Source organism: Pezoporus occidentalis, unplaced genomic scaffold (genome assembly GCF_034315485.1).
Source record: "Pezoporus occidentalis ecotype Australia unplaced genomic scaffold, CSIRO_AGI_Poc_V1 ctg141, whole genome shotgun sequence".
Lineage (NCBI taxonomy): Eukaryota > Metazoa > Chordata > Aves > Psittaciformes > Psittacidae > Pezoporus > Pezoporus occidentalis.
This window is the reverse complement of record NW_026913220.1, coordinates 457,696-746,053: the sequence shown is the minus strand read 5'-3', so window position 1 is coordinate 746,053 and position 288,358 is coordinate 457,696. Positions and strand designations below refer to the sequence as shown.

The 288,358-nt window shown below is 40.1% G+C and overlaps 2 protein-coding genes and 1 long non-coding RNA gene across 6 annotated transcripts in view; all 3 read right to left on the bottom strand.

Moving 5' to 3' along the window:
• Positions 1 to 6,436, bottom strand: part of NFIL3 (nuclear factor, interleukin 3 regulated) — a 15,035-nt gene extending 8,599 nt beyond the window's left edge. The window contains exons 1-2 of one of the 4 annotated variants that reach the window (XM_062609821.1): positions 6,191 to 6,436; positions 5,067 to 5,187 (exon numbers count right to left, since the gene is read on the bottom strand). The gene's annotated coding sequence lies outside the window, so the exon portion shown is untranslated. Of the gene's footprint in view, positions 1 to 4,062; positions 4,275 to 5,066; positions 5,188 to 5,331; positions 5,495 to 6,190 lie in introns of those variants that run through there. The other 3 variants (XM_062609822.1, XM_062609820.1, XM_062609823.1) reach the window with 3 other exon arrangements.
• Positions 6,437 to 35,869: 29,433 nt separating this feature from the next.
• LOC134159151 (uncharacterized) lies at positions 35,870 to 37,970 on the bottom strand. The gene is made up of 3 exons (XR_009963052.1): positions 37,759 to 37,970; positions 37,560 to 37,686; positions 35,870 to 36,006 (listed from the first exon to the last, which is right to left on the bottom strand). It is a non-coding gene; the product is annotated as an uncharacterized LOC134159151 (long non-coding RNA).
• Positions 37,971 to 104,289: 66,319 nt separating this feature from the next.
• On the bottom strand, positions 104,290 to 266,908 carry ROR2 (receptor tyrosine kinase like orphan receptor 2). Its single transcript, XM_062609819.1, has 9 exons — positions 266,124 to 266,908; positions 168,828 to 168,905; positions 148,865 to 149,152; positions 147,773 to 147,803; positions 114,663 to 114,790; positions 111,060 to 111,374; positions 109,929 to 110,174; positions 108,129 to 108,331; positions 104,290 to 106,493 (listed from the first exon to the last, which is right to left on the bottom strand). The coding sequence occupies exons 1-9, from the start codon at positions 266,425 to 266,427 to the stop codon at positions 105,051 to 105,053; spliced, it is 3,036 nt and encodes a 1,011-aa protein (XP_062465803.1). The 5' UTR covers positions 266,428 to 266,908; the 3' UTR covers positions 104,290 to 105,050.
• Positions 266,909 to 288,358: the final 21,450 nt, after the last annotated feature.

The following is a 288,358-nucleotide window of genomic DNA, read 5'->3' as shown; positions in this document are numbered from 1 at the left end:
TTAACATCAAAGTGTTTTAGAAACAATTGCTATCCATCTCAAGACTTTTATAAGGTCCAAAAAATATCCTCATTGAGCACGCTGACAGGAGGCCGAGTTTAAACTTAGGTGGTGAGTATACAGCCTGTCTCAACACTGCTGAAATACTGGAAAATACTGCGGAGTTGCTCTACCTCTACTGCTTTTCACAGAAATCCTGCACCCCTCAAGTCTGTCATAATCCAACAGAGGGTATGGCCGCATTCTAACCTCCACCAACATCCTTCAATATATTTTTTCTTGCCTTTTTATCTAACACGGTAGCAAAATTACATTCCTGTTGAAGAAAAGCCTTAATACTGGCTCCACTGGAAAGGTGACATTATTCCTAGGATGGATTTGTAGGCAAGAGTGTCTAGGTAATGCAGAGCAAATAAAGTTGCAATTTTCTGGAAAAAAAAAAAAAATAGGTGACTGCATTTTACGCTATGATGGACAGGTTATCCATAGCCAGAAAGGGTAAAAGCATTCACGATACAAATGTGACCACCATTTACTGCTATTATATAGCTGCACTCGTAGAGACCTGAATCCATTACAGCAGCATGGAGCAATGCAGAATTATTGATCCTGTACACAGTTCCCTCTTCTAACAACTTCATGGGCACCTTAAGTGCTGACAGTTTCAGGATCAACGTGTAATTAGGTCAGTGGAACAGTGATGATGATAGCTTTGCACAAGATGACCCATTTTTGCTAAAATGTTGATCATCTTACTGAAAGAAAAAAAAATGGGAGATGTCTACACAATATAGTCCATTGGGAATATAAAAAAATAATTTATTACAACAAATCATATCAATCAAATCTATTTAAAATATATAGAAAAATTAGTAAGTCTGTCATGGAACTTAGAACATTATTGAACCTTCATATTACGCACCGCCAAGCTGTACCCAGAAATATGATCACACATGCAATTTTTACAAAAGGCTTTCACTGTTAGGAAAATTACTTAAGTTACTGTTTATCTTAATAACTACAAATAACTCATTAAAGTACAGCCTGCTTCCCAAAGGTAAATTACACAAATTGTGCAAATAAAAGTATCATTTGGAAAGTACAAAACATGTTAAAGGTAGCTACTGCTCAAAAAGGTCAGTTGAGCTTAATAGGTGCAAATTTGACCTATATTTTCTCCCATTCCCTTAGGAAGACAATATGATACTATCAGATCTGTTCAATTTTTCCAAAACAGTTTACTGCTCTGATTTAAGGGATGAAAAACAAAAGCTAAAGAATGTTATTCAAAGTGCCATGAAAAGCTTTAAAACTGAGAAGCAAAGAAAATGTATACACAACTTGTGTAAATATTTCATTATAGATACATAAGTAGTATGTGTACATAAATCATGCCATTTTGATTATCACATAACTTTCCAATGTTTTTAATAAAACCCTAATAGAAACAACTGTTACTGAAGTTACAGTACTATATGACAGTATGCATCTCGTCATTTCAATAGCTATTTGACAGCAAGAAAAAACTAAACTTGGAAAAGCTGTAACTTAATAGTAACAACATTCTGGAAATATGATCTCAATTCCTCTAGCTAAGAACCATAAAAAAAAAATAAACAACAAAACCCAACCAAAAAACAAAACACACCACCATAATAAAATGTTAATTATTCTGACAACAAATGGTTTTCTATTACTGAACTATGTTCTTAAAACACCACGCACGGACCAGACCTTCAGCTGACCTAAATTTATATAGTGCTATTTAAAGGCAGCAGAATTATGTCAATTAATCCCAGCTGATGCCCTAAACATGCACCTTGTTATATAACAACTTAAATACAAATATGTAAACCAAACATCTCCTGTAAAATGTTGTAATCTACCACTCACAGCAAATGGAACAGAGAAAGAGCAATCTTTAGTACTCCAATTCTGTGAGATGGTTCAGGCTGGAAGACCACTGCCCATGCTGAGCACCATTTTCTTTATTGGGCTGTGCTCCCTTTGTAAGAGGAGGCCTTGCAGCTCTGACACCTGTACTGCTGACTGCTGTGCTGCCACCATTGCGCATCATAAAAAAACAGTTAATTACTCAAATACTTTGTGACAGACTGAAAATTACACCAAGATGGAGCAACTCAAAAAAAGGGGGGGGGAGGAACCTCTCAAATAAAGCACTCTTTCTGACAGAATATAGATTTGTGTAATGTCTGTCACCAGATTCAGTCTCTCAGTATGCTAATCTGGAAATGGATCAATTCAACACACAAATTACGAAAAAAAACCAGGATATCTAAGGAGGTTTTAATAATAATTGACTTCAGATTCATCTTTTAATACAAAAAGTTTAAGAATATTGCTTCTATCACATTTTCAGCCAAGTCCAAGTATGCCCTTGCTTACACAATCTTATTTTTGACAGTCATACTTAGCATCAGTATTAGGAAGTTACATATAACTTGTTAAAAAAAAAAAACAACACAAAAAACCAAAACAAGCAAACAAACAAAACCACCACACAAACCCCACAACAGGGTGGGATTTTTTTATTTCCAAACACTGTAAAATACTGTAAAATGGAAATCAGCTGACGTTTTCTTTTAGAACAGACTGTAGAAATTGGCCATCTATTTGCATTTTTTTCCTATTACATATCCTAAGCACATTTATATCTCATAACTGGCTGTAATGATCATGACAAGGTCACCTAGAAGAGTCAATTAAGCTGATGAGTCAGATACATTGCTTAACAGTGTGTAATAAGACCCAAACAGAGGATTTTATTGTTCATATTATTGCATCATAGTGATGTTATAACAGCAGTACGATTGCTGTCTGGAAAAAACTATTGCATAAGGATAGTTTGCATAACTATTCGTTAAAATAAGTCAATTAAAAATGACCTAAAGGTTTATTTTATTTATGAGTTTTATTTCAAGATAAAGGATTGAAAAAAGCAGCATGGTATTGATATACTTCTCAGACTGTTTAGACTTCACTGCAACAGAAAAAATGTCTGCATGTCCATCCTATAAATTTTAGCCAAGGCATGGCAAATACCCTTCCTTTTTAGGATGAGATAAGCTGTGAGGAGGTCATGTAAGTACTTACAATTTATGGGGAAGACTAAGCTTTTTGACATAATTCAGATAAGTTTTTTTAAATACATATACATATTTATAAAACCAAACCAACAAAACCCACAACCAAAAAAAACTCAACCCCCCCCCCCCCAAAAAAAAAACCTCACACACACAACCAACCAACAACAAAAACTGAACACCAAACAAAAAAATCAAGGAGAAACTCCAGCCTTTGAGGTCAAATCCAGGAAGCTGAATATTTTAAAAGCTAGTTAAGAATCCTCTGAAGAATGAGTTAAAAATATAAATAAAAATTTAAAGTGGAGGCAGATCATTCTAAAGTGCATTGCATTTCAACAGCCAAACACATCTGTAACATGAGAACTCTTACAACAATAACTGCTATGCCAATGACATTAAGAATCTTTATTCAGTAATCCTTGAACTTGTTGGTTTAAATCAGGTCTTTGGGCCAAAAGCTGAATCCTTATTCATTCAAGTTTCCCATCAAAGTCAAAATTTTGATTGAATAAGGTCCGTAAAACTGATACATATAGCAGTATTTTAAATGAGGCTCTGGATTAATTACCAAGGAGGGCAAAGATGACTCAAAGTAGGTTGCATATACACGAGCAAACACAATGAAACGGAGTAAAATCATTCAAGTTACAAGGACAGGGGGGAAGAAAAAATACAGCTGTTTTTAACACAACAGTAACGCCAAGACAACTTCACGATCAAAGCTGCACTTGACCCCAACAGTCAAGTAGCAGAAAAGCTTATGCATGTTGTTAAGAATATCGCCTTTTTTAAATACTTTGCTGCTACTACCTATGGCAGGTATACTGAATGCTAATACAGCAGCCAGGGTACTCAGGGCTCTGGAGGTTTTGGTCACAAGCACAGTGACGTTGGTTTTGTTTTCTTAAACGGCTGCTTTAGTCACACACACACAAAAGAAATAAATAAAAATAACCTCATTGTGAAAGCCAAGTTATCACCAGCAACTTTCAAGCTGTCGAGGACAGAGCACAAGCTGACTCCAAAGTACGGGACGTCCAGCCATGACTTTTACCACTGCAATACCTAAATGACTTGGCAAAATAACAGAATTGGGCAATGGCCATTTTTTGTGGTTGTTGCTCGTTACGTAAAAAGAGAAACACGAGAACGCTGGGGTGGCAGGAGGGGGTTTGTGCTAGGCTCTGCCATGCCTACCTGGCAGCAAAGGGAAGGGGAAAGGTGTCTGCGGGGGCGGGGGGGGCGGCTCTGTCAGGCGCTCCCTGCCTGCAGGCGATGGTGGGACACGGCAGGGGGCACACGGGCAAAAGAGGTCGGGACGCTCCGCGCGGCGAGCTGAGCGGCCGCGCTGCGGGGAGGCGGCGTCCTTCCCGCAGCACCGCCCCGCACCTCGCCGCCACAAAGGCAGCCCAGCCCGGCCCGCCGACCCCCCTACGTGACCGGCGCCTCATGGCGCCTAGCCCGCTCCCCCCTCAGCACGGCCCCGCGCAAACAACCCACCGTCCCCCCCACCCCACCTACCCGCCCGCCCGCCGCCGCCCCAGTCCAGAACAAAGGGCTGAGGGGGAGCGCCAGCGCCCCCAGCCTTCGCCCGCATGCCCGGTGCCGCCGCGCCCCAACGGCCACCAACGGCTCCCAACAGCCGCTGGGGACGCGGCGACCCCCGCACAAGGCGCAAGGCTGAGAAGGTGAAGGCGGGCTCGGAATCGGGCTCCGCAGGGAGGGCTCTACCCGCTCCGCTCCGCGCCGCCGGGTCCGTCACACTGACCTACTGGAGATGCGGGCGGCTGCCCCCGGGGGCGCCGGCACCTGGACGCCTGCTCGCCCGCCACGGTCAGGCTACGAGAAGGACGGCTCCACCGCTCCCCCCCGGGCGCGGCTGACACCTCCTGAACGCCTTCCTTCCCCTAAATCAGCCGTTTCTTTATTATTAAAGAAACGGCAAGTGAAAGCCCGTACCGATGTCTCAGCGTCTGGGCGAAATGCGTTCCTAAAAAACCACAGCCTTATCTCAAAACGTCTCTGAAGGCGTGGAGTTAAAAATCCGAGCAAATGGCCTCGAACGTCTACACGCACAGCTCTGGAGAAAAGACCAGAAATAGCACATGAAGCCACAATTGCTAAAATGCGATGGAGCTAAATATAGACCAACACAAATCGCGTTTTAAGGCACCCGGCACGCAGCCGACGAGCGCGCCTCGCTTCGCCTCGCCTTCCCGCTTACCCAGTTGTCTACTTCCCTTATTAAGCGCACTTCAGCCGAATCTGTTACAGTTACGGGCTTTGACTTGGGTCTTTTTTTTTCAGGGAGAGATTGTCCTAGTTTCTTTGTAGGGAGATTATAAAATCGCATAATTAGCTCCCTCTTCCCAGCCAGCCTGCCAGCAAATTCTGTGGTTACATAATGCAACATTTCCAGGAACTATTATGCGAGCGGTCCCGGAGCGCCCGAAAAACCGCGACAGAAGCGACCAAGAGGGCCGGGACAGACGCGGCCCCGCACGGCGTGGGCACAGGGCCCGGCCGCTGCCGTCAATCCCGTTTGCCCGCGGGCAACATCCCTCAGTGCCGCCCGACAAGGGAGAGGAGGGGGAGTTCTCGCCGGCAGGCTCCGGCGGCACGCAGCTCCCGGTGGCTCCGGGGCGAGGTGCGGGCGGCGGGCAGCACCCAACCCTCCGCCCCGCACGGCGGCCGCAGCGGCGGGCCGCTCCACGCCGGCACATTATGCAATGCAGTACAGCGGCTCCGGCGGTGCTGCCCGCGGCTCGCTGTGGGGAGGAGCGGGGGGCAGTAAGGCACGCCGGGAATCACCACCACCTCCCTCTCCGCAATGGAATCCTTCGGCGGACATCTGCCGGGCCGACTCCAGCGGCAGCACGCAGAGCCGGCCCGCCCGGCCGACCGACCACTCCCCGCCCGGCGGCTGCCGGAGCCGGCTTGGGCTCATATTATGTAACAGCGGTCCTCGGCCCGACCCGGCCCGACCAAATCCAGCCCAGCCGAGGCGCGGTGGGTGCCGCAGCCCGGGCGGACACCCAAACTTCATACCGTGCACAGCTCCGCGGGCGTACGCTCCTTCCTACCTGCAGCGCACTGCTGGGCGCCGAGCATCCCCCGCCCCGCGCCGGGCCGGGCCGCGGGCGGGAGAGGCGAGAAGCGGTGTGGTGCGGTGCCGGGCGGTGCGGTGCCGGGCGATGCGGTGCCGTGCTGCGCTGTACAGGCAGCAACACAGCAGCCAAGCGGGAGCGTGCGGCGGCGACGCGGAGGGATGTGTGTTAGTAGGTCAGGGCTGCGCGGAGCGGCGCTCATAGCCCGCATGCCAGCCGCGCCGCGCTGTGACTGGCGGCCAAGACAGCCCAATCAGCGCCGGGCTCTTCCAGAGGACTGCCAATGGGAGCGTCCAGGGGCGGGGAGGGGCGGGGCGTGGGGCGGTGTGTGGTACAGTAGGTCTGTGTGTTGGCGATTGCATAACCGCCGGCGGGGCGGGGGGCGGCTCGGGGGGCCGAAGTAGGGGGAGCGGCGCTGGGGGCGCCGGCACTTACGTAACCGGCGCGGTGCCCAGCGGCAGCGTGTGGGGGGAGGCGCTCGGATCGCGTAAGTCTTCGCAGAGGCGCAGCGCCGCGCCACCGCGCCACCTACCCGGCAGCGGTGAGGCTGAGCTTCCCCCGTCCGCTCTGCCGGGGGAAACGGAGCTCGGCGGGGCTCTCGCTGCCGTGCCGGTGCCGCGGTGTGCGGCGTCAGCTGGCTGTGTCTGTACGGGTGTAAAAGTCAAGTCCTCCGCCCCGGCGGGAGCCTTGTTGTCTCGGAGCGATTGCACAAGAGCGGGCAGCCGCGCTCCCGAGGCACGTACCTGTTACCGAGCCGTGCATACGGGTAACCTGCGGCGGGTTGCGCCGCAGCTCTGACTCGCGGAAAACAGTGATAATTGTAAAAGGGAGGGGAAGGAGCCGGGCGCCTCACCGGGCGCGCTACCTGCCGGCACGCCGCTCGGCGCTCTGTACCGCTGGCGGTACGCTTGCCCTGCACCGCCGCTGCTTGGTTCCGCCACCGTCAAGGCTGAAGGGTTGCGACTGGTTGGTCCGCCTGTTTCATCTCTGCACCCCACCCCGAGGCGGCCGCGCTGGAATGCCGGTCGGAAGCCGCTGCGCGTTTTGGAGGTACTCGCCCGCGCTGCCCCTTGCCTGCTCGGGGCGATCGGCTCCGAGCCCCCCTTCGCCCTGTGGCGCGGTGGGAAGAGCGGAGGCAAAATCGGGTGCTGCGTTAACCCTTGCGTAGCCTCCGTTTTAGGTAATGACACGTGCCCGTCAAGAGATCCAGTTCTCAGAACATGTTGGAATGCACACGTTTATTAAGCGCGTGCTATATATTGTCTTCTTTTTTTTTCCTCATGAAAGGTTTGTCACTCCCTTTTTTCCTTCACAAGTAAAATTTACAAAGGCAACTGAGAATTTTCCTTATTAAACCCTAGTGCAAGAACATTATTCCCAATTTTATTCCATTACATACTTTTACCAAAATAGCAGTCCTCACTAACATAGCCCTGTTATATTACTCTGTCATCCCGTATTTATATGTCAACAGAGACATCTCTCTGAAGCAAAGCAAACCTGAAAGGAAGCAAATTCAGGTACCAGGGTGCACGGAATACTTTTAGGTTTATCCTAGCCGTTGATCCTTTATCACACATACCCATATCATTGCTCCACAATAAAGCTACGTGCCTTAAATTCACTCCCAAGATTATTTATTATGCAAGTCTAATAACCTTTACTCTCAGCAATTTTGCTCTCCCCTCCCTGTTTCTAATATCCAACATATGGAGCCTTGTAATGGTGACAGACTATGGAGCCCACAGTGACTACAGCAGGGACTCAAAAGCAGCCTGCATCCCAGACATAGACTGCTACCTCCGTCTGGGGGCTGCACTGTCAATTTTTATGAAGTGTTCCCGCTTGCCAGTGGGTACAAATACATACAAAAGCAGTCAGCATGCTGCTGGAAATGTCAGGCATAAGCTCTGGCAATGAGCTTAAAGACCTTATTGCTTACAAATATTGGTGGTCTACTTCAGGTATTAGGCACAGTGGAGATCCTATGGGAAGAAACTTGCGCAGCACACATGATGTCACATACTATGCATCTGGTACTAATCCAATGCATGGAGAGTCCCTACGACTGTCAAAAACTACAGTCAAACTCAAAACTTCAGGCAATTTCTTAAAGGGAAAGGTACATGCCATTTTAACCATGGAAAATATTTGCAATAAATCTTGGGCGTATACTTCTAACAACTTTAAATCTCATATCTAGAAAAAAAATGCGGTAACTCAAATCTGCTGTCGTAACTTAGATTCTTAAAATACAGAAAGAAGTCTCCAAGGCAATAATATTCTTCCTATGTGGGTGGACAGTCCTGGAAATGATATTCCAGATGGCGTTTGGTTGCCTATTTGCTTATATGTTTGTCACTAATTATAATCAGCCATAAAACCAGACCTGATCTTTCTCCCAGATTAGTAACAAAGATAATTTCTGTGTTTTATGTTACTTCTACTGGGTGGAGGTCGGAAGAATCAAAACCTTCTACAGCAAAAGCTGTTCTTACTCTCCAGACCTTACAGTGGGTGCTTGGCACTCCCAAAGATATGGTGAGATAGCTGGATGCTGATGTGGCTAGAGGAACATAGGCATTTTTCTCCCTCTCCTGAGGTACAAGGTAAAAAAGCACAGATGAAAGCCATAGTTAGCATTCTGCACAAGGGGAACCTAAGGCTTTTGGGAAAACTCTAAAAAGAGAATCTTTCTAGGATTATCCACCACTGCTGATTTTCCTACTGGAAGGATGGAACAGGTCATGAAGATCTCTAGCTATACTATCAGCTGACTAGCATGGCAGGATTTATACTTGCTTTCTGGCGGCACAATATTAGCTTCAACTCCTGTAGCTTCATTGGTATTTATTACTATATGACTTAAACCCTCTTAACACTACTCTCTGATTTTAGCTCAATGAGTATGGCTGGGCCTATACTGAGTCATAGTACTACACAGAATGTCTAGGAAAGGGGCATTTCAGAAATAATTAGTAAAAGTAAAACGGAAAGTAACGCCTGTCATCTCTAACATTGATGGACTTCTTTGCATTCACCTTTGTCCATGCCTCTTGGGTTTTCCGTAGTACAAGCTTTGTTTGAGTATGTGTGGCAGACGCTCCCACCCAAGCTGGGATTGAGGCCCTCCAGCCGGTGGGCTGGGACTGACCTCAGCTGTGTAATGCAGACCTCAAATAACATAATGATGACTTCAGCTATGTAATGCTGACTGCAGTTCTGTAATGCTTACTGCCCCCCCGCACAGGCTGCTCTTGTCAAGCACATGTGGTGCTGTATGGGGCTAAGGTAAGACCGTCCCTCAGCCATAGAGGACTAACATGATCATATTTGACAGCAGATCAGATTCGACTGAGGTATAAATGGGGTCCCAATGGTGGGCCAGTTGAGTCAGTCCTCCTCAGAGCAGTGGATCTGCAGCTGAGGACTCTTGTCTTCAGTCGGGGTGCTGCCCAACGTAACTCCTGAGTTTAAGAGCCCTCCTTTTATTAGGTGAGTGACTGTGCATTCTGGGTTAACCTTCTAAAATGTTAAGAATTCTTAAGTCAAATGTTTAGTACCAATTTCATTTGACATCTCAAATTTGTGATCCACCAGATGTTGGTGAGCTTTAATTGGTTTCATAAAATTAATTCTGTTTAAGTGTATTATTGGTCTCATAAGTCTCCACAACATTATGACCCAGCCTGAAATTCAGAATCAGTTGAAATCAACAGTAAAAGTCTCAATGCCTCCAAAGAAAAAGGCTTTAATTCCTTTCCTTTATAATAGTCTGCACACAGTTCAGCATAATCATTGAAATAATGTGCAGTTTGGAACAAAATAAGAATAAAATACTTCCTTATTAAGTATATTTTATTAATCTATTAATACTTCTTTATTAAGCATATTTTAATGATTTATATATGTGCATGTGTGTGTGAATAAACACATACATACTGGAATTAACTGAAGATACAGAAACTTCTGCTATAATCCTTGGTTTCCTTGCATTACATTCTTTGTAGAAGTTTTACTGCATAGCAGTGCAATCACAGAAAACTGTATTAACCAACCTTTTTATATATCGATGCGATCAGTACTCAAAAATGTTTAATACTAAACAAGTCCTCCTCCAGGGCTTCCTGCCCTGAGTAGTAGTGAAAGTTCCATAAAATAGATGATACCGTGATTTTACAAAGATCAAAGTCAGAAATAAAATACATTCAAGAAAAAGGCAAGTCATTTGACTACAGTTCAAAGTATTAATCAAAACATTTCCATGCATCAGGGAACGTTTGTGGAAACTGTACTGGAAAAACATTTGTGTTGTAATGTACTCTTGCTAAAAGAAAACCCAAGAGAAATAGATGTTCACATTGTTACTTAGGCAGACATAAGTGAGGCAATGTTTACTGGAGAAGTTAAATGTGAAGAAACACCAGAAATTGCACAATAAGTGCATGGACTAAATAAAATTTACATGATACTTTTGCGCAGCAACAGCCAACTTAAAATTGATGGGCCATTCATAACCTTTACACGACACAGAAGTGCAAAAGCAAACTCGATGACTATGAATGTCTTTCATGTTCTCTATCAAAGCTGCAATGTAAAACACAAAAGAAGGTTATGATGTTCAAATATTTTAGAGGAGTCTAGAGGCAAAGAAACATGTCCAGTTTCTTAGGACGCAAATAGCAATTCCATCAGCGTAGACACTGGCACCCTACCCTACTTGGACTCTGGGGCAATCTAGAGAGCAGCAATATCTTCAGGACTGAAGGAAGTATCTGATTTCACATGGATATTTTAAACACACAGAAGTATTTTCAAAAGGTTCCTTCAATTAATGAACGCGTATACCACTAATGCGTATAACACTGCTGTTACTGAAACTCTGAGGTAGCACTGCCAATACTGTGGAAAGTAAAAAGTATTGCCATTCATTTTGAAGATCAGAGTAAAAAAGAAAAATCACTGGAAAGCCATCAAAATGTGAGCATGTGCCATTTTATGAAGTGTGCAGTATGTATATAGAGAGTGGGAAATGCTCTGAATATCCCTGAAAAAAAAAAAAAGGATGAGTCCTAGCTTCCCTCTACGCATGACTGAGCAGCAGACATGATGAGCAGGAAGTCTGGAGTGCACCACATAAAAGTGCTGGAGAAAGAAAGCAGCAGGCACCCTGCAGTAACTGGGATGGCAAGGCACACCTTACACACATGTAAGTTTGAAAGGAAGGGAGAGATGACACACAGGTAGGGAGATCAGCAATTTCTCATGACCAACAGCACAAGAGAGAGACAAGTGACGTTGCAATGCCACCAGGAACAGCTGTTTTCAGCCTGCGGTGAAATGAGTTCACCAGGCAGCATGCTAAGTTCCAGCTTCATGGCACCTTGCTCAGAGGTTGCTAGGGACCAGAGGGTTTCAAATATGTAGTTCTTCAGAGATGCCTTGCAGCTGACATTTGAATCGTTCCAGTTAAATGAGACAGGCCAATAATTTGCAGGATTTCTGATGTGAAATGATGATTTCTTGTGAAGTAAGACCACTCATACAAGAGAGAAGCCGAAAGTCCCTCATGTCCAGAGGTTGTCCTAGTCTACAGTGACTGAAGCAATTGCTGAGATGTTCTAGTCTAAAGCCCCAGCAAATGAAGCTTTCTGACACAGAAGAAACAAAACAAAACAAAAACCCACAACACAAGCAAACATCCCCCCACACACACACATTTTCACATTTTCTTTGTTAACACAGTTTTCTGTCCACATGGGTGTGAGCAATCTTATCTTCAAATAAAGCAACACTGTCTTGCATAAAAGTTACCCAAATGACAGTGTTAACAAAACCTTGATTCAGTTAGTCATCTAAATGAGATTACTAAATAATGATGATACAAGTAAAAAAATTCACTGCTTGGTCTTCAGCAGATGCAAAACAAAGTCAAGACTCTTAAGCAGAGTTTTTTTAGATATGACCTAACACTGTTCACTGCTACTTTTCCAGTCACCTGCTTTTCTGCTTCATTTGTCATACTCCAAGGTGAGAGATGTGTAAAGAAACCAGTAGGGTGGTTTTTTGGAGTCATTTCTTATATACGTTTAAGACTTGGGCTTGCCATTTAGTCTTTGTTCACATTACTCATTCTCTGACTTTCATGATTTACATTTGTGAGTAATACTTACTTAAGTAACAGCACGAAATCTGTGAGAAATGCACCTCACTTGACTTTCGCCACAGTGTGTGGAAGTCTACCATGATTGACCACTAAAGGCAGACAGACACTGGGGACAGATATTTTGCTATGACGTTATGCTTTGAGGAATGATGCTGAAAACAAACATCACATAATAGATTTTTACAGCCCATAACAACTAAGAATAGTAAAATGCTTATTAAAATACTGAGCAGTTGGCTCTCCTATGACAGTAATTATCAGTGAGTCATTTGTTGAAGCCACTATGCTTTGCAAAATAGTTGGAAATGTGTTCTATTGAAGTGAAAATTGAGTAGTAAACTTAAAGACATCAAGAGCTATAAAAAGTTTGTCACACAGCAATGATTAGCAGAAAGACAAGAAGAAGCCTTTGTTCTGTTGCAGGGGGTGTCTGTGCTACTGTTTTATGGTTATTGTACTTTAAAGCTGTGTAAGCACTGGGCAGGCTAATTACAGCCTTGTGGGAGAACGGAGTATAATTCTTAATCTTAGATCCTTGCTCTCAAGTACTGCAGTGAGTCTGGAAAACACCCTTAGCAAGGATCACTGAAAAGCATACTCCTGATTGTTCAGCAGATGTTGTTGCATGAACTTCATCATTTAAAGTCAGGCAGATGGCTTAATTAAAACTTTTGCTCCTGAAATTCTCTGCTCAGCTACTTGGTACCTTGGAGGACTAAAAATAACATTGCCATCATTCCTTTTCACCCATAACATTCTCAGATGACTGAAGTTTTTCCTTCTATGCATGCAGTGAGGAGGTGCCCTTCATGCAGATGAGTCCAACTGGGACCTAGAAATGTGGGAAGCTGGGAGCTATACTGCTCAAGCCCAGCACAGGGTTTCATCCAAAAGACATTCACAAAAACTCTACTAAACACTGCTGGTATATCACTGTTGCACTGGTAGTTTCTTAACTCTTGGACTGCAGAGTTCTAGAATTGGCATCCCGGGGGGTGGGTAAAAGGTGGCCTAATATGTAGAAAAAGAGTTTAAAAGTCACCAGAACAGACACAAAGAGCAAAAGTGAGCCTGTCTTTTATAGTGTAGCCATCAGAACATTCACCATGGGAGAAAGGTATCTGTGTTTCAGTACTTACTTCAAGGACAATTTATGCATTCAGCAGGCTGGACCCAACCCTGAAGAACATCCTGTGTTACCCAGGATAAATAGATAGTCATCCTGAATTTGTGCAAACATGTATTCATTCTGTCCTGAATCACCCTGATTCCCTCATAGAGCACCACATGCAAGAAAACTACTTATTAGCTAGCTCAAAAATAGTTCTCTAAAAATAAGTATGATGGAGACTTACACAATAATGTATACTTAGTTTTCTTCATTGTGTTTCATGCAAGAAACAGATGGCAAATGCAAAAAAGATCTGAATGTAGTAAGAGAGTGCGGTTCGAGAATATGTAGTCCAGTGAAGCCAGGAAGGCTCAGCAGTCTGTAAACAAAGCTGTTTCAGAAGTATCTTATCTGTTAATGCCTGTACCTTTCTTTCAGGTAGGAGATGGAAGTCTAGTGTGTTAATCTATTTTGATTATCATACTTTGGTTCTTTATGCATAAATACCAATCCCTCAACAATGTTGAGTACAAATCTCTTATGTTAGAACAGGTAGACAGGGATAAAATCTACTGTGAAATTAATTTGGAACTAAAGACAGTTCTGATGTAGTGTTCCATATACCTATGTGGTTGCAACCCTTGAAGAGTTACAAGTGTCTTCTCTCCAGAAAAATTCATTTATAACTTCAAAGCTGATGCTAACACAAGTCATAGCAACAGAGGAAAACATTAAGCTTGACTGTAATCCTACTTTTACATTGAGCTGCCCGAAACAAAGGGAAGGTTAGAAATAATGTGGTAAGTCAAGTAATGGTTTAGAAGGCCTGCAGTGTTATTGGCAAGCTAGCTTTACCTAGTATTGATAGCCTTCCAGTATTCCAGTGAAATACTTTTATGTTAGAGCAACCTGATAAATTATTTGAATTAACTCTAAAAGCTGAGCAGTGGCAGGACAAGAAGGAATGGGGCAACAAACTAAAGGGATGGGTATTTTTCCCTATCATCCGATTATTATTGCCTGCACATAGCACATACATTTGCAAGCCACCTAACCTCCCTTTGGAATATGGCAGAATCTGTCTCTCACATCTGCTAGTGATGACACATCCTATAGGAAAATTTTCTCAACATTTGTTTGCTTCTGAGGTACCTTTCACCTCTCCTCCTGTTCAGAGAAGGAGATACCAGACAGGGAGAAGATCAGGGCTGAGAGAGTTGGTGTTTGTCCAGGGGCAAAGCATGGGTTTGTGTTTGAGATATGAAACACTAGTTGTGAACTTCTTATGGAGCTGTGAGAAAACCATGGTCCAGAATTAGGTCAAGGGCACCAGGCTTCACTGCTGGTGATGAGAAATGCAAAAAGATCCAGAAATTAAACATTCTCTCTAGTGGTCCCTGAAAAATTCTGAGGAAAATAAGAGACGAAGCAAAACTTCATGTGGGTCTTCAAGAGTAAACATGGAAAGAATAAGAGACTGTTTAATTTTCTAGGACAAATCACAAATGCTTTCCATGTAATTGGTGAAAATAAGCCTAGAATTTGTCTTCATAGTCCCTGTAAGTTCTAAGGACAAGGACATGTTTTAAATTTTATTTTACTTGTATTTGGCTCAAAACGTGTGAAAAGAAAAATGTCATTTCCTTGGTACAAGCAGTATTCTCAAACACAAGCCATTTTAAACTGAGTATATGTCTAGAATGTGCAACACACACCATCTTAAGGTATATGAGCTTAGGAAGGCAGTTTTGATACGAAAGTGAGCAAAGTCATAGTTAGTATAGTGGTATACCTGCCTAGTGTACCTAAGCTAAACTCTGCTTGGGCAAATTAGCCTTAAACACATGTCGTTAAGAAGAATAAGCATGGGTGATTCCTTCCAGATAGACATACTATTCTCTAACAAAAAGCTGTTCTAGTTTTTTTGTCCACAGTTCTCATGGAGATGAACTGATGTTAGTTCCAGTAGCCAGTATCAGGAGCACAGTAAAATGTGCAAAACCACTTTTCATCTAAATCACCAATTTACCATTTTTGTTTATTGTTTTTCAGATACAATTCTTAGAATAAAATCTGTTCCCTCACAGAATAGGAAGAAAATACTAAAACTTACTCCAAAGAAAGGTTAAAAAAAGTGTTTAGCAAGACCTTTTTCTCAGCCATAGGTTCTCAGCCCTCATTCTTACCCCAGGCCATGGATGACCTGCTTGCACAATTTGTGAACTGGTTTCCTACAGGACGCTTGGAATCAAGCAGGCAACAGGCAATGGGGAGCTGAGTAGTTTGAAAGCTGACAGAAGCCCACTGCTGCCCATCAGCTTTTGTGGAGATCCTTTACGTTCTCTTCCATTACATGACCAGAGCACATCCTGTAAAGGATGAAAGAAGTCCCAAAGTTACAAATAAACATAGATTATTACTTCCAGAATGCTTTACCCAATATATGTCCGGTTCCCTTTTAACTCCTGACTTGTTCTTGAGGGGAAAAAAAAAGACTTGTAGGAACTGTTTGAATTGCTGCTGATATTTTAGATGGTTTTGGGAGCAATCGCAGAACCGTGCAGTGCAACTGAGGCATATTGAGTCCTCTGCTGCTGGGAAGAAGTTGGTCTGCCATCCACAAGCAATGCAGCCACTCTGCAATACACATCAGTAAACTGGGCTTAGTAAAGCCCACCATATGACAAAAAAGGGGCTTGGCTTCTCTCACCTCCACAGCACAGAAAGAAGTTAAGCTGTCTTACAGGAAAAAGAGATTGAAACACTTATTTGCATATACAGACACTTTGATCAGTAGTCTTTAGGTAATTAAGCTCATTTAGTGCTTCCCCCCTCAGTGGGTGCTGGATCCAGAAGTGGGTCAGTCACAGGACTAACCAGGGTGAAACAAAATGGATATTTTGCTGTCCTGCTTGCAGCATTACACTTCCTCACCCCTCATTTACTGCTCCCATTGCAGAAGCACTAGGCAAACATCTTTCTTGCCCTTCTCAGGGCAGACACCCCTTATCTTGCCTGCCTTTAAATCTAGTTTTGTGCTGGGCAGGCTGCAAGCCCAGGTTCCCGCAGCACTGAAGCAGTTTGTTCAACAGGCTGTCCTAGCACTGGGAGGTCTGAAGGCCTGGCATTTTCTCTCCCCAGCAGGCTGCTGGGCAGACTGCTAAGGAGTTGGGTTGGCGAGCTGGCATGAAACAGGCAGGCTTTTGACGAAGCCTGTCTGTCAGGCAAGTTTGGAAAGGTGCCTGTGTTTTGTCAGATTTGTTAAAAAAGACACATTCCCACAGAATGTTCTGATTAATCATCCTTTCAGGGCATGTGTCATGTTCCCCTGGAACATTTCTGACCATCTTCACTGACAGGAAGCTGCATATCTACAGCATACCCCATCTCAGTGGTCCTTCTGCTCTTCCTACTCTAAGTGCTCATGCTGACAGGAGACTGAGCGATACCTGCAGGAATGCTAAGCTCCACTGTGTCCGTCATGAATAAGGGCAGGGTGCAACATAGGCAAAGACTCCAGGACAAGGCTGTTTTACATTAGAGGAATACTTTGCAGGCAGTCAGAGAGAAAAAGACCTTCCCGTGCGTTAAAGAACTTCACAAATATTCATAATTGTGAGTTGCGTTGCTGAAGTTAGTTCATCTCACACAAACTTGTTCTCACTTTGCAATTTAATATTATGAATTATGGGCACTAGAACTGCTGAATTAGGAAAATAAGCACATGGAAAACATTATGCAGGTTGAAGAAAAGAAGCTCCTATCATTCTCTGCTTTACTTTCTCTACTGTTGCTTCTCATTACTGCCTCCTCCACTCCCCAGTGTTTCTGGTATACATTTTAAAAGCCAGTGGTGTATGTATTCATCCTCGTCTTTTTGAGAGTAACAACAGGGTTCTGGTTGCTCTGACAAACTGAACTTATTTTCAGGCCCTGTATTTCAAAGCAGGGTTTGACACACCGGAAACCCAGAAGAGAGTAAGCCTGTCACACTTGCTTTTCTTTTTGGTTTAACTGATTCATTTACTTTCTTTTCAGATACTGTAGGGCATGTAGTGATTCTTCTGTGCTTTCTTGGATCTGACTCATGATGTAGGCTGGGTCTAAAAGAGGGGCCAAGCCACAAAGTTCACATACAGATTCTTGTTTTTCCAAGATCTGAGGAAGTTCAGATTTGAAGGTTTGGGTTTGAACCCTCTCAGGACTGTACAAGAATTCAGTTCCTAGCTAAGTAATTTGACATGTTTTTCTCTCCTTTCCCTTCTACTCTTACCAGAGCAGATTTTATTTCACTGATTGTGTTAGCTGTGATTGGATATGAACGAAAAAGTCACAACAATTACATTGTCTTTCTGCTGCAGGGGTGTGGAAGGGAGAACAAACAGAAATCTTCCACTAGATGATAATAGTATTTTGCACTAGTGTCTAACTAGTTACTGATATTGCTACTTGCCAATAGTACCTGAGTGTGTTAGAGGTAACATAGATGGCCATGAAAAAATCCCGAATGGACTGCAGGACCAAGGTTTTTGAGGCTGTTTTTTTTTCAGCTCAGATATCTCTTTTGTTCAGGAGTGAGGTAGCTATTAGAGTTTGGCAATGAAAAGAGGAAATGTTTATGACAAAAGGACTGTCTCAATGTAGAGAGCTGTTATTGTTTCTGAAGACTGTCAGTCTCAAGACTTTTTCATCTTCTCCACTGAGATAACAGAGGACATTTTGTTCCTAGTTCTCAATTGCTTATCTTGGACTTCGAAATCAGTATTGTCCAGAGGTACACAGCTGTATCAATGCATGGGCTGATTTTGATACTATGGTGAGACACAGCCGAAGCAGACAGCTGTACGCCAGAATTACTCCAATGCTTTTTGTCCAGCATGACTGGGAGAGCAGCAAGTGTAACCTTTTCCTCTTGAATTGCCCTTCATTTTGAAGTTGTACGAAGTTCCATACCATTTCACAATATCCATGGAAGTATGATGGACTTAGTGCCCATCCTTAGATCTACTAATTTAAACATTATGACATGTATAGCATGAACTTGCAGGAAACCAGGCTTTGGATAAAGATGAGCTGGTTTGAGCTGAGATCATGCAGGAGGCCTACTCTGAAAAGGTTCATCTGAAAGGCACAGAGGTTTATTAATCAAAAGAGTGAGAGACCTTGACATTTGCATACCATGGAAAGACCCCCAAATGCCCTCTTCCAAGTTCAGGGTGCTAAAAAAAGTCCTCTCTTTGCTCAGGAGGAGCCTGTCCATCAGGAGATTCATAGTAGGTCATTTTTAGGATGGACGTCTGTAATATAGAAGATAGTGTATGGGCTCCAGCACTTAACGGCTGCCTGCCCTCCCTCTGACTCACGCCAACATAATCAAATTAATCTAGCATTGAAGTTCTTTCTATGGTTTCCACTCACCTTTTAATGCCATTTTAAGCATTTAGTTAATTTGTGGATCAGGCTTTGACTTCATCAAAGATTGACTTTTGATGTAGGGCTGCTTTTACTCTGGTTGTCTCTAATTTGTCTTATTTTCTGTAGCAAGAGATTAGAATCCTAACTCACCACAAAATGTGCAAGTGCTGCTAGCTCTTTACCATTTTTATTTCGTATTCTGCATGTTGCTATGCAATATCCTCTGCAAACCTTTCTCTTAAAACTCACACATCTGCATGTATGCTTCTAAAATACGTAATGCATTTCTTCAGGCATATTTGCTTTTTCACAGGTTGGTAGAAAAAGCATTTTATGGCAATATAAAGCTTGTCCCCAGTACATAAGAAGGGAAATAGCAGTAACTGGAATTTTAAGAGGGGAAAAAAGGAGCTGTATGGAATCAACATCTGAAAACACATGCTGGAAGTTAAAATCAAGAAAGTAATCGATCCTGATAGCTCAAACGAAAAAAAAGCTTAGTTTAAGAAAGGGCTAAAACCCATGTTATATTTGACATTTAGCATTAGCAGGAAGGGAACAACTATTTTTTTTTTTGGCTAGAGATAGCATCGGTAAAGTGGCTAGGAAGATGAGAAACTGTGAAGAGTATATGGTCTCTGTAGTAAATGCACAATGTAGATCTGCAGATTGTTGACTCAAACTAAAAAAAACACTTTGTAGTAAAAGATCACGCTGTAATTGGAAAAGGAGGCAGGAGCTCCTGCATACATATGACATGTCTAACAGGTAATCTTTAAAAAAAAGAGACTACCAGCAAATTGCTGGTAGTAAAACAAGGAAACAGGCATAGGAAGAACATGGGCAAACACAGGTTATGGAGGTCAATAAAGATGCCAGAAGGAAACTGGATGCACAGATTAATGGGGCTGGACTGAATGAGGAGACTGACTAGTGGCACTATTTTGGGCAAGTTAAAGGAGATAGAACTTGACCGTGAGAACCAGTCCAGTGTTCTGGAGTGCAGGAAGAGCCTGGAGTAAAAATATCAAAGACATGGTATAGCAGAACCGGTGTGCAGCAAGTACTGGGGGTGTTTACTCTACAATCTGACCTCAGGTGATGGGACACAGTAATTTAGTTTTCAGTTCAATTTTCTCAGTATGTAACTGGGATATTCTGTCCATGTTCACTTCTCACAGTTGTGCTTTGTGCCTCAAATTCACTCAATTTATTCCAGTTATAAATCTTGCCCATATATTTCTGTAATTTGAAAAGAATTAGCCATAGGCATTCTGAAAAAAAAAAATACCAAACAACCCACACTCAACAAAAACCCACAAAAAAATTCTCTAATAAGCTATATCACTGGATGTAGAAATACCATTTCTTGTATTACTCTATTTCAACTTACAGGTTACTGGGAATATAAAGGGGGTTTTCCTCCCATTTTCTGTTTGGAGGATTTTTTTCCATCTCCTTCCTTCCTTCTCTATTTGGAATAAGAGTGAATCTGTTTCAATCAGTAAAAACCCAAATGTTCATGACACCACAGTTTTCTGGAACAAACAAAACAAATCATCAGTGTCAGCGCTTGTGCCCTGACTGACTACCAATCAAGGCAGTATTTAACTGATTGTTCATATGGAGTCTTTCTTATGAGTCTTATGCTATACAGGGTTCAGCAAGAAAGAAAAGGGTCTTATGTTCCTCCTTGCAGAATCTGATGGCTCAGGACTATGCATTAAAGAAAACTTCAGTATTACAGCAGGCACATATTTTGACAAGAATATGCCCTAGTACAGCAATGACTGACTTGTTACCTGCTATCCAGGAACATGCTCTGCTACTCTTCAGTGCACAACCACCCTTTGAATATGGCAGATCTCATACTTGTCAATATTTTTTATTTAACTCCTGCCATCTATAGAGCAACAGCCACACCTTCTCAGTGGAAGACATGAGATCAGGCTTGTCTGCGTATGTCAAGTTTTAACCCCAAGGACACCTCATGGATAACGAGTAAAATTATGCTTTTTGACATTGCATATCTCTCTGTAGGTCATGGTTGGATAAGCTCCATGAAAGCTGACTTCACGTAGATTAGATGGGTCTTTACCTGCCCTTTGCGGGGCTACCTGTGACCATCATGTCTAAATAATACTGCCAGTTTTCATACTTTGACTGTTAACAGGGATTTATGCAGTGAACACTGCATCAGCATAATGTGTTTTCTGCTCCTCTGAAGTATACGAGATGCAAGCTGCAGTGCTCTAAGTCACTGTTTGAAATGGCCATGCTCGGCACAGAAGGCTGGGCCTCACCCAGCCAAAAATGTTGTGTGCTCAGTGTTGTGGGCTGAGGTGGTAGGTGTTTCACATCCGAGCAGAGCAAGCTTCAGTTTCCCATTGTGAAGCACCAAGGCTTTTATTATAGGCTCATTAAAGCAGATGCTTTGTGGGTTGGGCAGCCATAAATTAGTTCTTGATTTCTATTACCTTGCTGCTGGTTACGCTGTTGGTGTTCTTACTGCAGACTGAACTTTGGAGCCAAGCCAATTTGGTGTTTGCACTTCCTTCTTAAGAAGCAAGTTTCCATCATTCTGTTTTTGATATCCCTCACCACAACTTCAACTCCTACTCATCCTTTTTGGCGTGTCTGAAGTTGATCTGTCTGTGGTTATTGCCATGGATCAGCAGCAGGTCTTTTGGGGAAAGGGACTGTCAGAGACATAAAACTTGTCCAGTTATCATATAAATATCTGTATGCTGCTCCAGATTGGAGGGAGTCACTAATACGCAGCTTTCTAACAGGTTCACAGCAAAATGCAACTGCTGGAAGCTGCAAGTTAGTCCTTGACTTCAGGAGTGAGGGAAATTAGCTTCCGTCTTACAGGCAGAAACACCTCCATAACACTTGAGGCCATCAACAGAGGTTCCCTGGAGCTTCTTTGACATACTTCTGTGTCCTGTCCCTTATTGTATAACAGACGCATAGCTCTGAATAGCATGAGTTTGAGCTTCTAAATTTTAAAATTTTGTTTGCTCTCTAGAGTAATATCAGGTGTGTATTTCCATTTCTGGGCTCTGTTTAATTATCTGATTATCACCCGTGCATGGATGCCAGCAGTGTCTATTTCTTTTTGCAAAATGCTTGAAGAAATCTGATCATTACCAGACGTCTGTGTTTGTTGATCAAGCTGCAGTAACACGTGCTATACACAATTGGACTTTACTGGGCAAAAAATCTTCAAGAAACAGGTTTCTCCTGTCAAGGGCTAGCATATGTTTCCTAAAACATTTAGGGTGGTGACGCAGTGGAGCAGGTTGCCCAAGGAAATAGTAAATGTTCCATCCCTTGCAGTGTTCAAGGCCAGGTTGGACAGAGCCTTGGGCAAGACAGTGCAGTCCCTGCCCATGGCAGAAGGGTTGGAACTTGATGATCTTTAAGTTCCCTTCTAACCCAAACCATTCTATGATTCAGTGATTCTTAAATCACACAGAATTTCAAAGCATCTGGCTGCTGTTACAGAGCAGGTATCAGAGTTGCTGCTGCGCAGACAAAATGCAGCATTGGCCTGGACACATTATTATGAGGAGTTCCATGCTATTTGGCATGTGCAAGGAGAGCTATGCAGAAGATTTTTATTTTCTGAGTCTGAGGTGCGTACAGAACCATAGCTGGCTGCACAAGTGACACATCTTGCCTAAATCAAGCATTGCTTAGACCGTATATATACTTTTCTATATATACGAACTCCATTGGTTCTATTCACAATTTGGCCTGCAACAAACTTGCAGAGTGATTGACATCTATACAGAAGAGCTTTGAATGTACACAGCCTGCCTGACTGTATTTTCTGCAAGCCTATCCACCATGCCAGTAAGCAATATTCTAGAGCTAGAGCCAGTGGGAGGACACTGATGTAATGGCATGTGTGATTCAGGAACTCCCTGCAATGATGAACTGCCATTTTTATACACCCCTGTGACAACTGTAATGGAGAAAAGCACCATGAGATGACAGAGGTGAGGCTTGAAATGAAAAAAAAAAAGTATTGTAAAGGGTTAGTTTTGTGATAGCACAATATTGCAGCCTACCAGACACAGCATGTTCTCACATCCCCACAACAAGAAGCCTGTTAGTAATTTTGACCTTCACACTCTGAATATTTCTAGATGTCTGTGTTTCTTAAACATAGCCATATTGCTGATAATGTTTTCCAGTGAACCATGTGTTATTGGTATTAGTACTGCAGCTAGATTAGATGTGCAGAGTTGAAGCTTTTTAAGATAGTGACAGCAAAGCAAGGAACTCCTACTCCCCTCCTCAGACCAAACAAAATCTTAAAGTAGTCTTGCAAGTTCTCTGGTTTTAAATACGCACATAAAGTGAAGCCCTCAAAAATGTTTTCAAAATAGAGATAATTTAAAGAACTAAATCAGATTTTCCTTTACCATTTTCTGTGTTCATAAAAATGGAATTCCCATAATATGAACAGCAGGGGGAAAATAAGCAGTGAAAGAAAATCACCATTAAAGCACTAATCGTGAAGCTGACAAATGTATTTTCATAGTATTGTCTGAGTTCCAAAGATAGCTCTGAAAAAAAGGAGGTCAGACTGGAATTGGAGCATTAAAAAAATGTTGGTTAAAGACAGGAAAGGTCACGACTGTTTGCACAGTGCTCTACTTTCTCTGTTAAAAAAAAATACAGTTAAGGAGAGATGATGATTCAGTGCTGGAGGAAAAAAAGCAATGTGTGTGATTGGTGAGCAGAGTCGCCCCATCTATGAAATCATCTACATGCGTGGCTAGATGAACATCTGCTGCATAAAGGCAGCACTGGTTTCAGTATGCCACAAAACAATTTTGCTTTTGCTTGTTTTCTGAGGAACCATGCAGGAAGAATGTATGCTATACCCAAGTAGCTAATAATGTGGCATTTAATAATGACACCAGTGAGCAAGCTTTGCTAATAAAATTCAGTATCTTTGTCTCAAATGTGTTGTTAATTCAACATGATTCAGAAATGGATGAACGGGGGTGGGAAAGTAATCAAGCATACTTGTTTACGTTATTTCCTCTATTCTTTATCAAGAAAACTAAATGCCAGCCTGTGATCAGCTCTGACTCCAGCACACTGTGCATTTGCAACAACTGTTTTAATGGACTGCTTGAACTGATGGCAGAATGAGAAAGATCATCCAATAAATTCAGCATATACATACAATATAAATCTGGCCTGTATTTATCAGTTATTAAGTATGACAGGGAGTAGTAGCTTATCCAGGAAATTCCATATGCTGCATGGGCCAGATCCTCAGCTGGTATAAACCAGTTTAGCACCAGTGAAGTATTAGTACAGTAGGGACGATTGTAGCTGCCTAGTTTGATGCTGCACCATGTGTGATATTCTATGCCAATTATTTAACAAGCTTATTAGATATTTGCATCTAATTTGCATACAGCCAACTTCCTTTTCATAGGCCTGCACTACTGCAGTGGGATTGGAAATCCGCCCTGCTGAGCAAAACCTTCAGCTCAACTACCAAGCAGTCACCACTGGAGGTTTTCATAGCCATGTGCATTTCTGTAGTTCCTTCCCTGACAGACCTATACTGTATCCTCTAGTAATTAAAACTGATGGCAACGAATTTGTGTGTAGGGGCTGCAATTGGGAGTCCTTGCATCTTCCATCCCACTCTCCGGCCCCCACTGCAAAATCAGGTGCCTCATAGCAGCCACAAAACATCACTTATGTGTGAGTAGGTTTAACGGTACAGATCCAGGCAAGATTTATGCTGGTAAACTACAGCCAGCCAAAAGACTATAATCAACAATGCTACCAGGCATTTAGTCTTCTAATAGAGCACTAGTAACCTTCAGAAAGATATCAGGAGTTCTTGGGAAGGTTCTTCTGTAGAAGAAATGACTGAGATTTGGGATCCACCACTATGCAGGCACACATTATTTCAGTCACTGTACCCCACCTGCTTCCTAAAAAGTCAGCTCTTTTCAGCCCAGTTACCAACAGCAGTAGGCTGTATGTGTAAATTCACCTCTCTAATGCAATATTTTCATCACAGGAGTATGTCTTAGGATGCTGACCTTTACACATTTTTTTCCTTGACATGGCTTTGGAATGATAATACAGAAAGGCATTGCACAGTCCTCGTGTATTCTGCCAGCAGTGGAAGAGGTGGAGAAAACATGCCGTTATCTACTGGAGACCAGCCCTCCGAATGCAACACCCTTTGGGAGTGCAAATGTTGGGTTTCAGGATTTCCTGGGTTCTTTCCTTGCTTCAGGAGTAAATTGTAATTTAGTGGTCAGAGATACTTTTGGGTTTGGGTTGACTGCAGGAAGCTAAATTCAGGATAATTCCTTTCAATCCATAGATCTTATCACTTGAGATAAAAGATCATGTACATTAAAATGGAGACTTAAAAATCACTACGCATAGTCTAACCAGCTCAAGGATAAAGACCTGTTTTGCATCATGGCTCTTGACTCTGAGAGGCAGCATGTCAAAGCAGGGCAGAATGAAGCCTACGGTGTTTGAGAAACAACTAACTCCCTCTGTAATCTGACTATAAAATACAAGAACAGGTGCTGGTTTTCTGGTTTGGAGCAGAATCCATTGATTAGGAAGATCATGAAGTGTCCAGTAAGAGAAGAGGTTGTCTTTACAAGCTGTAGTTTCCCAACTTGTATCTCATTACACCTTCTCCTTAGGTTACAGAAAGTATGGGAAGAGCCCTCTGTCAGCAGAAAGTGAGTGTCTGAGTATCACTTGCAGAAGAGCTAAGGCACACTAGTAATACGAAGGTCATATAGTGCCCACAGTCTCTAGCATGTTTGATGAGCAACCAGGTTTTGTTATACTCCTCAGGGAGCAAGGGCATCACAATCTGACCTAGATAGGAAGCTTGTCTGGAAGGATAACAGAGTGGTGATAACATCGAAGTACAAAAGGTATGAACTAAATGTAATAAAACACATTCTCTGGAATAACTAACTAAAATAAGATGAACACAGCAGAGATCTTCATATCAGAGCAGAGATCAGAGATCTGGTGCTGAGACTGTCTGCTGCCTCAGTTTCTCCCTTAGGAGTTCTCTGAAAGTGTCCCATAAAGCCTATGTCTCAGGCAGTGCTCCTTCTTGTCATCTTTTTTAATCCATTTTCCTTTGCTGTGTTAGTTTTCACTGCATCCCTTCTTCTAGCTCTTCATTCATTCAAAAGGCCAATATCAACACATTTTGGCACTTGCTGTGCAAATACATGCTCAGGGTGTGCACAGCATGGTATTAGCAATTCCAGGTCCAGTGCTGCCATTAGCTCTCTCAGTGCAGATATCAAATTGCAATACATAATCTTAATGCAAAGCTGTCAACTGGTTATTTCATTATACCTACTGTATCGTATTCCCAGGACAAAACTATATTAACAATAGAGTTAAGACAGAGAGCATAGATTAAAAATGTAGACAAATTAAGCATTACACAAGTTTTGAAATTATCTCCCAGACAGATATTAGAAACCCTTAAGATTCAAAGTTCAATCTATAATAATAGATATTCACAGTAAGGTCATTGAGACAACCTCAACTGTGACAAGTAGTGGCAGTTCACAACAAACAAGTAAGTTAGTCTTATAGCACCAACAGCTGCAGTATCATGAAGCATTTCTACAGATTTAAAATAGTTTTTTTCTTCTTCATGCTCTCTTTATAGTGAACTTATATATGAACAGTAAACACATGTAGCTTTGTTTAACAGTGTATGAGGTATGGCTATCTTCTAAGAGTTGAAGATGCAGGAAAAATGACTGTTATGTTGGGAATACAAGCAGCTTTGAACAAAAATCATGTGTCTTAATACTAAGAAACTCCAAAAAGTTGAGTGTCAGCTATAATAAAAATCAGGTCACCTGCTCTTTTAACACAAATATTTTGTCTTGCATTTACAGAGTTCATGATGATAAAATAACAGACATCCTTAGCATGAAATTACAGGTTCTACTACCTACAATGTAAATGGTGTGTCCTTTAAAAACAGTTACTGGCATATAGCTAATTAATGAAATTATTCAGGGTTATTGTCCACATACCAGCAATATTCACTACAGAACAGTTTACATTCAGGTTTAACCAGTTTGCAGCCCCACTGGCTTGCCACATTATTTTCCATGATAATGCTTTTATCTGGCTTAAGAAAAATGCATTTTAAAGAAAAAAAGCTATAGTACAATATAAGGCTGGAAATAAACAACACTGTGGGCAAAATCCAGCCTTAGCATCATGAAGACGTGTGCAGCTACAAGGAAAGCCTGTAGCCCGTCAGGCTGCAGGCAGAAAGGGTGACAGCAGTTGCTTGGGGAAAGGGGAGGATGTGTGCTTGGCAACATGCTTTGAGAAGCTGCATATGATCTCCCTCTGCATCTTGTTTGGAAATGAAACATCAGCTGAAAGGAGCTGGGAGCTTCCCCCGCAACCTAGCACCCAGGGGAGTCCAGGGCTAGAAAAGTACCCTGTTCCTGCGTGTGTTGCTCTGCCCTGTCTCTCTCTTCCTGTGTTCAGATTGGCAGTTTTTTCTCCCTTCACACCCAAGCTCCAGTAATGTGAGCTGAGGTTACACTGTTGGCTCTAGAACTGTATTTCATTTGTTTGCATTGGTTTAAGCAAATTCCTCATAATCACTTGATGTCATTGAAGCATATAGTTGTGGGTCACCTGGGTGTAAACAGGTAGGTACAGCACCAGAAGTGTTCAAGGAACTGCCTTCACTTACACCGAAGGCTGAATTTGGTCCAGTATTTTTGCACGGAAAAGCAATGTGTAATGTTACTGCAACACATTTTCCCTGGCGCTGTCTCACTGTTGTTGGCACAGGCACAACTCTTTGATATTGAGTAGGTGAATGATTTTTCTTGCTGGCTTTCTATCTATAAGCTTGACTCCCAGTAATATTTGCTAGTTGCCATCAGTACAGCAGCTTTTAAGTTTCATTTCAGTCATAGGCTAGCCATTAAAACAAAGCTAGAGGTGGTGCCTGTCCTGACAAGTCATGATACTCTGTGGTGATGCACTTCTGCGTCATCTCACAATGACGGTGTGTGCCATGAGGAAGAAAAGCAAGGGGGAGTAGGCTTATGTCTGTATTTAGCAGAAAGCACAAACACGCATTTCTGTCTTCATTCCTGTGAACAAAATCCATCCACAGCTCCCCAGAACATACTGTGACACTGCAGAGCAGTCAATAAAATTTGTTGGGGGAGGCTGCACTTTGGCATGGGAAAGGAAAAAGGTGGACAGTGATGAAACATCAGATTTTTACCTCCTACATCTTAAAAACTTTAGGACATTAAAGGGGGATAGTTTCATACCAACAACTATCCATAAACCACAGGAACCAACATGTACCTTAAATGCAGCTTGTCAGCTGCAAGGTATTTTCTATCAAAACATCAACAAATGTGATTCAGCCTGTAGGGCTGACTGTACAAATCCTATGTAATTTATTGCCTCCCTTCTTCTCTATGCTGACGCATTAGTCTGCTGATTTACAACAGAGTATTGCAAACGCAATGCCTCCTTTAGTGCCTAATAATAGAAACAGTATTCTAATAGTATCAGAAATAATATTTTAATCAAAATGGGGGAGCTGATTTAGAAAGGTGAGGTGTTTTCCACCTATGGAGAAGAATGTGTCTCACCAACAAGAAGGGTTGGTGCAGGAGAAACAGGGAGGATATTTGGCTCCACATGTACACATGCTTTGCTCGATGTGCAGTTTCACACCACAGCCAAATGAATGCAACTGGGAGGTTTGTTCAAATGAGCTCCTGCTCCTTGTCCTCCCGTACACATTTGTTCTCTTGTTCCTGCTCATACCCCATGTTGCTCTCAGGAGTTGCCTGGCTGGCCACTGAGCAGCTAGGACACATGGTGGATTAGCCCCTGTGCTGGTTCAGTGAACTGATGCAATGCACCCTTTGGGAGAAAGATCACTGGATCTTATGTACGTCTTACACCTGTGTGTGTGCCAGAGCTCCAGCCCGCTCTCTGGCTCCACCTCAGAGACCTGACAGATTAAGCACCTTGTGATTCTGTTCCATCCCAGGCAGCCGCAAAGTCTAGCTAGCTGCTTACAAAGTGCTTTGGAAATACATGGAACAACAGCAGTTCTCCCAAGTGCACTTAGTATGATCAGTAACTTTCACCTTCTCAGAAGTAGCACAAATGGCCTAGGCTTACCTACCAGCCAGATGCTGAAGGAGGAGAGTGCTGAGCGTGGGCTGAAAAGCAGTGACAGGGCACATTCAGGAGCCATGGGGCAGTTGCAGTTACAATGAACCTCACTTAAAGCCAAAGAGCTGCCTTGCATCTGTGGGGCTGACAATCAATCAGCTATTCCCAGCCCTTGCTAAATTAATTTAAACAAATGCAGCTAATTTTGTAATTTAAAGTGATGGTGTTGATGTTACACCCAGTGCGGCTTTTCTTTGAAAGCTGCCCATCAGCTTGCCCTACTTTCTGAAGGTTGTGGGGATGCTGTAATGAAAGGGATGCAAATATTTCATAATACTAGCACAGCTTTATAAAAGCACAATTTCTGAAAATTGCCAATCACCACTCAGGGCCTGTTATTGTGAGCAGCACTTGGGGCCTGCAGCACCAGGAATGCCACTGCTGCTTTTGCTCCTTCGCATGACTTGTTTGTCCTGTATCTTCCATGTCCAGAACGTTCTTCACAGGTCAGATTTTAATCTTGGGTGAATTGTAAGCAGCACCGTGTACCTGGAAATGTCTGTGGAGATACATGATCATGCATGCTGTGCGCCCAAGATTAGAGCTTTGGCGCGGCACCAAGAGTTAGGAAACCAGACCCCACCCACGGGTTAAGAAACTTGCTTACATTTGTTGTGTACTATTTTAAACATAAGAACAAAGAGGAAAACACTCTGCGCTGATCCTTGCTGATGTGGAAAGTCAGACTAAGACACCTGTTTATGTTTCACAATGTTGAGGAATATCTATTACTTCAGGACGACAGTCTCTCTGAGCCTGTTGTGCAATGGGGATTTACAAGAACTTCTGCAAACTTACCCTCTTAGGTACGAAATGAACTTAAGCCTGCCCATGTTTACTACATGAAGTTCATTTTAGCACTAAAACAGTTTGTGGCGCTGTTTGTCCTCTACTAGTTTCACACCCTTCAGCAAGTGGCACACCACATGGGAGCCCTGGCAGCAAAGGGGATGGTCTTTGAACCAAGAGTGGGGTCTCTTTCTGCAGGATTTGTCCACAGTTTATTTTTTTAAATATTTTTCAGAAGAGAGCAAAATAAAGCAAATCAAGCCTCAGAGTTTCCAGAAATGCTGTTTGAATGAGGCAAACACTTTGTAGTATCCCCTGTCATGTCAGAGGCTATGGGAAGGGGGCTCCTGCGGTGATTCTGGTGGTGCCAGGTTGCTCAGAGGCAGCCTATGGGGTCCAAGGAGGTGGCCTGTGAATGGGCCGCTCTCAGTGTGGTCACCAGAGCCTGCTGGGGCCTCTGCCTCTGAATCACAGGGAGCTCAGCCACAGTTCAGGCACCTCTCCAACACAGCCTAGAACAGCAGACAGGGTGAACCCCATCCTGCCCGAAGGAGGTTCCCAGGATGCAAACAGCGGTCAGGGCCTCTACTCAAGTCAGCGTTGAGAGCAAGCCACATGCCCAACTTTGAAAGGTTTCTGGGCAAAGCAACATTGAGCCCTTGTAAAATTAGGTTCTGAAGTTGGGCTCTTACAGCAACAATTAGTTGCTTACAAAAGTGACCTGATTTTTCAAATGCGCTAAACATCTGACAGTTCCCATGGACTCCAATTAGGGCTGCTGACTGCTCAGCAGTTTTGGAAATCAGACCATTTCTTTGGATGCCTAAATACGGGCCTGGGGACACTGGCTCTAGCCAGTCCAACATACAGATTCTGGTCATACTGTTTCTGCAGTAAAGGCAACCCCAAATTAAGGTTAGCAGAGTTGGAAGTCATTTTAGAAAAGCAACCTGACTGCACTTTGAAAATCTGTCTGGTCTGCTGACATTATTAATAAATAAAATAGAAATTTGTGTATTGTTTGTCAATAATCATCTGTGAGATAAAAGAAGAATGCACATGTACTTCATCCTTTGGTATCTGCCATTCTGCTTGAACTTGGAGAGAAGCTGCAGAACACCATAAACTGGTTTTGGAAGACTGTCCATTTAATATACATTCCAGATGCCCATCACAAAATACAATGTACTTTACCACAGGGAAAGACTTGGACTTCCTTTCATCAAAAGGAAAAGAGAACAGCGATAAATAAAAGGACTGTAGTCAGTGATGAAACTTGTTCTGCAAGACTTCCTTCCCTCTGCCCCTCCTCCTTGTCCTCCACGGGGAGAAATACTTGGGTGACAGTTACAAAATACTTTTCATTCCCCTTCAAACTTAGTCAAAGGAAGCTTTTGTTTGCTATCAGTAATGTTTAATAGTCATCTAGGGACTGTAGTGACAGGACAAGGGGTAACAGGTTCAAACTTAAACAGGGGAAGTTTAGATTGGATATAAGGAGGAAGTTCTTTACTGTTAGGGTGGTGAGGCACTGGAATGGGTTGCCCAGGGAGGTTGTGAATGCTCTGTCCCTGGCAGTGTTCAAGGCCAGGTTGGACAAAGCCTTGGGTGGCGTGATTTAGTGTGAGGCATCCCTGCCCATGGCGGGGGGGTTGGAACTAGATGATCTTAAGGTCTTTTCCAACCCTAACGATTCTGTGATTCTATGATTCTGTCTAACAGTCAGGTTAGCCAGGAGTGAAAGTGCGCAGTGCAATCTGAGTTTGCTCAGGTTCCTTGTAGCACTGGTGTGGGTTAGACAAGCTCTGTTAGACATATTCATACATGTGTCCCTTTAGCAAGCCTTACCTCTTGACTTCCCAGCCACTCTGTCAGCTCTCTCACCACTGACTGTTTAATGTGCCTCTCCGCTAAGCTGGAAATATTAAGACAGGGTTGTGAGCCAATGCAAGTTGTCTGAACCGTGACAGAAAAGTGCTCTTGCTAGAGTACTTGGCTTAAGCTTCTGTATTTGGGTCCCCAAAATAGGCATGCTTGGCAGGTTTGATATTAAATGAATTACTAATACTGGCTTTCAGCAAATTTCCTGCTAGGCTTTTACACTGATTTATTATGCTGGCAAGACTTTTCTATGTTCTGAAAACATATTTAGATATTATCACTAACTTATGTAACACAGAGAGCATGGCAAGTAGTGTGGAAAGGGAGCTAATTTTCGTTTGTATAGCTGATAGAATCACGTAACTATATGTTTGCCCATGGCTTGTTTGCATGCTGATTCCTGTCCCTGTAATTTTAATGTAATTATGTAGAATCTTCACCATGACTCACATAGGAAACTTCAAAGACAATGAACTTCACTCATTTGTGCGCTATGTGTTTCCCAAATTTAAACAGGAAAGTTATCATCACAGCATCCCCCAAAGGGGGAGTCCAAGTGATAATAGTTGCCTTCCCTTTCCCAGTAAGTACTGCTCAGAGTATTAAGTAACTTTCTTATGGACATTCCAAAGAGAGTAATGTATAACCTACGCCTTCACAGAAGGCAAAGAAATCCTTGCTTGCCTCCTGTAATGTATTTCTGCTGAACACAGACAACTCATTCTTAAACATATTTACTTTGGGGTGACAGAGGCATCTCATAGTCTGTAATAGCAGTTTCACATAAATATCATTTTGCTCAGGAGAGCTTTTCCTGTGGTAGTGGAGGTAATGCTTAATGTAACACTATTTCTCTCTCTCTTCTGTTTTCATTCCCCCTAAATGTCTGAACACTAATTCCCCATTTTCTGGTGTATGTTTCTTCTAAATGAATAGAAGAAGCAATAGTACGCTGGGGCTGGCTGGTATAAAGCTGTGTTCTTTGAGGAAAACCCTGTCATTGAGGTTTTTGATCCTCAGGATGAAAGTGTCTGGGCATTCTGCAGAAGAGCCAGCTATATGGGCTGTCCAGGATCTTGACTGTGAGAAGTTTGAAGAAACCTCTGGTTGTACACACTGGAGAATGAGAAGATATTTCTTGCAGTGTTATGTGGGTCTTACTGCTCAAGAGTATGAGAATTTCTGTTTTTTTTTTCTTCTGGTCCCTGTCCCATCAGTGCACCAAGGAGTTGCATTTGGAATTTTATTTGGTTTTCCTCATTACTGATGGGTAAGGGAATTTTTACTTTTTAATCAGCAAAAAGAGAGAATGCCCACCTTCACAAGACATCAAGAAATCAGGCTGCAGATCCGGAAGATCTCAGCAGTGCTATGCATACTCCTGTGATGTTCAACAGATGTGATGTTCTCATCAACAATGGGATGTTCTCAGATAGGCGGCAAACTTTAGAGACAGAGCTGCGAACACCTAAGTTTAAAAGGCACCTTCACTCCTTGAACTACCCTCACTTCCTTCTCATCTGTCCCTACTTCCACCCTGAATCCCACCACAGTTCTGTTGGCTCAAAGGAGGCCACAGCTGGTGCAAATTTCCAGCAAGAAAGGAATAGAGAGGTACGGGGGGCAAGTATGGGGTAATCTTGTGTGTACAGGAAATATCATATCCCAGCTTTGCGTGGAGGCCTTGAAAACATACTAATGGAAAAATTATTGCTTGTCTGACTTCTGCATAGACCAATGTATGTAACTTTAATGAATATGTTAATTAAATATAATTCCAATTACTGACTGTTTAGAAATAATAAGATCAATGAAACTCATCCCAATGAAATATTCCTAACATTTGGCATATAATTTCTCTGCAGATTATACATGTATTACCCACGGAAAGCCCACCTGAATACTGTTCTTCTAAAAGATGACAAAAAGTTAAGCATTCAGGATTTAGGAAATCCCAGCATTAAGGCTGTCTGTGCAACCTTACTTCAACCTCTGTTGTACATATGTATTGTCCTGATGTATGGTGACACAGTCACCCAGAGGTTTCTTCTCACAAGACCTCTGCCTCATTAAATTACTTAGGAAAGGCAGTGCCCTGTAGATGTTTAATATTTCATTCTTTCCTTGTTCAATACACTGTTGCCTAATGCGTTATTCATTGAACACTATTCAAGTCTGCTTTCAAAAAAGAATATAAAATTTCCTTAAGGGCTTTCTGTGGTGCTTACCATAATAGTGCTATACTGATGATACACAAATGTTAATGAATCGTTTCACAGATCAAGAAGAGAGGCACAGACAGTCAAAGGTGGTAAGCAATTTCAAATGTGTGCAACCCGTTTCTTATAATTATTTAGTATTGCATTTCCAGAGCTTGTGTTCCACTAACTACAGCTTCAGCTGTGAGCATTCAGCATTTCTGCAACATGGTTCTACTGCCCCAAGTCAGAAAACCAGGAAATAAAATAGAGGCCAGGCCTGGAAAGTCACCTGGAAGTCACCTAGATAGGGCTGCCTTCTGCAACAAGCCAAGTTTACAAAACTGGTCTGAACCAGTCCTGAATTGTCTCTCTCATCATAAGAATTCCAGTCTGGGCTTAGAGAAAATGTTTCCCAAAACCAGAATGTGCACAGGAGTGTCTTGATATTGATAGATTGGTGTTTTGTGACAAAAACATTGCATAGAAAAATTTCCAAACAGCTTCTGTTGCAGCAAAGACACCAGGAAACCAAATTAAGGTTGCCCCAGCAACATTCAGTCTTTGCTAGTTCTTATTTTTTTGAGTGCATCATTAATAATAATCTTTTACCAGTGTGTGTGAGCAATCTAGTTCCGTATCGGTGAATGCATGTGTCTTCATTTTTACATATGCACATAGACATAGATGTGCTTGGACTCAGTGCTACATCGACTGTCAGTACTCTTACTTTTGTTTGTGAACTGTGATTAAGCAAGCTAGAAATAGTATATAAACAAACAGATAATCTGCTACTTCTGACTTTTTTTTAAACAATGACTTGAATCTGCCTGAAGCTTTAGCTTACACTGGAAGATCTGTTTGTTGGTGATTTTCACAGCTATATAGAACTATAAAGACAATAAATAAATTTTAAAAATATTTCTGTATTTGTTGTTGCTGTATTATTTACATCGCTAGACAGGTTTCTGACTCATTCAGGAAGGATATTATGCAGGGGGGTGGTAGGAGAGAGGGAAGACTTTGTAATGGGAATAGATTTACCATAGATGTTATTCAGAAACACTTTTACCATAGATGTTATTCAGAAAGAATTTTAATAAACCCACCAATTGTATTACATCAGTGCATCCTCTTAAATCCCATGGAGATTTTCCAAAACAGAACTAAGCTGTTTGCCTCAAACATCTTATCTATTTCTGTCACTACACAAATCCCCTAAATATTTCAGTCACTGCAAGGCCAACTGAAATGGTAAATTACCTCCTATACTAAAGGGAAAACTGTTGAATAGTGCAGGGGTTTGATCCTGCTGAAAATGAGGCTTCTGGGATTGAAGACAACTGCAGGAAAACCAGAATTGTAAGCAGTATCGTCCCCATTCAGCAATTACATTGTTGCCTATTGGTAACATTCCTTTATACTTCTCCTTGCTTTTCATTTGTCTGATGAGACATTCTGCTATTTTCCTAAGAACATGTTGAAAGAGAACTGACAAAGGATAGCCTCACTTATTATTCTTTGTAATGGAAGTGTTTGCAGACAGGTCACCAGAGGCTACTGCAGCTTTTGGAAAAGCTGACGATAATACAGTGAAAGCATTTCTGAAACCTAAGGCTGCCAATACTGTACTTTTACTTCTCTATTTTAGTGTCAAACGCTTTTCTTAGTGCCCCTTAGCTAATTCTGGAAACAGGTACTTTTTGTTAGACAGATGGTTTAACCTGGGAATAAAGCTAGCAGCAAGAGGGGACAAACCCAAGTGACTCAAATAGGGTTCAAGTTCACTTACTTACAAACTTATTCATAAAATTCTACAATGAAAGACAAATCCAAAGAACAATTAGCTGCTGCCGCTACAGCAACTGTCTTTCTAACAAAACCACCAGAGCATTAGCTGTGATACTAGGAACTGACAATTCGTAATGATGACATCAGCCTACAAAGGGAAAGCAGAAAGAAATGCATAGAAAGTATTATTATCCTCCCTTATTTGCTAGGATTATTACTTGCAGTTTGTGGTGCCATCACTCTTGTGACGCAGACATTCAGTTGTAAGCTTTGCCACTGGCTTTTTCTAAAGACATCCTTGTTGGGAAAAGACAAAAGGATTCTATTTTTAGCAAAAATCCTGAGTTTTGTGGCTTTTCCACAACCTTTATTGGCAATTCTGAAGTTTAAGGGCAAGTCAGGAAGCAAATGACATCTTTATTGATGGAGAGCAGACTCCAAAACACATACCGGTAATTCTGATGTCCTTTTAGAGCACCCATGGTTGCATATTTTTAAGTACTGAAGGGACATTTCAGTCATAAAAGGCTGATTGATCTTTTCAAATTTGACCTTATTTACATGAGTAAACAGGTTGCTGGCAACTCAGAGTAAAACTTGCTCTGCTCCTGAATTACATAGGACACCTTTAGGAAAAAACTGGGCATACATCTTGCTGTATGCCAGCAAATGCACATTGTTAGCACAACCCCATCCCAAGGCCTTGGAAAAGACCCAGGGCTCTGAACTCCTCAGAAATCAAAACTGCCTCGATACCACACTAGCATTGGCATGAACGTATCTTCCCCTGACAGCCTTCGGGACAACTCCAAGTCAACCTCTCTCACACTGAACATCTCTTGCTCCCCTTCTCATTTCTCCATCCTTCCCCTTGCCCCACCAGCACCAGCCTTCCTCTGTACACAGAATAGTGTATTGCCTTCCTCTAGAACACAGAGAATTTGGGAATCTTCCCTCTCACATCAGGGGGGCATCTCCTCCTGATCCGAACAGCCCCCCACCTGGCTTGCTGCAATGCCCCTGCTCAGGACAAACGCATGCCTCATGGCTGTTCTTCTTCCTGGTCCTGCAACAAAATTGCTCAGTTTGCCAGCATGGTTGCACCTTAAGAGCAAGCAGCATGGTCAAGATGCCTGATTGAACACAGGTGTCTGCTTAGCGTCTAGATTTTAAGATGCGGATACAGCTCCACTAGCAGAAATGTGTACTGACTGTGAACTGCCTATGGTGCATGGACTCAGAAAACTCCCTGCTAGGCTTTTTAAGAGGCTGGTGTATTTATATGCCTCCAAGAAGGAAGTTCAAAAAATCAAAATAGTTTTCTGTCATACAAAGGTGACATAATAATACCATTCTTTTTTCCTGTTATGAATCAAAACTTGTTCTCAGGAGGATGGGGAAGGGAGCCTTCATCTCTCTTTATTTGGAACTTTGTTGAAGGCTGACATCAAAATACAATTATATGGGTTGGACACATTTTTTTTCCTGCAAGAGGTCAGAAAGGTGAAGTCCCAATTTCCTCTGCCTTCCCTGTGGATAAAGGCCATAGCATATTTCTGCTGAGCAGCACTGTTAATGTTTACACTTTTCTTGGGAAACATCTTTCTTTCTTTTCTTTAAACAATTTATGACATTTTCTGGAAAGCAAGGGCAGCAGCAGTACATTCAGACCAACTTAAAAAGCCAGAGGTTCACACCCACCTCTGGATGGAAGTTTTCCAGCTGACAGTGTTGAACCAAAGTCAAAGAGGGAGTTCTAACCCCAAGTTTGGTTTTGTGCGGTTTTCAATTGTTTGGGAAGCAATGGCAGCCTCTTTTCAATTAGAACCTGAGGAGAAGATGAGGATGAGGAAGTGATGTGATTTCCATGCAACCTGTTTGCATCTGCAGACACGGTCACTGTTTTACAGGCATGTGGCTCCATCTGCAATATCCCAGGTACAGCACTCAAGGACTGCTCCTGGTCTGTGCAGGTCAAGAGAAGAAAAGAGGCAGGTCTGATGCTGCAATGAGCGCACACTCCCCATGAGTAAGGGTTGCCCAGTGACCTCCCTTCTCCTTCTGACATGGCAGGACTCTGCAGCCTTCCTGCCATAGGGCTCTGTCTCAATGCTGTAGATGAGCCACACTCCTGGAAAGCAATGCTGGAACTATTAGAAGAGGCAAGGGTGTTGTTGCCAGGTAGTGCTCAAAGCTACTTCAATCCTTTATGGAAAAATATGATGCTTAAAAGAAAAAGTGCACTGTACGTGTATGCAAAGAGCTAACTGAAGTTAGCAATAAAAGAAGGATTAGCTGATCTGTGTAGTATTTACTGAATTCTCCCAGCTATGGTGTACAGTTTCCTTGAATTTAATATCTTACTTGCATCTACCATTTCTTTGGGCACAAAAAGAGAATGCAAGACTGCCATATCCCCTGGTATGCAGGCTGCCATCAGCTGCCATCTAACCCTTATAATACAGAACAGTTCTTACATATGGGAGAAATGAAGACAGACATGATTAATACTTGAAGCTGTTCACTGGTTTCTGTCCTCTTGGCAGAGGCTGTAGCAGCAGTCATCAGATTGGTGACAACCTTCTTATACCAAGGTTTGCACAATCAAAATTCCCCAAAGTATGGTGCAATCTACAAAACCTCTAGAAGGCCCATTTGGACCACTGATTTCTGATGTTACACATTTCTGATGTTCATTTGGCTAATCTGTTTTAAAATGAAAGCATTCATGTTTGATTTTACTTTCCACAGGATTGTTAGCAGTTAAGACAACTGTTTTTTCTCTATGGGCTCTGAAACACTAGAAGAAAATCTCAACCTCAGTAATGTTCATTCTAGTGCCACTTTCTAATCAAAGATTTCAAACCACTTTGCAAAGAACTAATGAAACAGCCAAAACTCACAACACTATTTTGAGCTCAATAGGATTCACTCTTACTTCTTCTGATACTTCCTTTCCTCATGAAGAAGAGGAGACACCACAGTTATAAGTAATTAGCACAGATTTTGCAGCCCAGGACACTAGAATGTTTTCTGTGACCAAACATTGCCTAAAATGCAATGCTGCTATGCTTCAGATACCATAACTCACACTCACTTGTCCATGAATTAACTGTAACTTATTCCTGATAATTACCACTTGCTCACAGGTTCCAAACTACAGACCTATAGAACTAGGTATGGCTCCATCTCAGTTTATTCATGACGAGTTCCTCTCCACTTCAGAATAAAGCCCAGACTGTTATTTTTAGACAGCAACCAACAACATAAGTCAAATATTCTATAACCACACAGATGTCATTAAAAATGGCTCTTCAACTATGTGATTAGTGACTGATGAACCTACCAAAACAATTAAAATACATAAAAAAGCTGGACAAAACTGTTCAGGAACATCAAAATGTAATGAAAGCAAGTCTCTCATCCAATTCACACAGAGATATTTCTTTGGAAAAAAATAATAAAACAAACCCGATGGTTTAGAAAGGAACAATTGCAGCTGAGAATTCAAAAATACAACAACAAAAATAACAACACAAGAACCAAGTTGTCTAACACTAAGGCCATCAGACTAAACATACACATTGCATGAAGACTATATTTCCACTGGGAGAAATAGCTATTTACATCACTCTTGATGGAGAAAATCCCCCCCAAGTTAGATGTAGCTGCTTAGACAGGAGACACAAATTCTGCATCAGGAAATTAGCCAGGTAATTAAGTAGTTGACAACAAGAAAAAAAGCTACAGGCACAGATGGATTCCCAGCTGAGATTTTTAAGCTTTTGTAAGTAATATTTTCTCCTAAGCTGTTTAGAATCTTTAATGATGTTTCTAAGTGAAGGACAGTTAAAATTGAATGAATCTGATTGAAATATTGTCACCTTTAATGAAGACAAACCAGTAAGTCTCTTGCCATTTGCCATGCCGTTTCAATATCAAAAATGCCTTCAAATAATTTGGCAAACAGATTGGAAAACTGCATAAAGCTCTCGATTAGCAGAGATCAAGTTGGCTTCAGTACTGGCAGGTGGATAACATCTGGTAGCTTGTGGATTGAGTCATTAAAGGAATGAAAGTGACATCATCAAATGCCGTAAAAGTTTTTGTTATGGTCAATGGGGATAACTGTTATAAGCATGACAGATAATGTAGGAGAAGCAGATCTGAACAATTGAAACAGTGAGATCAGGCCAGCCATTTTGCATGAAGTAAGAATCTGTACACTTTTGAAGGAATGTGTAGGCAACAGTGACTTCTCCCTTCCACTTCTGCTTTTCAGCCTGTTAGGAAAAGACAAGTACAGCAGATCCAGATAGCAATAAATGAGGAAACAGCAATAATTAACTAAGCCAGAAGATGCAGGTGGAGCAGGTAGGTTAAATTAAAGTTTTGAAAAATCTACCGACAGATATTTACTGATAGCTGACAGAAAGATTAACACTGAAGTATAAGCAAGATGCCTTTTTTAGAGTACTAGCAAAAGATGTAAGTATGTCCCTGCCTGGCTAAACTGCTAAACCCTGACATGGCTAAACTGCTCCAGATTGGTTTATGCTGATGTTACCCAAGACACAAAATCACATTGGTGACTAACTTGGTGATTAACTTAGTGTCTAACTAGTAAGTACATCTTGGCTGGGTGCAGCCAGTATTGTCTCCATGAACATATCTTTTGCCTGCTCATATTCCCAAATATTTTTAAGAGACAAAAATAGTTTTCAGAAGTGCAGAATTGGTGAAAAAAAACACCAAACATTTGGTAAGACATCAAGGACTCTCTGGTCACCCTACTTTAACAAACAACAGAATGCATCTGTGGGATTTTCAAGACGTTCCCAGAATCTGCTGGAGAGAGCCAGGTGGGCAGTGATGCTGAGATGCCATCAACTGCTTCAGACACATTATGACTACTTACTTCAGACACATTACTTCTACTTACTTCATGAGTGACATAATTCACCACTAAGTTTACACAACACGTACCCTAGAGACCTTAACTTCAGTTCTTCTGAACTCCTGTATCTCAGGCCAGGTACAGATAGTGCAGCTCTGTTATTCTGGTACAGAAAGTACTAAAATATTTCATATAGAACACTCATTATTAACTATACAGAGGAGCCCAATGGAGTTAGGTGTCTAGATCCCATGAACTTTCCTGCCTTACTCGAATAATCTCTAAAAGTTCCAGCAACCTGTAGGTTGAAAATTACTTTGTTTTCCTAGCTTTGTTTATTACCTTGCATTTCAACCCTTCAGTTGAAATTCCACTTGAAGTTAAAGAACTTGAAAGTCATTCTTTCAACATTTTAAAAATATTTAATGTTGAAACACAAACATGATATTAGCTACAGTTCAGTAATTTCCTAAACAAAAGTATCAGCATCAATATAATGAAGAATTTTTATTAAAACAGGAAAGAAAAGTCTCAGAGTAAACTCTTCTACCTTGTTTTATTTTGTTGTGGTTTGTGCTTTTTGTTTGTTTTTTCTTAAAAAACTTTTTTGGGATCAAGGTGTAAGAGACAAACACAGAAGGAGAAACACAGAAAATCTTGCTTTTTACTTTGACCACAGGGTCCAGCAACCTCTTCAACAGCTTCCAGTTCCCAAACAATTTTAGGCCTTCTTTTTGTCTTTAAATAGGAAAAAGCAGGCCTTCAAAGAACAAGAGAATTAACTGAAGGAAGGAAAGTCATTGGACTTTGAGGTATCACAAAGCATTTATAGAAATATATTTTGAAAAAAGTTGTTATTTCAAGCCTCTGAGAAAGGGTAGAATTTTCAGGCCCCAAGCAGAGACAAAGAGGTAATAATTAATTCTATGGAAGGTCTAAGGGCATAATTTCAAAACACAGCAGTGAGCTTAATAAGCCTGATACAAAAGACAAAAGTTAATTACATGAGTAAGTAGGGGAAAGACTTCTCCTAAGGAAATTCCCATTGTGTTTCGGTCCCCTAAATTGAAGGAGGGTGCCTTTTCTGATGATTTTTTCCGGTGGCAAAAGAAAATCATTAAAAGTTAGTAATTCAGAAGTAACACAATTCCTTCTTTCAGGATAATTTACAGAGGTGTATCACTGGCTACCGGAGAGAATGTGGGTTGAAAGATAACTTCATGCAGATATGGTAGACTCAACCAGAACATATGGACATTAATGTGATGTTTAAAATTACATAATACTGGATAAAAGGTGAAATTACCACTTCCTACATTAGTACTATAACAAGACTTATGAATATAGGCCATAAAAAGAAATGCCTTTAGCACAAAAATGTGAGTAATAAGCCTAATTTTATTAATTCTGTTCAGTTATAGTGCATATTTGAGACCTGGGTACATAGATAGCAACTTCAAAGCTTTCTTCTATAGAAACAAAAAATTAGAGCCATACAGACTTCCTTCGATATTTTGATGAGACAGTCACAAGTGGAGCATATGGAATTAGTTTGCATTAACAGAAGAAATATGTTCAGTATACCAAGAAGTGATCTATCCTGCAACTGAATGAGCAGTGCATGTAAACACATGGATTATCATGTTGACATCCACACTACCTAAACCTTTAAGCAAGCATTAAGACGCAGATTGCGCTGACTCAAAAAAGTCATAGTCCAGGACTATGCTGGAGTATCCTACACTAGTTTGAAAATGGGCTGCCAAGAGCACACCAAGCACCCAAGAGAAATCTTTGTTTTATTTTTTTTAATATTTTTACTGGTACAAGCTATAATATTTTGTTCTTTTACTTCTGTCTTGCAATTTTATTAAAGAATGTTGAAGATATAAGAAAGATGCAGGAAAAAGAAAAACCAGGTCAAATACTGAACAGACATACATTAAAAAAATCCACTGGTGTTCTACAACCAACGTTTCTTATTTTTCCTCTGTGAGACACAGCTTTGTCTTCTGAATAAAATTATTTGTATTTGTTTCACTTTTGGCTGACAATTTATAGTGCACCCAAAGAATTCGAGCACATTCATCAGGCAGAATGTGTATTTCAGGCATCCCTGCAGCTTGTACTTTCTCCACTGAAATATTTCTAAGTGTTTATAACGCTGGACTTACTCAATGTTTTCACCTTCTTCAGCTCAAAAAATATTTTAAAATGTGGTAGAAGACAACATGAAATGCAGAAGCAGATCAGAAGGAATTTTACTGAGAAAGTCATTCTGTCATTCACACAGCCTAATATGCTACCAAAAGGGGTTCAGAAATGGAATAAATTGGTAGTAAATGTCCTTGTGATTCAAAGATCAAGATTTTAAAAATTAACTTTTGATTAAACCAGCATTCACAAACCTCCTTTCTCACAAATCACACTTAAGTGTGATGTGCAAGGGTTTTTATAGCTTTTTCTTATTTGTAGGCTCCATTAGGAAGAGTGGATTGGAAAGACAAAAGCATCACAGGCACATCTGCATACAAACAGCAAAACAGCAAATGCTGCAGCTGTGCTGATTCTCTGCCTGTATGCCAGAAACACTCCTGGCCAGCCATACACTTTACAGACTGTGACACAAACCACACCAGCTACTCTTTAAAACTTTTAAATAAGCACTGTGATTTTTTGTCCCTAGCCCTTTGAGCACAAGAAGAGGCTCTGCAAGTACTAAGCACCCTCATTATCCTAATTCAACCCTCTCCTTAAATTTTCCCTTTTTCATGGTAACACTGCTCTTTTTGTAATGATAAATACTCTGTACCTTGCTGCTCAGTGCTGCCTTGCACCAACCTAAGCCCTACCGCAAACCCACTGCAACACTTGCAGGCCCCAGCTGCTTTTGGGATTTCAGGCTTGGTTTCTTCAGGTGATTTCCAATGGTTAGAATGACTCCTTTGGCTTGTGGCTGACTCCATGGACTGAGGCTGTGTCTCCCATTTTATTTTAACTGGCTTGATACCAGTTTGTCTAAAAAGCTACATCAAATGAAGGCACACTTGATAAAGGTTCTGTCTTATCAGGAAAACTAGTACACAAGGATGGTTTTTATTCAGATGATAAATACTGCCTACAGATTTGCAAATTATTCAACAAAACCAGTCCTCTGTGCTTCTTCACTCTTCTTTTGCCTCTCCTTTCTGCAGTGGTAGGCACTGCTTTCTTGCTTTCCATCAGGTGTCCAGCAGAAAAGCAGGAAACAGTATCTTAGTATTCCAAGCGTAAGTTTCTTCTGTCTCCAAGAGCACTGCCTGACTCCAAGGAGTCCTGGAGGGATCTGCAGGCCAAACAGACCTGTACTCTACAGTTCTTGTTGTCTCTTTCCAAGTAGCTGACATCAGTCCCTGAGAATGGGCCCAGGGGCTCTCTTTTTTCAGGCTAGAAACATCCCAAGGAAGATTTGAATCATGGACAGAGGTTTCCAGTAGGTGATTTTAGCTCTGTGGTTTCTCTCCATGATTGTAAGTGCCTGAAGGGTCTTGGTTCACATGCTGGAGGTCAACACACCTTTCCTCCCCTTTCTGGCTCATGAAGGATGCTGACAGTCACCACACCCTGCAAAGACTGTTCCTCATTTGAAGACTGTTTCCTCAGTTCCTGAACCTGAATAGCAGTTGAGTAGGGAGAGCTACAGGTCCGGGTGGACCATGAAGTCCCCATAGCCTGCAGTCTGCATTTGCGTTCCCTACGGAAAAAAAAAGCCTCACACAGAGATGTAGCTGTATCCAGAAAAAAGACCAAGGACCCTAAAAGAAAACCTCATTTCACATAATGTCTCTTTTTTTTTTTTTTTTATTCTTTTGTTTCTTTACAGCCACTCACACATAATAAGGACACAGCATCTGGGATGCGAACAAGCTTGGACCTAATTTGAGGTGCTTGTAGTGTGCCTTTACTATCAAGGCTGCAAATAAATGCAATGAGGAAACAGACAGTAACTAACCTTGAAGATAAATGTTTCTTACCCTTTATGCTATTCACTACTTTTTCCATATTTGCTTGTAATACCCCACAACCTATCACTAGTTGTCATAGTTACCAAGGGGGCAGATTTTAAAAGTTAAGTGCATGCCAACATCCCTTCAACAGAAAGATAGACTATGTCTTAAATCTTTAGTTCTCTTCACCAAGAGTTAATGATTCAGCCAATTCAGGCATTGCAAGGCACACAAGCATTAAAAATATAATGAATAAAAGAAAGTAAGTTATAACTAGGCAATTTTTAAAATGTGCTTAAATTACTGATCCAACCCAAAGCAAACGAAAACAATCATTTCACAAAACTGAAATGTGTGGCACCAGAATGTACTGCTAGCTGATATTTTCAAAAGAATTCTACTGTTTGAAGTACATAACATTGCCAAAAGACACAATAATTTTATTACATTGGCTTAATGAACAGTAAACTGCTCTGTATACCATAAAATGGAGGGCAAATTTGAAAAGAAGCAAAATCTGCAAACTGAAACATCTCCACTGCATGCCTTGGCCATAAATCAGTCCAAAGGAGATAGTAAACATAAAAAATTACTTCAGTCTCAAAATTACCCAAATTTTATCAAAAGCACAACACCTAACTGTTTGTTTCTGTAATAAATTGGCTATAGATAGCTGTAACAGCAAAAGTTTGGAAGTCTGTGCTGAAGGTAAATGCAGAAGGCATGTATATTTAGACAGCTAGTCAGTGGAAAAAAGGAAGATATGATTAATCAACGGCCTTAGATAGAAAATTTCTTTATATGTAATTGTAAGGAGCAACTCTGCTTTAATTGTAGCATTGAGAGAATATGTCTTTCAAATGCTAAATTATTCATCTTGTTAAATACTTGAATGATCTTTTCTTAAATCTTCATGTAGGAGGTAAAAATTCTACAGACAATAATTAAGGGAAGATACTGGAGGAAAAATTATATGAAAAATGTAGAAGTCTCTTATCTGCTGAGACTGATAAATAGTAAATATGAAAGGAGAAAAAATGAAAAGAATAAAAGAAAAAAAAAACCCAAACTGAAGGGAAAGCCATGATTTCAGAAGCTGGTTTCTTAAAACAACAAATAGTGACTCATCATAATAGAGAAAGAATTAGTCATTCTTTGCAATGCTACAGTACGTCCTCTTCATGAGTTATGGAGAAGATATGCAGAATATGGACTAGACTCTAAATCAGGACATAAATGGCTGATTTTTAACAAAGGTTCAGAGAACAATGAACCAAAGGCTGAAATCCCATGCATTGTAGTCTGTGTACTGCAGCATCAAGCTGTCCACAGAATACAAACTGGATTCAGGCAGGCAGCTCAGAGATGCAGTTAATCACAAAGCCTAATCCTGGTGTCTCATGCAAGCAAAGTTACCCTGGATTATACAAAGAGATATTGCCAGAATGAAGATGACAAGACCAGGATTAGGCATTCCTTCAGAAACCAGTCAACTAACAGTTGACATCATCTATCAGGATTCCACCAGTTATCTGTCTTCCTGATGCTATTTTTATGGGCAAATGGAGCACGATTGGGCCAAATAATCAAATCTTTTCTATGTGGGAATTAGTCCATATTAAAGTATATAAAACAGAATAATTTGTTCTACCCCAAAATATCACATGTAATTATGCAAATATAGTTATTTTGAGAATAAATACTCCAGATTTATTCTTGAATAACTTAATGTGGAACATATATCAATGAAAGAATAATTTTTTAAAAATTCACTTCTAAAGGCAATTAAATTAAACTTGAATGAGATATTCCTATTATTCTCTTTCATATATGCTTGGGAAAAAAAATGTATTTTAAATTTACATTTTAGTCCAATCCTAGTTAACTTTCAATGAAAGTAGAAACGGTATTTTTTTTCTTTTTAGCTTAACCTGTTTCCAAAGGATACTGAATTAAAACAAACAAGCAACACTTTTAATGGAGAATAAGTATGTAAATGTAGAGATATACAGAAAAGTTGTACAGCAGTGTATCATCACATTAATGTATTTCTTAATTTCCACATGTGGACAAGACTTTGGTATCCAGAGACTGACAATGCTGCCTACATTAGTTCTGTAATAAGGACATTTGTACTCACTTGTAGTAATAGCATCATAAAAGTGTGCCAACAAAACACAGGATCAAACAAAACCTAAAACATTCAAAAGGTTTGAGAGAAGCAATTCACTGCTCTGTTAGTGAACACAAACAGGTTTGTCAGGCTGTGGAATGCACATTACATCTTGCACTGAAGGCATACGCTAAGCAAAATATGATTAAAGAACAGCTGTGGATCCATAATGGGCAAAGGACACCTCAGAGCCCCCTGTCTTCTCAGTGTAAGAAAGACAGCTTTCTTGTAGGAACGTGTTGAAAGCCTCTTGCCTTACTGCACTTTTACTGCCTCTGAAAGGCCCAGATTATTTCTTCTCATCACTCTCTGTTAGCATGGCAGTGTTTTCTGTTTGTTTCCCCTAGACCTAATACAGTCAACAAACTAAAATGCACCTCTATCTGACCAGGAGTGCTTTTTCTAATTTATGTTTATACTTACGGCAAGCTCAGGTTTATGCTGCGCTAGGTGTGTGTTCCAAAATATTTCACTTGTTATAGAAGAACCAAGTTAGCCAAAAGAACAGTTTACCTACATAGAGAAATGATAGGTTATCTACATAAAGGAGTGATACCTACAAATCCTTCCAAGTGAGAAAAAGATCAGCTATTTAGGCAAGCAGTGAACATGTAGCTCCCATCCCTCCCAAACCTGTTCAGATGTATCATATATGAACTGTAAGTCTCAAGAGGGACAATTAGCATTATCCTTGTCTTGTTTAACCTGGCCCTTTGGCAACTAACTTTTTCTGGGATTTTTTTGGTTGGATTTTTTGTTGGTTTTTTTTTTTTTTTCCCTTTTTTTTTTTTTTTTTTTTTTAAATGAGGGCTGCTTATATGGTGACCATAATTTATTTGTATTTCCCAAAGTGTTTTGTATTCCAACTTAGCTTCTTCTACAAGCAAAATGCTTTGAATCTAAGGGAGGTAAGGAGGAAGGAGGCGGGAAGGGTTAAAATACCCTTTCTTTTAAAAAAGCATTTACTTGAATGAATTTATAATCACATAGGTCTTAAGAAGAGTTACAGCAAGATCCACATAAGAACCACTTCAGGATTTACGCAGAACATCCCAAGACACCTCTGTTTAGGTTTGGGGCTTCAGCTCTGGACCTTCCAAGTTCAGGTGCCAACTGGAGCTGCCCAGTGCCTCTTCTGATTCCCACGTTCCCAGGTAGCACCATGCAGATGGCCAGAACTGCCCATCTTTTTGGTGCCAAACTTAGCTGCTGACAAAGTAACAAGGATTCAATAACAAGCTGTGTTTCTTCTGAAGCCCTCTGGGAGATGAACATTACAATAGGCACTCTTAGAGCTCACCTAACCTTTGGCAACAAGTCACATTACAGTGTCCTCTGACAGTATTTCTCCTGTTCCTAATGCTTCTTGTATTTCTTGTTTTCCAGGAGAAAAGCTTACACAGGAAGGGGGGGGATTGCCTCCAGCCAGCTTCACAGCCAGCCTGGTGCTGACAGCACTTTCCTAGAAAAGAGATAGGAGATAAGGTTTTTTGACAGCCTCAGGCTGAGGAAGGCAAGTAATTCCTCTCTTCTGTCTTTCCTGGGCAAACACTCCAACCACTCCACTATTTTGCTTAAGGCAAACCCAGCTACCTTCTTCCTCCCCCTCCAGCCCAGTCCTTTCTAAACAGCCACTCGTCTCTGGATTCTGGGGACTGCCCCAGACTGCGAATCTGAGCAGAACAGAAGAACTAGGTGTTTGAAAAGCGTGCCTTAGCTCCCTGCATGGGTAGGATTTTCAACATGTTGCTTTTTGGAAACCTTCATGATAGTTCTAGGGAGCAATTTGCTCAGCAGGAAGGCTGTGATTTTCTCCATGTGGCTTTTCCAAATGCCTGCTTCTCAGCACAAGCCCTGTAGAGAGCTTATGTATGTTATGCAAGGTCCTGTTTTTTTTTTTCACAGGATGGCCAATCTGCACTGCTGGGTGGATAAGGAGATTGTCTCTTGCCTCTCTGCCTATTTGCCAGGCTGCCACTGCCCATTTTTCCAAACCATGCTGTGCAATTACAGTTGTGCATCCTTCTCTATCAGAACTGAAGCTGTGTCAACCTCCACATTGCTCACCTAAATGAGAGGTGCTACAGGAGCTATCCTCAAGGCATTTGTGATCTTTTTTTGGATCTCATAATTAGGAAAGTTTTAAGTATGTTCCTGAGTTCAAAGCCAAAAATGACATACAGAAAGAATCCTTTACAAATTAATCTTCTCCTCAGCCTGAATTTGGTATGTCATGCAACTAAAAACACCACCCCAAAATAGTGGTTATGCCAAATTGCAGTGATTTGATGGACTTCAGTTGACTTAATACTAGTAAATACTAGTTCAGGTTTTCTCCTAGACAGCATGAAAAGATTAGTCAAAGTGCTTTGTTGGAAACTAGTGAGACCTCTGTGTGTGTGAGAGAAATAGGGAACATACAATTTTTAGATATTGGAGAATTAGATTAAATGAAATCCTCATAGAAATGTTAGTGTCTGCAATGGTCAGGGTTGTGCTCCAGATTCAGTACCAAATTCAGTACTATGTACTCACTCCCAAAAGAGGCTGGCTGATAACTGAAATCAAAGTAATAATAAAGGAGCTATTTACTTGCTCTCTGATTGGGACTCCAAATTCTCATCAAATCAGGAGCAAATACAAAAAGTGAATCTGATCACTTCTATTTTGGGGGGGGGGGGGGGGTGTGTGTGTGATTTGTATTCAACATGCAGATATGGAAAGATGTTGTTTTCTTTTTTAAAAACATGACTCGATTTTGTTGATTGTTGAAAATTAGCTTCATGAATATTTCAGCAAGGAAAAAGCATTTCATCAAGTATTCACAGACTTCACAGAGCTAATACACAATTGACTTAAAATAACTTGTGTTTACAAGGCTGTATTACACAGAAAAAGAGCAACTTGGTTGGTCCAGAGTGGGGGATTATCAAAGCGGATATCAAAGCAAAAGATCTCTCAACTTTTTGGAGGCAGGCAGAGTGAAGAATATTGCAAAGGGCATTCCTTACCAGGCTATATAATTTTAAGAGTAATGGGTCTGGGTCAAATCCAGAACTTCTGAACTGAGTGCCTCTATTTTGCCTCCTGAATCCTCTTCAGCCTTTCAGTGAATGGACTAGACAAAATCAGGTGAAATGCTGAAATTTTTATGGATTTAACAATACTGAAAATCAAAATCACATCAATATTTCTGATTAAATAGCCTTCATAGCCTATAGCAAGATTTCTTTGGGAAATCATAACTTTGTGACTAAGAACCAGAACAAATTTGGCTACAAGCTATGATAAGTATGTACAAACATTCTTGTCTGACAAACTGGCTGGAAGCCCATTTAATAAAAATTGTCACCATCTTCTTGTTGATTTACCAAACACAAGGTTGAAAAATTCTGTAGAGTGGGTTGGAGTTCATACATCAAATCTAGAAAGCATACAGTTTTCACATACAAAGTGCTCTAGTGATGTACTTTCTGCTATTCTGAAGGCACATTTAATAAAAGTCATCAGTAACATTTTTACTGAAGCAAGCCACCATCACAGCTACTGGGGAATTCATGCTATAATGTGATTGCTTTGAGTCTTGTTATAAAAGGTAAAACTCAAAAAAATTATCTTAATCCTATGTGCAGTCTCTTCTAATCTGATATTCCCCAAATATACTCTACTGTCCTGGGTTCAGCAGTAGCAGTCATTTTTCTCCTTGGTAGCTGGTGCAGTGCTGTGTTTTGACTTTCAGCTCGGGAACAGAGCTGATAACAATGATGTTTTGGTTTGGCCAAGGACTTTGTGAGCCTCATGCTCTGCCAGGGAGGAGGGGAAGCCGGGAGGAAGCAGAGAGAGGACACCTGACCCAAGCTAGCCAAAGAGGTATTCCATACCACAGCACGTCATGCCCAGGATGCAACTGGGAGTTAGCTGGAAGGGCTGGGTGTCTGCAGGGTTGGAGGAGGTATTGGTTGGTGCTTGGTCGGACTGGGGGGTGGGGGGCAGTTATCAGTTGGCTGGTGGTGAGGTGATGTATTCTGTTCCCTTGTTATTTCCTTTATCATTGTTATTATTGGTGGTAGCAGCAGTGATTTGTGTTATACCTTAGTTACTAAACTGTTCTTATCTCAACCCGTGGGAGTTGCATTCTTTTTGATTCTCCTCTCCATCCCTCCAAGAGTAGGGGGAGGGCAAGAAGGGGGGGAAGTGAGTGAACAGGTTGCCTGACTGGGTTTAAACCACTACATCTACGTTTTCTGAGTGGCAGTAAACAACACGTTTTCTGCGAACATCAGCAACAGTGTTTGTAAATGCTGTGCTTGCAGGTTTAGCACTTTGGCTTGTTACCTCTTAGGTTTCATGAAAGAAGGATGTCCAAGAAACATTTTGCTTATCTACAAAACACCATGGAAGGACAGGGCAGACCCCAGAGATCTAAAAACCTAGAGTAGCAGGCTTGTGGTTTTGGAATTATGCTGCTGAAAACATATGTAAGCGTATATAATTACATTTCTGTCATGTAAACTGTGTTACCCAAAAGTGTCCATCTCAGTAGATGAACTGATCTTACAATTTTTTGCAATCTTTATCTGTCTAGAAAGATATTCCACTGCTGTAGATAAGTGCAAGTGTGCCAGTTCTCGCCAGAACCTGCACTAGCTTGAGTGGATAGCAGAAAAAAACCTCCTCTTGAATGTACAACCAAAACTCCCTGGATAGATGAACTGAGCTTAAACCCAAGAATTATTTTAGTTCTAAGACACTAGTTCCAGAATAACCTTAAGCTACAGATAAATGTCAGGTTTTAATTTGGAGGTTATATTGATATCTATATTATATGTCACATTTGTGTGATAATTACAAAGACACTAAAATGAAGGCCAACTGATCAATTACTAATGTATCATATAGTGTATCTGCAATCCTAGCTTTGCCCATATGGAGTCTTTATGAAGAGTATATCCTACAGACATTTATACACACTTCTAAGCAAATGTTATCCTAGTTGATTTTATCTTCTGAAGTTTAAAATGTTTTCCATATTAAATCCCTGCAAAGGCCTATTGATTGATTATCATTGGTGTGGCTGCCAATTAATACATTTAAATTCTTCTATTTTTGAGGTTATATTGTGTCAAAGTATTTAAGCTTTCATCTTTGACTAAAGCATGTGATTTTTTTTTTTTGAGAATGATTTTGCAGAAAAATTTTTATTCCCAGTGCATATTTGTAAGAATGACAAACCAAAACAATGTAGTGCCCAAATATACTTCACAACTGGTATTAAATTGGGTAACGTGAGCTCAGCTGGACTCAGCAGCAGAGACAAGTAATTATCTCTCTCCTTCTCCCACTACTCTCCCAGAATGAGGGAAAGATCACACAATCAGCAGTGACAATATAAAGTGAAGTCCCAGGTATACACACATGCTACCTGAGAAGATCAGACCTTTGCTATGCATCAGCATAGATTTGCAATTAACGCTAATGTGAAGGGGATTTTTTGTAGAAAAAGAATGCAATTAGACACTGAAATGGTGCTGATTTGAGATACCATTGACTAGTTTGTGTCACAGAACTCCCTAATGAGAATCAGTTTCTTTCATAGCAAGCCCTAAATGTTATCAATCAAAATGCAGCTCCCTATGGATGTGGACACCCTTTGAAATAATATGCTATCAGGATAAATAAGGACACTTCCATTTCTCAGCGTCAATGGAAAAGCGCTTAAAGCTTTTGGCTGCCTGTTTATGAATTTTAATGATTTGTCTCACAGGGAGGCAGCCTTAGTTTTCAAAGTGATTCAGACAAGTCAGTACAATATTAGAAAACAGTACAAAAGCATGAGCGATAATATAATAAAGCACTTTGATGAAGCTATGTTGGGGAAGGCAAGCCGGCTTATGTAAAATCACCCCCACTGTTTCTCCTCCTAAACTACAAAATTACCAACTTTGGATCTTAGTTTCCAATGTCATTTTCACCTTTTGTTTCTAAATCGTTTGTGGTATGGAATGAACAGTAAAAATAGAGGCTGATATTACATTTTGGTCTCAGATGGAGAATGATTTGACACTTCCAGCCACTGGAGGATTACAAGGCAGACTGAAGTTAATTTTGGCTTTTGAAAATGTCTGCTTACTTTAATTACTTTAGCAGGGGATTTAAATCCAGAGTATGATTTATCTTTAGCAGAAACCAATCCAATATCAAGGCCTTTGAGGTTCTCCATCTAACCTCTACTCTTCAAGTCCCCTAGACACGTGCACACATCTACGTCCTGCAACAGCCCTGCAATGCCTTTGTCCAAACCATAGCCACAAATGCAGGGGAAAGCTGCCTTGGCTGGGCCTAGGATCCTAGTCTAGCCTCTTTTGCTTGCTGTATTCCTTACATTTCCTGTATTTCCTAGCTGTGGGCAGTCCTATGAATAGTTTTGTTAACTGCAAAATGGAGAACATCACTATCTTGTTGCAATACCTATATGAGGCTCATTTCTGCAGCATCCTTGATTTCTTGGTTCCTTTAAGTGGCTGCCATGGTGGCTACAGAAGACCAATGCTTAGAGCAAAAAGCCAGCTCCCAAGTAGTCGCTGTCTGGGCACTGGATGAGCTACTAAAGACCCAGGAGCCTGGGAGGATGAAGGGTGTCTCTCTGATGGCTGTAAGGAAAAGGAAGCCCAGAATGCCCCACAAGTTGAAAGAACAAACCGATTTCTCCCATTGCTTCAGTTACACCACTTGATCTCTCAGCACAAGTGGCTTCCCTCCATGCTGCCATGCTCCTGTCTCCCCTGCTGAAATGACATGACAATTCCTATCTTCATGACAGAGAGCAAACTTTGGGTTGTTAAAAGTCTCTCAGGGGAGACCTTCGTTTGCTCTCTCATCTGATTTTCTTAGGACTTGCTGTACTTACCTTCAGGATCTTTGCTTTCAGGATCTTTCCTTGTACTTACCTTCAGGTACTTGCCTTCAGGATCTTTGCTTTCAGGACCTTTGCTTTCTCTAGACAGACCTTTAAATGCAACAGCAGATGGAAATCCCAGGTTTGTTGGAAGCCTATGTGAGTTTTCATGTGAGTTTACACATGTTTCTCAGTTCCTCCTTTGACCTTAATGCCAGGAACTTCTAAAAACACTCAACGTTCTGCAGAAATTTATTAGAATAACATAAACTCAAAGCTGACTTTCTTCTCATCTTCTTTTCATGTCATTATCCTCATTTTCTTCCACCTCCTTGTTTTATTCTCACCTTTACCTATTGAATTGTTTTCTTCTTCAATCTTATTTCAGGTTCTCATATCCCTTGTTCATGGGTCTTTCTTTTGCAGCTGTTCAAAACCATATCTCTTCTAATCCATGTTCATTCTCTTCCTTCAAACTGCTTATTTACACTGAAGTCCAGCTTTCAAATTATATTTAATTGTCCTGCATTTATGCTTAGTGCCACCTCCCAGCTGATCTTTTTCATCTTTGTAGCATTTGTCTCATCTCCCATACTTCTGCTTGTTGTGAAATTTATAGGAGACAACGTTCTTAGCATAGCAAAGACATAAGCAGAGCAACAGTGCATTTGAAAAAAAAATCAATTCTTTATAGCCAGGAATGGTAGACTCTAAGCCAAGTTAAGTATTGTCATAGTATCCTTCAAAAGAGATTTGAAGTAGATAGATAGAAAAAATTTGGTTCACTCCTGCAGTCAGCACTAGTTATTACTGTATGAGACCACATGATATGTTATAGTCATCACACTCAGTTAATGAGATCACTTGATAGTAAAAAGCACATTTAGGAAGTGGTAAACGTGATATATAAAATGTTTTTTTCTGGCATTTAAGCACTACCACACCCAAAGAAATATGTTTTCTGCCTTGCATTACGTTAACCATTAGCCCAACACCAGAGTAGTTGTTAGCTGACTCTGTTTACTCTCTGGGCAGGTGATTACCACACCTATCTATGAGGAGAGTCACTAACATTTTCCTGGAAGGGGCATTAAATAGTTTGGAAGTCTGAAACTTTTACCTGATTTAGAGCTAGGGCACTGTTACAGGCACATTTTGGATCATGACCAAAAAAGCATGATTTCCCAAATCCCTTCTACCATCTGTAAATGGAAAATAGATGTGCAATGACTGACCTCAAAACCTCAGACTAAGTCATGCAGGTGTGAAGTATTATAACCAGGTCCTGACTGGACAATATCAAGTAAAAGAAACTTTTGGATCTAATCAGCATGTAGGTAGATTTTATCCTTTTTTCATTGCTGCTTGCCTGCTTCTGTAACCATTGGCATCTCACGACCTACATTTGGATTCTGTTAAGGAAATTATTTTGCATTCTTTTGACTTAGCTTTTCTTACAGCAGTTATAGGGTAACTGGCAAATGTGAAGGTCTTTGTAGGCTTTGAAACAATGAGTCTTTAAACACATTGTAGTGCACCAGTGCTTCAGACAGATCACAACCCTACCACATTGCTTCGGGACATCTAAAGAGTAAAACTGAATTTCTTGCATTTGTGGTGTTCAGACAGTACTAATAGACACACTTCTCCTTCATTCTTCCCATTGCTTTTTACATTACCCTGATGCCTAGGAGTCACAGTCATGGGTTTGTGTCCCCTACGTGCTGACTTGGGAAGCACCCTGCAAGATAACCACAATTGGTGCCTCTGTAACCTGAGTCTAAGGAAACATGTTCTGACCCCAGTCTCCCAGTGACACTTTTTGTTGTCCATGGATGTGTACTACAAAGCCTCATGTGTCAAGAAAGGTCCCCTCCCTAAATGGGTCAGACTGTGGAAATCACCCAGCTAAGCCACATGAAAAGGCTGCAAACTGGTCCAGGGGACAATAAGAATTTCTGTTTGTAAGAGAGCCTTTTGCTCAGGATTACCAAACTTCTAACAAAAGAGCTGCTTAAGAATGCAGTAAGATTACAAAACCAGATAAGAACATACAAAGACTTGAAGCAGGGTTATAAAGAGTAGTATTTATTAAAAAACATGCCTTCATGCGTCTCAGGGCTCTCCATCCAAGGAGAGCAATAAAATCAGTCAACAAGCATGCAGATTTGGAGCTCAGGTACTCCCTCAGAGGTCTGATGATATCTTAACACAGAAGTGACATTTATTGCCCAGTACATGAAAAAAAAATTTTATATGCAAAATGGCAAATCAGATCATTGAAATGTTTGTGAGATTCAATGCTTATTTTGCTAAGGAGGTAAGAAATTTGTAGAATTCATGTAAAGACATGACCTTCCATGCCCAAGCCATGGTTAGTATTTGTGGCAGCTCTGATTAAAAGTTAGGCATTCCCGGGTTGCAGTCTCCTGATGAGAATTGGAGACTTGTTTCCACTCACTCTAGAGTAGGCAGTGTCAATAAGCCTTTGACAGAAAGAAGTGCTTGAATATCAAACATCTGTCAAGCTTTAACTTAATCAATTGGGAATGAACATCAAAAAAGGTGAGCATAAAGCAGTACAAGCTCTAAAGCCGCATTCCTTGTCTTGAGGTGGAAGCTACAAACCACAGAAATCCTGTGTCAGCAGATCTCAGATCATGGCAGGCATGCAGGGAATAAAAGAGATTATCAAAATCAGGATGAGCTAAACCCATGACGTACAACCCTGCAAATAATCTGCTATTCAACAGATGCCAGCATAGAGCTTTCAACACTGGGGACAGATGTTTGAAATGCTTAATGGGTGCAAGAAGCCCTGCCTCTGCACGTTGCATCTCTTCCTGATGTGTCCACAAGTGCTTGGTGAGGCAAGTACAGTGGCAGTTTAATTTTCTTCTCCCAGAATTATGACTTTCTGCATAGCCTGTTAGAGACCCTGCTGATGATCTAGGTTAAATGCTGAGGTTTTATCTTTTGAAATAAGCAGGTATCTGGCAACAGCTTGAGATTTGTTTGGTTTTCATACATACAAACACAGCAATTCTAAACATAGCAACTAAAAATGAACATGAGTATTTGTTACAGAGGATGTGAATTCACAGACTACTAGGTACCAATAAATCCAGTCTTACAGTATATTAGAAGAAAATAATGTGTTTAGTCAAGTGATCTATATCTAAATAAAAATACAGTGATTTGTATTTCCAGCCACTGCAAAAAAATAATCTTAAAAACATCCTCTTAAGTACTGGGGAATCATACTCTTTTTGGTATCCCACTTTACTGATGAGAAAATCAAGACCACAGCTTCTTGTAAGAGGCATTTGTCATAATTTACATGTGATCTCTGGCACTGAGAGGAATCATTTATGAGCCCCTTTCCAGCTGTAACTCGAATTAGCTTTACTCTTGCTTTGGGTGTACACAATTCTTTTAGAATCTCAAAATGGGAGCAGGAGTATTTGAGCTAAGGCTTAAATATTCAAATAAATTAATAAATATGCATACCTACCTCTGTTTGAGTAGAACAATGAAAATACAAGCAATTATGCCCTTTTTTATTTTATGGGAATCTGAAAGTATTAAGCATTTTAGACCTCCCTTTCTTAATAATTATCATTAGAAGAACTTCTTTACATGGGTAACAACATCAAAACAGCAAACTTGACTAGCCTATAAAGCCTGTCTTTACTGCCAGCGGCAGTGAAGGCAGACTTTGTTTTAATTTGTTATACTGATTGCTGGGATTTTTTTTTAAAGGATTATATTTTCCTCAGATGCATATAATTGTTCTAGATAAAGTATTAGCTGAAGTTCTGTTCTTTGCCTCATAAATTCTGACCCTCACAGATTTTTTTTTCTAATTTAGAAAGGGTTTTGGCATGAAATGCAAAGACCGTATAAACATTGCTTTTCTCCCTAGATTAGATATTGAACTGCCTGTTTAGGTGCCCTGTGGCCACTTTACTGTACAGATTCTTATAGGAAACAGAGAAACTAGGAGACATATTTCCTTTTTCGGAAGACTTGTACTTTTTACTTATGAAAGCTGAACTCATTGTCAAAGGAATCTTTTCCCCATGATGATTATTCCCAGCATGAATGAAAAATGGACATTGATATTTTTCATGCATCTATTACTGAAATTCACCTACAGAAAGCTGTACCAGTGGTTAGGAAAAGAGGACATCATTAGGTTTTTGGGGGGTTTGTCTCCGAAAGAAAACAGCTGGACAAAGTGATGGATTTTTCCCACAGAACTTTCTATGACCCATATAGTTTAAAATGTCACTGAAGCTACAAAACGTGTTGGATATTCACAGTAAAGTTCAGAAATCCTTCTTTAGATACTTGAATAAGAGGTCCCTGGGGATCTTGGAATTTATTTAGATGTTATAATACCTTAACAATGAAAATAACTTTTCAAGCTATCAAAGGTTTTTTCTAGGTTTTCTTCTGACTTGTGATTCCAAACTACAGTCATTGTTTCCCCACCCCTTCAAAGCTAATGTATTAGGCTGCTTCACATTCCTTGTTCCCAGTTACAGAAAAAAGAAATACAATTGTTCCTTCCCAACAACATTAATTTTTCCCAGTAAGCCACTCCTTCCCTCTGTCCAATACTGCAATATTTAAATCTTATGAACATGGTGAAGAATCTTAGCTTTTGTGGGATCCCAGGGCATTAGGGAATTAGCAAATACTTTTCTTGCATTTTCAACAGTGTTAATAAAATATTTAATTACCAGAGAAAACTTTGTCTTATTTGTGATCAAAGGCAATTGAACATTATTTACTGTGCGATCAGTACGAACCTGAATAATACAAATTATAATAACAAAAGAGGTCAGTGGGTAATAACAGGTTTTTTCTTCTCCTTAAAAAAACCCAACAACTAAATCCAGGAGCATAACAAACACAATGCCATTTGAGTGCATTTCTGGGAATACTTACTTAGCAGACAGCAGCACAAGTCAATATTAAAACTCCATAACAAATTTATACATTTTAAAAATTCACTGGGATTCAAATCCAAATAAAGGCTGCTAATTGACAGAGAAATAATAGAATTACTGCTATATGCTAGGATACTGGCTATAACAAATAATCATGTTGTTCTCTGTTGTCACTTCCACAGACATCCCAGTATAAATGACTCCTCTTGTGCCCCAAAAGAGGAAAACAAAAATAAAAATATTCCCAAACCTGTTCCCTCTGTACAGGTATTACATGTTTCCTAAATGGAGTGGTGGTCATACAATTAAGAGGGGAACATCCTATAGTGCAAAAGAGCAGGGCTTAGAATTGATTTCTTAATTTTTTTTAAATATGGGACTGTCATATGGGTTATAAATGGCAAATAACATTCTAATGGGCAGATTAGGACTGTTAACAAATGCTCCACAAGTTTTTCCACCACACAACTTCACCAGCTGCAATACTCCTTCTACAGACAGCTTACATCTTCCTAATCATTGTTCCATTTCAATGCAGAAACATACTCAAATTTAGCCAGCTTCATGTGGAGACAATCTAATATTTGTAATACGAAGTAAGCTGACCTGCAAGAAATTTGATTCAAATTAGTTAGACCTACAATTTGGCTTCATTTATTTTTTTTTGTACATGGTAGTACTACTATATGAAAACATTTTTCTTCTGCTCTTAGAAATGCTGTCCAGACTATTTTTCCAGCTCAGCCCTGACAGGTCTTTCTCTCGGTCCTTGATAAATGTCACAACACACCTTCCACATTCATTCAAAGCCTTTCCTTCTGATCTGCCCATTTTTCTCACCGACTATATATCTGCCGCAGCTTTTCTTCCTCCCACACATCAGCCTAAGCTATTTTTGCCTCTTTGGGTCACACATGACCCATCCTTTCCACAATCCCAACTGGGGCTGACTCCTGTCTCCTTGCAGTAGGCTACCACTTTTCCACCAATGCCACCACTTTTCCACCAATGCCACCCAGCTTTTCCAGGCTCTGCTCTGAGACATGGAAGGAGTACCTAATGAAGGGGCAGAAGCCATCCTCTTTGTGAGGAGACTTGGTGAAATATTCAGGATGACTGTGTCCCTGCCACGCTGATCACTATTGTTTTAGCTATACTTTCTTCTCCAGACACTGCTGACTTTCAAGAAATAGTGTTCAACATAGCAATACCCTGCAAAATTACCTCTGTGTTGCCTTCGTGCAGTGACTTTCAGCTGGTGTATGTCCACAGCCCCTGAGACGTGGTCAACGGCTCAATGTCCAACTGGAGATGGGTAACAAGTGGTATCCTTCAGGGATTAGTGTTGAGATTGATCCTGTTCAACGTCTTTGTTAGCCCCATGGACAGTGGGATTGAGTGCACCCTCATCAAGTTTGCCAATGACTCAAAGCTGTGTGGTTCGGTTGATAACACTGAATGGAAGGGATACCATCCAGAGGGACCTGACAAGCTTGGGAGGTGGCCAAAGACAACGTCATAGATTTCAACCAAGCCAAGTACAAGGTCCTACAGCTGGGTCACAGCAATCCCAGGCAGAGCTACAGGTTGGGCAAAGAAGAGATTCAGAACAGCCCTGTGGAGAAGGACTTGAGGGTGTTATTTGATGAGAAACTGAACATGAGCTGGCCTCATTGTGCACTCGCAGCCCAGAAAGCCAACCGTATCCTGGGCTGCATCAAAAGGAGCGTGACCAGCAGGTTGAAGGAAGTGATCCTGCCCCTCTACTCTGCTCTCATGAGACCCCACTTGGAGCACTGTTTGTAGCTCTGGTGTCTTCAACATAAGAAAGACATGAAGCTGTTGGAACAAATCCAGAGGAGGGCCACGAGGATGATCAGGGGACTGGAGCACCTCCCATACGAAGACAGGCTGAGGAAGTTGGGGCTGTTCAGCCTGGAGAAGAGAAGGCTGTGTGGAGACCTCATAGCAGCCTTCCAGTATCTGAAGGGGGCCTACAGGGATGCTGGGGAGGGATTCTTCACCAGGGACTGTAGCAGTAGGACCAGGGGTAATGGGTTTAAACTTAAACACGGGAAGTTCGGGTTGGATATAAGGAAGAAGCTCTTTCTGTGAAGGTAGTGAGGCACTGGAATGGGTTGCCCAAAGAAGTGGTAAATGTTCCATCGCTGGCAGTGTTCAAGGCCAGTTTGAATGAAGTCTTGGGTGACATGGTTTAGTGCGTGGTGTCTCTGCCCATGGCAGGGGGTTGGAACTAGATGATCTTAAGGTCCTTTCCAACCTAAACCATTCTATGATTCTGTGATTCTATGATTCTATGTTGGCATTATTGTATTAACAAAATACCCAGAGCAGGGGGAGCAGCAATCTGCTGAGTTTAGATCTTACCTTTTTAAATTCCAACTTTTGATTTCCTTTGGTCTTACTAACATCAAATAAAGCTGTTTTCTAAACCTGATAACAATAAGGACGTGAGAGAGAATTTGTGAAAGTCACTATTGGTATGCTACATGCTGTACAGAGTACTCTAAGTGTGGTATTTGCATAGGTCTTCTGCAGTGACTGGATGAGCAAAATCATGACATACAGCCTATATTTGTAAAATGTCACATAACCAAAATTTGTGTTCAAGGACTTACATGGTGGAAGCATGAAACACTATTTATATAAAGCAAATAAGCATGACTTTGATTAGTACTTAGAAGTGAAATCTATCCCTAGGCCACCTCTTTGACATGCAGGCATCAGGAGAGCAGAACAGCATCTTGTTAGAGGGAGAACAGCAACAAAGTTGTTAAATGAGAAAAAGGATCTTTACTGACCTTTAGCATCCAGCACTTACTAGAAACCCAGTGTTTCAATCAGCGTACCTCCATGGACAAACAACATTTCATAGTCTGATGTTAATTATCCCTTTATATTAAATCCTATCTCAGTGACCTTGCTACTCTTCAAAGGAAATGTGAATTAAAAAAAAAGGTTTTGCATTGCATTCATATTTCATCCACATTCTAAAGTCTGAAGACATTTTTAAAAATTCAAGTATAACTAAGATGTGGCAAAGCAGATCATACATATTAAAGTGCAGTATGAATTGCATATACTAAAGACCCTGTATTTATCTAAGCACATAGCTAGAAACCAGCTTTTTGTCAGAGATGCTTCTACTAAGCACATGCATCCTAGGTGTTCTAATATTTCATGGTGTATGTTTTCAACCTTTAGGTCTCGGTGTGTGAATTTCATTTTCAAAATAAATATTTGTGGATTAGTTTCAGTCTGCAGACCGCAATTTAGCGCATGGATGAAAATGAGACAGACTCAAATCTAATTCACACTATAAAATGCAGCTAGTTGTACTGAAGTACAGCTGGGATGCACAGGCATGGAGTTCATTGATGGTTACAAATATTCTAAACTATCTGAGCATTTCCAAAGGCAGTGAATATGACACATATTAACTTTTCCTTTATGAAATCACATTTTATTTTTCAACATTCCATGCTGTTGAATGAAAGCTAGAAAAATCTCTTTTAAAATGCAGCCTGTTTCACCTTGCCCAGCAAAACATTTATTTCCTTTTCTAAACAGTTCATGCTGAAAAGAAATTATCAAACTGATTAGACTTACTTTTTTATACATACGATACATCAAGGCAATCCTGAGCTGAATTTTATATTCCATAATCCTGTCCAGAAATGTTTTTATTGCAAAATAATAAGAGGCCCCTTGAAATTCAAATCTATAACACATAATTGGCACATTAACTCTAGACTGGCAAGAGGATATGTGGAAATATTTTCAGCTGCTATCAATTGTACATGGCTGGGCTTCTGAAGCACTTAGAATACATGGATTGCTGATATATTTTCTGAATGGGATAGGCTTTGTAGATGATCATTTCTGTAAAGAGATATATTGTAGGGTTTTGCCTTCACTTTCCATAATGCACACAGTAATGTCTGGGAAAGCTAAACATCTTCTGTAAAGAAAGCAGGCTATATAAAATAAATTGAAACTGTATTTTAATCCCATTTTACATCAGCAGTGACATTGCTTTATATATCAAGAACACAGGATGCACAAATATTTTCTCATTTGGCTCTTGAGTTGAAGATGACATGACTGGAAAAAATTGCCTATACAACTAAAATTTCATCTGAATAGTTGTGTGTATGATTCATGACATTCTATTCAAAGCATAATTTTAGTCTACTTTCACCTACCCTTGAAAAGCTTTTCAAGAGAATCTTGAGAAAGTCTAAAAGGGAAGGAAAAGACAGAAAATATGAAAAGAAAGAAAAATATTATCATCTTTTACCTCACTGAATTAAAAAAGGTACCAGAATAGTTTATTGAGGTTATAGCCTGTATCCAGTAAGAGATGGGCTACAGCGGAATTTAGCAAGAAATTTGGTGTCTCAGTTTTGATCCTGAGAGCCTTTGTTGTCTAGCTCCATTACATCTTTGTTACTGACTTTGAGGGTACAACTAGAAAGTTCAGAGCTTGTTACAGAGAGCAAGAGTGAGCTGGTGCAGGATGCAGCCTGGCCACAGCAGCAGCATCCAAGTTTAGGGTGGCACCTAATTTAGTGGCTGTTCTCCCAGCAGTGCACAGCCCTCTGCCTCTCGTAGCCCAATGATGCTGTGCTACTCTGGTCCGGGTTTGAGCTAAGCCCCAAATGTCCACTCTTACAAGGAGACAAAGTCTCAGTTTTTCCACAGGTTGAACTAGCGGATGCACCTTCAAAAGAATATACTAAAACACAGTCAGCCAGTCCCAGAGCACGGTGACTAAAGGAAGAGAGGTTTTATGGTGTGATGATAGATAGCCCCATCTTTCAGTACAGCTGTGCCATGTCTCCTCAGAGGCACATACCCAACACTATCAGTCAGAAGACCAAAGAGGTGCCTGTCATGTCAGTGGCTCATCAAATTCCCTTGTACACCTATGCACACCTCTCATCAGTTAAGCCAGTAACTATTTCAACACATTTCCTTGTCATCTTGATTTACTAAGGAAGAGAAAGTTGAGTATTTCCAGCCTTTCTTATGTTGAAATAAAGGCCTAATCCTAAGCAGTGTAAATGTACAACCTGGGCGTATTTGTGCTTAAAGAACTGCTGAACTATTATGGTGAATTGTACCAATACTCTGGGTTAGGGTCTGCCTACTTTTCACATAGCATCAGTTGCATCTCCAAAGAAAAGGGTCATTGGTGCTTGTACTCATGCTCTGGATGGCTTATACATTAAAACCAATCTTTCATTAGCAAAAGATGTTTTTAAGGCTATTACTCTGCAAGGTACATATTAGAGATTTCTTATATATTAAGCATATTGTTGCAGATCAGTTTTGTGAATTTATTTTGTTGAGCAAGTGAAATTTATGAGATGTGGTTTGACATTACAAAACTCATACTTCTGATTTTGTAAAAATACTTACGAAGTCTGTATCATGGGCACATAAGGCATAGGGAACCCAAAGTACCCTTTTTATCTTCCCTAAAGCAAATGTTTTTGCTGAAATGGTCCACAAGAAGACTTCTACAGGTTTTCCTACATTTCTTTTTCAAGCTGTGGTAGGCTTTCCTGCATTTCTTTTTCAAGCCTTGGTTCCTCCATTGATGGCCTGTAAGCAGAAAGGTGAATATACTGTTAATGTTAGTAGCAGATTTGTATGATGAGCTTTCTGGTGTGTAGTAAGGTACAGCCTTCTCTGCTTTAAGTGTAGTAAGGTACAGCCTTCTCTGCTTTAAGTGTAGTAAGGTACAGCCTCCTCTGCTTTAAGTGTAGTAAGGTACAGCCTTCTCTGCTTTAAGTCTGCTGTATTGATGCAGCCAGCAGGGAATTATCGTCTTCTAGATACCATTACCTCTTCCCTTGTTGCCTTAGACATGGGGCTCAATTCAGGAAGAGTTTGGAAGCAGACTTTTCAAAATGTGGCATGTTTTCAAATCCTGGATATTTGAAATACTTGCAGTATGGAAAAAGAGCTATATCATACTATATCATTTACTTGTGTAAAGCGTTCGACACTGTCCCACATGACATCCTTGTCTCTAAATTGGAGCGACATCAATTTGATGGATGGACCACTAGGTGGATAAAGACCTGGCTAGATGGCCACACACAAAGAGTTGTGGTCAATGGCTCAATGTCCAGCTGGAGGCCAGTAACGAGTGGTGTCCCACAGGGATCGGTGTTGGGACTGGTCTTGTTGAACATCTTTGTCGCTGACATGGACAGTGGGATTGAGTGCGCCCTCAGCAAGTTTGCCGATGACACCAAGCTGTGTGGTTCGGTTGATATGCTGGAGGGAAGGAATGGCATCCAGAGGGACCCTGACACGCTTGTGAGGTGGGCTGATGCCAACCTCATGAAGTTTAACCATGCCAAGTACAAGGACCTGGGTGGGAGCAATCCCAGGCACAGCTACAGGTTGGGCAGAGAAGAGATTCAGAGCAGCCCTGCGGGGAAGGACTTTGGGGTGCTGGTTGATGAGAAAATGAACATGGGCCGGCTTCAGTGTATGCTTGCAGCCCAGAAAGCCAACCATATCACAGTATCACAGTATGCTAGAGATTGGAAGGGACCTCAAAAGATCATCTAGTCCAATCCCCCTGCCGGAGCAGGAACACCTAGATAATGTTACACAGGAATGTGTCCAGGCGGGTTTTGAATGTCTCCAGGGAAGGAGACTCCACAACCTCCCTGGGCAGCCTGTTCCAGTGTTCTGTCACCCTCACTGAGAAGAAGTTTCTTCTCAAGTTTAAGTGGAACCTCTTGTGTTCCAGTTTGTACCCATTACCCCTTGTCCTATCATTGTTTGCCACTGAGTAGAGCCTGGCTCCATCCTCGTGACACTCCCCCTTTATATATTTATAGACACTAATAAGGTCACCCCTCAGTCTCCTCTTCTCTAAACTATAGAGACCCAGCTCCCTCAGTCTATCCTCATAAGGGAGATGCTCCACTCCCTTAATCATCTTTGTTGCCCTGCGCTGGACTCTCTCCAGCAGGTCCCTGTCCTTCTTGAACTGAGGGGCCCAGAACTGGACACAATATTCCAGATGCGGTCTCACCAGGGCAGAGTAGAGGGGAAGAAGGACCTCTCTTGACCTACTAACCACCCCCCTTCTAATACACCCCAGGATGCCATTGGCCTTCTTGGCCACAAGGGCACAGTGTTGGCTCATGGTCACCCTGTCGTCCTCTAGGACCCCCAGGTCCCTCTCCCCTACACTGCTCTCTAACAGGTCGTTCCCCAACCTATACTGGAACCTGGGGTTGTTCCTGCCCAGATGCAGGACTCTACACTTTCCCTTGTTATATTTCATCAAGTTATTCCCTGCCCAACTCTCCAGCCTGTCCAGGTCTCGCTGGATGGCAGCACAGCCTTCTGGCGTGTCAGCCACTCCTCCCAGCTTAGTGTCATCAGCAGACTTGCTGATAGTACACTCAATTCCCTCATCTAAATCACTGATGAATATGTTAAATAATACTGGACCCAGTACTGACCCTTGAGGCACTCCACTAGTTACAGGCCTCCAACTAGACTCCGCCCCATAGACTACAACTCTCTGGCTTCTCTCCTTCAGCCAGTTCGCAGTCCACCTCACTACCTGATCATCCAGACCACACTTCCTCAATTGAGCTGTGAGGATGCTGTGAGAGACTGTGTCAAATGCTTTGCTGAAGTCAAGGTAGACCACATCCACCGCTCTGCCATCATCCATCCACCGTGTTATTTCCTCATAAAAGGCTAAGAGATTGGTCAAGCATGATTTCCCCCTGGTGAAGCCATGTTGACTGCCCCTCATAACCCTCTTATCCTTGATATGCCTTAAGATGGCACCGAGGATAAGGTGTTCCATCACTTTCCCAGGGATGGAGATGAGGCTGACTGGTCTATAGTTACCCGGGTCCTCCTTCTTGCCCTTTTTGAAGACTGGAGTGACATTTGCTTTCCTCCAGTCCTCAGGCACCTCTCCTGTTTCCCAAGACTTGGTAAAGATGATGGAGAGTGGTCTAGCAATGACTTCTGCCAGTTCCCTCAGCACCTGCGGGTGCATCCCATCTGGACCCATGGATTGATGGATGTCCAGATTGCTCAACTGGTCTCTAACCCATTCCTCATCGACTAAGGCAAACCGCTCCGTTGACCTGACTTCATCTAAGGTCTCAGGGGTACAGGGCTCTTCAGGACTCCCTGCAGCAGAGTAGACAGAGACAAAGAAGGCATTCAGGAACTCTGCCATCTCTGTATCTTCTGTCACCAGGGCACCCATCCCGTTCATCAGTGGGCCTACATTGCCTCTGGTGTTAGTTTTATCTGCCATGTATTTGAAAAAGCTTTTTGCTGTCCTTGACCCTTCTCGCCAGGTTTAATTCTAAGGAGGCCTTAGTCATCCTAGCTACCTTCCTACATCCTCTAGCAGCAGCCTTATATTCCTCCCAAGTGACCAGCCCCTCTTTCCATGACCTGTAAACTCTCCTCTTCCACTTGAGCATACCCAGCAATTCCCTATTTAGCCATGCAGGTCTCCTGGCCCTCTTCCTTGACTTCCTACATGTCGGGATGCTCCGACCTTGAGCTCGGAAAAAGCAATCCTTGAATGTCAACCAACTATCTTGGGCCCCTTTACCTTCAAACAGCCTTGCCCATGGGATTTCCCCTAGCAATTGCTTGAAAATGCCAAAGTTTGCCCTGCTAAAGTCCAGGGTTGCAATTCTACTTGGTATTCTATCCTGGGCTGCATCAAAAGGAGCGTGACCAGCAGGTCAAAGGAGGTGATCCTGCCCCTCTACTCTGCTCTTGTGAGACCTCACCTGGAGTATTGTGTGCAGTTCTGGTGTCCTCAACATAAAAAGGACATGGAACTGTTGGAACAAGTCCAGAGAAGGGCCACGAGGATGATCAGGGGACTGGAGCACCTCCCATACGAAGACAGGCTGAGGAAGTTGGGGCTGTTCAGCCTGGAGAAGAGAAGGCTGCATGGAGACCTCATAGCAGCCTTCCAGTATCTGAAGGGGGCCTACAGGGATGCTGGGGAGGGACTCTTCATTAGGGGCTGTAGTGATAGGACAAGGGGTAACAGGTTAAAACTTAAACAGGGGAAGTTTAGATTGGATATAAGGAGGAAATTCTTTTCTGTTAGGGTGGTGAGGCACTGGAATGGGTTGCCCAGGGAGGTTGTGAATGCTTCATCCCTGGCAGTGCTCAAGACCAGGCTGGACGAGGCCTTGGGTGATATGATTTAGTGTGAGGCGTCCCTGCCCATGGCAGGGGGGTTGGAACTAGATGATCTTAAGGTCCTTTCCAACCCTAACTATTCTATGATTCTATGATTCTATATACCTAAATCTGTTCTCAAAGTCAATTCTGACTGTACCAAGCTTTACTAAAATATGTAGATGACCTGCCTGTGACCTTGAGCTTCCAGTTCCTCTTCAGATAGTCACACAGGTATGGAGAAAATGTCCCCAGAATCTTAAAAATAAGTACATGAATAAGAAAGTACCTATTCCAAGGCATTTTATAGATCGAAAGAAATTCACTTAGAAAGAAAATGTCTTCCCATCCATGCAGAAATTAAACTGATGTGAATATCTCTATACTAAAAGGATGTGAGGCTCATTTTTTAGGAGATTATTTGAAATCTCAGTTCTTGTTAGTCATAGAATATAATTTGCCTTTTTTTTTTTTTTTAAACATTTCTCCTCAATTACTCTTTCCATGCCTCACCATGTTACCATGATGGCCTTTAAGCTCTTTAGCTCTTTGAGCAATAAAAGGAATAAAATCCAGTTTGCCATGACTATCTGAACTTTTTACCTTCTGAAGATTCTTCTTTCATGGTGGTCTCCTGAGTCTCTTCTAACAGGCTAGAGATGGGGCATATCATAACAGCTCATCTGGGGCTAAGTGTGTGCTCACAATACCAGCCAGTCTACACATGCACGTTGATTGACTGGATCACTTCTGCCAAACACTGTATCTTCACAGAGAAAACTCAAAACTATTCCAGTGACTCAAGTCTCTCTCTCTTCCCACCATGCTTCTCTCTTTTTTGGATACTGATTTCAACAGACATTATAAGAAAATATCTTATAAACTTCTGTTCCTCAAAAACTGGTAAAAATTGGCCAATAAATTCAAAGTACTTAAGCAAAAAGGAAGACAGATAGACAAGTAGAGATTGCATAATCATAATTTCCTCAGGAAACCATGCAAAAATCAGATTCCTGAGTCCTTAGATGCAATAATTACAGTCATTACCACATAATATGCATTTCCATTAGCATTAACTCACTGAATACAGACAACCTTTGGAATTTAAAGTGGATAACGCCCTTTTTGGTCATTTGAAAAAGAATTAAATCTGAGGCAATTAAGAGTCATTAAAGTAAATGATTCATGGAGACCCAGTTTTCAAATCTGAATGCCTAAGCTAGCAAAATTTATGCATTTAGGTGTTGAACTAATATGCTAGATGGTTTTTGCCACATACCCAACTATTTTGCTGGAAATTTCAGAAGCCAGATATAGTCTTGGTCTCCTTACTTTACACAAAACAGTTTTAATGACAAACTTGTAACACATCTATATTGGTTTTTCTTACTACACAGATTCTAAACCAGAGGGTCTTATATTTGTCCAGGTAGGCATAACCATACTGCCTGCTTATGCAAGGCACATAACAGACCAGTCAGAGAATATAATAATTTTTATATGAACACAAGCAGTGGAGATATACTGAATAAATATTCCCTGTTCAAAACCTGATGAACTTTATATGAAGCTAGGAGGTGGCAATTTCAAAGCAAACAGAAGATACTTCTTCATACAATGTGCACAATTTCAGTGGTTGAATTACTTGCTACAGGAGGCTGAAGATGCTATGAGACAAACTAACAGACACAAAAGCACCCGTGATGTGCAAACCATAAATCACTTGAAAACAAGGATAATTCCAGACATGTCTCTTTATATCTTGGGCATCTGCTGCTAACCACCATTGCTTCTGTTTCTTTGTTTTGTGAAAAAGCAAGATTTTATTCCGGGAAGTATCTGTACACTATCATATATCAGTCAAGCATCCCAAACCCCTAAACACACCAGCAAAGTTGCTATCTGCTCTCACGCCTTATGATCAAGAACCAGAAGATTGCACCCAGGTAATTGTCATTGCACACTAGAAAATATTCAAGCCACTGTTGTTGTCCAAATGCCAAATTTTAGCAAGGAAACAGAGTTGGGGGAAAGGGACCTTTAGGCTCAAAACAATTCTTACATTCTTTCAAGATGAGTTTTTGGGGGACAGGCTCCAGTCTTCCTTGCATACTGGGACCTGGAACATAAAATGCTGAGAACAAACCACAGTATTTTTCAACATCACTTTTAATTAGCTGTTTTATAAGAAAAGAATACTTTTTGTTGTTATTTATTTTCATTCTAATTGTTTTTGTGTAATTTCTGCTGTTCTTCAGAAGTCTTGCCTTGTGTTAAGTATATTTCCATTTGAAAATTTGCATTTTGTAGTTGCCAAAACCATAGTGGTCAGAAGACATCAAAAGCATTTTTTCATCAAAACGTATTTCATTCCTTAAATATGGCTTCACACAGCCCTTTCATACTAATGCTTTATAAATTAATCATCTGGAATGGATGCCAAGCAGGTTATACGTTTTACTGGTGAAGGCCAACCTCTAAACCAGTGGCCTCTTCTTTATATCTTGATGCCTGTTTAATAGAAAAAGTTGTATTTTTGAAAAAGTTCCCATGTTGCTCCTGTCTACCAATATAAAACACTTGCCCAAATTAAATACACTTACGTTGTCCTTGTTTTGAAGCATTTGAAGTCCTTTGTTAAAAGCGCATTTATAAACATGAAGAACATCCTATGCACATAGTTTGTTTGCAAAAAGTATATTACGTTCAGGTAAACCAAAGTAGCATAAGACAATGCAGTTTCACAGGAAGAACTTTTCAGATGACCTGCACTGAAAAATGCTATTTCAAACTGATGATGTATGTGCTTCAGGTTGATGGCCTGAAGCATAAGAAATACCAAATAAAAAAGATTTTGAAAATTTTAGAGTGCAATATTTCAGTTTTATCTTGAAACATAACTTTATAATTTCAAGTTACTTTGTTTTAAATAAAAATTCTTGTCAAAGAGAAGATTTCAGTTTAGTAAGAACTAATTTTGTTTTATTGTCCAGGTATAGAATTGACACATTCATTATCTGCAGATCTCTGCTTGTATGTAAAGCCTGAAATTCAGAGCATATGACATAATTTTAAACTGCATCTAATACACGTTAGTCTCAAGAATACTCCAGGCTGAACGCAATTCACTTCTAGCATCTCTACATGCAGAATATCAGTATTGTGAGAAGACCACACACAGAACTGCAAACTAAAACACAAAATGTTTAAGCTCACTAAATTACTTTTTTTCAAGAAAGAAACAATACCTCTTTGCTGCCAAAGATATAGAGACCAAACTGTGGTACCAGGCAGCTCCCTGAATCAAAGTGAGATTGTGAGAAACTCTTCTGACAGTATAGAGAAAACACTTTCTTCAGTTTATGTGGCTCATTTGGTCCCGAATGAAGTAAAAAAAACCACAATACAACAACAACAAAACCTAGAACTTTCTGCTGCTATGAAATTAGAAAGAAGAACCTGAGAGGTATCAGCAGTAGAAAAACTCGGCGATCAGAAACAGTCCTTTCTTTTCCATTTCTGTAGATATTGCTTTCTCGCTTGGATAGATACATTCATTTAGTATCTAAAACACATTTTAACTTCAGAAAAGGGATTATATATCCAACAAATTTATGATAGTGCCACTGGTTAATAGAAATATTTTTAAAATGCCATTTGTGCTTATTTTAATTGAATTCCTGTGCTATTCAAAAGCAATTTGGCATCCACCATACAGAATAATCACCAGGTACCTTAGAACTGCACAACTGACCATTTTTAACATATAAAGATACAAAATGCTTAAATAAACATTCATAGGTATATTATAGAGGTTTTGACACCCTTACATTTAGGTCTCAAGGCTAAGTTATTAATATGCTTTTCAAAATGTTTTGGTTCTTACCAAACAATAGCCATATAACGTTCTTTAAGAAACTAAAATTTTTACAAAAATTAAAAACATATATAGATAGTTTGCTTGTGTGTTGATGTAAATCAGTCTATCGGGGGGGGGGGGGGAAATGCTTTAGACTATTTTAAATTCTTGTTAGATGATCTTTTTCTTTCTGTAAAAGAAGACACTAATTTTCAGAGAAGCCAGGGCCATCCAGATTTGTTATTCTGTCTGTGTAATAAAATAATGTTGAATCTCCTATGTCTTAGACTAGTCTAAAATAGGCCTGTTATTTGGTAGGTTTTCTGATAACTGTGTCTTTATAGATGAATCATAGCATGATGCTGGAAACTTGGCAATTACATCAATGACTCTGCACCATGCATGGTACATGACCTGCATAATAAGGGAGAAGAGTATAAGTAGAAGGAAATGGTTTTTGCAGCTGCTGAAACTCACCTTGTCTCATTATATCCATTGTGTGCACAGTCTGACTTGCTTAAAAGACATGTAAAAGTAGCATCCTACAATCCACACATTACTTACCGATTGAGCTCCCATGAAATGCAAAAATAACAACTAAATATCCTAAGATATGCAGATGAAAAACTACAGAAAAAGAATATTCTGAGACAGATTCAGATTTGCAGCAGGCTCACAAGACATGGAAAAGATTCAAGACAAAGTTTCAATTGTGTGAGAAAATGCAAGTGAAGTACCTGAGCAAAATTGGCCTGATTTTCAGATACTCAGCAGTTTGAGCTCCCATTTAGTTCACCTCTAAGATTACACAAAATAGTTTGTTTGTATAATCTACAGCCTTGAAAGAAAGTCTCCTGTGATCTCTCATAAAAGAGTCTTGGCAGATAAATGTGAGTAACACAAAAGACATTGTCTTTCTTTCCTGAAAGTGCCATAACCCCAATAGGTTTTTTGTTATGAGTACTTTGTTCTAAGAGGATGAAACTCTCTACAGCAGTTTTAATGTTCATTTTTCCTTAAAGTGTATTTCTATTTGATCGCTTTCACCCAAGTTTTTTCAAATTGCTTTCTGAAGTGATGAGGAATACTTGATGTAAATAGGAATAAGAAATAATACACAGAAAACACAACAATGTCTGGAAACAGAGAAAACAGTCTAATCTGTTCCAAAGCAGAATTTTGTTTTAGTTCTAGCAAAAGAGAGAAATGTCCTGCTTCAACATGCTTTGCCTAAGTAGGGCCCAGGGTTTCTTGGTGTGCAATTATTTGCCTGAAACCCACACTATAGAAGTATGTATATATATAAACATGCACACACGTCAACACACACACATATACGTATAGTATCTTAGTGTGTATGTATCTACTTCCCACTCAATGTAGTTTATGGTTTACCACTTCAAATATTTTTATTTTCACTGTTACTTCCACACTGTCATTTAAGAAACAGAAGTCACAGTCTTTGCAGCTCAGAGTCCATTGCAGACTCTGAAACTCAAGGTCTTTTTTCCATTTTGCCATCATTAAAAGACCTGTCATTAATTTAAGAGCTAGGAAATTATGACAATGTCTACTGCCTACACAGACCCTGGATAAGAGTTTGCTCCATCACCTTCAAATATTCTTCCTCTGGACCCCTTCCTGTAAAGGAGAACTCCAGATTGGAAATGGAAGTGTGCAATGTCTCATCAAGAGAAGACCACATGTAAATGCAAGAGATGCTGCCTGGGAGGGAGAGACACCGCTTTTCGTCTCCAGCTCTCCTGGCATTGCATGACTCCACAGGGCTCAAGAAGCAACAGAAGAGCCACAGCAGGAACAGTCCTGAGGGTGCCAAGGCTGTGGCATGGGTGCCAGAGATTATGTGCCTGTAAAACCTCAGATTACCTCTGTCTTGTGATGTGACATGGAGATTAAACACAGAAGATGTTAGAGAGTCATCTGGGCAGAAGTCAGGTCAGTCTACAATTTGCCACCACAACAGTTAAAGTTCCCTTCTCATAGAATGGGCCACCACTCTCACCAGATCTATCCCCAAAGTTAATCTTTGTCATTCTACCAACTGATAAAACTAAAAGACACGTGTTGAGTGACTTGTGTAACAGATCGCAAATGTTATTTAACACAAAAGAGCTTGATTATTGATTGGTACTTTTCTTGCAGCAGCTGAAGAAAAAATCATTTCAGAATAGACTTTAAGTTAGAGCTTCCCATTGGGGTATGGGAGACAGACATCAGTCTCTGCATCTCAACAGGCAGGGGAGGGACATGATCCCAGGTGGAGCAGGTCTCAATATTGTGGTAGTTTGTAGCAGAAGGTGAAAGAGCACAAGGGAATTCGGTTGTGATGTGGTGCAGAGGCGAAAGGCCTGTGAAGAGCAGACCCTTGCTTCCCTCTGTTCTGCCAAGGACATTCACATCAGTGCAAGCACTACCACCCAGTGTTTCCTCTCTGCTAGCTCTACTGTCAGACCTTGAAATATAGTAAGTGTAACTAATTTCTATTGATCCCTACTGGAACACAGTAGAATGTTACAGACTTTTTAGTTTTAATAAGTCCTTCATAAGGGCAGGTAAAGCCTGGATGACAGGTTAATGTTCAGAACTGCCTTGAATCCAGGATATTCTGTACCAAAACAACACCCAGCTTGCACAATCTACAGCTGTGAATTACATATAGAATTAATACAGATATCATGTTCTTATTCATACAGTCACTTCAGAAAAAAATACTTCTAATGGCATGAATCCTTAGTACTAGGTAAGATGAATAAAACTTTCCCAATGACTACTTTCAATTTTTGATCACAATATAAAAAAAAATCTGAGACTCATTTATCTACCCATTATTTATTCATTCACCTAGTAGTATCTTAGTCTCACTGGTGGGTGATATTATGGTTGGAGGCCGTCTTGGGCAGAGCAGTCATGAAATGATTGAATTTTAAATCCTTGGAGAAGTCAGGAAGAAGACCAGCAAAACCTCTGTGTTAGACTTCCGGAGGGTTGACTTTGGCCTGTTTAGAATGCTGATTGGCAGAATTGTTTGTGAAACATTACTGAAGGACAAAGGAGTCCAGGAAGGCTGGACACTCTTCAAGAATGAAATCCTTAAGGTGCAGAAGCAGGCAGTTCCTATGTGCTGAAAATCAGACTAGCAGGGAAGAGACCAGCTTGGCTGAACAGGGAGATGTTGCTTGAACTCCAAGAAAAAAAGAGTTTATCACCTCTGGAAGAAGGGACTGTCACCCCATGAGGAGTACAAGGATGGTGTTAGGTTATGTAGAGAAAAAGTTAGAAAAACAAAGGCACAGCTGGAAATAAATCTGGCCACTGCCATAAAAGATAATAAAAAGTACTTTTACAAATACATTAGCAATAAAAGGAGGGCCCAGAAGAACGTCCATCTTCTACTGTATGCTAGGGGAAACCTAGTGACTGAGGAAGAGGAAAAGCCTGAGGTACTTAATGCTGCCTTTGCCTCAGTCTTTAATAGTCACGCCAGCCACCCTCAGGATACTCAGTTCCCTGAGTTGGATGGCAGAGATGGGGAGCTGATTGAAGTGCCTATAATTCAGGAAGAAATGATTAGCAACCTCCTGCTCCACTTAGAAGTATACAAGTCTGTAGGGCTGGATGGGCTACATGCAAAAGTGCTGAAGGAGCTGGCACAGGATCTTGCTAATCCACTCTCTGTCATCTACCAGCAGTCCTGGTCTACTGGGCAGGTCCCAGAGGATTGGAGGGTGGCCAACATGATGCCTCTCTACAAAAGGGGCAGGAAGGAGGACCCCAGAAACTACAGGCCTGTCAGCCTGACCCCAGTGCCAGGGAAGGTCATGGAGCAGATGATCCTAAGTGAGATCACACAGCACATGGGGGAAAATGGAGGGGTCAGGGCAGGTGACCCGCTTGATCTCCTTCTACAATAAGTTGACCCACTTGGTTGATGAGGGAAGGGCTGTGAACATCATCTATTTGGATTTAAGTAAAGCATTTGACACTGTCACAGTGTTCTCCTGGATAGGTAGATTCTTCACTTGGTTGGAAATTGGTTGGACGGCTGAGCCCAAAGAGTGGCAGTAAACGGTGTCCTATCTAGTTGGTGACCGGTCATTAGTGGTGTCCCTCAGGGATTGGTCATAGGGACAGTGTTGTTCATTATTGATCTGGATGAAGAGATCAAGGGCACCCTCAGTAAATTTGCGGATTGGATGACAGTGTTGATCTGTTGAAGGACAGGAAGGCTCTTCAGAGGGATCTGTAGAGGCTGCATCAGTGGGCAGTGGCCAGTGGTATGTGGTTCAACAAGGCAAAGTGCAGGGTCCTGCACTTGGGCCACAACAAACCCATGCAACGCTACAGTCTTGGGGAAGAATGACTGGAAAGCTGTTTGGTGGAAAAGGACCTGGGGGTGCTGATTAACGGCTGAACATGAGCCAGTGTGTGCCAAGACAGCCAACAAGGCCAACGGCATCCTGGCCTGCATCAGAAAGAACGGAGCCAGCAGGGCCAGTCCAGTGATCATCCCCCTGTATTGGGCACTGATGAGGCAGCACCTTGAATCCTGTGTTCAATTCTGGGCCCCTCACTACAAGAAAGACATTGAGGGCCAGAGAAGGACAACAAAGCAGGTGAAGGGTCTGGACCACAAGTCTGGTGAGGAACAGCTGAGGGAAAGGGGGTTGTTTAGTCTGGAGAAGAGAAGGCTTGGAGGGGACCTTGTCGCCCTCTACAACCGCCTGAAAGGAGGTTGTGTTGAGGTGGGGGTCAGTCTCTTCTCCCATATAACAAGTGATAGGACAAGAGGTAATGGCCTCAAGCTGCACCAGGGAAGGTTTAGACTGGATATTAGGAAAAACTTCTTCACTGAAAAGGTGATCAGTTATTGGAACAGGCTGCGCAGGGAAGTGGAGGAATCACTGTCCCTTGAAGCGTTCAAAAACCATGCAGATGAGGCCCTCAGTGATATGGTTTGGTGGTGGTCTTGGTAGTCCTGAGGTAATGTTTGGACTTGATGTTCCTAATGGTCTTTTCTAACCTAGTTGACTTTATTCTGTTCTGGTTTGGCTGCTCAGTTTTCCCCTAAGGGTTCTGGCTAAACACTCCTGCACAAAGGAAATCCAGCAAGTATTTTCATTTGAAAACACAAAGAAAGCAGCTATATTGTTTCAAATCTTTTTTATTATGTCTTTAACTGGTGATGGACATATTCCAAACAGCCTAGTTCAATCTTGGTTAAAGTCTTGGTTAAATGCTTGAAGACTTCTGAAGTACCTTTGTGCTTTATTGTGCCCCTGAAAGCAGCTTCCAGAAAATCTTCTTATCTCTGGAAAACACTGAGGAGGTATATTTGATTGCACATTCCAAATACAGAGGAGAAGAAAATAAACATGGGCTTATACACACACAGAGAAAAAAAAATACACCCAAAACAAACAAAAAAAAAAAAACAGAACCAAAACCCAAACCCCACCACTGTGTACTGAACTAGTTTATTTGAGGATATTCTCAGAAATAACTCCAGCTGGCTTGCTTGGTCTCATTCTGAGTTCCCCTTTCTTGCTTGCCTAAGAGTCACATCTCCTACGCTAACTATGCAAAACCTGCTGGTCTCACTTAACATCATTTCCCCGAAATTCATTCCTCTCTATTGCTTGTTTATCTCTAGTGAAGAAGAAAAAAAAAAAAAAAAATCAGTCATAACAAAGAAAATGTCAGGTTTTGTATCCCACAGTTGTTGGAAAAAGCAATGTGGGAAAAAAAGGTTTTGGATAAAATTTGGTCAAGTTTTGGAAAAGAAAAATTTCAGAATGTGAAAAAATCCTGGGCCAACCTTCTCCATCAAAGTATCTCACACCTCTAGTCTTAACCACACGATGTTGTAAGCCATTTATAGCTAGAGTTCAGCATGAATACACCAAAGCTCAGCCACCACAGTGACTACCTATTAAAGAAAATATAGCAGAGGGAAGCAAACAACCCCCACATCTTAAACGGAGAGTGAGAAGCCTGTGGCTGGAAGAAACCAGCTCTTGGTGTAATAACTGTAGCGAGAGGGTCTGAGGGGCTAAGAGGTAGCATAATAAAAACCAATCTGATGGAAGAATGAGATTTGGGTAATTCAACCACTCAGTTAGGTAATCCATATTTTAAACATGGTATATTTTGAGGAGAACTATGGTTTACTAAGGCTGTGTTATCTGGATAGCCAGAAGCTCTTAAGTCCTAGAAAACTGCATCAGTTGCTGTAGTCAGTAATAAATGTTATTTATTAAGCAGGATATAAAAATCTTGATAAAAAAGGTTATAAACTTGGTTTAGAAATGGAAGCCTTTGCAGCACTGAAATACAGAGCAAGATGGCATATTTTCTGATAAAGTTGTTTAGTAATGACTCTGTAGAGAACGTCTAAAAAAATTGCTTTCTTCAAGTCATCATCTTCAAAAGGAGACAATAAATATTGTGGGAAAACACACAGAGAGGGTTGTCTTAATTTCTAGGAAGACAAATTAGTCCATCTCCATTTATTGTGACCACTGTCACTTCACTTCCCCATCCCAAGGATGATTTGTAAAGTTCCTTGAGATCCCAGTAGGTAGAGAGAGGTACCTAAGTCCAACGTACTACAATATTATAACACTGCATTGAGAATGAAGTTCATCCTAACTGTCATTTAAATAAAAATGAAGCACTGAGTGCCATTCTTCAGGCAAGGAGGTTTTGTCTTGGCTTTTTGTCCAGGGCTGAAAATTACTTTATTGTATATTTATCATAACAGAAGGACTATACTTAAAGAATTCAAAGAATTTCAAGTTTTGTAATAAAGGAAAACCTTTCTAATGACTCTGTGATTAACGTACTGTAATTCAGGAATCTGAAAGATCTAGAGATTTCAATAAACTGAAACACTTCACTGTGTTTGCTTTGGTTCAGGCAGTCCTGCATTTACTTTTTCAGTAATCCTCTTTAGACAGGCAATTTACCTAAAACTAACATAATTGAGCATGTTTGTAATAATGCATGTGGTAATGTGTCACACTGAAGCAGTTGTATGTAACTTAAATTCTCTCATGTTAAAAAAAATAAAAAGACAATAAATGAATTATGTCACTTCAGGACTGTAAATCTTCATATCTTACTCATCTACCCCAGAATATGACATCTACCTCACAACATGACATCATAGTGGTCAAATGTAATCCATGACAAATTAAATCCTAGAGAGACAGATGCACTTCTGCTATGATCTGACTTACTTCTGTAAGAACCTTTGTCACTCCTAGTAGTATCAGTGATGTCAATGACCATTAGATGGCTCAGTATGAAAAACACTTTTAAAACTGGAATATCTGGCTTCTGGAAAAACAAAAAAAAAATCGTATTCCTTCTACCCTAATTACATACTCATGCTTACATTACACTTAGCCCTGCAAAACAAGCTGATAAAAATCTCTGTCGTGCCATTGCCCAGTCTCGGTACACTGGAGTGGAACTAAACAAACCATCATAAAACACAAGAGCTCTAAATCACAGATTGTGAACAATATCTTAAGGGCTTGTCTCCCATTCAGGCCCTTCAATCACACCAGCAATACCAGAAGGATGGGGAAACACAGAAGTAACTTGCTACTGGACCTCATCTAAGCACAGGACAAAAGGGAGGTTGATTTCCTCCATTGCCAGTGTTGCCATTTAAGTAGGAAGAATAAATGCAATAAAAATATTCGTGTTTTAGTGTTTTCTGTAAGAGAATGCAGTCCTTTTACAATCTGGTGAACACCAATACTCCAAGTACTGACGGCTGCAAATAGTCCAATGATGATACATCTCTAAAGACAAGCTACTAGTCTCTTATCTACTAGTAGCTAGTAGCTCAGACTGACTACTTCACCTCAGATAGACTGAAGAAAGCTTGATCAAACCCCACTGTTATTTCTCATTATTCACTGTTATTTCTATTATTGGTTTTGGTTGTTTGTTTTTTTTTTTCTGTAAGTTCATTACGCTTAATATTTCAGTGGACTCCACCAGGGATTTATTTTAAATTTTAGTATCTTAGCCACATTAAGAGGGATTGGGTTGAAAGCGTTTTTTTAGATATTGTTTTCCAATTGAGCATTAAGTGCCCATTGCAGCAATAAGTCCCTCATGGTGTAACAGATGCCTTTGTAATTTAATTCATGTAGTTTCATGAATATTTATGTATATTAGTTAAAAACAATTCAGCTACAGTAATACAGTTCTGTGTTCCTTAGTCAACAAATAAGAAAAGTGCTCCCCTTGCCACATGCTTATCTCTCAGTTATTAAAGTACAAAAGCAAATTCCAAACTCTCATCTGGGAACATTATATCATAATTGTTTAGTAGGTTATTAGGACATACCTGTCTGTCAGAATCAAAATACAGAAAATAACACTGCTGTTACAGGAAGAAAACAATTGATTTCTTGTGCCATCTCGTGGGAAAATTATTAATTGCAGACAATCTCAAACTATTTCCTATGGTCCTGTATAAGGAGAAATGTCAGAAAAGTGGTTTGCTTCCTATGCAAAAAATCTGTTGCCTGTAAGTAGTAACCTGGTTTGTTAATGTCTTACAGTCAAATGTTTTTGATCAGTCAGCCTCAACTCAGTGGCTTATCTTTCTGTATGTCTTATGGATTGTGTAGTCTCCATCTTAAAGCTCTGATTTATTTTCCTTGCTGCAAACTATTTTAAGATCTTCCTTCATGTTCAGATTTATACAGAAAGATAATATACTTCTTTTAAAATTCCTTTCATAACATTGTTAATTCTCACCTGGACTACTGGTTGGAATCAATGGGGTTTTATTCACTACTGTTTGGAAAATTGCAAACTAATTGTTCTAACAGTAAAAATTAACTGATTGCTCAATTAAACTTATAAAAATGCAAATTAAAATCCCAAACCAATGGCAATAATTAAAAAAAAAAACACATTACCAAAATGATGAAAGATCAGATTTAACTTTTTCCTTTATCCCATATAATGTCAATTAAGTGTAATTGGAAAATGAGCAAGCACAAATAAAGTTTGAAAAGAGCTTTTGCCACAGAAACTTAAACAGGACTGTGCTGTCTCACATACAGCTCAGAAGTGAACTCTAGAGTACTATTCTGTAAGGGTTTAGGTCATCTTTGTATTCCGAGTCGACTTGCAGTCCATCAGAATTTGAAATACAAGCTAAATGTTCTTCCTGTCCTCTCCTCTCCAGCCATACAATATATCATCTATAGGAAACCTAAACTCTAACCTAAATCACATATCTTTAATCTGTAGACATTTGCCAAACTACATTCACAGAAAAACATAGATGTTAACCTGTAGGAAACCCCAATGGGAATGTGCTGGAATCATAGAATCATAGAATAGTTAGGGCTGGAAAAGTAACGTTGGAGGATTTAACCATCCAGCTCTGTTTAGCATTAATGTGAGTCAATAAAGGTAATCTCTATTTTCCGCTTTGAAACTACATGTGTGAGGGCATTAGTTATTTTCTTTTATTTATAGTTATCCTTTGATAATTTTTCATCATATGAACACTACAAAATAAGATGACAGAGGAGCTCAGCACATTTACTCGTAAAGTGAATTAGAATTACCTGGGTGCAGTCTAACCCAGCAAACATTTCGGGGATTGCTCCATTCCTCTCTCCTCCCCATCCCTCATTTCAGATGTAACATGACTGCCATATTTCTGCTTCTTTCTAGAGCAAATGTTACTCTCTTATGCTGCTACATGACATATTTCAATTGGTCAAGAATGCTCCACCAACAAATTGACATCAATAAATCAAGACTAACAAATTGAACATTTAACTAAAAGCCTCTTGACATGGCAAGCTACTGTGCTAACATACTGCTGCACTGATCTCCTTCAAATTGTAGTATTTAAATTCCACTGACCCATTAAATGCCCTTAGTACTTTGATGTTGCTGCAAAACCTTTGTGGAGTAAGGCATGCTGAACCTGTCAGAGGGACATCAGCGCTAGTGGAGGAGAGCAGTTATTCTTTCAGCTGTGTCAAGATCTCATTCCATGTGGGTCAATCACAGTACAAATAAATTCAAAAACATATACTGCTTGTGTAAAAAAACCCTTACAGCTTCACAGAGCTCTTTGCTACAGTAAATCTGGGCCTTGAATCAGTGGCATGAAGTTGTTGCCTATCCTTCTTCTTGGCCACTTTTCTCACTCCACTGCTGTGAGTGGTCTCAGACAAGAAACAAGATGCAGCCCCAGCCCCTGGTCTCAAGCATATACAGTAGGAGGCTGTATACTGGCTTAAGTCCCTGGCTGGCTGCTCTCACCACCTTCGCAGTGTGCCCTTGTTTCCAGCAGCTTTGCAATCTAAATAGCAAGGCTGCAAATAACAAGTTGCTGAATTACAACCTCTTTATACAGGCCTAGTCCATGTCACACTGATGCAAGAGCTGCCATGAACCAATTTTACTCTGACACAAATATTCTGCTTCTTAATGTGGGACAAAGTTTGTACATTGTTCTTCATAATGTAAACCTATGGAAACATTTGCTCCAGTACAATATTCCATGTCATTACCAAACCCAGGCCTGTTGTAGGTGGCTATTGTTGATGTTTTTTTTCTAATAGGAACAGAAGTGAAGTCACATTTTAGTCATAAACAAATTAACGAGATTATAAAATTAAAGTGCTTACAAAGTACAATTATGTTCTTCTTTCAGAAAGTGTAATGTAAGTTCTTTTGTAACAAGAATTCACCTAAGTGCACTTTCCCATTTGTTTTTTGCTGCTATTGTGTATCTGTTGCAAATAGGATTGTTTTATGGTCAAAATCTTCCACTCCATATTGAATTACAATAGTATAAACTGATGTCAAAATTTTGCTCATGATATCATCTCCTCAAGTGACTTTCCTGCTTTGTCTCAGACCTGGTCTTCACACCTGTAGGTGCTCTGATACGTCTTCTGCTTCAGCATCACTTCCAGATCCCAGATCCATTCTCTGGACCATGTGGATTTGGACAGCTTATAGATTGGGTAAGACAATGGAACACCTGGATTTTTTTGTATTGCCAGCTTTAAGCATGCAAAAACACTAACCACTGAAAATTACAAGATTTGAACAACGAAAGTTGGAAAATTTTTTTTTTTTTTTTTTTTTAGATGTCAAAGTCCTATTGAATCTTCGTTTCCAGGTTGATTTTTGAAGGGTAAATTCCCTGTCTCCAGGTGTGGAGTTTCAGAATTCTGCCAGATATTATATGTGAGACCTGGTAATGCTAGTTCCTGCAATCCATTAAAAATTACATCTAAATACCCTTGACACAGTGAAGTCAATAAAGGTTTCTGAGGTCAGCCAAAGTCATGGGACAATTTGGTAACTATGTTAATGGAGCCCTATTCAAGGAACTAATGTACATAATCAGCAGTAATAACAATTCTGCAAGACAAATTAGATGGCTAATAACATGTAAACAGACCCACAGTTTACAGATTATGTCATCAGTAATAGCTGTGCAACTCTGATGCCGTCAGAGGGAACGCGCATACGGACCTAACTGAAAATTGCCAAACTGTCTTGTTGAGAGAGAAAAAAGGGAGGAGAGCTGGGTCGTGCCCTCCCAGTGATGTTGATTCTGCAAGGTTAACAGGAGTGGAAGGTAGTACAAAATTAATTTTGCCATTGGAAAACCTGTCAGTTTTGCATATTCACATTTCACGCTATAAATAACTCTTAACTTTTCTTCTCTACCCCCTTACTTGCTGCCAGATATTTTATTTCCAGTTTGTTCCTGCGTTGCTACTTAACATGCCTTGTTTCTTTTCTTTAATCTCCTTGTACATAAAGCAGTGGTGTGCAAAGTGCCATTGTTTGCCTCAGAGAGGACATGGAGGTGACTTAGTTTCTCTAGTCTTTCTGCAAGAAACCACAAGTCATTTTGTTCCTTTGCAGCTAAGGTGCATATGTAAAGCAGAGGGTATGACCACCTATGCCGCCATGGATATGGCTTTGGCCACAAACCATTATTTATTGCAACAGAAGTGGTCTCAGCTTCAACGTTAAAGATTCTTGTTAATACAAGTCTATGCAATGACAGGGCAGTAATGCATATTTACAAAGTGTTTTGGTGATTCTTTCTCAGACAGTTATAGATTATTTCTTAGATGAGAGCTTTTTACACTTGATGAATAGCAGATGATTGTCACTACTTTACTGTTTAATTTTTAAATTAATTTGAAGTATAATTCTCCAACTATAAAGTGCTCTGAGACTACTAAAAAATTAATCACATTAAATGAACTTCATTATAAATCATCATCTTTACATGACACTCAAAAGTATGCACTGGAAGAAATTAATGCATCAAAGCAGGATTCTCAATGTTGTGTTTGAGCAGCAAATGCATTTCAGAATTAATTAAAATGAGAAAACACTAGGTGAGTATTGAAAATGTTTGTGTGGAGCTCCTATACCAGGGTTATATAAAACCCAAGCTTTTACTTAATAGGAGCATACAAATTTGTAAGTTCTGTGAAAATTTACATTTATGCATTAGTTTCAGCTTCATGTTATTCAAAAGTTTGAAAGAGGGTTACAAATCTGGGCACTGACTTACAGTCTTATACCACAGATAAACTTCCATTAATTACAATTAAGAACAAGAAAATCCACTAATACATGAAGGAAAGCAAAGAGAAACCTTGCATTACACTTTCTGCATAAACCCACAATATCTTCATATTGAAAAGAACAACATCAAACACACTAAACATAAAAAACTTACTTCCAAATGGTCATTGAACTACAGTTCTCAGAAAAACAATGTACAAAATTACAAGACACTGTCAGATGAATTATGAAGCTGCATTTTGTAACCACAGTTTGGTGTCCTGATAAAATTCAATCCTTTGGAATGAGAAAGGAGAAGAAACAAAACAGCTCTAGACTAATACGGAAGCTGCCAATTTTCTATAAATATATGGATAAGTGCAAATCTTTAGTGCAATGACAATAACCAAAAGCAACAGGTTGAATATCTAATCTATTCAGCTGAGGCAACCATGCTGAATGTTTATACTAAAACAGAAAAATACAAATTAAGAAAACATAACTTTTTAGACTGGTATTCAAATAAAGGTTTAAATTATTTCTAAACAAAGTACAGAGTTTGAACTCCGATATGAGGCTTCTTGTGTCAGTCTTTCTGCTAAATGCTCAGCCATTTAGAGATATCACTATTTACCACAGTGGCCTACATTAAACTATGCAGACCACATTTATAATTAGTTTAGGAATTTGTCTCTACTTCATTTATCTGTTTTTTTCTAGCACCTGCTACTTTTTTTACAGCACAGAATAAGAATGGAAAATATAAGTCTGAAGGGTTAAGTTTGTCAAAATTGTCAAAAATTTGTCAAAACCACAAGCAAGTTTTGAGAATGAAATGCTACAGTGAAATGTTGGAAACCAACACAACTTAATTTTAGATATCAGTCATAAATTCACAATTATTATAAAGAAACACATACATAACATGCAAATTTAAAGCTCTAATAGCAAACATAATATTAGAGCATTTTTAATTATTTATTAATAAAAGCATTTGCTAAGGTTAGCCATGTGGAAGAGAATACTACCTTCTGGAGATCTCCTGAACAAACAGAAAAGAGAAAGTACAATAAAAGTCACCTAGAGCCACAGTAACTAGTTTTAAACTTAATAGGCAAAATAATTCTCAGAATTCAATAAGATTTTAGCAAAGATTTTAAGCTTTTCATCCAGCTTATTTTTGAAATTGCATGGAAGTCTTAGAATTATTGGCAAAGACTTTTTTATAACAATGAATGAGCTTTCTCAGCTGGAGTGGACTCACTAATATATCCCCATTGTAAAAGGGTTTGGGAAAGAGGGGAGTTCACTGTTCTGCACACTCATTTTGCTGCACATGAGCAGATATTTCGTGGTCAACAACTGAGAGCATGAAATACTAATGCACAGAGTCCAAACAGCACAGTCTTAAATGGTTTGTTTTTCTTAGCTGGTGTATGCTTACTTAACAAGGCAAAGGTCTACAGAATGAGTATTTTACAACTCTAGACGAAAACCCAAAAAAGGCAATATAGCTGCTCCTTATCCTACATACACAAAAAAAAACCCAAACAAAAAAAAAACAGAAAAAAACAAAAATGTGGCACTGCCTTTATTTTGCTCCAAAATAAATATTTATTTGCTTTTTCAAAGGGGAGAAGGAGGAGGGGAGGAAAACACTGACTTAAAAGAGCAAAAAAGAAAAGAAACTTTGTATGTTCCTGCATTTGTCCTTCCGTAGAGAATTACATCATTTAAATGAAAAACCTAGTCATGGAAAATGGGAAAAGTAAAAGCTTTGTGAATGTAGGCGTGAAAAATACTTATACTTGCAGTAAACATCAATGAGTCAATATCTACTTATTTGGAAGATTAGTCTGGTGTAATATATAAACATAGGTACTTATTAAAGCCTGAATCTCTGGAGATTGGCAGGCACCACGCCTTTATTGCTTCTTTCTGTGATAATCCTGAAGGGGAACACTTCTGTGCAACAGAAGTGTCACTAAGGTCATCATGTGGTATTTAATTATTACGTTGGAAAAATGGAACATCAAACATTCATCTCTGATGTAAATGAAGTTCAGTAACATGAGCTATGAGTAATCTTTTCTAAACTAAAATGGACATGAATATATAGGAAGTAGAAACATATTCCACTTATTTCACAGTATTTCAGCAACAAGACAGATCTAAGCCAAGATGTACAAGCAAATCTGACAATGTTGTAAGTGTATTACAGCTTATAAATAAGAAAAACTACAGACATAAGATGTAGAGGCATATAGCTATTGTTTTTTTTCTTTTATTTCTTTGAATTATGTTTTTATTGTCTTGTAGTTATACTTGCCATCTGTACTGAAACTGCTTAACACAATGGTCCTTTGTCACTAAAGAAAAAATTTATCAAGACACAGAAACACAAATCCTTTACTTAAACAGAAGAAAATGTTGAAAAAAAATGCCTCATAAGTAAATCAACTGGAGATACAAGAAAAACTGCAGAAGAAACATAAAATGCAATAGATTTTATGTGGATTACAAAATATGTGCTTAGCTACAAATGAAATTTATGGGACTAGGAATAAAGGAGAGCATATACCAAAGTGCCGTCTGCAATAGCAAGAGCACTGTCACGACCATGAGAGACAAGGTGCAAAGGTGGAAGCCTGGAAGACTGGTGTCTTGATAAATCAAAATCACTGCTCAAATAAATGTATTACCCAAGTACAAGGCTTCATTTCAAAGGAGATAAACTAGGCAGTAAATGACCAACTCAATTACCTATTTTTCCATAAGGTTGTCAACACAAGATGTTTTGTTACATAACAAAGGATTCTGAGTAAACCCATAGATATATTGCCATCATGGATAACACATCTTAGTACACTGCTATTGGCAATGCTATGCTCATACAACGCTTTAACCAAATCAATAAAAACCTTTGAGAAAGTGTGAAATAAAGCATATGGGCAAATCTGTCTCACTATCACAACTCCAAATATTCCAAAAAGCATCTGCCTCATCTAGTGCCCTTCATTTTATTAAACCCTTGAGGTTTGAGTGGTCTTTTTTAACACTGTGAAATTAATTGACAACATATAAATATTGATTTTTTTTTTTTTAACAGCTGTGCCTCATTTCTAGATTACTTGTGGTAGACTCGTGCTTCTGAGAAAAATGCACAAACTTTGGCCTATTAGAAAATTTATTAAGGGCCTACTGGTAAATCAAGGCATGCTGATGTATAATTATATTAGTGGAACACAGTACAGGACAAGTTTATAAGTTCTCAATATGAAAGTACATACACAAACTTAATTTAAAAGGTACAGCAAAGAAGCATGTCATTATGTATCTCTCCTATCCCATCTCACACTTGTGAAGAGAGCTGGCATGTTTCTCAGAAGTCTTTCTGTGATTTATGGTTTCACATTTTCATTATTTGTAGTTACTTAACTCTGACCTATCACATGTACACTTGCAAAAATCTGCCTATTGCAGACATATAACAATATTCAAAACATCTCTGCATTTTCATGGAAAATAGTTTCAATGAAACTTTTCCCTTGTTCCCTAAGCTGTATCTTCACGTTTCAGAAGTAATTACTTAAAGACATGCACACATCTATTTCATTTGATAGGGAAAATGCCTACCCCCTCCACTTAGAAATCACAAGCCAAAGCTGCAGTTATGGTTGAAATAAATCCTGTTCACATCCGCTAGGGATTCCAGCAGAAAAAGAAAATGTTAAAGAGGCTGTTGCTGTCTCTATCTGCACATCTCCATTTTCCCCCAGCTGCTTATGTGACCAATGGCCCATGCTGCCACCTACGGCATGATAAAAAGGGAAGTCTAAGAGAGCATGGCCATTATCTTTAATAAGACATAGTTTCTGCACTGGCAGCAGTATTTAGCAATACATATTCAGTAACACTCCAAGGTAATGGAGACAATGAAATTTTTAAAACAACTCATCAGACATTGTACTCTCTCATTACAGCTCTCATTTTTGAAGTCTATAATCAGCGTTAGTTGCAATAGCCCCAAGAATTGTTTTTGTGTGTTATCTTAAACATATACGTACAAGTATTACCAGATCTGCGCTTACACAGAAAAGAACAGCAAAGTGTAAATGTCAAACATAAAAAGGAATTCCCTTCTTCTATATCCTTTTTTCTTGTAAAGTGAGACCCTACACATGGGTTTTGTGGAGCAGTAAGATTAACTCATTAATAGAAAACACTACTCTATTGAAAGAGTCTTCTATCATATCTTTTAGCATTATTTTATTTCTGATATGCCAACTCTTTTTCTGTTTAGCACAAACTGAAAATCTTCTGTTACCTATCATGACTTTTATGCAACCTGGACAATTGTAGGCCCGAGTTGGAAGTTGTCTTAACAGTTCTGGGCCCTTAGAAAAGATGTCCTACTGTTAAAATTCCACCTCCTCACCCCTTTTATTTTTTTACTATGATAAGTGAAAGTCAAAGATTATCACTGCTAGGTGGAAACAGAATTGCAATAAAGTGAACCAGCCTAGTTTCTCTCTACTATCTTCTATTCTAATGGCAAGTCAGACTTCAAAAGTGGAAGGTTTTCAGATTATGTCAATATCAACCAGAAATGCCAAACCTTGTGACAGTCAAGACTCATTCCAAAGTACTGGTGCTATGGCATCTCCCCCTGGGTTCAGCAAAACCAGCACATGTGTCACAGAGTTTGCCAGCTTGGTTCACTGCTTCTTCCCACTTGCTCTTTCAAATGGGGCTTCAACTTGCAGAGATGGGAGCCATTGTATAAGCAAAACAATGTAACAGAAAAGAAAAATACTCTTGAGGTTAGTTCTTAAATGAGCTAAGTCATTTTGGGCCTTCTAATCAATATTAGTGCAGAAAACTATACTGGAAAGAGAGGTTATGATATATAAAAGCAAAAGATCAGGTTAATAATTTGCAACTTCCTTCATTTATGACAATGCCAGGTGAGAAGTCAAAAGTCAACCTAGTGCTCAAAATAAATCCTTTGCCAGTCGCTTGCTGGATTCAGTCCCTGAAACAGTGGGACTTACTGCTGTCTTTTTCCCTGAACCTTTTCCTGAGATATTGCTTTATTTTCAAAATAACTTGCAAAAGCAAGCATTATTTGAAAAATCCCTTGTAGAAGGTGCTGAAAGTGTACCCTTTCCAAAGCAGCATCTTATTCTACTGCATTATGTGAGGGGGTTCAGTTTGTTTAATACAGCTTCTAAAACACTAGGAACTATTGGTCAGTTTTGAAAGAATGTATTCCTTCAATAGTCTGCTCAGCCTCTGTGACAGTACAAAGGTAAGCATATGCATATGCATACAGAAACAATCTAAACAAATAAGAATTCAAAACATTTGTACTTGACTTCAAGGTCAAGTTTAAAGTTAATTCTGGCCTTACTGGAATTGCCGTGAAAAACTCTTGGGGAATCAGGTCTAGCATTTCTCCAAAATAATGCACATTAAGGACTTCCTTAGGAAAATATCTACCTTAATTGTTTTGACATGAGTTTGCAATGTTTAGCAGAAACATAAAATCTTGACTTCCAACCCAGTATTCACAGAAAACCACTCAGGAAAAAATACTAGAGTGAGAGTATGTACACAAGAACACACACTAATAACAGTGTCTTGAGAAACTGCAAGTGAAAACAAAGCAACTAGATAAATGTGGAAGATACATTGCTCCAAATTGCTGCATTAAGGACTAGGATAATAAAACTTGGGTATTAAACCCACACAATGAACATGCAAATTGATTTTTATAAAAAACAGTTAATCGAAAGCCTGCATGGGACTTGCACAAATGCTGTCTGGGACTGCAAAATGCTGCTTCTCCCCCAACTATGGCACGTCTCTCTGGTTTGAGGACCCGGCCAGAAGCAAAAGTGCTGTAGCAGCTGGAGGAGGTCTGTGGGGTTGTGCTTCTGTTCTGGAAAGAGGAAGCACTAGCAGTCTTGCCTGAAAGCCATTTTTTATTAACTTGATGACAAAGCAGATCCCTGACAAGATGAAGATGACTGGCTTCTGATTGCCGATGCTTCTTCTGGAGTGTCCACCAGCTCCATCCGTAGAGTGACATGTAGTTGCCACAGTGACCTTACTGTGCTCAGTGCCCTGGAAGAGACTCCAAGTACCCATTCCTTGGAAGAAAGGAAGAAAGACCCCAGAGCCAGGTGCCAACAGGGAAGCGGCCAGGCCTGCCATGGGGGACCCCAATGGGATGTGGTCCCCAGGATCCCTGGCCCTCTGACTCCCAACAACTGCGATGTGGCTGTTTTCAACACATGTGAATGGGGCAGAGCACAGTCTTGCTCCGATCCCACTCTCCCTTGCTTAGGGACACTTAGATCTGCACCTCAGACTGGAGGTGGACCCCTTCCCAATTCTCCACCTCCCCCCAAAGCCCCTCATATGATGCATGAACAAGGTAGGTAAATTAACTCCCACTTATTAAAAGCACATTATTGCAAATATGTATGCTTATTTCCAAGCAAAGCCATAAAGAAAAAAACAAAGAGAGGTTTTCATGAATGTTCTTTTAGCAAATGTTTTTCCCAAGAGCATAGGCTAGCGAACAAAACGATGATAAGAAATTACACTATGTATTATGAATATTTTTTGGGATGCACAGAACAATTTAAGGTGTTATAATGTCACAGTGCCATGCTAAAAAAAAAAGAAAAAAGAAAAAATTACAGGCTTTTTAAAGTTATTCAGAGAAGAATACAATGTTCACTCTGTGTTACAGAAGCTGTTAAAAAAAAAATTAAAACCATGCTTTAATAACACTGTGATTATAAGTTGGGGAGTGTCTATCTAAAAGAACAAGATGAATTCAAAACCCTTTGAAGAGGAAGAGATTTTCCCAATGACTTCAATTGGCTTTGGTTCAGGCCTTAAAACAGTTTGTCATTTCAAGATGAATCTACTCATTTCAGACCAATGTCACCCACATAAGCGTTACATTCGCACACAGTTTGTCTATAGTCAAACAGTCTGCACCAAGACAAAGAACACTACAGGCTGGTAATAAAATAATCTTCTAGGAAGCAGAAAATGCCTTTATGCAATGCCTTTGTACCGTATCTAGCATGAAGCATAATGTATCATCAGGCTGCTAATCTTGTCTGCAGTATGAATTCCCTTGAACTTCATATGCTTAACCTTACAATACCTCTACGAAGCACTAACAATCTTGTTGTTTACAGGAGAAACAACAACATGAACCTAAATAACTTACACAGGGTCCCACATGGTGCCAGTGACAGAGATGGGGACTCAGTGCAAAATTAACCACCTTCAGCAGTTCAGCACCAGCTTTCAGCATGAGACTCCTGCCTGATAAGAGATGCCCATACAGTTTACAGTTCACAGAACGATCTGGGTTGGAAGGGGCCTTTAAAGATCACCTAGTCCAACCCCTAAGGTTGCAAGGCGTTTCTACCACTCACATACTCCACACCCATGGACTTCCACACAAATTGTGAAAACAGGGATTTTAAATCCTTATCTATTCAGACTTCATTGCACTCTCTGAGCCTCCTTGTAACTCTTCCATGATTCAGTACTGTACGGACACTGAGATGGGACCCATTCTTTGCATAATGCACATTCCTGACATCTATTTCCTTCTAGGTATGCCAGGAACAGGAGTCACTACTCAGGTTAATGTTTTCCGAAAAGTAGAGGGTGAAAGAACACTTAGGACCCCTGATGTCCTCCAGCACTAAGTCAGTGGCTTAGCACCTCCAGCATGGAGTCAGCCAAAATTACCATCCTTAGGTTGAGGTGGGTAAGGACTCACACCGTTCTCTACGCTGGGTCCCTCCAGGTGTGTCCCAGAGGTAGGAGGAGGCCTGAGTTTAGAGCACCCAGTCTGTTCTGGAAGTGAATTCTGCACTAGTTTAGATGCATTTGCTTCTTTTAATGTGGGGTAGTTCCCAGCACAAAAGCAGCCTTAACATACACCAACAGCAAAGAACTGTTCAGAGTTGAACTGCTTACATCAGATACCTGGATAACAGAACGGGTGAAGAAATTACAAATATATTCACTCATTGTAAGCATAGACATGGCAAAATGTTGATGAAAAGGCAGCACTTACATTTTATAGGATGCAAAAATGCAGGCCACAGCAGAGTCAGCACAAACTGGCACTGAAAACTGAAGTCTTTGCTTCCATGCACCCTTTTGCTTGGGAATGTTTGGATTTGCAAGTTTGTGAACAACAAAATCCACATACTTTTGACACTGCATGCTTTTCAACATGTCAAGACTGAGTTAATTTGTAAACATATCTATTTATAAAAATATACACTGTGCCTTTTGGTCTGCCTTTAGAGACCAGTATTTCAAGTAGAGGAAATGCATTAGTGAATGCTGTGGTTGTCCTCTGAGAAATACCTAACAGAGGGCAAGGATGAGGAATATAATAAAGAAATAAGGAACAGAGGAAGCAAAGACAGCATGAATTACCTCCTCTTTATAAAGAAACAAATTCTTTATTCCCAGTTCTCCTGGTGTTAACAGTGCATAATTTGAAATTTAGGTAATTTGTACCTAAATGATCACCTAACTGAGTTGGTAAGAGAAAGATGTACTAAGAAGACACACATCTGGTGTGGAAACAAGACAGTGGAAAAACTGCAACACAACATCCCCTCCTAGCTACAAAAAGCAGATGGCTATTAGCTCTTTCACAAGGTATTTCTCCCAACATTTCCAGTTACATCTTAGATGTCTATTTAATTTAAATCTGATACGAAAGTAATTAAATGGCAAACCACATCAAGTTACGAAAAAATGTATTTATAGGATTAACAACAGAGCAAGACAAAGATCTTTACCATAGCTGTAAAACCTCAGACTACTTTTGGGAATAATCAGTCTCAGCTGAAATCATATTACATCTAAATTAAATTAATGCTATGCACCTGAAATGTGTCTGGTTTAAAATGACTTAGAGACAGTCCCTATGTGGTCAATTACTTCTTTAGTTTGATGCCTGTTTTCCTACCCCCATCCCATCTGTTAATTACAATGTCTTCTGTGGTTTTAAAAGGAATTCCTTTCATTTGTTAACAGTCATGTATATCAAATAGTTACCTCTAAAGCAAACTAAGAATTAGAGTTGGATTTCTTCATAAGATTGTTGAAACTGATAGTTATGAATCAAGATTACAACAGCTCCCAGTATCTCAAGTGATTACTTTGGTAGTTTGAAAAGAAATTTGCAAGAATTCAGGATGGATGGTGGCTCATACAAAATAAAGTTTTCTTCAGTTACAAATAAAAAATATGTGGCAACAAAAGCACATACTGCAAATCTTCATGATGATTATTTATTACTTAGTGTACGGAAGCAAACATTCAATTTAATGAATACGGTAATTTTTAACTGATTTTTCCCCCCTAATTCCACCACTTTGAGTTAACAAAAGAACTTACTGAACAGACGGGTTATTTCCAGTTTTAGACACAGGTCTCAAAAAAGACAGTTAAACCATCAGGTACACTGTAATTGAGATAAAGTAAAGTTCCTCTTTCAGATCAATAGAAATGAGAAGTAGCTACATCGGATTCTGCGTTCCCTTGGTATCATAGTATTTTAAATTCCGACTCTCCTGCAGATTTACAGCCCTGTGAACCCCATACTATTTCCAGCTCCTGCCATAACCTTAGCTATATTACTTCCCCCTGCTTCTGCAATCTTGCAGTACTCAGCTAAGATTTAGAGCAGCGTTTTTTCATTTAGAACAACTGCATGGGGCCTGGGTTGGGAGAACACTGAGACCCTTATCACGGGTGTCGGAGGGGCAGCAGGAGTGTAACTGTGACAGTGACATCCCCTCCACAAGTCCAGCGTGGGGGTGGTACTCCATGAGTGCTGCTAGGGCATTCCTTGTGTCAGGGTCACCCTGGGAGTCTTTTCCTGGCACAGCCCCAAGTACTGTGACCAACAGGAAGCAGTGCCAGTGAAGGACTTCAGACCAGGAGGAACTGGGTTTGGATTCAGAGCTTCAAAAGACCTCACACAGCCCTGGAACATCTTCATGTTGCAGAAAGGGCAAAGGGCAAAGCACCCCCTAAGGAACTGCAATTAGCTGAATATGCATTGCCCCTTGCTGTTTTGTGTCTGTATTCACATGTGTTTACATAGGTGTGCATGTGTGTATGTATATGTATATGTGTATGTGCACTCACGCACACACATTTCATTTGACCCTGAACACAGAGTATTGCCTTATATTCCAGGTTATTTTTTCTTCCAAAAGCAGGCATGTGTGTACACATGCACATGCAGGGGCTGCCTTCTACTTGAGGTCACAAAGCAAGCCAGGGGGCACAGTTTTCTGCAGTGGGAAAACAATGTTGGGAGCACCCAACGTGTGTCTATCAAGGAAAAGCAGTGCCTACAGAGTCCTGTCTCTACAACTTTTCAACATCAAACACAGGACAAGACAGGAATATCAGTTGTTAAAATTTTCTACTGCATTTTTCTGGCAAGCAAAGCCTGCTGAACCACCCTACATTTTATCACAGTAGATATAGTATGTTTCGTACTAGAGAAAGGTCTGCCTGAACAGGATATCATGGACTTGGCTTGTCAGCTGAGCACACTTAGTACTGCTTGATAGTCTCTAGATTGATCAGATGATGCCATCTTGCTAATTGAAGGAGCTAACGACTTGTCATTTCTGCATGCTAGACAAACTGAAGGATTGTAGAGGGTCACTTTGGGAAACAAAAAAAAAAAAAAAAAAAAGAGAAAAAAAGAGAAGAAAATTCAGATTTCTAGTAAGATGGAACTAAACCTTGTTCACTGAGCCATGCCATCATTCATGCTGTATGCTACTACTCTTCTAATCTTATAATGCCCTTTTCCCAGTGTCTGAGAAAATCCCCAAAATCTGAATCCTGCAATTTGGCTAACATTTCACAGATTTATTTACAGAGCAGGAGCATACATTAATCCTTACAATATGAATTAAACACCTTTCCTCAAATAGAGGATGGCTTTGCTAGCGTTTTTTTTTTCTTCACATTTTGGGTAACTGTAATGCTGGTTTTGAGAAGTTTTCAGTAGAGCTTGCTAGTCTAGAAACAAAGTTACTGTCAAACTGTGACTTAAAAACATTAAAGCATGGCCTTACTTGAAGACAGAACTGTGCTTTCAGCTGGGTGTTTCATCCTTACACTTGTTTTGGCAAATACCTCAAGGGCTGACATCTTTTGAGAGTGCTCCAACTCAACAAGTGTCCCTGAGCTCCCTCCAGAAAGCACCAGACCTCTTCCTTTCGTTCCCGTATGGCCAAAGTGAGCTGATTTCACTGAACACAGAAGCTAGTGACATCTAATGAAATCTTTAGATAATAAGTGAAAAACAAGTTCTAATTTATATCTCTAATAAAAGTTTGAGGTTCTGTTACTGTGTAGTAATTTCCCTTTGAATTACTATGATTATCTCCACAGCAGATACAGGAAGCAAAGGATTCATATCTCCACAGGAAGCATTTCCTTCCGGATCAGCCTTTAGAGAAATCATTAGATGAAACTGAGAGTAGTGATGGTTAGATGAAGGAATGAAGCTGCCTATCAAAGCTTGTAATAACAAAGCCTGTTTTACTGATCAGCACTGTGGGTGAATCCTCGGTTCTTACACAACTGTCTATACTGCACTGTTTCTAGTTCTGTTTTCCCTCTGGTAAACCAGATGAACACAATAATCCAGATCTCAGCCAGTATCAGAACAGGATTCAGACTGGCGTTCTTGCCTGTTGACGCGGGAGTCACGGACAACGCAGAGACGATCAATGTGATCAAGCGATTGCCAAATTTATTACAAAGCCTTAACTCCTTATATACTATTTCTGACATGCACTTAACAGTGATTTGGCATATTATGATTGGATACGTGTCTTGAAGACCCTCAGTGACTAACATATAATCGGTTAAGCACAGGTGTGAGAACCTGACCTCGAAAGCTTGCCAACAGTCCACAGTTGTCATTACCCCAGTGAATTCCAGCTTCTTCTTATCTTGCTTGCTTAAGCTTCTTTGGGCCTCTCATGGCCTTGCTGTATCTTTCAGGATTATTCAGAGTTTATGTACCAATTATGCATTCTCCTGTGAGAACACTGTCTCCACATCTCCCCCTTTTTGATTTATATATGTTTTGGGTGACCCTACTTGAGCAGGGGATTTGGGCTAGATTATATCTCCAACATATGCCAACTACAGACTGCTGGGTCTGCCCCTTTTTTCTGCTGTATGGCTCTCTGAAAACAGGGGAGGCCATCCTTCACATCAAGGTCTGGCATGGCATGTGTCCCCACTGCTCCACGCCTGCTGGGTTGCAGCCAACAGCGGACCTAAAGGTTCTTCTTGGCGGCAAACACGGAAGCCAGCCCAGTCTTGCCCTTGATTGTGGAAGCAGGCCTTTTGTCAGCCTCAGTCCTTGCACCTTGTTGTCAATGCAGAGTTTCACCTGCTTCATCCAGTAACAAGTCGCTACTACAGTAAGGTACACACAAATTTACATTAGCAGAGTAACTATTACAGGGTGCAGCAGCATGTTGAAGATGCTGATGGCAGCGAGGGACTAGCCAAAGAAATGTCTTACCAGTGGAATTCTCCCACCCTCTTAATTTGTTCCATCACCTGCTTTACAACACTACCATTGTATTAGAATCTTTCCAGCTTTTGCCTTAGCATTTTCTAGCAGCTACTGCAAATTTCCATACTCTAACATCTCTTTTACAAGTGACAAATCTATACAATACAAGGTGTAGCTCCTCATTAGCAACTGGCTAGTAAATACAGGTGGTTTTATACACAAAATCACAGCCTCTAATAATAGCTACTTTACAAGCACACATATTCAGGATGTTACTTTTCAGTTGCCCCCAAGTGATGTTTTGCAATCATTAGTTTTTCTCTTCCTGTATCTCATTCTGCTTGGGGTATTCACGGTCAGCTCCTGTAGCTGAGGCATCAGGTTTTTCCATTTGTCTGTCCAGCTCATGGCAAGGCTTGACAAACTCTGCAGGTAGACGCCATGGACCTGTAGGCAGGAGGACACAAATATAGCCCCTCCTCCAGGTCATCAGTTCTTGAGAAGCAGACAGGTTAAACTGCACATTGTTAACAGTCGAGGAGTTTGCTGCATCATTGCCTCGTTTTTTGGTTTTGTTTTGTTTTTTTTCTGCCACCCTGATGCTGCTTAGGTGACGGCTCATAAAGCTTGTGGTTGCACTACCCTTCTTGCTTTTTTAGTTAGCAGTTCTTATTTCAACTGATCTATCTGTTCCCCCAAGTCTTGGATTCACTCCCAGGTTACCTTAAACATACTAAGCAAGGCTCCTACCATGCACCCACTGTGTTGCGGGTGCTCCTTAGGCTTTGTCTGTGGTGTCTCTCCAAACTGCCTTAATACCTCAATAGATTGGGAGGCTGGGTTTTGTTTTTGTTTTGTTTTGTTTTGTTTTGGGGGGGGGGGGGTGGTGTGTTTTTTTTTCCTTCACTCCCCGGCTCTGGCGTCCATCCTGGCCGTTCCGCCGGTGCAGCACTGGGAGCTGAATCGGAGGTCAGGTTTTTTTGTCTTTTTTTTTTTGTTGTTGTTTTTTTTTTTTTTCCAAAAGTTGCTCACCCTGCTTTGCACAGCTACAAACGCCGGCCTGCTCGGCAGCAGCTATAAAAGCGTGCCTGCTCGGCAGCAGCTACAGCTGCCTGCCTGCTTCAGCAGCACCCATAAATACCTGCCGGCAACCGCACTTTTGCATTAACCCCTTCTTGCCCGAAATGTTAAACTGCTACCGGTTAAAAACTTTTACATGAACCCAACAACAAAAAGTACACAGAACACCGTCTGCCCTCAGCACGCACACACACACGTATGGGATCCCACAAGCACACTCCACACAAGTACAATATTTGAAGCACAAAATCCAGACAATCATTACTCCCACTACAGTCCCACGTACAGAACATGGCACAAGGACCCTGTGGAGACTAACAGCAAACCAGCTCCGAGAAGCATCACTGCAGTGCGAGGTGGCAGGATCATCCTTAGCGGGCATCCCCGCAGAGGCTCTGCCTCCCCCACATCATATGAGGCTTGGGCTTTTATACTGACCAAAATGCACACTCATTCCGACACAGGTGGCCAGCCTATGTTGGAAGAAGTGGCCAGCAGTATCTATAAAGGTCTCCAAAGGTCAATAGAAACCTGGACATACTTATATTTGCCAACTTCTAGTACATGAGTATCACAGAGAAACTGTACTAAATGAGTTGTATAGGGGGTCCCAAGTCCATGGTCCGTCACAGTATGCCCAATACCCCTGGTAAGAGCATAAGAGAGACCTTCCCACCACCAGAAAATCACACAATACATCTGTATCCCGTGCTGACCTCTCTTCCCTGGAGGTTTGGGGGAGGGGGGCATGGGGGTGGTGGTGGGGGTGGGGGGGTGTGTTTTTTTCTGTTTTTTGTTTTTTTTTTTTTTACTTTAACGTAAAAAAAGGTTGCTCACTTCACTTCAAGAAAGGCTGAAAACATCCATAAAACGGATGTCCTGAGCTCAAATTTCAATTCATTCAATCACTGACAAGGGGGGTGTCCTGGAGCGGTGCTGACTCTTTCCAGGGTTTCACCCATCGAGCTGGCACCCACCGCAAACCAGAATCTGTAATTTACACACATACAACCTCAACCAGTTAGTTTTACTTCTGCAGGACCTTTCCAAATGCCGGTTTCCAAATCCTTGTACTGGACCAGAATACCCAGAGTTTTAGTCATATAACCTGAACCTAAAGCCTGACCATGTATTATAGCAGGGGGATCATTAAAGTCTCCTGTCAGTCGCAAAAAAAATCATAGCATACACAGCTTGAGTATAAGAGGATTTTAACCCATACATGGTCACTGCTTGTCAGGCCTCCTTAACTATTTTGAGATCAAAAGCTTCCCACTCTTTAACCCCCATGCTGTGTAGTAAACACAGGATATGCAGAGAGGCCCACTGCAGAAAATTCACCAGTAATAATCGCATCTTTGATTAACCCGTGCCAACAGTGCACAGGATTTGTGCCCCCCGATACCTCTCCCACCCCCTCCCCCTGTTTGCCTTCTTTAAGGAAGGGGTTTTACGGAGGATAAGGTGGAGGCGCCGATGGAGATGTGTCAATCCGAGTCTCAAGGGCTTCAAGCTTTTTCATCAATTGTTGCAGCTGAGCGTCTCCAGGGCCAGTGAGTAGTTGCTGATGAGCTGAGCAGACTGACCTGGGAGATGAAGAGTGCGAGTCTGGAAGCAGAGGATATAAATCTGGCTCGGATTCAGGGGACCTGGGGTCTGATCCTGGGTCAAACTCAGGGTCTCCGTTGTTCACAGCTATGTCTTTCTTGTCAGGTGTCTCGTTCGGTATGTGGCCATCTGCGGACCTGGCTCTTGCTTTCATCAGCTCGGGACGTTGTTTTTTTCGGCGCCGTTCCAGGTACCACAGGAGGTGCAAAAGTCATAGCCACAGCACTATGATGGGGGTTAGGGGAGACAGCCCCTTCTGGAGCTGCGGCGGCAAATACAGAAGCTACCGCAGCCCTTTCCAGTTTCATCTCTTTCAAAGTCTCTAACACCAATCTCCAAAGTGTAGAGTGTAGTGTAGAGTGTTTCTGTGCACCTTTGGTCCCTTTACTAACCTTGCGACCACGGGACCACTTTAACAGCCGCTGTAAGGTGGCACTATCATATTGCAGTCCTCTCTTAGAGAGAATGTGTTGGAGGAGCTTCTCCACTGCCTGTTCCTCTTTGGATAGCAAGTGCCCCATCTCTTCCCTGGCCGCTCACCTGATCAGGGCGAGATTCCCGAGGCTTTGCAGACGTCTGACTTCCCAGCGCCGGGGCAGAGCTGAATTTCGGCCGGCTCTCCGCCCCCTCCTTTTTGTTGGACCTTCAAACTCGTCTTTGTCGAGTTACCGATCGGAGGGTCCCTGTGCGGGTGCCACTTGTTGACGCAGGAGTCACGGAGAACGCAGAGACGATCAATGTGGTCAAGCAACTTTGCCAAATTTATTACAAAGCCTTAACTCCTTATATACTATTTCTTACATGCACTTACAGTGATTCGGCATATTGTGATTGGATACATGTCTTGAAGACCCTTAGTGACTAACATGTTGGTTAAGCACAGGTGTGAGAACTTGACCTCAAAAGCTTGCCAACAGTCCACAGTTGTCATTAACTCAGTGAATTCCAGCTTCTTATCTTGCTTGCTTAAGCTTCTTTGGGCCTCTCATGGCCTTGCTGTACCTTTCAGGATTATTCAGAGTTTATGTACCAATTATGCATTCTCCTGTGAGAACACTGTCTCCACACTTGCCAGGCTGCACTAGCATGGTGGAGGTGTGGCAGAGCTACAGTTACTTGGTGTCCCCATTCAAACTTTGAACCATACCCTATCGTCTCTGCTCTGTGATTGCAAATTCATCTCTCATCTACACCATATGCTTTTGCAAACAGACTCACACTTGTTTTCAAGCACAGCAGATGCCCAGCTGACCAAGCCACTGCTGAACCCTACAGAGTTTTGGTTCTTTGTGCTCTAGGATACATGAACCCTAAGAAAGTCCTGTCATAAGTCAAGACTTCCCCTTAGCACTTGTGAACACGCTACACCCACCCACCCCCCGCCTCATATTCCAGCTTCTGCCTCTTTGCCTCTTCCTCACCAGGACTCATGAATATGTGCAGTGCACACCTTGAGGCTTGCTGCTGCTGGGCTGATCTCCAGCCTTGCCAGGGACTTGCTCAGCACAGGCACTAGCATAGAGTTAATTTTCTTCCTAGTAGCTGGTACAGTGCTGTGTTTTGTCTTTAGTCTGAGAACAGTGCTGATAACACACTGATGTTTTAGCTGTTGTTGAGCAGTGCTTACTCTGATAAAAGACTTTTCTGTTTCTTGTGCTCTGCCAGTGAGAAGAGGCACAAGATGCTGGGAGGAAACAGAGACAGGACACCTGACCCAAACTAGCCAAAGGGATATTCCACACCACAGCACATTATGCCCAGTTTATAAACTTGAGGGAATCACCCAGAAAGGGATGATCACTGCTTGGGGCTGGGAGGGCATCGGTAAGTGGGCGGTGAGAAACTGTGTTGCCCATCACTTGGTTGTTTTTTTCCTCCCTTTATTTCTTATTATCATCATTTACTTTATTTCAACTATTAAACTGTGCTTACTCCAACCAGTAAGTTTTTACCTTTTTCCCTGATTCTCCTCCACATCTCAGTAGAGGGGTGGGAGTGAGTGAGCTGCTGCATGGTACTTCACTGCCAGCTGGAATTAAACCATGATGAGCTCTTTCTTCAAAACAGTCTGAGCCAAGATCAAACGCATGCAAAATATCAGAGAGCTGGGATTGAGTAAGGACAGCTAAATCAATTGGTATGGACAGGGGGGGAAAGCATGCAGCAAGTCCAGTGTCATACAGCACCGGAGATGTGGAAGAGGCTATCTCTGTTGGCTGCAGCCTCCTGTCTCATCAGTGGGCTGCTGTGGACACTACCAATGCTCTTATCAATTTTTCCTAATTTTCAGCACCTGTCCTCTTGGGAAGACCATGGTGGCTGAAGCAGAGAAGGCAACTAGAAAGAGGCAGAAAACTTTTGAAATATCCCCATCTTCTCAAAAACACCTTGCCTTCTCCAGACATGTATTTGTTGCCTAGAAAAGTTGTTCTGCAACCAGAACAAACCCCAGCTTTACTAGCTCTAGTATGAATATACAACTTTGCATGCCCTAGTGAGGAGCATTATGCTGGTTTTGCTGGGCCACAACCTCAAGCCTTCCCTCCTGTATTCCCACCTTACTGCCTTATCACATCCACTTACTACCACATGCTTTCCCTGCTCTTCCTTGGCCTTGCTTCCAAACCTTGAGGAGGAAAGGCAAATCCTGACTGTGGGTTACTGCAGCAGTTACCACCAGCAGAATTGCCTGGCAAATTGCAGAGCAACATGTTACTGCCAATCTATATGACTTCCACTGATGTGGTTGCGGTATCCATTTGTGCAGAGGTGCTCACCTGAGCCACCAAGGAGGTGTTTGCATGCTGTCATGGCTCTGATTGTGGCAGCTCAGGCAAGTATGTTCACATCAACAGAAGGGAGGAAACCCCTCAGCAGTACTATCACCAAGGCTGGGCTAGAGAATTGTATACCAATCCTCTAATATAACTTTGAGAGAGCATCCACATCTTGGTGGGGATGGGAAAGTCAGTATAGGAGTATATCCTAATTTTTCTGACTACAGTGACTTACAGGCTTGAATTTATGAAGCATGAAGAAGGGAATTAGGAGTTTTGTGAACTGCATCCAAAGCCCCCAGAGCTGTAATGCTCCTTGGCTGTCAGAAATGGGCTGAACCTCAGACAGTGCTGTACAGAACCTTCCACTGACTGCCACTCATTTGTTTATTATACCTCATCTCTCACTGACATATCTGTGGTGTAACTTGGACCACTTACTCTTCTTTTTTTAACGCAATAGGTTAGCGAAGGAAGTCAATGTAGTTGATTGATGAAGTTCATTAATCTGAGAATGTGAAACCTAGAAGAAACAAAGAACTAAAAGTAAATAACCAATGTGGTTTTATTTATTTATCCTTTATTTAGTAATAGCACCCAAAGCTGCATTATATTAACACAAGTAATAAAGCTTTCATATTTATTCCTACCAGTGCATTTCCAAATCCAGATGAAATGCTGGAAATAAGTAATGCTGCCATACCATGAACACAGGGTGTAGATCACAATGATACACAACTAAGAAGTGAATCCCAATGCAATAAAAATAGAAAGTTGTAGCTTAGGTATGAAACCTGTAACCTAAGGAACTGTGCCCATCTCTATTTCCACAAAATACCATAACAAAACATTGGCTGTAGGAACTATAAAGATAACATACTTAATGATACGTTTTGTATCACGTTATTGAATACCCCGTGTTGGATGTACAACTTATAGCTATAGTGTGTGTTGGCTACAACTCTACAATAAGAATGTGTATGGCTTATGTAACAGAAAGGGTCATGAAATGTGTGGACCTGTCTGCATGTTTAACAAAATGAAACAGCAATACAATAAAAACTGCACCACATGTGAATATTGAAAATGGTTAAGTTATAAAGTCATTCATCCAAAAATCCAAATACTTCAATGAAAGAAAGTATATAAAATGTAGTAAAACATAAATTACATTTAAAGGTCTGTACATGATTCATCCTGCAAATAGAAGCACAAAACCAGCACTTTGTACAGTAAATTGCTTATTTTGGTCTTCTAAAGTTCAAAGATTCATTTTGTCTAAAGAGGCAGGAAAAAACACGGTTTCACATGCAATCCAGCAGTAATTGTGGTAAATCAAGTAAGCCTATGACTCTGCACAAAACCCAACACTTTAACAATGTAGGAACATATGATGTGGAGCTCTTTTCTGTACTTGATAACCAATATGCAATTAAAGTTGGATTGTTAAGTTAGTGCACACCTACAATATCCCCTACAATATCCCCATTTTTGGTTAACAGTGTATTAAGGCTGCTTGCTGCTGAAAATGCACAGCAGAGAAAGAATACTTTCATCCATAAATGCAGTCAGACGATTTTGTTTGGAAGCTTCTGTTGCAGTCATTCATTGGGAATGATGAAAAAAAGCCATGCTCTCTCCTCTCATGGTATTCCACAAGATGTTGTGGATGCTATAAGTCTATATGGGTTCAGAATCATTTGGATAAATTCATGGTAGATTAAACAGAAAAAAAAACACCACTTCTGGCTTGGGAAGTCCCTAAGCCGCAAATTGCTGGAGCCTGGGGAAATACCCTGGGGAAACTGCCCTTGCATCTTCCCTGGGTGGACATTATCGATGGCCTTTCATTACATGCTGCTGGGCTGGACAGACCTGTGGTCTGACCAAGCACAGTCAATTTTATGTTCAGATTCCTTACTCTTCTGGTTATTGTAATACAGACATAGATCAGTATTCTCAACTTGTTATTTTTTCAGACTCGAAAAGCAAGTAAGAATCTTGCGTCCATTATATCAAAGAGATAAATACTATTAACTAAGCTGTCCCATCACATCCAGGGCAATTCTTTATGCTCAGAGCAATTCAGCAACCTTAGCTGGATTCCTTTTTGTGTTATTGGTTTAAGCATAATTCACTAACATTACACTCACGTATCATGATATACATGATGTGCAATGCCACTCTGCAATATGTTGCACAGCAACAGTACATAACTGAAAAGCAGCTTCCCTCAAAAACTGTAGAACAGTAAAAAAGATTAAACTCAGCAATTCTATACCATTGTATTTGCAAAATATGATGGTGGGAATGGTCAGTAAACCTGGTATATCATTACTGCTGCACTTTACACGGTTGTAGGTTTTTTAGTTTTGATTCTTTTAGTCAGATCAAAAATCACTCCTATTAAGCCTAAGGATCTACAGTCTCCATGCATGGAAGTGATGTGAAATTCTCAGTAATAAGGCCAAATTCCTTAGGCTTCTGATTGAATTTCTGCTTCGTCCATCTGAAGTGTGTCATTATCACCCAGCAATTCTGTTTCAGGCACAGAGCTCTCCTCTTCCTCCTCCTCCTGGACAGGATTCTGGGTGATGTCTTCCGTTCCATTGTGTGTGTCATCTGTGCCCTCTGAAAGCGGAGCAGCCCTGTCTGCCACTGATGCATTGGAAGGTGCCGTTGTTACGTAGCCTGTGCTAGTGGATCCACTCCCGCTGTGGTGGGAGCCTGGTTTGGGAATGATTTGGGGAGGCATTTGCTGAGGAGCCATCTGCACTGGAATTTGGACGGGATAAAAATTTGGCAAGTAAGCACCGTAGGCAGGCATTGGCTGGTAACCATTGACTGGAATGTAGAGCTGAGGAGGTGGGACCATTGGTCTCATCTGCCCTTTCATTTGTATGAACTGTGGTTGAGGGAAAGCTGGAGCTTTCTGCTTTGGTCCAATGTACCTAGCATTGCTGACATTGCTAACAGGGCTTGTGCTGAGAGAACTTGTTTGTGTGGTGTTGCTTGCCCCAGAGGTTTGCGCCGAGCTGTTGTAATTAGAAAGGTTTCCCCACGTTCTTAGTCTATTGTGTATATCTTTAAATCTTGGTCTTCTATTGGGAAATTCATTCCAACACTCCAACATCAAAGTGTATATCCATGTGGGGCAGTCATCAGGACATGGCAAAACCTGTCGGTTCCTTATCATCTCAATGACATCCTGGTTAGAATAACCACAGTAAGGCTGCAGGCCATAGCTGAAAACTTCCCACAGGACAACTCCATATGACCATATATCTGAATCAATAGAAAACTTGCCATACATAATAGCCTCAGGGGACATCCACCGGATAGGAAGAAGGGAATTTCCCATCAGTTTGTAGTAATCAGCAGCGTAAACTTCCCTGAAAAGGCCTAAATCAGATATTTTCACATTCAGTTTATCAAACACCAGTATATTCCTAGTGGCCAAGTCCTTGTGGACAACATGGTGGCTTGAAAGATATTCCATTCCTGCAGCTATCTGAGTCACGATGTGGAAAAAATCTGCTGGTTCCAGAGTGGATTTTACTGTCTTGTCATCATCAGTGCTGCCAACATCTGAATGGGGAGATCTCATCACCAAGAACTCATGGAGGTCACTGTGGGAACAATAACTAAATATCATGCTTATGGGTTGTTCCTTTGTCACTATTCCCAGCAAACAAACAATGTTTGGGTGCTGTAATCGTGATCTCATCATTGCCTCATGTTTGAATTCTTCCCGAAGAGCCAGTTCTGCTTTGTCTTTAAGTGTCTTGATAGCAACAGCTTGCGTCTGTTCACCTGGTGCTGTACCAAAAAGATGTCCCTTGTAGACTTTGCCAAATCTCTCCTCTCCTAATTCCTCCATAAACCGCACAGTGGATAGATTGATTTCTTTAAGTTTAGCCTGAAATGACATAAAGAAAGTAATGTCACAATGTTTTCTAAACGACAGAGTATCTTTTTAAAGAAAAGCTCCTACTGATTAGATGCCCCAAATGGAAGATAAACTAGGTCAAAATGACTTCTAAGCTTTCTGTGTATTCACATCATATATTGATTTTACAGTTAACCTTGAAATGAGTTATACTATTATCAGAAGTGTAAATTAAATTATGCTGAAAGTTGACGAGTGTAATTATTTTTACAAAAGAGCAACCATATTTCCTGCAAGCTAAATGAATAATCGGTTCAGAGTAAATCTGGCAACCAATGATGTCTATTAGCTGCAGCTGCACATGTCCTACAGATTGGCCCAGTGGTGCTCACTGGAGATTCATCAGAGAAGCTGTGGGCACTGGCTGAGGAGCTGGCAGCCTCAGGGCAAACTGAAACATCCTAAAACAAGGAGGAACAAAACCTCCCTCCTTCGATTCTGCAGTAGCAGATATGCTCTTTTTCTTTCATTGCACTACAGGAATGGCCACTTCCTGTGGGTAGCAGTATGTAGTATCCCCACTGAGAAACTTCATGTTAGCTCTCTGATGAAAAGGGCCTGGAAGAGGAGCAGAAGAAAGAAGGAATTTCTCTCTAGTACATGAACGACAAGGTGGCAAACCCATGAGTGCAGGTGGCAGGGAAAGCAAGGGAGTTTGTTATCGTGATCGAATGGGTCCGCCCTGACCATCTCTATGGGCTGGAGGAGTCCCCAGATGGGACAGATGCAGCTGGCACAGCTTTACACACAGGCCATCACAGAAGGCTGGAAAGGGGCTTTAACAGGTGATTTGGGAACAAACTCTTATTTTAGTTGCCAACAGAACAGACCAGACAGTTTCCAGCACAGCCCAGACTCAGCCATTAAACTACCCCTTATCACACAAAATCAATGCAATTTGTTGCAACTGGCAATATCCTGCAAATATTCACAGTTTCCTGAACAGATGTTGTCAATTGTTTCAAATTAAGCATTGTGGTTTTTAGAGCTTGCAGCTTGTAAATGCTGTGATTAAAAATTCAGCATTAGCTTTGACCAGGATTTTAGTACAGAGATCAGTTAGTTGACCCAGAAAATCATATGCAGGAGCTGAGATCTGTAGACAGGAGTTCAAAGCCATTTTTGTTTCACCATCTTTTGTGACACACAGTCTTAGAAACATGTTGCACCCTGGCTCAGCTGCCTGCACAGTGGTGGTTCAGAATACCAGTGGACTGAGCTGATGGATTAGACAAGAAACCCCACCGTGAATCCTGCTTTAAACAAGCTAACCACCTGCGTCATTACCAGGAGTGAAAATGAGCTGTAGGCTGAAGACTGGATCAGAAATAACATTTCTAGTTACTGTGACAGCAGGCAGAATGGGAATTAGCAGGTAAGGACAAATGTCACAAAATACTTTGTCCTGAAAGCTGTTGCCCAAGGCTGGGATTTCTACATACAGATAGTGAGTTCAAGACCTGTTTTTCACTAAAGTAAATGGCCAGCATGGTATGGAAATCACATCCCTCACAATACAGCTCAATTTGAACACTGATAACCTGAGGCACTGAAAATCATGACATTTTAGAAATATGTGGCCTAAGCAAATTCTGGAAAAAATACCTGTTTGTGTTGATTAATGAGTGGCATTTCCATGTCCTGGCTAGGAGATGCCATCAGCTGGCGGCGCTGTGGTGTAGCAGCAGATGCCTTCTGCTTGTTTCTGCACATGCACACCAGGAAGAACAGGCAGGCAATAACCAGAGGGATGGCTATGCTGGGAACCAGGATATAAAGGATTCCCATTTTACTGTTGTCACGTGGACCTGTCAGGCACAGAAATGTTCATTGTTTACAATAAGTAATTTTAATGCATCCTATAGTAAAGAAACAAAACAAACACAAAAGCAAACAAAAATTGCAGTATGATTATTAATACTATATATTTTTTAAAAATAAATGCCTATAACTTGCAAACAGAAGTCACTTTACTGCCTCCCCCTTCTCTGTAATTTTCCATTAAATATTTCAAACAAGTTTCAATGGACATAGCAACTAACAGTATGAAGATAAGTTAGGAGCCCCACATTTAATGCATTGCCTGCAGCAGTATGTGTTTTATTTCATTTTCTTTTGGGGACTCCAGTTGTGGAAACTGCAGTACACAGACTACAGTATCATTGCATTATCTTGTTCAGGAATAAAAATCAAATGAGTAGTCTTCATCACAGTATATAAAGCAGTGACAAAAATGTGATAAACCATAGCACAACACTGAAGTCTGTTATCACCCTGCTTCAGTCATTTCATCAGTACTTTGCCCACTTTCTGCCTCCACTGGTAGAATAAAATGACTTTTCTACACAGAATAAAATAAATCTCACTTCTCATTGGCAGAGATATTATTTGTTCCCTTTATGTTACAGTGAGAGAGATATGAAAGAGCCATCAGTACACTTCATAATACTTTTATAGAACCTTCCTCTTAATATTTACAGACTCTAGGACAGCATAGTGATGTCCAAAATTTTCACTGGAACTGCCTGGGATGTCTTTTGCAATCCACGGTTTTGCTATTCGTGGCTATTGCTTTCACCCAACCACATCTTTATACTACGTCACATGCAACATAGAAGTTTATTATAAATGTCAAATTAAGTTACTGTAAAAAAGTGAAATAACTAAGAAATTTCCTCAATTTTGAGCACTCTTAAATATCCAAGCAGTCTGTAACACAACCACTGTTATGGCTTCCATGATACATGTGTTGCTGCAGGAAACAATGCTTTTCTTTCTAATGAAACACAGTTATTAAGTTGCTTTGTCGTGTCCAAAGACTGTTACCACTGTAACAGCTCTAGAGTGAAGGCTGTACCAATACAGGGAAGTGAGAGGGCCAATATTAAGCTGAGAGAGCTCCGTTTTTCATTTTTGCTATCAGCAGTGCAGTATAGAGCCACCAGCAGACAGCATGGGACTTTTCTGATAAGATCAAGTTTTACGGTATCTCTGCTACTGCACTTCACAGTTTCCTTCCAACCAAGCATGGTGCTGTATCTCCCTCTACAGGACCTAAAAATCCTTGCTGCCTGCAAGATACCATTGAATAGCATGAGCAAACCAAACATACAGGTGGTAAGTACATTGAGTCTGGTGTTTGACAAGCTGGAATACAAACTGCAGCAGTGTTGTTAATTATTGCTTAAGCACACAATATGGAATAAAAAAGGGTCACAGTATGTCAGTTACAAGCTCTGATCTCCAGAAAATACTAAACGCCCACCACACAAAACAAGGGTGCTGCATTACAGCAGAACATTTGAAACCATAACCTTCTTACGTGAATTGTACTTTTAGAAATAGGGAACATTCAAAATTACACGATTTGGGACAGTAGGGGGAAAAAAGAAAGAGAATACATACTACAAGAAGGTATGTCACACAGTTCCATGCGTACGTTTTTGTTCTTTGTAAAACACCAAGGCCCACCCATCTGACCTCCAGGATTTCGACAATACGCGTGTCCTCCGCCTATCTCTGGGAACTGTGTGCTTGTCAGATCATGGTTGTGGGGACTCTGGGAGTCCCAGAGTTGGCAAGTGTGGCCAGACTTAGTAACGCTGACCGTCCCTCTGTAGTCTGCTCCAGAACCATTGTAGCACTGATGATCTGCAACACAAGGTTTGACAAAACATTGCTAATAACAAAACAATCAAAGGCCAAGCAAGACCAAAAGGATTTTAATGCATAGACCACATATGCAAAATGTGCTTTAAGTCAGGTACTTCAAGATTTAAATGAAAGCTGTGGGATTTGAATTTTTCATTTTGTGGGTATCTGTACTTTTGCACCCAGTTATTTCTGGTTTCTGCTCTGGAGTGATCAATTGCTAGCAAACAGAGCAGGCAGAAAAATTGCTAGCACATAATTAGTGACCCAGGAACAGCCTATCTACTCCTGGATGCAAATATAAATTCACAGAAGTGAGATCAATGTTTTTACCCATCCTGTGTAGGTGAAGAAAGGCAATTACACTCCTTGCTTCATTTATAGGATTATATGCTTGTGGATTTCCATATAGAAAGGGTGAACATTAAAAGTTTAATTTCTTAACAGATTTTTCCAGTAAATTTCCCCCAGTCTTTCTGAGGTTTACTGATATGTAAATATAACTCAAAAATAGCTGCATGGGGGGACTCACTCAGAGAGGCAAAGACTGAGCCAGAGTTGGAGCAGCCATGTGGGAAGGGAAGCCTGAAACGCACTGTGAACAGGAGTCAAAATAGACTGTGTGAATATGAAGTTTTCTAGCCCAGGGGGGTTGATATAACCCTTTCAGTACTAAGCAACATCCTTTAAACTTCCTCACCATCCTAACTATACCTTACAACAGTGCAAGATTATGGTCAGTATTAACATGTTAAAAAGTAGCAGCACCCAGTACATCAGTACTTTCTTTACAAAAACCATGACTATAAAAATACTGCTTCTCTGACCCAACTTGACAAAGCCACAAATACTACTTTTTCCCAGTGATGAAACACCTGGACTTACATCGGCTGAGCCTTTCCACGGGGATTCCAATCCTTATGCAGTTGGCAGCTTCCAAGGTATCAGGTCTTGGGAGATCCTCACACTTAGGCAACTGTAGCTGCATCAAGATGAGGGGGTTTGACCTAGCAATGTTGTACTCCTGCCTACAGAGGTCATTCTCCAGAACTTCACATTCATCCCGGCACAGCTCCCGTGGCTTAGGTGTCCGAGAGCGCTCGTCACACAGGGGAAATACAAAGTGGCAGAAGGATGGTATAGCGAACTGTGAACACTGATCAGACAAATGTGTGGAAGTGCCAATCATGGTAAATGCAGCTGCAAAGGAACAAAAATACTGCTTAATTCACAAAAAGCATGAAAAAATTTTGTGTAATTTGCTTTTTATAACTTTTGTCTTTTCTTGAGGGTCTGTAAAGGAGAGCTGACAAATGCAGAAAGCAAATCCAGCATTCCAGTGTCCCTCCGACATCTGGACAGAGCTTGTAGAGCTCAGTTTACCCAAGTGACTAGCACTGAGCAAACTGTTGGCACCTGACTAATTTTAACTTGAAAAGATAAAAAAGCAGAGAAAAGATACACTTGCCAGGAAGCTAACATGTGTTTCCTAAATTCCTAATTAGGAAAAATCTGAACAAGGATCACCTAGCTTCTTCCTCCTGTAGAAACTCTGACAAGTGTTTTTCAAGCCTTAACAGGCAAAAGGAAGTGCACCACTGGTACCTGAGGAGATATTAATAGACATGAAAAGCCTAACAGGCAGCAGTTCGGGGGAAAATGCAATCAATCTCAGCATACTGATCACATTAAGATGAATGTCATAGTGAACTAGGGACTTAATCCTCCCAAGGACTCAGCATCTACGCACTAATGTTTATCTGAAAGTTTCCTTGCACACTGCAAAGAAAAGACCAATGTGCATGTACGTCATGTATCTGGGAATGAGTCAAGCTTTAAACGGAGAAATATTCATTGATGATTTGGAAAACATCATTTGTGAGTGAGGCTTGCCAGACTGCACGTTCCACCAACGCACACTGTAAAAAGAGAGGAAATGAGCAGCTGAAGTAATTCGGCAGTCTATTTACAACCTAGAAATCAATTCTTTCCTTCTTGTCCAGCTCTCTCCTTTCAACCATCTACTTCCTGCTGCTACCTGCTATCAGACTGTCTTCTGTTTACTCCTAAACATCACACATGCAGTAAGCAGCCCCAGCTCCAGCCTTTTGTACTGTTTACACCTCTACTTATTTTAATACAGAAATACTAACACAGGAATATAACCATTTATCCGCCATGTAGGGGAAAATGCATGCACACATGATATCAGGCCTTAAACGACATCTGTGATGTGCTTGTCCCGAAGACTAGCAGGGAAAAAATAAGCTTGGAGGAATTAAGAAGTCACTGTTACTATTTGAAACACCAGACTAATTTTTATGAAGGTATTATGGAACATAGACTGGCATGAGCGAAAAGTGCACAATTCATGATCATGTCCTTATTTTACTGGCAGGTGCAAAAGCCAGCAGGACTGTTTGGTGGCATCTAAGGGTTTTACTTTGTTTAGTTAATGAACAGATATCAAGCAGCACAGGAAACACTTTGCAAACCACATGCATCCACTGGTCAGGAGTCAGGTCCATGCACTCTCTATTGCTGGCCTTCCAGTCTTTCAAGTCATGTCTCAAGGTTTTATCCAGACATGTACTATTGTTAATAGAAGGCTGCAATTACACCTAAGCACATGGCCAGGACTGAACAGCATCAGCGGGTAGGGACAAATGGAATGTATCTCACACAGCAGCACAGCAGGGAAATAAGAATCTAGAATGAAAATTCCCCCATGTTCCTATAAACTTCTTAAATGTTCTTGGCATTGGGCATTAGGTGTCACCGTTTCCCATGCACAGTTTTCCCAGAACACACAAAGGCACCAAAACCTGCGTTTAAAAAGTATGGGCAAAAGTATAAGCAACATCTCAGCCGATTTTTTTGTTTGCTTGTTTTAAAATCTAATAAATTACTGCAATTTCAAAAACACCCTATCATTTGAACAGAGAACACTGTCTGAATGCATTACTTGTTTTATGTGTAAGCAGACTTGGAAGAAACAAGTCTGCTGTGAAATCCTCAGGGTTATTTTGCATAAGACATTTGGTCTGTCCTTCACGCGTATATCGTTTGAAAATGCCATATTGTTAATGGATTATCATTACTGCCTAGCTAGCCACTGGGCAGCCCTACATGATGGTTCACAGCGTTTTCCTGAAAAAGAAAGGTTCCATCAGAAATTCCCCTCAACTCCAGGACAGAGTCCCAGGCCCCAGCCTCCAAAATCTAACCATCAGTGATGTTAGGGATCCAGCAGCCAGATGTTGTATATCCCAGAAGCAAGTATAACTTAATGCTGGAAGAAGTTCTTGCATTTTTTTTCATTATTGTTTAGTTTTTTTTTTGTTGTTGGTTGGTTGCTTAGTTTTTGTTAAGTTTCTTTTTTTTTGGGGGGGGGGGGTGTTGGTGGTAGCGGTGTGGTTTTGGTTGGTGGTTCGTTTTTTTTTTTTCCTTTTTAAGGACATTATGAACCTAATTCAGAGTTATAGATTTCACCATTTCAGATAGCTGAACATTTCCATAATGCTAAAAAGCATACAAACAGGGCAACGATTATGTCATAGAAAATATTGTATCCATAGTATGTATAAACTAACAACATAATGGTAAACAGGCTGGAAAAACAACAAAGTGCAGGAGAAAGGAGGGAGATGAATGAGTCACAACAGCCCAAGGAAAGGTCCACACCTGAATTTTGCCAGTCCCATCACGTGATCACTATCTCAGAACAGCAAAAAACCTGACCTGGTGTTCTTTCAAAGGTCTTAAAGATAATGTCTTTAAGGAGACAGAGCTGACAAACAGTCCAAATTTTTCTGGCAACCAGCTACGTTAAAATTGCAAATTCACTTAGCCATATATGGTCAGATGCAAATAAGCTCCTCCTGGAATGAGTTAATTTGCCATATGTTACGATAAACAATTTATTCCATGGGTTCATTTGCTTGCTCTACTTGTTCACATCAGAGTCACAGCTGCTCATGTCAGCTAACTGAGGTCCAGTGAAAAAAAACATGTTCATGTACATTGAAGTTTCGGATACAATCTGTAGGTGTAGATCACAAGAAGTTTGACTCCTGTTTGAAATCCAGATTCTGCCAGGATTATGCAATAGCAGAGGAAACCCAAGGGAAAACTCACCATACATTTTTCAAGAAAATAAAAACCCAATACCTTTTTAGTACGTCATAAACTGTTTTTAAAAAAAAAATCTTCTATTTGAATCCATCATGCAAAAAGCTCAAGAACAAACTACCAGCTGTTAAAAGTTAATGCTCTGACATTTTACTTAAGGACAGCAGATACTCATCTTCCTGGCTTCAAATTTTGCTAACTGTACAAGTGGGTAACCGGCTTACCTTCTCTGAACCTTAATATAAGGATGTCTTAGTCACTGACTAATAATGCTGAAAAGGATGACAGCATTATTTATACTTGAATTGGAACTTTCACAAATGTTTTTTGCTCTGCTATAAAAGTGTATAAGCTTACCAGTAATTCGATTTTCAATTTCCCCTTGCATCTGGAGGGAGTCCACATAAATGGTCCTGTTTCCAATGATTCGTGCACACGCAATTCCCCTGTATGGCTGACAGAACCCATCTTCATGGTAATCTTCTCTGCAAAAGACAGGTTAGGATTTTATAAGCAGTTGTCTAGCTGTCCCCAGTGAATTTTTACAAAATATATTCTTATAATGGAGAAAACGCAAAAGACTAAATCTGAAATTTTTCCATTCCCCAGGAGCAGCTTTCTCTCCCAATTCTCCCTATACTACCTTAAAAGTATTAATGAGGCACCTTGTAAACAGCTTATTAGAGAAAGAAGTAAACCAAAACCCAAGATTAATTTAAAAATCATATGCTATTAGTAACAGGATTTGGCAGGTGAATCTACTAAAAAGTCTTTTGATTGAGACAGCAACACAGATCTTGTTACATGTCCCCATGAATTTTTGGCATCTAGCAGCACCAAGCACAATTAGGCAGGTTGTGGGTTCTCTTCTCCCACTTATATATACCTCACTTCATTTTCTCTAGTGACCATCAGAAGAGATCTTGCCAAGCTTTAATTAAAACATGGAATAATTTATACTCTGAATTAGGTAAACAGGTTAAAAAGTAATCAAGGTTTTAACCTCTCTTCCTCTTTTCTCTAGTAACAGTCTATGCCAAATTCCTCTTTCAACATGCATTTTAATAAATTTTTCAATTCAGTGAGGCTTTGGGCCAGATTTTACTCCCTTACATCACAAATATTTTGGCATGAAAGCACTAGCCTTAAGGCTCAGTGGCTCAACACACCATCCCCAAAGCTCCAGTATATAATACACAGCTGAGCTGGAGATCGTAACCTCTTAGCACTGAGAGGGGCTTCAGAGTGAGAGTACTCTCAGAGTTAATATTCACTATGCCATGTGTTGCCTCTGGAACAGCATAGCCTCTGTGCTAGGATTCACTAGCCTGATGGATTCACATCATGTCATTCACCGCATGATGGTCCAAAAGAGACATAAAACATAATACAGAAAGCTATGACTCTAGAATAATCTTAGGAAACGCAAAACCTTAACCAGCTTTTGTAGCTAAACAATCAGTTTAAAACTTTGAGGCACCCCTCTGATATAGACAATTTTTGAAGAATTACTTCAATACTCTTCTGCACCTTGTACTTCATTATCTAATCACAGACTCAGCTAGGTTAGAAAAGACCTTTAAGATCATCAAGTCCAACCACTAAATTATGTCACTGAGAGCCTCATCTACACAGTTCTTGAGCACTTCCTGGGACGGTGATTCCACCACTTCCCTGGGCAGCCTGTTCCAATGCCTGATCACCCCTTCAGTGAATAAATCTTTCTAAATATCCAGTCTAAGTCTCCCTGGATATCTATACGTGTTTCAGGTATATGTGTTTCCACTTCTTTTGCAAATGCCTTTACCCTTTCTTAGGGTGCCACATAAGCAGGGCAAAGCAGCCAGTGTACAGATGTTAAAACACATAACTTCAGCTGGCCAAATTAGCACAAAAACCTGCTGCCTGACAACAGCTAACCAGGATGAGCCTATCACTCAACACCTACACAGTACCAAGTGAGGCCCATTATTTCCAACATCTTATTCTGTCTCAGGAGCCTCTTCTCATTTTTCCTTTAGTGCACCTCCTTGATAAAGCTCATCTCTTCAGGGAAATCCTACCAGTATTTCTTAAAGTATAAACTCTTTTGCCAGTGGAAGAATGGGCAGGACTGCTCACACAGTGTAAACAAAAGCTGCAACCATTGATCACTACTTGAGCAGCACCTTTCCCTTTCCTCCCAGAAAGACAATGACTTAACAAGACCCAATCCACCACACAGCTGCTAGATAAACCATGGTTGTATGAAGTGTCTCATACAGTTGTTGTCCTGATCTGGCCTTTATTTCCTATCACAGTATGATTGTTAAGTATTCATAAAGCAACATTTTGTCTACAAACTCTGAAACAAGTTCTGCTTCCAACAAAGATATGTAAGCTTTTTATTATGGTGGGTGAAGTAAAGGAGGAGTCTTTCAGGATCAATTAATTCCTGCAGTGAAGTTATTTTACTTTCATAAAACCCCCTCTACTTTTGCAACAGTTGCATCATGCCTGAAGGGACAAAAATATCAAAGCATTCTGTCTTTGCCTATGATCCTTGTGTTTTATGATCCTTAACCACCTCAGTAGGAAGTCAGCAATTCCCATAAGGAGCTGAATGCATATGAAACCTCTATTTGACCTCCTGCTCGAGAGTAAATTCATACCCCTATCCTGCAAAGTCTGTAACGTATCTAACTGAAACTACACCTCACACTTCGACTCTCAGTGCAGAGCAATCTTGCCAGCACAAAAAAAAAAAACAACACAACAACCCAACATCCCAAAACCAACAACATCAACAAAAAAACCCAACCAAAAACTATAAAAAATAGCACTCCAAACAGCATGGGTTTGGTGACAAAAGCTGTGTGATCTCTTGCTTAGCTCAGTTTATTTCTGTAAACAACCTTTTAAATACAGCTTAGATACTATATATACACACATATGCTTTCCTGTCCCATGTTGGAGTCAACTGCTGATTAAACTAAACTGGATATGACCATTACCATGGATGCAAGCAAATGTAAACAGTAACCTGATGTTAGATACTCTAACAGAAGCTGGGCTGTTATTCCACATGGATGTTTGTCAGGTCAGGAAACTCAGTGAATACCATTTGACTAATAGTAATGTTGAGGGACAAAATTACATTAGTTGTTTTAGGAAAATAGTTAATTTCAATAAAGCTGCAGAAATAGCAGCATTTACAGTTTGCTTACAGATTACTCTTACCCGCAGCTACATGTACACTCAGCACATGGCAAAACATCCATAGCAAAGTGACATAGGGTGAATCTGATAAAACAGTGCAGGTGCAGTGTCACACTCAGTTCAAATAGGAGTCTTTGGAACCATGTGCAACTTTGATTCCTGCTCCAAACCATATGACAGCAATTCAGCCACAGCTCAGAGCAAGAGTTAAAAGCTGCTGAAAATAGGTAGAAATACTGACTCTTCAATTTCCTGCTGTTTGAGCTATAAATTCAGCTCAAGAACCCTGGTAAAAGCAGATATCTGAGTCCACAAGAGGTGTAATGTGTGGGGTTTGTTCATCAAGAAGTTTGGGGGGAGGGAGGCTCTCTGTGGCTGTCGTTATGTGAAACAATACTCCTTTTGACTCTGTTGTACTCTGTAGGTAATGGGGGGAGGTCAGTTGTATTGTTGCGCGGGATTGTGAGAGAGAAAAGGGGGCTGGGTGGCTCGAAGTGGTGTCTTGTTGCAACGCTTGAAGGGAGGGGGCTGCGACGGGGAGGAGGCTGGCAGTGGACGCTTCTCGAAGCCTCTGGCAGCTTCTCGAAACTTCCCGAAACTTCTCGGTAATGAGACCCCCTGCAACAAAGGGAACCAATGGGGAAGAGCCATGTCAACATCCGAGTGAGGAGGGGCGACAGGATTGGCTGGGGCCTTGAACCGGAGACGATAAAGGACCGCCTCCCAGGGACTGCGTGTGCGCGTCTTGGGCGGAGCGGAGGAGTCCCGGGGGCATCCAGCGCTGTTTTATCTGCTATCGCTTACTCAGTTTAATAAAATTTATACTTTAAACCAAAATTGGCTAGAATATTGATAACAAGAAGGATCCAGAAGAGTTCAGTTTGTTCCACTTGAAGGATTCCTACAAGCTAACTGCCATAGGTGCTTTTTTACCTTTGTTGGTTTGTTCTGAATGTTTCAAGACATTACCTTTTCTCACTAGTGATTTCATTCCATTTTTATATAACTTTTGTTTGTTTGTTTTGCAAAATAGAGTCAGGAGCATCATCATAAGCATTGATCATCTTTTTTCACCTTTGTGGAGGGCAGCATTTCCAGGCAGCCCACCTGGAAAGCAGCGCACAATTAGAGAGGAGGTAAGGTTTTTAGTCTTAGTGAGAGAACTCTCAGCTACTTGCTAGATGTATGACCAGAGTTTGGATTTAAAAATAAAACCGTAGAGAATCTGACAGACCCTCTATTCCTAAAATCACAACTTCCATTTTTTACGATCAATGCCATTATTTTTCCATGCCCATAAGGTGATCTTGTGCCAGAATAATAAAGTGAAGATACAGCTTTTATAATACAAAGCTAAAGCAGGAGAACCTTTTATTTCAGGCATGGACAAGTAATACCAAAACATTCATACTACTTTTATATACAACATGGAGTGTTTCTAAGATTGAACAGGCTTAACAGGTCTGGAAACATCTTACAGATGATAAGACATTTACAAGTTCATTTTCACACATGCACTTCACCACCTGATTCAACACAATCTGCCTTTAGTTTGTGGGCAGAAGTCTGTATGAGATAGAGAATTAACCATACAGGCAATGTAGAAGAAATACACAGGTTCAGTGGTATGGTGCCAGTTCAATCTCTGCCCTCTAACAAAAATCGTAACTTCTAGGGACATCTGGGTCTATAAAAGAAGCACTGGAAGAACCAGATGCCTCTGAATAGGAATAAAACCCAGGAGGCATGAATAGGAATCTCTCTAGATAGTGGTCATGCAGGACTTCCATACCGTAGGCCGATAATCTGCTCTAGAAGTACGTGTAGAGATTTCTAGGTTTATTAAATGTGCTGCAAAAACATACATACTTCGCCACCGCCACCCTTGCATTAAGCTTTACTTTAACTTCACATGTGACAGAGAAAGAACACTGAAGAAAAGACTATGAAAGAAAATACCTAGGAAACAAAGAGGCTTTTCTTATTGGAAAATCTGAAATGCTGAAAGAACACATCTGTATGATACACACTGTATGATAACTATGTAGCACAACCCATTGGATGTGACTGTCACATCCGATCTGTCCAGATGGCATATGAAACAAAAAGTCTCAGTAAATAAAAGGCAATTGTGGAAAATGTTCAACACTAAAATCATCGTAAGCATGTAAGTCTGATAAGGGCTTTCAGTATGTATTTGATGCCCCTGAAAACACAGTAAATGAAGACCTAGTGATTTTGCTGAAAAACAGAGAAACACATGAAGGTGTTTCAATCTTAAGCAAGGGTTCATAAAGGGAATCCTAAAAGCAGAGTTTAGAGGTACTAGATATTTATTCTCTTGTAAGATAGGTTTTTTTTCTGATTGCATCCCACAAAAAACTTACAAAGACAACAGAAATTCGTTAAGATAAATCTATTTTCCTAAAAATAAAAAAAAAACGAACACTGTGCATCAGCCATAAAAAGAATTTCAGAAGTTTTCCAGAAAACTCAGAAAGAAAACCTTTTTTTAATTGAATAAACTGAAAAAGACAACTAACTTAATATGTCTAACCCTTGTAATAAAAAAAAAAAAAAAGAAAAAGAAGTTAAAATTACAAGTTAAGAACAGTTTCTTTTAAGATTTTAAATAATACATTTAGAAGGTATTTGGAGGGATACATCCTCAGCTTACACTTTACCAAAGTAAATAATACTATGCCAATTCATAGAATATAACAGGATATTCCAGGATAGTTTAAAAAAAGAAAAAAAAAAAGATACTGAAAACTTTGTTACAGCAGTTTCCCACAAGCAAACTAAATGCAGTTTAAATTTCCTATAAAATTTAGCACAACAAATAACCTGAAGTTTTGACCTTCTCTCATATTGTCCAGGGATTAAATAGCTTTTAATTAAAAACTGTTAAATACTGATAAAGCACATTATGACTCCTCCCCCCGATATTCCATTACAAGTGAAATGGCAAAGCAAGGCCAAGTGCACAGAAAACCACAGACAGTGACAGAGGAAAGGATAAATGATTTATGCCATATTATTTGCTGTGGGTAGAGAAATACAACATCTGGTATATAGTCACTTGGTCTCAGAGTTTTTTATATTTTTTTATAGCTACAGCTTGCAAGCTGATGGCAGAAGCTGTGTAAAGAGAATAATTTTGATGAAGAGTAAGATCAGAGGGAAAAGGACAGGCATCAGATTTCAGATTATGAGTTTACTTAGCCCAGTATGTGGCTACTTCATAAACATAAAGCACACAAGCTAAATGACATACAGTACAAAGAATAAAAGGAATAAAGGGTTTATGTTTAATCAAAGAGAGCAAATCACCCTGACTTGAGGGAAGGGCATTATAAAGAGCTGTAGTAAAATTTTGGGAATTCCTGGTTTTAGCATATATATATATTCATGGTTTGTTTATACTGCATCTCAAAGAGGACTCTCTTACAACCTGGCACTACAGCCCTTGTAATTTGTTACCCTTACTCTTGACATGTATTATATCATAGTGCTGGGGAGCAAACTGACTCACAAGGGGATCACTTTCCAATGGCTAAAATGAGTTCACAGCTCCAAATATTCACTCCCTCCCACTGAAACGTCACAGAGAAGATCAGAGAGAAGAGAAACACACTACCCTTGTCATATGCCATATCACATCTATAAAATGCCTCCTGTAAAAAACACAGTGAATTTATATTAACGTTACTATAGAAAAATACTAGGTAATTTCCAGCCAGGTTTTTATATCTACTTTTCAGGGAAAATGTAAAATAAAACTCTTGTTTCAGAATGAATTATAATTCGTCAAGAGTGCTGCCTTTTAAAGTAACAGTTACAATTGGCTATGAAATTGCCTTTGCTCATAGGCCTCCTATTGTGCACAGAAGATCAATGAAAGTTTTACTACTGACACTGAAGGCAACAGGACTACGGACTATTAGATGAAAGAAAAGAATGGTATTTTTTCAAAAGCAGTATTTTATTCATCTGTCGAGAAGGGCTTGACTAATGCCAGGTGCTCCTAACATCACCCATAACTTCTGCCCATACAGGGCAGAAATTCAGTAAAGTGCATAAATGGGTTCGAGGTTTTAATAAACCTTCCAAAATCCAGATGCACAGGAAAACCTAAAAAAACCACCCCAGCCAACCAACCAAAAAAAACCCCAAAACAAAACCAAATCCAAAAAAAAACCCACAAACCCACAAACAAAGCCAAAAAACCCACAAACCAAAAAATCCATGAGCCATAAAACACCAAAACCCCACACCTGCACATCTGTGTCCTGACTGCTGAAGCCAAGAAGCAAAAGGATGGTAAGAACAGCTGCATTAACCCTCTGCCTGGATGGAGGGATCCAATGCCCACTTTGTGGGAGAAGGGCACAAGCTTCCTGCACTACCTGTTATCCATGCTCTGAACAAACAACTTCATTCTCTGACCAAAGGGTTATCTGCAAATAACCTGGCTTTCCGGCACATAAAATCATTGTTTGCACATCTTCACCGACATTTAAAGATCATGGATCCTGAGATACCAGAAAATAGTAGTTAATACCTCAAAGAGAACTTCACTATAATAGAAGATGGATGTAAAAACTTTTCCCATAAACTAAAGGAATGAAGTATCAGAAAATAAGGGGACTCTAGTGTTAAAAAGTCAAACACTAACTAGGGAATTTATATAAATAGTCATAGCTCACTTGAAGTTAATGGACCTGTGACAATTTACACTCACCAGCTATATGGCCCGTGAACTTTGCTACCAGATACTTACTGAACGTAACAACAGACCCCCAAAGCAAGATTCCTTTACATCTAGTACGCAAATCAGATAAATATTAGCAAATAGCATTTCTTTTTGTGCATTTTATCTGAAAAGTCGTACATAAAAAATGCCTAAAAAAAAAGTAAAATCATATTTACTGAACGCAGCAACTGTGCTGCATTTGAGCTGAATACTTGGCTGCTAGTTCCTAAAAACTACATTGTGAACTGAAACTCCAGATTCATTGTCTAAGATCAGTAAAAAATAGCAGTTGATCTTTATTCCATTGATTCTACTAAATGATGGGTTTGTTAATATTAGTCATAGGACCTGAGGCACCATTAACAGATAAAGCAATTCATGGAAATGTCATTAGTAAAAACATAGCTGCAAATGGACTTAAGTGTTTGTGACAAACTAGAGAAAAGTAAGTTGTTTGTGAAACAGCAACTTGCAAGCAATAATCTCATTTTTTAGCCTATTTCAGTTATTTCCACAAGGGATTATAAAATCAGTGTTTTTAAGCACAAAATTCAGGCTCCAAAGTCTGTCTCTAAAATATAGTGCAAATAATGTTTCAAACATATATTCTGATGTTACCATGAAAGGAATATGCAAGGTATTTAAAAAGCATTTAAAAACAAGAAAGGGGAACACATACCAATTGGATTTATGCATATGCTTTCGCTGAATCATAAACCAAATCGCTTCCCTCACCAGGCATTGCCTTAAGTGGATGTCAGCAATCATAGCTGAGCTGTGTCCTTGCTAAAAGATACCATGTTCAATTATATAAGTGGATAAAATCAATGGAAAGTGGTATTGCTTTCCTTTCACAGAATCATCCTCCATCACTCTTGTATCACAAAAAACACACAACCTTCACTAGCAAAAATGTAGGAAAGAACTGAACATACAAGACTGTGGCAAGGTGCTCTTTAGATTACACCACATGCTGCTGTGATTTGATGGTATCACAGGCATTCACATATTTATTACTGCATTACATAATTAGAAGAGGTTTCAGTGTACCAAAAACTGTTGCTGCTTGCAAGTACAGTAATCACATACACAAGTATAGACAGGGGTGGTAGGATGGCTCTTACTAGAGTAACCTGGATAAAATAGTTAAAGCAAAGCTAAACAAGAACAACTACGTCCTGAATTTCTGCAAGGAACAGAGGTTTGTCCCTGGAGGTATAATCGGCCATAATCCTCTGGTTACCACACATAACTTCAATCAGAAGACCTATCACTACCTTTACCTACAAACTCTCAATTTACTCAAATGACATTTTTGTAAATTCTCCCAACTTTTATAGGTGTTAGCATGTCAGATGAGATCTTGAAATCAGATGAGTTACCTGGCAATTCAAGGAAGGCTAAAAGTCCATTTGCTGAGTGCCAAATATTTTTAACAGAAGCATCTCTGTTACAACCAGGGTTACTGAAGAACTGGGGGAAGGTGGGAAGGAGAACCTAGTCACCGAACAAAACCAAAACAACAACCAACCAAAAAAACCCAAACAAAAGAAAAGCCTAAACAAAAAAAGACAAACCTTCAGGAAACTAATTTCAACATACAGTAACACAGACCTGGCCATGCAGCACTCCAGCTTCTTGCTCACCAAAGAAGTCATTATGAGTCTCCCTTCCTACCCCTTGTTTTTAAGGCATGTTAACCCTCCCAGTGTGTAATGACTGGCTAACAAATTGTCTCCTTCTGACATACCCAAGGAAAAAGCCAGCAGGCCAATGAACCTTCTTAAGAGCCTCTAAAAAGCAGCTATTTCCTCTACTGCCAGAGGAAAGCAAAATTCTTCACTTTTATCCTTCTTCCTGATGCTATGCCACCCTGAGTAAAGTGTACACAGAGCAGATCCAAAAAGTTTTTGGAAGAATTTGCCAGCTGAAAATGTCATTATAATTGCTGCCATATCCAGGCAGCAATAACATGGGTAGGGAGCATAACAGGCAGCCCAGTGATACGGGTGCCAGTGCCTTGGGTTCAGTGAAGGGTATGGAGGACCCCATCTGGGCTGCTGTGCTATATTGAAGAAAGGGTGTGACTAGGTAGGCAGAGCAAAGAGGCCACGTAGGCTGCCCAGAGGCATGGGAAAGCCATCAAGGAGAAGGAGCAAAGAGCAGCTTTGATGGTGGGGATGCCATAGGAGGGAGGGAAATTGGGCCTCACCAAAGGACAAGTCTGGGGATTGGAGTTCCTTCTTACCCCTGCAAGTAGATGAAAGGCAGTCCACCTCCCACTGGGATGCTATGACCTTGCCTAGTGCAATGCTCACCCCACTTCATATAAAGTACCAGGGATAAGCATAATTCATGCATTGTGATTTACCCTACACAGGCAGATTTTAACCACAGAGAAAAATCTTATCTTATTATGCGCAGCCCATTAAAATCCACTGGTGGGATTTTATATTTCAGAAGGGCTGAGGTGAGTAGCCCTAGAGAGGACACCTTCGACACCGGAGCGGGGTTGAGATCAGCGTCCAGGAGCCTCAACTCAGAGCGACAAGAGCCACCGAGGGAGCCTCAAGTCCTCGACAGGACCTGCCCAGGAGCCGGCAGCTCAGCTGACGAGAGCGAGCAGCTGACTCACAAGGGGCGGATCCTGAAGCAGCGGCGACAGCCCTGACTGGGTAAAAACCTGCCCAGGGAGCGCGGGCGATCGGAGTGAGGTGTCGCAGTTCCGGGGACAGCGGGGTGAGGTGGCGAGCACTCGCCTTATGCCCAAGGCCCGGTCTGGAGCTCTGCTCTGGCTGCCCCGGCGGTGGCCAGCGTAGGCACCCAGACAGAGCCGATGAGAGGGGAGGCTGCAGTGCAGAGCTCGGGGTGCAGAGAGTGCCTGCACTGGTCTGGTGAGGCGAGGGTGCGCAATGGGCAGGGCTGCACTCGGTGCTCCCTGGTGGAGGTGCTCCTGCAGCAGGGGCTGAGCTGCGGGACACTTGTCAATAGGCTGCAAGATGTCAGAGAAGCTGAGAGGAAGCAGGAATGCTTGCTCCTGGCCCGAACTGTGCAGGGGCCTTAAGCGTCCATCGTAGCTCATGGAGGAAAGAAGGAGGCCGTTAACCCAGGCAGCTAGGAAACAGCAACAAAACAAAAAACAAAAAAAAAGGAGGAATAACACAATTAAAAGCAAGGGGCTTCCTCCTAAATCTGATGTCCCCACCCAGAACTGCTTTGCAATTCTGCAGGGGGCTAATAACTCCCTCGCAACATAAACAACTGGCTGATGCACTGGTAAAGAAGATCACTACTGGTGCTGTCAGGAAAAAGCAGCGGATCACAGCAGTAGGGGACTCTACCTTGAAATGCACAGAGGCACCCATCTGTCGGCCTGACCCACTCTCACGGGAGATGTGTTCCCTACCGGGGGCTCGGATTGGGGATGTGGCAGAGAGGCTGCCTGCTCTAGTAAGTCCCACTGACTACTACCCACTTCTAGTGATACATATGAGTGCTAGTGATGTAGATAGCAGTAGCCCGGAGAACATAAAGAAGGACTACAGAGCCCTGGGGGAGGTAGTTGGGGGTTTTGGAGCTCAGTCTTTTCGTCAGTTCTCCAGGCTAAAGGGGAGGACCTTAAAAAGGCTGGGAGGATTGGCCAGGTTAATAAATGGTTAGAACGGTGGTGCCATAGTTGGGGGGGGTGGGTATTTAGAACATGGGACTCGATTTGGGAGGCCAGGTCTATTGGGGGCTGGTGGAGCTGGTCTGACAATGAAGGCTAAGAGCGGTTTTAGTAGGAGGCTTGCTAGGTTGGTCAAGAAAACTTTAAACTAGAAGTGTTGGGGGAGGGGGGCATCATTCCATTCCAACACACCCAGTCAGTTGCCAGCACCTATAATAAATGCTCGGAGCAATGTGGAGATATCCCAGCCGCTCCAGCCAATGAGCTGGCTTCATTTGAAGCTCAGCTCAGATGCCTCTATACAAATGCCCGTAGCATGGGGAACAAAAGAGGAATTAGAGATGTGTGCATGTCTACAGGGGTATGATATAATAGGCATCACAGAAACATGGTGGGATGGCTCCTATGACTGGAGTGTTGGAATGGAAGGCTACATGCTCTTTAGAAAAGACAGGCACAGCAGACAGGAAGGGGGAGTTGCCCTTTATGTTAGGGATAGGCTGGAGAGTATGGAACTGTCTGGGGAGAGGTGAGCAGTTAACAGAGAGTTTGTGGGTCAGGGTTAAAGGGAGAACAGCTGGGGGGACATTACTGTGGGGATCTGTTACAGACCACCTGATCAAGAGGACTCTTTGATGAAGTACTCTATAGACAGATAGGAACAGCCTTGTGCTTGCAGGCTCTTGTCTTCATGGGGGACTTCAACCACCCTGACATCTGTTGGATGGATGGTACAGCCTGGCACAAGAAATCAAGGAGGTTCCTCAATTCTGTGGAAGATAACTTCCTTCTGCAAGTAATAGAGGAGCTGACAAGGGCAGATGCCATGCTTGACCTTGTGCTCAACGACAGAGAGGGGCTGGTTGGAAATGGGACATTCCAGGGCAGCCTTGGTGGTAGCAATCATGAGATGGTCGAGTTCGAGATCCTCAGGACAGTGAGAAGAGCATGCAGCAAGCTCACTGCCCTGGACTTCAAGAGAGCAGACTTTGACCTCTTCAGGAACTTGCTTGCTAAGGTTCCATGGGATATAGCCCCAGAGGGCAGGGGGCCCAAGACTGTTGGTTGATATTCAAGGATCACCTGCTACAAGCTCAGGAGTGTTGCATCCCAATTAGAAGGAAGTGCAGCAGGAGGGCCAGGAGACCTCATTGGATGGATAAGGAGCTGCTGAGGAAACTCCAAGGGAAAAAAGAGGCTTATAAAAGGTGGAAGCAAGGACAGGTGGCCAGGGAAAAATACAGGGATGTTGTCTGGGAAGCTAGGGACCAGGTTAGGAAAGCTAAGGCCCAGTTAGAATTAAACTTGGCTAGGGATATGAAAGATAACAGGAAGGGATTCTATAGGTACATTGCAAATAAAAGACATACTAGGGACAACATGGGCCCTCTCTGGAAGCTATCAGGAGAGCTGGCTACCCTGGGTTTGAAGAAGGTTGAGGTTCTCAATGACTTCTTTGCCTCAGTCTTCATTGGGAAGTGCTCTGACCAAACCACCCAAGTCTTGGAAGACAGATGCAGGGACTGTGAGAATGAAGACCTTAGGCCCACTGTAGGAGAGGATCTGGTTCAAGACCGTCTTAAGAACCTGAACATGCACACGTCCGTGGGACCTGATGAAATTCATGTGCAGGTCATGAAGGAGCTGGCAAATGACGTTGCTAAGCCACTGGCCATCATATTTGAGAAATCATGGCAGTCAGGTGAAGTTCCTGAAGACTGGAAAAAGGGAAATATAACCCTCATTTTCAAGAAGGCTAAAGTAGATGATCCATGGAATTACAGACCAGTCAGTCTCACCTCTGTGCCTAGCAAAATCTTGGAGCAGATTCTCCTGGAAGGCATGCTAAGGCACATGAAAAACAACAAGGTGCTTGGTGACAGCCAGCATGGCTTCACTAAGGGGAAATCCTGCCTGACCAATTTAGTGACCTTCTATGTTGGGGCTGCAGAACTGATGGACAGGGGTAGAGCAGTTGATGTCATCTACCTGGACTTGTGCAAAGCATTTGACACTGTCCCACACGACATCCTTGTCTCTAAATTGGAGAGACATCAATTTGATGGATGGACCCCTCAGTTGATAAAGAACTGGCTGGATGGCCACACGCAAAGAGTTGTGGTCAATGGCTCAATGTCCAGCTGGAGACTAGTAAGGAGTGGTGTCCCTCAGGGATCAGTGTTGGGACCGGTCTTGTTCAACATCTTTGTCGCTGACATGGACAGTGGGATTGAGCGCGCCCTCAGCAGGTTTGCCGATGACACCAAGCTGTGTGGTTCAGTTGATACGCTGGAGGGAAAGAATGCCATTTAGAGGGACCTTGACAACGCTTGTGAGGTGGGCTGATGCCAACCTCATGAAGTTTAACCGTGCCAAGTGCAAGGTCCTACACCTGGGTCAGAGCAATCCCAAGCACAGCTACAGGTTGGGCAGAGAAGAGATTCAGAGCAGCCCTGCAGCCCTGCAGAGAAGGACTGGGAGGTGTTGGTTGATGACAACATGAGCCGTCTTCAGTGTGCACTTACAGCCCAGAAAGCCACCCATATCCTCGGGTGCATCAAAAGGAGCGTGACCAGCAGGTCAAAGAAGGTGATCCTGCCCCTCCTCTTGTGAGACCTCACCTGGAGTATTGTGTGCAGTTCTGGTGTCCTCAACATAAAAAGGACATGGAACTGTTGGAGCAAGTCCAGAGGAAGGCCATGAGGATGATGAGAGGACTGAAGCACCTCCCGTATGAAGACAGGCTGAGACAGCTGGGGCTGTTCAGGCTGGAGAAGAGAAGGCTGCGTGGAGACCTCATAGCAGCCTTCCAGTATCTGAAGGGGGCCTGTAAGGATGCTGAGGATGGACTCTTCATTAGGGACTGCAGTGATAGGACAAGGGGTAACAGGTTAAAACTTAAACGGGAAGTTAAGATTGGATATAAGGAAGAAGTTCTTTACTGTAAGGGTGGTAAGGCACTGGAATGCGCTGCCCAGGGAAGTTGTGAATGCTCCATCCCTGGTGGTGTTCAAGTCCAGGTTGGACAGAGCCTTGGATGACATGGTTTAGTGTGAAGCGGCCCTGCCCATGGCAGAGGGGTTGGAACTAGATAATCTTAAGGTCCTTTCCAACACTAACTATTCTAGGATTCTATGATTCCCTATTAATTTTTATGGATACAATATTAACCTTTTCTAGGCAATGTTTTAGAAAGTTACACTTTGTGAATACTTCCCAATGTTTCAATAGGTGCTTTTACCTTTGTAGAAATTATTTTAGTTGAAATTTTCCAGAGTCTAAAGCTTTTTTTTTTTTTTAAACTTCTAAAGAAATGATTAAGGTGTTTCAAAAAATTAAGGCGAGAGAAAACTACCATTTTTCCCTTCAGAAAAACAAACAAAAGAGAACCACTGCCAGAAAAAGGAACTGTGATTTGGTTGTGATGCTGTCATGTTGCCTTGCTACTGGGCAGACTCCTGATACTTGCTGGAACGTACCTTTTGCTGTTCCCATGAAACACTACATAAATTTGTCCAGCCTTTACGTCATTTCCACCTGCATGTTCTCAGCCCAGCTTATGAGACTGTAGTTGATACATTCTCCAAATACCCCATCTACAACAAGCTTTGCATAGATGTGTGTGGCAAAATAAAACTCTTTGGCACCCTTGACAGGTCTAGTTCCTAAGGTTAATTGAGGCAGTGGTCTGAGGATCTTCCTAAGGGCGCAGGAGGACAGGGGCTCTTGAAGTAGAAGAGGCTCATCAGTGATGCATAAAGGGGCTACCACCAGGAGAGCACAAGGTCTTCCAAAGTGTGGAGCCAAACCTAATATTTTTTTAATCTAACCATTTCTTTCTGTCAGCAGGTGATTATATATATGTATCCTCTTCTGGGCTGGTCTGTATTGAAGACAGCAGTCTATTATTAGCACTATCTGCCTGTCAGCTGGCTCCAGCAACTGAAGTCTGCATGGTATGGCTAAGGAATCCCAAACTCATGACATAATTCTGGTGTGTCATCATAATTCCACACAATAGGATTGTTGATTTTTTCCAAATTAGGAAAATTAGCTTTTTCTGAACAGGAAATTCTATGTCAGTTTCAATCAAAGCCTCTGTAGTTTTCAAGAATTAAAAATAAGCAGACACTTCAGCCACTGGAAGAGGGTACAAATAAACAAACTTTGGCTCTGCAGCTACCCTTTGTTGGGCTGGAAACACAGGACCATGAATTGCTCAAAACTGCTGGGAGACCTGTGTCCTCATCCAGCCCTCATGTAATCCCAAATTATACTTTCCTCTTACTTTTCTTCCTTTGGATGTAAAACCATTTTACGGAATATTTATCAGGCCTTAATTCCAAAGATGACTCTTTCTTTTTTCTTTTTTTTTTTTTCCTATGCATAACTAATTAATTCCTGAATGTCACATCTTTTCATTTAAATCTGTACCCATAATATAATATTGGGTACTGCACTGTATCTCGGGCAAAGAGAAATAGCTTACATTCCAACGTCAGAGTTATAGTTATGCCACACACATGATGCCACACAAAGCTGATTAGTTTGTTAGGCTGTAAGTAGCAACTGAACCAACACCACAGCTCTAGAAATTAATCTAATCAGGCTTAACATTAATAAACTCTTCCTGAATCAAAACATGTAGAAAACTCAATTAGGGAATCAAATGCTTCTCCAAGTTTAGTATTTCAGCATTCAGTTCTTAATGTTGGAAACCTGAGGTCCTCTATATACTGATACATCTGTCAGTCTGAATGACAGAGAATGTAAAAGTACAGTAACCATCCATTACATGTTCTTCCTGGAGTTCCTGAGACTTGAAATTATTGACTTTGTAATATGTTTTTGCTTTTCTCTCTTCTCAATCTAATGTGGAAGGAAATGCTGGATGCTGAGGTTGTCTTTTTTTACATTAATTACCAAACACAGTATGAACATGCTACCTTGAAGATGTGAGGCAGGGTTCAAGGGGTTGTAGTGAATGGGCCTACACCAGGCGAGCAGGCAGTTGCCACTGGTGTTCTTCTGGGTGCAGCTCTAGGGCCGGTTTTGTCCAGTGTTTTTATCCATGATCTGGAGGCTGGAGTTGAATCTAGTTTGTAAATTTCCTGATGATACCAAACTGGGAGGTGCTGTTGACTCTCTCGAGGGGTAAGAGGCCTTGCAGAGGGATGCAGATGGATTGGAGCATTGGGCAATCATCAATGGCATGAAATTTACCAAGAACAAGTAATGATTTCTGTAACTGGAATGGAGAAACACCAGACAGAAGAGTAAACTGGGAGAGGAGTGGCTGGAGAACAGCCCTGCAGAAAGGGACCTCAGGGTGCTGGTCGGCAGCAGGCTCAGTGTGAGTCAGCCATGTGCCCTGGCAGCCAGGAGGGCAGACTGCATCCGGGGGTGCACCAAACACAGCACAACCAGTGCTCAAAAGAGGTGATTATCCTGCTGTATCCAGCATCGGGAAGGCAGCGGATGTCGCTTTTCTGCATTTTATCGAGTCTTTTGATACTGTCCCACACAGCATCCTTCATGACAAGCTGTTCAGCTGTGAGATGAGCATGTGCACACTGAGCTGGGGGAAGAACTGGCCTGATAACCTTAGGAAGCATTTCCTTACCAAGAAGGTGGTCAGACACTGCAACAGGTGTCTTAGGGAGGGAGGTGTTTGATGCCCCATGCCCATCAGTGCCTTCAAAAGGGGCATTTGGACAATGCCCTTCATAAGAGACTTTAACTGGTTGACAGCCCTGGAATGGTCAGGGAGTTGAACTAAAGACGATGTGGGTCCTTTCCAAGTAGAACTGGCATATTATACTATGCGATAGAGGTGAGCCGGCCAGGGACACTGCACCTTAGGGAGCAAGCATCCCTTCACAGACTCGTGACACTTGTGCTCTCTGCTGTGGCCCCTCATTTCTTGAAAACCTCCCAACTTAGGGATGCCACAGAGGTTCTGGACAACCCACTCCACTGCTTCGTTTTTCTCACATGGATTTTGGTTTTGATTCCATATGCCCAGCCTGAACCTCTTGTTTCAGGAGCTGCCATTATCTCTCACCCTTCCACCAGGCCGTGCTGGGCAAAGCCTATCCCCAGTGTGTTGATGCTTAAGCCATAGAGACCAGGATATGCTCTGAGGTGCCCCAACGCCTTCTCTGCTCCGTGCTGAACCATCCTCAGCCACACACACCAGCAGTGTCTGGTGTGAAACACCAATTCTTAGCACACGAGACATGGGGGTAAGAAGTAGGCCTTGGTGCTGCGGTAACCCCAGATGCATGGGGTTGGATGGATGTTGTGACATCCCTGAGCAATGGCCAGTGACATCACCAAGCAATGGGTTCTGAGACCCCAAGCGGTGGGTTCTGTTGTCACCAAGGAATGGACTGGGATGTTTCCAAGGGATGGACTATGATGTCACCTAGCGACGGGCTGTGACCAGATGCCCCCACTGCTTGTAAGTGGGTGCCAAGTCTCCCAGCCAGCAGATGCTCACACTACCAGCTGAGTGACTTCACGAGGCTTGGTGTACCGAGCAGCGGTTTGGTCCTGGAGCTGTGCTCTGTGAGTTGCAACTTGCAGCTCTCAGGGCTCAGCTCCAGAGCTATTGAAGGATTTTCCCGGCCCTGCCAGGTTCAGGCAGCCAGGACACCCCAGAGCTGAGCTTGCAGCAGCAGAGGTGAGCTGTCCAGGGACACCTCACCCTGGGGAGGTGGGACAGTTTCCTTCTTGAAGGACCTGGGCATTTCTTCCCTGCGTCCCAGCAAATGACCGTGGCCTCTCTTCTCTTCCTAGCACAACACCCGCTGCTGCAGCACCGGAGACAGGGAGCAGCTTAACATCACCAGCTCCCTCCAGCCCACTGTAGCCTGTGGCCATGGAGCTCGAGGACCACTGTCCCATCTGCCTGGGCAGCTGGGAAGACATAAGCTATGTGATGCCATGCCTCCACCGGTTTTGTTACCAGTGCATCCTGCGGTGGGCTGAGACCAAGCCCAAGTGCCCACTCTGCCAGAGGAGGATCCAGTCTCTCTTGCACTCAGTGCAGGCTGATGATGACTACATAGAGCATGTCATCACACCATCTGAAGCATCATCAGCCGTTGTTCAGCAGGCGAGGAGAGCTGCCAGTCACACACCCACCCGTGACTTCCAGCAGCGGGCTGCAGAAGTGGTGTCAACGGGTCCTATGGTCGGCTTCTGGACCCCAAACTGGCTGAGTTCTCTGCAAGACCAGCTGGAGGTCTTCCAGACCTTGCAGTCCTGGTACCACCGTGATCTGGAGGAGATGTTGGGCACTGCGCTGTTTGGCAGCAGAGAAACCAACCGTCGCCTGGCCAGGAGAGGCACCCGTGCTGCCAGAGAGCAGGAGGGCACCCAAGAGGGGCATCTCACCCCCAGCCCAGCGACCTCCAGCAGCCCGTCAAGATCCACCAGGGATGAGCTTCCCAGCACCTCATCCACTGCCGTTGGTGGACGTCCCAGCAGCTACCCCTCTGCTCCCAGTGCCACCCAGCAGCAGCCGGAGGAGGCCATGCCTGGGCCTTCTACTCCCAGCTGGCACCGGCAGCGCTCCACTGGGAGGCGACACCGACCCCCTAAACCGAAGAGCAGCAGCCGTGAAACCCCCCCAGACAAGAAGAGGCCACCTGATGTTACAATATTACCACATTTTGTTAAATTACCTACTTTTCACTACTTTTCTTTGTGCCTAGCTACAATGTTCACCCTTTCCTAGTACACACTAGGAATCTATTCAGCATCCTAAGGTACTCTAATTAAACTCAGTGTATTATCAAATGCTGACAAGATGTCTCAGGGTCATATAACTGTTCTTTTGTAGGGCATGCAATAAACACTTTGAAAGCCATTTAAGCTACTGAATGAAGGAGAGAAGGGAAGAAAGGAGGAAAGAAGTAAAAACAAACTAAATATTGATGGTTATATCTGGGATGTCCAACAGCTGCAGTAGCTACTCACCAAAAGGTCAAGGGCCATTACGACTGTAAATGTCAATTTACATATATCCTGAAATGGATTAACAGTTATCTTATTTCACTTGCAAATTGTTTAGTACTTTAATACAATTTTTTTCTCTGAGCTGCCCAAACCTGAGCACCTGCTGGTGATCTGGAATTTGTAGGTGAAGAGGGTTTTGAGCTTGATCAGAGGATGCTGAGTGACCTTGACTCTTTAGTGAGCTGACCTTGAGCAGGAGGTCCGGAACGAGAATAGTGCAGGCAGGGCGTAAAGGGAGGAACTTGGAAAAGAGAGCAAGGAGGAGAGGAAGGTGACAAGAGACCAACCAACATATTGAAACTTTGTGTTGTATGTGTGGACAGCGGCAATTAACCAATTGCATTGTAGCCTTGGGTGAGTGAACAGAATTGTTATGTATATAATTGTTGTAATTTTGAATAAAGGGTCTTTTGGGTTCTCAAGATACCAGAGTCCGTGCAATTAATCCCCACAAATGGCGCCCAACATGGGGCACGAGTGTGGACGATAGAGCACTGGTGGAGAGCTGCCCAAATGAGCAAGCAGCGGACCAGAGAGCTGCCACCTGGGGACATAATGTATCACCGTTGAGGTGAGCGGTCAGGATGATGGGATCTCAGCTTTTGACTGAGGAGAAGTCAATTGTCACCTTATTGTTAAAGCTATCAGCCAAACAAGGGGTGAAATATGATGAAAAAGCATTTCGATCCCTTTTATCCTGGTTAAAGGGGCAGGGGCTGACCGCAGATTGTGCTACAGCCTTCCAATCACGCATTTGAGAACAAACAAAGGAAAAGCTGTGGGATGCTGCTTCTTGAGGGGAGAAAAGAGCGGTGCTGTTAATGACAGCTTGGCGTTTAATTTATGAGGCATTGAAGTGGGTTCATCATCATACCGATGACCCCCATAAATCTACAGCAGCTCCTATTGCTGCGGGGGCACCGGCTTCCACTAAAGCCTCTAGCCCTGACCCTTTTCTGGAGCCTGTCGAATCTGCGCAGACCGCCAGTCCTGCCTCTGTCTTTTCCACGTTGAAACAGTTAACGATAGACGAGACAGGAGACTATGATCCCGCTGCTCGCTGGGGCCCTCTTCAACGCCAAGCTGCAGCTGAAGGAGAACTGGTGCATTTAACATTCCCTGTAGTTTTTTGTAATCAGGCACCTAACACATGGGAGCCAATGCACTGGGAGCTGGTAAAGGAGCTTAAAAAAAAAATAATGCAATATGGCCTGGCATTGCCTTTTACATGTAGCTTATTACAAACAGCAGTGAAAGGTGAACTCATGACTCCTTTTGATACATTGGCTCTGGCTGACTTAATTTTTACACCCACACAAAAGGCACTCTTCAGGGTGCACTGGCAAGAAGCTTGTGACGCAGCAGCAATTGAAAACTTGGGCCGGTGGTTGGGGGATCCTCTGATAGGGGTAGGCATTCCACAGCTTATGGGAGAACCATCAGTAGCAACCCCACAACTGCAAGCCTGTTTGGCTCTGGAAATTCTACGGCAGTCTGCCAACTTAGCTCTCCAAGCTATGCTAAAGGTTCCAGATACGGGAAAGATGTCAAAAGCATTTACAAGTATCCAGCAGGGCATAGATGAGCCATATATGCAGTTTATTGATCACCTTCACCATGCAGTAGGTAAGCAGGTAGAACGCGAAGTGACTAAGGAGGCACTGCTGCGCAATTTGGCAATAGAAAATGTGAATCCAGACTGTAAGAACATTTTGCAAATTTTAAAAAATCCATCAATCATAGACATGCTGGAAGCCTGCAATCGTGTAGGCTCCATTGATCACCAAAATTAAAGTTTTGCCGGAGCGTTACCAGCGGCCCTGCAAGTTAATCAAAAACACTGTTTTCACTGTGGTGAGACTGCCCACAACAAATGGGAGCTGAAGGGAATAAACCTGGACTATGCCCACAATGCAAAAAAGGGTGTCATTATGCTAATCAATGTCATTCTAAATATAACAAGGGAGAACCATTATCGGGAAATGGGAAGCAGAGCACAAGATGGAACCGCACCCCGACACAAATGGTTCCAAACAGCTGTATTTGGTGGGGACAAGCTTGGACCGTTTACGAACCTTCACCTCCAGCAGTGCCGGAGTGGACTTCCCCACAGCCACTGACATCTCGCTAACCAACACATCCGTGCATAAACTACCTTTTGCCTTAACAGGACCTTTGGGGGATGGGTTTAGTGCCTTATTCTTAGGACGATCAAGTGTGATGCTCCAAGGGTTGTTTGTATTACCAGGTGTTATTGATTCAGATTATTGTGGCCAAATTCAAGCCATGGTCTGGACCGCAACTCCTCCGGTACATGTACGGGGAGGGGAATGCATTTGCCAACTAATCCTTTTCCACGGCTACACTATTGATGCAGATCCTGATGCAATATGTTGGTCGGGTGGATTTGGGTCCACAGGCAAACCGGCTATTTATTGGGCACAGGGATTGGAGAAACACAGACCTATGGTAGAGTGTATCTTATGAGAAAATAAGGGTAAGCCAACACAAGTCAAACTTAAGGAGTTAATTGATATAGGTGCGGATGTCACGGTTATTGGGGCACATTTTTGGCCAAGCACTTGGAACACTGTTCAATCACAAACAGACCTGACTGGTATCAGAGGCATGTCATCATCATGACAGAGTGCAGAAGTGATGCAGCTAGTTGACCCGGAGGGGTGGGTTGCAACTGCTTGTCCCTATATTGACAACTGTTCTTTTAATCTGTGGGGGTGAGATGCATTGAGTATGTGGGGAGTAACTCTGAGTGCGGATGCCCGACCTTTTTAGAGGGGGTCACTGATCACCTTCGGCCTATAAAACTCACATGGCTAATGGAATGACTGGTGTGGGTGGATCAGTGGCCCCTACCTCATGAAAAGGCTGAAGCATTAAGAGGGTTGGTACAGGAACAGTTACAATTAAATCATATTGTTCCTACCACAAGTCCATGGAACACTCCTGTTTTTGTGATCAAAAAGAAATCAGGTAAATGGCGATTACTGCATGACTTGCGTGCGTTCAGTGCAGTATTCCAAGACATGGGAGCAGGTCAACCGGCTATGCTGTCTCCCACAATGTTACCCAAAAATTGGGATATTGTTGTTATGGATTTAAAGGATTGTTTCTTTACCATCTCTCTCCATGAAGCAGACGCCCCATGATTTGCATTTTCGGTACTATCTATCAATCAACAAGCCCCAGTGGAACGTATCATTGGACAGTCCTTCCACAGGGCATGAAAAATAGTCCTACAATCTGTCAATTATATGTAGCATCAACTTTATAAAAGGTAAGACAACACTTTACGCAGCTAATTTGCTATCATTATATGGGTGATATTCTCTTGGCTGGCCCTGAGCAACAACAATTAGAGTCCATGATTCAGTTTACTAAAATCTGTTTGAAAGAACAGGGGCTAATAATAGCCCCGGAAAAAATAGAGACAAGCACCCTGGAAATAGCTGGGCTGGAAAATTTTAGTAAAGACAATTCAACCACAATCAATTCATCTCAATGTTAACATCAGGATGCTAAATGATGTACAGAAATTAGTCGGCTCTATCAGCTGGGTGCGCACACTATTGGGCATTGGTAATGAAACATTGGTTCCACTGTTTGCATCGTTGAAAGGGGATGCTAATCAGTCATCACCAAGACAACTCACTCCAGAGGCTAAGAAAACCCTAACTATTATTTCTGACTTAATTACAACTAGAACAGCTCACCATATGAGTCTAAAGCACTCCGTAACTTTATATATCCTCCAGGGGACACGCCACCTTAAGGGGCTGTTAGCGCAGTGGCTCCCAGAAAATAACCATGACCCTTTAAGCATTTTGGAATGGTTATTCTTACCCCATCAATGTTCAAAGACCATAGTCACAATTTGTGAACAGCTTATATGCAGAGGACACTTACGGACAGTTGAATTGACAGGGAAAGAACCAAATACGATATATGTCCCCCTCACAAATCAGTATCTTACATGGGCCTTAAGTAATAGACAGGAGCTGCAAATATCTCTTTCAGACTATTCAGGAGAACTAACCTTTCATCACCAGCCACACAAGTTTTTTACTCTCATTACTGAAACTGAATTAATACACCCAATTTTATGTCAGAAGGCACTTGTCCTGGGTCCAACTTATTTTACAGATGGCTCAGGAAAGACAGGCAGAGCAGTCACAGTCTGGCATGAAAATGGGGAATGGCACCACAAAGAACAAATAGTTCAGGTATCAGCTCAAGCAGTAGAAGTAGCAGCTGTTGGTTCTGCTTTTCAACACTGCTGTAGGACAATGAATCTGGTCACTGATTCACAGTATATCGCAGGTGTTGAATCTTGACTCAACCACTCATGGCTAAAAGAAGCCACGAATTCAAATTTATTCTATTAAGTTGCTTTGGATATTAATCAATCAATGAACGCAACCATATTATGTTTTGCACATCCATAGCCACACCAGTTTGCCTGGATTTATAGCAGAGGACAATGCTTGAGCCGACTGCCTTACAGCAGCGCTTCAAACCACCACCCTACCCAACCGATCTGAGCAAGCCAGACTATCACATACATTTTTCCACCAGTCAGCACATTCCTTGAAATGACAATTTGCGCTGCCCTGGGCAGAAGCCCGTGCCATTGTCCAGACCTGCTCTGATTGCCAGCCTTTTCCTACCTCCCCTAACATAGACGTAAAACCCATGAGGTCTAAAAGCCCTGCAAATTTGGCAATCAGTCGTCACACACATTTCTGAATTTGGCCATCAATGTTATGTTCATGTCTCTATCGACACCTTTTCTCATACTATCTGGTCTACCACGGAATCAGGAGAAAAAGGGCAAGATATTATATGACATTGGCATGGAGCCGTTGCCATTTTAGGTATACCACAACAAATCAAAACAGACAATGGTCCCGGTTATATTAGTTCCTCTGTCCAAACTTTTCTTAGTCTTTGGGGCATGAAACATATTACTGGCATCCCTCATTCACCACAAGGCCAGGCCATCACTGAACACACACATCAAACCCTAAAAATGGTTTTAGAAAAACAAAAAAGGGGAATGCAAGGGGAATCCCCCCAAGCACAACTTCTGAAAGCTGAATATAGGCCGAATCATCTAGCCCTTAGTGAGGGACAACAAAACCCTGCTATTGTTCGCCACTTTATCTCCCTGGTGGTGGTGCAGAACGCATATTATCCAAATCTTACCCGAAAGTATGGGTCAAATCTCCAGTTACTTTTAAATGGGAAGGACCTTTTCCTTTAATAACCTGGGGATGAGGGTATGCTTGTGTCTCTACAGATCATGGCCCTCGATGGATGCCTGTGAGAGTGGTTCGTCCTGCTTTGGCTCCCAACACTGAACTCGATGTGGATTCCTCCTCAACTGAAAACTAACGTACGGATTATCCTGGCCAATGTAACACACCAAGATTCTTTGTGCCTTCCAACTGCCTCACTGGGAAATCCTTTTTCTACGTGCCTTGTAAGAATCCCATTGGAGAACTGGCCAACACCAAGCCAGCCTGCGGCCTGGAGTGGGGATGACAGGGCTGATCACTGGGATGGGTGGATTCCACCTGCCTAAGGCCACACTGGAGCCTCAAGAATTAGAACTATTAGGGTCTGTAAAAATGGACTATTGTGTGTTTTTCAATTATTCAGGGACAAATCAAGCTTTGGTATGGAGTGTTAATTCCAGCTTAGCAGTATATAAAAATAGCAGCGCTTGGTGCAATTATACTTCAATATATCCTGTTCTACTAATATCCCTATAGCTTTACCCCCAGGAATGATTTTTATTTGTGGGGATCAGGCATGGTCAGCAATTCCCTCACATTTAAAAGGGGACCCATGTAGCTTAGGAAGACTAACCTTATTAACCCCAAACATATCTATTATTTTACAGCATCATCCTCCTAGTCAAGGAAAGCGGAGTGTGCATGCATTCAATTTGGAATGCAATGATAATGTTGACTTTTGGAATTTGGGAGAACGGTGGGCAGCTTCCTTTTTGCCCCTGGTGTAACAGCAGGGAAAACATTAGGAACATTAAACAAATTAGGCTGTTGGCTAGCTAAACAAATGAATGCAATGTTGATTGCCTTAAGCAGCTTACTGATGGATGTTGGTTCTGTCCCACATGACATTTTACAAAACAGGGCCGCCATTGACTTTTTATTGTTAGCACAAGGTCATGGCTGTGAAGATTTCGAAGGTATGTATGTGCTGCATGAACCTGTCAGACCATTCAGAATCTACTCATAAAGCTATTCAAGATCTGAAAAAAGGAGTAAACAAATTGCAAGTAAATGATGGATTTTTTGGATTAGGGAATTGGCTTAGCTGTCTAGGACTTGGAGCATGGTTTGTATTTTTGATCAAGGCAGGCCTTATACTGTTGTTCATTGTTATTTGTATTTTAATGATTGTTCCATGTTTGTTGAGCTGTCTACAACGCATGTTATCAAAATGGTCAAACAAGTGTTTTTAGAAAAACAAAAAGGGGGAGATGTAGCTGAAGAGGGTTTTTGAGCTTGATCAGAGCATGCTGAGCGACCTTGACTCTTTAGTGAGCTGACCTTGCACGGGAGGGACGGAACAACAAGAGTGTGGGCAGGGCGTAAAGGGAGGAACTTGGAAAAGAGAGGAAGGTGACAAGAGACCAACCAACCAATTGAAAGTTTGTGTTGTATGTGTGAACAGCAGCGATTAACCAATTGCATTGTAGCCTTGGGTGGGTGAACAGAATTGTTACGTATATAATTGTTGTAATCTTGAATAAAGGGTCTTTTTGGCTCTCAAGATACCAGTCCTTGCAATTAATCTCCACAGATTTTGCTGGAAAAGGGCACATTGGGGTCACATATTTGTAAGTCAGAGCCGTATCAGGCTCTTTGCCATACACTCACATCTCAAAGTCGCACCTTACAGGTTGCTGATATGATAGTCTGCTGGCTATCAAAAACCTAACCACTGCTCTGCAGAGGAGGAAGAAGGCTCTCCCAGCATACAGGCTGTAGGGAAATTCTCCAGTATGGAAACCATCAATTTCCTTTAATATGCACCTACAAGCTATATTTGTAAATTCTGGAAAAGAGAACTCATAGCAAAGAAAGTGTTCTGTGCTTTGATGTACTGCCTGCTGTAACCCTATATGTAAATGCAAAATGGTAAGCATTGCATTCATTACACTGCTTGATCCAACCCATTTAAAAGTTGCTTGATAGTACTGCTTATCACAAGTGGGAAAGTGGTTCTTCACATGTAACCTTAAATTAGCTTAACTGTAAGAGTAGACAGAAGTGTAACTAATCACTTCTTAAGGTATTTGGAAACCTTGCCAAAGAGCAGGTAAGTCCCATAGGGCTGCTTTCTTGTCTTTACAGCCGGGCTCAGTAAAGCAGTGCAAAGTAGCTGCATTGCAGCGTAAGTCACAGGGGCATTCAATTTATCCAGTAGCACAAAGAAAAAAAAAAAAAGTTCAATCATTTTTGCAAATGTTTGGCTTCCCTTTGGGTTTTGGGCTTTCTGAATAATATAGATTAGTGAGCGCAACAAATAGAAACAAATTAATATCCTTTTTTCTGTATTCCCTGTCAGCTTCTTTCCTTTGTTCTCCCTTCCTGTGAAGGAAAAGAAAAAACTACCACTTGCAAGAGTTTCCCCAGATAACACATTGCAGGCATACAGACACTTGGGTCTACTTCAAGATGCTGTGCATATTAGTTTAAATACTCATCTGGCTTTTAAAAGTAGTCAATTTTGTAAGCACACTGAATTTCTACTTCTGTCGCTAAACACAAAATGCATTGGACATCATCATTTATTCACTAGTGATTAGAAAAGATTTAAGTGGAAGTTTAAAGCTGAAGAAATAATGCACTATGGGAAGAAGCTGGGATCTGTTGTGGTGCAAAGCAACCAAAACCAATACTTCCACTGCTCTTTAATTCTGCCTTGAATTACACATAGTCTGAGGGTTTAATGAGAAAAATTGTAATTTTTGAAACACAAAAGTAAGATTAGGATAAAATTTCCACAGATTCCATTACAAGACAGAGGGTCAGCTTCCTCTGAGTGTACTCTACTGTGCTGGACAGACCAGAGTATAATTTTCAGTTACTTATTTGTGACACGATATACTTATGAGGCACACTAAGCTGCATCATACACAGGTAGGGTAAAAACAGGCACTGTACCAAAAACTGCTCTCTAAAATAGGCAATAGAGAAAAGAGCATGTAAAACGATTTAGTACAGACTTGGTTTCAGTTCTCTTGTTCCTCTGCAAATATCCTGTCTCAGACTGAGTGACTGTCAAAGGACACTTAAACCAATGGACCCAGAATCAGATCTGAGATTGTGGATCAAAATTCCCTGAAAGGAGCCCCAGCCCCACACCAGGGTGAAATACAGCTCCTTCCGCCCTCAACCTTGAAAGAAAAAAGGAAACTGACACACAGGGGCTAGGAGGGAATTGTAACATGTTCCAGCCAGATCCCCAGATTGGATTGTCAGGGAGCCAGGAAATCTGCCAAGGCAAACACATGCTGTTTAATGTAGACCAGCCCGAGATAATCTGTGCCTCAATTCCTCACTCATAAAATAGGAATAACATTCCATGCTTTATGGGGAGAGAGAATGTACCCTAAACATTTTGAAACAATCTGATCCCGTAATAGGGGAAGGCAAAAAATTCCCAAGACTGACCATCTCCATTTGATGTACAAAACATGGAGAGACAAAGGTTAAACACTTGCTGCAATCACACATGGAGACAGGCACACAGCAAGAAATTGAATCCAGACCTCTAAAATTATGGTCCAGTGTTTTAATCACAAAATCCTTCTTCTTCCTTGATTAAAACAGGAAAACAGAATGCAAAGTATGTGCTTATTCTGTAATTTCAGCATGTTACCACAAATATCTTGGAAAAAAATATGTACACTTCAAATATGGTCATCTCAGCCAAGTGTATGTTTTGTTGAAACAAAAGGTGTGCATGTCATTCTGGAAGAGGCTGATCTTTGAACACCTGGTCCTCATGGGCCTGAATAAACACTGTAACTCCTGAGTTGAAGCAACCTTGTATTGGTTATCTAAACATCTGTTTATGTGAACTTTAAAATAACCTTGTAACCTTACAAGATTAAAAGCGTTGTTATCAGTGGCTGAACTGCAGTGAGACTAAAGAGTATTTGCCACACCACCTGAGGACAGGATGAAGATACAAGTGGTGCTGCTGTTTGACCATAGGTATTCTTCCTTTTTAACATGATCTTGAGTACCTTTGGTTTGCCAGACAAATCCAGTTTACAAAACTCTTTTCCCCCACAGATACTGTCTTTTACCTGGAAGACCCCAGCCTTGTTCAGGAAAGTGAACTCCAGGTGAGGTGCTCTGATGGCCCACTCCTTTCCAGCCTCTTTCCCAAGGCTCTGTATACCTTTCTCCATCTTATATTTATGTGGAGATTTGTCATGATGAAAATAAATTGCCCCCATCATAAAGCTGTGTAAGTAGCTGTCACATCATGCAGAAGTTGCCCCTTTGGGATCACAGAAGAGATGTGCTTTGGCTATGCGATAAAAGCTATGACATATGCAAACCCATAGAGAATAAATTGCCCACCCCAAATTCAGGATTCCTCACCAGAGTTTTATCTCAGGCATGTTACTGGTTTTTAGACATTCTGTTTCCCATTGTTTGAAAGAACTGTTATTTTCCCAACTACAATTGTTTCATCACTTTTATTCAATGGATTGAATTTTAACATTTTACCTGTTGTCCCAAATCACTTGAAGAAAATAAGGCATGAGAGCACGCAAATTTATTCTGAATGATTAATACCTCAAAAATTTCTCCCCAAAGTAATGACAATTTCTATGTGATGATGGTGTTTCTTCCCACCTATTTCTCCTTTTAAGAGTCCAGCATGTATAGGTATCTGTGACTGCAAACCCAAAACTGATTTTAGTCAGAGTTTGATAAAACAGGGACTTCTCAAAGTTTCTTAGGAAATGAAATTCCCCTGCAGAGGGCTCTGGAATGTCCACCTCCTGGCATCCTGAGCAGACTGCAGAAAACTCATGTGGGGAAAAGTGAAGCACTGGCAACAGAGCCAGTTTTATGCATCTACACTTGGCAAAGGCTGAGTTTATAGCTACTGTTTCCTGCCTGTACTGTTGTGCCTTCATCACTCATCAGATTTTCCAGAAGCCTCAGAGACAACAAACTGTCAGACATCTTCTATCTCAAGTTCCTTTCAAGGTGGCACCACTGTAGTCACAGCCTTAATGAGAACTTTAAAAGGTTTCAAACCAGGAATTTGCCCCATGGGTAAAATTCAATCTAATTGTTCAAAACAAATATACGTTAGACTAGAGAACACACAGTCTATTAAAATAACATTATCTTGTAGGAGGAACACCTCTACAGAGGAAGACAACTGTTTCTGCCCACCTATGCTTGACTCCAAGAGATAAACACCTGCTGCTTAATTTTAAATCATACTAAAAATATTCTCTGTTATTTGTTACTTATTTATAGAATCACAGAATACTTAGGGTTGGAAAGGACCTTAAGATCATCTAGTTCCAACCCCTTGCTGTTTGTTTCCACTCACTCATACCTTCCTGAACAGACAGCATGTTTCTCCTAATAAAAGTAATGAAATAAAAGGTAATAGCATTGTGCAGTGACAGAAATTACTTAACCAGCTGGCTTGTTCTCTAGTAGAAAAGTCCTCTAATAGCACAGGTTTTGGACAGCAAAGGCTGGTTAAATGCTAGTTTTCTGACTGTATTTTGATTCTGTTTCTTTTGTAAATAAATTTGTACTAGCTATTAATTCATTCAATAATTTTTATACTTCTGATTAATAATTAGGATGGATTGTATATCCCCATTTCTACAGAAAAATATGTACAAATTTTTACAGGTACAGACCTTCACAGAAAATAAAGACCTCGTCATCCTCTCAAAAGAATCTACACCAGATTAAGATGAAGTATTTGGTTGAAAACTTTTACTCCAGATTTTTGTGGAAATGTCGCAACTTCACTACTTGAAGGTCAAGGCCCTTTTTTGCGCTGGCAAGTCTGACTGCATAATGCACATCTGATCTCTGACAATCTTTAACTGTAGACAGTTTCTAGACATCCACAGCAGAACACGTGGACTGCATAAAAATACCTTGCTAGATGGTGTCTATATAGGTAATATTTTTTATCCCATAATAATTCATTTAAGTATAATTTTAAACCAAGTTACAATGGTTTTAGGTTTCAGCACTTCTGCTGAAGTGTGTCTTTTTGGAAGCACTAATGCCAGGAGAAACAGCCCTCAGGTGGCTCAGTGCAAAACTGTGCTGTGCAGCCAGCAAAAATAAAGAACCTTTTGTTCCATGTGGACTCCTTCCAAGCACTTAGGTATTTCTTTTGTCTTTTTCCTCTTCCCTGGCTTACAAATTGACCTGCATAATGTTACCAAAATATTCAGGTAAAAAAATCATGATCAGTTTCTGAAAAGTAAAAAATAATACTGCCAAATTATTTTATTTGAAGGACTAGGTGGTGGGCATGGAACAGAGAAACATGGGGACAATTGTGAGCATAAGAAGAGAAAGAAAAGAAAGGCAGTATCAAAAGGAAGGATGGGAATATTGGAAAGATGAAGATGAAGATGTGATTAAGTAGGAAAGATAAAAAAAATTGAAACAGGATCAGGCACGCAATAAGGCAAAGATCTGTAATCCCTGGAAGCTCCTGGACCTCATGTGGTAAGTCCCTCATGACTTTGCGCTTGACCTTTGACCTGAGCTTGTTTTTCTGAAGTTTCAGTTTTTCCTTTAATCTGTTGAATATTGGGGGGGAACAAAAAAAAAAAAAAAAAATCTGTCAGCAGTGTACTTTTCACCTTTTAATGGCAGGTCCAAAACAATGATGGTACTGCTTCCAGGTCTACCACCAACACCATTGGTACAAGACTGATTTAGAGGTGTCGTAATCCAAATGACAGGATTTTTTAGTTGTTCTATCTTTCTTTTAACTTACAGCTCAAAACCAACAAAGGTTGAATAGTCAAGGCAAAACCCAAGCAAAATCAGAAAGAAAGATGGCTCAGGAACCTTAATTCACTTCCACTTCTGGGGGAGCATTTAATTAAGAAGTATGTGTCACACAGTACATTTCTTTCCACTTTATCAGTTGGATTTTTTTAAAATTTATGTTGATATTTCTAAAATATTAATAAGTTGATGTTAAGTACAGGAGAAGAAATGTTAGGGAAACCAAAAGAAATCAGATTTTTACTCAATTAAAAAAAAAAGTAAATATATGTAAAATTTGGTTCCCAGTTTTTCACATCGTACTCGGAGGTTACTAGATATTCAGTTGCATTTGAGAACTGTTCTCTGAACTTCCGTTCAGTACTTCATTATGTATATTTCCGTTTGCTGTCTCTTGTAGAAGTCTTTTCCTTCCTATCTCGTAAAAGATCAGGCAGCTTCCTGGTATCTTGCTATTTTTCCCTTTTGTAGATCAGGTGCATGACGGTTTTCCAAAGTGCTGTAAGGTCTGAGCTAAGATTTTGGTGGTTACAAAAATGATTTTTTTTTTTTTTCTTGTACTATGTCATGAACAGCTGGTTTTAATCTTCAATAGTTAGCCATCAATTATAACAAAAATAAGAAAACTTATTAAATCCCTATAATGTTAAAATCCTTTAAAATCATTTCACTTTCTGCATATATAAAATACAAGAATGTGTACCATGTGCTAGTATTTTTATACACGTAACATGACTGACTGAGGTACATGCAAGATGGGTGGATTAGTGGTCAGGCCACTGCACCTATTTAAGTGCTTCCACTCAAGGTGTTTGGAGTTCAGAGATCACAGAATCATAGAATGGTTTGGGTTGGAATGGAACTTAAGATCATCTATTACCAACTCCTCTGCCATGGGCAGGGACAGCTCACACTAGACCATGTCACCCAAGGCTCCATTCAGCCTGGCCTGGAGCACTGAATCACAAACACTCATCAATAATGTACTTCTGAAAAGCATCCACATGTCTTTACAAATTTGCTTTTACTCTTATTTTTAATTAGTCCATCACCAACACTAACTTTATGCCATTAACACATCAAAAGGCCTCAGACTGCGTTCTTTACTCCATTGATAGTCAACTGCAGAATCTGTTTCAAGAAATCATACAATACAAAGTATTTAAATTAAAGCTAACACATAAAGCAACAACAATGAAACATAACTGCTCTATTTTCATCCTTTTGCATCAGCAAGTGAGCCCAGGCAGATAACAAATATCACCGAATCACAACCAGTCAAATGACAATAGCAAACAGAGGTTTTACCTAGCTATTGAAAGATATTCTAGTCTTGTTTTATTTGTTTTTTCAAGTTCTAATAATATAATAGGGGTTAATTTACAGCTGCAGCAACATAAGCACTTTATCCATTCATTTTTATCCACTCTTCCAGCCCATACTTGCCCTGTAAACAAGTACTGTTCAAACATCATGACTTTGTGGTATTTTGCTTGTCAAAAATATAAAATAAGCAAGCAGAAGTTGCTGAAGAAAATTTGATCAAACCAAACCCCACCATAATACAATGTTATCCCTGTCTGAAAAAGCTTCATCCATTCTGTGACTTTTCAAGCAAATTAAGTATTTTTAGCAATCACACTGTGTTTGCAGGCAGTGTTTACTGAGTTTATGAACTAAATTCTTACAGAACAAAATTGTGCGACTGCATTAAGTAATTTTCTAAAAAAGTACTTACTGAAGATTGTGATTTGGACTGTTTGTTGGACCTGTAAACATAAAACAGACAAACATTGCTGGCAACTTTGGCTCAAGTACAACAGCATAAAAAAAGTCAATAGCAATCTAAAGGAAACTGTCTCTTTAAAGAAGGTTTGTCTTAAGATTCAAACAAAACCCTCTGCGTTCCTGCACATAATTATATATCACCATTTTCAAAGCCACAAATAAAAATCACATGAATCTTCTGTCTGCTCAAGCAGCCACTTGAGTGAACTTAATTTTTGTTAGAAAATATCTCCCACTGTAAAAAAACAGGCTGCTAAAAAGACAATATGTTATCTTAACGCACCACTTACCTCCTAATAAGCCCCACCTGAGCCTTGCTATGGGAGTTTATGACATGACAAGGGCATGCTCTTAACCTTTGTTACAGTAGGAACAAGGTCCAATACCCAGTGCTTAATGAATCACTACAAAGTAAACTGTGGAGTTCGCTAGTTTCATCACAAAAATCAAAAAGAAATTTTAAGAAAGTATCTCTAGAATTATTTTCCTCATTGCTTCAGAAGCAAACTAAATAAAACCTTGCTTTTCAGGCTGGATGATTAAGTCTTCAAAATGCAATATAAGTGCTTCTTGAAAGGAGTGGTGTACCTTCAGCTGTCAAAGGGCAGAATTTGAGGCCAGGCTTCACATAGCAGTACAGACGTCATATTTTGCAAGGATGGGCCCAGCACTATGAACATCATGTAGAAAATGGCTTATTTTTCTCTTCACTTTTTTTTTTTTTTTTCACAGACTGAGTTCAGCAGTCCAGGCAATAAAATGTTATCTTTTTGTATTTTATTCTGGTATGCCTTTAGATTTTTTTCTTCACTACGTATTTACAGACCTTTCCATCTGTATTTATTTTATTACCAATAAGTGAGTATCAAGTTCAACCAAGAAGTTTTGCACTGGGGGAGAGGCCCCAGTCAGTGGATTTATTTATTTCCTTTCATGTTGAGAATTATTCTTAAAACGTCAAATTCATTTCTCCTTATGCTATTGTGAAAACTAATACTTAGTCTATAAAGCTGACTGAGTAATTATAAAAGTAGGAACTCACCAAGCCTTACAAACAACACTCCTGTTGCAGTTATTGTCTTCATCCCATTTGAAGCCACACACTGATAGTATCCTGTGTCTGTGGTATCCAGATCTTGGATTCTCAGACGGGAACCATAATCTGTTTTTCTGATGATGATCCGTCTTGGCTCCTGAACCACTGGAGCATCGTTTTTCAGCCATCTGACATTTGGAGATGGATTTCCTGCTACCTTGCAGTGGAGGATTGCTGTTTGCCCCTGGACTACAGTGATATTGTTTACTGGTTCCAAAAAGGTCAGGAAGTAACCTAAGAGTGTAAAAGGTCAGAAAAAATCAAACTTCACTTGGGTTGCAGGACAAGACTGCCCAAAAGCACATTTTTAAGAGAGGTTCTTGGAAACAGTTTCAGTTTTCTTTCAAGCATGTACTCCAAAAAATGGAAATCACTGTCTTAGAGACAGTATAGCATTACACTCCAATTTTTCTTTCTTGATTGACTTCATCTCTGTCTGCAGATTAGAAGGTCAAGCATAAATTAATACTATTATAATCACAACTCCCTTTGTGAATACCTATTCTGAAGCAATAATGCCCTTTTCTGGTTATTTTCTACATATCTTGGAAAACAGTACTATATCAGAAAGCTACACCATTATTGCATAAAAGAGTAATCCCAATTGTAACCGTATTAGAGTAACATTATAATTTTACTGCTTCATCTTCTTAGAAGGTCATCTATTTGTCCTAAAAATAAATAAAACTGATAAAGTTACTTTTAAGTATTGACTTGCCAGATACTCATCTGACAGAAAAATCTTAAGATGAACCTAGTTTGGATATGTTTATATCTCAATTGTATTTTAAAGATGGTAAGTCTCACATTCATAGAATCATAGAATGTTTTGGGTTGAAGGGGCCTTAAAGATCATCTGGTTCCAAGCCCCCTAGACCAGCTGAATTTAAAGAAAGGGTGTCTCAATTGCAGAAGAAACCTATGATAGAGAAGGCACTTTCAAATTGATTATAGGCTGCCATTTTTTTACATGAAGTCCTAAAATAGTACTAAATTGGACAAATAAATGTCTGTGTGGATACTGAGTAATCAAGTTTCATGGGTTAATGGTTAAACTAAAAGCACTAGATTGGTGAACTCAAGTGATTAAAAAAAAGAAATAATTGATTGAAGAACACTGTAAAAACTTGGCAGTCAAATCTTCTGTAGGTTATTGTTTTTAAATTTGATTTGGTGTTAGGAGTCCTGCAACTGACACACATCACATGCTGAAAGCATGAAAACATGTAATTCCACTGAAATAATAATGAGATTGTCAAAACAATCAAGAAAAGTATCTAGCTGTCATGCTCTTCTTAACATTTGTTTTGATCAATTTATACTATTTATACATACAGCATCAAGAATACTTCATATTATATTATTTTTTTATGTCAGCTGGATCCAAATATCAAATCACTTTGATGGATGTTTATATGTGCCATTTCCTATCAGTTAGATTATTTTGCAGTTCTGTAATTAGCAAATAGTGTATTACTGTGCAGTAATCTAACACCAGTCAAGATTCACAGCCTGATTGCTGAAATACCTGCAGAAAATAGGTTCTCTGCTTTGATTTACATTTCACATGACCATCAGAATATGATGAATTTGCAAAACCAGATCTTGCTGGAAAACTGGTAAGAATGTTGTACTCTACCACTGGCCTTTGAAAAGAAATCCTGCTATAAGGAATAATACAAAAATACAATGTAGGCAATTTAGTGAATTTAGTGTGTCACTAAATAGAAAATGAAGTAAACCTAAATACATATAATCTCTACATGACACTGCAAACTTACAGGTAAATTATTTTGTCATTCTTTTTTTCTTACGAAATAAATTATTCTGTATGGAATTTTGCATTAGTTTTCTCTATAGTTGTCTCACAGATCTTTAGTAGACTTTAAAACATTCTGACAGAACACAAAAGATTTCTTTTCAAATGCCTGATAAAAAAGGGAGCGAAAATATAAGAATGCTTTCTGCAATGTCATGCCGCAACAGCGTCATTTGCTGTGGTTTCCAGTTACACTTCATAGCTGATGAATTAGAATTACTAGGATGACATTCTGAAAAGGAATAGATAAAGAACAAATTACACTTTTAGTATAAGGAATAGAAGCAATTGATTAAAACTATAAGTCAGAATTTTGCATATATAAGCATTTCTAGCAGTAAAAAAGAAAGGATGATTAATCCTACCAGAAGTTAGGAATTTCCATGACTATTCCACTCTTAGCTCATTAATTAGGGAGTACCACTCTAATCTTGCTACTTTTTCATAATCTGTATGTAGTTTATTCTCATCAGCACCATCGACACAGAGTATACAGTGAAGAAGTAGGTTTGCATTTATTTGAAGTATTTTCAAAAAAGAGTTGTCAGACTCAGTAATATCACTTGAGTCAGAAGACTCACTTTATGAAAAGAGGTGGAAACTTGGAAAAGCTGAAAAATTCTTTTAATTCTAGCAGAACAAGTTATTCTAATATTAGCAAAACAACTAGGGCACTGAGGAAGTGCAAGGACATCATGTCATGGTAATTGGTGATGAGCTGTTGTGGCAAAGAGGAGTAGAGCCATAATGTGGGGCCATGAAAGTACCAACTCAAGGAATAGTTCTTACAAGGTACATATTGAATGTGTGGCCTGCAAGATGGGCAGGAAATTGGGTCACAGGCCACACTCAGAGAGTGGTGATCGACAGTTTTTAGTCAGGCTGGCAGCATGTCACACATGGAGTCCTCCAGGGATTCATACTGGACCCCACACTGTTCAGCATCTTCACAAATGACTTGGAAGATGAGACTGAAAGCACTGTCAGCAAGTTCGTTGATGAGCCTAAACTGGGTGATGATGGGGACAGAACATCTTAGAAAGTGACCTGGGCAGGCTGAAAAAGGATCCTTCATGGAGCTTCATGGAGTTTAACATAGATTTTAGCACAGATATATCTAAAGTCCTGCAGCTGGGTTAGACTGAATAGCTCCATACAGGCTAGGTTGAGGACCAAGGCTGCTGAAAGGGATCTGAGGATCCTGGTGAACATGAGTCAGCAGACTGCTGCTGTGGCAACAAAGGCTAATCAGATCCTGGGCTGTGCCCATGGGGCATTGCTAGCAGACATAGAGACATGATCATCCTGATCTACTTAGTGCTTGTCAGGCCACACCAAGATTATTGTGTCCAGTTCTGGCCCCCAAAATTAAAACCAGAAAGACTGAAGAGTGTCCAAAGGAGGGCAATGAAGACCACCAAAAGGCTGGAGAACCTGCCCTGTGACGAAAGACCTGAAGGAAGTAGTTCTTTTCTCCCTGGAGAAAAGAAGACTTGAGGGTAACCTCGTCACAGTTTTCTTGTACTTAAAAGGTCTCTACAAAGAGGATGGAGAGGATGGAGAGGATGGAGGATGGAGCAGCAGTGTGTGGAAGTTTCATCAGGAGAGGTTTCATTTCAATAGAAGAAAGAAACTTTCTGCAATAAGAACAATCACTCACTGAAAAAACAGTCTTCCAAATGTGTGGTGGAGTCCCACTGTTGGAGGTTTTCAAGATGTGATTGGACAGGATCCTAGATGATTTTGTCTAGGCTCCCCAAAAAATGTTAGAACAGATGATCCTTTGAGGTCCCTTCCAATGTGAGAAGTCCTGTGGTTCTATGGGTCTATAATTCAGCTATCATAAGGGCAGCCTGAATGTGCTCACACAAGGGAGGCAAAAGAGACAATTTTAAGGTCTTTTTTGGGGGGGGAAGAAGTTGGCCCACTTCCAGAATGGAGCTAGCTCAGAGGTACAATCATCTGGCTAAGAGATGTTCCTGATTCCTATGAAGTGAATGAGGGAGAGATGTCTTTAAAGGTGGGGCCAATTCGAGCGCTGTAAGCTGGCAGCCAGAGAGTGTGGCTTTTCTGCTTCTTTGATTCACTTTTTGTTCTTAATGCAGAAGTATATGAAAGGTCTACATTGCTCCTGTGCCACTGCTCAGCTTTTGTGCCATTGGTCAACTTACAGCTTGCTCAACACTAACCAGTATTTCACTTTTCCTGATATAAAAGGAACTGGGTTGAGTCTTCAGGTTAATCATGGATATTACATTAAAATAAATTCGGATGAAAACAGATACTAAATTTACTTATTAGCACCAACATACATTATTAACTGAAGATTAAATCCATGTTAAATCTTTCTGTTTTGGCAAGTAAATCAGACTTACTGTAGAAAGCAATTTGGTTCATAGCTTTTAAGCAATACAAAATATTTCGTATGATTCATGATTATGAATTAAATCCTATTAATTACTACAACAAAACTATTGCCACCATAAGCAATGCCAAAGATTTCTGGATGATTTCAGGCCCAGTGCGATTAGATACACTAACCCTGAAGTTAGTGTAACTGAATCCATTTCCTGCAGCTCAGAATTGGCTTTAGTTCACTATTTCTCCTGCCAATATTACAGGCATTTTCTGCAGTGTTTTATACTACCCTGTTATTAAAAATCAAGTAATTAATATCTTAACCTATTGAACTTCAAAACACTTCTGTTTTCTTCAAAGTTATGCAGAGCATCTCAGGAGCAGTGGGGCAACTCACTGCCTTATCCACTGCCACTGTCCAGACCCTAAAGTGCACACTCTGTTTGCTAGTTTCATTTCCTCTGTCAAAATTATGCTGAAGTCTGATGTTTACATACTTACTGAATTTGAAGTAATTGTATGACAGAGTGGGCAAACATATGTTTTGCTGCTCTGTTATTTAGTGTCCACTTTAGATAACCCATAATTCCAAACCTTTCAAACCAAGTGGAAAATTCAACCAACCATGTGCTTAAGAATGTTCTCCTTATTTAATTTCTGTGGTGATAATCAGCAGTTACTTTTTGTGTGTCACACCACAACCACTGTGTGGATGACAGTTTGATGCAATGGTTTAGGGAAAAAGAAACTGCTTCCCAGGATAAATTGGGACCTCAACAATGTGCAAAGCAAATTTCTTCCAATGTAGTTCTTTTTCTCTCTTAATAAATATTCATTTGGATCACATATGGAAAAAAACCTAAATGTGAAGGCACTAGAACTTGTATTTAACTTGCGTTCTATATTTTGTGTTAAGCATCAGTCAACTGGAGTTTTCTAAAACTTGAACTTTTTTTTTTCATCTGTTTTAAAAAAAAAAATAAATACTCTCTATAAAATATTTTGGACTTGCTATGTACAAATAGCATTACTAAACTTGTAAATATCATATAATAAACAAACTTGTAAATGTCATATAATAAAAATCTATATGCATAAAAATATGTCATAGAATAAATGTCATATAACACGTATTTAATTTGGGATATTGATAGCAAATAGAAAATTTAAAAAGTTCTAATTATAATGGCCAACAATTTTCTGTGTTACACAAATGTAGTTGTTATATACTATTTTCTATACTCTGGCTTGGTTCCAAGGGTCATTGAAATGAAGGAAAATGCTTCCTTTGCTTTCAGTCGTCTGTGGTTTGGCTTGAAGTATTTCAAAGAGAAAAGCTATCTGGTGGATATTTCTTCATTTGCTGTAGGCAAAGACTGTCTAAATTAAATTTTCCTTTTATTATGGTTTCTAACATAGTGTACAACCAATATTAATATTTATTTTGCTTGAACAGAGTAAAAACTGTTCTGTCAAGAAGCTATGACAAGATAACGCAACTTAATCTATATATTATGTTATCTTATCATACTCTGTATATCCTATGAATAAAGTAGCTTAGGAAAATGATTGACATGAATTTTGGCAAAACTCTTTCATATTTTGAAATGCCTTTCTTAGGTTGCCAGTACTTCATATTTTTAAATTAAATAAATTTGGTATAAATATATCAAACAGAATCCCACAACAAATCAAAATAAAGATGACAGGTCTATTGTGCATGTTTTGGCAAGAATATAAAAATAAACTTTTCCCTTATATGTCAAATCATTGTAAAGATATGCACAAGAATGGATGATAAGCTAAAAACATAAAAGGTGCAGCTATCACTGAGACTCCTATGCATATTTTTTTTTTTACTTTTATTTGTATTATTCTGGCACATAGATGTCCAAGTTATTGGCTCAAACCATATGTGCTATTCTTGGCATAAACACAATATAAAATAATTGCTCTGGTTATGTTATTTTAAGATCTTAGCTGTCATTTTGAAGTTCATTCTGTAAAATATTTTAAACCACTTTAGTTACTTTAGATCAAGTTAATTTTGGCTTAGCTGTTCAACTGGAGTTTTGATTTCTATTCAATTTTTTTGTTGTTTTTGCTCCTTTTTCCTGATAGTTTTTAAAATAAGTATACATTCATAATTACCAAACCAGCTGTGTAATGGCCTCCATGTCATTTATGAACATTGAAGTCTTATGGGAAAATTATAACCATTTTTTTTTTCAAATAGGAAATCTAAAGCAAGGGCATTTTAAGTGATTTCTCAAGTTCACATAAACTAAGTAGTAATATGTGTGATACTCTACTTAGTTTCACATCTTTCTGTGTTCCTGAAATAATGAGGATATGAGACCGTTTTTTTCTGCATTGTGAGGGGGAAACAAACACTGAATGTCCAGTTTCTGAGAAAAAGAAAGGAAATTTTGAATCATAAATTGCCAGATACCTGAAGATACAACAATCTTTTTGGAACAAGTAGTAATAATTGCATATGTATCTTATCACTGTTTTGGAATACAGATTTCTTGACAAGACATATATGCGTATTTAAGTACCTTTATCCAACAGTTGAAAAAGCCCATCAATGCATCTGTTTGGTATTACAGAGCACATCACAACTTACATCAGTGTTGGCTTTAGATTTAAAAATTAAAATCAGCTGTTAAAAAAAGACAAATATTTTTGTCTGCATAACTGCAGATTCATGGCATAAAACATTCCAATGTTCAAAACCACTAAAATTATATGTATTGTGATTTGTTCAAAAAACTATGTGGGATTTTTTTGTTTGCCCTCAGTCCCTCGCTTTTTCTTTTCTTCTCCCTCGCCACCCTTTCAAATTCTTTTCTTCAAGCAACTTTGTTCATTTTGTTAGATATAAATAAAAGAACATGGCCTCTCTCATCACAACTATGGCAACCTTCTGTGATGGTGTTTTAAGACTAATATAATCTTATACCCAATATAAAAAATTTTTGGGGAAAACATTTTTAGCAATTAATGTACTGATATTCACATCAGAAGCAACTTAGTAATTTCCTGGAATAAGACCTGTTTTTTCACATAGGAGGCATACTTTAGCTTATAGAATGACTGCTTATTAACAAGGAATGGCCTGAAGAGACAACACTGTTCCCAAATTTACTGTGTTATGAATACAGTAATAAGTATAAAGAATCATCAGGTAATCTATAGAGAGTATCAAAAAGTTAGGGAGTGATCTGGGCTTATAAAAGAACTGAACACTATCATAAGAGAAAACAAACATAGAAGTTGATGGAATTCAAAGCATTTCATTCTAGAGGTGTGTACAGCAACAGTGATGTAAGTACAAGTTTTAGGGACTTGGATCACACCTTGGTGGGTGGTGGGAGTCCAGTAAAGATAATTTCCACATTCAAATCAGGACTGAAAATACACCATCCTAATAAGGAGGGGAGTTAGAAGTCTAAGACTCAAGATTTCTTGCACAGACCATTTTTCTAAATACAAAACAGTCTTCCCAATTCTTTACCCCTCTGTTTTATTTACAAAGTACACATGAGCAATTAAGGAAACTGCTGTTATATACTGTCAAATAGTATTTCCACACCAACTGATACTTTTACAACCCACTTTAATCTCATTATTTGCGTCCCATCTTCTATGCCATTTGTGACCTCAATGTACAAAAATGCAGCCAGAAGCATGTAAAATAAAGTGGTTTGGATCACATGCATTTCAAATGTACTTCAGAACAAATTAGAGCCAATGCAGGAGTGAAGGGGAATTAGCATCGAAATACTGTCACAATGTGCACATTGTCCTCCCCACCAAAATCAGTGCATTTAAGCTCTCTTATTAAGAGAAATAAACTTATTTTTCAGTTCTACCAGGTGGAATGATTTTGTTTTCTTGTTTTCTGACTCCCTGTGAAGAGGCATGTACCACCTGTTCTAGGATACTGCTCATTTAGAAGCAGATCTTTTGGGGGCACAAAAGTGCAGTTAGGACATGGTACTATACACTGCAGGTGCGGAGAATGGTCCTACCTGGAGCCCCTGGCAGAAAGCTCCAGAGGAGACTCAAGGTTGACCCCTCAGCTTTTGGAGTTGAGGATACAAAGGATCTGAGGCCAGCTATATCCCAACTGAGAAAGAGATACTGGCAGCCTATGAAGGAGTTTGAGCTGCTTCAGAAATGACTGCCATTGAAGCACAGCTTCTCCTGGCACCCTGGCTGCCCGTGTTGGATTGGATGTTCAAAGGCAGGGTCTCCACTACACATCATGCAACTGATGCTACATGGAGTAAGTGGGCTGCACCAATTACATATTTTTTTGTCCTCCTCGGGTGGTCAAACTATGAAGAAGACATTCCCTTACATTCTCAGCCCTCCCACCAGACTATTTACAGCATCTTTTGAGAGTTCTGAAGGTTTTGAATGGCCTTTAGGTACCCTTGAGACCTGCCTTAAATGAGGTATGTTGTCATCCTGATCATACCAGAGAGGGACAAATCATGGCAATGTGCTGGGGCTTGGCCTACACTTACAGAGCCCTGTTCAACCCTATCCAGCACCTTCGAAGGGAAAAAAATGTCTCTGGATCTGAGGACAGCAACAGAAAACACAGCTACTCGAACTCCAAATACAGCAGCTACATCAACCCTAGTGACAAGTACAGCAGCTACTCAAACTCTGACTACAACAGTGTCGTGGTTTAAACCCTAGCCAGACGACTTGTTCACTCACTCCCAGTGAGTGGTGCCGGGCTGAGAGCACTCGAGCCCCCCCACCCGGGCTCTCCCCTTCCCCGCTCCCAGAGGAACAGGGAGGAGGATCGAAAGAGTGCAACTCCTACAGGTTGAGACAAGAACAGTCCAGCAACCAATGTACAACACAAATCACCACTGCTACCACCAACGACAAAAATAAGGGAAAATAACAAGGGAAGAGAATACAATACCACTGGCCAAGAAACGAGTCCCACCCGGAAGCCCGTGTCCTTCTGGATAACTCCCAGTTACCCCTCACCCCAGGCATGACGTGCTGTGGTATGGAATACCTCCTTGGCTAGCCTGGGTCAGGCGCCCCGTTCTCCGCTTCCTCACAGCTTCCCGTCCTCCCTGGCAGAGCATGAGCCTCACTAAGTCCCTGGTCAGGGTAAACATCACTTAGCAGCAACTGAAAACATCGGAATCACCAGCACTGTTCCCAGGCTGGAAGTCAAAACACAGCACTGCACCAGCTGCCATGAAGGATAAACATGACTGCTACTGCTGAACCCAGTCCTTATTCCATACCATTCACGTCAGGCTCAGATCCCACATTTTCAATAACCATCACTCTCCCACATATATACATCCATATACACACAGACCAAGAGAAAGAGATCATTTTCTTAGTGCATGGATCAATCCCTATAATGCTGCTGAGTCCATTCGGTCCATGATGTTCAAAGTTCCATCTCTTGTAACAGTCTTTCAGGGCAGGAAAGGCTGTGTGCAGTATTGGATCGTTGCCTGCTGATGCTGGTCGTTCCTTTACTGCGGAACTCATCTAGCTCTATCAAAGTTCATTCTCTGTTGGGATGATGGTTGGAGGGAAGTCAAGGCTAGTTGCTGGTGACCTGGAGACATCTAGTTGATGGGCTATAAAAGTATTACACAGCAGGCAACAGCATACAGTTAAGTTCATTGGCTGTTTTCCCCTAAAATCAACCCCCCTTGAGGTATACATCGGACTTCCCCATCTTCCCGCATTACCCACCAAGTATATCCAGGTCCCTGAGCAAAAGCAATCCCACGAGCGGGTTTGCCTTTACCTGAAGCAGGAATTACCCAGACTGTCTTCCCCAGCAAATTCTTCATATGCACCATGGGAACTTTGTCCCCCTCTACAATATGTAAAAGTTCTGACTGGGCTGGGCCAGCCCTGTTGGCAGATCCTCTGGTGTTGACCAACCAGGTGGCCTTTCGTAAGTGTGTATCCCAATGCTTGAAAGTTCCCCCACCCATTGCTCTCAGTGTAGTTTTTAACAGCCCATTGTACCGTTCGATTTTCCCAGAGGCTGGTGCATGGTAGGGGATGTGATATACCCACTCAATGCCATGCTCTTTGGCCCAAATATCTATAAGGTTATTCCGGAAATGAGTCCCATTGTCTGACTCAATTCTCTCTGGGGTGCCGTGTTGCCACAAAATCTGTTTCTCAAGGCCCAGGATAGTGTTCCGGGCAGTGGCATGGGGCACGGCATGTGTTTCCAGCCACCCGGTGGTTGCTTCCACCATGGTAAGCACATGGCGCTTGCCTTGGTGGGTTGGTGGCAGTGTGATGTAGTCAATCTGCCAGGCCTCCCCATATTTATACTTCAACCATCGTCCTCCATACCAGAGAGGCTTTAACCGCTTGGCTTGTTTAATTGCAGCACATGTTTCACACTCATGAATAACCTGGGCAATAGTGTCCATTGTTAAGTCCACCCCTCGATCACGGGCCCATCTGTATGCTGCATCTCTGCCCTGATGGCCTGAAGTGTCATGGGCCCACCGGGCCCAAAATAATTCACCTTTATGTTGCCAATCTAAGTCCATCTGAGCCACTTCAATCTTAGCCGCTTTATCCACTTGTTGGTTGTTCTGGTGCTCCTCAGTGGCCTGACTCTTGGGTACCTGGGCATCTACCTGACGTACCTTCATCACCAGGTTCTGCACCTGGGCAGCAATATCTTTCCCACAGTGCAGCAGCCCAGATGGGTTTACCTCTGCGTTGCCAGTTGCTCTGCTTCCATTGCTTCAACCACCCCCACAGGGCATTTGCCACCATCCATGAGTCAGTATAAAGTACTGGCCACTTTTCTCGTTCAGCAATGTCCAGGGCCAGCTGGATGGCTTTCACCTCGGCAAACTGACTCGATTCACCCTCTCCTTCAGCAGGTTCTGCAACTTGTCGTCCAGGACTCCATACAGCTGCCTTCCATCTCCGATGCTTTCCCACAATACGGCAGGACCCATCAGTAAACAAGGCATACTGCTTTTCACTTTCTGATGGTTTATTATATGGTGGGGCCTCTTCAGCATGCACCGCCTCCTCCTTTGGTGACATTCCAAAATCTTTGCCCTCTGGCCAGTCCATGATGACTTGTAGAATGCCTGGACGACTGAGATTTCCTATTCAAGTTCGTTGTGTAATTAGTGCAGCCCATTTACTCCATGTAGCATCAGTTGCATGATGTGTAGAGGAGACCCTGCCTTTGAACGTCCAGCCCAGCACGGGCAGCCGGGGTGCCAGGAGGAGCTGTGCTTCAGTGCCAATCACTTCTGAAGCAGCTCGAATCCCTTCATAGGCTGCCAGTATCTCTTTCTCAGTTGGGGTATAGCTGGCCTCAGATCCTTTGTATCCCTGACTCCAAAAGCCGAGGGGTCGACCTCGAGTCTCCCCTGGAGCTTTCTGCCAGAGGCTCCAGGTAGGACCGTTCTCCCCAGCTGCAGTGTACAGTACATTTTTTACATCTGGCCCGGTCCGGACAGGTCCAAGGGCTACTGCATGAACTATCTCGCGTTTAATTTGCTCAAAGGCTTGTTGCTGCTCAGGGCCCCATTTAAAATCATTCTTCTTCTGGGTCACATGATAGAGAGGGCTTACAATTAAACTGTAATTCGGGATGTGCATTCTCCAGAACCCCAGTGCACCCAAGAAAGCTTGCGTTTCTTTCTTATTAGTTGGTGGAGACATTGCTGTTATCTTGTTGATCACATCTGTGGGGATCTGCCTACGTCCATCTTGCCATTTTATTCCCCAAAATTGAATCTCCTGTGCAGATCCCTTGACCTTATTCCGTTTTATGGCAAAACCGGCTTTCAGCAGGATTTGGATTATTTTCCTCCCTTTCTCAAAGACTTCTTCCGCTGTATCGCCCCACACAATAATGTCATCAATGTATTGCAGGTGTTCTGGAGCTTGCCCCTGTTCCAGTGCAGTCTGGATCAGTCCATGGCAAATGGTAGGGCTGTGTTTCCACCCCTGGGGCAGTCGGTTCCAAGTGAACTGGACACCCCTCCAAGCAAAAGCAAACTGTGGCCTGCACTCTGCTGCCAAAGGAATTGAGAAAAATGCATTGGCAATATCAATCGTGGCATACCACTTGGCTGCCTTTGACTCTAGTTCATACTGAAGCTCTAGCATGTCCGGTACGGCAGCACTCAATGGTGGTGCGACTTCATTCAGGCCACGATAGTCTACTGTTAGTCTCCATTCTCCATTAGAATTTCGCACTGGCCATATGGGGCTATTAAAGGGCGAGCAGGTCCTGCTGATCACTCCTTGACTCTCCGGTCTATGGATCAGCTGATGGATGGGAATCAGGGAGTCTCGGTTGGTGCGATATTGCCGCTGGTGCACTGTTGTGGTCGCAACTGGCACTTCTTCAACTTTCAGCAACCCCACAGCAGAGGGATCTTCTGAGAGACCAGGCAAGGTGGACAGCTGCTCAATTTCCTCAGTCTCCAAAGCAGCAATACCAAAAGTTTAGCGGTACCCTTTTGGGTCTTTGAAGTACCCTCTCCTGAGGCAGTCTATGCCGAGGATGCATGGAGCCTCTGGACCAGGCACAATAGGGTGCTTTTGCCATTCCCTCCCAGTCAGGCTGATTTCAGCCTCCAGCACAGTCAACTCTTGGGATCCTCCTGTCACTCCAGAAATATAGATGGGTTCCATGCCTTGACAGCTTGATGGCATCAGGGTACACTGTGCACTGGTATCTACTAGAGCCTTATACTTTTGTGGGACTGATGTGCCAGGCCATCTGATCCACGCAGTCCAGTAAATCTGATTGTCCCCTACCTCCACCTGGCTGGAGGCAGGGCCCCTCTAATGGTCATCCCAGCGTTGGACACTTAAGTCGTGGTAAAAGGGATTATTCTTCGTTATCACAGGAGCTGGAGTAAAATCAGCTCTTCCACTCCATCTGGGAAACTGCTCACCAGAGACTGAAGCTGTAGCTCTCATGGGACGATCAGTCTTGGCCCTTGCTCCCCTCTTCAATTCACACACCCGTTCCTCCAAAGCTGAAGTAGGTTTTCCATCCCACTTTGTCATGTCTTCTCCGTGATCCCGCAGGTAAAACCATAGGGTACCCCGTGGCGTATACCTCCTGTATCTCCTCTCTCGAGCAATAGGACACCTTTTGTTAATAGCTGAGATGTATGTTGGTACACGTGAGGAGCTGGATAAATCAGATGGATCGTCCCTCAATTGTTTGAGGTCCTGGGACAGTTTTTCCACAGCTGAGATGATGGAAGGGGTGAGATTGTCTTCGAACTCTCCGATTTTATGAACCATTACATCCACTGTTAGTGGTACTATGTCATTCCAGGTTACTGTTGCCAATGAATGGGCATATGATGATGCTGCATTCCATGTAAGTTTCTGCCACATGGGTCGTGTACATTCAACTTCATCTGGATCCATGGGTATATCCCCGTTATTCGGCTTGATGTGATAGATCATCTCTATGATGGCTGATTCCCTCTGAGACTGGATGCCTTTGTCTATAGTAGTCCACTTGGCCAAATGACTCATAACATCGTCCTTGTATGGAAACCTTTCTTTCACAGCTGCCAAGAGCCGCCTCCAAAGGCTGAGGGACTTTTTCTCTCTTGCAATTGCTTTGTCAATTCCCCCTTCTCTAGCAAGTGATCCCAGCTGCTTGGCTTCCATACCTTCTAGTTCATGACCATCGGCCCCATTGTCCCAGCATCGGAGTAACCAGGTGACGATGTGCTCCCCTGGTTAACAGGTAAAATCTTTTCGCATATTCCGTAGCTCAGTTGAGGTCCGAGGTCGAGAAGTTACCTCTTCTTCTTCTTCTTCGTCATGTGATGATGACTCCTGATCAGATGCTAGACCGGGTGGTGAATACATTGCTTCTTCATCTTGCTTCACCCTTCTTGCCTCTTTTTTGCTTGTTCTCTTGCGTACAGGTGCAACCGATATTGGTACGAATTGGTCCTCTGGTTTGGCTGCAGTGATTATCACTGTGGTTTGAGTAGCAACTGTACTTGTTGCTGGGGGTGGTGTAGCTGCTGTGCTTGGAGCTGGGGTAACCGCGCTGTTGCAGTCGAATTCTGAGCAGCTGCTGTACTTGCCACTGGGGTAGCTGCGCTGTTCATTGCAGCCAAAGTTTGAGTAGCGACTGTACTTGTCGCTGTGGGTGGTGAAGCTGCTGTGCCTGGAGCTGGAGTAGCTGCGCTGACTGTTGCTTTGCCCTCAGATCCACTGACATTCTTTTCCTTTTGAAGGTGCTGGATAGTGTTGAACAAGGCCGTGTAAGCATAGGCCAAGCCCCAGCACGTTGCCATGATTTGTCCATCTCTGGTATGGCCAGAATGACCACACGTCTCATTTAAGTGTTTTACTAATTCTTCTGGATTTTGCAGTTGTTTGGTGGTGAAATTCCAAAGTACTGGAGGGGCCCACTGACCTAGATACTTGCCCATACTGTCCCACACACCCCGCCACTCATGGCTGTCCAGCCTCAGGGAAAATCTCTCGGTCCTCCTACATCATCGTTTGACCCCAGACAAGACCCAAACCTTACTCTGCTTAACTCTTGAAATCAGTCATGGGCAAAACACACTCTGTATTCGTGCTAGCATGGTGATCCCCACCCATCACGATCAGCAAACAAGTCTCAACAGCATTAAAAGGCCATTCAAAAACTTCAAAACTCTCAAATGTAAATGGTCTGGGGGGAGGACTGGGAGGGTAAAAGGATGTCTCCTTCACAGGTTGAGCACCTGAGAAGGAGAAAAAAGATGTGTAATTGCTAAGCTCTTCTATTATATGCCTCCCAAAGTATAAAGGTGGCGACCACACTGGGAACATAAGCCAGATCAGTTTCATGATCAATGATTCTATTGTATTACAAGTCATTACCATAAAGTGCAATGAGACAAAAACCTTAGCCCAAGTCCCACACTTGAAAAACGCTAATACAGCAAATACCGGATGGAAGTAAGATACGATATACTGAAACTGTGAGATCTAGAGGAACAACCTTGAGAGCCAGTAAATCGGCATTGTGACGAGTGACTATTAATCCAGTCAGATCTGTCGTTATCTCAACCACTTGTGCCCCACATTGGGCGCCAAAAAAAAACTGTCGTGGTTTAAACCCTAGCCAGACAGCTTGTTCACTCACTCCCAGTGAGTGGTGCCGGGCTGAGAGCAATCGAGACACTCCCCGCCCCCCCGGGGCTCTCCCCTTCCCCGCTCCCGGAGGAACAGGGAGGAGGATCGAAAGAGTGCAACTCCTACAGGTTGAGACAAGAACAGTCCAGCAACCAATGTACAACACAAATCACCACCGCTACCACCAACGACAACAATGATAAGAGAAAATAACAAGGGAAGAGAATACAATACCGCCGGCCAAGAAACGAGTCTGACCCAGAAGCCCGTGTCCTTCTGGGTAACTCCCAGTTACCCCCCACCCCAGGCATGATGTGCTGTGGTATCGAATACCTCTTTGGCTAGCCTGGGTCAGGCGCCCCGTTCTCTGCTTCCTCACAGCTTCCCCTCCTCCCTGGCAGAGCATGAGCCTCACAAAGTCCTTGGTCTGGGTAAACATCACTTAGCAACAACTGAAAACATCGGTATCACCAGCACTGTTCTCAGGCTGGAAGTCAAAACACAGCACTGCACCAGCTGCCACAAAGGAGAAACATGACTGCTACTGTTGAACCCAGGACAAACAGATAACATGTGAGGCACTGTAAATTAAAGGCCATCATTTTTAGAAAACATGCATGTTATTCCTGACAGGTTACCTTATGTCAAATAAAAGCAGCCAATGTCCAGTCATAAGCTGGATTTATGTACATACCTCTTGAACCAGAGTAAGTTCCCAGACCAACTACAGTTAAGGTCAGGTGCCTGGAGCAACTAAACTCACTCAATGTCTCAGCTATTGCAGGTTCTCCTTACTCGTGCAGTTCTTAGGGTGCATCGGTCCAACATTCCCATGATCAGTCATTATTTATTTTACTGTAAGTAAGATTTATAAGCGAATCTATGCATGCGGAGTTTGTAACCAGACTTGTTTAAAGAGTACAAGACTGAGAGCAGTGAGCCTCTCTATGATGATGCACCAACAATGCTCATCACCAAAGAAAAACTTGTTTTCAGCTTCTGCCACACCTCTTGCATTTGTTTGCAATTAACAGGTATGTTCTTTTTCTCTTCTGGGCTTCAGAAAGGAAAGCTCCCTGTTGGCCTTGTCCTCGCCAACCTTCTGCTGCAGTGAAAGAGAGAGAGAGAGAACTTTCTCCGTCACCAGCATCAGCAAGAGGAAAAGCTGGAGTGCGGGAAGGTGTGCAGGGAGCAGAACAAGATCCCCCAGGCAGCAAGTTTCCAGAGTGGAGCATGGGGCTGACACTGTTCTGCCTCTTTAACAGGGGAAAGAGACTTTTTAGGAATCAGGAAGTTTGTTTGAATACTTGTTGTAAAACAGAAAGATACCAAAGAGATGCTCGACTGGTATGCTGTGGGGGTGATGAGGCACTGGCACAGGTTGCCCCAAGGAAGTGGTAAATGCTCCATCCCTGGGTCCCATTAGTGTTCAAGACCAGGCTGGACAGAGCCTTGGATGACATGGTCTAACATGAGGTATCCCTGTCCATGGCAAGGAGATTGGAACTAGACGATCTTAAGGTCCTTTCCAACCCTAAACATTCTATGATTCTGTGGTTCTATGAGTGAAATCAACATTAAAGAAGGGATCATCTCTGCAAAGGCTTGCTGGACTGTGAGGAGATTTGACTTCTAATCTTTTGTTTTTATTCCAAAGCAGCCCTAAATTCTTCTATAGCAAATGTTCAGTGTTCTGCTCTGCTCTTCTGTGAGACATTGCTGAGAGGCTTTGTTCTTCTGATGATTCAGATGCTCACTTAAAGGAAACAGGGGAAGATAAATTCTCCTCAAAGCCCTAGCCAAGTCATGGTCCTATCGCAAGATCAGAAGGCTAGCTTCACTTGCAGGAAGAGACTTGCAGCTTTTTTAAAGTGCACATTATTAATAATAATGTTTAACCTGGTTACTTCTTTGGAGACAGAACCAATTTTCAGGACTTCTGGAGGATTTAGAGCAGAAAGCGACCAATACACTTAGTACTTCTAAACTGGCTTTAACTTCGGGCATTAGTAAAGCCCATTTACTACTATTTTCAGGACTATTTGGAGTCTATTCTACAATCGGGGAAAAAAAAAAAAAAGAGGTTAGAAACAAAACAGAGTAACTTAACATTTCTCAAGGAAGGAAAAAAGGTTGATGTGGTGAAAGAAGCTGAAGACCTCTTTCTAATGGTCTTAGTAGTATACACAAACTCTGAAGCAGAACTGTCCAATGATTCTTTTAAAACAAAAACTGCTACCTCACTATGATATAGGACCACATAAGTTAACATTCCAACCAAAGAAACAAAAAATTTCAGCCAAGAAATTTTTGCTTATTCTGGAGAATTTTGTAGCCACAAAAATAAAAGGGGAGCAAAATGAGACCCATTTCCTGACCAGGCATCTTGGGAACTAACAACTGATTCAGTACCATTCAATCATATGAGAACAAGGGTCTCTTCTTTTTTTCTGAAGGAAATAGAAAATCCTTATGATGTAGAAATGCTTGAGATGTGATTAATTACTTCCTTAGACAGGTATTGCCTGTGGCCCTGAAAAAAAGGAAATAACTGTAACTCCTTCCTCAGCAAGAATTTAACCACATAATGTCATATGGAAAAAAAATTTTTTTTTAAACCTGTATCTGTAAAAGTTCAGATATAATAGAAGAGTAAAGTGGACCAACTTGCCAAGTAAACAAGCTTGTCAGATGCAGTTAAAGATTAAACATGGACCTTTTCCCATTAAAATTAGTGGGTATGTGAGTGTGGAGTGAATAAACCAACTGTAATATACAGTATTGCTGACAGGAATGACTGTTACTGAAATATATTCTCATAAAGGAGGTCAAAGTTTAATCCTCTAAAATAATTTGGGAGCTTCAGGAAGTGGAAAGGGTTGAGGAGTACACCTTCTTTCCAAATGGGAAGGACACACGATGATCAGGTGTCACTGATGATTAGTAACAACACAGAGATGCACAAACATGAATACATCTTTTATTTAATAAAGGATAGAAATTAATGGAAAATTTTGAAAAAATAGCTTCTATTAAGCATAGTGAAGGTAAGAAGCCAAAATGGCATTCAAATTCAGAGCAGCCCTGCAGAGAAGGACTTGGGGGTTCTGGTTGATGAGAAAATGAACATGAGCAGGCAGTGTGCCCTTGCAGCCCAGAAAGCCAACCATATCCTGGGCTGCATCAAAAGGAGCTTATGTGAGACCTCACTTGGAGTACTGTGTGCAGTGTCCTCAACATAAAAAGGACATGGAACTGTTGGAACAAGTCCAGAGAAGGGCCACGAGGATGATCAGGGGACTGAAGCACCTCTCGTATGAAGATAGGCTGAGAAAGCTGGGGCTGTTCAGCCTGGAAAAGAGAAGGCTTCATGGAGACCTCACAGCAGCCTTCCAGTACCTGAAGCAGGCCTAATAGGGATGCTGGGGAGGGACTCTTCATTAGGGACTATAGTGATAGGACAATGGGTAATGGGTTAAAACTCAAACAGTTTAAGTTCAGATTGGATATAAGGAGGAAATTCTTTCCTGTTAGGGTGGTGAGGCACTGGAATGGGTTGCCCAGGGAAGTTGTGAATGCTCCGTCCTTGGCAGCGTTCAAGACCAGGTTGGACAAGGCCTTGGGTGATATGGTTTAGTGTGACATGTCCCTGCCCATGGCAGGGGGGTTGGAACTTGATGATCTTAAGGTCCTTTCCAACCCTATTCTATGATTCTATGATTCTATGAAATGAAGCTCTTAGTAATATGATATTAGATATCTATGAGAACAGAGACTATATTCCAAGGCAGTCTCAAACTTAGGCTCTCTGAAGTAGAAGCTTCAAGAAAGAGCATCTGACCAGCACCTCAGAGCTTCATAGGCTTTAACATGTGTTCATCTTGCTGAGAATGCTAATCATAAGGTAAAAAGGCTGAGCTCTTTATGCTAACAAAATTGACCTTTTTTCTAAGCAAAAGTGTTGACTTTAGCAGTGCATCCACACAAAATAAAAAAAAAATCTGTACTACAAGTGAGAAAACATTTTTCTTTGGTTAGAACACTGAAAATGTCCTGATTTAGAAAGTTGTACCAGATTGTAATTGGACTCACAACATGCAGCAAATATGTGCATTTTCAGATCCAAGAAAGCATTTGGACCTGTAGTTTAAGTCATAAAGTATCATAAAATTTTATGCTATCTAACAAGTTACTAGAAATTCTGCCATTGCCACCTGTTTAAAAAAAAAAAAAAAATTATATCTCTAACACTCAGAGCTACTTAAAAAGTAAGTATCCCTGTGTTTCCATTGGCGAGATTTAATTATATCAGACCAAAGATATTTAGAGATACCAGTGCTTAACATTTACCGACAGATGCCAAGTATGGCACTGTAAAGAATTAAATTATTTTCATGGTACCAATGTAACAGAAATATGCTAGCAAGGTCATAATAACCCTCTTTTGGGTCAAACACAGGTGATAATAGCCCTCTGTTTGGGTCAAACATACAGTCCACCAGTGCGGGAGTAATGAACAAGAAAAAAGTAGCTACAATTGATTACAATTGATTTTACCTTTAGGTGTTGGAATTGGTCTCTCAAGTCCATCCACATGACCTAAGGGGTCATTTGCTTCTGGAATTTCCATTTCACCTGGGAAGAAAAAAGAGTTTGTTGAATTAAGGTTCCTGCTGTATAGGCAGTACTACTGATTCTACATGAGTTGTGTGCTCATTCCCAGACACCCCAATTAGAGTAATGGTGAAGACAGTGCTATATCCGTGGTAACACATTGTCTTTCAAATTGGAACAGTTAAGGCTTCGGCAGGCATATTCTGCTACTCCCAGCACAGTCCAATGAAATGATACTCTTCATCTGCAGACTGGAGGGAGAAATGGAAGTGGGTGGCCAAGGTGGTGCCATCTTAAATTGCCATTGTAGATCATGCCCCTGAGGGTATGGTGCAGACTCAGGGCCTGACTTTTCTGTTGATTTGCTTGATCCAGTGTGAATGGATGAATGCATGATAAGGATATGTCAAATTTCAGCAGAGGTATGTCACATCTCATTTTTTACAAATGGTCGGCAAGGCAAGTTCACCTCTGTTCGCCTGCTTCTGCTTGACCTCCCCTATGTTGCATAAGTTGCTGTCCCATATAATGGGGCAGCAACATTTACTGACCACAAGGAAGATAAATCCAAGATGAGACACTGGAGTAAAAAAAAAGAAAAAAAAAAAATAGAACCTGTTCTTTTAGTCCCCAGGTACTTGCATTTTGCTTTTTCTGGTGATCATAATCCACCAATATACACAGGATGAAACTCTATGTGTAGGAGCCCATTCTTAGGCACACTTGGCTGTGTTCTGAGTGGTGCTTTTGGGTTAATGCCACGTGTTCAATTTTAAAATAGTTATTTCTATTTCTTTAGTCATTTAGTGGAATTCACACAGGAAAAAACTTTGGAAGCTCAGATAAATGCATACAGAAACATCTTTTTCTCGCTTCCCTCCTTCCCAGACCTCTACCTCTTAATTTTTTTAAACTTTTCAAGGCAGAGATGGAAAGAAACAATAACATTTGCTGATTTGTAAATGTTTCAATAATATTTTTTGTGTGATTCACTCTTGTGTTTATGTCTGGGAAAAAAAACATTAATCTCCATGTGCTTTAATCTCCAGTGTGCTTTAATCTCCAATGTGCTTTACCAGAGAACAATTACCAACCATAGACACTACCTACCAGCCAAGCCTCTATAACTAAGCAAATTTAAAATTGAAAGTCCTTCATGTATTTTGGAACTTATAAACACAAACCAGATCTGTCATTTAAACTTGCTTCTATGAAAGAAATATGTATATTTTCTGTAATCTTCAAAATTCCACTTTGACCACATTTATTATTAATTCCAAGCTTTAACCCTAAAGTTTCTGTACCACAACTTAAAACACTGAAAAGTTTTTATCAATATGAAGTTTTTTACTCCATAACTGATTTTTGATCAGATGACAAACAAGTCATTACAGCCAAACAGAATCTTTTCCTCTTGGATTAAAAAGAATTAAACCCCACTGCTGTGAAGAACTTTAAGGAAAAAACTGTGTATTCCTGTTGAATTACTACTCTCAGTTCTTTCTGATTTTGCACTAATAACTTAGAACATTTTTTCTTATATGAGTAAATCCATGATGTTTTTCTGAACAGATAATAGTTCTTTTTGTCATTTTTAATCCAATTTCCTTCACTGTAATGCAGATGCACCCTGTATCAAGTGCCATCACCAACTCTCTGCAGTGTTACCTAATTTTTAACTTATGTTCCTTTTCCCACTTTGTTTAGTTAATATTTCAGTAAGGGTATCCCATTTTGCTTTTATTCTTCTTACTTCCTGTACCTTTTCCTAGCAGCATTATGTGTTACTGCTTGAAAAGGAGGAAATTCCATGAAGTAATTTTAGGTGTCAGACTTTCACTGTCAGTCTTGACCAATAAGCCAGAAAAAAATATAACTGTTCATTACACTGATTTTAGATGCAACAAAGATATTGGATAGTTCCGTCTTTTTTGCTTACCTATTACAAATATAGCATTGTCATATAATGTTAAGAAAAAAAGGTAGACTTGCAAGACCGCAAGCTGACAGAACAACACCAACCCACAAACAGTCATTATTAAAAACTGGTAGGGAGAGAAATGCTCAATATTTGAACCTTACATGTTGTATTATCAGCACCGACTGGCAAGAAGTACAGTCTTATCCACTGAACATTGCATGCTGTTGAGGTCCTCTCACCTCAAAAAATGTACAGAAGTGTTGGAAGAGTTTCAGAGAAAAGCAGTAAGGATAATTAAAGTTATAATCCAGGTTTTGTACAGCTGCTACGTCTTGTCACTCTGGGAAGGAGATGGCTGAAGTCAACAACAGCAAAGTTCTATGGAGGCATGAGTCTTAGGATGGACCAATTTCTCAGTAAAGCAAACAGCAGTATGAGGGAAAACCAGCAAAAAGTAATTTCAAAACAAAGCTAAAACAAGGTAAAGTTTTCTCAAGCAATATGTAGTTAGGCTGTGGGCAGAGTTCACATATGTTACAGGTGAGACTGGACATTGAGATGAGGCCTTTAATGACATGGCTTAGTGGTGGTTTTGGCGGTCCTGGGGTAATGGTTGGACTTGATGATCTTAGAGATCTTTTCCACCCCAGTTAATTCTACAAAAATCCATGCAGAACTAACTAATTCGGAGAAATCCTGTGCAAACAACTAAGTCTCTGAGCTCAAAATGGCTGGAGGCTAGGTAAATACCCAGCATAGAGTACTATGTACACTAGACCTCTTCTTACATTTTTACTGGAGCATCTTCTTTTGCTGCCATGGGAGGCAAGACACAGGATTGCCTTGATCTCTCATCTGCTCCACCATGGTTACTCTCACATTTTTCATTTGCATATGTTCTCTGCTTAGACATTAAATGTATCATGGCTTATTTCTGAACACCCACTTCTTTAATTTAATTTACTGTGATACTGCCAGGTAGAAAAGATCACCAGTATCTGTCCTCCTTGCATGTTGCGCGACCAAACAAGACTTCAACATAACCAGAACTCAGCCTGAATGCCAACTGCCAGTACAGGACAATGTATTTTCCAGATGTGCTACAGTTCAGATCCACAAGAATATCCCTCTTTTCAGGAACCACATGCTCAAGTAAAACGAAGATGCTGTAAATAGTACTACGTTTAAACTGCTCATCAACACAAAAAGTATTTCTTAACTTTTCAGGGCATTAAAGGAAGTTATTTCAATTAAAGGAAAATCCCAGCTCCAAAACAGAAACCATATTTGAACTCCGTGTTCTATATTTCTGATGTACAAAATACATTCTCTTTCTTTGACTTAATATAGCAAACTGGAGCAAGAAAACCAGCAGTATACAAAATCCTTTTCCAAACTGAATATAAATAATTAATCAATCACTGCTTTTGTCAATTCAGTTCTCCTGAAAATATGAGGAAGATTTGCTTACTGACAAGGTCCAGCACAGGTAGCCCCATCGCTCCATTTTAGGCACCAATGACAAAGAAAATACACAAGCAAGCATCCTGTGTTATTGAGAAAGGAATGTTCTTTCACACATTTGAAAAATAAATTGCCAAAATGATCACAGTGTCAAATCACAGGGCATATGCTATACATCATAAAAGAGCTAAATTTTTCCCTCTGAAATGGTTATGAGTTCACAGATCATTCCTTACTTGAGAGGTAATTGCAACAAACAGATTTCAAAATGCTCATGGGCATAAGCAGACATCAAAACAATACATTAATCTTCATCAAAAAGCCAGTCACAAGGAGGAAGTTATCATAATTGATACCAGGGATAAACCAAGGCCTCAGCCTCACACAGGAAGAGAATAACAAGCTCAGGTATTTTCAACCAGAGTGGGTCTGATTAATTTAGAGCAGTTAAGGGCTGGCTGATGCAATGCCATGCAATGTTAATAACTGCTTTTTAATTCTTGCAGAGCACATACGAGATCATAAAAGATGGGAAATTGCACAAATATTTCCTATTATTTATTAAAAAGGGTGAAAAAGACTGCCAGAGAATTATAGACCCATCATCTTCACTTTAATTCCTGGAAAATAATGGAACAGAGAGGTTATTTTTCAGCATTTAAAATAAAGAGATGAGTAATAATCAGCATAGAAGCCAACATTGACTTGGCTTGCGTAGATTAGAACTGAACAAACATCAGCGTTCTCAAGCTATTGCAAACACAGCAAACATCATATTGGAACACATCAACAGTAGTAATCCTCCCAGCCTACTTAGTGCTAGTAAGGCCCTAGAGAACCCTCTCCAATTTTTTGTATTCCATTTTAAGATGGATATGGGTAAAACTGAAATACTACAATTAGTGTCATAAGGCTGGTCTACAAAACATGTCTAATAAAAATTAAAAATAAATTAGTACTACCCATGCTTAGTCTGAAGGAGATTAAGCATGGACTGAGAGCTAGCATTCTTTAAACGTACAGGTCTCAGTGAATGAAATTTTCCAGGGTGGCAGATTAGGCAAGCATGTATTGCATATGACACGGCATAGATAACAGCTAATACTTCTCCCAGAGTCAACAGGACAGCTTAAGATTTTTTCTGTCTTACGATGCTATGAGAAAAACAACCATCCTTCTAGCATTATACATAAAGCTCGTAAATAAATCCTTCAACACCAACAATTGCACACAACTGCCATTAGGAAAACTGCAGATTTTTGTTCAGATATTCTATCCACTCAACAATAATACTGTTTCTGGAGCTGAAACTATTTTCACATTTAAACAGCAATATGCAACTTTTTCTTCCCGTGGCTGTAACCCTTGACTCAGGTTCTAACTTTCTTCCAATTACATAAAACTACCAAACTCTCTCCCTTCAGCCTAATACCCTCTAATATTCTGTTCTTTTCTTCATAAAACTTTGTTGACCTTCTGTCAATTACTAACCTCTGGAGCTCCCAAACAAAGGGCCCACTGTACCCGTTGATTCAGCTGCCAATCTGATTACTTTGGCTGGGGGAAGGAGGCTGCTTGGGTTGCTGAATCAGGGCCTTTCATTGAAATTTCTCTTTTCCAACATCTGCAGCCCCTGGCAACCAATTGCAGAGTGGGCTTGGCAGACCTGTAAAGGGTGGTGAATAGTCTACAAAAGATGCAGTTTGTAGCATAAAATCAGTGCACCCCTTTCATAGTGCTGGCAGATTAGGACCTCCACAGCACACGCTGCTCAACTGCTGCAGCTTCACATAAAAATAGCTGATGGTTTGGGAAGTAACATGCACTTTTTTGTTGTAGCTCTACTCAGACAAATGTAAGGTCTGAAAAATAGGCACTTACTTTACTGTCAGCTTGCAAAACGTATTATTCACAGGATAGTATGTTAACTAGTTAGTTAAAATTTATTCTTTAGCCATCTGAAATTCTTTAAAATTACTTTCATTTAAGTTCATAGTAATAAATAGCTCTCACTATGAGACCATTAGAAACTGAGTACGTTTTTCTAAGCCTGCTATGTTGTAACATCAAAATAACATTAAATAAGTATATTTAAAGTAAAACCAAAGCCAGCCTGCAAGTCACAGGACTGTCAGAAAGCTGGTAGAAAACATAAGACAAGAAACTTTTTACAAGAGCCAGGGCTGAGTTGTACAGAATAAATTCCTTCAATTTATAAGCATTTCTTATTTAAGCAAATCGCTTGTTCCATTAGTGTGAATTTTACCCTCTTTAGTTGTTTGGTTGTTGTTTTTTTTTCTATTTTACCTTGTAGCTACATTGAAATGGTTTCATTTCAGCAAGTACTGGGAAAACCACTCTGTTGCAGTATGTGGGAACTACACTAGGGGATTAAGGCAGATCTGAGGTTTATGATCTATAGCAATGAAAAGGGTTTCATTATTTATTTTGAAGTGACAATTTATCATTGATTTAAAATAAAATTCCAAACACACACTCATGTTAAAGCATGTAATTTCTCAAAAAATCTTAATGGAGATTCAAAATCTTATAATTTAACATCCTTTTGTCAGTTAAATACATAAAAAGAGAATCTGTATATTGCATTAACCTCTGCTACTGTGAATGTGTGTGTTCACAGACTCATCTAAGATAGACTAGTTGATAACAAAAAAGCTGCCTTACAGAGTTCATGAGGCTCCTGCAGGAACTTTTAATTTGATTTTGTAAATTAAAACAATCCTTTGTAACCTACCACCAAACCACTGTAAACACAGTAAAAGAAATCAGCTGGCCATCAGCACAAAATTGCAGAGAAGAAATGATTCCTGATTTCCACACAGGGTTGCAATGAACCTTCAAAACAGGAAAAAGTAAACTGAAGATGCAGTTTATCTTAATCACCAGCCAGGTGCTTCACCAAGTACTATGAAGTCAGTGTGAAAAGAATAAAATCAGAGAAGTCATTTAAAATATTATTACCAGGGATTCAAACACAGACTTCAATGAATATTTTAATGCCTCATACTGTTAATGCATATTTTACATTAACCACACAGCTGCATTTTCAATTGCACTGTCAGTCTTTACCCCTTCATAATACAACTATCATCACTGAGCTTAGCTATGAAATAACTTAGATTCTTCCTCTTGCAAATCATATATGCCACTTAAAATGAGAGTTTAGAGATTTTAGTGAGACAAAGCAAACGCAGAGATTTATTCAGATTTCATTCACAGAGAATCCCTTATTAAAAGCTGCTACAACACTGCAGTAAACCAGACAGCACCCATGGAAAAGAAGATACTCATTTTAAATCAGCAGTTTTAGCGCACAACCAAGGTCTGAAGATGATACGCTTTGGATTACAAATAAGCCTATTAATTCACAGCCAAAACACTTTTTTTGATAAAGTTACAATAAAGTTCATCTCCTCTTATTTTACAACACAGAATGGGGATTATTAAATAGGAACCCAATCTGCACAAATAAATATCCAAATTCTATTTTCAGTGCTTAGGACTTCCTGCAAAGTCCCGGCCAAGTCACCTTAGGCCAGATTGCTAAAAGCATGTGATGCCAAAAGATGCAGACAGATGTCTACCAGGATTTTCAAAAGCGTGTGGGCATCGAAATATCATGTCTGCAGTTAAGTATCCCATAATCTTTTGTACCTCAATTGCCCAGGGGCTGAGAGGCGGAAGGGTTACCTCCCTGATGTGGTTCCCAGTGCAGCTGCCTTTAGCGTTTGAGTCAGCAGAAGCAAGGGAGCAGCATGGAAGCAAGAAGCTGGGGCAGAGAAAAGGAAGGAGGGAGTTTTTTTGATGACTGTGGTGATGTATGCCACTTTCAACCGATCATGGAATCCTAGACTTTAACCTTATTCCTGCGCAATGTGGCAGAGAAACCCTACAGTCACTGCAGACCACTAGCTTTGCTTCTAGTAAGGAAAAGTAAAAATTAAAGGACTACTTGGAAACAAATTAAGATGTAATTATGTCAGTAAAACTGTTCTGAATGTTTAATAAATAAGAATGAACTCCACAGTATTTACAGCATGAAATACTTGAGGTTTTTTAAACCACAAATGCATTTCAATGTCATTTCCAATTTAGCAACAGTGAAACTGAGTCTACTAGCTATCACAAACATAGCTTTTCTGTACAGCTATATGTTAGGCAGTTCAAGTCAATATACCAAGGAGTATATAAAACCCCCAACTGTAATAAAAAAACAAGTCATTCTGGATTTCTTAATAAATGATCTTTGTTAGTAATGCATTATGTTAAAAAAGGGACATTAAAAAAAAAAAAAAAAAGCAAACCAATAGTGGGTACATTCCAAAGCTCTTCACCACCTCAGCTGTAAAATCACAGTTTAAACACAACCAATAGAGGCTAGGAACACACCTGCAGTAGCTCAAAGAACACCAAGCAACATGATAATTATCCATGGCATTATGATTGATTATTTTACTGCTCCTGGCTGTGAAAACAAAATAGTCTCAACCAAAAGGCTGAAAATAATCATGATTTATGACTATAACACTCCATCAACAGGGATAAACGATTTTCACAGCACTTTTTTTTTTTCTGAAAAATAATTTAGAATCCAAAAATGCCAGTCCTGTTTGCAGCCTTAGGCTGAAATCTTTTAAGACTCCCATTCAGAAAAACATTCCTAGTGAGACAGACACAGAAAATGGGCTTATTTTTAGGCACACTCTTAAATGCTGTCCTGCATTTGAAACAAAAAAACACATTAATCTCCCTCAGTCTAGGTGGCAATATAAAAACAACACAGATCACAACTGAGCATAACAGAATATAGTAGAAGCTGCTATTACCTATCCTAATGGTTATTGTGATGGGATGACCAAGTACTGGCAGAGGACTACCATAAGTGTGGGGAAAAAAAGAACAAAACACCACCTTGCTTCATTTTGTTTGGGTTTCACTCTCTAACTGTGTTTCATAACCAGGAATTGCAGCTCCAGTCTTGGAAAGCAGGCTGGTTACAGCCAGCTACTCCACTCTCTGGAAAATAGTGAGCGTAAATAACACGCTCATATTAATAAAAGCACTTTCTGAATTATGATAGTACTTATTGGTAAGTATTATAGCCATACTCCTGACAGAAAGGATACAGTGTATACGAATGAATAATTAATTCTGAAACCCCAGTGCCTGACACAAAACACTGATTTCAGAACCCTGGACACCTAGCCAGGAGGCCTGGGTTATCAATGTATAAGAAGCAAAGGCTGGCAAATGAGTCCATGATAGGATGACATTCATCCCTAAATACAATAATTAAACAGATGCTCATGTTCTTTCCTATCACCAAGCATCACATTTTTTTTAAAGACCCAAGAAGATATAAAAGTAAGCTTCTGGCTATCTGGTGTTATACCTGCCCACTTGAGATTTGTCTCCACTAAGTCATATTAGAACATGATTTTACAAGTTATGCTGCTAATATGCAACACCAAATACTGTGTTCAAAGAGAAGCAGCTGCTCACTACTCAAAATTATTTCTTACTCTAGGTTTTGCTGATGATCAGTTGGCATAAAGTTAAATACACTGGATTAAATTTTTAAAGAGGGTATTTTTAACACAAATTATCTTGGTTTCTAGATCAAGTGCTTAAAATTCTTAATTTTCTACTGAAAGTTCTCATTACTATGACTAATCAGTTATAATCTATATACAGTAATGTCTCTTCCCCACTAACAGTTCGGCTTGTACTGACAGCCATTGAACAAGTATGGACTGAGCAGGTCAGCATGCAGGTGCGATGGCCAGACAAGTCACCAGTGGGCACTCCCAGCACCTGTGACCAGCGCAAATACTGTTGATGACCAAATGCGACTGTGTGAATGTATGTGTGTGTGGACATTTGCCTCTGTGTGTAGAAAGTGAAGGACAAAGATAAGAAAGGATGCCAAGACGTTAAGGAAACTAACACCAGATCTATATTGTAGTCATTGAAATATACAAACCAGTTATCCTAATTGAATGTTTCAAAGAGATTTTACTTAATGGACTTTTCATCATTTCACAGTATGGATTGATTTATTTAAATTATATTAATAACATTTATATGTCTTCATTTGAGAGTAAGTATCTAAACCACACAGTATTTCTGCTAAGGAGCTGCTTGTCCAGTCTAGATAGGAAAAATCTTTTTCTTCTTACTGCAGAATCTGTTTGACTTCTTGCATTACAACTGAATGTGTACAATAAAGTCATAACAGTTGTCTGCTCTGAAAGAAATTTCTATTTCTCTTGTTTAAACTACCTGTGCTGCTGGGGGGGAGGAAGGGAGAGCAAGGGAATAGCTCAGATGCAGAAGTGTACTTTGATACAGTCCTTTTTGTTATTTGTCTTTAATTAACAGAGCCAAGAAACACTTTGGTCTGTGAAAAGAGATGTGGTATTATTTGCTTATACTCTTCCTAAAAACAATAATAAAAAGAGAGTAGAGCCCTGAGGTGGAAAACAGACTGAGCAGAGTGGTTCCAGATGTGAATACATGCCGTTTTCAGTGGGTGGACAGTGAAAGAACTGAAAGAAAACCTGGTCACAGTCCCACTGACAGTAGCCAGCATGGCCATTCCTAAATGACATAGTGATGCAAAGGGGCAACACTTGGTGTGAAGTGCAGTGCACTTTCACAATTGCATCTTACCATCAAAGAGCTGAGAATCTTGCATGTATAAACTCCTATTTTGCAAACTACAGGCTTTCCCACATTCATGTTACTGTGACAGCAGGACTGACAGGCTTTTTTGTTTATAACATGGGTGCATTTTGCTTCTACACCATCCAAAATACTTGGCTGTAAACCACCTGTTTTCATGACATACAAGTGAGAAACAACACACACAACCTAATTTTAGATTACAAGGCTAACTTGTGGCACTGAGCCATGACCTCAGATTCTTACTCATATATACATTGAACAAATCTTGTCTGAAAGTCACATACACCACAGCAGAGATTGCATAGAAGTGTTTTCGAAAAAGCACTCACTTGAAGTGATAGCCTCTTATTTTTTTACAAATGCAACAAAAAGCTCATATCTGTAAGTTAACTATTTCAGTCATAATCATAGATGGGAGTGGAACAGGCTGTGTGGAGCGCACAAAAGCCAACAGCTACTCCAAGCAACTGCCAACCATGCTGGTCTTCATTCCTAACACTTCTGAGCCATAATGGAGATCTCTCAACTTTGGGATTGAAACAGATTGTGTTTTAAGGAAGAATGTTCTTTACAGTGAGAATTAAAATTGGGACATACTTCTATTCGGTTTTCATTTTATTATGTTTCAACATCTCAAAATATACATACCAGGTATTCTGCTCAGATCCAAATGTTCCTTTTATATTTGATACATTCCCTTGCAACCACTGCTTACTCAGTCAAAGTGGACAGCTGCAGTTTTCATTACCCTTAAGCAAATATTTGCACAGGTATTACTTACTTGTGTTATACGTTACCATAAAGTTTTGCAAGAAAAAGCCAACCATGCTGATCTAAATGCCCTCACATATGAACTTGTAGCAAATGTGAGCAATTGCCAGATATATTGTTCCAAGTATTTAAGCAGTTGCTTTCATTCATGTTAGTTGTGGACAGTTCTAAAACTGCATTAGCTCCAAAGTATAGGAAGATACTGCTAACTCTAACAAGCAGAAGAGGATGCTAGAATCAGAATATACACAACAATCAAAGCAGCCACTATAACACAGGATAACATCAAGAAATTGCATGATTTTTGTATGTGATCTAAGTATAACTAATAGAATCTAAGACTTTTGTTGATAATGAAGATTCAACAGAAGTGTCCCATGTTGTACGATATATATGGAAGCAACACATGCATCATTGGCACTTATGGTGCAATGGAAAGACAGAAAACTATTGAGCTTAAAGGGCAACTTCTTAACTGCAAATGCTTTTATTTATTCTCTGTACTGGGTACATTCTAAAATACTGGTTTGGTATGGTATTAAAAAGGAAGTAGAATAAAATCTTTCCATTCTTGCTTGCACATGTAGTTAAACCACTTTCCTTGCACTATGTGTATTTCCCAGGTCTGGCTGGTAGACAGCCCATCAGATAATGACCAGCTTGCTCTATGTTACTGCACAGGCTGTGATCTGTGGTATTCGGCACACCAGCTGATTCAGAGAAGGAACTGTCAAAAATGGCAAAGATGGCAGTTTCAGCTCAGCATGGACAGGTAAGGGGCTCAAACTCAAAAGGAGCCAGGCTGTAAGAGTGACAGCAGCATGCCCAGTCAAGTAGTGTGGAAGGGGAAAACTCACAACACTACAAGGCAATTGGCAAGATGACTTCAAAGTAGAGTGTGTTTCTTTTCACTTGCCTGACCATTTTGGGCTGACACTAGTCAACATTAAAAGAAAGCCAACAGTTTGTTTCCCATCAAAAGCATAGAGTTTCTGTTCAAAGAAATAAGCTCATTTGCTTGAGTTTAACCTGACAAAGCTTCCCAGCAATAACAATAGTTATCTGATGGTTGCCTGGCGCTCAGCCTCATTTATAGTAAATAATATTTACATGATAAACAACTACCATAAAAATTAGCAGCCACTAGCTATCATTGCTAACAGTCACAGAGATTAAGCTGGTCAGTGATGATCTATCATGGTACCAAAGACAAGGAAAGTTTATTACATCTGCCACTAGTTTCTTGGAAACAGAGCTTTTTCTTCTCTAGTACTCTCAGGCATTAATTTCTCAGCACTTACTTAGCTTTTTAAAATATTTGTTATTTACAGTGTTTTTGTTCGGGTTTTGTTGTATGTTTTTTGGGGGGAGGGGATTTGTTGGTTTGTTTTTGTGAGCATCCAGCCGTTTCTTCCTCTTTGGGAGCATGATGGGGAATTTTGGGAGAATCTACATATTCTGAAATAAAATTCAGCTAAAGCCAGCTTTTAAATCTTGGCAGAGAACCTTTATTAGGTAGCAGTTACTGTCTTCCTAAAAGTATGGGAGGTTATTTTTCCTGGTGTGTATGCATGTTTCCATGCTGTGGGAAAATACTTAGGGAATTCTGTTCAAAGCACCAAGTGAGATGCTAACCACAACCTAAACATTAGCTACCTGCTGTGGTAGGTAGCGAATGCACTTAAGAAATGCATCTTTGAAAAGACTGGAGTGATTATTTGCATGTACTTCACTTTCTATGGTGAGACACGAAATAAAGAATACACTGGGAAAAAGCTTCTTTGGAACTTCCACTACATCCACTACTTACTGCCTCTCAGCTTTTTACAAAGCAGCCAAGATGAAAGAGAACTGGTGATTTACAGTCCAGCTCTACAAATGTAGATAAGATCTGGCCAAAGATCTAAACCAGAACAAAGAACTTTGTATTACTCCTGGAATGGCTTCTCAAATATTTATAACTACTGTGACCCAGAAAGCCAACCGATTGATATATTGCCCTTGACCTTGTCATTCTTGGCTAGTCTGTTTTGCTGTGCTCTGTCTCTGTATTCTGTCTTGTACATATTAATCTGAAATAACTAACCTCACTTGTTTGATAAAGAAAGTACTGTACAGATAATAGGTTATTAAGTGCTCTGCTCAGTTACTTCGCTGTCCATGAGTATCTCCTGATTATGTAATGTGGCAGAGACATCGTTTTTGCTACTATGACTTTTCAGAAGAAAAAATGATTAAGAAAAGTCTATTAATTTGACTCCTAAATTAATGAAGTTCATATCTGAAACTTCTAAAGTACTCTAAGAATATTTTCATTGTATTTATTTAATATTATTTTCATGTTCTCCTACTTTGAAAAAAGTCAGGAAATTACTATAATTCCTTGGAAAAGAAAATTCTGTGTATACTTATGAACATACCTATCCCCCATGAAACTCAAAGCCAGTCAAACTGTTAATGCTCAAAATCGTAAATTGTAACACACGGTAAATTAACTCAACTTTTTTCTCGTATTTGCCTGACACAACATATAGCAGTCTTTGTAACAGAGAGAAGCAGTGATAAACTTGAACACGCAAACAAGACATATCAATCTAAATACAATAAATGACTAGAAAAAAATTATTGTGCATATAGAGAAAATACAACAGGCTGTACTACATATACATATTTCTCTCTTTATTTTTCTCCTTTTCTGCACAAAATAAGTATACAAAAACCCAACCACTCTCTCCAGAACCTGTAAAAGAATCTACATTTCCAGAAATTGAAAGAGAAGTCAGAATTGAGTATCTGGCTAGTTAGTAACTGCTAACAGGAGCCTGAGGAAAGAACAGCAACAGATGTAGTCCTTAACTGGCATAAATCCCTTTCCAGAAAAAGGTCTACAATATAGCAAAAGTAAAATTAAATTATGTTGACAAAAAGGACTCCAAATGTCAGCTTTGAAGAACATGTATCCTTGCCATAGCACAGAAACTCAACTTCTAGTAGTCACAGAGGTACTTACCATAATCCACCCTTCTACCCATCGCTTTCCAGGAGACAAAGGCTACATCAAACTTTCTGTCACTTTGTTTCGAAGGACTTTGTGAAACTGCTTCATAAACAGAAAACGCAACACATATACTGTATTATGTTACTGTAACGAGGCTTTTAAGCAGATTTGAAGTGACCTTATTGGCCTGAGTCATAAAATGGTAATTCTTTGTGGACTTAAAATTTATGGTAAAATTTGATGCTTGCTGCTTTAGTTACTACAAAAGGCTGTATCACGTTCTGATTTATTGCATTCTGACTGCTATACTTCAAATTTGTTATGTTTTGGTTTTTTTTTAAAGAAATTTATGACAATGCTATTAAAGAGCTCCAGTACAAGGACAACAAGCAAATCAAGAACCGAACACTTTAATATGCATTTTGCTTTTCTAGTAAAGAATTTAATACTCAATACCAAACTCCAAACTCAAAGCGCTAGCATATCAGCTAGGTTAGGATAAGATCCAGTTATGTCAGTTCACTGCAAAAGTGTGCCTACCAAGGTATATTGATCAAAATCATTTTCTATAAGATGCAAGTATGACTGAATTTCTGTAGGTTTCCCTCATTTCAGTGACTAAGCACTCAAAGGTGCTTAGGTGCAGTACTCTTTAACAAAGAGTAATAAAGTAAAGTGAAGCCCTTATGTTGACATTTTCCTCCACAGATTTTTTAGCTAAAGTTTTTGAGAGAAAGAGCTCTGGGAGACTGAGCACCATTTGGAAAACAGCAGTGGTAACAAAGGCTGTAATTATACTGTCAACAGAGTATTAAAAAGCCTGAACAAAATTTAGACTTCCTTGGAGGGCATCTGGAGACTAATCTATAATTCAGTATTAACAGGACTGAAATTCTTAAAATTCAGCATTAGCTAGGCTTTTTTCATAATAATAGATACTACAATTTTGTGACAATTTCTGATATTTTATTTGTGGGAAATCCTTTCAAGAGTAAAACTTGTGCATAACTGATTTGAAGACAACTACAGGACTCAAGGACAGAAACAAGCAGGCATGTGTCAAAATTTCATGTGTTAATTCTTTGCTATGTCCTGTGTAATGGGCCTACAGAAGCATATCTTTAGGATGGGAGAATAATGTTTTGTGTTAGCTTTACAAGTGATAAGTCTTTTGAAATTCAACAAATCACATCCACCTAGAAAAAGATGTAATAAGGAAAAAAAAAACAAACCTTCAGATTTCAAAGTTTTCAAAAATAAGACAGTTTAAGCACTTGTATTTATACTGTCTCTCAAATACTATCGGCCAGAAGTGATCAAGACATACACAGTTAAAAATTCCAAGCATTTGAAAATGTATTTTTTATTAGATTACCAGAAAGCAGTTGCTACACCCAAGAAATTGGTCAGGTTTTTAAATGTTTAAGTCAGTAAATGTTTTCTTTCTTTTATTCACGGGGAGAACTGGGACATTAATCAGAGTCCGTTCATTCATGTCAAGCTGCAGTTTGTCAGGAAACCTGGTGTACTAATTCTTGTCTCTGCCATCCTTTCACCTTTAAGTCTTGATTTCTCAGATAAACACAGACAAAAGTGCTTCGTTTCCTGCTTGTACTTGTGTTCTCCTAGCTACAGTTGAGGTCATTAGACGTTATCTTTATTATGCATAGAAATAATTAAGAAATTCTGCTAGTGAAAATAATTCTCCCGATCAGCTCCTTAGGAAGTGCCATACATACACATAAACGTGCCATACGTGCTTTACATCCCAAAGGCAGTAAAGAAAGCCTGAAGTTATAGAGCTGCTGCCCATGAAGTGCAGCAGGGCAGCAATACTATGGACAAACTTCTTGGCACCTTCCACTCCTGCTCCCTGGAGCTGCAAATCCCCTAGGTAGCCTGCAAAAAGCTTTCCAACAGCAGATGTAAGGGAGATAAACTCCATCAGCCAGCTTTGTCTCTTCTGTGTGTACCACAAGATTTGCTGTAGCTGGGAATGAGGAGTCAAAGGGGTTATCACTGTCACACTGACCACTGCTTATGCAGGCGGGCTCTGAAGCTGCTACTTACTGTTCAAAAGCACTTTCAAAATGCCTGATACCACTAGAATTAACAGAGCTATTAATAAACTTGTTTTCTGCTCATATGCATTTCCCCACAAAGCTATTGTTTTCTTAGAAGGGTGAATGCTTGGGTGGCTATCCCTACCCTGACAAACACGGTTTAACAGTCCATTCAGTAACAGCAGAGTTGTTTTCTGTGAAACATGTCACTATTGTACTGCAACAAACAAAGTGAACATTCCACAGTCTAATCAAAACAGGCAGCCTAAAAACAACAATTTTTTTTTTTAAAAAAAAGCACATTTATGGAGGAAAAAGAAAGAGCATCCTTGTGAACAAAGAGATTCTCTTCTGAGTGTTTCAAAACAGGCAGCTAAGAAGAACATACTGCTTTAATTCTATACCTTCACTCGGTAACACAGCAGAGCACCTGGGTAGTTTATGATTGCTTTTGTAGTCATTCTCATGCTAACTGACAGCACAGACTACAGTGTTTCTGTAAATATTCTGGACAGGAGCCATAAGATATGAACCATTCTCTGTTTATTTAAAGAATTCCCAGGACCAAGTATACATTTCACCTTGGTGTGCTCATGGTCAGTCTGCCCTCTCTTCATCCATCTTTTCCTCCCTCTCACACTCTCCCAACTTCCCTCCCCCCACCCCAAGAAAAGTTCTTAACTTTCCTCATGCTTTCACTTTACCAATTTAAGCCAAAGGACTTGCAATAAACCTAACAAAAGTATTTAAATTTGCTGGCTTAAAGTTAGGTCTTAGAAAGTTATGTTCTCACCAAAACTGACCAAACTTCTGAGGCACTGGCTAAGCCATTTTCCATGGTGTTTCACAGGTGTGTGGTTACTTTAGGGTAGAGAGGAGAACTGAGCTGTTTCCGTGTACATTTTAGACATGGAGTCTTAAAGACTCAGATATTAGGGTCTTATATCCCTTCAACCAGCTAAGCATAAGCCTTTTAAATTATGATTTCATTAGATGCACGCTTCTGAATAAACTATCTTTTATTATTAACTTAGCTTTAGATCTTAGCATGTGAAGAAATAAATTTCAGTTAATACTTTTTGCTCTCCTAGTCTTCTTTTTAGTTTCACCCAGGGAAAATATGTTTATAACCAGACTCCTCTAAAATGTTGACTCATCACCCATCATGCAGCAGAGCACTGTGTCCTGTCTACAGCACTTCAAAGTTTAAGGCATATTGTGGACTTTTTCTGCCAGATGTTGCCCTACTCAAAATTTGTACACAGGTAAAGAAAAATAACAGTGATGTCCTGCCTTTTGGCAAAATGACAAAATAGACATACATTAAATGTCAACTTTCTAACATTTACATCACTCACACCCCTCAGTCTACAAGGACCTACAAATTACAGCTGTTGAAGTTTTTTCATAACCTAAACTTTCAGCTCTAGAGAACCCTTACTTGTCTACATTTATTTATATTCTTGTTAATGGAGTGGTTCATTATTTATACTAACTGTTTAAACAGTAACTGGGTTGTTTTAGGAATTGTGCATTTGTGCAGAGATGGGCTGTGCATTTTATGTATCTGAAGAAAATCAGGATTGACAAAAGTAAGTTAAATCTGTACAATTATAAAATATTTTTCCCTAAAATCTTTTGCAACAGATTTTGCCAGCAAACAATATAGATTAAGTTACTTCACAAATTTACTACTCATGTCGTTTGACTGTTAGGATTCAATACTGTTAAATCTATAAACAGACATTAGTACATTTGCAAGTCTCCTTTCATTTTTGAAAATATGTAACTTTGCTCACGTGTAAACAGCAGCTCTGGAGACATGTTATGGAAGAGTTATTGCCTACATACTAACCACTCCCCTAGCTGAGCTTAGAAACAAGACTGGAGCTCTGCAGACCTTCAAAAGCAGAAATGGGTAAACCTTTTCAAATAAGGAGCCTTTTGATCTTAGAGATTCAGCATCCACAGAAGTAGCAGGAACTCTTGCATCTCTAATCTGCAGCATTCTGGATGCATGTTTCTTTTCAAAATTGACTTCATCAACAGAATTGATAATTATTTGCAGGAATTTAGAAACCTGGACTCCGTATGAATGACAGTCTATATTAAACAGTAGATATTAATTTGGACTTTTCTGTCTGTGCAGTCGTGTTCCTCCAGTATCTTTTAAGCATGTACCTTTTAAGAGATACTCAACAATGTAGAAATTCAAGTAATTTTCTGAAAACTAGTTCAAAAATTTAATAAAACAGCACTCTGGATCCCATATTTCAGATCTTAAAAGCCATTTAAGAAGGAAGTTAAGGGTTTCATGCTAAAACACTGGTAGTGACCATATATCCAGTACAAAGGTGAGTATTTATGACCTCTGTGAGATGGGATTTCCATTTTCTTTAATGAGCCAAGACATTAGACCTGCACTCTTAACTCACTCTTACACACAACCTGCCCCTGGGACAGTAAGTCTGTTTCTGTGGAAGCAAAGGAAAGTAGCAACGGAGAAGTGGCAGTGAGAGACGAGGATGGGGACTTGGAGAAAGACCTGCGTAACTAGACCAAGACCACAGGTGGTATCTGTGGTGTGGCCAGTCTTCGGTCCATAAAGGAGAGGAAGAAATCACAACAGTGAAGTTTTGCTTTGGGAATCACTGGTGACTCTCATATTCCCCAGCTCTGAGTAGCACTGTATCCTGGGTTCAGTGGACACACACTGCAAGCATTTTTATTCCAAAGACTGAGCCCATCAACAGCTCTGATCACCACAAAATACTGATTTTCATTTTTTTGTCTCCAGAACAATGGCTTTTGTTCACTGAGCACAGTGTTTTTTTCAGATCCATTTGTATTTTGAGTTTGATGGGATAGCAGGAACATGTTACCCCAGATCCCCTGTCACAACAATTAATACTGGCAAAGAATGTAAACCAAGGTGCCAACTATACCAAAAATTATACACTGTATTTAAAGGCATCTTGTTTACTCCTACCATTCACTGTTTCTTCATTAAGTAAAAAGAGACATATCAGATCTACAACACATGTAGGCCACAAAGTTAAAATTCTGCCTTATCACAGTCGAGAGGCAGGCTATGGTGTTTAGCCAAAGGCTCACAAAGAATGCAAGTCTCCTAACTGGAGACTGGAATTGGCTGGTGAGTGAGGAAGGGCATATTTGCCATCTGTAAGGTCCATACCTGGCTGATCATCTACACCCCTTGCCAAGCAGCACGTAATGCAAATTCACTCTGGGAAACCAAACAACAAAGGGGAGAACTTCCATATGGAGATGAATGAAAAGAAAGACGGGGGGCAAAGGGGAAGCAGGGAACTTGGGGAAGCAGGGAACCTAGGGAAGCCTGGAGGAGTCTTCAGAAGGGAACAAGGAGCTTGGATATGGAGGCTCTGCAAGACTGTAGAAGAAAAGCTTCAATGTAGTGGTATACGTGTAGAAGGAAAAGATGTCCCAGAGGGGAAATATGGGAAGCCAGCCGGTAAATGAATTTCTCAGCAAAACACCTTACCCACATGTATAGAATAACTGTAAACTCTTTTAACCATATCACCTAAACAACCAGTTTGGGCCTGTGTAGCCTCTGCTACTCTAATCTCACTCTCACAGATCAGAGAAGGGAAGGTAAAAGTAACCCAAGTCTTGGTAAGGTCTTCAGAAGACCTATGATAAAAAGAGTTTAAAAGGAAAATAATCTATGGCATTTGAAATATAATTTGGTGGTCCCAATTAGAAAGCCCTTGAGGGATAAGAGACACTACGAGTACGCACCTACTGTGTTCTAGGGTATTCATAATCTGAAGTGGTCCATTTCTTTATTTTTAATCCCAGGCTGAAAAGATTGCGTCTGCATGAGTACTAGTATTATTTTTTAGAAGAATACCTAACAGCTTAATTTACAGGCAAGAATGAGAGATGTTTGCGTAAAGTACTTTTTAACTACAAGAATAATTAAATGTTGGATGGTTAATCCTCTTCCTGGAGCTTTCCAATTTCTTAATTAATATCTGGGAAAAGCTATTAGCTGCAAGTTATTTGTTGCAGCTATAAAGTACTGTGAAGTACCAGACTGAGTCATTTCATTAACTACTGTTTTTGAAAGAACAGCTTGCTATTTAATTCTATAAAGTCATTCAACCTCCTGGTAGCACATGGATACATAAGCCAACACAGAGTTTCCCCAGTCAGTTTCTGAGACCAGACTGACAGCAACAGAACCAAAGACACAGAAAAGTGCACATGGTTTATATCAGATCTGTTAGCTTTTGTCAGACAAAAAAATGCAATTTGGGCATACAACAAATAATGCTCTAATCAAAATGCTTGTATAGGTATCTGCCTCAGCTTCAAGCAAAGTGTAATCTACAGGTTCACAAGATCTACACAACCCGGTTGTTCCACAATCAGAATAATAAAGCTTCTGCTGTTACGGAAAGTGAAAACACAACTTCGGATAAAACAGCTATACAGGTAGCCATGATTGCTTATCACCTTGCTTATACCATGGAAACAAAGTACAAGCAGAGAGCAAAGAGAGACAAAAGTATTCTAAGGAAGCAGAAGTTGTAAATGTCTTTGATTCTTAGCAGCCTATACTTACCATTTAACATGCTGAAGTATCAAGTAGATGCAAGAGATGTGACTGGTCTAAGAAACTGGGTATTAAATACAGACATTTGCTCTTAAATCAACCAGTCCAGATCTCTAACGCTACACATGCTAGTTTATGTGTGAAAAAGTACCACAGACCCTCATCATTCATTATAATAACTATACAGTCCAAATAGTTATTTGCTTTTGAAAAAGAGCTTTATAATAAATAAGCAGTACATTTTAAACTCATAGCAACATGCCTCAAAGCATCTTCTTTCATTAATACAGTTTGTCATTTTACAAAAATGTATACTACAGCTATTTGTATTTTACACAAAGCTAGAATGCAGGACTTGAAACAGAACACTGAACTTTTAAGATAAAATATGTACATTTCAATTCTGAATGAGTCATTAAATCAACCAAAACTTGTTTCTGACAGACTAGTGATGAATTATAGGATTTTCAGTAATCCTCCAATAAACAAAGTGAACATTGTTCTTCATGCAGAAACTGCTTGTTAAATCACACACAACATAGATCTGGTATTCTTGCTGGAAAATATGACATTACCTTGATTGTCAAGCAGTCTTCTAGAAACACTTCAATTTTCCAGCCTGTCTCTATGTAAGCACACAGTTTAAAAGAAAAATTATGTGATAGAAGTCATAAACATACAAAAACCATACCTAGCAATGTAGATCTTGAAAGAGTTTTCTATGCTCTGGATTAAGGGAGAAAAATACTTTCAAAAATCTACTATGAAGGAAGGAAGAAGGCTTACATGAAGCTGGAATTATTTTGCAAAAGAAAATGAAGCCTGCCATCCCTCTCCAACAGCCTGTAAAGATGCCTAACATTAAAATTGGTTTCTCTCCTGTAAGAAATAAGAGTTCTGCATGGTATCTGGAACAAGACCTGCCTTGCAATGATAAGCTCCTATATGTTTGGCAGGGAAACAGTATTACCTGCACTAAATGGCGAAACTTGTTTATTTGTGTACAAGGCCAAGATCTTACACACCTTGATGAAACATGCCTGTTTCAAAGCTTGTGGAGCAAAAAATGCAATGTAATGCTCTGTGCTATAAAGTGAAAGTTCGACATGGCAGAAATACTTAACAGACTAATTTCAGCTACAACACTTATTCTAACTTTTTGGACAAAGCAATTAATTTACATAAATCTCAGATTAACAGAATGAAATTATATCACCCCCCAATTTGTCTGCTTTTGAAGTGATGTGTGTGTTTTAGTGAAGTGCGAAAACATATCAACCCCTTCTATCAAATTTCCTTTCTTCAGAGAGCCAGCTTCTCAGATCTCCATAGGGATCTAGGCAGGGATGAAAAGGAAAGAATTTTTTAAATAGCTAGCTGCTGGATCTTGAGTTATTTAAAGATATTTTTCTTTTCAAATTCCTCATTTATATGTAAATATTAATTATATTCTGTGAAAAGTAGTAACCTAGTAAATATAATTAATTTAAGCTACAGACATATTCAGTAGCATTAGAATCATAGAATCGTTAGGGTTGGAAAGGACCTTAAGATAGTCTAGTTCAAACCCCCCTGCGGTGGGCAGGGCACCTCACACTAAATCGTATCACCCAAGGCCTCGTCCAACCTGGTCTTGAACACTGCCAGGGATGAAGCATTCACAACCTCGAAAGTGTTTAAGAAAAATCAGATCTGAAGAAGTAGAAGACAAAGACAAAGCAACTGGAACTAGAATAAGTTGAAATATTAAACCAGCTTTGGACAGAAACAGACTACTCTGCAGGTGCATAGTGAATATTTGCTTCATTCCAAATTTCAACTACTTCATTCAAAGCTGAAAAACCAACTGGGATTTTAAAAGCCAGGAAACCTTATTTTCCTCATACAATCCATGAATAAAAATGAGGTGTTAAAGCCCATGGTAATGGGAAACAATCAGTTCAATTCACTACTATAGATAAAATTGTATTTATTAAGTCAATATGTTTCAAATTAAAAACATATTTTGGGAAATTTATTTTCTCTTCCATATGCATGCTAAAGAGATTTTATTTTACTATTTTTTCCAAGGCTTTTTTTATGCACAAACAGCACAAACATGGTTAATAAATACCTATACTTAACACTGTTTATATTTTCTGAAAATGAGAAAACATAATAAATGTGTATTAAATTACACTACTGCTGAAGTGCATTTCCCCATTAGAAAAAAGGGATCCTAGTAACATACTTATGTGCCTTTAAGCTGTTTTCATTATAAAAGACAACAAACATTTCCCTGACAACAACAACAAAAAAAAAAAAAACAGAAAGCAACAGTTTTCCTATTTTCCAATTTAAATTATAGTCAGAGGCATTTGTGTTAGTTTAAGTTTTTCTACCCTGCTCTTCTTTACCTAGACCCTGGATGAAAAGGGACATCAGTTGCAGGCCTTGGAAGCAACTTAGCCCCTCTGCTAAACTCATTTCAGGTTTCTTTCATAGCAGAAGGAGAATCCTTGATTCAAAACTGACATTGCTTCTGTTGAGAAACACAAAATTTCATTTTCTCCTTTTGATAAAGTCGAAGTGCTGAAAACATAAGCTCTAAAATAGGCTCCATGGTGGCATGGAGTTGACAGTGGGATTTGCTGGTTGGCAATACTCATCACCAATATCTGAACTTTAAAAAAGAACTTAAAAGAACTCATTGCTGTCTCAAGACAAATTTCCTCTCTTTCTCCTGGCACAGGCGCAGTACTTTCCCTTCCCCTTTAAACAGCAAGGAATGGTCTTTGTGGGGCAGACAGAAGGAACTCCCCTCAAATTAAAATGCAGCAATAAGAAGGACAAGGAAGGCACTGGCCTCCCTGAGGCCACAGAATGGTATTGCTTTAAAGTCTATGAGTGGAAGCATAGTTAACTCTTTTGATATATAAAAGCACCTCCATAATAACCAAGCTTGCACCTTGAAAAGACTTCATCAAGTTGCTTGCAATTAAATCATTTGATGTCATAAATTTCAGTTTCCTGTCACTGAGAGAAATTAACAGGGAGTTGAAAGGGCCTGTTTAGGCTAAAAGGAGATGTTTTCTGCAGCACTGAAATAGTACAGGTGAAGTCAGGCCACTTCAAATCCCTAGTATGGGTGAGGTGCCTAGCACAGCTGGCACACAGAATCAAAGAGTTATATTAAACAATGTTAATAAACATGTTGAGGACAATTTCATGAAAAAGACATAAACTAATGTTTTGTGGGTTTGTTGTTTTTTTTTTTTGTTCTGGGTTTGGTTTCGTTCTTTTTTCCGGCCATTTGAGCACCTAACAAACTGCTACAGTTTTGTTTAGCAACAGAAGTACAACTAACTTAGCCAGCTTTATAATTAGCTAAGAACTTGTATCACTGGCTCAGTTAATTTGACGCACCCTGATCCCAGTCTAAAGGTCTGTATTTTAACCAGGCAAGTCCATCACTTCAGCAAAGTATAAATTGTTTAAGAATGGAAATGGCAGGTTATATACTGTGGAGCAAATCCACAGTACCAAAGCACAATTTTTTACTTTTAATCAAGCTTTCCTTCCCCAAGACTTGCTAATATTGCTTGGCATAAAATTCATATATATTTTGCTCTTGTATTTTTTATTGGCATGTATTTTACAAGAGGTTTTCCTCATACGTTTGATCTTAGCACTGCAAATAACATGATATTATGTAGTTTATTTGAAGTCTCTCCATTTCCAGTAAGCATCCTCAATATCTTTATTAAGATAAAGTTATTGCTATTCGAATGAAGAAAATCCAGACACCTACCTGGTATTGCAGAAGAATGAACACCAAGTTTTTTACTGCTGATGTATATACAGATCTATTGTTGAGCCGTACATACAGATATAGACCATATATAATTGCTTATGGTAATCATATATGCATATGTTTTAACTGTTTTATTTATTGGAGAAAAGTAAATAACTTATCTTCTAAAACTGAAATTGTTCACAAATCAGAATGCATTACCTGAAAGGTATGTAGCTGATCTATTTAGCTATGCTGATATAACTCTTAAGTTGCCTGAGCTCTGATACCAGTTTAGGGAGTACAAATGTTGTAAAATGGATCAAACTGCACTGGTTTTATCCATTAACTCCTCAGGCATGGGTGGCTTCATAGACATTCTGACTATTGGTGGGCAGTCACCCCTGTCCACTAGTTATTTGATCACAGGAGCAGCAAGAGGAAATTGAGTACAAAGGAAACCATCCTGAAGGCAAATATAGCATGAAAGCAGTAAAAACTAATTCTTTCAAGCAAAATTTCAGCTTTGAAGCATATCTTCTCCCAGCACCACTACGAGGCCCAAGCACACTCTCAGAGCAGCTCTGACTGCTCCCAGTATCAGGCATTTTGCAGGCACTCCACAACATCAGTTATTAATCTCCATTATGGAGGGAGACGGGTCAGTGGTAGAACTTGTACTTGGGGCGTAGGATGAAGGAACAGAATAACAGCACAGACCTGAGCACTGCTCTCTGTGGACTGCTCCCCTTGAGGTTGCTTTCCACTCAGAATCATCTTTCCCTTCACCTTCCTTTACCAGGAGACAGTGGTCTATGCATTGGCTTTCCACAGGCTCAGTGCTGAGCAGATGGAACATCTAAGTCAGAAAACTCCATCTTGCTAGAGTTCATACATCAAGAACTTTAGACAATGTAATAGCCTTATTCTCCCATTCACCTTCAGAACCATGCAAGGAGCCTACCTGCACCCTGAGGTTTTAGAGGCTGGCAGGATATGTTAGAGTGAGTTAGTAACCTAGTCAGCTTGCTGAAGAAGTAGGTTGTCTAGTCTTTCTAGGGGCACGCCTCAGTGGCAACAGCAGTGAGGAGTCAGTGGTAGGCGAAATGATATCTGACCTAAAATGGTACGACCAAACACAGCTAAAACTGATTGGAGTACTGGCATGTGCAAATGAACAAAACCCAAAGTTTTCTTTCCTGGTATTCAGAGAGAGATTATTTTTCTCCAACATCCAGTAAACAACAATAGAAATGGTTTTCAGGTAGACCCTAAGAAAGAGACAAGGAGCAGAAGTACCTGGGAACTCTTGCAACATCTGAAAGCAGATGGGAGGGCTAAAGTCATCTCCAGCTGGGTACAAAGGAAATGAGCCCTACACATTCAGTTCAGAAATATAGCTAAATGCTTGGTAAACATAAATCAGAAGTAATAACGTTACTGGCTTGATCCCAGAAGCTATGTGGCTCAGATACAACGGCTAAAGTGAGTTTACTGTGGTTACATGGCCTGCATTGGAGACAATAAGCATTCTTCCACCATCCACAGATAAAACAAATCAGGCAGCTCTTGAGCTGAAATAAAAATATGTGCTATGTTCTACCAATTAATGTGTTTAATAATATATTTTTTTAAAAATGTTTTACTTTCTTGCATAGTCATCACTAAACATGGATTAAATTGACAGCTGTGGACAGCATCCATAACTGACGTCATGCTGGTCTTACATTCAGTGAGCCATCACGCTTCCGTTTTCAATGTTTTCCCATGCATGTAAGTATACTAAGCATATAACCCTGAAGCACTGTAATTATGCAGTAGCAACAATATAACTATAATTGTATTGACCAAACAGGGACAGTTCTGGGGGAAAAAGGGAATGGCAAAGAAACAGTACCAAAATAGTAAATACAGATTCAGGAACTTAAGTACAACACAGTCTCTTCTGGCATTCAAACAGAACATGCAATAGCAATCCAGGAGACCTTACTAAAATTGATTTTAAATATCCTTATTTCAATATATCTGATATGTATTTCAGAGTGTCTAGTTAATATCTTTTCTTTCTCCACATAAAAAAGAATACTCTTCAGAGCCAAAAATGAAAAATTGACCCTCAGTGAATACCAAATTCACCTATTTTTCACTAGTTCTATGGTTTGTTCTGTTCTTCCTCAAGCAGTGAAAAACTGTGCAATGTATCCTTCTTTCATTAGTCTTGTTTTCCATATGAAATAAAAACAAATAAAGCTGGTGAGAGAAAAGCAGAAAAACGTAAAAATAGTAAAAGGTCCCCAAAACACAGCAGTCCCCCAAGAAAACCACCATCTCAGAATAAACATGGAAACCTACCAGCTGAAGGGTTAACAAATTTGTTTCTAGCCTTACTTTTCTTAAACAGATGTTCCACACAGCATTAAATACGGACTAGAAAGAGGCGGGAGGCAGAGAATGAACTCTGGTGCAATATGGAATTTTTAAAGGCATTTCCTTCTCCGTAAGAGCCAAAAGCTGTGATCACTTAAGTCTTTGCTTTTTTAAATACATATTCATTTTGTAGCTTTTGCCAAACTAAATGAATCCAGTCTTTGAAAACCTTTTTTTAAAGAAATCATACTTTTCCCAGTCATACTTGAAGTCTGACTTTTTTCCAAGAATGTCAACAAATATGTACATGACTTTCTGCCTTTACAATGAATTCTTACCTGTTCAGATGTGTGCCACAATAGTAAACTAGTATTACAGTGTAAGAGATCTAAAACTTTAAATAAATTCATTTTACTCAATAATTAGGAAAAGAAGCACTTATTTCTTCTGGAATGGTGTTTCTGTGTTCTTTATTCTGGGGAGGGGACCTTGGGTTTGATTTTGGTGTGTTGTTTGTAGGGTTTTTTTTGAGTTTTTTTGTTTTGCCAAAGATAACATCAAGTAATGATAATACAGCTTTTGGCCCTGAAATTCAAATAGTGCTTAGCAGTATTGAATTATATTATCAATATTTATAAAATAGTTTTTGAAACTGAATTTGGGACTGTTTTTGTTAATGCATAACTTAAAGTTGATCCTGTTTCCAAAGAATGTTCCAGTTTTCTGAGTACGCAGATGTTTGATATACCTTCCTCTTCCTTAATGTGAAGTTCTGAATTAAAACATAAATGATTCAAGAACATGGACTCCCAAATAAAATATTTCTTTAACTCCTGAAGGACTATAAAATATTTTTAATAATCAGAATGTGTTAAATATGTTTTCAAAGCCTCAATTCATTAAAAATGTTGAAAAATCAGAATGTTTTTACTTCCCAAATGACAGTGTAGCTCATAAGGCTTTACGATACGACAGGGAGAAACTCCTCATCTATAACAATAGCCATACATCTGCTGCACTATATTAACTACAAAAGTTAGAAGGAAAATGAAAAATTAATTTCACAAAAAAAAAAGTGAAAGCTGGTTTTTTTTCCCTAAATCTCCAGACTTACCTATTTCAAATTCTTCTATTTTCCACACACGTACATTACACATTGATAGTGCTCTTCCTGCTCCACTTTCTCACCACCAACTTCATGACTTTTACATTTAAGAAAAACAATCTTGAAAAACATTACTCAATTTTCACAGGCATAAAGGAAGGCAGGTGGGAAATGAAAACATCAGAGGAGTACTGATAAATTATGGATAATGTGATAAAAAAGATCTTGATGGGTAGGGCCCCATGTTTATGCATGTGTTGACACTGTTCACAGTGTTGACAGTGCTCACTGTAGAAATGACCTTTAGTAAACTACCAATAGTAGTCAACTGGACTGCAGTGTAGGAAAAAAATAGCTAAATCAGTTACTCTGAGGAAAAAGAAAACCTTAGATGTTTAAAACAACCAAAATTAGGTAGCATTAGATGACTCCCATTCAATATTGGTGAGGATCTTCATGTAGGTGAGGATTCCTGATGCCGATGCCATTTATGAGAATGGGAGGAATCTGGCACATCACTTTGTAGTTCTAACATAGGAGTGGTATCCATCCTGTAGGACAAATGTGAATATTTCTTTTACAATGTGTAATGCAATACACAATCTGTTTCGGAGAGTTTTGTTTTCATTCATTTCAATTCCAAACATTGATGGAATGAAAGTAATTGTTTGTGCTTTTTTTTTTTTTTTTGTGAGAAATTATGCTTTCATCTGCTTTAACCAATGTTTGCTGTGTGTTGAGAAATTCAGTTGTGACCCAAGTTAAGGTTCCAACAAATGCAGTGTTTTGTCTCTTCTACAAGCTCAGATAGTAAAGATAATTTATTTCTCTTCCTCTGCTATACACCAAATCTTTTTAATCACTGTATATCCAATAGCAAAATTCAAAATAATCAGAAATAAAATTTACCAGATTGTCAGTAAACCAAAACTAAATCATGAGTTTTTTGAAGACGACATAGTACAGCACACCAATAAAAGCCCTGAAGGTCTGTTATGATACAGCTTTCAGAACTCTTAATGCAAACTTTTATCAGAAACAAAGGCAATTAAGTCAGTGAGGAACTTCTTGGTAATAAACAATAAACAATTTTAGTGACCATGTAAGGGTGGAGTTTGAGATCCTTGGGACAGTAAGCGGCAGGTAGCAAGCTCACTACTCTGGACTTCAGAAGAGCAGAAACTGGCATCTTAGGGATCTGTTGGTAGAGTTCCATGGTATAGACCCAGGGAATTACAAGCTAGTCAGTCTCACCTCAGTGCAAGATCATGGAGCAGACACTCCTGGAAAGTATGCTGCGGCATATGGACAATAAAGGGGTGACTGGTGACAGCCAACATGGTTTCACTAAGGGCAAATCATGCCTTAAAAATTTGATGGCTTTCTATGATGGGGCCATGGCACTGGTGAATAAAGGAGCAACTGACATCATCTACCTGGACTTGTGAAGGCATCTGATACTGTCCTGCATGGCATCCTTGCCTCTAAATTGAACTGGCTTGGATTTGATGGATGAACCACTCAGTGGATAAGGAATTGTCTGGAGGGTCACATTCAAAGACTTGTGGTCAACAGCTCAGTGTCCAAGTGGAGATCAGTGACAAGTGGTGCTCCTCAGGGGTCAGTACTGGAACTGGTGCTGTTGAACATATTTGTTAGTGATATGGACAGTGGGATCAAGTGCACCCTCTGCAGTTTTGCTGATGACACCAAGCTGTGTGGTGTGGTCAACTCACTGGATGGAACAGATGCCACCTAGAGAGAGCCTGACACGCTTGACAGGTGGGTCTGTGTGAACCTCATGAAGTTCAACAAGGTCAAGTGCAAGGTCCTGCACCTGGATCAGGGCAATCCCAGGGACAGCTATAGGCTGGGAGGAGAAGTGATTCAGAGCAGCCCTGCAGAGAAGGACCTGGAGGTGTTGGTTGATGAGAAGCCCAACATGACCTACCAGTGTGCACTTCCAGACCAGAAAGCCAACCTCATGCTGGACATAAGTGCAGGTCAAGGGAGGCGATTGTGCCCCTCTACTCCACTCTCATGAGATCCTACCTGGACTTCTAGTGCCCCCAGCACAAAAGGGATGCGAACCTTTAGGAGCAAGTCCAGAGGAGGGCCACAAGGATTATGAGAGGGCTGGAGCATCACTCACTTGAAGAGATGCTGAGGGAGTTGGGCTTGTTCAGCCTGGAGAAGAGAAGGCTCCAGGAAGACCTTAGAGCAGCCTTTCAGTACCTAAAGGGGGGCTACAAGAAAGCTGAAGAGGGACTTTTTACAAGTGCATGTAGTGATAGGACAAGGGGGAATGGCTTCAAACTGAAAGAGTGGAGATGTAGATTAGTCATTAAGAAGAAATTCTTCAGTATGAGGGTGATGAAGAGCTGCCACAGGTTGCCCAGAGAAGTTGTGGTTGCCCCATCCCTGGCAGTGTTCAAGGCCAGGTTGGATGGGGCTTTGATCACCCTGGTCTAGTGGAAGGTATCCCTGCCTATGGCACGGGGGTTGAAACTAGATTATCTTTAAAGTCACTTCCAACACAAACTATTCTGTGATTTTATGGTAATATTAAGAATTACCAACAATAATAATAAAATAATTAAAATGACCACTACTGACTTGGCAGTACATGGGGCACTAGAATTCCTGTAGTGCTGCTTCAAACACTACAAGAAAAATAAATACAACACATAGATTAGGCATACAGTGAATTGAGATCTCAATCTTAGATATTTAAATGCATTAAAATGATGCACTTTCCAGAGCTTTTGAAATGTTTACAGTAATCCAGAGCACACTCTGTAAACTGACTATAGTAGAATTACCAAGCCTGAAGTCATGACAGAACTTGACCCATACACACAACAAGGAAATTTCATCCAGCTCTTAAAAAAGCTGTCATTACAAAGCCAGAACATATACAAGCTATAATAAAATCTACAGTGACAGTTGTGTTCTCTTATTTTCAAACCCTTGCATGCTGCTTTTCTGTCAGTTCTCAGACCTGCAGGAAATGTGGCCTCAACTCTATCACATGCATCGCATACATGATGAAAAATTACAAGCAAGAAGAGAAAGAAACAAAACACAAGCTAAATCATTGACCATTCATATTTCTGACTGAAACTACACCCTCACATCTTCAGCGAAACTGGAAACATTCTGTTTGTCTTTTAACTCTAAGGAAATTCAGTAATAGTTGAAATAGTGCAGATTTTTCAGAAGGGATAAAATAAAACGGCCCTCACTAAAACAACAGCTTGAATCTCTCTCTCAAAACCCTTCTTAAACATGTGAAAGTAACTTTGTACTTTCTGGTGATGACAGAGGTAGCTGAACAAATGCCAAATACCATTAAGAGTTGTTTCAAAATCTCCAGTTCTCCCAAGATTTCAGAAGTAGTTTTGTAGACACTAAAAGACCTTACAGAGCTGGACTGCAGCTCTTGACAGCACCCAAAATTCTGGGCACTTGGTAAAAAAACACCTCAGTGGTAATAACCTGTGCTATTTTTCCAAAAATTAGTTAAAATTGTCTTCAAAATGTATTAGCCATTACTAAAAATGGAAGTTGTGTGCCCTTTTCAACAGTGATGTTGTGAATGAATCATAAGATACTTCTTTATTTTACTTGTCACTACGTTAAAAAACAATCCCCCAGCCCTTACACATTGAATATTATTTACTTGAAAATAACTAGAATCTTGACAATCTTTTTTTTTATTCTTATTCTTCTCCTTTCTGTGTTCTGTTTATACTAAAAATGATTCTTCTGGAGAATGGTTCACAGGGGAAGAGAAAATGAACTGTGTGTTCAATACTTTAACGCTATGATGTCAGGGCCCTGCTGTGCAGAGGCCAACATTTGTATTACAGCCATTACTTACTCTTGCTAAGCAAGAAATACAGAAGATTTTAAAATTCTTCTCAAGTTTCCAAACACAGATAACGCACTTGTAGATGGTGAAACTAAAAGTATCATTTTTCTTAGCAAGGTAACTGGGCTTTTTTCAGAATCTGTTCCCCTTAGCATAAGCTATTTATATTGAAATATTTTGGGGTACTCACTGCCTGCCTAACAGCTGTACTTTGTCACAGTTTGATGAAGTAGACCTGCTTTGACAGGGAACAGGGTTACTGAGGGCTGTCATTCATATACACTGAACCAGAGCAGGAGATCAGTCGCTTTCTGAGCCAATGCCCTGCTCTTTATAAATATTATCATGTGTTTGCAATTAGTTAGTGGGCTATTCTGGCAGCAAAGGTTATTGAAGGCTGTTTTCCAGACGTGGGTTGGTTTTTTTTCCCCTTCTGCACAGCTAAGACTCAATCTAAGCATGTTTAATAACAACACAGCCAAACAGTAGGCTTCCGTACATATATACCAAAACCATCTTGAATGGAACAGTCTATCTACCTTCCCTTGCAAAAAAATTGCATGTGCTTTAGATCTAGAGAGCCACAGAATGCAACTGTGTAAATTTTAACAACATATGACAAGCAACAGAAGCGCTGCAAAGCACAGAAGATTTCTGAAATCTGGGTTTAGCTGCAGTAGATTTCAGAGTGCGCTGAATATGCGGAAGAAGTCAACCCCCTGAAATTTCATTGTGCTAATTGTTTAATGAAGAAATTAACTTAGTTAAGTATTCTCCTCCAAGATCTGTAAGCAGTTACCCAATTAATGAACTATCAGTTGCATCTCAAGAAATAAATTCATTTATGCATGACAGAAGTGCAACCTACATCTTACTGGAGTAAACTGTCCCAGCCTTCAGGAACATGCGGTGTGATGTACCACACATATATCAAAATACCATGTTTCTATTTGTTCTTTCACGTTAAATTAGAGCTTAAGTATCAATCTAATTGCCTATATCTCATAATTCCAAGTAGCTTGCTTCATGAACAATAGTGGAATAATCATACAGAGCAAATATCCTCGACCAGATACAGCACTGAGGACTATTCATAATATACCATGAGTGAATATGCTGGATTCAGGACTAGCACTGAATAAAGAAATATAACATGATTAAGTAACTTCTTTGTAAACAATGCTTCCATTTCAGTAAGATGCCTTTATTGTTCAGTGAAATTAAAATTATGGTGCTTGCTTTAAAATTTTTGGATACAAAAGGTAAAATAAAAGTGTAGAGTAAAGGGCTGAAGTCTAAAAGAAAGGTCATGTGGGATTATTAATTCGCTAACCATCCTTTATGGCTTACATGAGTCATGAACTTAGAAGTAAAGCATTGAGGTTGTAGCATAAAATGTAGGTTCTGCAATATAATCTGACCAGCAGCAGTTAATTCATATGATTTTATTTCTTACAAGAACCATTTAAATACACAACGAAACCTGCCATTTTCATTTCTTATGGAAATTTGAGGGGATTTAAAATATATCTGACTAGGAAAACTGTGATGGTGGAGCTATCGAAATCAGGACAACTCCAACACATTTCACCTTTCACCCTTCTACATACAAGCTAGACCAGCAACATGTAATTATAAAGAGGATAAAGTAGATTGTTCTTGTACAGCACCATTGATATATGTGCCTTGTAAAGAAGATCAAGAGAGAATAGAGTCAAGAGAGTTGACTCTGTGAGGGGTTTTCACAATGAGTTAATATAAGTAGGATAACTCATGTAACAGTGCAACTCATGTTATGAATTAGGCTTTAAAGTAAGAAGATGTCAGGATTAGCTAACACACAAGAAGGATAAGAAATAGGCTGGATGAAAGTGAGGAATCTAAAATTATGAAGTCTTCAAGGGAGGCAGCATGCCATGTCAGTACTTTAAAAAATCTGTAAAAAGGGAAAACTATTAGATGATTCACAAATTCCACAGCAACACATAAACCATAACCAATTACATTCAAATCATATCTCCATATTATATATTTAATACAGATGGGTTAAAAAGCAAGCCTAACATCTAGTCCTCCTCAGTGCCTGGAAGGAAATAAAGAGTTTGATCCAAAAACCAAATGCAAACTAATTTTTCCAGTACTTAGTCAAATACAGACATAAACTCACAAGGTATTTGATTTCATTATACTTTTACCATTTGGGAATGAAACTGTCTGATAGCAGCTTCCAGGAATTCAGCATAATTAAAACCAGGCATAATCAAGATTTGGGCAAAAGCCTAAAATATAGGTGAAATTCCATTAAGATTCGCCCTTCAAGTTCATCTCTAATATTTGTACTGTTAAAAACAGGAGAAGAACAGACTGAATAGAAACATTAGGACATTAAATGCAATTGTACTTTTTACCAGCATTTACTGTGGCAAATGAAAACCAAATAAATTCTTTGATTACATAATGAAGGAAAACAGAAAGAGACCAAAATGAGATCCTCATGCGCACTGCTTGAAAAGATCAGTCAATCAGTTATTTACAGTCCCAGAGTACAAAGACTGACAAGTATCTATACATTACAGAGAGCTGAAAATCTGTTTTGCTGGTTCAGTATAGGATTATACTTTCCTGTGCCCACTCTATAATGAACTGAAAGGCTACAAGTCATTTCACCATCGTCAGGAAACTTGCTGAATCCTCCTGTCTCAGAATTTTCCCATCACCAGCATCTCTGTTTACACAAGGAGGTTCCCTTTATAAGCAGATATTGTAGCTTAACATTGATATAACACACTGACCTCTGATGTCAGTTGCTTTCCAGGGCTTACAAGCCTAAACCCTCACCAGAATCTAGAACAGCATCCTATTCACAGCTGACTGTAGTGAAGGAATGCAATATGAAGAAACAAGCAAGCAGATAAAAAGTAGAAGGCATGGCCAATAATATGATTGTATAGCATACTCTGTTTTAGTTTTGAATTTCCCATCTGAAATTCAGTCATGGTCTTCAACAGCATTTGTCACCTACAATTCACAGTTGCTAAGAGGTGTAAATATGTAACAGATCACAGTCATTCATCTCCACCAATGGAGAATTACTGCATATAGTGTTTTCCAGTATTTATCCAGCCCAGTTTTATGAGTTCCAAAAAAATGAACCTCCCTTGAGAAACTATTCCTAACAGTGTTCTTCATTATTTTATCATATCCCCTACTATCAGTGATGCTTACACCACGTAAGTATTTATGTGCTTGCACCTCCCCACGTCACCATCACTTCCTCACAGTACTCACGTCTAGCCAATCCTCTTCATGCATTTGTACACATATACACAGGGTCTGATTATTTTTATTGCTCTCCTCTGAGCTCCTTTCAATTCATAAATATCTATTAATGGCAAATTCACACCCTCAAAAACCTAGCAAAATATATTCCCACCTCACAGAAAAGACTGTTTTACACAAAACTCTTTCTGTGCAGTCTGCTTTCCAACCCAGCCCTTCTCAAGTATGTTCAGAGACCTTTCATTCAGAAGCCACTCTGTCTTTACCTCCCCTGCCCTTTTTCTCAGTATGCCTGTGGTAGCAGTGTACCTGTTTATCCAGCCATGCTGTGATTTGGATCAAGCAACCAAGCTAAAGATAACCCAGCAAAGAGAGAAAGAAAAGGTTATTTTTAACACAATCAGTCTTCCAATTCAGGTGCACACCTTGTTGTACCAGTTGATTGATGGATCTCTGGAGATTGGAATAAACAGAAGAAACAAATAGCTGCAGTGCAGAATAGCACTGCCAGAAATGGATATGGCCATGAAACTACAGTCTTCCCATGAAGATCATCTTGCCAGAGAGTTCCTGGAACTGCACTTCATCACCTGCCCAAAGAGCCCTGCACTGTGATGAAGTGCAAAGAAACACTCATTGGTATAAGTAGGATACAGGCAAAATCAGGTGAGAGGGTCTATTTTTATTCTGTATTCCAAATTAGGCAATGTATATCTTTAAAAGTAGTTCAAGGCAGTATATTTTTGCCATCAGTGAAGTTAGCATAAGGATTTCTATCCTTCCTCTCCACAGAACATTTTTCTGTCACTTCAGCTATGCCCATGCAAGCAGGATCCAAATCAGTGATATCCAAAGCAGAGAAACAATAAATGTTCAAAGATAAATGACAACACTAAATGAACCAGGAGCCTGTACTAAAAATAGATGATCAACTTGATGAAATACATATGAAAGACTGATTAAAATCCATGAACTTGAGAACTACATTTTGCAGCAACTGAAGCAGTCTTCAGTTTTGATCCAAGCACAGCACATAGTAATAGCTTACCCTCCAGGCAGTAAAGGCATGAAATACATCTGCACCCACCCAAAGATGAAGGAATATTATGGAAAGACCTTTGTGATTACTCAGTACAAATTAGACTATGTCATAAAAATATGTCTGTGCTTGTTGCAAAACCTTTTCTGTTATTATATGGAAGGCAAACACTATGAATCTAACGCTGTGCAGATGAATCATCCAGTAAGGATCTTCTATACTGCTGGCAATTCTGGAAGAAAAAGACTACAAAGGCTTCATTGCCGGTCCTGCAGAAGTAGCTTTACTGCTTTCTTTTGTCTTCCTTGTTCTATGTTTTGACAATGCTCTTAAGAAAATGTTCTCACTTAACATGGCTCCAGAATTCTGCCTCCTCTAAGATAATGTTAGTCTTAATACAGTAAGTGAAAATTTCTTTGCAGTTTTGCAGGGTTACCTACACTCCAGGCCTTCGTTCCCTTCGCTAAAGGACACGAGAAAAGGAAGACAACAACTCAAGAAACAGCAGACGGACTCATCGAAGCACTAACTCAACAGACAAAGGCAGTGTCACAGCATAACAAAACCCTTACTATGATCAAATTTACTTTGGCAATCATTACAGCTCCCCTTCTTTTTCTGAATGAGAGGAGAAAAAGAGAGGCCTTGCAACTACCCTTGCTATACAGACTCAGATATAGGAATAATATATAAATATATATAACAATATGTTGTTATTACATAGATAATGCATATTCTATAAAGGTATAATGATATAATAGTAGATAGTATGTTATAATGTAATATTATAGATACAATGATATATAACATAATATAGCATACTGACATATAATGATAAATATAATATCTAGGAATAATATTGGATAGTATAGTATAGGTTGCATTTTTTCTATGGTTAAAAGCAATCAGATATGCAAAAGAAGTAATTAATAGAACTGTGCCTTATGCAGATAGGATTTAGAGTGTAAATAATCAGAAGCAACCAAAATGCGATCCGGACATTTTCAGCCCAGGACTTCCTTAATGGGAAAGGCTTCAGAACAATTTTTTAAGGAAAGAATAATTAATATGCAGATAAATTGCAAACAAAACAAATTATAACATAGGATCTAGAAGAATTCTATCAGTTTTACCTGATATTCTTCTCTAATAGCAATACTTAAAAGACACAGAAAATGCCTTTTAGCTTAGCTTAAGTAAAGCATTTGATATATGGAAATTTATACTCTGTGTCAAATAAACAATGAGGTACTACAACAGCATCTGAAAAAAAACTGGCAATACATACTGACAAGATGAGTTTAATACTGGCAGGAGATAGTTAGGGAGGCCCCACACAGACTGGAGCTTGGACCAATCTATCTTAACATTTTTATTGATAATGCTGGAGCAAATATCAGATGTTTGGTGCTGAAATCACTTAATCACAATGCACAGTGATGGCATTGTAAAATGCCTAACAAGAATGACCTTTATGTCTGGAACAGAGAAGTGGAATGAATCAATATCATAATCATGAGATCATGGAGTTAGGGACTAATGTAAAATTCCATTGTATACTGAGAACTCATTTAATTGAGGTGAAGATGGGTGAGAATGCACTAGTAAAACACAGATGTGAAACAGTAGAATAAAATCCTAAAACATATCAGGTGAAATATCATAACACTGCAGAACAGCTAGTGAAGTTATATATTTTATAAAGAACCTTGAATTAATATCACATAAAGAATGAAACAGAAAATAGAATAGATGCAAAAAAGGAATTGAGAGACAGTACTTACAAGAATACATGGAAACAAGGTTTGCTTGCTTTCCATAGCCAAACAATATCAAAAAGAATTCATGTCTACTCTTCGTGGAAAATTCAGAGAAAGGAGCCCCAGAATAAGAAATAAATGCTTGCACAAAAATAAGCAGATATAAATGAGGAATGGATGAACTTAGGCTCAAAAATGAAGATTCCTACCTGTAAAAGCAATCAAGTCCCAGAACAGCCTTTCCAGTGAGAGTAGCAGAGGCAAGAAAACACTGGCTGTTTTTCATACAGGCTTTGATAAGTTAAAAAGGGGGCTACATGGCACAGTGCCTTCAACAGCAGAAAATTATTCAATGGTACAGGAGGTTCCTTATAGTCCTAGGAAACCTGCTTTTTTCCCCTTGGGTTCAACAGCTCATAAAGAATTTGGACTTCCACTCTTTCCCTTCCAGTTGATCCCTGTTACAACTTACTGGCTGTGAAAAAGGGAGTCCCTGAGACAGTGCAGAATATGACCACCAAGAGCCATAGTGATTAAAGCCAGAATAAGGATGAAATAAGAAGCCAGCAATGTGCTCTCCACTTGATCCTGCAGATATCCCAAGCAGGATATACTTCTTGCCTGACCGAGAAGGTGACAGGCATATCACCCCAGCCACAGGGTCCTGGTTTGACTAAGCTTCACAAAAAAATGCTGGTCCAAAGCCAGCACCAGAGCAGAACAGCTTGGGACATAGGTAAATGTGATTGCCCCTTTTAACAGCAACAAGGTTACATCAGCTTAACTGCAACATCAAAACTAAACATGTTCTAAATATGGGCTAATTCAGTGCAAAACCAGCTTGGGTGGTTTTGCTCAGTGCTCGCAGCACTGGAGCTCTAGGAGTGTTAACCTGGAGACATCCAAACACTGCTCTGAAAAGTCACAGCTCAGTCCCACTCTTGGTGCAGATCTATCTGCAGTAAAGACACACCTGAAGATGAAAATCTTGGCTTTGTGTGATGACATCTGGGCATGGGGGTGAAGAGTATAAAGTTGAAGAGCTAGACCCTGTGAATCTCAAACATCACTTTTTTCCTCAGCTACTCCACGGCAACATAAACCCACTGCTTTAGAGCACATATATTAGAGCTTTTAGTGTTGGAATTAAAGTTATATACAGCCCCTCTTTCTTTTTAAAAGCATGCAGCTTACCTTTCAGATACACGCATCATGTAATTCTAAAGCTCATCTACCAAAGCAGCAGTGGCCTTCTGAAATTGAATTACTCATTTTCTACTCTTTTTAATACAGTGTTTTGACAAAAGGCAATTTCTGAATTGAAAAGAAAGAGGGGCTGTATATAACTTTAATTTCAAAATTAAATATAACATTTCTCCCCAGTCCCATAGTTCATAAAGGCACAAACCTTCAGATGCAGCACACGGGTTTACCTAAAATTTCCATTTCTCTTTACTCCCACAAGGCCTAAGATAAACAGTGCCCTAATAAAAGTTGATAACATGGGCTCTGTTCAAGTGAAACCACTTTATAACTTGACCAAGTGTGTTCTCTGCCAGGAAATGATTGCTTTTCCAGTTCAACATAAGAATGTTGTTCTGCCTTATGTCTGTTGGCAACAACTGCTCTGTTTATGGGTGGGCTAAAATAGGAGGATTCAAAGGCTAAATTTAGACCTCAGATAATGGTGCAAGGATTAAGATTTGGTCCTGGATTTTACTATACCTCTAATACTGGTTTGTGAGGATGAGCAGACAAAGAAGTTACTATACCGTATTACATAGTTCACTAATTTTCTGTTTTTCTTCTCCTTACCCGTATTCACTACATCTCCATTAAATCATAATCAGGTCCATAATAATGAAACCATGAGCAGGTATGATTTTGCCAAACCACGCTAGCACTTCACATATTCTTCTGCCAAAGTCACTGTATAGTCAGAGATTTCTTTTAAGAAAAAGCCTTGTACCTTACTGCAGAAGATCCACTGATCAGTGCAATGAAAAACCAGTGCTGTAATTGGTACACATCTTGCAATGTACCACAGTACTACCCTTTAATGAAGAGAAGGAAATTGGCTCCTCCCAAAAGAGAAAGACAATCAAGCTACCAAAGACGTTGTGCCGAACACCACACAGCGCTCTTCCAGGGATACTGGTGGTGGAACACGCTGCCAGTATTCCCTGTATCTCTAATACAGAAAGTGAAAACTAAAGTTAAACAACCCCATTTTATCCTGCACCCAAAAGCAGAGTGCTTCAACATTAAGCTACATATTTAAATGCACTCATGGGAATTTCCCAGACTTGAGGAATTATGAAAAAAATCCAGCATAGGTCATATAATCATAGAATCATAGAATAGTTCAGGTTGGAAGAGACCTTCAAAGGTCATCTAGTTATGCTCCATTAATTGTTCTACCTGTACACTGACTTTTCGCTTTGAGAAAAAAATGTTGGGTTGTTGTTTTTTTTTTTCAGAATAAAAACCTGTTGCAGCAAAACTGTCTGGAGTTAGGGATATTTACTTCAGTTAATTTACTGTCATGCAACACAAACCTGATGACTGATCTGAGCATTGAGAAAAAGGACATAAACTATTAAGCAAACACTTATATAAAGAAACACCCTCTTCCTTCCCCAGTCTGAATTTACCAGATTTTCCCAGCAGATTAAACTCAATCTGTTCACATGGCCCTGGTGTGTGACAGGCAGTATAGGAAATTGAAGGGGTGCAAGTAATGGCTTTTGTCTCCTACCCTGTACTTAGGATTTCTGCTGCCATATGCAGAAATGCGGAGTTTGTGGCAGCTTCAGATGACAGTTTCTACCCTCCTGTTCCTTGCTGCCATTGTCCCAGCATGGGCCACCTGTGGGCTGCAGTCTCTCAGGGGTGTTTCTGGTCTGGCCTTGGCTGCCCAACGGCTGTTCTCTTTCAGGGGTGTCCTATTCCTCTGTGGTCCATCCATGGCTCTCCTCGGAATTGCCTTTCACCACTGCTGCCCCCTGCTACTTACAGCCTACAACATAGATGTGTTCAGCTTACTCCCACTGCCCCAAAAAGCACATCTTTAACACTAGGTTACAGGAGTTGACATCATAAGAGTCTGGACATATTTTTATCAGACACCTTTTGGAGCAGAATCGTTTCAGGAGGCAATGCCAGAACAGTTGCAAAACCAGTGATGTATGAAAGAAATATTCATAACAATGCAGCTATGGAAAAATTAGGTGGATATGTCTAAGCAAGAACTGCAGAAGAGAGGGCAAACAGCTTAAATGAACTCCTATGAAAAAAGCAAGATGTGAACATCTATACTGAAATGTTCTTATTATTAGGCTATCAGAAAAACAAGCTTATCACTGAGCCTTTTATATATATAAGGCTGCAAAAAACTCAGAATTATAGACCTTTTAACAGTTTCCAATAGCTTCAGCAGGGAAAGCAAAATAGAGTGAGTGCTCCATCCCCACAGCTCTTCAGGTCACACTTCTGACTACTCACAGATGAAGCGAATATGCAAGTCTATCCCTGGAAAGAAACACTACCTATAATTTCGTACAGCTGCAGAAAGACATGTGAAACTGTGCCTCCTTGCAATTTACCCAGAACTAAGAACACTATTATAACTAGTTCAGAGTTGTATTAAATAAAAAAGGACCAGAATACCATTGTGCCAAATCTGTATTAAGTTATAGAATTGAGCTGGTTTATAACAACTGTGTTATCAGCATCAGAACAAAAAAGGATTCTTGAAGTATTAAGATTTCTGCATCAAGCAACTGTATAAGGGTATTGCTGCCTGTACACCTGAGACTTCTCCAAAGTGGATGGAACAATTTCTGTAAGAAAATGAACTCCTGTAACAGCATACATATACTGCATTAATGCCTACACAGCACATGGGAGTCATCATGACCATGTTTTCCTCAATGCTGAAGGATGTTCGTCTTCCTCAGGTGTATCACCCTGTGAAAGCAGATTATTATTTATTTGATTAATGGGTACAGCAATATTCCCAAGGTAAGAATTGTGCTTGGCGCGAGCAACATCCTGATGATGTGTGGGTCAGTATTTCAGCCACCAACACACTATTTGCTATAAACAATGTCTGCGACAGCCTATGCCACAGAGGCCATGAACATTAGCCCAAAAGTGGCTACTCAAAGCCTAGGAATCAAAGAAGAAAAAGATGCTTGGAAAAACAAAATACCTAATAAATTTGCTAATGCATTACTTGTGCATCTGAGAGGTTCAAAGAACAGCAGTGAAGCTGGTGAAGGGTCTGGAGCACAAGTTTTATGGGAAGCAGCTGAGAGAGCTGGGGTTGTTTAGCCTGAAGAAAAGAAGGCTTAGGGGAGACCTTACTGCTCCCTACAACTACTTGAAAGGAGGCTGTAGTGAGGTGTGTCAGACTGTTCTCCCAAGTTACGAGGGATAGAACAAGAGAAAATGGCCTCAAGTTGCACCAAAGGAGGTTTAGCCTAGATATTACAAAAAAAATTCTTCACTGAAAGGGTTGTCAAGCATTGGAACAGGCTGCCCAAGGAAGTGGTTGAGTCCCCATCCCAAGAGGCATTTAAAAGATGTGTAGATGTGGCACTTAGGGACAAGGTTTTGTGGTAGACTTGGTAGGGTTAGATTTAAGGTTGGACTCAATCTTAATGGTCTTTTCTAACCTAAATGATTCTCTGATTCTATGATTAAGTTCTTAAGTCTTGCTATACAACACACAAGGAGTTCACAAAAGAGAAAATTACATTTTCTATTCCTTATCTGCTAGAAAATAAAAAATATCCTGTGCTCTGAAATGAAGAAACTACCCATGAAATCAATGTATTTTTTCATTTTTAAAATGGTTATTTAATTCTGTTTATCTGAGGATAAATGCCAGTTCCACCAAGCATCTGAACTCATGAGCCACACACACAAACCAGCAAAGATTGTTATGAACACGGAAGACATGCCTTTAGCTTCATTGCTAGTTATTAATTTAAGGATGAATTTAAAGTTCTGAATTATACTGTTCTCAATAGCTGAGCGAGAGTTAAATGCAAATAAAAAACATAAGCCCATTTATCAAAAATTCAATACTACTTCTAAATCTCTACGCCACAGGAGATCATGCTGTTCTATCATATTCAGATCTAAATACAAGAGCCATCTCTTTGATAAAACCTTCCCTTACAATGCCATCTTAACATAAGCACAAAAAGTAGAAAGAAAACAGTAAGGAGAGAGGAGACAGCAAAGAAATATGAAGATCTGATGACTTGATATGATTTGTAGTAACTTCACCTGTAGGACTGTTAGACACCTATTGGGCATATAATACACTGACAATGACAAGTGGCTCTTCTGTAGGGTGAAGTGCATTTGTATGAGTGAACTTATTTGGGAAGCATAAGATACAGAGATGCATTCCATGTTTTCCAGTTATTGTACACTGACTCATGCCTATTGACTTCAGCAAGGCCTTATGCCAAACCTGTACAACCTGAGGATCCCTTCACGCTACAGATCCTTCCCAATAACCTCTCCAGTCATAGTGTCACTGTTAAACTGTGACACTGGAAGATGTCCAAGACCAGTTCATAGCAGATAAATTCACAAGTGAAGCCTCTGAACACATCCAATAAAGCAGCACTGAAAGAACGGGTGACTTTTGCTTTTCTTACAGAACCACGTCTTAAATCACAGGTAACATAACAGAAAAGCAAATTCTTCATGTAAAAGAGCACAGGACAAAATGAGACGGATTCTCACCCCACCAAGCCCCCTGCAGTTTATCTTCCTACACAAGAGCATTGCTTGTACTACAGTAGCTGAATTCTTTCTGCAGAATTCTGCAGTAGTGCTAACTCGTTGCATGCTATTGCCTAGAAGAGGAAATGTAAAATTCTCCATGGGACTGATGTTTGTATGGGATAACATCTCACAAATTGCAAAAAAAGAGAACCAGTGCATGACTAGTTCATAACAATATTAAATCATTTGGACAACAGTGAATTTATATGCCTTTAAATAGCATTTTAACTATTTTAAGATACCTGATCTCACAGGAAGCATGTAGGAGAGAAAAATGACTCCTTTTTTTCATTTGAATTATTTAGCTTTCCCGCCATGTCTGTTCCCCTGAGATAGATATTCCATATATAATCAGTTCTCCATGAAACAAATGCGTAAAATTAGCAAGAAGTCCCTGTAGATCTATATTCTTAGCTTCAGACAAACTAGAGCGGAAAAGAATGCAACTATTCTTTCTTAATCTCACTTTTCTTTTTCCTTTCTTTCCAAAACCACCATAATCTAATCTGGGACCAAGAAAATTGCTAGTTGAAAGAAAAACATGGGACTCAGATAAAAATTTTGGTCACGCTGTATCTTCAGAAAAAATCCCTCATGTTCATAAGATGACCTTTTTTGTGCTGATAGAAACTGAAGGTGAGAAACAATAACAGGTCTAATAAAAGCAGGACTGCCAGTTGACCCAAAACCATTCACTAAGTCATCTACAACAGTTTTTGAACATTTCCAGCAATGGTGATTCCCTAGATTAAACTTTAAAAGCAGTGGGGTTATACAGATGTAGTTGTATCATAACTCTCAATAGCATGTGAAATGTAAAGCCTATGTTTCTATCTAAATCCAGGCCTAATTTACAGAGCTGGCAGATGTTTGTGTGTATTTGCTTGCACTTGCACATGCACATACGGTCAGGCATACACACATATTTTGCGGTGTGCTTCTGAATGTAAGGTGGGTTTGTGTGTAGGAGGGTTATGTGTACAGGGGTATAGATGACTGCGTATTTGCAGTGTGGGTATAGGGCACATGGGTATAGGGGTGCACATGTCTTTAACTGTGAAGGTGCACATATATGTGGAGGGATGCGTAGGTATATATGTGTCTTCTGTTCCAGTGTTGCTGATTTTCTCACTACTGAACGGTGTCAAGTACTGCAAAATAAATACTGCTCTCATATTATATTTCATCTTATATTGAGGATCATGAATCTGATATCCTTACTTTGACAAAGGCTTACTCGAGACTATTTTTCTTAATTGACATCCAACATTCACAGTAGTTTATTTAATCATAAGCAAGGAAATGAAGCAATGAAATAGCCATAATGCAACTGGGGATGGGGGGGGACAAAACAGGTTGAATATATTACATATTCTCACACCCTTTAGCTGCCTGCAGCTGAAGGGCTTCCTGAGCTAAAGGTGGCTTCTTGGTGTTTAATAGCTTCTGGAAATTCTAATGACCCCTTAATGTGCAGACCTGAAACAAGATGTATAACTTATTTCACTTAACATCTGTGAGAGAAAACTGATAAAAAAGGCATGAAAATGTACAACTGGCCACATTGCATTAGATCAAAGACCACTTAGCACAGTGCCCTGTCTCTAAGAATAGCCAAAACCAACTTCATATATGACACTTCCCTTTTAATAGTCTTCCAGCTACAAACTTTTTTAAGGCTCAAGAAGTTCCTAAGGTGGGTGCATGCTCAGTAGCCATCAATAGATTTCTCTTCCATGACCTTGGCCAAAGCTCCACTTGAAACTACGTTTTGGCAACCAGTATCTTTTGGCACCTAGTTCCACACCTCTGTTGCCAGGTGCACAAAGACTCACCTCCTGCTTGACAGAAGCTGGTTCTTAACAGCTTTATTTGATGACTTTTACATAGTCTGAGCTTGGAATGAACTATACTACCTCATATGTTTCTTTAAAAAGCAAAATGCGGATATGAAAAATATCTTTCAGGTAGAAAAATTAGCAAAACGGATATGTGGTCAACACCGTTTTGATGCTATAATTACAGAAACCATAATTGTAAGTTGCTCTTGTCACAAGTATCATCTTCTCAATCAAAAGAGCTGTGTAAAAGAGCCAGACCACAGCACTTTTGCTACATGCTCTGTCAACAATGCTTCACTAAAATCAGAGTGCTCCGAAGTGAAAACTAGATTAACTTCTGTTTCAGCAGAGAGGAAAACTTAGTAACTAATTCCTGGGCAAAGAGTCAAAAAAAGCATTAAAGCAGAGATACAGAAACACATGCTGTACAGGATCCTGATGGTATCCATACTTCTCAAGAGCAAGGCATACCCCGAAGCCCATAATGATTCAAATATGGAACAATAGCACTTAAAACTTTAATGTAATAAAATATCAAGTAATTTTTAGGGAAAAAAAAAGGAAACAAATTCCACCCCCCACCCCCTTTGGACTGATTCCTGGCGCCACTGGTTGAGCAAGGAACCACAAGCATAGCATATTTACAGCAAGCTTTCCAGACTGTGCTGCAAAAGCCAAGAAACTTTTCTGTAAACTGAGGCCTCAATCTACCCCACACACTTTACATTGCAGCTACATGCATTTAATAAAACTTCACATTCACATTTTTATTTTTCTCATTACATTGTTTATATTACTCTGCATTAATTTCCTCTTTGTAAAATCCCCTAAACTGCTCATAAAACTGTCTTAAAAAGAAGTAAAATGATCCAGCTCGAAGATCAAGGAAGAAAAATGGGGCCATTTTTCACTAGACATGTAAAGAACAGAAAAGTAATATGATGTACCACTGATTGTTACACAAGGCCTGCCAGCAGATACAGTTCTGGACTTTTACATCCCACGATCTATCCCAAGAGTATAGGATGGTACTTGAGAGAAACCATGTGAAGGCACCTGTAGTCATATTTTAAAAGGTATTTCTGAGCATAGATATACAGAGGAATGTATGATTCTCATGTAAGTTTAACAGAAACAAGGAAACCATATACAACCGACTCTGGTACACCTCACAGGTTTGAAAATCAAGTCAGGCATTCTGAATTGCCTTCGTAGCTATAAAGATCTCTACACAACCTGATGTGAAGACAGAATCACTCACATGAAAAATAAGGTAAGGTGTGAATAAGTAACATCGAAAAATAACTGCCACAATCCAAAAATCAAGGGTAAAATAATCTTAAAATTTATATTTATCATAAAGGGATAGACAACAAAGCAACAGAGATGACTGTGTTCAAAGAGCTATTCCATACAGAGATTTGTACTTAAATCTGCATCTTCATAAATCTTCTCTAGTTTTTTAAAAGAAAAAAAGAAAAAAGAAAAAGAAAAAGAAACAAACTTAGGCTGATGACAAGACCACTTGGCATGAACTACTATAAATATTGCAAAGTTTCCATTTCTTTTTCTTTAAAAAAAAAAGAACAAATATAGTCTTTTATGTTCCCATTTAAGTAATCACTTCCAGGTTCCATACAGAACCATCCACATGTGTACTGCTTAAAGTCTGCTATTACAAGCAGAAGGGATAAAACTACCCTTTGGCAGAAGTATTATTTTTGTGTAGTGTGACCTTTGGATTTCTACCACTTCCCTTGTTGGCTTCCATTCTTCAACCCATCCCTATTTGAATTTGTACTGGACCTTTAACTTGCATTGCCAAAAATGGAGAGAAAAAAGAGCAACAAAATGGAGAGAAAAAATTGCCAAGAATAGAGAGAAAAAAGAACAATAAAAAAAGTTAATTTTTTCTTTCCAATGTTGTATAACAAACAAGCCACAAAAACACTTTAGGTCAGCACAAACAGTAGGCCACTTACTGTTTATCCCCTAGAAACATTCTGTCGTCTGCCCAGAAAGGAGCTAGGACACCTGCTGGAGTCCTACCTACCTGACCTGGCTCAGCTGGACAGAGTCACCCTACACATCCCATCAGAATATTTAAAATCATATCCCAGAAAACTTACTCAGAATACAGTTATTGAAAACTTGTCATAGAACACATATCATTCCATCTGAACCACAGAAGATGTTCAAAAGACACTAATTACCAAAATAAATTACTATTAAAGCTGTAGCTTTTGACTCCATGCTGACTCATTAAAATATGCCTTTGGATTCTTAAACCATAGTTGTTTTGCAAGAAACAAAGATAACTTTAAACGAAAGACTGAAGTTCACTCTAGATTTGTAGCTGGTAAGTTCAAAACTGATTATGTTGCACAACTCTACTCTTGAAATGGGACATATTCTAAGGCAGGCTGAGTTTTGGCAGAGAGCACTCAGCAAATTCATGAAACTGGGCTCCTCCGAAATGCTGCTAGTTGAGTATCAAAAATAACTAGATTTTTTAGCCAAAAATTTTTCTGAGGTTTAGTGATCATTAGTGATCACAAGACAAATTCTTTACCCGGGGGGGGGGGGGGGGGGGAAACAACACCAAAACCAAGATTAAAAAAATCTTGATGCAATAAGGGATATGGAAAGGGATACGATAACATCATAAGTATACTAGTAAGCAGAGTGCCCAGGGGTGAAAATCCTGAGCAGAAAGCAGTGAAAAGAGAATGTCCCAACACAGAAGAAACAAGAAGCACAGCAAGGGACCAGTAAGGGCCTCTTTATAACCAGAAAATATAAAAGGAATTTAAAAACAAATAATCTAGAAATAAGAACCTGTGATGACTGATTAATCATAGTATAGAGGAATTAGAGAAACACATATGGGTAAAATCATAAACACCAGCGCATGCAGTGCGTTATAGTCAGCATGGATACAAAAGACAGCAAAAACATGTTCTCTATAAACTGTATGTTTAAATAAAGTATCAAAAGTAACTTAACTGTACTTAATTGGGAAATAACAAACAAAAGAAGAAAGAGTCAGAAGTTGTTATCTTGAACATGTTTTTAAAAAATTATGACTTGTGTTTTTAACAAAGAAGTATGATCATAGGCTTGAATAGAGGTAAAACAAGCAAATACTATATAAATTGGAGTAATTGTTCAGGTCACTTTCAGGATCTGATCTGTCATCGTCTGTGCCACCAAACTCCTTGCACCAGACTCTTTCTCAAGGGACCATCAGCACTGGGGAGTGTCTCCAAGTTCCCACCTCATATTCTGGATACGTCACCCTAAGGAAGGACCACATGTGTGCATACAATGTTAGATGACCTGCAGCTGTGTGCCTGCAGGGTTATGCAACTGTCACAGTTGATAAGGCATGTCTGAATGGCAGTCATACAAATTATCTTGCCTAGCTATAGCTTCTAACCTTCTCTTCAAAATAGGAAACTGAAACATTGGCAGAAATGTCAGTTAGATGGACTCGCAACTCACTGAAAAACTGTCTGCCTGCAGAGTAATTCTCTGCTGTCAGACCGAAAAAGAATCTGCAGTAGGATTTCACTGGTTTACTGCCTTGGATTTTATTGTATAAAGTAATTTGATTAATAATTGGATGGTAGACTAGAGACTGACTATCAAACCTCTGAGTAACTTCCATGCAGGACATATCGTAAGCACCCAGAGGAATGGGCTCAGAGTCCAAAATGACATTCACAAACGGGAGAAAAAGTCTGACATCAAAACAGATGAACTTTATAAACATGTGATATACGTTACATTTAGCAACGTTCAAAAACTACAATAGTACAAAATGAGGAAAAGCTACTCGGGTAGCAATATTGCAGAAAAACTTCTGGCTGCTACGTAAGACTTAAAGGAAATCTTACAGGAACTATCATGCTGAGATACCAGAGAGGATTGTTTTATTCTGCTAGATGTCAATAAAGACTGGAAATACTTATTCTGCTGATTAAATGCTAAGGTCCTTGTTAATTTTGGGTACCAATGACAGCAACAAAAGAAGCAGGAAACTTGAGTCATAAAGAATAATTGGACAACCAGGCTTAAACCTAAAAATACACAGGTAAGCATGTCTAATGCATAGGAGGTTGTTATAAAAAAGGACAGAGAATCTGTTCCAATTTCTGCTATGTGAAAAAGGCGAAATCAACTTAATTTGCAGCCCAGAAGACTTGGGGTAGAAACCAGGAGAGTGTATTTTATGTTGAGAATAGGTAAGCAAAGGAACACACAGTATATTCGCTGGAGATTTTCAGGAGCAGGATAAACATCTGCCAGGGCTGGTCTGAAGTACATATAGCCTGTTTTAGAGCTTGAGCTTGGACAGCATCACCCCTCGTTTGTTTTAAGATTAATTTTTTCTTGAAACTTTTAATTACTTCATTGCACTTTTTGTTCTGTAACTGAAACACCTGCAATGAACTGGCACTTCTTTTTTTTAATAATGTCCATTTTAAAGAAGGTGTTTAAGCTCCTAATATTTTAAAAGATACTTTCCTTCCTGGAAAATTCCTATAAAATTGTCAGCACAACCTCCTCCTCCCATGTACAAGCTTGACAGAATGTAGTACCTACCAACATTTGTCTTGGAATTGGTGGAAGGTGAAGGAGAAAAGGCACAGGTAGGACTTCCTGGACACAAAGTAACCATCTTACAGGCAAAGGAAAAAGCAAAACAAATATAACAGACAGACTAGGCTTGAGGGCTAATTCAAGGGACCAATGGCACTGGCAGGTGTGAGTAACCATTCCCCAGATCCTGGACCAAACCTTTTGCACAGATTAAGCTTTCATTCAAAGAACACAAGCAAAGCAATGAGTAAAATCTTTGTGTGGCCTAAGCAGACACAAAGCACTTGTAAACAATAGAACAAGTAAGAAGAACCTGGAATTCATCCTTTTCATAGCCAATAACCTTCTTCTAAAGTCCTTCCTTACCTAACATGCTTGAATTTGGCTTTAATAGCTGTTAAAGAGGTGCTGTCAAGAGGTGTCTCTTCCAATAAGCAATACTCTGTTGTCTCTTCCACTCCCTCTCCCTACCTGAAAGAGTTAAACTAATATGCAATTGTCACCTTTAGACACCCACTGAGCCTAGATTAGGCCTGAAGTCATACTGGCAGGAGATGAAAGCAAATTGTGATCACAGTCCAGAGGCTGATTCAAACTGGGAGAAGGGAGAGGTGGTAAGCGGGCGTGTTAATTCCCCAACTTCGTTTTTTCCATTCATCTTTGTGCTGGAAAAGAGGTGAAGCTGGAAATATTTTAAAGATGAGTGAATACACTGCAAAACAGGTTTAAATACATGTGCCAACTTTCAGAAAAAGCATTCAGTAAACTGCAGGCTTGCATACACTGGAGAAAAGTGAAAATATCACTGTCTCTTCTCATCAGAAAATGTAGAGTTGGAATATTAGTGCCCCTAACATTTTGCAGGAGAATTTTTCCACTAACAAACAGAAATTATTGACCAAAATAATGCAACTAACAGTAGTAAAAAGAAATACAAGCAACATGGTTTTCTTCTATATAAGTGGCTATAAATTTGCAACATTAAATGAGTTATATAATTAAGTAGCCAAATATTACCATCTAAAGACACATAACCTGCACTTACATTAATAATCATCACTCTGTTGTTTTGGTTCCTTCCCCAGAATACTTGAGTAAGTTAACTCTGGCTAAAGTAAAATCTCTGTGGTCATTATACGGGCGCTATCCTAAAAAAAAATGTTACGAGTCTCTTTCAATTCTGTCCTCCCATCCTGTTAACAGAAATGCTCTTTTGCAGTTTTATGGATCAAATTCCTCCACAACTTAGTTTAATACTTTTGATATTTTCCATACTAGCTACAAAATCCATCACTGATTGAAAAAAAAAAAAAAAAAAAAAAATAGATGGTTTATTTCAGTATCTGCACTGAAACTAGCTTTAGTTTCATGTTTAAATGACTTTCGGCTAAAATTAATTAATCTCATCTAAGCCTCCACTAAAAATCTTCTATGTTGCTACTTACACTTTAGCAAGCTTCTTCTAAGTGATCCAAGCATAAAGAAATCCGTATGCTCTTTGTGTTCCCACAGCAAGCTTTCTGCACATCTAATTGATTGTTGGGTGGTCCAGCTACACGACAGCATATTCCACAACTGTCTGGTGGACAGCTGGAATGGGGAGGATGTGACCTGACCCCTACCATTCACTGGGTTTTATACAGATTATTTCTCCCAGTTGCTAACATACCTTTTGTAATGCTTTCCAATAGTTTTCTTTGGAAACAATTGAGATTTCTAAAGAAGGCATAGATCTCAATCTGAAAACACTTCATGGAAACATATCTAAGAAACACAGATTGAAATGAAAAACTTGCATGAGTCTGAGGGCAGGAAACTTTTTTCTCCAAATCCTTTTTATTATTCCCCTACAATGCACTACCTACCCTTCAGCCACTTTAAATTTAGGGGATTTTTAACTCCCCAACAGGGAAATTTCAGTACAGATCTCATACATCATGAAGGAAAAGTTCAGTAGGAAAATTATACTAAATCACCAGGAGGGGACAGGGGGTGGTAGTGTTGGGGGTGCATGTAGGGGTGTGTGTCACCATGTATGTGTGGCTGTGGGTATTACATGTAAATAATCATTATGTTTTGCTTTGTTTAAAGTTACTGGCTTTCAGCCCAAATTTTGTCCCCACCTAATTTGTGAAAGTGGGTAGCTATCTCATCGCCATGAGCACTTACAAAACATTGGAATGATTACTTAATGCAGTGTGGGTAACCCTGAAACGATGACACACTCTTTCCTCTCCCCCAAGATGAATCCATTACTTATCACTTTGCTTACAGCCAATAGCGTCATGTAGCTCCACTTCCAAACCACAGAGTCCCTGCTAGACAGCATGTAAGTGCAATCCCCTTCTTCACAAATAAATTAACTCTACAGACTGGTGATGCATTGCAAAAAAAAAAGCAGAAAAAGGAGGGGGGTTTAAAGTAGTCTCTACATTTACAAAATATATATTTTGCTTTTTCATCTTCTAACGTTGTAAAGATTGAAAAGGTTACTAAGCATTTCCACTACAGTAGTTATGCTATACAAGAATTATGACAATATAAGAACATAAACATGCAATCCAACCTTCATGCAATCCACATTCTTGAGCCAAACTCTATCTAATCCTAAAACTGTGTACGGTCATGCGACCACTGCTGTCAGGCAGCAACTGCATCATCAGTGATAAATTTGTGCCTCACCTCTGCCACTCAGTCTTGTCTTGCCTTGGCTTCTGTAGCCCTTCCAAGGTGGGTAGGGGCAGAATCCACCTATGTCTCACTTGCAATGATTTGCTCCTCTGCAGCAAAAAGCCAGAGAAGGGAAGATGACATTGGACAGTTTTTCCACTCCTGGCAGTCAACAGGTGAAACATGGGTTTATACTGAACTGTGGAATCCCACAGCCCATGAGAAAGAAAGCACATCCCAAAGCAGAACTTCTACGGGAAGAAGACAACATTTTCTGCTTCGCTTACATGAGAATCAAATCTATTTGGGAATGGGAGCCAAATAGAATGAACCAGGGATACAGGAAAAAAGGGAGTAAGACTTATTTTACTATCCACCTCCTTCCAGAAATTCGTACACCTCAAGCTAAAAGTTTAATAGGACAGCAATATTTTTCATGCATATTATGAAAAGTCCAAATGGCATTTTCAATTACCTGTTTTGTCCTCATTTCTACATCAAATAACCCTGAAGAGTAAGAAGCCATTTGTCTTCCTACTCACTCCAGAACAGAACCAAGATCCCTCTGGGGTTTGGGTTGTTTGGTTTTTTTTTCAATTTTCTTTCTATTTCTGTGTTTACACATAGAAGAGTCAAAGACAAGAAGAGAGTTTTTTCTCCTAAAATTGACTTATTCTATTGCGTCTGATCATGACTGAGAAAACACATTCAAAAAGAACCCCCAAACCCTTAATTCAGACATCACCAACAGGATATTATCTTTTATTGCTGAAGAACTACAACTAGTTATACGCCAATATGACCAGAGTAGTCCTCTGTGGGTCAGAGTTCCTTTGATGCTGATGGAAACCTGCTTTTCAATTAATGCATAAGGAGGGAAGCACTCATATTTTCATTGCAACTCCCAAGCTAAAACCTCACAACAGTATATAGACTCTCTGCTAAAAGCAGAACAGATGAGCTTTAAAAGAAAGTTATTTATATCATGGAATCTTTCAGTCAAATTGGGAACTAATGTTGACTTATCACCTGTCATTCCCCATTAACAATACTTGAATCATGGTTATTAAAATTGTGTATATGTTGGGAGGGAAAAAAAACTAACAAAACATCAACAACAAAAAAAAAAAAATTCCCAAAACCAAAGAAAATAAGAAAGACCTCTTTGATGATAGAACTCTTATAAAAATTTTGTGAACTTTTGATCTGTAAATTATGAAAGAGCAAGTTAACAACAACAAATCACAGAATCACAGAATCCCAAGGGTTGGAAGGGACCTCAAAAGATCATCTAGTCCAACCCTCCTGCAAGAGCAGGGTAACCTAGAGTACATCACACAGGAACTTGTCCAGGCAGGCCTTGAATATCTCCAACGTAGGAGACTCCACAACCCCCCTGGTCAACCTGTTCCAGGGATCTGTCACTCTCACAGTAAAGAAATTTTTCCTGATGTTCACATGAAACCTCCTATGCTCCAGTTTACACCCATTGCCCCTTGTCCTATCACTAGACATCACTGAAAAAAACCTAGCTCCATCATCCTGACACTCACCCTTTACATATCTGTAAACATTGATGAGGTCACCCCTCAGTCTCCTCTTCTCCAAGCTAAAGAGTCCCAGCTCCCTCAGCTTCTCCTCATAAGGGAGATGTTCCACTCCCTTAATCATCTTTGTAGCTCTGCGCTGGACTCTCTCCAGCAGGTCCCTGTCCTTCTTGAACTGGGGGGCCCAGAACTGGACACAATATTCCAGGTGCGGCCTCACCAAGGCAGGGTAGAGGGGGAGGAGAACCTCCCTTGACCTACTAACCACACCCTTTCTAATGCACCCTAGGATGCCGTTGGCCTTCTTGGCCACAAGGGCACATTGCTGGCTCATGGTCATCCTCCTATCCACCAGGACCCCCAGGTTCCTTTCCCCTTCACTACTGTCCAGCAGGTCAGCCCCCAACCTGTGCTGGTACATGGGGTTGTTCTTCCCCAGATGCAAGACTCTACACTTGCCCTTGTTGAATTTCATCAAGTTCCTCTCCGCCCAACTCTCCAGCCTGTCCAGGTCTCACTGAATGGCAACACAGCCCTCTGGTGTGTCAGCCACTCCTCCCAGTTTAGTGTCATCAGCAAACTTGCTGAGGGTACATTCAGTTCCCTCATCCAGGTCGTTGATGAAAATATTAAACAGCACTGGTCCCAGCACCGACCCCTGAGGGACTCCACTAGTCACAGACCTCCAGCTAGATTCTGCCCCATTAACCACAACTCTCTGCCTTCTTCCTTCCAACCAGTTCTTGATCCACGTCACTACCTGATCATCAAGCCCACACTTCCTTAGCTTATCTATGACGATGCTGTGGGAGACAGTATCAAATGCCTTACTGAAATCAAGAAAAACCACATCTACCGCTCTACCATCATCCATCCACCTAGTTACTTGCTCATAGAAGGCTATAAGGTTGGTCAAACATGACTTCCCCTTGGTAAAACCATGTTGGCTTCTCTTAATGACCCCCTCATCCTTGATCCTTGTGGACCAACTTAGAAAAAAATAAGTTGGAACTTAGGAACTGTTTTTTTAACTCCTCCCATTTTTAACTCCTCCCATTTTTATACTAATTTTGGTTCCACCTTGAGCAGCTTTATAAGAGGCATCACTGCATTCCAGGGTTATTGCCTCAATGATTTCCCAAAGCAGTGTGTTCAGTTTACTTTCCAGTTCTGCAAATTTGACTTGGAACCCAACTGTCAAGTTAAGATATTTCCCTTTCCTATAAAAATCAGGCCTAAAGATAAGCAAAACTCTGCCATATGTGACAATTCAGAAAAATTTACTGTCTACATCAGCACAGCAGGTATTCATCGTTGCCTTGTCAGTAAACCAGGTGAAAGATGAACCATAAGAAAGCAAGATAAAGTCAGCTCAGACAAATGACAGAATTACAAGTTTAGCATGTTACCATTATAACTGTGCCTATTTTAATGTGGTAGATGTCTTCTAGTTTTAGCTCAATTGTGTCTCATCCATGCTTTTTGCACAAACTTTTCTGACCTTCTCATGAATTACAAAACTGATTGTCCGGCTGTTTAGGTGTATCAAACACCTCTGACAGAGTACAAAGAGAAACAATCAAGAGGAAAGTATAAATAGTTGTTCTCACAACTGGACTTCTACTAATTGTAGTTCAAGTACTTAAAAATTAAAGCCCATATCACAATCCAGGCTGGCACATTCATGAGTAGAAACAGAGTTTATTATTTCTTAAAGTAATATCAAGCTAATGTTGATAATATGCTTTCAGACTCAAACTGTAATTTCTGATGATAAATCATATTATGTTGAGAAACATTACGTAATTGTCATCACCACATTAGAAGCTGATGAAGCCAGGATATAGGCCCCTCTATGGCCTGGGCCAGAATGCTTGTCTCTTTGGATGTATATAGAAGGAGAGAAAATCTGTATCAGATGTATTTCTTTGTATTTACATTGATTGTACGGTACGTACAAAGGTACAAAGAATGGAGCCAAATCTGCATACAAAAAGACTTTAGAATCTGTAATTTATTCAGATGTTGTACTTGGAAACAGTTTCTCTTTGGTAGAACTAAAAACCTATTTCAAACTTTATAGAACAGCAGGACACAGTAGTTTATTAAGTCGCCATAAAAAAATATTATCAACCACAAAAGTTCTATTATAGTTTGTCAGACTAAATGTGAATATATGATTTTGTCAGAAAGACTGAATAGTCCAACAGTGATTAGCTTACATTTTCTTTTCACTTTTGAATGTTCCCAGTGTGTTACTGCCTGAAACTTCAAACAGGTGAAAGCTGAAAGCAACAGCGGAGTTTTCTCTGCCAGAATTATACATAAAGGAAAAAAAATTAAAAAAAAAAAAATTGCAAGCACACTATGCTATTTAAAATGAGACTCTAAGGCACCACAAGAAGAAACCCTTTATAAATCAAGGGCACACTGTATACTGTAATTCAGTTACAGTACTAAAGAGAGATGTTGTTAAAATCTACTAATCCATTTTTGGCATGAACTGCAAACAGGCGAGATAGTTTACAAATACAGGTTATAAGCACTGTTGCTAGAGCTGCCATTCCTGTGATCTCAGGCTAACTCTGAAGCATGCTGCTTCCTTTCTGAAAAGCTTAAATACGTTTCCTCCCCCAACACACCCTTAGCTCTGGACAGTTTAATCATTCTCACAGCAGATAAATCTTTCTGAGAGCTGATTATTCTGACAGGGGGAAAAAAGGCACTATGTGTGACAGGGTCCCTTTTGTTTCATTACAAGCACAACAATCTGTTTTCCATTGAATAGAGTTTTTAGTTCTCCCTCCACAACATTTTTCTTTAATTATGATAAAAGACAGTAACTTAATCAGGCATAAATCCTGTTCAACTGAACATAAGAAAATAAAGGGGTTAAAGTTGGAGGGAAAAAGTTGGACATGTGACCTCTCAATTACAGCTGTAGATAATACACCACTAAGGCACTGACAAGCAAAAAGTCATTCGTTCCTCAGATTTGCCATAGTGTCAGCATTAAAAGTCCTTAAAGAAACTCACAATCATTATTAATTGGGTTAACATGCTTTGACTAGAATGCAACTATTCAGTTATAAAACAATCTTGACTTTTACTCCAGTAGCATAGTCATATGCACAGCTACCCCCAGAGAAAAACATTTTCTTTGCAATAGGCAATTTATTTCAGAAACTCTGGAAACCAGCACCTCAATTTGCCATATAAGCTGAGAAAAAATTAAAAGGACTGACACCAGAAGGGGAATATACTATCTTCAGAATCAGGCTAGCTGACACATGTAATACAGGTGATATGTATATGAAGGCTAGGATCAGCATCCTCAGAATACAATCAGTGCTCTCACTCATTGCCAAGTCCAAGAACTGGCACACCAAGTCGCAGTTTTAACTCAGTTTAGTTGTTGGAAGCAAAAGTCGCCTTGACCAGCTAAACTGCAGCAGAACCAGTCACTACTCACACAGAAACAACTATCAACAGCTAGAAGTAGGGACAGGTAGGTGAGCAGGAGTTATGAGAAAGACATGGAATAATTCCACTATGACAGACTAGCGAGTTAAGATATCCTTGGGATGGAGGTATGAGGTATTGTTAGATATGAGGGGAATACAGCAAGCGAAAGAAATTTGAGGGCTGAAATTTGAGAGTCACTGGAAAGGTGATAAAAAAAAGTATTCTAACTGAACAGGCATTTCTGCTCTCTCACTGAGCAGAAGAGACCAGTGGCAGTTCATTGGCCCTGAGGACAATGTCATGGGTCATGCCCATGCTGTTGCAATTTCTTCTCTCAACCTCCAAAAGGCTGACCGCATTGAAGATAAACCTGGGAACATGCCTTGCCACATACTCCTCCCCCACATTATACGACACACTGACAGTTAGATCTACAGGCTACAGCTATGGCAGAAAGCAGGCTCCTCAGAAACCAACAGCCAAATGCAGGCTGACATCCAAGCTTCAACCTAGATCCTGATTTTTTTTCTCATAAGGACACAGCCCAAGATGCTGGAGTGAAAAGGTGATGGACGCTGGGGAAAGACAACAGAGACAAAAATTTGCCATTAAAGACAACCTAGGGGATTCATAGGGAGTCCTCTAAATATGGAGGAATGGGAGGATCTGACACAAAGACCTTGGAGGGCAGAAGCAATGGACTGCATAGTTTAATGCAATAAGGACAGTGTGCAGACCCTGCAAAGTACACAAGTGCTCCACTACTCCTCTAAATAGCAGCAGCAGCTACTACCAAGGTTCATCAGTCATCACACTGAGCTTCCACAGACTCTCTCAAGTCATGTCTGGGTTTGTAGTTCGTACTTTCTTTGCATAACTAGCATCAAGATAGTAGCTTTAAGACTACAATGTCACTGTTTGAAAAAGATAGGTTTGGTTAATTGGTTAAAGAAATTTCTTTGTTGCCTAAGTTAAACACATTTCCTAAAGTTGAATAAAATGTTGAATGTTCAAATTACAGATGTCAAAAAGAAGAAAAATCCATTGGGTATGAGGTTGGTTTGGTTTGTTTTGGGGTTATTCTTTGGCCAGTCTGGAGTGCATTATTTCAGGCAGCATGGAACTGCCTCTGGCTATAGTTACCAGAGTAGACTTTAATGAAAACTGGTGTTGGTCTGCATAATATTTTGTGCACCTGGGGAAAATATTTATCCAAGCAACACCCAGATCTCTGGCCACCAGACATGTTGAGGACTTGCTTGCACTACATTCAATGGCATCTTTGAAAGTACCAGAAGACACTTACTGTGCTTAAGCTAGCTTCTTTTTAAAATTTTGAACAAAATTTAGCAAAAGAAATTATTGACTTAGCAACTAGGATATTCACATAATGGGTTAAATCTGCTACACAGTTACTTTCATAGTATGCATTTTCACAATGATTTTACAATCACACTTTAGGCTTACATGCACCACACTATAATTAGTTTTCCCCTATATATAACTTTGAAATATAAACATATACTTAGGGTTCTAATATCTTAATATAAATCTACCCTTTTAAAAAGTCATATACAGACTTGTTCATGCACACCAGTGTTTTTTTCCAGAACAGGTGTTCATGATATACCATACCAGCTTTGCATTAATTCAACATCCAAATGCTGGACTTTCCAGGGGTGTGATGGTGTACAGGATGAAGAGTGGAACAACAGTACTTCCTTATCAGGAAAACAGACATTTTAAAGTAACCACATTCTTCATTTATATGAAAAGTTTAATATATAAAAAGCCCTACATTCTTGCCATTCAGCCCCAAAATCTCTCTGTTCATATTGGTGTGTTCCTGCATCCAGATTATTTGAGACACTGGGAAAGTTTGTTACTGTAAACTAAATCTGAACCATCTGAAGTATAGATCACTGTCTATTTTTCTTTCCTGGAATAAAACAGAATATGACAGCCATGTGAAATTCAGAGCTAAATTACAGTTTACACTGTTCCTCCCCCGCATGTTAAAAGAGCTCTCTTTGTAAAAGAACTCTGCTAAAGGAACATCTCTGTTACAGAAGTGCATTTAGGTACCTTCCTAATCCTGAGATAATTAAAATCTGCTAAGGTAGTAAGGTGCTATGTCTGTAAAGAGTTTATTGAAGAAATGGTCTATGCATTCTAAAAGGCATCTACACAGTTTCCAATGACATACACAGGTATTTTTCCTAATCAAGTAAAAGTACTCTTTCTTACTCTTTCTCAACAAGACCAAAAGCAGAATCGTTGATGGAACTGCAATTTACGCACTGGAGCACTGCTGCTCCAAACAATGTCAAGAAGCATCCTTAGCACATCATCAGCACTGCCTTGCTCCTTGGTCACATGCTTCCTGGAATAATTGATTTTTGAAAGAACTCAGACTATAAATTACCTCATTTTGTCTTCAAATGTAAGAAAACTAGAGATGCCATTTAAAATTACATTAAAGAGATTATTTCTTGTCTCCCAGTGACCACATTGTTTGGACTATGCAAAATCAAGTATACTAGCCATCCTTTACTACTTCTGACCTACAATTTATTTTACATGCACAGGCAACCCAAGATGAAGCAGAGCAAAATTGCAGTGGCTGACTGGAAAAGTGGGCCAACAATGACTCTACTGCGAAAACCATCACAAAAGCCCATAAAAAATATGCTAAGGTTGCAGGGACAAATTTGCAAATAAAAATTTTAATTGATTCTAAAGAAACCTGATGCAGAGGCAGATCTATTCTGAGATAATCTTAATGGGAATATAATTTTCCAGCATGCAATGTCAGGAATGAAAAAATTTATAACTTTACTACCTTTTAACAACCTTATACACTGTTAACTGAAACACATCTTTAGTCCCAGAAATTACATTGTGTAATGAGAATATAAAATTCTAAGCAAGCACATTTCTCGCAAATTTCAGTTCTAATTTACAAAAATTTGTAAGCACTATTAAATTTACAGAAATCCTTTCAGACTAATGTATGTCTAAGTATTTTATCCATTTATATATATAGCCACATCTGTTTTTAGAAGCCCAAACTAAGCCAAGTGTGGAACACAAAATCTTGGCTTATATTTTTAAGGTGATTTTGACAATACTTCACCAATTAGTATTTTGCAAGATGAGGAAGGTAGAGAGTTAGACATCACAGTTGGAAATAAAATGGATTTTATACCTCCTCGAATTTGTATTACTGGCTCACAGGTGTAGCAGGTTAACTAAAATCTAATAGACAAAAGAAATATTAATAATTGTCCTCACACTTGATTTTCCAAATAACAGGATGTAAATCAGAAAATACTTTAGCTGCTGAGCAGGATTCCTTGGAGTTTTTTTCATTGCTTATTATAGAATCATAGAATCATAGGTTAGAGTTGGAAAGGACCTTAAGATCATCAAGTTCCAACCCCCTTGCCATGGGCAGGGACACCTCACACTAAACCATATCACCCAAGGCTCTGTCCAGCCCAGCCTTGAACACTGCCAGGGGTGGAGAATTCACAACTTCCCTGGGCAACCCATTCCAGTGCCTCACCACCCTAACAGGAAAGAACTTTCTCCTTATATCCAGTCTAAACTTCCCCTGTTCAAGTTTTAACCTGTTACCCCTTGTCTTATTGCTACAGTTATGTCATAGAAGACGCCGCATTCAGGACATGATCAGTTCAAAATACAAAGCAACAACTTTTAGAGATAAGTCTGCTCTTTAATCTCCCTTTAATTTCAGTTTCTGTCACTAGGGGGGCAAGAGGGGAGTAAAAAAAAAAAAAAAAAGAGTGTGTTGATTACTTACATAAAAGTGATATTACACAGTGCAAAAGTGCAAAGTTAGAAGTAAGAAAGAAATGCCAGTGTGCAATCTTTAGTAACTCAGCAAAGACATAGAAATTTGGGACTCATCCTCTCTTACTGCTACCTGTGGAGCAAGAAGCTATTGCACCCATGTGACATGATTATGCCTCTTGTGGAAAGGCTGTAGAAAACATTTAGCAGAAATACAGCAGAAAGAACGAGAACTGCAAAGCGATCAGGATCATCAGTTCTTCACCACCTTACCTTACCTCTCAATTTTGCTTAAAAGGCTAGACACCAGATAGGCAGCTAAGCCAGTGGCACAACAGCCAACAAGTTTATTCAGCCACCTTCTGAGACTTATCAGAGATCAGATTTATCAGAAAACGTCACTGAAACATCACTACACCAGAGCCAGATGCATAAAAAGTATTGTTTATAATAAACAGATGAAATGCTGGATTTAAAGCAGAAAGAAGCAATGGCTAAAACTGGCAAGTCAGAATTCTCCGCAGCTATTGGTTCATTCTTAGTGATAGTCAGGAAGGGAATGCTCTTAGACATCCTTAATGTTTTTAATTATCCCAACTTCTTCATACATATTACTGTAACTGTTTCTGAAAGATCAGCTATGAACCATCCAATATTAACAGATTGTTATTTCTTACTGTAAATTCCTGTCTGCTGCTTTTTCAATTTCTTGCTTAATTGGGGAAGAAATAATAATGATTACAATAACATTTAAATCTGATACTACCCCTGCTTGTTGAGAAATTGTTGGATTAGAAGCAAGCAAAGATTTCTCTTTTCTTTTTTTTTTCTTTTTTTTTTTTTAATACTGCCTGAACAATCCATTTGGCAGAAGAAAGAAGCCTTGATTTTTGGCAGCAAGGAACACACTCAGAAATCTGTGGTTGGACCAAAAAAGTCACTTCTAGTGCAATAATGGAAAACATAAACCCATCACTCAAAAAAGCAACCAAAAAGAAAAACATGCCTTGCTTTCTTAAAACAGTGAATCACATATATCTTCTGTCCTGGAAATTCTTTACATCAATTAAAAAATGAAGACTTACCAACATCCCATACAAGCCTGGAAAATGTGGTGGTTTGTTGGGCTTTTTTTTCCCTTAAAGTTTTATGCCTTCATTTTAAAGTGCATTGCCTGTTCCTCCTCCATCTTCTGCTTGCAAAATTACACCCTTACAGTTACAGAGATAATACTCAAAAAATCCCAAATGCAATGTTTTCATCCCAAATTTACTGCTGGAATAGTACAATATTAGGTCTCTTAAGTTTACAACTGCCATCTGCAACCCCACAGGCAGTAGAGCTACCATGAACCATGTCAATTTCCCATGACTTTTAAACCCTACAAAGAAGTGTGAATTTAGGAGCTCAAGTTATTATTGAAGAAGAAACACTCAAAAGATACAGGCTGGGAGCAGTAGTTTATTTTCTGTGCGATCTCATCAATGTCCTGCACCAGCCAGCTTCATGCGGGAAGCCACACAACTTCCTGCTCACCCAGATGGAAACACTGTTTCTCCCCCAAAGCTGCAGCCAGTGTTTACAATTTTGCTAGGAAATCAACATCCAACAGAAGAGCCCACACTCCCGGAATAAAAAGTGATGAGACTGCTGGGAGAGAGAAAGGGGAAGTCATCACCTCTCATCACCAGCTTCCAAAAACATTGTCTATAACTTCAGTCAAATAGGGGTAATTCCTGATCTAACTCAACCCACTCATCTGTAATTCAAGGTTTCTCTCAAATTACACATAAAGAAAATGGGTTTGAAGTATGTGCTGTATGTTCCAGCTCTTTGGAGCCCTTGGCAATTCCAGAATGAACTGCTCAACAAATAAAACAAAAAAAGCCAAAACCACCCACCCACAAACACGCACCACAAAAATATGTTACCTGATTCTCACTAGATATAAGAATGATCAATTCTATGGCAATCAAATCAGATAAACAAGATTCTGGTATTTATAGTTCAAGGCCCACAGGTGTTCAGAAAGAAAAGGAGGGATGGAGGGGTGAGGAATAAAAGAAACGGACACCCCAAGGTGAGAACTGGAAGCCAACAAATCTGATCAAAGGTGGCCTAACCAAAGCTCATCTCCCCCTCCACCTCGTTGGCTAGCCACAGCCTACAGGCATCTTCTGTTGCAGTCGATTAAAGACAAAGGCATACATCTGCCCCCAAAGGTGTGTCCAGATTGACACTGCATGTTGGAACATTTTGAACCATGCTTGATACAGCAAACAGTGGGCGTTCTGAGCGCCATTCTGCACTAATTGCTCATGAATTGTCACGACTTAACATCAATATTGCTGCTCTCAGTGAAGTTCACCTTCATAAGGAAGGTAGCCTTAAAGAACATGTGCCAGCTATACACTCTACTGGTCAGGCAAATCCAAAACTTAAAGTCATCTTTCTGGAGTTGGCTTCATGATTAAAAACTCCATCGTCTATAAACTTGAAAATTTGCCAATAGGTCATTCCGATCGTAATAAGAAAAACATCATATACACATCTTTACACATGGATATATTTCCAGTTTCATCCCATTATGAAAGCAGACCCCATGTACATCAGCAGGCTTAAACAGGATGTACCTCAGGTGAGCAAAATAAAAATATAAAGATGAAAGAAAGGTTTCATATAAAGATTTTGTAATTCTTTTAAATGTATGTTCAAGGTGTTATTTTTAATTGCCAGAATCACAAGAGCCTCACAGTTCCTTCAACTGATTTCATGCAAGTGCTTCTAAAACACTGTGCTGTTGATTTCTCCAGCGCTGCTTCTGCTTGGCTTCCCAACTTCAGCTGTCAGACTGGCCTGGGCAGCCACTATGAGTATACATACATTCAGAATTAAGGCTAGCGCTAGAATCTTCATAAGCATCTTGAGTTTCTCTAAGTGTAGATGTATCACTGAGTTTAACTTTTTTTTAATCTTTGAATCAATTTTTTACGATCAGTTCAATAAGATTAGAAATATTTTATTACATACTGTACTATATTTCTGTCATGTTTGCCATGACTTCCTAAATATGAATACTGTGGAGGTAAAAATATGCTCATGAACTTCCATGTATACAAGGAAAATTGTGGTAGGTACACATGGGTAGGAGGAAACAGTTTGGTATTTTGAAAACTAGAGTCTGGAAAATGAAGGAAAATACAAAATATTCCAAACCTGCAAATATTTTCTCTGTGCAAAATCTTACTGAAGCTTTTACAATGACAGAATTTCTACTTTAAAAAAAAGTTAGAACTTCATGAAAACAAGCATTTTTTTGTTAAGTACTTAAAACCAACACATTTGATTAGTGTCACATCACTGGAAAAAAAAAAATCTTGTAAAAACAATGACTATGAAAAAAAGCTCCCATGGTTTTCCTAAAATGTGTTCAAAATAAGGCTGGTAGTATTATTTTAGAAAAGATTTTAATATATAATGATTTTCAGATCACGATTTTTGTGAGTTTAAAGGAATGTTTTCTGGTTTTTGCACCTTTTAAAAATATAGTACACATAGGAGATAAGTACATTTTTACTCCAGCTCATATACCATTTAAACCAAAACCAAGACATTACAAACACTGGTATACTAGCAAGCTTCCAGATCAGACTTCAACTCCTATATCGCAAGAATACTAGGTTGTTCACTTTTCATTTGGTACTGGTACTCGCATGCAAACTGCAGGAGGTTTATAAACCCATTTTCCCAGACCCAGTGATTTCTGAAATAGCCTGCAAACTGTAATAGAGCTTTCCAGGAATGCACCTTCTAACTCCATTTCCTGTTGTATTTAAAATCCTGCCAAAGGAACATTTCAAAGGAGAACACAGGATGTAAGTGTATGATGGAAAGTTCATTGAAGTCTTCCAAAATCACAGAAGTAGACATGCTAATTTAAAAAATGAGATCTGAAATTGTTTATTGAAGAAATATGGACTACAACGTTCAAGTGGGTCTAAGAAATCACACTAACAGTGCTGCAGCCCCTGCAGACTTGCTTTTAATTTTACATAAAGGCTGTTACTGAAATAAAGCACAACTGCTCCTGGAACTGTCTCCCTCCCTTTGCCTTGCTCCCTGTAATGCCTGGAGTAAAACAGGTTTTGAAGAGAACTCCTTTAAATACCACTTGCTGCAGGTTTCAGAGAGAGGAAGATTTAGAGCCCTCCCTGCAAATGACGACCTGACCCCGTGACAGCAGATCTAAATGGGAGCTCTGCCGCTGCCTGAGCTCGAGCACAGCCCACAGCTTGCCTCCTCCAGGTCCAGCATACAGCAACCCCCCCAAACTGTACTTTTTGGCTGGCCCGGTAACTTGCTCCCACGACTTGGGATCTGCAGCAACAGCACTGTAGTGCAACAGTCTGACTTGTTCATTCAATCCCTTAAATAAAGGATGCAGAGAGCTACTCTGTATTTTCAGTGGCGCTGCTTGACAAATAACATGAAAAGACACCTGAGGAGTCTGTAAGGTATTTTCAGGAAGAATGTGTTTGCGGCTCTCCTCTATCAGGAGCTGCTGCTCTTGGAAATGCTGTAATTGCTATACATGAAAAGAGAACAAAGGCTTTTGGCACTGTTGAGCAGTAACTGTGCCTGGCACACACCTGCTGGTGTGTGCATGCACCTCTAGCACACACCTCTGAAACTGACTGCATCTTGTCTTAGGTGGCAACGAAGGTGAAAATGATCAACGCTGATCCTGCAACATGCCAGAGACTCCCTCCTTCCTAAAATGACTACATGTGAACTTAAAAAGCCAGGAAATTAAAATCCTGTCTTATCCATTGCTTTACCAATACCATTTCCTTCTGAAAGCTGCAAACTTGTAGGGAGAAGCAATATAAATGGTTATATTCAGAAAACTTCCAAGTGATAGTGAGCAGAAAGTTGCATTTGGGTCTTGGATTCACCAAGCAACTTCTAAAAGGGAAAAACATCGTGTAGCAAATAAGTGAACGCAAGAAGATATTCTACTACAGGGGCACAGGCACAGAGCAGTCTACAAGTACACAAAAAACAGAAGGAAAACTGACATGGGCTGACATGAACATAGGACCAACTTTTGCAAGCACCAAACTGGACAGAACTGAGGCAACACTAAGATAACATTCAAAATGCATTTAAGAGGTTCTGCTTATTATTTTTTCTATTTTGCTGTTTACCATAGTATTCTTTACTCAAAAACACATGCTTTTCCCTAGGGCCTTTAACTATGCTTCCCTACAGGCAAAAAAGACCTGTAGATACCTAAAGATCTGATTTTGATCTTATGGTAGAGTTTTGCTGCAACCCTTCCGAATGACCACCACCAAATGTAACCTTTTTTGTAGTAATTAAAACTTTGATTTATTAAAAAAAAAAAGAACAAAAAACCAACAAAAAAACCAACACCTCTGCTTTATAAAAATAATGAAAAAAAAAACCTTTGCTCTGTAAAAATAATGCTTTGGTTTTCTGTGGGGTTTTTGTTTGGTTGGTTTTGTGGGGTGTTTGGGTTTGTGTTTCTGTTTGGTTTTGTTAGCTGTTACCTGTATTTAACAAACAAATTGTTAAAGAAAGACAAATTTGCTGGAAACCATCTCCAGGCTGGTTAAAGAATTGAATGCAAATGTCAAATCAGAGGTAACATCTCTATTGTTATCACAGGTCAGTGCTAGTTCTCCTAATTTTCCTATGAAAAGTATGTTTTGAATAATGCTGCTCATGACTCCTTCTAAAGAGAGATTTATTTCTGAATACAGAAATATTAAAGTCTGATAATTACTGAGAATGGGTAATTACAATAAATGTAACATTTATTTTTAGATGGTTCCCAGCTTTCCCCCCACCCATCCACATCATATCCACTATCATGTTTTATTCATGTAAGACGCAAAGAAATACTACACCATGTTATTTTAAGATACCTCGAGTTTAAACTATACTAGCTTTAAAGCAGATTAAAAAAAATAAATCTCTGCAGTTTTATTTTTCTTCAGACTTACAATTGATTAAAACAAAACAATGCTCTGTCCAAACCTGCATTCTTTTCATGATTTTCCCATCCTTACATTATCATCCTAAAATACTGCACTCTTACAATATGGAATTATTTAATCAGTCCTGACATGCATCTACTTTTTACTTGGCCCAGCCCCAGCAAACAGAGTTGTGCTCTACTACACATCATTTCTCCATAACCTCTCTTTTCCTTTGGGAAACATACTTCATTTCAAAACAAACCTTCTGCTAGAAAGCAAGACTCCAGGCTTCTGTAAGGGTTAAATCAGAGGCTGAATAATTGATGCACAAGCAGAATTTTGGTTTAGTCCAGAAATACAACTCCTATTCAATCTGAATTCTGGCCAAACCAGCTACAAAACTAAGCTTTCATCCATGTAATCAATTGCCATAGCCTTTTATTGAAATCTTCATTGTTTTTTAAAAGACTTAAACTTGAGAGTATATTTCAGGATAAATGATTATTCAGGTTCATCAACTCTTAACAGAAATGATTACAAAATAAATAGGTAAAACACCCTTAACTCTAAAATGTCTGATACCACTATCGCCATTTAGGAACACAACCCAACACAAAGGGTATGACGGTAGAAAAGAGAGGTAATTTTGAAGAACCACACCACTGGCAAAGAAAAAGATACATATAAGTTTTTCTAATAACGCTAATAATAATGTACAATGGCACATCCTTTCAGAGCAAGAAAAAAAAAGTTCCATTTCAGAGAATAAGAATACTCAAAATGATATGTAACTTTCCTAAGGCAATGAGTTTCATCCAAAATCCATTAAAAAGGGCTACTCTGCTTCTTATTTCAGATGAGGTGCCAGTAGCCTTAGCAACATATTAAATTATGTGCAATTTTGGGACTCTGCTTTTCATCCACCATGCTGAAACCCTAAAGATGAAACTTTAACTTCATGTTACAGCTCTTTTTTAGTGAGGAGAATATTGACTATACATCTGGTTTGTAGACAGAGTTCTCACAATTAACAGGAATGTCTCCTTCAGCCCTGTCCTACTCTCTTTCTAGAAAGCTGTTCCACTGCAAGAGAGACAACATCCACTACTTTCAATTTAATAATATCGTGACTTTTCAGACTCAGACACAGTCATGTTGGCAAACCTACACCGCAGTAGCTAGAACAATCAGAGGGAGGCTCTAAGGAAGCATGTGACTAACGTGCTTATGGATGTGTGTTCTTACTACAGCAGCAGATAATGTGCATTAGCCAGACGAACAGCATGCACATTTTATGAATAATGCAAAAAACAGGTAAAACTGACACCACAAGCTGTTGCCGACAGGTGAGGCAGAAACCCCCTCTAGGCAATAGGGAGCGAAACAAGGAACTCCCAGTTTTGAGCTGCACATATCCTTTCCGTAGGACTTCATCCTCCCGGAGACAGGCTGGCAACCACACACATCTCCCGGAGACAGGCTGGCAGCCACACACGCCTTGCAGAATTGGTACTTCATTTGCACGTTAGACACAGTAGCTAGCTGAGCAAACAAAACGATGTTAAGTCAGAACGTCAGACAGCCTGGTCAGACCAGGGCACATTCCTTGCCTCGCGCTTGTTTTTTTAACCAAATAAGATTTGCACAAGAATAGAAGACTGGGCTCCCTGTTTTTTACAAGCGCAGCATTGTAAATTGTACCATTTTCCAAAATAAAGTAACTTCCATATTTGGCAAGTCAAACTTCAGCCGGGTGCCTAATGGAAATCTGTTTTGATCACAGCCTTCCCACCAGTAACAGGCACGTTATGGGTTCTTGTTAAGAAAATGGAAAGCATATAAGTGCTTTTTGCTTTGAGAAGTCAATAAAAACAACCTTACTGTCAATATTGTTAAACAACTGTAAATACTTAGGAACCTAAGAAAAAACGGATTTTTTTTTTCCATTCATTACACAAACAGATCAAGGCACACTTCAATTCTTTTGTTTAGGAAAATCTTTAATACTTTGTTTGCTTTGTTGTCAGAGATAACCTTTATTTCACTCAGGTTAAAGATAAACTTTATGGCTCTTGTTCAGATAAATAATCAAAATTCCAAGCCTGATGTTTGACCTTAGCCAGTAGGCTTAATCAGCTAAAGGACCTAGATGTATAATGCTCTTGAGCCAACTTATGTTAACTTTTGCTACATGGTTTATATGAAAGCAAATGTTAATGAACGCAAGAATAAAATCTCTATTACATTTGGTCTGAAATACACAGAACTCACTAAAAATTCCAATTAAAACACTCTCACAAAGGAGAACAAGAAAACTTTTAATGCATCAAAATATAAAATATAAAAGCAACTTGAGCTTACAATATAATAGAATGTTGTCATGGATAAAAACAGAGAAAAGCCACCTATATGAAGTAAAGAAAGTTTTGCTGTTTCCTATAACACCTATTGCACTATGGTCAGTAATGCAATAGGCAGGTTATACACCCAAGCAGATTTTCCCTGTAACATCTTTAAATCCCAGAAGCACAGTCTGGCCTGTGGCAGTCAGTGCGAATTATCACTGACCCCAAACATCTCACTTAATGAAACCTTGCTTCCATATTTTGACAAAAAAAACTTCCCTGATTTCGTAGCCACCACAACTGAAATAAAAAGACTGAAATAAATTCACACTGTCCTGATAAATTAATTGCAATACTAGCTCTTCTACATGGAATGGTGCAATGACTGCCGCAAAGATTTTGCACTGTTCAGATGTCAGCAAAATATACTGGGCTATGTCTGAAAATGGAAATTGCTAGAAAGCTCACAAACCATCAGTACATTACACAAATAAAGGTTTGTCACAATAAACATGCCAATTTTGCTATGTTCTGACCGTAGGTCCATTTATTCTTCCACTGCAGAACACTGAAAGCTAGATATGCTTTTCAAAAAAAGCTCCCATGGGCCACCTGTTATCATGTACTTTAGTGTTACCTACAAACACAGGAAATCCTCACATGGCTGTTGCCACACACGTACTTTGGGCAAGAGATTTCCCTCATAGCTGGGCACAGATATTATGGACGGATACTCAGACACTGCAGTGCACAACTGCAGGGGCAACCCACGAGGTGCTCAGCCACAGGTATGATGGCTTTGCAAGCAAGGTGATGCTCGTCAAATGGACACTTAGGTAGACATTCAGAAAATCCCAGAGGAGCACCACGACACATCCATGCATTAAGTCTACTTGACAAATGCCCATCTAATTTCTCTTTTCCCATTTCTTAGGGATCCTGAGGGAAAAAGAAACAAAACCACAAAGAAACCCAGGCTTCATTTAGACCTAATCTTACACTGCATTCCCTCATGACCATATCAGCCCATGTGCTGCCTCATTAACCTCATCAAGAAAATTCCAACCAAGAGATGATGGAAGAACCTCATGCTTCAAAAGTATATGTACTGAGTATATGTACTACTCAAACCAAAACAATATTCATGGCAACAGTAAAAGAGAAGTCTGACAATATTCTGGCAGCTGAGCTCCCAGATGGCAAGCGGTGATAAATATTTTCCTCTGAGGCTTTCTTTAGAAGATAAGATACTGAGCTGTCACACCTGAACACTCCCATGCTTCCAAAACTTCAACAGCAAATCTAATAACTGATCAGTAACGATTAAAAAAAACATACAAATCAGTCTTCAGATTACAGGTGATCTCTCAGCAGAGCAAGCAATACAGCTACTTCAATCCAAGTAAAATTCAGCCTGAAAAACTGATCAGATGGTGTCACAGTAATCTGAGAACCCCAGGAAATGCCAGAGTTGTCTGGCCACCGTCTTCTCAGTAACATTTCCCCCAAATTAGAAACTGGATACGCTAGGTCACTGGTTGGCAAAACTCCCAGCCTCAAATGATGGCCTGTCAATCAAGAGAGAAGGGCACTCTTCCATCTCCAGCACTACAAACAGGAGGGCCTGACAATCTCTGGAGAGCTGGATCAGTATTTCACCACAGAAAAATGACAGGGACATACTTTTATTTATGCAGAATACCGCATTCCCCAGAAAACCAATTTCTTCAGAATTCACGAAATAAGCCTTCTGTTCAAAATTCTCAACTTTAAGGTGTTGGGTAACTTGATCTATTGTTATTTAATGTACTTCACTGAAATAATAAAATGCAAACCAGGAGTTCATTAAAAGTGGGGCAACCTGATTATCAAGGCAATAAAAACCTCACAATAAGACTGTCGCTAAATATATATTGTTAATCCCTTCATAATAACTGAAATGGGGAAAGGTGGTAGAAGATGGAACATTAATCATGGAATCACAGAACACTTTGGGTTGGAAGGAACCTTCAAAAGGTATCTAGTCCAACCCCCCTGCAATGAACAGGGACATCTTCAACTAGATCAGGTTGCGCAGAACCACATCCAGCCTGGCCTTGAAGATCAATAAAGCTTTTTATAATAGATTTTCATGTAACAAGAAAAACAGCTGTTTCTAAATCAGTTTATGATGTCAAGAATCCCTTTGCTCACATCCACTTTCCTTCCTAACCTCGAAGACGGACCACTGCTACAACAGCTGCATCCACGCATTATCATGACAAACAGTTCCACAGTCAAATACTGACATTCTATAATCTTTAACCAGTCTGGTATTTTAGACAGTTCCTAATATACTTATGTGGCTAACAACAACATAAATGCCCCAGCCCCTATAAGGAAGCTGATTCAGACGAGGGAGATGCGAACCCTTCTCTGCGTTGTGGGGAATGAATGCTCTACAGAACCTTGCAGCTTGTGAGCACCCAGGGCCTCCAGAGCACAGAACTTGATATACAACTACACTTCTTTCCTGCCTGAGAGCCTAACTATCTTTCCAAAAGGAAACAAAGTATGTAGAAACAGTGCATAACCAGTCCCACCCCCGACATGGAATCAAAACACCCAGGGATCAGTATCAGGAGACCACAATGAGCAGACACATCCTGAAATGCATCTGTCTACAATGTACAACAGGTCATCATTGGAGACATTAATGCAAAAGGCATCAAAGTAACTGCTGAAAATTCAGATAACATTAAAAAAGGCATCAAAGTAATTGCCACTGCTGAAAATTCAGGTGTTAACTAGGCTACGGTACATTTTTACTTACAGAAACTAGGATGTCAAAGTTAAGTTTAGGTGAAGCTATAAAACCTTGTGGAACAGAGATTCTCCCGAAATGCCATTTTACAGAGGTACACTGTGCCGGTATACTTCAAGTTAAACACTCATTAGGCACTTGAGAGAAACAAAACATTAACTAGTGGGAAATAATCTCTTAGATTCTCTACGAAGGTCATATATATGGAATAAAAAGTAAATCAGACCACAGTTTTGAAAAGCAGAAGTATAAAAATCACCAGAAGAAAAAGGAAGAAGAGAGCAAGATCTTAACACACTTTTCAAAATAAAACAAAATAAAACCAAAAAATTCCCACTCCTATTCTTAAAGAAGGACTGGTTTCTGAAATCTATGAGGATGAATCAAAAGCCTCTTTCTGGAAAGACTTAGAAGAGAATTTTTCCCAACCAAGCTGAAATTATCACCCTTGTTACAGCAGAAAATAGTAGGAAATAATGTGCAGTACAAATAGCATTTTAAAAATTCCATTAGCTATGTAGGGTTTGTTTTTTTTTTTTCCTTTTGGATAAAAGCATAGTAGATACTAGACTGGACACAAAACAGAGTTCATAAAATTACAGGATAGATTTATGTGAAAGAATGCATGGTTAATTCTTTTTAATATTACTAACATGCCACAAACTTGTGACTTACACAAGAAGTAAAATAGCAAACATATCCACATAGAAAAAAAATGTATTTTTACTTGGTTCCAATGACATTTGCGAGAACGGTGGATGCTCAGGAGTAGTTTTTGGAATCTACAGATCTGTGTTTTGGTATAAACTAACTTCACAGAAGCAGAACTGGAAGCCAAGCCTTTATCTTGCACACTGATTGAGGAGACAGGAGTGCTCCTCTGGCAAACTTAAAAGCTCGCTTTTGATGAGGGAAACCAGGCTGATGGAGGAGGGGAGGGAGGAAAAGTAGACTACATCAAAATGTCACCAGACTGACCAATTCTCCTATGCAAAATGGAGACATTGTGTACACAGTCAGTGCATACGCTGACTTTCTGCCTTAAGATCACTTCTCTGTGATCACGGGGACAGCAGTGGGACAGGACTAGGTATCTTCCTATATAAATCTGAAACACATACAACACCAAGACTTGCTCAAGACTTGTTATCAGGGAAAAAAAAAATATTAATCCACACTTGAGGATGTAGCTCATGGATATCAGCATATCTGACAAGGGCGTGGCAGGCATCATATTGCAAAACAGCCAGTTCCTCCTCCAAGAGGAGAGAAGCAAGGCTTGCAAGTACAAGAAATAATGGTTTGTGTCACTGTGTTGAAACAGAGACTTGAAGATGAGATAAGTGGGTGCCAATAAGACACCCGCTAGGACAACCAGGCCAACAGGTTGGTGAAAAGCCTCATTGCAGCAGAAGCTGATGCCTCGTAGGCCACCTAGACCCACCCTGCTCACATCTTCCACCAGGAGAATGAGCCACCCATAGACCCACACATGCAAAGACCCAGCAGGCATGGTCGGCTGTGGGGCTGTATGCACCACACCACAAGGCACCCAGGCAACATCGTCACCTTTTCTAGGAAAGGCGCCATTTGGACTGAAAGGTGCCAAGAAATTGCTTTAAGGACAACAAGCCAAACCCAGCCAAAACTGGGATGGACACTTTCAGCTCTCCCATCTCTCTTCACCTGACAGCTTGCTGGTGTTGGTGCAAGGCCACCTTCTACCACAGTAGTAGCGTCCCCAGCAGCTACTCCTGGGCAACACCCACAGAACAAAACCATCTCACAACCCACCTCTTCAATCTTTACAATGTACATAACATAGACATCAGTCCAGCAAAAAACAACAGAAATAACCTGAATGCCAGCTAAAGCAACTTATTTAAAACATAAAGACTACAGGACATACATTCAGGTTATGCAGGCAAACAATACTCTAAAATTTAAAACAAGGCTCTCAGGAATTGCCACGTTCAGACAACATTAACATACTTTTCACCCAGTATTTTCCAAATATCATGACAGACAGAGCTAAACTTAAGAAGCATCACTCTAAGTAATCATTACTAAATCAAGTATAAATAAGGCCAGCTAATAAACCACAAGCTTCACTGAAGCACTTAACTTGCAACTTATCAAAGGCTGAGCAGTTCTGGATTTCTAAGATGTTTCTTGCCACTCTCCACTCTCACAAATAATTGGGTGTGTTTCAGAGGCAAGAAGAGAAACACAGAGAGCCATCCAAGAGATCTCAGAGCCATGAAATAATTTTACTTTTGAAATGTGCTTCAATAATATTTCAGTGTGAAGAAACAGACATCTTTACTGTGCACTACATTCCTGCCATTCCAGCCTGTCCACAGGTTCCTGTTCATGTACTTTTTCCTCTGTATACAGAAAGCCTTCTTTCTCAACCGATACATTGCACAGTGCAAATTTCTGAGCAAGCTACATTTTCAGATGACATGGTTGAAAGTTTAAGTTATTGAAAAAACACTATCCTTTAAGAAAAAAAAAAAAAAAAAAAAAAAAGGAGCAGGAGAAAGACATAGACCAGATGGTGTGAGAAGCAAATCAAAACAGCACAAGGGTTGTTAAATTGAATCCATTTGGAACTATTAACTAGCTAAGAATAAGCAAGACAGGTTTCCAAGACTGAAAATTCAGTGCTAAAATCCTGGGATGAAACTAGCTGCAAAATTACTACCAAGAGAGTGACACTTGTAAATATACTGGAAGGGGTGGGAAGAGGGGTAAATAGTGTTTAAATTCTATGCTTGCTACAGTTAAAGCAGTGTATTAGAACAAAGTCATCTTTCTGATGGCAGAATATAAATTCTGCCTTCTATGTAAAGTAGACTCTTCTTTCCCAAATACGCTCTTCTTGTACATGTCACATAACAGAATTGTAAAATGGTTTGGGCTGGAAGGGATCATAAGGATCATGGGCAGGGACACTTCCCACTACACCAGATTGCTCAAAGCACTGTCGAACCTGGCTTTGAACATTTCCAGGCATGGGGCATCCACAGCTTCTCTGCACAACCTGTGCCAGCACCTCACCACCTAGTAAAGAACTGCTTTGCAATATCTAATCTCAATCTATCCTCTTTAAGCTTAAAGCTATCAGTCTTTGTCCTATCCATACATGCCATTGTAAAAGAAAAGCTCCTCTCCATTTTTCTTGTAGGCCCCCTTTAGATACTGGAAGGCTGCTAAAAGGTCTCCCTGAAGTCCTATCTTCTCCAGGCTGAACAAGCCCAACTCTCTCAGCCTGTCTCCATAGGAGAGGTACTCCAGCCCTCGGAGCATCTTCATGGCCATCATCATGACTCACTTAAGCAGGTCCATGTCCCTCTTGTGCTGGGGACCCCAGAGCTGAATGCACTACTGCAGGTGGTGTCTCAGGAGAGTGGAGCAGAGAGGCAGAATCACCTCCCTCGACCTGCTGACCATGATTCTTTTGATGCAGATCCAGATACGGTTGGCTTTCTGAGCTGCAAGCGCAAATAGCTGGGTCACATTATGCTTCTCGTCAACCAACACCACCAACTACCTCCTCAGGGCTGCTCGCAATCCAGTATCATCCTAGCCTGGACTTATACTTGCCAAACCAGGTGCAGGACCTTGCACTTGTTGAACCGCATGAGGTTGGCATTGTCTCACATGTCCATAGTGTGAAGGTCCCTCTGGATGGCATCAGTTCCCTCCAACGTATCAACTGAACCACACAGCTTGGTGTCATCAACAAACTTGGTGAGGGCCCTCTCAATCCCACTGTCCACATCACTGACGAAGATGTTAAACACACCAGTCCCAGTACTGACTTCTGAGGAACACCAGCTGTCACTGATCTCCACTAAGACATCAAGCCATTGACCATAACTCATTTGAGCACAACCATAAACAAATTCTTTATCTACTGAGTGGTTCATCCATCAAATGCATTTAGTTTAAAGACAAAGATGTCATGCAAGAGAGTGTCAAACACTTTGCACTAGTCCAGGTAGATTCTGTTGGTTGCTTTTTCCATAACCCCATTGGAGAAGGCCACCAAATTTGTGCAGCACCATTTGCCTAAGTGAAGACATATTGGCTGTCACCAGTCATCTCATTTTCCCTGTGCCTTAGCATAGTTTCCAGGAGGATCTGCTCCATGATCTTGCCAGGCACCAAGACTGACTGGCCTGTAGCTCCCTGGGCCTTCCCTTTTTGCCTTTTTACAAATGGGGGTTATGTTTCTCCTTTTCCAGTAAGTGGAAACTTCACCACACTGCCACTACTTCTCAGGTGTAATGGATAATGCCTTAGCAACTTCATCCACCAGTTTCCCCAGGAACATGGGGCTACTCCTATCTGTCTACAGAGAGCTTCGTCTGCTTGGTGTCACAATGAGAGAAAAAGCCATAAAAAATGCTTAAAAATTTCAAACACATATACTTCATCCAGTGAAAGATGCAGATACTGTGTAATTATGCAGTCACTTAAATGTAACAAGTAGCTTTAAACATCCAAGTCAGAAAATTTTGGCCAAACTGCATAGCACCGGTGTGTGAATGTTTCAAATGCGAAAAAAGCAACATGAATTACTACAGCTCATACTTACTGCAATGCAAAAAATTTGTTTCTCTTTTTTGTTCTTATACACTGAACTACACGACTTTAAACACTGTCTGCTGATAACAGAAAAAAGGGAGAAAATAAACTCTTACAAAAGGTTGAGGACTAGAGTAATACATCTGAAAACATTATGAAATTTGTCAAGCTTTCAAAGAAACAGATGGGCTAAGAGGATATTTGCCTAAATTATATTAGGCAAATATTATGGCAGCTCAAGTCTAAGCAGCCCTGCAAGTTTAGGACAATTAGGAAGAAAAGTGGCTTAAACAAAAGGATTCTTGATGCAAATTTTTTAAAAATCATAAAAAGACACATTGCCTGTTAATGGGAAAGGGCTTAGGTCTGGTATTATTAGTAATTACAGCTACATAACCTCATCTTCAAAGCATTAAACAATGAAGATGCTCAACTTCCCACTGACTCAGAGTATCATTCCTATTATGCATAGAGAGAAATTTAAACAATTGATGGCAACACCTCAGGCTGTCAAGTCAGTCCACATGAAATCAAGCATTTCAGGCAGAAATTTGACTCACACTTTCTTGAATTCAAAATTATGATTCTTGAAAGGTGAGAAGAAAGGAAAGATGAAAGACACTGTAAAACAGAACTGCTGAAAGAAAAGTGGTTTAGTGAAATCTTTTTCTTTGGGTGTTTAACTTAAAAGGCAAAGTAGTCATAGGGAAGATGTCCAAGGCTGAGCAGAAAGGTGCAATATCCCAGGGCCCTAAAAACAAAAGGTGGGTTAGAAACAACATATATTTTCAATATTTCAGTTATTTTCTGTTAAAAATCCAAGGAGCTGTGGTTAAAGGCGAGGTTAAGAGACTCTCTTAGAAGTCAGGCTTTCTTTAAGGCTCCAGAAATCAGAACTTATTTCTGCTGTCAGTCATAACTGTGGATGGGTACTTGGTAAGAAAGGGTGTCTAGGAAAGGGTAACTCTGAAATACAGCTCAAAAGAATACCTAAAATTTAATGTTTTTAGCCTTGCTGTGAGCAGGGTCTGGACACCATGAAGAACTGAGGTCCCTTCCAACTCCAGTTAATGCTCTATTGTTTTAACTATTTGTCATTCCTTTTGCTATTAGATCTGGCCATCAGTTCATTTTGCAACTGAGTATCTGCCTCTTTAGGTTGACCAGAACTGAAAATCCAGCCCAACAACAAGAACTGCACCTGGGGCTGTTGGCAGGGCTCTGCATTTGAATGCTCCAGAGCTCTCAAAAGCAATTTCCTTAGTAAAAATGCAGAGATAAACCTGAACATAAGCAAACTGTGGTACATTGAAGCAGACTTTGTAAATTAAAGTATCCTGTGATACTTGTTCCAGTAAGGTAAAAACCAAAACAAAGCTTTAGTTTTTGTCTCCGCAAACCTCATGCAGATTAATGAACCTAAGAGTAAGAAGTATAGGACAATGCACTACTCAACTAAGCTAGAAATACAGCCATTTAGGCAAGTGAAAACTATCAAACTTCAGAGGAGCCTGCAATTCAGTCTATGCATAAGAATCTACACATTCATTAACACATCTACCAGGGTAGCGTGAATTAGAGGCAAAAAGCCAAATTTTTTAATTATAATTAATTCTAACCAGTTTGCTTTTAGTGTCAAAAAAAGAAAAAAAAAATCTCCATCCTGTTAGCAATCTAAAATACCCCACCTTTCTGAATTACACTTACAAAAAAATGAAGCAAATAATGAATGGTTATAAACCATAATCAAGTAATCCAAACAAAAGCATTTGGGCATTTCTTCACCAAATGTTAATAGAAAAAAAAAAACAAAACACAACACAGGCATTTTGAAATCCAGTAATAAGCAACCGCAAAGACATACAAAAGCCCAAGATTAAATCAGTTCCTGTATCTTGATCAGTGGCTACAGGAATGTTGCTATTTACAACATCTATACTGCTTCAAGGGGAGATCACTTTGCTTGAACAGACTTTCTAATCTAAAACATCTTCAGGAACTAGAAATATCATCTGTCAAGTCTCTAGACCCTAACTTCAATATTTGTTTGAATGTTTATTAACATCCTCAGTGTGACTTCATTGACTGTAATAGGATCATGCCAATCTACAACAGCTGAAGACAGCCATTATACTTTTTGTAGTTATTATCCTGTAGCCAGCATCAACCTCTATATTCTGCAATCACATAAATAGAACAAAGGATTAGAGAAAGAAAAAAAAAAAAAGCAGACAAGATGCCCTGCTGGTGTATGGAACTCCTCCCGGAGTCAGCAGTTTACAAAATCCCACTTGGAGAAAATGAACTGTCCTGCCACTTCCTTTAAAGGTGTGCATGTTTCTTAGTATGCACTTTAATTTACATTCCTGTAAATTAAATTAAAATTACACTAGCTTACTGTGAGCAAGCTCTTCAAGGCAAGCCAATATCTCCACGGCCACCATCCACATCTATGGAAACTACTTCTCTAAACTCTTGGTGCATATGCTGCTTCCTCTTCACATCAGCAAAATAAATGCCCAGATGACACTTTACCATTCTGGTCCAAACAAAGTTCTCTACCACTCATCTCTTTCTTTCAGGTCAAATCCCTGTGCACATAAAAATTTCAGCTTGTTTCCAAGCCTGAAAGTCTGCCCTTCACAGGACTTTAAAAGCTATGTACTGAGTGAGTAACAGCATATGGAATAAATAATGACCAATGGGAATCAAGAAGGTCAATTACTTCATCTTTGTGAGGATGAAAGCTGAAATTACCATTGGGGGAAAAAAAAAAAAAAAGAGAAAAGAAGCATTGCCAAATTTATTTTTTGTTCCCCAAATTATTTCAAGTAATTGTCTCAGGAACTTTCCAATCACTAGATATATCAATTTGAAATTACTAATTTTTTCCAAACATATACCACAACTGTAAGTTATAGAAGTTCCATGATTCTTCAACCATATATGTACATTTTCTTATTTTCTAATAAAACCATTTAACATGAGGAAATCTTAGACTCAGCCATATTAGAAAAATTGTTGTATTTTCTTCCAGTTATGACATGCCAATTCTTCTCTTATGCTTTCTATTTTTACTTGCAAACAAGCTTTTATATGTCTCTATGATTCTGGTTGGTATTTACTTGTTCATGACACTGCTCTAGTAAGTTTTTGCCATTTCCCTGTGTTGCCAGTCTTCTTTTTTAATGAGTATTCATTAAGAATGAACCACAGCAGCAGGGCACACATATGCCAGGACTTTTAAAGGTAGTAGGAAGAGCTTAAATTTCATATTTCCTTGGATAAAAATGTAAGCAAGCTAGTTAATTCACTTTTACTTGAATACAAATCAACAGAATTTCTGATATCGAGGTTTTGGTTTAGCATTTAAATCTCTTTCATTTTCTTCTTAGAATTGAGTGTCATAGTATGTATATGCACAGTCGTGCCTAGTGCCACATCTTCATGAACACACCATACATATAATTGGCATTTATAAAGTTCTTTCACTTTACAACAGGAGTTTCAGGAGGTGTTACTGATGCACAAAACAAGGTATCACCAACATCTACAACTGTGTCAGTGAACTGCAACTCTGTGCTCTGTTTTAGATGTTTAACACTAATGGTTGCAGAAGTAACACAGAAATTCGCATTTGGAAAGTGAAATGCTTCTCAGCTTCAATCTTACACAGTATAATCGTGTGGGTCTGGCTTTTTTTTTTAATACATCTTCTGAATAGGTAAAAAAGAATTATTGTATGTTCACTGAGAGAGTCTGGTTTCTCACAGAGTTAAAAATTCATTATTGCCTTCCTCAAAGAGGTATAAATGCTAACTGAATTAACAAATTTTCCCTGTCTGTCTTACAGAAGAGGTAAAGAGTGCCTCCAGAACAACACTGCTCCTCATGCAGTTCAGAATGCCGCTATATGAAAGACAGATGTCTGTCCCCACCTATTCCAGTCTTATACAGCATTGCGTTCTTACTTACTAGACTCGTATACAGACAGAGGCTGCTAATTTGTCACACAATCTGTATGCATGCATGAACTTCGCAAGCCATTGGCAAAGTTGTTTTATTTGTGGCACTGATTATGAGAGATACATTAAGAAGAGTGTTAACCACATGAGAAAGCTGATTTACAAGCAAAATAAAATGCAAAAAGACCTTATGAAACAAAGACTTTTAAATTTCATCTCAGCAGATACCGCTGGGCGGGAAATGGCAGAGCAGTCCTCAGATTTTTACAAAGTTTTGTAGGGTCTTAGTTCTGAACAACTCATGGTTCATGTAGCTCCTTCACTGTCCAGTCATGTGGAGACACAGACAAGTTTGGCTTTAGACAGTTAGGGTTCACTCACATTGTTTGTCAGATCAATAAATCCATACAGTGAATCAGAAACCAACTTAATGCAAAAACAAATCATCCTGAAGATTTCTTTTCAATCAGAGTTATAATCACACAAGTGAAAATATAAAATAAAAAAAGAAGACCAAAGCAGCTATTCTACACTACACAAAGGTCTGCCTGCTTCAACAAAGACAGAAACAGGGAATCCACAGAAATGAATGTTAGGGTTACTGAAGTTCAATAAATGGAAGCCTTTAAGAATGCAACAATTTTTTTTTCTGTGGAGCTGCGTGGCACTCTAGAGCTAATTAAGCATGGCAAATGAATTAGAAACGTAGTTCACAAATCACTTATTATGTAAGTGCTAATCTATTATTTATTGCAAAATTCAATGCATCAGAAGCCGTGCCTGACAAATTCCAATGATACACAACTGGTGAGTGAAAGAGCTCACATACAGGTGGTTTTTAATATGTGTGATAGACAGAGAGACAAACCACTACTGGTTCATAGATCCAACCGAAATCCCCAAAAATGCTGTTTTAAAACTCTTGATGATGAAGCAGTGGTTTACATAGAATTCTTTTAAAAATAACTGTATTTGCATTGTCTGACTGAGGAACACCTAGAACATGAAGGCTTCTACTGCTCAGTTCTTAACTACTACGGCTGTAATCAGGCCAAACACCAACGAAAACTGTGCAAAAACTGAGAGTAACATCTTGCTGATAACACTGTTGCTACATGACAAACAACACACTCCTAAGAGAATATCACAAATGCCAGCTTCAAATATTTACAAGGATTTACCACAGTATTTTATAAGTCAGTCAAATAAGTTTCTAGTACTGAAAAAATGAGCTCAGGAATCAGCTCTTAAGTCTTCAGCTATATTTTACCATCTGCACATAGAATAAAAGTACAAATTTAACTTGGTATCTAAATCTCAAAAATTTTCCTCCCTTGGATAGCATAGCCACTTGCAATATTAATCTCTCTGAACTGCTTTTCCTATAGTAGAGGTCAAATTACGTAAGTTTCGAGCAGTTCCAGATACTCTACTTATTTTGGGGGTTACTAAAAGATTACAATTGTTGCCTTTAACTTCAACATAAAATTTGAAGCTAAACTACTTCATTTGCTAGTCAAATAGCATTTTGCCCAGCTCTAGAGAATAAATACACCACAGAGAAGAGAATTCTTACCACTTCATAAATATCTTCTTTACAGCTTAACTATGACCTAGATAAGACACTTCATCACAGAACAGAACATTAAATCAACTAAACTGTTTTGTTAAAGCAGCAGGAAAAACTTGTTTTTTTCAGAATGGAGGGGTACCCTTATAGTGGAGAAAATGACAATAGTATAAATGAACATACTGTTTTTTTTAATTTTGGGAGTCAGGAAGGTTCCTTTCCAAATTATGGTTTTAAATTAAAGACATTTGGAGGTCTCGAGTCTTGGTCCCTTTTGGTGATTCATCCAAATCCCTAAACCACCAAATATTTTAGAAAAACTTGGCAGTCTCCGCACATAAAAGCCCAGGCCTGGGACTGACCTGACTCAGAATTACCAAAGAGAGTGGGTTTATCATTCAACGGGGGGCGGGGGGAAGGGAAGAAACAAACACACTAAGGAAAACAGCAGAGGAAAAAAGAAATACAATGAATTCCACAAAGGAACTGTATATATCAGACATGCACTGAAATAAAGTAGATCATAGCTTTCAGTATTTCATAACTCTGGTTTTCACCTGAAGGAAAAAAAGCATTTGTATCTTCCTAAATAAGCAGGGTCCCCTATTGTTTCTACATTATTATGACTCTCAGAGTGACAGGACCCGTGATGGTAAAATTGGCAATGACTTTCTTAATGTCTCTATCCATTTTCAAACTGTGCAAAGGAGTTGAAATATCCAGCCACCACAGCAGGCATAACCACCTCTCTTCTTTTTCTCAAATAAAACTTGCTATACAATGCATGGTGAAAGACATAGCCACTGCTTACAGTGTATGTCCTGAAGAAAAAAGTAACCACAGTGTAAGGCAGGACTTTCCCATGCACAGTGTGTTGCTATGTCCAGTAGTGGTACCATCAGCCTTATTGGCAGGGCAGCAGTAGGAATTTCTACTTCTCCAGTTCGCACTCACGAGAACATTAACCTCCCCCATACTTGCTCTTTGCACTATCTTAACCCCTCTTCCACATCCCACAGACATTTATTCTCCTGATAAACTGGATCACAGTCCACCTCCTCTGCTCAGACAAGCCCATCCACCCCAGCCAGCTCCTACCTTGCCAGAGCTGTGCTCCCCATCTCACACTTTCCTGGCTTTGCTCTTCTGTCCCATGCAACAAAAGTACAGAACGCTGATACATTGAACAGTGATAATTATATCATATGTTCCCAAATGCACAGTAGTTTTACTTAATTGCATTTTCTCAGGCGACATAATGCAACCTTACAAAGGACCATGCTAATGGCTGTTAGTCACAGAAAACCATCTGTTTGGAGGTGTTTTTCCTACCTGCTGTTCAGGCACATTTTTTTTTAACCCAGACAGCTAGAAACAGACACAGTGGATTTCTTTAAGTACTTCCCACCTTTGGTAGGTAACCACAGCATATCTGTGAATTCCTGACCAAGTGTCAGAATGAAACATGCTGTAGGGAAAAAATTAAATCATAGGAACAAAAAAGTAAGATGGAGAGGACAGGGTGATGGAGTTACAGGAACTGCAAACAACCCTGTAGAGACAATGACAAGTGCATGTTTATTCTTACGTTATTTCTATAATTTTAAGCCCAGAACTTATTTCAGATGCTTTTTAATGCTTAAAATTGAAACTATATCATATGCTCTCAAATGTACTGTAGTTTTACTGGATTGCCTTGGTCTTGCAACATGCAACTGGAGGTGTTTAAAAACTGCATAGATGATGCCCTCAGTGACATGGTTCAGTGGTGGTCTTGGCAGTCCTGGAGTACCAGCTGGACCTAATGACCTTAAAAGTCTTTCCCAAGCTACTTGATTCTGTGATTCTAACTACTCCACAATATGGGATTTTTAAGATCAAAAGACGATAGACTCTATTAACCACTATGACATTAAAGGATACAATTTTAATATATTAAATTTATGCAGGCATGATACTAAGAGAAACTGTCATTTACAAAATGTTTGTTATGGACTTTGTCTGAACTCAGGGAAAAAAGAAAAAAAAAAAAGAAAAAACCCAAAACTGACTCTGAAAACAATCAGAATTCAACTATGCCATTCAAATTGATGAATCTCATTATCTGCTACAGTACAACAATACACCTTACCAGCGTTACAGAAAGGCAAGTTATTTAAGAAGAAACCACAGAAGCAGAGCTTTAGGCATGTCACAGGAGTTTCTCCTGCGGGAAGTTAAGCTCCCAAGGACTGTAACATGACAGCTCCTATCCTGCACTGAAAGATGGCATGAAGCTGAGGCACCAGCAGGAAATGAAGGTGATAATTAGTTTGAGAGGAAAATGTCCCATATGACATTCTTATAGATGAAATACGAAAAAAATTACATAGATGCAAATGACAACTCATTGGAAAACCGTAACGAGCATTAACTCTCTGTGGCCAACTGACAAAATGGAGTTTCACCAGTTTTAATGCTATAGACATCTCCCTTCCTGAACTCCACAGGCTGTTAGGTGTTGCCAATATTTTGTTCTTGGCAAATGAAATAAAATGTCAAAAAAAAAAAGTGGTATGGACTGGGTGAAAATAAAGATGTACAACTGAGTAAACACAGGCTGAAGATTTTGCACTTAGACCATTGCACTGGTACCAAATGGGGAATTGGCAACAATTCTGCATGGAATATCTGGAGTAGATCAGAACTTGAGCAATGCCATCCTGCCACGGAACAGTCAGACATCACTCTGAGAAATACAAACAAGGTCATCTGGTAAATACAGGAAATAAACCTCTTCCAGTGTTGGTGCAGCCTGAGCTGGAATATACCAGTTTTGGTTTGTATGCTTCAAGAAAGATGTTTTGAATCAAGTCCATGAGACATTTTGAGCACAACCACGAGATTCAGAAAACAGGATGTAAAAGGCTGAGAAAACAGGAGGGGGAAGGGAGTGTCCAAGGAGAGAAGTCTACAAGGATACAAGACAGTCATTGAAAAGGGCTTGTTTCAAAGCTTGGGGAACTGTTTCAGAAGACACTGAAAAAATAAAGAACAACTTCAAGGGGTAGAGGAACTAATGCACTTTAACTACAACCAAGAGTAGGTATTCACTAAGGCTGCTTGCTTGTGGGTGGAAGTCACCAAACCTCTGTTCCTACCACCTCAGAATAGATCATGCCAACTAATGGTGATTCTGCCATGAAGAATAGAAAATACGACCTTTCAAGGTCCTTTTTAATCCTTTTCCTCCAGTCATTTGTAGTTACAGAAGATCTTGAGCTTGCTAGAAAATATAACAGATGTAAAGACACTTGAAGTATTTCTACAGAGCCTAACACGGTATTGAGGTTTGATTTTTCACCCTTTACTTCTGGAAACAGTAAATCATGTGCCGATGGCCAGCACAAAGGTGACATTTCAAGTATTTCACTGATCACTAAAGACTTGCCTACAGGAAGAAGTTACTACATTTAGTTTACTCTGTGGTTTCACACTGAACTAGTACTTTCTAATAACTACCTCTGTGGACACAGTAAGTGTTCAGTAAATGTGAGGTAGCATTTTCCACTTTTTGTAATTTTGAAAATGTGCTGTAAATTGACACCTCTGCTTTTTGCAGTCCTTTCCTGTGTAAACATATCTTCCCCAAGTCCAAGAATCAAAACTGCTCCTTGCTTTAATTTGGCCTGTGGATTACAAACCAAGATAACTTCTGAAAGCCACCTTTCCTAACTCCACATGCTTGGTTCTGACTCTCATGATCCTTGTTGAAGCATTTTCTACACTTGATATGTTCATAAATAACACATTGACAAAAATTATTCAAAAACATTGCCCAAAAGCTCTCTAGACATCAAATCTGAAAGAAGAGTGGGGTTTTTTCCCTTGTGGCTTTGAAAACTACAGTATCATGAATTTTGTAACAGATTCTCTATTACCTGTCTTAGGGAAGAGATTTCTGAATCCTATTTCTAATAGACACAGAGAAAACTAGATGAATGTGCGAACCTCCTTAGTAAACCAGGCTGAATTACTATCCACAATTTCACATATTAATACCCAAATTCACTGAGTTTGCAAAACCAAGCATAAAGAACAGACTCACTGTCTTAAGATAGTTATTAACTACTGCTTCGGTTCTGGCTGGAAATACTAAAAAAAAAAAAAAAAAAAAAAAAAAAGATCAATTTGTTGCATTAAATTGCTTCCAGGCAGAGCTAGGAAGCACAGTTATTTTTAAAATTATTTAAAAAAAAAAAGAGCAGATATATTTTCCTCATCTAGGTTTGGGTTAGATCCTGTTCAAGCTTGTAATTTGATCTACATTATACCACTTTCCCCTTCGTAAGGGATCCTGGTCTGTCATGAAAGGAGTCATCATTAACCATCACTGAAACTATAATTTTTTAAATAATTTTTAATGTTTAAGCTCATCCTTCAGCTACTGAGTTCCCAGGATACCACAAATGATTTGTATTTCCCATTCCTTAGTCAAGGCATTTCTTATATGACGTAATTCCCTGTTTTTTCTGTCACAGATTCCTCCCCTTTTTTCTTTTCAATTTATGAAAAAAAAAAGTTTCATGTCTGCTCTAAAGAAGCACGATTTGTATTTCTCTACAGAAAGTTTCAAGATCTAAAAGAGTCACTACAGCTAAATGCTACAAGATCCTTCTATGTTCAACTTAAAATATTCAAACAGCACACTGAAAGCTTCAATAGATCTCTAGAACCTTCACAAAACTCTCCTTTTGTCAGTTTCATTGTTTACTGCACAAAAAATTGTCTCTTGTTTTATTAACTCATTTAATTTCAAAAGGTCATGCATTCTTACCCACTATAATGCAATACAAAACTCGGCTGAATCCTGAAATTCACCTTAAGCAACATCTGCTGGAGATTCAATGGCTCAAACACAAACAGAAACGACAAAGAGTATCTGTGGTGAGAATAACTACCTGACGACTAATTAAACACTTCTTTGCAGACCAGACTTTCAAGGCAGGTGAGATTCTTATAGTTTGAACAGCACAGGTTCATCCCAGCTCTGCAGAATCCAAATCTTGGACTGATATCAGATATAATGATATTGTAAAAGTGTCTCTACCCCACAGACTTCTGTTAATATTTCTGCATATTACATTTCCTATCTCCAACAGTATAGTCCCACTGCAATTTAAGGTACTCTGTGCTAGGACTGCCATATGCTCTCCCCCACCAGCCCTCCAGCCTGGCCTCTTCCCCACACTAGCATTGGTTTTCCTGGGGACAGGAGGTAAGCCAATTCAGGAAGCCTAGCCAGCACTAAATTGGGCTTTGCAATGTTAGTTTTTGTCCAGTCAGCTCTCTGATACGCAGTCTGAGTAGTTTTGCATTACTTGACAATTACAGCTCAGGCAGGCGCACCTCAAGGGAACTTTTTATAAAGAAAAATGCTTCTCCAGCAGAAATGGCAAAATGTGAAAACCAACACACATTTAGAATCAGGACAGAATGGTTACTGCCCAAAATAAAAGTGTATATGAAATTATATTGGGGATTATCTGTCTAAAATCTGTGACATAGCCTTTATTTGCTTTTTTGTGTCTTTGGGTTTTTAAGAAGAGATGAAGTTTACTATACAGAGAAACATCGCTGCCACATTATTAGCTCTAGCACTGTTTTTTTTTCTGTAACACAATTCTGCCATGTCATTTTTCTAAACTAGAAGTAACCACAGTAAAACTATTTGTTAACTTATCACCCAGAATAGGCAAAATCTTGGCAGTCTCTTTACATTGTGTGACTCCTTGCTAAAACTTTACTATGACCAAGTATGCAGGAAATGTTATACATCGTCGGAGCCTCTTAAGCTTTCACGCAGTTTTGTTTATTATTGGTTCATACAAGAAATTCACAGAACCTTTCTTAAAGTAACTCAGCTGCAGCTCTTAAGAGTCCTGGGCTGTCAAGTGATACCTTTTTTCCCCCCCTTTTCTCTCATTTTGTGACCTTGATCTATTCAGCAAAGCTTTTGATACACTCATAAAAGGAATTTCTCTAGACAAATCTGATGAATGTTTCTAGAACTGTCCTTGTTTTTTTTTCTTCCAGAGATGTCTTATTCTTCCAGTATCAGACCTTTGTTCTACATCCAAAAGAACACACCAGTGAGGTACTACGACACCTCTGTTTGATCTAAGGTGGCACTACTGTGACTCAGACCTCCTGTCTCTCAGTGTGCAGCCCTTTCTGCCAGCACTAGTGATCCCATAGGCAACCAATTTTGTTGTAGTGCTCTCACAGGGACCTACTGTATCAGTAATCTATTATTATTTCTTTATATACCTGTATCTTACTGGAATTGCAGGCATTGGCCAATGATGTATTAAACTGTATTAAACAGCTTGCAGTATGAGATGAAATTAAGGCTGAGTATATAGAGAAACAATAGTGACCATCATGTTACCACACAATTAGCCCAACCTTTAAATGAGAGATTTCTAGAGACACCAAAACAAGGAAGGATGACTATTAGTTTTGCAGGCATTTATAGAAGCTCCTGTGAAGCATGAGGGAAGAAACTGGGAAAGTGTGTGACACAGACTCACACTGCTAGCTAAATAGAGGTTCATTAATTCTGCTGTAGAAGATGCTACTGCTGCTCCTATTCCCACCCTCTTCCCACTTGCTCAGCAAAACTTGTATCACCAAAGGCTACCAGTTGTAAGTGAGCCAGTGCGGTAGGTAACTTCCCTGCTAAACCTCAGCTTGGTAATAACACTGCAGAACTTAGAGTGTCCTCCGACCTATTGGCAGAGCTGTTCACATCAGAAACCTCTGATCCATCAAACTCAGAATCAACTGGGTCAGCTTAGACCAAGTGAACTGAATGGGTTTTCTGATGTTGGCTGAAACAGGTTACTAGATGTTCATCCACTGCTCTGACAGGAAAGTTTGAAGGTGATAACACCCCACAGGAAGGAAATGATGAAAAGCTGGGGAGAGGGAAAGAGGTAACTTCTTTTAGCAGTGCTGTTGGATATAGAATCATAGAATAGTTAGGGTTGGAAAGGACCTTAAGATCATCTAGTTCCAACCCCCCTGCCGTGGGCAGGAATGCCTCACACTAGACCATGTTGCCCAAAGGTCTGTCCAACCTGGCTTTGAACACCATCAGGGATGGAGCATTTACCACTTCTCTGGGCAACCCATTCCAGTGCCTCACCACCCTTACAGTAAAGAACTTCCTTATATCCAATCTAAACTTCCCCTGTTTAAGTTTTAACCCTTACCCCTCGTCCCTAATGAAGAGTCCCTCCCCAGCATCCTTGTAGGCCCCCTTCAGATACTGGAAGGCTGCTATGAGGTCTCCACTCAGCCTTCTCTTCTCCAGGCTGAACAGCCCCAACTTTCTCAGCCTGTCTCCATACGGGAGGTGCTCCAGTCCCCTGATCATCCTTGTGGCCCTCCTCTGAATTCCCAGAAGGGTACCCATCCAACCCTTAAACAACGTATATTTGAATCGAGACACTTCAAGCCACTCCTCATTTTAAGTAATATTATCAAAAGTTTAAAAAAAATAGCAATGTGACTGAATAGTTTAGGAAGAAATTAGAATTTACAGACTCCAGCAAAAAATACAGTGGGGTCTTTTACATGAGGCAGAATATCAAGAAAATTACTAATTAAGTTAGGTATGAACTGGGGAACTCTACCTTCCTGAAAACTACCATGGTAGTTTTACATGTCAAACATATCAGGCTTAAAATACCACTAGTATGACAGCAAGCAACCTGGCCATATGTAAGAGAAAAACTACGATAAATACAGCATGTTAAGGCCTTTAGAAGTGAAAGATTAATATCTTACCAATAGAAAAGTACTTAAGAAGTAGTTTTAAGATCTTCCTGTGAAACACAGCTGAAATACCTACCTGCTCCTAAGATTTTCCTGTGCCGGTTATCTCTGCCCCAGAACTCTTCAAAAAAAAAAAAAGAACCAAAAAACCTTTTGTGCCTCACATACAAGTTAGAGGTATGAAATCTCCCTATTCTGTTGTAACAAGGAGGAAAGCTCCTTCACTTCTGCAGGAGCCTGCTAGTCTCATTAGTTTGCATTGGGTAGAGTTTTGTGATTCCTCTTTCAGACTTACTTTTGTTTACAGTTCATAATATAGAAGAGAGTGTTTCTGACTAGCAGAAGCCAAATTTATTCTTTACAACCATAGTTTTTTTATACCTTTTACTAAATAAACGGGGAAAAAATCTCCCTGTCTTTTCCTGTATGTTATCTGTCCCCTACATACCCTATAACTGAGTATGTGACTGCATTATTACTTTGATGAGGAATTAGTCCATTGATAGTTTGATTTATGATTCAACTAGACAGTTGTGTATGTTATTTTGAAAAGTAAGACAATTTTAGGAGAACTCTTAACAGAATTTATTGTTTTTGTATACAACCAGTCAAGTCATTCTATTTATGTACACAATACCACTGAAAGAAAAGTTAAGGAATTAAACCACCAAAAGCAGGGAAAATAATTTCTAGAATCCACTTCATCTTAAAGTAATACTTGCCAGATGAACAGCTAAATGAACAGCTAGAACAGTGTTGTTGAGGAGAAGGGACAATGACCTGGAGTTACAAAATTAAATGTCTATGCTGCTTATGTAAAATGAAGTGTCCAAACAGGAAAGTTAGAATTAGTTCAGTAGAGGTTTCATAGATATGACAATATACCCATGAGTATTTTTCATTCAAAAAAGCACACTGAACATTTGTTTTCACAAGTTCACATCTGAAGTGGAAGTATGAATCTGACAGGCTTTTAGATGCATGTCTTCCATGTGAAACTGATGGAGAGCTCTGTGACAAAAAGCCTACAGGGATCCAACCTTATTTCCTGATTGGACTACTCACACTTTAAAACTAGACATTGACCAAACTGGGGTCTGGAACAGTTCCAAATCAATTCACTTTGCTGTTCCTGCAAGTAATATCCTCACAAAACATTTTCCTGTAGCTCTAGCACGATTGCCAGTGGAAGAAGAAAATGTCTTATCTTTCTTTGTTGTTCTCTCTGTTCACCTCTGCCCGCATAGTCTTTCACTTCTGCAGAATCCTTTTTCCCTATGATTACTTTCCCGCAGAGTCAGCTTACTGATTTAATTAAATAAACAAAGAGCTTCAGTTGCCCATGAAACTGCACCCTCACAATCATACAACCCTGAGGTTGTCAGTCAGCTCTGCTCTGGACTCAGAGGTACTAAGACCATTCTCATTCTTCAAATACCTTCTACTCAATCAGTAACACTGTGAAATCTTTCCTCTTTCATGAGCTATTGTATACCACACTCCTTGACCATTATAGACAGGCATGCACTGGGGCAGTTTATATAGGAAAACTAGAATGCATCAATATAAAAAAAAACCAACTAATTCAATCAGCAGACAGCAGTAATGGCCCTTTGTTTCATGAAGCAAGGAATATAGGAAACACTGCTACATGATACATGTGCACAACAGCTCATGCAGATACACTAGAACTAATAAACCAGAGCAGAAGCATGGAACTGTCCATAGGACATCCAAATTTCATCTTCAACATGATTTGCAAACTGCTCTAGATCAGTGCTACCACCCCGTGAGCTAGCCAAGCCTCAGGTAGGTGGAATACATCTACTTACCCATGTCACAGTAAATGTACCATTGATGAAATACATTTCTACCGTGATTTCTTGTTTTCACTGAAATTACAGTACAGATTTATCGTTTTTCTTCAATGAAAACTTTCACCCAATGCTGGTTAAAAGAGGAAGTCTTACTCCACAGCCAAGGGATCATCCTGACTTCTTGAAAAGCACCTTTTGCTGCCACCGCAAAAGTCACGTAGAACCATTTTTAGTTTAAAAAAGAAGGATCACTGGCCAGAATCATTTGGAAAAGAAACTGGAAATCCTTTCCCAAACTATCTGAAGAGGACAAACAGATGTGAAGAGAAAAAGATCAGTTGTGAGTCAAGTCTGTGGAGAACATCAGAAAAACCTTCTAGCGGGATGTTTGCAAATTAGTATTAGTGCACAGCAAAGGCTTGGAAAAAATAAATGCAAAAAGCTGGTAAGGGACATTTCACTGCAAACTACTTACACGTTTAGACAAAACCAAGAGGAAAATAATTTGTTTCTCCCGAGTGGTTACTAGCAGTCTGCAGTATGAGTAACAATTAAAATCAGGATTAACAAACACTGCATTCTCTTTCAGTGCAGCAAAATCCTGTCATTCCTTTTCTTTGAAGCTTTAACTACTTTGTAGTCACTGGATTAGAAGACTTGAGGACTTGCATACTTTCCAGACATGCTGAGCCTAATGACAACTTCCTTTACAAAGCAACAGCCTCACAATGAATAAACAAACTTAAATAGCAAACCATTCTTTGCACAGAGAACATAGTGACAGATGCTATAAATTAGATGGAATAATGTAAGTAGCATTTCTTCCCTCTGAGCAATGGCGCAATGCAACACAGAACATCTATAGAAAGATTTATGTATGAAAGCCAAAGGAAGTTGGCTTAATATATTTTCCTTGCCTGCAATGCTCAAAATAACATGAAGAGGCTCTTTAAAATAAATTCTCTCAATCAAAAGTATGATTAAAAACCTCAGACACTGTCTGCTTCTAGCTGACATTTTAATTGAATGTAAAATGTGAATTTAAGACTTGGAGGAAAAACCATGAAGAGGACTCTACAAGCAGTCTTCTATATAGAAGATTCTTGTAGTTATCGAACAAAACTCCATATTTATTACCATTTTTTCCTTTTATATTTCATTCTCATCGGTTAGTGGGCCAAGACTGTGAGTTTTCTAATTAGTGATCACATATATTTCCATGCCAATGACAGTTCTGTAAGCTATTCACACCTTACACAAAATGCTGTAAGTTTAGAAAAAAGATCATCCTTCCTGCAAACAACTGGAAGCTCAGAAAACAGGATTAATTTGGCTCGTCTGTCAACTGGTCCTTTTCTTCCTGCATCTTGCATTTCTATGCTGTTTACAGCAGAAAAGAGATTAAGGAGAAAACTGCAATTCCATTACAAATGCTTAACATAATCAAGGCACTCAAGGGGAAAAAACATTCAGTGGCAACCCTTGACCCAGTATAAACTTCACCACTGAACTACTTAACGATTTAATTAGTGATAAGAAAGGTTTGATTAAGATTTGACCTAAAAATAGTTAATGTAGTCAACATTACTTATTAAAAGCTATGCGAAGACTTCCTGAATTCAAAGCTGTATCGACTTTTACCAGGTGGCCTATGTACAATTTCCAGAGCTGAATCGCATTTATTAAAGTCAGAAAGGAGCTATAGCTAAATCTCATGCAACTTTAAAGGTTCAAGTGTTTTACAACTTTCTGTAGTTAGGTATTTAAAGGCATTCAAAAGTAATCGGTGCGTCTATTCATTCCTCCACTAACGTTGTACTCTAAGCAATTCGGGGTTGGGTTGGGATTTTTGTTTGGTTGGTTGGTTTTTTGGTGGTTTGCTGTTTTTTTTTAATTCATAAAACTAGGTAAAGGTTTAGAAACTTCAGGGCTTCCACAGTCATGGCACAGGGTTACCATTATGTTCTCATTCCCAAACACTCTGTTGACAGCATTTATTTATTTTTAACGCAATGTTCTGCATACTTTGCAAGTCACATGAGTATTAACTTCAGGTTGATTAAACGTCCTTTACTGTTTAACGGTAAAGCGACAAAACTCTGTAAGTATACGGTGCATCACCGGCAAGCGAGCACCCTATATTCTGTTGCCTCTCCTACGGTCGTATTGTAAAGTGAACACTGAAAAGGCCGAAATAACGTTTTCAAAAATAAACCTTTAAATGTAATGTAGTTTAACAAAGACTCTGTTTAACATTAAGCAAATCTGATTTAACAGAAGAATACCGTTTAACAATAGAAGTACACAAGTATTTATTGCTGTGATTATGGGCTCTCAACCACTGTGCTGCACATTCAGCGAAGAAAATGGAGTCTCCAACTTCATGCCTACCGAAGTATAGCGAATCCACGCTTTCTACAGGTGGCTGAGACGATTATCACAAGCCCATCTATGGGCCAGCATTAAAAAAAAATACTCTCCAAATCCGCTTTTACTGGTGGTTTGTGATTTTACACTGCCTCCGAGGAGGCTGCGCGCCCTCGCCGCCGTTGAAATGTCTCCTGATGACAGGGAGAGTTGCAGCATTGCCCACAAAGGCAGGCGGAGATGGGAACAGCCCCGTTCACAGCCGGAGCCGTCGAGAGCCGTTTTGGCCGGTCGCTGATGCCCGGGAGCCCGTCCCCCGCCGAGAAGCCGCGGGGAAGGCTCGGGGGATTGAGGAATAGAAAGAGGCTGGCAATGGCACATGCACAAGCGTCGCTGTTTACGGGCTGAAGGGGGCCAAGGGAAGGAAGGGGCGAAGCGCCGGGACACTCTGCCCGTCTCCCTCCCGCTGCGCCTGAAAACCAGATCCAGCTGCCGCAGAAAGAAGGCAGAAAGCGCAGACTGGGACAGAAAGTCCGGCACCTCCTTTTACACCCCGCAGAGGACGGGCTATCACCCCCCTGCGGCCCCGGGAGGAGCCGCTGCCTTCTACCACACCCCCCCTCCCGACCGAGAGACCCCCGGGACCCCGCAGGAGGGCAGGGCGGCGGGGCAGGCTCTTCAAAGGGAGCAATAAAGGCACTAGGAAAAACAAACGCGACGGGAACTGACCCCGAATCCGCGAGCTGAAACACTCTCCCCTCCTGCTCTCCCCCCGGAAAACTCCCAGACCTCCTTTACCTTTCTGCTGACCCTCTCCCTTCACAGTAATGCAACAAATGGCAAGACCTAGGACCCCGGAGCTGAATCACAGGAAATATAGGCATCTGTCACTTCTCGGGGAGAGGTAAATGGATTAGAGAAAGCAACAAAGGGAAGAAAAGCCTTTTCAAACGTGCAATTGATTAACAGATCCCCTCTAATCTGCAGCATCACTGTTTTTCCTTAAAGCCATCATCGGTCTCCTCCAGCGCTTTGGTGCAATTAACTTAAAGCAAGGAATGGCGGGGGTTGGGGGAGAGGCGATGCGCGCCCGGCGACCCCCGCTCCGCCCAGCCCGGTGGGGATGGTGCGGGAACGGTCACAAACCTGGCGCGGAAACGGTGCCGCTGGGCATCTCCTCCCTGGGTCCCTGGCCAAAGCGCCCTGGGAAGGAGTTTGCGAGTAAGGTTTATCTGCTGCAGAGGGGGAGAGGGCAATTTTCCCGAGAATGGTTTCACGGAAGATCAGATCCGCCAGCCAGTACCTCCCCAGTGCATTTCACATCCCAGAGAACGAACACGTTAAACCTCCCCTTTTCTGCTGTGAAGGCATCACATATCTGGTGGGGAAGGGGGGGGGGGGGAAGAAAAAAAAGTTTTACGCGGGTTCTTTTACAGGAACTGTAACTCTTACACCATCGCGGCTTTTCAACCTCAGGCGCTCCCCAAGGTCCCTGTAAATCCCTGCGCTCGTCTCGGAGATGCCGGACAAACTGGCAACTGTTCAGCAGCGGCACGGCCGCTGTCACGGCGCAAGGTCAGATGTTAATAAGGACAGCTAATTTAGCCCTAAAAACAATTGTGGAGCTCAGTGAACTGAGTCCTAGAGTTTCCTGAGCCCAAACGCTGACCTACTCAGTCCCCGAGGGTCGGCCAGGTACACAGAGGAAGTGGGACCCTCTTAAAAAACACACAGAAGGAGACCCTCCGAGCCTCTATCAGTTGCAGGCATCGCTGCTGCCCCCTCGCCCACTCGACTTTTATACACACACCCCGCTTCCTCCTGGTTCCCGCTGAGATTCTGGCAACACTCAACGACCCAAATAATAACTCATTATTATAACCCCTCCGAGGGGAGGACTGGAGGGCGCGCGGAGTGAGGGAGGAGGCTCCCCTCATTGCTACCCACCCTCGACAACAAAACCTCCAGTTTTTCGTTTTCTCCTTCTTCCCCCCCCCCCCCCCCCCCCCGCCTTAACAACCAGCCTCAGTGCGCGGACCCAGCCGAGGAGAGGTGCGGAGTTCCCGCCGTCCTACCCGGGCAGCGGCGCCGAAATGCGGCCCGGGTAAAAAGTTTTGAGAGCCCTGCTCAGCACAGCCACCGCGGCCCTCGCCCCCTGCCAGCCCCCGCCCCCTCGTAAAATTAGAAAAAGAGGGGAAAAAAGCAACATCAGGTTTCCATTTTGCCAAAAAAAAAAAAAGGGGGGGGGGAGGAAGTAAAGAAAGGACGAGGAAGGGAATAAAAGAAGTAGGGAGAAAGAAAGAAAGGAAGAATGAGTAACCAGCGCGTCAACTAGCAACAGGGGATGCTCGCGGCTCAGCCGATCCCAAACGGTCAGGAGCAACTTCCTCAGAACAGGCGCAGCTGTCCCTGCCTCACGCACACCCCTTCGAGACGAGCAGCAGCATCCTCCCTCCGCCGGTCCCGCTTCCTACCTGCCGCACGGAGCCGGAGGAGCGCGACGGCCGCCAGCAGGGCCAGGAGTTGTCCCGCCGCGGGGACCATGCTGCCCGGCCGGCCGCTGCGGCAGAGAGCGCCGGGGTCGCAGTACTTGCTGGCCGAGCGGGGTCCGCTGCCGGTGCAGCTGCCTGGGGGGACCTCGGCGTTCACACAAGGCTCTCCTCGGCACTGCCGCCCAGGCCCTGTGCTCCTGCTAACGGACTGTCCTCGACTTGGGGGCGGAGGAAGCCGCTCTCCTTTCCCCTCCTCCTCCTTCTCCTCCTCCTCTTTCCCCAGCATCCCAACGTCACCCGGGACAAATCCGACATCAGGGGAGGAGAGCGGCGCCGAGGGGCGGACGGGACAAGGACAGTCCCTGCGCGCCGGCACCCTCTGCCGGGGGCTGCCCCGCCTCTGGCCCTGGCCCTAGCCCTAGCCGCGGCCCCGGAGCGGGCAGTCCACATCCGTCGCTGACTCTGCACAGGGGTAGTGTGGCTCCGGCAACCCCCAAGAACCAGCAGGACTTTGGCCCCCTCCAAAGGGCAAATCCTGTACCCAAAAGCTTCAGGAGACCTCAAGCTTTCTCAGAAAAATCCCCAATAAAACAACCAACAAGCGGGCGGGTGGGCGCATCTGCTGCTTCTCCCATGTGCCTCCTTCCTCGTCTCTGCACAACCGACGCCTTTTTGCACCCACACGCACTGCGTGATTGAAAACAGTTACTCCTGCCCCCAGAACGTCCAGGGATGCCAGCCCCGCTCCACGTACTCCAAGAGGCAAGAACCCCTTGACCGCATCTTCCTCTGCAGGCTCTACCAGTCTTCTCTCGCTGGAATGTCAGAAGCAAACTTTACTGGCTATCTTTAACAGGCAGAAAATTATTCCGCTCCCAGGAAAGCTAGCAACATTGCAAAGTCATATATTACCAGAAATAAGGGCACTCTGATCACAGTTTCAACATGCTTTTCAAAATCCTTTTTAGGTTTTTGGTTGTGATTTTTTCAGTTCAGAGAAGTCTGTACTCTAAGATAATGCAGAACTGTGAGCAGACATCTGTTAACTATGTCATATAAACTCCAAAAACACAGTAGCCCACGAATATTTGCTATAATTTTAAACTTTCATGGCAAATTTAAACAGATGCTTTCTCTATAAATATAATATTCCTGTTGTTCTAGACTCCATTTATAAAGTGCTGAGTAGTGAATACATGCAAATCCCTTTCAGTTCTTCTCCAAATTATGCTCTAAATTCGCAACTCTTTCAGTGAAATTCATTTGCCATTAAAGGTCAATCAAAGGCAAACACGACAACGTATTTCTTCTTCCTGCTTTTGCACTCTGCCTCTTCCCTTTCAGGTCTCCAGTTCCATCTTGAAAATTCTTCTGGCACCTAAGAATGACAAAGGGAGGTCCTGATCCCTCTTTGGCAGGAGTGTAGGACTGACTGAATTCAGTCCTTTGCCATCACAGCAACACATTTTACAATCCCTTTCATAAACATATGAAACTTAAAGTAAAAGTAAGAAGGATCTTTTTTTATAGGCTCCACTCTTAAGGCTGCACCAAGCCTCACCTCTTTGATGGCTAGAAAACTACTCCTTATTTCCAGCCTATGTGTACTCATGACCAGTTTATACTTATATCTTATGTCTCTAATATCTTTTCAGATACGTAGCTTCCCACTTTCCCTCTTTATGGTATGAGATAACCAGAATCACACCTCAACCTTTATTCTGTTACGCCAAATAAGCCTAAATTTTTAAATTTCCTGTGAAATGGTAAGTTCTACACTCCCTGATCACCCTGATCTTTTCCTCTTCCCCTGCCATTCTGCCTATCCTCTATCCCTTCATATTTTTGTGAGTCTGATTTAATCTTTCTGAAAATGGGTGGCTCGACCTCAGCATAAGATTAAAAATGCTTTTTTTTGATCAGTTCAATTCTAATTTCCTTTCTGTGATAGGAGGACCGATATATCATGATAGTTACACCTTTCCAGTTACAGATATTCTATGATGTGTTAGAAAATCTACATCCTCTCTTTATTGTTTCCAGTGTATCCTTAACTGGAGAGAACTGCATCAAAATTCTACGTGTCCAGGTTCAGGACCTCCATCCCACCCATTTTTTGTTTTTTTGTTGGGGTTTTTTTTGTATTTCAAGTTATCAAGACCATTTTTTTCTGTAAGATATCCTGCTCCATCTTTTATCAAGAATAACTCTTGCTTCTGTATCAGAGAAAGAATTTTGGTTGCAACTTCATAACTCATCCTAAGGCTTTTGTGAATGTATTAAATCTATATCAAATATCAATAGAGAAGAGCGTTCGTCTACCTAATATTTTGCTATTCAGAATTTCTCATTTTTCTCTCTTCTGCCACCTCATCATCCTCCTTACAGTTTATCAAAGAATCCCCATAAGATCCATCTTAACCCATAACTTCCCATATGGAGGTATATAAAATATTCAAGTCCAGATGAATGAGGTCTAGTATGTCCTTTGTTTTGAAAATCACTGAAAAGAAGCTACTAATGTCACCTCACATGGCATCTTCTTCATAAATGTGTTTTATTCTACAAACTTTCACAACACTCTTTTCTTCCAAACTCTGTTCCAGAGATCTGTAAATTTCTGGGGCCAAACTGATAGATATGTAAGTATCTGGACAACTTTTTCTCACTCTTCATAAATATCACCTACAGATCTGAACAAAGCCTTAATCTCTGGGGAAATGGGCAAGATCACGTAACCATATAACATGTTACAGGAAGCATATTCAGCACATGACCTGTGAATAATGAAAAGACTACGCAGTCTTCTGCTGCTCTCCAAAATGAAGCTGTTACTTGACAGTGGCTGTAAGTAGCCAGTGTGCTTATTACTTTCCAGTTACACAACACTGTACCTCCTTCAGTAGATTACATGGGAGGGTGAGGAGAGGAAAGATTACAAAATATTAACTAGGCCCTCAGTTTAATGCCTTCCTTCTCCTTTCCTCATTTTTATTATATTCCACGATTCTGGCAATATCTGCTGTTCAGTTGTGATGGTAAGCACAATATTTATTAGGTGATAGGATTAATCTTCTGATGCAAGGTAGCAGATGAAGTCGGTGCTAAAAAGTGTGCCCAAGAAACTAAATCAGAGACAGTGCTATGACTCTTATGACAAAATTTAATCAGTTAAATCCCAAAGCAGTTAGCTGCCTAAAACCTTAAAAGCTCTGAGTCTGTGTTCCTCTGGAGCTTACAGTTGTTCAGATGATTTTTTTTACCTCTTAAACATAATACGGAATAAAACTGTTTGCATAAACTAGTCTACATTTTGCATAATTCTCCCAAAAAATAATATTTTGCTTTTTTTGTCTGATGTTCTCAAAAAATCTCACAAAATATCTAGAATATGGATCCAAAATTTTTTTTTCCATTTGGGAATAAATTAGAATTTGATAGAAACTTCAGTTCTGAATTATTTTTCTGACTTAGCAGGGGAAACTTGTTATGTTATGAGGGTTAAATGAGCATACAAAGTTAGCAATTGAGAATTAGGTCACCTTCATAACCAAAAATTACTTTTTTCATTGACAACAAGCCCCACTGTTTCATATTTTACATTTGCAGGATAATCACGTGGCAGGACCAAGGTGACGTCACTACAGCAAAGAAACCACAGTAAAAATTCTTGCTCTGTATCACAGAAAAAGCATGTACAGCAGGCAAAGAAGTACGGACAACTGCACATTTCCTCCAAGTTGGTTCACCCTGCTCCTGTAAGCTGTTAGAGTGCTTGCTTGTGTTCTGCAGCATATGGTCCCAAACTGTTTTGTCACTTTCTGACAAAGAAAAAAGCTGTGCGTGTATTTGTTTGCATGACCATATGGTACGTGCCTGATAGGAGCAGTTGAGAGCAATGGGCGAAGCTGGAATTCAGCCTGAACTTGCTTGGAATCCCTGACAGAATTTGGATGGATTCCATTTGCCATGTGTGTTTGCTTTCATAATAAACATAACACAAGTAACTTTAAAGAAAATATAAGATTACATGTGATCCAAAGTCTTAGTGTTCCTATAACCATTCTACAAGCTTAGATAAGTTTCAATTGGGGCAATATTTTTATTTAAAAAAATTCCACACCTGATCTTTCTATTCCAATGATGAAAGCAGCACAGAAGACGTTATTGCAAACATTACACACACGCCCCACATTTGCAGGATCAACTCTTGGGCTCTCTTCTACAATGGTAAAGTACATCCCATAGAATTCTGTTATGGGCCAAAACTGAAAAAAAAAACAAACAAAAATCAGCATCTAAAATAGTGCTCAGATGGGCTTCAGACATCCAAGTCCGAATTTCTGACCCCAAAATGTACCTATCTAATTTTGAATGTTTCATTAGCTGTCTCCTGTTTGGTGTAAACATTCTGTGCACATCCAGACATCTATGCAGCTCCAGAGCTTCCCCAGCCATAGCAACTGAATGCCTTGCTCCACTGAGGTCCAGAAACTTTCCTGGTGCAATGCTCGAGGCTTTTGACAACCTGTGTGTGATTTTGACCACCCAAACAGTTTTAGCCATTGTCTTCTAAAGAGCACAGCTTGGAAGGAAACTGTGGTGATGGCACTCAGTGTTATGCATTGGACCAGCAAACACCAGCCTAGCATATGAAGAGCTGAGCTCTTCACTTTTCTCAGCATCTAGGCCCCAACTTGGCCACAAGACAGAAGAGCAGGATACACACTACCTCTTGCTGAAGCTGTGCCATTGTACGTAAACAAATGTGAGTCTTGGAATGGAAGTGAGAAGGCACAGTGGGAAGCCCAGCTGTGTGTTTCAGACCCTGAGCAAAGTATAGGAAGTCTGTGAGACAGGTCACCCTGAATAACTGGTGTTACAGTTAATAAATCATCGAATAAAACAAAAAATAGTTTGGAGCAGCCACTCAAGGAGCTGCACATTTTCAGTCTACCTGCACATTTCTGCATATTTTCTCCACAAAAAAAAAAACAAACAAAAAACCACACCAAAACCAAGTTAAAACCACTCCTTTTCTTGAACCAAAATAGTATCAAGTTTAAATATATATGATATTGTGATACATATGTGTATATTAAAATGGCCACAAATATTTTGAAAGAAGTATTTTAACTCTGGAAAGTAAAGCCCATTTCTAAATGGGCTCAGGACTCATCTCCCTTCCTGCTTTCATTTCCAGTTCTACACATACAAACATATCAAGCAGTATTGCCACAGAAGCTAGCCCACTACAGAATAAACAGATAAGACAAATACATCAACAATACTCTTTTTAAAAGAGGATCGCCAAGGGTATTTCTTATTGTTAGAACCACAGGAAACAATAAACAAAGCTTTTTCATTTATTCATTAAGTTTGGATGCAGGCAGCGCTCACAAAAATAGAGCTGATTCCACTAACTTGTGAAATCATACTCACCTGATGGTCTGGACAACATGCAGTGTCTTCAGGCTGATGCCTTCTCAATCCTCTCAGTCATAAAAACTGAAAGGAGGAGAAAGCTGCATCTCTTTCTCTCTCTCTCTCTCTCTCTAGTGGAGCAGGTAAAACAATCAAGAGAATGACTTACTGAGAATCAGAATCTGAATAGAGAATGGGACTTAGTTTTCCATTAAACAAAATTAAACAAAACCATGAACCTCTGAATTAATTTATGTTAGAGCTCAACTAATCCTGGAAAATGTTAAGATTACACTAAAGAGTGATCTTGTCATTTAGTCCCTCATACTGAAAAAATAAAACTGGGGTTCTTTCATGCAGTTTTCATTCTTGCTTGCTTTTAGTTGTACTGAAATGCTTAACGTGTATTTTAGTTGTTTATGTCAGCCATCACCATGGCACTAGAATGCTACACTTTTGTAAATATCAACTAAAATTGTAAATATCTGTTTTATGTAAACTTCAAGTTCTAGCTGTCAAGATGGAGTACTGACTTTTGGTGGATTTCAAAGTAAAAAACAGGTGTCTGTATGCCCTTAAAAACCTAAATTACTTGACAAGTTCATAGAGAACTATAAATCCATTACCCAAGCTCTAAGTACTATGATATGTATTCAGTACTATGATGTTAAGTACTGTAGTTTACAAGGCAACACCAAAAAAGCAACATTCTCTCAGAGAGGAAAACACAGCAATGCCAGTGGATCTAGACACCAGAGGATGATACGCTACACGGGGTAAAAATACAGTTCAATTGCAAAATGCATCAGATCTTTGCAAGTCACCACAAAACTGCATACTGTTTTATTTTGAAAGGTCATCATCTGGGCATGAAGGCATCTGTCCTGGTTTCAGCAGTAGCAGTCATGTTTCTCCTTTGTGGTAGCTGGTGCAGTGCTGTGTTTTGACTTCCAGCCTGGGAACAGTGCTGGTGATTCCGATGTTTTCGGTTGCCGCTAAGTGATGTTTACCCTGACCAAGGACTCTGTGAGGCTCATACTCTGCCAGGGAGGAGGGGAAGCCGTGAGGAAGCAGAGATGGGGCGCCTGACCTGGGCTAGCCAGGGAGGTATTCCATACCACAGCACGTCATGCCCGGGGTGGGGGGTAACTGTGAGTTACCCGGAAGGACACGGGCTTCCGGGTGGAACTCGTTTTCTTGGCCGGTGGTATCGTATTCTCTTCCCTTGTTATTTTCTCTTATCATTGTTGTCATTGGTGGTAGCGGTGGTGATTTGTGTTGTACATTGGTTGCTGGACTGTTCTTGTCTCAACCCGTGGGAGTTGCACTCTTTCGATCCTCCTCCCTGTTTCTCTGGGAGCAGGGAAGGGGAGAGCCCCGGGAGGGGGGGTCTCGATTGCTCTCAGCCCGGCACCACTCACTGGGAGTGAGTGAACAAGCTGTCTGGCTAGGGTTTAAACCACGACAGTGACAAAGGCTGAACTGAAACAAGAGGTTAGAAGTCAGCATCCAAAGGGTATTTCCTACTGAGAATGCTCTTTTGAGAACCTTGATGTTCATGTCAGTGTCTAAAAGACAGTTGTGGAGGAAGTTTGGAGAGGAGAAAGAAGAAAAGGTAGGTATTTTTTTGGTTTGGTGTGGTTTGGGTTGGGGTTTGGGTTTTTTTTGGTTGTTGTTTTGGTGGGGTTTTGTTGTTGTTTGGTTTGGTTTTTGTTTTTTTTTTAAGCTAGCCTTACCTGGAGAACAGGCAGTCTTCAGCTTCGGCACATGATTGTTCAGGGCCACAAACAGGAATCAGAAGTTCCCAAGAGCACTGAGGAGTACTCCAGATGGCATACATTTCATTACAGGCTTGTCAAAAGTGCAAAGAATGCCTTCGATTTGGGGAATTAAAAAAAAAACACATATATATGTACTTGAGAAAGAGGTAAAATCTGGGAGAAAAACAGCAGCAGTCAGTACAACCTATTATTTCTTATGCCACAGATATGAACTTTCTTGCAACTCCTCTGTCTTTGTAGTCACAAAGCAGCCCACAAACAAACTCTGTCCACCAGAGACAGGCTAAACACATTGTAGTCCTGCACTATGGATCAGTCATGTGGTAAAATGAAATTCCTCTCCTTCTGTCTTCTCCCCCCCTCAAACCTGGGGGTTCATATGGCATACACACAGAAGGGAGCAAGAGTAACAATGGGAAGAACTTCAAAGACAACACACAAACAGTAATGAGAACATGAATACAGCTAAAATCCATTAGGTGCTGCTGTTTTCTGTGGCATGGAGCAGATGAGTGCTGTTGGCTCTCGGCATACATTTCCCAGTGTTTCCCTTTCGTCTACAACACTGAGAAAGACAGTCTGCCCCATTCTCCCATTCTCTCACCCACAGTGTGAATTTTAAGACATGAAAAAAAAAAATCGGTGTATTGATGGAAAGGATACCATAAGTTAATGTATTCTACATCATTCACAGGCCATTGTGTTTAAAGAATGGGAGTGTGACATAGACTCGCATAGATGTACACACTGGAATAAAACTGCTTAACACACACACACAATGAGTCAATAGTATAGAAAAACAGAAACTTCCTACTGTCAAGATGGAGCACTGATGTCTGATGGTTTTCAAAGTAAACAAAACCCCAACGTTGATGACATTGGATTCTACTTTTGAAACATTTAAATACTGTATAAAATCTTTTCTCCCAGAAAGATTTGCAAAGCAAATCAGCTAGAAAAAAACCTGGGTGCCCAACTCTATATGGATCAATGAGGCTCTCTTCTAAAATATACTGCACTTTGTCTGAATTGGTTATTAAATGGTTTTGTTCCTGGAGTGCTACCACCTATTATGTAGTATTTTTTACCCTCTTTGTTTCAGCTTTTCTCTGTCTGTGCACCAGTCCCATAAACATAGGTAAGTAAGATACTGCTGTTCACTAAAAGATGCTCTCTACTTCTGCTCACTCCTTTTACTGGACTTGGAACAATCCAAAGTTATTCACTACACAACTACAAAAAGAAGCCTGCACCTTTTTTTTTTGTCCCTCTTCTAGAACTTTCTTGGTTTTATTGAAGTGGATTTTAAAATATTAAATTATCCTACCTTTTCTGCCCAGCTATGTTCTTTACATTCTACCGGTAGAAAAACCTTATGTAAATATATTTTTCCTTCAAGATCTTAGTATCATCCCCTTTACATTTTATGTCTTTCATTCACAAAAGAAACAAGAAGATTGGAGACTAGCAATAATTAGAAAAATCATTCATGTTTTGTCTTAGGTTTAAATTTCAAGCTCAGTCTGATCTGCCTCAACCTATGGGCAGATTAGATAACTCTCCTGAATGAAAAGGTCTATCTCTGTCTACAACACAGAAGAAAACAGAAAGAAGGCAAGTAAGTTGTTTCACCTTTTATAAGACAATCAATGTTTTCTTCATACTTGGTCAGTTATGCAATTAGATTTCTGCCTAATCTGAGGCTCCACATGGAGGGATCACGTGCCCTTTGTCGGGCATCAGCCAGCATTCCCCACTTTGAGCAAACAGGAGAGGATGAATTATCAGATCAGTCATTACTGTTGTCCCCCAGCAGCTGTGATCTGACCAAGATAAAACAGGAGAGAAAACTTACTTTGATTCTTATGTTGTTCAGAAATTGCTAAGCCACAGGTTTTGATAGAGGTTTTCTCACTTCCATAAAAAAGCTGCTGTGTTGCACAAGTGTCTACTTGCCTTAGTAAATGTCTAAAATGAACACTTCTTGGTATCTTTCTTTCCCAACCAACCATAACAGCAGCAGCAGTCAACTTCTCACAACAAACCTGTAATTAAATTAAATAACGCAGTTAAATTAGACTCAGATGCTCTAAGCTATTGCACAGACTTGGTATCTTCAAGATACCAGTGTCATTTTTGCAGAGGAGCTCACCTAAGAGGCCTCAGCATGTGCCAGTTTCTGCCTTGTGCAACAGCTAATATTACACAATGCTGGCCCTACAAAACTCAGACCCTGAGCACAACTGTCCTTTGTCCAGTTCTCAGCAAGTACAGACCAGCATGAGAATCAACCCAGCTAAGAAAAATAGGAAGTAGAGAAACGGGACAGTTCATTTCCAACTCTGAGTTGAAGCCCTCTGGGAGCATTAACGGTAAATGAGGAAAGTCCAAACAGCCCTTCTTCTCGTGCCTGTAAGTTGTGGATAATAGGGAAAGCAAAGACAATGGAAGCTAATATCATTTCTCTTTGTGGTTAGTTCTGAAGTACTCAGTATTTAATAGCAATTAAGTTAGACAAGAAGACATAGACTGATTTGGCAGAAAAGCTGCTGGTAAGTCTGGTCTGTAACATAAAACACATGAAGGTGTTCTACTTTACTTAAACTTTGCATTTCTACATTTGTATAGCTTTAAACTTTTAGTTCAGCAGGAAGGGAGAAAAGACCTCATAGACAATTGTATGTTTGAAAGGGTAGGAAAAAAATCAGGAGACATTGGTTAAATAATGACTTAAAGTATTTATTGGGCTGCTTACACTGAAACAAACCTGTATGGAGTAAACTGCTTCTGAGCCACACATGCCACTATGAATAAAAACAACAAAATAAACACATATGGGTGGAAGGAACCATGAGAAATCATTTTTTTCCACTGTAAAATGAGCGGGGAGAAGCTGGAATATTTTTTAGCAGAACTGTTGCCAGTGGGGCAGAATGTGAAACCTAGAGCTTGCCATAGATGCTAACCTCATTGAGGAAGCTTCTTTGTGAACAAGAGCCCAAGGCCCTAGAACATGGAGACTGCATACTGGGTATATGCACATTTTACTAATGATGTTCCACAGACATGATTTTATACTGATGCACGTATATTATTGGAATAAAGACTCTTACAAGATATTCTAATGCAACCAACACCAGTGTCCCAAGCCCACAATTTTTTTATTCTTTGAAAACAATGCCATTAAAGTAAAATGAAGAAGACAGAATAAACAGTACAATAGGGAGAAGATCACTTAAAACATGGTTCTGCATATATTCATTTTTCTTCCAGTTTCTGTTTACATTTGGAATTCTATAGAATTGTTATTTTATTCAATAAAATTCTAGCAAAAATTTAGCCAAAATGTAAATGTATTCCTCATATACAACAATGACTGAGTTAACACTGATGCTACTCTTGGAAATCTAACTTTTGCTGTTTACTTCTAGTTTACCCTTTCAACATTTTAAACAGCAGAGAAGCAGCAACTGTTGCGAAGAGTTCCAGGCCAAAGCCTGATCAAAAAAGTCTTACGTTTAGCATTGACAGTAACGCTGAAGGACTATGCTGTTTAAAGACTTAAAGTTAGCCTTCCTATTACCTTCAATAAACTCCATGGGGTTCATTTTGTTTATTTACTGATATATAAGGTCAAGGTAGGACTACTTGAAGCTATAGGTTTTTCAACTTTTATTAGCATTAGTGGGAATCACATACATACATCAGTGGTGGTATAAACTCTGAAAGAATAAATTTTTTAATCAAAAAGCAGATTTAACGACAGATCTCTATCAGTGCATTTTACATGACCATGCAAAGATTTTGATTTGATCCACACTCAGCAGGGGTGCCCATTATTCAAACCATGTGGTATCCACTTGGTATGCAGGGTACAATACTGCTGCTGTCAGCATTTGCTTTAAAACCTGATGCAATATATTACAAAGAAGATTTGAACAATCATAACTAAAATTTGTTGGGAAGACTTGAAACAAAGGATTGAATGAAGTTGAAAACTTATGGAAACAATAAAATCTGAAATGTTATAAAAAGAAACTTAGTATCCACGTGGGAACTATTCTACAACCTCCTTGGCAAATTTTAATCAGACATGCCTAACAAAAGCAATATAACTAACTTCTACATAAACAAAAACATGCATATCTTCCAACAAAGGGATTAAACATTGCAGTTAACATTTTTTAGGACTACTATAGAAGAATACTTGGTGCAATCTGATGGCACTGCACTTAAAAATTGAATGGCCAATTAGCAGATTAATTTCCAATGCATATCTGTTTATCAAGCCATCTTTTGCTATTTTCCACTGTGAAGATTACATTTACATTAACGTTTATACAATGTAATTCTACCAGTTTTATTTCATTTAGCTTTATTTGCTTTTATTAAACCTTAGGAGAGACTTTTCTGTTCAAAACACATACATCAATAACCATAGCCTCTACAGCCTGCTATATTTACACTTATTTAAAGTTTTACTGTCAATGTCGGTATAATTTAGTATTTAGACAGGTCTATCAGAAGTTATGAAGGAGTTCAGATGAAATAGTTGTTTCCCAAACAGATCTAAAGCTTTACTGTAAATTACACAGCACAGAGGTAGAAAACACAAGCCTTGAAAATACAGACTTGCCTCACAATAAATACTTTGTACTACACAACTCATTGGTTCAGAGGTTTTCAAAGTCTTATGGAAACACAAATATATGCAACCCAAAGATAAAGAAGCTGTGTTAACAACTTTTTAGAGGTGAAGAAACTAAACCTATGGGGATTAATGAACACTTTATGGATATTGTGACAGTATGAGAAATAAAACCTGCACCTCGGATCAGGAGATGAAAACTCATACCACTTTGACTTTCAGTCGGTGCTTCAGAAGACTGGCCTTCAAATACATGGAAAAAAAACCACAAACCCCTTCTGACAAACTTCACTTGCATTACTTCTGAAATCTTGACAAGTAAAAAGTGATGTCAAAGCATAAGAGTACACCTTCATGTACAACATACAATGTTTTCAAACACAGGAAGAACTACAAGAAGGATATTTAATATAATAAAATGTATTTTGCATTATTCGTAGTGAAATTCAGCAAAGGAAATGAGACCAGCATTACAGAATATGACTATTAAAGTTGTCTGCTGTTGAGTCCTTTTGCATGCTTAATATCAAGATCTTAAGAAACAGAAAGGATACTCTTAACTGAATAGATATTCTCCAGTCTGATGTAGACAGCAATCTGGTAACAAGTTCCTGGGCAGACAGATCTCATCCAGCATGGTTAGTCTTTTATTAACCATGTTCAGCGGAAGTTTTCTAGCATCAGCAAGAATAGACTCCACCACCAACTGCTGATACGTACTTCATTCTGCTTCAGAACAGATTACAGGACCTTTTAAGATCCTTTCCAGGATAATTTAAAAACAGCAAGACAGGTATTACTGCTAATATATAGAATATTAAAAAAACACATTGTAAACACAATGAAATGTTAAACTCTACCATGACAGACAAATGTTTTTCACTGACATGAATGAACATTGAAGCATTCAAATTTGTTTATGCAGATGAATACAACAAAATTAAGACTGAACTGAGGACTTAGAAAATACAGACATGATTTTTTGCTGCTATAAGTTATAGTCAGTATTATTTTTCAGAGTATAAATTCTATCAGAAATCATGAAATTAAGGGACACATTAGTATTAACAGGAATTAAGGTTCTCTTGACAGTAGGCACAATTGCTCTGCTGGCAGAAAAAAAAAATATCTGAATTGTGCTTTTGACTGTTTTTCTATCCTATTGATGGCATGCACTTCTTTATTTCTTCTTGGTTTTGGCTTCATAACCACTTGTACTTGTGAAATCTGTGGTATAACCCTATGGAGGTGTACACAAAAGGAACATATTAAAACAGAAAATTCAAGTATTTTCCCCAGATTAAGCAATGACAAGGATTTTACAGAAAGTTTTCAATTCCAGTTTTCAAATCTTTCTATTTGCATGGATTATATATTATTTTTAAGGAAGAAAAAGATGGGTTATTAAAAAGTAATCACAGAGCAACAATAACAACAATGTACTAACAGTAAATTCAACTGTGTTTTATTCACTGGTTCGTTCTCAGCTTAGAAAGCCAGTCTCCAAAGCACAAAAGGACCAGCAAGATGTGGGGATTTTGGACTTTTTCTTAAGAAATATTTTCCCCCCTACTGTATATCTAAGACGACTCATGTAATACAGCAGACTTTCTTTTTTGTGTTAGACAGATAAATGGCAGAATTAGAGCAAGGTTTCTTAAAAAGCAACATTGTAGGGACTTTATTGATCATGAAGCACAAAACCAACTGTCAGGCAATAGACCAGAATGCAACGGGCATGGGTTTCTGGCAGTAGCTTTCTAGTCTTTTTGACTACTGATCAACACACCAGCATACAGTAAGAAAGGTGTCCAAACTCTTATTGCTGTGAGACAGTATTTGCAAAAGCAGTCACTGAATTGAAATGGGTTGCCCAAGGAAGTTATGAATGCTTCACCCCTGGTGGTGTCCAAGGACAGGTTGGATAGAGCTTTGGGTGACATGGTTTAGTGTGAGGTGTTGGAACTAGACCATCTTAAGGTCCTTTCCAACCCTAACTATTCTATGATTCTGTAATTCTAATTTAACGATATAGCCTCCATAAACAGTCATTACTATCTAGAACTACAATACAGACAAACATTACAAAGAAAATTTTTATTATATGAACAGAGTATTTCTAAAAGATGTAAAACTCACTTCATCTCAGTTACTCATTCTGGATCAGAAACACACTTTCTCTCATTTCCTTGCTTTGATGCACCTATCAGTTTTATCCCTAATATATAACACCTTGGATTTCATTCCCTATATCCGAGCCCTCAATATTCCATTGTCATTTCTGGTGACCACAATAAATCATCTAGGGGTAACTATTATACCCATAGAAGGACAAAATTAGAGATCCAATTTCAAAAAGTTTATAAAGTCTTTCAGAATACAAGTCTGATGAGCCCACACAGGGCATTCAGACAGAAGAAACCTATATGCAGATGGACTCCAATGGTACATGCAGTGGACTGGTTGAACTTACAGCTTAACAAAACTCCACCCTCAGATTGGTACTGTAAATTCCCACACACAAATCCCCAAGTAAGCGTAAAAATTAGTATTAGGCACACATTATCTGCTAACGTGATTTATGTATACCTCAATGCTGCCATAATTTCATTTTCACCATTACAGATCTTCTTTAAATTCAGAGCCCTCAGAGGCTCGGGTGGTGGTGGAAGAAGTTGTACTTTAGGTTTTTTAAATCACAAGCACTGGGAAAAAAACCTACAATTGAAGCCATAGTTTGGGTATAAATAATGACTCAGACAACTGTTTTTTATTTTCATTTTTGTTTTCACTGACTGAGAATGTAAATTGAACTTTAGTGCTATTGTGCTTTGTTCTCCCTGTGAAAATGTGTTCTGCATTAAATTGCATGGATAAACTAGAACAGCTCCAAATATCACCCTTCAGCTTTTGTATAACAGGAGAGCCAAGAAAAGATAGAGAATGTGGTTTTATGACCAACAGATGGTGTAATTGGTATCATAGATGCTTTTATGTCAGGGGGTCGTAGGTTCAGTCTCCATCTGGAGCCTTCTCAGATCTGCTGTGTAGCTAAATGATTAAAGAAGCTATATTGGGTCAAAACCACAACCACCTGCCTGAGGGCAAAAGTATTGCTTTCTTGATCTAGCTGTTATACTACAGTTGCCTCCTATATTACAGTTCTCAAGGCAACCAATGCAGCAGTTAATACCAACAGATTCACAAAATATTCAACACCAATTTGCTCATATCCATGAAGATTCTCAGGAACTTTTGATGATTCGCATAAAGTATGTCTAGTTTTGCCTACTTAAGTGAAAAGCTTTCAACTAGGACCAATAAATAATTGAGATAGACCAACACCCAAGGAAAGGAAAGCATGCTGGGTAGACCTTTAGAAATTAGCACTGGCCATTTGGCCAAGATGTCTCACGTAGAATCATAGAGTTGGAAGAGACCTTAAAGATCATCTGGTTCCAACCCACTTTCCACTAGACCGGGTTGCTCAAAGCCCATTCAGCATGGCCTTGAACACTGCCAGGGATGGGGCATCCACAACATCTCTGGGCAACCTCTGCCAGTGTCTCAGCAACCACACGGTGAAGAATTTTTTCTTAATGTCTGATCTGAATTTCACCTCTTTTAGCTTTAAGCCATTCTCCCTATCAGAATTAGACACATTTGTATTCTGATGGTAAAAAGTAACATTAATACTCAACACAACTGGTTTTAGTTAGTTTCTGGATTAGGATCAGAATATCAACAAAAACACTCTAGTCCTACAGTATTAGGGTTATACGTGACTGGCCTGGCTAAAAGGGTGTACAGTCAGATTAAAACGAGTCATGCACCCACCGAGGTCACCAGCTTAGCTGCCTTATGGAGCAAGTATCACAAGTACACATATTCAGTGGAACCCTGATTTCAGTGGAAACCAATACTGTCACTTTCATGAGGTAGGTATTCTACATACTTGTCATATTATCATCACATAATTGGTGCACCAAACTTGCCTGAGATACGTCACAATTTAAATGCTTTCTCTAGTACTGATGCCAGAGAGCTTATCTGCCTCACACTGGAAACAAGTAAAATGTTTGCCTAATAAAAAACCCCAAACACGTGAATTATCATTGTTTCATGCAGTTCTGCCACAATGCGTCCTATTACTCTTTGCAAACTCTGGACAGCAATACTCCTATACCAGACAAACAGCTATCCAAGATCCAAATTTTAAATATAATGACACAGGTATGAGTAGAATGTTTCCCATTATCACATTTGATGTGCTCATACATGCAAGAATAAAGTCAAGATCTCTTACAAAATGCCAAAACACTCCCTTACTTTAAGGATTTTCCCATGCTAATGAAAAACTTGGTATTTATTAGCACTTTAAAATAAGCTTTAACACAAATTAAAAGTTAATGTTAGGCAGACTGGTTCATTTTTGAAATGTAAACACAAACCCTGTAATTTGAAGTGAACATAAACAGGAATAAACCAACATGTGATCTCATTACTAGCTTTAAAATTTTCTCTTTTCCTATACGACTGAACTGACAGCCTGCTAGATCTCTGCAATCACTTGCTGAGGAATTCTCTGGCAAACCTACATACCCAAGACCAAGCTTTGAAATCAGAAATTTCAGCATGAGTATATGCTTCTTTTTGCAGACCCCTAAACAAACAAACAAACTATATATATATGTATATATAATCACACACACATAAGGCTTTAGAAAGCATTTTCTTAGAAATGGTAGATGAAGTTTTAACTAAACTTTCTTCAAAGCTAAACAAGTTTTTGCACAGGCTGTCATTTGTATTATATATGTTTATCAGTATATGAAAATCTTGGGATACAAGTGAGGAAAAAAAAAAAGCATATTTCTCTCTCATATACACTGTAAAAACCCTACAACACTTGTACCAGAAGTAGTGAAATATTTCCTCTAACAAAGGGAACATTCTGCTGCAGAGCACCTTCCCTAATCTTCTGTACTATGGGAAGGATAACAACCACATCAAGGTAGTAACGTGTATTTCCATTCCAGTCAACTCTGAATATCTGAGACATTTCAAGTGGATGCATGATGTACAAAATTCGGTAATTTTAGAAGTTGGGGCTATTCAGCCTGGAGAAGAGAAGGCTGTGTGGAGACCTCATAGCAGCCTTCCAGTATCTGAAGGGGGGCTATAGGGATGCTGGGGAGGGACTCTTCATTAGGGACTGTAGTGATAGGACAAGGGGTAACGGGTTCAAACTTAAACAGGGGAAATTTAGATTGGATATAAGGAAGTTTTTTACTGTAAGGGTGGTGAGGTGATGGAATGGGCTGCCCAGAGAAGTGGTAAATGCTCCATCCCTGATGGTGTTCAAAGCCAGGTTGGACAGACCTTTGGGCAACATGATCTAGTATGAGGCATTCCTGCCCATGGCAGGGGGGTTGGAACTAGATGATCTTAAGGTCCTTTCCAACCCTAACTATCCTATGATTCTAGGATTCTACAACCATACCAAAATATTTATACTAGCTGGCAAGCATATTGCTTAGACATTTGAGTGCCTCTAAGTGTGAATTATCAACATAATTATTCAGCAGTCAAGAAAACAAGTTTTTTAATTCAAGTACTTCTATGTTAATTCATGTAGTCTGTCTTCATGGGTATATTATGTCCCTTAATTACTGCTCATGAACATCACAGAGTTTCACATAGTTCTTGGAAAAAAATCCATATTGAAAACACTTTGCAACAATAAGTAGGCAGAGAATTGCAAGTAATAAGGAGTTCATACATCCTGAGGCTGTTGTGAAAGACAGCATGATGCTCCTATGCTAAGAAACCTAGCCTGGTCTTGCATGAACTTCAGGAATTATTTCATAATGTCAAGGCAGTGGATAATTCCACAAGAAAGGTGATAATGAGAAGACAGGACCCACACCTGGATCTTCCAAGAAATCCTTAAAATTAACCCCCTTTCGCCATGAGCACTTAAAGTTACCCATTGGTCCAGAAGCTGCTGTTCCAGTGTCATCTGTAATAACAGATGTTTCCAACTTCTCTTTTTTGCTATAATGCCTGGGAAAAGCAATGCTATGATGTCTGTGAACAGTAAGAGCAGGATTAATCAGTGGCATTTTGGGCTAAGTTCCGTTGAACACAGCAGCTAGAACAGGGTGTTTCCACAGCAAGGTACTTTTACTCTACTTGACTCCTCAAATACTACCTCTTAAGGAATGATAAACACACACAGAGAAGTGAGTACTGGCAGCCTACGACTCTTCTGAGGCTACTCTTGTTTTCTGGAAATAAAGTTGTTTTGAGTCCCTTCATTCATCATGTGAGATAGTCAAACACTACACAGATTGGGCATTGTGCAAGTTTCATGCTGCCTACCAACAGTTCTACAGTAAATTATTGCAAAGGCAAATATTGCTGCCATTCTGCCATCTGATATGACAAGAACTCCTTTACCTGTAAGTTAGCTTGCTACAACTTTCTTCTACCCCACTGGCTGCAAAAAGAATCTCTTTGGCCACAGCAGAACACATATGCTGAAATTTTCATTTATCTATTTATTTAAACAGTTGAACATGTTCAAACGTTGCCATCTGATACTATCCCTGAGCTCTGCTTCAAACCATCAAGAGGGTTTTTGTCTGGTTTGGGTTTGGGTTTTGTTGTTTTTTTTTTTTTTTCACCTGGCTGTGAAAAATGCTACAGACCAGCAAAATAAATGCATTTATAGAATGATGTGTGGATACATAATCCACATGTGCATTCAACTCTGGGGCCCACAGAACATGGACCTGTTGGAGCAAATCCAGAGGGCACAAAGATGATCAGAGGGCTGGAGCACCTCTCCTATGAAGACAGGTGGCGATATATGGGCTTGCTCAGCCTGAAGAAGAGAAGACTCCAGGGAGACTTTAGAGCAGCCTTCCGGTACCTAAAGAGGGCCTACAAGAAATCTGGAGAAGGACTTTTTAAAGGGCAAGTAGAAACAGGACAAGCAGGAATGGCTTTAAACTGAAGAGAGCTATAAATATTAGGAAGAAGTTCAGAAGAGCTGTGGCTGCCCCATGCCTGGCAGTGTTCAAGGCCAGGCTGGATAGGGCTTTGAGCAACCTGGTCTAGTGGAAGGTGTCCCTGCCTGTGTCAGGGGGTTGGAACTAGATGATCTTTAAGGTCCCTTCCAACCCAAACCACTCTATAATAAATTCCCTTTGCTATCACAGATTGAACTCTTCCCCTCAGTTGCAAGTACTATATATAAATTCATTCAGTTGCTATATGATTTCGCAGTTGCTTGCAACTTTGCTGTGAGATGAGTCACTATCACTTTTTTTTCTGGAAAACATAAACAGTTTCTGACATGCAACAATTTCCAGTTCTAAGAAGCAAGCTCACCATTCACCAACATGCACTGTTACTCCCTAGACTTGGGTGAACCAATAACAGGTGAGCAACAATTCTGGTGATAATTAACTTCTGTAACCCAGTTTCATTACTAATGATAGCTAGCTCCTGCTGTCCATTTTCTCCACTGAGCTGTACTGCAACACTTTGCATTCTTTTAACTTACTCTTAATCAGCCTTAATGAGCCCTTAATGTCTAGTGCTCAAAATGAGAGCCACCCAACTACTAGCAAATTTCACCTCTGTAAAAATTGTTACTATCTTGCATCTCACAGCATTTAGACAGTATTTCCATTTTTGATCTACAACTCCAGCAGGTCTGGTACTGCAGCTGTGATACCTTACCTACACTTAATTCTATGGTTTCAAATAGTAAAAGGTTACTAAAATGGCAAAACTGGCCTTCTGTACTTAGAAGTGGTCATTGACACTTGAGTCATTTATGCGTTTCTACAGATTTCAACTTACACTTCAAACCTCAAATACATGTGTATTGTAAATGCACAGCGTTCACCTATGTATCAAGAACAGATGAGCACTGGAACTATACTGAAAATGAGTCATTACATTTTCACTGAAATCATCACCTAATAAATCCAATTAATTTGTGCCATCTTTTTAAACCCCCAATTTAATGCAACTTTCTGCACATTCCTTGCCTCCCACCAGTCAGACAACATCAATATGCCTCAGCAATATAGGAAATGTGGACTTAATCACTAAAACAAAGTCTATTGTATACCAAACAAACACTTTCACTGCTTAACCCTAACTTTTTAGCAACTAAAAATGCATGTATTTTTGGTGGCTACCCTGAAAAACAAAGGAAAATGCAGGAAGATATCCAGAAAACAGAAGTGTAGGAAATAGCAAAAGCTTCAAGAAACAAGAAAGCAACCTATTTAAAACATCTATAATCTTTTAAAATCCTTTAACATTTTAGAATTATTCTTAACACAGCATATGTATAAGCAAGTAACTAAAATTTGCTTATCAGTGCAATCTGAAAATCGACAAATTTCAGTAAAACAATCTGCATACTGTCATACCTATGGCTTAACTTCTTCCATGTCATTCTTTCATCCAAGAAAAACTTAAGAAACTTATTATTGCAAATAATGACTACTGCTTGCTAGCAATTCTTTGTATCTTGGCCACAAAAAAAAAAAAAAAAATCTAAGGGTGGATCAAAATGAGATGTATCATCTTCCACCAGTAAAATACTCTACCTAACCAGTCATAAATCGGAATATTGTTAGCATCAAGTATTCCATAGCATCAGCTACTTTAAAGACCACTTAAACACTAAATGCTGCATACAAAGGTAATTTTGCATTAAAATGCATTAAAAATGCAGTCGGTTTATATGCTGTAACTAAAGTTCACATTCATGACTGACACAAAGACAAAACTTTACTCAGTATAAACATGATAGCAGCTAGCTTATAAAGAAGTATTATCCCGGCCAAAGTTAAAACAAAAAAAGTTAGCATTTGCTCTTTCAGCAGTTAATTGTACAGAACAGCCATTTCATTATCTTGTTATGCAGAACAGAGAAAGTCCAAACCACTGAAAAATGATAGGAAGTTAAAACCACCTCCCAGATTATCATGAAGTACTGGTGTTACACCACATTTTTTATCCTTTCTTTATCACCAATCTAACATGTACTTACTGTAATGCGCAAAGTTTAAATTCCTTCTCTTGCATTCCCTCCTGCACCTACTGTGACATTCTTAGGTAATCAGTAAAGGGCTTCCTCCAAAAGAAGCTACATTTTGAATAGTCAAGTGTCAAAAATTACTGCCTGTTCCTGTCTTGAGTTTAGAATCATAAAACTACAGAATAATAGAACAGCCCAGGTTGGAAGGGACCTCAAAAGATCATCTGGTCCGATCTCTTACGGGATAGGAAGCCTAGGTGAGACTACCCAGAATGCTGTCCAGTCATGTCTTGAAAGCCTGCTGGGACTCCCCCACATCACTGTGGAGGTTGTTTTCCAGCAACTGAATGTTCTTCCACTGTGAAAAATTTCTTTGTATCAAGATGAAACCCTTCCTGGTGCAAGTTGTGCCTCTTGTCCCTTCTCCATATGGTTCCTTGTAGGAAACCTCTACCCTCTTTGTAGGTACCCTTTAATTACTGGAAACCTATGATGAGGTTCCCTCGACTCTTTTCCAGGGAGAGGAGACATGAATTGGTCTTTCCCCTCAGGGCAGGTTCTCCATCTATGTGGCCCTCCTTTAGACACTCTCCAGTCTGTTCTTGTCTTTCTTGAATTGCAGGCACCACAATACTCCCAGTGCAGTCTGACAAGTGTCAAGTGAAATGATCACGTCTCTGTTAGTAACGGCCCAAAACATTTTCATTTTCAAACTGCAGAAAAAAAAAGTTACCCAGTGGATTATACATTTCCAAATCTACTTAAGTTTCACCTCTGACTCCAGTACTTACTAGTTTCTGCCAACACTGGATCACCTCTTGGGAAATACAGCTCAGTTATCCAAAGAGCATGCAAAGTCAGGTGGTAACACCTTTAATAGCAGGGATAAACAGAGAAATATTACCCATATAACACAGTAGGCAAAACTACAGTATTTTCTTCCATAAAGGTCCTTCAAAGCTGGAGCACATTTCATCTGGAATCAAGAGTTCATTGATACATCAGAAATTCTACACTGAGTCACAACAAAATTGTATCTCGCCCAGTGTCCAGTTTCCAACAGCAGTTTTACGTATGTATCTGCTACTTGAGCATTAGAAATTGGTCATGTAGAGAGAACAGTAGCTCGCTGACAGATATTTCCAGTGATCTGCAGCTCAACTGATTTATCCGCTTATATAACTTGCTATAAATATTTTGCAATGACGTAGCACACACACAGGACAGGAAACTAAGATCTGAAAAATTCATCAACAGCAGGACAGTGTAGTGCATCATCTTATCAGCATGAAAA

Excerpts from the sequence above, each read along its gene's own strand:
- ROR2 (XM_062609819.1), bottom strand. The coding sequence starts at position 266,427 with ATGCTGGGGAAAGAGGAGGAGGAGAAGGAGGAGGAGGGGAAAGGAGAG. Across the intron at positions 168,906-266,123 it reads CCTCCGGCTCCGTGCGGCAG|GTGAAATGGAAATTCCAGAA; the intron begins GTAGGAAGCGGG and ends TTTTCTTCCCAG. Across the intron at positions 111,375-114,662 it reads AATTGAAAATCGAATTACTG|CTGCATTTACCATGATTGGC; the intron begins GTAAGCTTATAC and ends GTTCCTTTGCAG.